Raw genomic sequence first — 288358 nt, 5'->3', positions numbered from 1 at the left:
CAGGCTAGATGGTCTTTGAGCAACCTGGTATACTGGAAGTTGCCACTGCCCATGTAGTGGGGATGGAACTAGATAATCTTCAAGGTCTCTTGCAACCTAAACCATTCTATAATTTTATGAAAGATGCATCTTTACTGCGTCTACTTTTGGGTCCTAACATGATATGTGATTGCCCTTTCTCTTTGGAGAAGTCCAAAGTATAAAACAAGAGATGCAGTCTGATTATCCTGTTGTTTGTAGGTTTCTTTTAATTATCTTGGGGGTTATATGCCTCAAAGAATATTTTTCAAAAGGTGTTCAGAAACATATTTCCTTCTCTTAATTGTGAGTCATTCCTTCAAAAAGACAAAAAAGATAATCTGTAAAGAATGTCCTTGCCGACAACAGAAGATTTACCAAGGTGTTATACTCAGATTTATGTTATACTGGTTTCAGTCTGAGAGAATTCACACAAACTTCTTTTGTAATTTTACTGATTTAATACCTGTTAGTTTTGGCTTGGAAAAAAAAAGCCTGCCATGAAAAACACAACTACAGAAATAGAATAGTGAGAGTAGCATAATTGCCATTCCACAAATAATCTCATTATTTGAATTCACCTTTTCTGAAACAAGAAGGAAACTTATTTTCAACTGAAGTTTAAAAGAAAAATACTAGCTTTATAGTTTGGGTCAGTAGAGGACCTTGGCTTACAGAAAATTCAAGGAATTCTGTTCAGACTTAATGTCTGCTGCTTGACATTTACCCAGGTCCTATTTCATTTCTGTAGTGAGCTCCAGTGAAATTTTTAAATGAAAAATGGGATTTTGATTGGAGACTTTGATTTGCCCCCATTTCTCAAGAAAAATAGGTTGTCCTGAAACACTTTTCCACCACAGTGAAAAAAAACACTTTATTGTACCTCTTACAACCATCGTGCAAAAGGCAAAGCAGCTCAAGCGACTCAAAGTCACATAAATATGGGTTTGGAGACACTTGCCAAGAACATAGAGGGGATGCTAAAACCAGGAAAGTGCTCTGGTGTGAACAGTTGTGGCAGAACTGGTCTTTTTAGCAATATTCTTATGATAATCTTTCTCCACTAACATCCACTTTGAGTGAAATCATCTGTCAGGAAGAGCACAACTTTTCCCAGCAGAAACATGGGGGCTTTTGCTAAAGCAGCTCCGCATTGGGCACTTACCCAAAATACTCAGCACAAGCCTTGCTGACAGCAAACAGCCCCTAACTTGATCAGCAAAAAAAAACCCACAAACCCCTCACGCTAGATAACTACCAAACCCTCTCTCTTGATTTTGTTACCCAAAACAAAAACCAAAACAATGCCCTGCCTCCCTCCATCCTCCTCCCCTTCCCTCCTACGTTAAAGGAGAAGCAGCAGCCTGCTCAGGCTATAAGCACGCCCAGGCTTTCCACAGCCCCAGTCCCCAGGGGCTAGCGGTGCAGCCGGCTCCCCAGTAACCTCTTTCCAAAACCACCCCACCCCCTGGCACTATCACTGCTGGAGGGCTCCCGAGGGGCTTCCTTTCTGCCTTCACCCACAAAACCCCCTCTGCTACCCTGGGCTTTCCACCTGTGAGGAGATGGCCTGTGGGAGAGCAGAGCAGCTTTCAGTGACCTCCCTGCCTGCCAGATGCAGGGTGGGGTCTCTGCAGCCTTTGCAATCTTATACCACATGATGAAAAAGCCTTTTTCTATTTTTTTTCACTAAAAAATAAAAAAAATACCTTTATATTTTTCATCTCAGGAGCTTTTAATTCCTCTTCTCAAGTCTTGCATGTAGCATCCAACTGCTGAAGTTTTCTCACTCACTGGGGCTGATTAGAAAATCTTTCATTTTACACCTCCTCTTTTTACCTAGAAACTTCAAGCCTTTCAAAATCTAGATGCCATTGACAAAATCATTGCAATTGTTTGAATCTCCTTTGAAAACTTTGAAAGAAGACCAGGAATAAATGGCCTGACACATCTAAAATCTGTCCCATTTCATCATTTTTTATGATGAGACTTTTTAGCTTTCAATTCAAAATAACCTTAAATTTACATCATTTTTCTCTTTGATATGTTATATCCTCCCATCAAACAAATCCCAACTCAAAATGAAACACTTTGTTCAATCCAACAATAGTCATATCCAATTCCTCTTAAGCAAATTTGCTAAATTTGGTGGGTTTTGTTATGAATTGACAAAAAAAAAGTCCTATTTCAGAGGTTAAAAAATGCATACTATGCCCATATGCCTTTGTGAAGAGAATGCTTGGGCAATGCCTGTTTTTCAAAGCACAAATGTCCCCTTGTGGAAAACCACCTGTGATAATCTGTCCATGACTGATTACCTAATCAGCACAGGGATTTGTAGCACACAATCTGCAGTTTTTGCTTTGCATCCATTCCCCATCAATGGTGATCTCCAGGACTCAGTGTTTTGCAAGGCTCACTATGGCAGCATTTAATTTTCAGGCCCTGGCTCTATATCCAGTAGCTTAAGACAGATGGTTGTGCACTGAGACTGGAGGTGATGAGCAACAGCAAAGGAGCAGAGTGCTGCCCCAAAACAGCTTTTTCAGGATATATATCCACTGAAAATGTGGAAATCCACCTTCCATGGAGGATTCATGCCCTTGAACACTGCTGAGAAAGGGGGAAACTATATTCCATCTTTTAGAAAGTACACACTTTGTTAGCAGCAACATTACATTTCCCAGCTTTATTTTCTGGCCTCATTGCTCTGACTTTATCCAGGTCAAGACTTACCTGTCCTCCTGCTGCTGGTATGAAACTCAGCAGAAAATCTTTGAGGTGTTCCGCCAAAGTCAGTGGTAGTGTGATCACACACTGAGACTGATCTGGAGTCAGATGGAGTCAGGCAGTGCTTGCACTGTCCAGGTCAAGGTGTAATGATGGGGAGGCCACAGATGCCACTAAATTTTTAGCTAAATTCTCCTTTGAATGTCATCTGTAGAGACTCTCCAACACACAAGAGGGTGCCTCCCCACAGGCCTTACCAGGCCCTACTTTGCAAACTCCAGTGTAGAGAAAAAGAGTGGTGGGAAGTTTGTTCTACACTTTGGGGGGGACAGTGGTGCATTTTTAATTTTTTTTTTAGAGAATAAGAGTGTTTAGGCTTGAAATATAAATTATTTTCATGCAAAGATATGTCTGGGAGGTTTTGAGGGGCCACAGAAGTCTATTCTATAAAACCGTAGCACTGCAAGAGGAATTCTATCTGTGACTGCACAACAAAACTACATTACTAATTTTACTTCACAAAGCTGCTATTTACTGTGAAATGAAAGCAGGAAAAACCCTTGACAAGCTCCCTGAGCAGGGAGGCATCCTGAGAGGGAGAGAGGTGTTGTGACTCTTCTCCATGGCAACGGGGGTGATGACGCAAGAGGCAGCTCTGGTTTACTCTTGTTTCGCAACAAATGTACAATACATAAATACATGGTTGGTGACTCGAGTATTACAAAGGCAATGAGAAATTGTCCACAGATCCTTATCCATCAAACTAGTCAGTAATCCTGATGGGTGACGGAGATTATCAGAAACCAGGGTGGCTCATAACATGAGCAGCTGATTTGTTGGTTTACTTTTTCTTTTAATATGAAGATAAGCAAAAGGAAGCTTTAATATTCTTAAAGGAATTTATTCTGAAAGAATTAGTATGTTACTTTTACTGTTATTTATTTTTTAGGATGCAGCTTACAGCTCACAGAAGTGTGAAAATCTCTGCCTATGTGGTGACCCCACCCTGGGCTCTGACAGAAGTGTGATGTGGGACCAGCCCCTGAGCAGTAGCTTGTCCACCACCAGCTGTCATCAGAAGAGAGCAAATCTTTGGTTTGGACCATTGGGATATTTTGCAGGTCTGCATAAGTCTGTACACTCTCAGGCAAGCCCAAACTTTCACAAGCAGCTCTAGAAATTTATTTCTTCACTGAGTATGGAAAATGCACACTGTGATAATTATAAGACCTTTTTATAGATCCTATATAGGTGAAGAAAAAGCAATGTTCCTCTTATGTACCACTTGAAAATATTTTTTTTTCCTTTTGTCTCTGAAAAAGAGATTAGTTCATATTTTGAAAGGATGCATGACCCTATCCCAACTTCATTTGTATAATATCTCTCCATTTAATCTGCATCACTTTTCCATATGTCCGAGGACATTAGAAAAACCACTCCTCAGAATGTCTTTGCCAAGCTATGTGCATATCTTCATCTGGGTGGCAAATCAGATACCTTGGAACACATCTGCTCTGCTATTGAGTCATTAGAGACAGTAATGCCATGATGGCTGCTATCGAGGAAGAGTGTCCTTTCACTCAAGTATCTGTCACCGTCTAATTTGTACCTATGACCAAACTCAGATGTTTAAGATGAAACATCTAAGCTGCCTTCAACTCCAGAGGCAGGAAATGCAACTGGATGAACCATCACCATGACATTTTCTTTGTTGCCAAGCCTGGAAAGTCTTTAACTAATAATAAAAGTATTTTTAAACTATTTTTTGCCATATCTCCTCTTTCCAATCAGGCAGATTTTCTCCCTTTCTCTTCATGGGGAAAGCTCCCCCACCTTCCAGGTAATAGCACAAAATGTTAATGCATTTCCAAATTATGTCATGTGAGGGAGCAACTAGGAATGGGGAAATCCATTCTTTCTACTGAACTGTGGATCAATTAGGAAATGTAACTCCAGTAGTATTAAAACAGAGTTATGAGGGGCAGAAAGTGAGCAACAGGCAGCCTACCACAATACCAGACAGCCTCACAAATATAAAACCCTACTGAAATATACACAACACTAAATCCTCCACCACAGCAAGAAGAAATGAAAGTCACCTCTGGACTGAGGGAGGCTTTTTCCAAAAGAGAGCGATCTGGCAGCTCTCCTAGAGTGAGAAAGTATCTGGCTGCTCAACAATTTGGACAGCTTATTTCCCTGTTTGCTTGGCAGTTGGAGATGCAAGACATGCTTCATTAAGAAGGATCACTAGATAGGGATATGACTTTTTTTTTTTTTTTTTTTTAAACAGAAAATAAGCAGCATTTCTGTTACTTTAAAGTGAGTATCAGTTTTCTTTAGAAATTTAGCAGAGGACTGGTAACAATTACCATATTTTAATGATTATCAACACAGGGAATATCTGAAGCACATCAAGATTTAAAAAAAAAAAAGTTGGTGGTTCTGGAAACACATTTTTGGTGCATGATTTTTATCAGTTTCCCAGGGCCTGGTTTTCAAACATTCGAATGTTCAGCTCTTCCAGAAAATGAGATACATTAATGACTTGGATCAAACAATAGGAGTCATTCAAAGGCACAAATTTGAGCATGTTGACTATATATGGGCTTTTTGTGCCTGCTTATGCAGTTAACAGCTACCAAATGGACTGTCAGAACCTGTTCCTGTGATCCTGCCACCATCCTCTTGCCAGTCCAGAGAGCTCAAATACTCACTGATTGTTGCTAATTTTATGTTTTGCTCAAAAAAAGTTAGAAATTTGTGTTGGACTGGAATACCTCCTGAGATACCTCCCAATCCAACCTATTCTCTGATTGTCTGATCCTAAGCATGCAGCAGTTTTGTAGTCTCCTTTACTATTTCTACTACTTTACTCATGCCTAGCAGGCACAGGAAAGAGTCCTTCCAGCTTTCTCCTCAATATGCTGTTGTAAAGCTGAGTTTAACAGGGTCCCGTAGGGTCCAGCTGTCTCTTAAGGCTTATATGATTCCAAACAACTTTCTGCCTGTTGAAGCTATCTTCAGCTCACATGCAGATAAAAATTTAAGCATCAGTAAGCCAGCCCAATACCATCCTCATCAATGGATGAGGTGTCAATGTTATGGATGGCACTATTGTTATGTCTCAGTGTCTCAGTCAAGAGCCAAGATCCATTGAACTGAGCCCTGGACAAGTGGTGACCAGACAGGAAGCCCTCCTCAAGAAACTGGAAATTAAAAATAAGATCAGAGACAATATATGGATATAAACAAAAATGAAGAATGAGTAAGACAATATTGGTCAGAAAGATAGGTAGCATATTCTTAGCAGTCCAGCATCTCAAATAGTGTGAAAGGGATTGATGAGTTTAATTTGTAGAAGCTTACAGGAGCTCCTCCTAGGACGGGGGGCAGTGTAGGAAAAAAAAACACTGAAGTGCTTGCTTGAATTTCACAAAGAAAAGGTGGGAAGTTCACAGTTGGAAATGAATCATCCTATAATGAGCAACAGATGCTAAATGAAACAACTGAAGATAATGCAGGTCAGTGGAAGCATGGATATCAGTATGGTGGATGAGTTAGAGAAGGTTGGTTTGGAAGGATTCTGAGAGATAGGAACCCTAATTACTGATGCACACTTCAGCTTCCAGTTAGTTTCTACAACTTCTTGTGGACTTAATTAGAACCCCACAGTTGCTATTCACATTCCACCCCAGCATTGTGTCCAGGCTGCCCTGTACTTTTCTTTTGTCCCCAGATTCACTCTGCTGTCCTTCAGCTCTTTAACTTAGGCTTTCAGGCCTCAAGTCAGGTGTTAGGGGCTGCTCTTCCCTCCTCCTGTTCTGCTCAATTCATCTTCCCCTGTGCACCATGTGAGACTGGAACAATCTTTTGCTTTATGTCTAACAGAAAAGTCAAACTGGATAAATTAAACTGTTCTTCCACAGTGCTCAAGTACATTCTTCCACTTGGTAGAATGAACTGACCTCTTTCCAAATGTGTGACATAATATGGTCATTTCCAACTTAAATTAATAGATAAAAATTAATGTTATAAAAAAATCTTTTAAAAAATGTAGCATTTTACAAGCTTGTAAGGACACAGCCTTAAAGAGCCATATTTTCCCCACTTCTCATTACTAGGAAATCACATAATGATGGCTGAAGTAGGAAGATGTTGAGGATAATTTTTACTCTAGGTGGCCCTGCTCTGGCAGGGGGGGTTGGACTAGATGATCTTTCGAGGTCCCTTCTAACCCCTAGGATTCTATGATTCTATGATTCTATGATTCTATGATAATTTTGAGGATCAGATTACTCTAGTCAGAGAGTCAAGGTGTATAGGCAGAGGTCATATCTTGTATTAAACCAATAAGTATAGCTGCAAAAAAGCAGACAAACAACCTTTCAGTGCGTTCAGGTCTGAAATGAGAACAGTGAGCTTTCAAACTCAATCTAGATTAATAAAAACAGCTCTAGGTTTGAGTTGGCAAGGTCATTTGAGAAAAAAAGGTTCACAAGAACTTGCAGGTCAGAGATGAGTAAGGGATTTTCAAGCAAAGCTAAGAAGACGTTTAGACAGTATGAGAATAAAGAGACAAATGCACACTCATCAACAAGACCAACACTGTTATCTCATTAACAAAAAAAAAATCACTGGTTTATGTCACTTTGCATTTTTATTTTCTCCTGTTCTGAAAGCACTGCATCACAAACATATTGAAAAGAAAGACTTGTGGCAGGTGAAGGTACCCAAAGCAAATCTTCACTATTTTGAGGAAGTGAGGCAAACAAACATCTTTGTATCCACTAGAGTTCTCCCACATCCCAGGTTTGCCAGATATATTAATTCCTGAAAATAATCACAAATATATCTCAGATAGAGCAAAGCTAGCAGAAGAATAATTGCTGAATATCACATTTTGCTGTGTTTATTCATTTTCACAAGTTTTTTTATATGGTTTTTGACAAGAATTTTACATTTTTACAAAAATAGGGTCTTAGACAATTATGTTATGGAAATTTAGAAAGCAACTGTATCCAGCACCTAAGGAATCTAAATTGTTTCTGAGCAAGGCTCTGGGTTTATTACTATATTCACTTCTTAAAAATAGTTTCTTCAGGAAGCATTTACCTGCTCCTTTGTGGATTCCCCTTCCTTGATGTGTCCCTGGCTTCACATGACAGACTGGAAACCCAGACCGTGTGAGTTTTGTGAAGTCATGGGGGACAAGAAAGTGACTGACTAACAGAAGGTCCTGAATAGTTTCTAATTCAGGTCCTTTTGTAAGGGTCATTTATCTAGAGTTGGTTTCAGGAGCTTCTTCCAAAGAAGAGAAATCTCCAACATGCTTGTGTTGCCTATCTGATCTTTTTCTGGATTTTGCATGCAAATACAGTGCTGAGTAGAAACATGGAAACTTTTATTCTTGTTAGGCTTTTTGGGAAAAACTGAAAAGGAACGGGTCATGATTAGTGACTTTGCTCTGTTTAATCAAATTCAGATGACATGATTATTGCTAGATTTCTGCAGAAACATTGTGAAACATATGAAATGTGAAACATGACTGACAATTTGGGAAGCATTTGCCACATTTCAAAACTAAGGAAGCCAACCAGGTTCATTTAATTACTTTATTCTAGATAATGTTTTCCTGTAAAACACTAAACCAGGAACTCTTAAAAATATATACTATATAATTTATGTATCATTAATGTAGAACTCTTTTTACTACTGTAGGAGCTGTTTTGACAAATCAGAAAAGAGGATCCTGATTAGAAAAGGCATCTCTTTGAGACAGTGGTAGGTGCGAATTGCTGCATGGTAAAAGCTGTACATTAGTCCTAACACTTGATTTTTATTTAACTTTTTTCACTAGGTAAACCCAAACAATGTTACATTGTAGAAAAGAGAGTGGGCAACACATGTACTTTCAACACCAATGATCTCAGATGCACTTTTGCTCAGGATTAAAATCTCTAGGAAGATGCTTTTGCAAAGGGGTAAAACCCACTGATGATTTGCTATTGCTATACTCTTCACTTTCTCCCCAACATCTCTCTTCTGCTCTTGCACATTGTGTTTGCAGAACTAATAACTTATATTGCCATCAAATTACATTTGAATATGAGGGTAAGGTTTTAGATTTGTTTGCATCTATTTCAGAATACAAGTCCTTAACCAGGATTAAGGATTAACAAAGAAAAAAGGTACAGTTTGTTTTTCACATCTAGGTCAGTGTCCTGTGTTACCTCCAATGCTCCCCCCATAGGGTGAGAGAGTATTTTCTCAATGAAAATGTGTTCAAAACTGGTTCATATCTGAGTAAATTCAGATTTGTGTGAATCATCTTTTTCCAATAAGAAATCTTATTCCTAATCAACCTAAAACTGCAGCCAAAATGTGATATTGGAAAAAAAAAAATTGGCAATTTGGCTTTTATTTTTGTCTCACTCTCCCAGATTGATCAAAACCATGCAGCTCAGACCAAAAAATTCTTGCCAGTGAAAAGGCTGCTGACTTCAATTGTGTATCTCACTTCTCAAGAAAAAAGCACTAGGTTCATATTTTTTAGACATGTTTTAACTAGAATTTTTTTTTCTAATGAGTGAAAAAGGTTCAGTTTCACTTGGCTGAGTCAATAAATCATCAAAGTTGCCATATTTGTTATTGTTCTTGCAGCAATGGAATTACATGATATCAAACACACAGATTTGTGCCAGCATGCTCTCATCCTAGGATACAAGCATTTTGGGCTTTCATCCAATCAAAAACCCAGTGAGATAATGAAAATATATATCTTGGACACTTCATGATTAATTGTAAAGAGGCTTAGAAATATTAGTTTAATAAACAGCCTTTGTAAGTAATACATGTTATTAAAATATACTTGTCAATGCCCGGTTCCAACAATGAATTAATGAATAACACTTCTATGACATATGAGGTGCTGGCAAAGGGAATGATAAGAGGGATGCCATAATTAAAGGATTAAATTAAGTAGTTTGAGGAGGGCTACACCACACAGGGAGTGTGTGGTGTCTCCCCAGATGCCCTGGCTGCAAAGGAGGGCAGCTGTCATCATTCATACCTGTACTTTGCCTGGCTCCACTCCCATGCAGGCATAAGCCCTTGCACATGTTTAGGATCCCTTCCAAAGGCCAACTGAATTTCTCCCCCACCTAAGTATAGTGCCTTGTCCAAAGCTCACTGACATGCTTGGGGATTTAATTTCACTTCTAAATTATGTATGGCACTAGGGCAGAGTCATGGGGAGTTGGAAAACTTCAGCTGGATTTTTTTTCTTAAAAATTTATGAGTCTTTGGTGCATTTGATTTAATTTCAGGTGAATAACTAAAACAGTTCTGCCCATCATCATCATGTTGGTTTTGGAAAAATAAGAAATTATCTGGAAAAAATTCATTCTAATATGTGTTCTGGCAAAGTCTTACATGATCATAACATCAAAGACATTAAATCTGTTTCTTCTCTCAGCAGTGAATATAATAAAGTCTTAGATGCAGTGAATTGTACCTCTCCATTGATTTTAAGGGAAGCAACATTTGCTTCATGTTCAAGTCTGGCTCTGGTTCTGCTCAAGTTCTTTCTTTTATGTCACAAATATCAGACAGACTGGGCTAGGACTGAACTTGTTGGCATCCAGAAACTACTAAGTATTAGCCCAAGATATTTCTTGGGAAATGCTTCCAGTAAGCTAGAAATGAGAAGTGTAGATGGTAGAGTGTGATTAATCTTCTATATTTAAGAAGAATGGGGACAGATTTTCTCTATAATTTTTTAAGATTTTCAATAAAATGCTGCAACTAATGTTTGAGGTTTGGAACTCTTTACTTACCAAGAAGCACCATCTAAGCTTCTTTCCCTTGTGGATTTTAAAAGAATTATTACTCATTTTCATTGCATTGCCAATAATTAATTTACATAACAATGAAATGGAGGTTTGTGCTTTAAATCACATGGTGCTCCTTAGAAAGTATTTCTGCCCCATTCACAGCTATTGAATTGTAGCCTGTCAATTCCAGTTTCTAAAATGATACTTTACTCATTTATTTCCCAGATACAGCAAAACTGATTCCACTTTTTTTCTCCAGGATGATGCCACCTCAAACTGCCCATACAGCTAGATCCTCATTTCCCTCTCCATTCCTCTCCTGCTCTGTCCCTGTCCCTTGAAGCCCTCACCTTCTCAGTGCTGATCCCATTGCCTGTGGGCTCACACTGATCTTTGAATTAGTGGAATTATCTGAGTTAAAATCTGAAGGTTTTTTAATTAAGTCTGAATAATTTAACCAAATGGATTTCCATTACATGACACTGTGCAACAGAAGGAGACAAGAGGGGAGTGGGGTTCAGTACCTGGGATCCAGAAGTTGGCTTTGCTAATGAGTGGACATCAGCACCTTTATGGTCACCAGATCTTCAGGTAAAACACTTCAGTCTTTTTTCACTAATAAAGAAAATTATATTGTCTGAAGTGCTTTGGCTCCTTAAAATACAGGTTGCTCAACTTCAGGCCTAAGCACAAAACCTTTTTCTACAAGAAACTCTTGGATTAACTGAATATCTGACGCTGCTGTGGCTCAATAAAATTTTATCTTGAGGAGATAAAGGGCCTAAATGATCCACAGTGTCTAGGAAGAATTTGCTGGTCATTTGTATTTCATGCAGCACATTCTTGTCTGTGAATATGACTGAATGCTACTGGATACATTCATTTGAAGTTATTTGAATGCACAGCAAAGAGTCCAAGGGTTGATGGGGGTTGATGCCACGGTTAAATACCCACCAACAAAATTCGCAAAGAAATTTTAGTATTGTAGTTTCTCCCAAAGAAATATTGCTGCTACTGTAGCTATCAAAACAGAAACTCTATTTCTTACCTCATTACTGCAAAGCCAGCGGAATCTTTAACTTTCCTCTAAAGGGAAAACAAAAAAATGTTATGAATAAGAAAAACCTGCAAGGACATTAAGAAGGAGAAGGGTCAATGCATAGTTAAATATGAGTGGTTTGAGTACATCTGCCTGGACATGCACAAGGTAGCATGATTCTGCTAGTACAGCTAGTGATCCACTTGGATTATTAAAAGCCAGTTATCAAGGAACCATGACCCACAGCAAGGCCAATAACATACTACATTTTTTCAAGTCTTACAAAAATTGTTCAAAAACTTTTGTTTTGCTTCAAAAACCTTTTTTTTTTTTGCTTTTTAAAAATTCTTTTTTAATTACAGCAGCAACCTCAAATGGGTCCATCCCTACCACTACATGACAGACAGTGTTATGATGCACTGTCTTGAAATATAGTGGTTGTAGGGTTGGGAAGATTTTTCACTCTATACAAAGGCATTAATGGTTTACACTGGAGTACATTAATAGATGGTTTAAAGGTGTATTTGATTGCTTTGTTTCTTTGTTTTATACACATCACATATACACAGATCTTGACTGTTGTAGGCTTAATGTGAGTGTGTGTGTGTATGTTTCAATAAAACAGATTTGTGTAATGTAGCAAAAGCCTAAAAATGTGTGCACAAATGAAACATAAATTGTCCATCTCTTTCAGTAATCTGTGTTAAACATTGAACACTACCATCTGTTCTGATGAGAGAAAAAGAAGTTATTCAGAGAAATAACTTTCCCTGGAAGAAAATCACCTGCTAAGGCACCATTCATTAGAGGGTGATTTATTCATGTAAGCCTGAGGGTTTCTAATCTTTCAAAAACTCTTGGGTATGTTTGTTTTACAAACTGTTCTAATGAACAGAAAAAAAAACCAAAACACCAAACACTTCAGTTTTGTTCATATGGTTTGCCTTAAGAGTGAGCCTATTTGCTGAGATTACATTTCTGTTAAGATGGTCTGCACACATCATATTTTGTTTCTTAGCTAAATTGTCATTGGAAATGCAGGTGGTTTGCCTTGACCACACCCCCTATGTGTCCTTACCTGTTGTTTCTCAAGTTACAGACTGCAAACTTTCTGGGGCAAAGACTATGTTCTCTTTGATCATATATCACAGTAGGATCCTAATCCATGACCATGGTACCTTCTGCAGTCCAAATAATAAATCATTCCAAACCTAATACAGAATAGCGGTTCAGACAAGAGTATAGTAAAGAACAGTACAAAAAAGAGCTATCAAAAGGCAGAGAAGAAAGCAAACATCTTTCCTCCGTAAGGTATTACTCACTCTGGAAACCATTTATTTACTTACCCTTATTATCCATGGACATTTTGGGCCATAGAATAAGCAACCAAAGGAATGTATGAACATGTTTTTCAACTATAGCTATAGCTGAAATTACATGCAGTTGGTGTCATGTAAGACTCTTGATGCAGTCATGAAGAAGTCCCTCCTTACACTGTGTGTTAGGAGCCTGGAATGAAGGGCTGACTGCCATGAACTTTTCTATCATTATTTTCCTTTTCCCTCCTGACATTTCTAAACACAAACACTTTTAATCACTTTTAGAAGGGAACCCTGTATTCATGTGAAGCAACAAGGGATTCCAGCAATGAGACAGATACATCTGGACAATTTGGTAACCTCCCAAGCTTTGATTTAACTATTAAATCAGTGACTGCATTTCTTTCCAGTCCATGTGGAAATCTTCAGTCTAGAGCTACAGAAGGTTGATGACAATTTTGATGCATTCAGGGTGCTCCCAAACATTACAGATGTACTGATGCACCAGTTGGAGTTCTGACGTTAATTTAAAAATGTAAAAATATTAACAACAATCTGATTTTAAAATTCAAAGGTAGAATTAATTAATTTTCTGTTGAAGGCAAAAAAGCTACACCCCAGAAGTAATCTGGCATAGGAAGGTGACTTTGAAGAATACTCCAGAGTGTCTGAGAAAATATGCTAGATCCTGAAAGTACCTCAAGGAAAAACTCACCCATTTTGTCTCTGGGACAAAAAGTATTGGCCAGCTCAACACAAAACGAAAGCTAATTATGTCATGTGTTATGTCAGTGAGGGCCTTCTGTTTCAAGCATGTTATCTATTACCTTCAATAGACAGGAAGGCAGTACTTTTCCATGGGATTTGTGTTGGTGGGAAAAAAAAAATAGTAGTGAGATTTTTCTTCAGATGAAACCCCAATCCTAATTAATTAATTAGGTTAATTCAAAATGTTTTTTCCACAATGTATAACTCAAACAGCTGCATCTTTGGCTGTCAGGCAACTCTCAAATCTAGCTTGGGGATTTCTCCTTTTCATCTTTAGCATCAGCCTTAGATGGTGCTTTTGAGAATACTTGGTCTAAAACAAAAAGAAAAAGCTCAGAAGAGAAATTTCTAGATGTATTTTTGGCCATTATGTATTTGAACACTTTCACTGACTTGGGTGGGATTTGCCTACCTGCACCACAATATGTAAACCTCGTTCCCTGGGAACGTAATCACCTTCATGATAGAGACTGCTCCAGACTTTGCCTTTTCTATTGTGTCCTGGTTCTGACAAACCTTCTCCACTGGTCATGGACTTCAAAAGTTTGGAGTCTGGGCTTTCCTGAAAGTAATCCTGACCTCCGACAGAAGTAACAGATATGTACCAGGGATTAATAGGTGACAGTGTATGCAGTAAGTCCAATTACAACAGCAAATCCATCTGTAAAAGAGGCACCAGTTCCTAAAGACTTTTGGTTATATTCTGATGTTACAATGAATGTTCCCAACCATCACATGTAAAAGGCACAAAAATTGGCATGTATTTCAGCATCTCATCAAATCTCTAAGCTCCAAGATCCACTACTGTGGGACACTTCAACAAAATTAATCCACTAAAGACAGGTGGGTGTAACAGATAAAGATGACAGAGGTTTTGGCCTGCACAATCAACCAGAGCCAAAGATACCTGAGAAGGACTGCATCATGGGAAAATGACCCAAGAAGGCCAAGATACTTCAAAACAAGGTATTCCAGGGATCATTATAATACCAAATCAGCTATGTGTAAAATTTTTTACTCAAATTTGGTCAAGGATTTTGTGCTGCTACGTAATTTTTGAGTGAGTTGCATAATTGTGATTATACTTGATTTCCTGAGAGGCGGAAAAATAGCTTGCTTACTGAAACTGTGGATATTAGTTTTTTTCCACTGAAAATATTTTTCTGTAGTTAAAATGACAATGAAACAAAAAGGATGTGGACCATTAATATCTCTCCTGACCTTCTTCCCCATCACTTCTTCACCTCTAGTCTCCTCTGAAAATCAGGAAAATTAAGATGTGATTTTCTATCTTGAACAGATACTGTAGTTCCTTTTTCATTTTCCACAACACCATGAGTTATGGATGGGGTGTTAATGAGAGGTGATTTTCTTGGCTACGTCTGATGGTATCTTGGATATGCTTCCTCTTGTACTGAACTGGAAACAAGTATGTGAGGCATTGAATGTTCTTTATTGTCATTAGCAAATGGCTATTTAAAAGAAAGTTGATTTTGCTTCCGTCTGTTGTTGGCTGGACTTGGTGATTACATTTGCCTGCTGTCCTTGTCAGCCAAACGGCTATGATGGTGAGGAAATGAAGTTCATTTGCTTTATAAGAAGCATAATAACATTCTCAAAAGGGCATATTTTGAAGGAAAACAAGCCATCATGAGATGAGATACATACAAGAGGGCTGTTCAGAGTAAGCATTCGCCTTTTTGGCTGTAATGGATATGCCAACATCTAAACTGGAAAACACATGTGAGTTTACAGCAATGGCAGGACTAACAGCTGCATTGCCCAGACCTGCAGGCAAAAAAATATCATGGGAAGTTTCATTTTGACTTTTTATCCACTTACTGAAAAATACATTAAGACAAGTTGGATTACAGATGATATATTTTGGCTAAAGTTTTCACATCTGCCTAGGAGATATGGTTATTAAGTTCCTAAGCTTCAACAGGGTCTGTGGACCAATGCCTTTGCACAGCTTTGGAAATCTCACTCAGAACCTATAAGGCAAATGTATAAAACACATAGAAATTAGAATACTTTCTTCTCATAACATAACCTGAGAGTCTCATGTGCAGACTAGAAGATTATGTTTTCCCCCCTTTTTCATCTTCCCTGTACTCTGGGTGACATAGCTACCCAGTTCAGCTTAGTAGGTTTCCCACTTTGTGGGAATTATCCTATCTTGTTTCATACCAGCAGAATCATACACAGTTTGAATTATCATTTGAAAACCTCTAAGTACTTCTCAGAGCTAGAACTTAAAAGGTTAAATGCCTGGCAAAGTTTGCAGAAAAAATGATGTGTCTGTATCTAGCTGAGCTGCAGGAATTGACAACATGAACCTACCAAATGCTAAGTGCTTTTCTGTAGCTTGAGCATGTATTATTTTAGTGTGAGCATTTTAATTGCATCAGAAAGGGGCTAAATCCAGACATGTTCTCTGTGAGACACTGCTACTCATTAAATTGTGTTCTGCCTAGTGATGTGTCTGGTTTTAGGCAGCTGCTTAAAACCCCACAGTTCCACGTGGATTTGTGCAGCCCATGTCAAGCCTAGAGCTGCCATAGCCAAGGTGGTCCCGTTACCTGACTCTGTGCGATTAAAGTTGGTTTTGGTTCAAGTAGACACACCTTGCTTCACGGTGCAGATGGCCGCTGGTGAAGAAAACTGATGTTTCAGAAGTGACCTAACTCACTGCTTTGATGTTCTGGGTCAGACAGTAAGGTGGCAAAACTGGCCTTTCTCCACATGAGAAATGGGTAAGAGCTGTCTCTGCCTCGACTGAGCCCCACCAGGCTTTCTCCAGTCTATTGCCCCTGGCCAGCTGAGTAAGTGAGTAAGTGTCCAGTTGTTTCCATCTTGCCTGATCTTTTGCGTTCCTCCTTGTGGGAACCAAGCCGAAGGGGTGGAGGGCTGGGGCACACTTAGGTCATTTCCCAGCATGTCTCCCTGGGTGGTGGGGGCATGGAGCCAAGGTCCATCATTTTACATGACACTTCTGTTTACCAGGGTTCACTCTTAACAACATCATGGCATCTGGGGCACGTCCAAGGCCATCCTGCCTTCCCATGTGTATAGCACTGTGGCAAGTCTGGCAATCAATGCATCCTTTCCAGGGCATGCAGAGACCCCACAGCCAGGTATGCCTGGCTGGTTAGCACAGCATTTGTGACCCACAGGCTTTCCATCAGCTTCCACTGGGATGCCAATAAAAAAGAACCAGGTGTACTGGAGGCAGATGGGGACAACCCATGCTGTATTTACTGATACTTTGGATGACAGAGCAGGAAACTATGGGCAAAACAGCAGGACAGGTAGAGTAAGAAGGCTCAGTCTTCTCCTTCAGACAGTCATTCCTGAAAACCACAAAACTCATTCACAGGGCAGTATGCAAGAAAACTGGCAAGCTGTTCTTCCCTGTGGTGTATGTCATGCAGGTGGATCTAACCCTGCCTTTTGTAGCCACTCCATTTCAGCAGATCAGGCACTTTGGACTCACAGTAACATATGTATCTCTAGGGAAAAGCTCATTTGCTATTTGTTTGCACCTCACTGTGAAATTAATTTCATTACCAGTTCCTCTAGGCAGATAGAGAACATGGCACCAGCTCTTATCAAAAACAACCATGCCACTAGTAGACTAAAAAAACTAAGAACACAGGGAAAATACAATCTTTAAAGTAAGAAAATTGCAACCTTAAATGCCGAGGGGAGATTTGTTTGAAAGTTTAGAATTGTAGCTTTTTGGGACCTTAGCTTTTTGGGATCTACGTAAAGGCTGATTTTCTTACTATTTTGAAATATTTTGATTTTACCTGAAGTATATTCTTAACACTGCTAACAGAGTGATACTGAAGTGGTGTTGCCAGTTGTTTCTTTATGAGCCTACCTTCCCAAAACACATATGGACATACTTAATGTCACTGAGATTTAAGAACATGACTGAAGTTCAGCTCTGTTGGCTAGTCATGACTGCATAGTGACAATTTCAGTGTTTTATTTATACCAATGGCTTGATGTGACTACTGTCAAAGAAACTGCTGTAAAAACCATCACTTTCAGTCTTTTACTTCTTTGGTTTTGTCTATTCTATACTGATCCTGTGAGTTTATTTCTCCCATTTTTTTTCCCTTTTGGAAGAAAATGATGCTCCTCTTGTTCTCCACAATGTTTTTCTTCTTTGTGTTTCAAGCCTTCTGAAGTCTCAGAGACTTACCAGCCCTGGAGACAGAGTACCAGATGGGGTAAATCAGTAGCAGAACCACTACAGAGAGTCCTCTGAGTTGTTTTGGTGTTGTGCCTTCTCTCATCATTGTTGAAAAATCACCAAATATGGGTGTAGGAAGACATTTACTTTTATTATTCATTACATTTTTGGTAGTGCAGGACTCTGGGCCAGCAGTGACAATGTGGATCTGACATACCAGTTTCACATCAATTCATGGCTATGAACACTTTTTCAATTATCTTACCCTCTCTCTGCTTTTGGTATATAATATTATTAATTACTTTTCTGCAACAGCAGAACAGAATATATACAGGGCCACTGGAACTTTGAGTTTATGATAACAAATAAAACTGTTCTAAAGTAACACTTTCATAGATGTTTGAAATCTTATTAGTATTTGACTAAACTGCTGTAGTGAAATGCCTTATGAGCAGTTATCACTATTATTATTTTAACACTGAGACAAATTATTAGAAGCTGTTTTTACACTGACCTGCAAAGGTTTTTTTCAGACCATTGCTGAGTGCATTTGAAAATCACATTGTCTGTGTGTGAGCAGACTCCACATGTTGAAGAGCAGACACTATTAATTATTTCCATAGTTGAGATATTTGTTTTAATTCTCAAAGAATTACATATGAAACATGAAACATTTCTCTGTCTTTTCAATAGCTTTGATCAAGATGAAAACTTACCCAACTTAAATTCTGTTCAAGCAAATGACTACTTGTATTTAATATGAAACTATAACCAAAGTTCAGGTGAAGGCATTATAGATTTAATCTTGCTTTCAATTTCCAGGTACTCATGGATAAGGTGTTTGGATTTTCCTAGAATGCAAAAGAAACTGTTTTTACTACACATCACATGTTTTCACAAGTCACAGAAGATTTATGGCATATAAAAGTGCAAGTAGGTGGTATAAAAGTCCAGAGTCTTTGCTAAAATCTTACATAAATGTTAAGTGATATAGAGAGGGGTGGCAGGGAGAGAGGGGTGGATGCATGAGGGGACTTGGGTATTGCTCTATTTCTGTAATAGGATTTTGTACCATTTCTGTACTCTGTGTCTGCAGATGGTTGAGAAAGGACTGGGATTTGGCCATGACACTGAGAAAACTCTCTCCTTTTGTTTTAACTTCTCCAAATGCCACCAGCATACCAAGCAGAGCCAAAAGCCCAAACAAAACACATCTAAGAAATACAAAAGCTGTGTACCAGGAAGGCATTAGAACAAGTCATTAAGTCTTAAAAGTCACAAGTCCCTCTGCTAAGAGGAGTTTTTATCCCTCCACCCATACTAAGGCAGGGGAAATGCTGCAGACACCGTGATGAACAGTGAGGGCATAGCCTGCTGTTTTATAAGGAAGAGGTTTCTATGATATGGTGATAGGTGAATGGGTAATGATATGGTGAAAAAAAAGCATGGACAGATTGATGAACAGGCAATGAGATGGACAGACAGAAAACATCATGGGAGCTACAAAATGCTGCCAGAACTTAATTTATGCTGCTTCAACCGAGTGCAGATTTACTCGTGCAACTGAGCTGCATCTCCGGTGAAGCACGTGGAGCTGTTGGTGTTGAAAGGGCCTCTGAACTAATGAGCACTTTAAACATTTTTCCAAACCTCTTTCTGATGTGTGTGAATGACCCTTTCTTGTTTCCTCCTGTTAGCCCACAAACCACCGTTAACCCCAGGCCAGTGTCCAAACAAGAGACACATCGGGCAGCTCCGGGGGAATGACTTCCCACCACATTTATCACCGTCTTTCCCATCTCCCCGGCTTTTGTGATCCTGACAGTTGTTTGGGCTCAGTTTTCACCGGCCGGTTGGGATGAAACTGAGCCTGCCCTTCAGCTGAAAAACCCAGTGGCTGGGTGGGCCCTGAGGAATGGCCCTTTCCCCCCCGCCCTGTTTAAGCCTCTTGTGAGTACCTCCCTGCAGCTGTCCATAAACATCGCTTTCTGAATGGAGTGAGAGATGTCTGGGGCAGGCCCTGCTCTCACTGTTTCTCAAATGAAAATAAATAGTGCCGTCAGCTGCTAGACAGAGGGTTGCCGCGTGTTGTCCCTCCGCTTCGCAGCCACCTCAAGCCATTTTTTTCTAAAAAATGTTTCCAACGTTAACCCTCTGGAACACAGAGTATCCCAAAATTATGAATTTGCCAGTAATCACAAACCACACAAAACAGAAGTGTACTTGGCCAGTGAGTCAAATCCCATGCTCTTCATTGCCTCTGATAAACCACAAAATTAGAGGAAGATACTAAAAATGCAAGACAGAAGACTGTTTATCTGTGGGGAGCAGCCATCATGTCTTTGTAGTCAGGTGAATTTTGTCTCCTAAGAAACTGTTGCTAATCTGAAGCTGTGTTTAGGCACCCACCCTGCACACACCTTTGCTAGCTGAGGAAGCTGAGGAAGCCACCTCCTCTGGTTTCTTCTATCCTCCTGCTGGGGACTGTGCCCATTCTGGTTCAGACGGTTTGGCTTGTGCCTCCTCAGTTGTTCCACATTCCCTCAGCCAGGTGTGTCTGAGCAGTGGATGAGCTGCTTACATACCACCTGCCACCTCTGTGACATGGGGGAAACAAACCCCTTTCCCTGAACCATGGCCCCTTGTGCTTTGTCTCTGACTTACCACCAGTGGTCATTACTCCTCCAGCATGTTGGTCCCAGAGCTCAGCTTGGTTGGGCATGCTCAGCCCATCTAAGTGTGTCAATACAGCCATATAAATCTATGGAATATTGACAGTAAGCCCTTTCTTACACAACTTAATTTGACTAAACCGGGTTGGTTTCCTCCTTTTGTCTGTCTCAGACAAAAGATTCTGAGGAGGCAGCAAACTCCCTCGAGGGCACAGTAGCAAGCTGACAGGGCTGGCCATGGCACTTGGTACCACCAGGGCTGGCCAAGGATGTCTTACCACAGCCACATTTTTTGGAGCCAAGTGAAGGATGTGGATGCAAGGTCCACTTGTTTTCAAATCTGCTTTTGCTTTCCCTTTGATCTTTGCAGCTTTGCTGCCTTCTAGGCATTTGGGTTTGCTTGCATTTTTGAAAACAGGATGAACTGGTTTAACAGCTGAGGGTTTTGTTTTTACTTTCCTTTCTTTGTATGAATTCTGTAGAACTGAAACTTATTCCACCTTTTTTATTCATTTTTTTTCAACATCCTTGATCGCTGAAAACTTTTTGGTAGGGACCTGAGATCTTTATCTGCTACAACACAGCAACAGAAACACTGGTCTAGGCTCTCAGGGTCTAGCAAGCCCACTCTCACTGTATCTAACAGCAGCACAGAAGAAATGCATGAAAAGAGTAAAGAATAAAGGGGAGTATATCATGAGCTACTTAAGCCCAAACAAGACACTTAGATACTCTAGCTTGTATTCCTTATAAATAAAGCAGCGTTATCAAATAAAGCTGGCAACATCGACACTTCATAGGTTGCTTGTAAAACTTGCTTTCACTTCAGATTTCAAATATAAATATAAAATATAAATAAAACCTTGAAGATATTTCCATGAAACAAAGAGCCATCTGAACTTTGCTGCTTCACTAACTTTTCTACCATCTCTGTGTTGCATCCTACCACCACCCCAAAGACACATGGTATCTTCTGAATAAAATGCATTTACAACAAATGCAAAACCTTGGAATGTCTTTTGATGAGTTCTCACTGATGAAGACATTTCAGGTGGTCCCAGTGCTTGTGCTTCTTTACCTTTAGATCTTAGTGGGCTGTTGGGAGGATCAATAGGTAGACCTCTGTCCAGATTTCTTGCAGTGAGTAATTTCTTGTATTGACCATTTTCATACACAGATTCAGCAAATAAAGGGGGTTCCAATCTTCATGAGGAGACTTACATGTGGCTGTAGCAGAACCAATTAAAACCCCAACAAATAAAGCAGCAGCCTGTGTGTAAGTAGGAGACTAAAGTGGAATACTTCTGTTTAGAATGTATGGGGTTACCAAAGCCTGTGGCAGAAAAATGCAGAAGTCTTTTGATCAGATCCCTCTAGGACACTGTAATTATCTCATCATTCTGAATACTGGTTAATTGTGGTTTTAAGCATGGAATGTTTGACTTCACCACCTCAGTAATATTATCATCAATATTGCTTTACTTTTTCTTTGATGTGCATAACTACAAGATTTTTTAAATGCTCAACTCATAAAAAAAACTAAACACACTCAGTAACTGTATTGTTTGGCATCATGTGATGTAAGGTTGGAAATGTTAGATCTCATCCCAAAACAAGTCCCCCGAAAATGAAAGCTGTACTAGATCATGCAAGGACCCTTTACCGAAAATGAAAGCTGTACTAGATCATACAAGGACCCTTTAATCTCAAGGACACCTAGCTACAAGGTTTGGTGCCTATGCCCAAGTCCATGATGCAGTTTCTTGGACTTGGGAATCACAAGAAATTTTTCTTGTCTCTCATATTTATCTCACTTTACTGTTGATATCTCCAGGTGATTTAACTGAAAAACCTTTGTGAATTCTGCTATTACCATAATCATAATACAGCAGATAAGCTGCATGGAAAAATTACCAAGGTTTGGCAAAATAAACCTACCCTCTCTAGCTTATATTTTCAATAGATACCAGTGTATATGGAGCTATGATTAGACAGATGACTTTAAGGCTGAGATAATTTCTTATTTTTCCAAGCCAGCAGCTAATTATCTTTCAACAAAACCAAGTCGGTGTCCATTGTGCATCTCCTCCTCACCGTCTTTGTTGTCCTCAGTGCTCAGCATTCACTTTGAAGGCTCATTTTACTACAAAGACACTTCTGTGGAGAGTAGCCCCCAGGATGCTGCCATGGTGATTAGTCTTTGTAAATTCCCGAATCCTTTGTGCCAGACCTTCAGCATGACAGTTCAAATGGGTTAGGAGTTCACTCTCACTTAATTAATCCCAGATTTTGGTCATACGGCACACATCGTTGGTGGCAGGTCTTCCAAGCAGGCCTGGATAGGTAGGAAATCAGCTAACAATGACTTCATTTTTCTTTGTGATTCTCTGTGAAGCAGGCCTTAATTTAGCTAAAAACCCCAATCAAATGAGCAAAAATAGCCTCAAACATACAGCTATCCTTTAGAAAATTGATAAACAAGACAATTTCATTTCAAATGTATTTTTAAGTGTTCTTTAGCAGACCCAGATGCACAGACTGTCATAAAAACGTAAACTTATCTGATTTTTCCTTTAATATGTAGTCAATATTAGTAAGCATTGAGATGATCAGAACACTTTCCTCTTAAGCCATTCCCCATCTTGTCCCTCTACCAATATTTTTTTATGCTGTGTTTCTTATTTACTTGATAGAAGTTAATTTTATTGGGTGTAGCTAGAAACTTTAGCCCTGTGGCTTGAAAGAGCTCATGTTAAGAATGTTTTTGCTTTTCAAACTATAGCTCAAGAACACATGGCTGTGTGTACACTTTGTTCATGTATATATAATGCAGGTCTTTCTGCTAAGCTCAGGTTTTATTTCTGAATGCATAGAACACTCATGCTTATCATGACTGAAGGATTTAAAAAAACCTGATAGATTATAAAAGGATTCAAATGAACAGGCACTTAGTTGCCATATTGATATTTTATCCCAAGAATATGTTTCATTTAGATCCATTCTTCAAAATTACTAGTAAGTTTGAAAGCACAGCACGAGTAAAGACAGAGTACATAACATCTTTGAATATCTGTGATGTAGAGAACTGCATCTGAGGTGATAATTTGCTCATTTATTAAAGTTAGTAAAGACAAACATGCATACAACTAATCTCAGCCTAAGGCAGATGGCAAAATTCCCCAAAAACACAACAGGACTGAATTGCTTTCTGTGTAAGTCTGTTTCTGTCCTTAAGGACTTTTTTTGGTGACAAGTTTAGGTACAGATTTCTGTGTTACAGGCATGTAACTCTAGGGCAAATAATTGTCACCTCTGTCAATTACTTGGATCAGATGACCAGCTGCCACTACAGTTTGGTATTACAGTCTTTCAGCATAATATTTCAGACAACCCATCTCATTTTCCAGTGCAGAAATCTAGAACAAATGCAGTCAGGTAACAGGCCTGTTGCAGCAAAATATCATTTAGGTCCTGGAGGTGACTTATTAAGCTACTGGGCTTAGAAGATGTGGTTGCCAAGACAATGTCCAATATATCCAGAGCAGGACAAAGGAGCACTGGTAGAGAGGACAAGTATTTGAACACCATCAATGTGCAGAGGACATACAGCACTACTCTCCTCATGACTGTATCTCTTCTGCTGGTGTTGTCCAGATCTTGGTCAAACAGAGCTTACCATGTTTAATTCAATCAAAACAGAGGGTGGGTAGATAGGCAAGCAAAAAAATGCTTTGAAAAATTCTGTAGACTTGCTACAAAATATATTTAGATTAGAGGTTTAGGAAAAAAATGTAAGGGTTAATTTAAGAATTCACATTAATTACTTGATTTTGTTAGAAGCTCCATGGTCTAGTTCTTGTGGACAACAAACTGACTGCAAATGTACATATCTTTGTTGTCTGATGTGGGTGTATTACCTCAACCCAGAACAAGGATATAACAGTGTACCCTAAAAAGTTACCTTTAAAGCACTTTTTAAAAATTTCAAAGACACATTTGGGTCTGATGACCCTTTGGGTTTGATGACCCTTTTCCTTCAACACAAAGGGTCTTTCTCTCTTTAAGACAACACACTACACCTTGGCCTAAGCTACACTTTTGTCTAAGAGGTGGGAATAAACTTCTCAAGGAATGAAAGATCTTCATGGAGTCCACTGCATTTCCTCAACCTGCCCTCTAGGTAGGAGCAATACATAGAACAAGAGCAGCTATGTGAGGCCTGCTGAAGCCAAAGGCTACGTGTTGTCCTAACTGTTCTGAAGAATTAAATAGAATTTATATTGTACTATCAGTTGTGGACTTAAAATACAACTAGTGGATGATTAGATATTAAGACTACATCTCTAATAATACTAAATGTGTCCAGAACTCTTGTCTAGTACTAAGGCCAGCTGGTATGGAGCACAGCCAAAATCAATACTACTGAATTCTATTACATATTACATCACTATATTAAAATCTCTTTCTCTGCAAAACAGGGCAACTGTCTATTGGGGATTGTTGCTGCCATGTGCTAATCCCAGAACCATGTCTTGGAACAGTTTGAGAAACTGCTGTTATGAGCCAAAAATATGCCAGAAACTTCCCTAATAATTTAAAACTGTAGAAAATTGACTTGCAGGGCCTGGGAATATTCCTTCAAACAGTTACATTTATGGTATAATTGTAGCCTCTAGAGACAAGGCAATGTAAGCACCTATAGAAACTAGAATAACTGATCTATACTGGGAACAACTGGACAACTCAATACAGTGATTCAATTCACCCAATTATCTGCAGCCCTACATTAAGTCTAGGCCTAATTAAGTATACTGTCCTAGAAAGTTTTTTTGCATGGTGAGGCTTTAATTTATTATTTCCCAGTTATTCAATAGTTAATTTTTAAGTACAGTTTTATGAGGTTCAAAGAGAAGAAAAATGTTGTCTTTACAAACCAGGAATGGAAGAAAACACAAGGGTATAGCAGAGCATTGGGAGCAGGGCTTAGCTTCAGTGAAGCTAGATGCAATTACAGAAGTTAGGATTAGTGAGCTGAGGCAAGATTCTATTTACACATTTGGATTATTTTTCGAAGTTTAGTTTTTAATTTAAAGCTTATTACAAACCTCTGTTGCATGCTGGATGGCCTTTGAGCAAACTTGTCTAGTTGGGAGGTGTCCCTGCCCATGGCAGGGAGGTTGGAGGAGATGAACTCTAAGGTCTCTTCCAACCTGAGCCATTCTATGTTATAGCAGCCTCACTTTGTCCACATGAGTTTTTAGACTGCACATTTTTTGGCAAAATACAGAAAATACAGTATTCTGATAAGTTGGCATTTTTATTGATTTTTTAAAAGCATTTATAAAAAGCATTTATAAAAGCATTTATACTATTATTTATGTGTTATAGAGCATAGCAGGTAGTATATGCACATTAAAATAACCTATTCCATTAGGAAGCACAGTATTCTTTGCATGACAGCATGCACTCTTGTTGTCTTAAGTCTGAAATGTAACAATCCTGTATGAGCTTGCTATATTTAAAGGAGAAAGGAAAAAGCATTAAATCAGGCAAATGCTGTATTTCATCTGGCCATCTGTAGCAGATGAAAAAAAGACTGAATTAAACCCGGCATAGTTAAACCTTTATTATCACTAATAATCATCATGTGTTAGCAAGAGAGGCCACAAGTAGATTCAAGTAATAGACACTTCTGTGTTTTCTGTTGTTAATGATCTGTCAAAGTCTGAGTCCTAAAAAAGTGCAAAGGAAAGAAGAAAGAGAGAGAAAGAGTGAAAGAAAGGAAGGAGCAAAGGAAGGAAGGAAGGTTGGCTGGTTTAATACAGAGACACAAATTAAAAGCAGCAAAAAAAGAATGAAAAGAGACCAGGGTTCAGGGAGGAGAGATGAAAGTAAAAGAAAAGACAAACATACACAGCTAAGGCCAGAGTGCAAGTCCTTTCAGGTCCTCATTAACCCCACAGTAAAGAGGTTCCTTGTGAACATTTAGCCTGTTCATTGAGCTCTGATTTTTCATTGACAAATGTCAGCTGTGAAACGTTTGGACAAAGCAGTAACCCTCTAAAGTCTCTTTCACAGAGCACAAGCCAAATCCACTTCTAGCAGATCCACTAATGTGAACACAATATTAGACCATCCTGTGGATGTGACAATCACACCCAGGGCTGTGCCAGAGGCAGTACGAGAGCTAGGAAACAAAAATTAATACAACCCAAGAGCCAAGGTGACCAGAGCAGTGTAATGGAGAGGCTGAAGGATCTAGGCTCACTCATGGCTTATTTGTTTGAAAACCTCCTGGGGGAACATGACTCCCTCATTCATCTTTGAGGGTCTCAGAAGCAGCTGTCACAAAGAGGGACAATGGCATTGCGACCTGGGACAGCTTTTTTCTTGCAAGCACAGGGTCAGCATCCAGGCTCTCTCACCAAGTGCTTAAACTTTTAAATTTGTAAGTAAAACCATTAACTTCACTTTGGGTATTCACAGGTCCAAAGCTCAGCAGAGGACTGGTTTTTTTTGAAAACCAAACAGAGTCTGAAGCCCTTTGAATTTACAAAGTCCCTGGGAAGGGAAGATTTTCAGCAACTCTAAAGATAAGTTTAATATAGGGTGTTATATGATTTAAGAGGGACAAGCCCAGAGTGATATTTATAAGAAACTCATAGGAAGCTTTTGTTTACTATAAGTTCTTTCCTTGCCAATTGTAGTTAGTTTGTTCTTTCTTCATTTAGTCAAGCTACAGAGAAAAAAAAAAAAAAAAAGAAAAAAAAATCAAGCCCAAGCCATTTGTTTAGGAAAGTCAAATGTGTCCCAGCCTAAATTGTGAATTACTTAAATAACAGGACATGTCACAAAACTGACATCACTGCTTCTCTTCAGTCCCACCCAATGATAATGAGAAGCCATTTGAACAATTTCAGCAGAGCAAAATAAACAAAGATTTTGTGCAGACCCTATTGAGAGCTCTATGCAACAAACCTGTATGCAGCCAAATAACTCTTCATCAACCTAGAAATCCCTCTGATATTTCCTTATTCAGCAAGTAGGGGATGTTTGTATTTCTGCAGTGATGAGCGTCTGCAGGATGAGGTTAAAGAAATTAGTCCAAATTTTTCTTCTTTATACCAATTGTAACCACACAGAAGACAGCTGTTAACTTTAAATCTTGTTTTAGTGGGAATGAGATACCACTTTTGTGGTAGAGGAGGGAAAAAGATGAGAATATAACGGAGAAGTTCTTCACAGTTCAGCTACGATAAGCACTTCCCAATTATTTTAGTAGCAAGCAAAATAATAAGAGAGAGAACAACAGGGGACAATAAAAACATTCCCATGAGAAAGAATATGAAAATATTATTTGTAATGAGAAAAACATAGGCAGCACACTTGGAAGAGTGATTTTCAAGGAAAACCCTTTTTACAGAGACGAGAAGCAAAAGAAACAATGCTCTGAAGTGGAAGCATATGTGCTCACTGAGGAGAGCTGATGTAATTGGTAAGCAGAGCTTGGCCTCCTCCAGAAAACCTCCTCTTTGTGGAGGGCTGCAGAAGGGTGTGTGGCACGCAGCAAGGGAGGGGTGTGAGAGGGAGCTCTGTTTACAGATGAGGTGACGTAGGTGGCTTAGCTACTGCTCTCCCTGGAGGACACACCGATTAGAGAAGGTCACAGCACAGGGTGGACTCTTGGTAAGCCCCCCTAGAGAAGAAAGATTGCTCTACAAAGTAATGCAGATTAGGGAAAGACTAACAGCCTAATAACAGCCTATGGTTTGGAGGGTTATTATATCAAGAGCAACTTTTGGAAGCAAGGTATCTATAGGTATTTTATTACTGCAGTTATACCCATCTCTGTTCCCAAAAGTGCCCATCCCATGGAAGATACCCTCCAGACATCTTTGTCTAAAAGAGCAAGATGCAGCCTCTTCTGCACCATTTGCTATGCTGGGTGTAACTGGTGACTGACCAGCTTGAAATGGCAAGTGTGGCTGTCAGCAGTCAGTCCCTCTGATCCTAGAGCTCGGGGGACTGGACCATGGCAGAACCCACACAAAGCAAGTGTGCCCAAGCAATAGAATCAAGGTGATGCTTTTGGGAAATGGAGTCTCTTGGCAACAGTCCCTCAGAGCAACTCATAGAATCACAGAATGTTAGGTGTTGGAAGGGACCTCTGGAGACCATTTAGTCCAACCCCCCTGCCAAAGCAGGATAACCTAGGGCAGGCCACACAGGAACACATTCAGGCAAGTTTTGAAAGTCTCCAAAGAAGACAACTCCACAACCTCTCTGGGCAGCCTGTTCCAGTGCTCCCTTACCCTCACAGTGAATAACTTTCTCCTCATACTGAGGTAGAACTTCCTATGTTCTAGTTTAAACCCATTATTCCTTGTCCTATTACTGGGCACCACTGAAAAGAGATTGGCCTCATCTTCTTGACAAACACCTCTCAGATATTTATAGACATCTTATTAAAAGATCCCCTCTCAGCCTTCTTTTGTCAAGGCTAACCAGGCCCAGTTCTCTGAGTCTTTCTTCATAGGATAGATGTGCAAGTCCCCCAGTCATCCTCATAATTCTCAGTTTTATGTCTCCAGTAGAACCCTGTCTCTCTTGAACTGGGGAACCCAAAACTGGGCATAGTAATCCAAGTGTGGCCTCCCCAGGGCAGAGAAAAGGAGGAAGAGAAACACTCTAGATTTGCTGAACACAATTTTCCTTATGCACCCTAGGATACTATTGACCCTCTTGGCCACAAGGGCATATTGTTTACCCATGGAGAATTTATTGTCTACTAGGATTCCAAGGTCTTGTCTTGTCTTCCAGATGAGTCCAGGACTGTACATCCCAGCCCCTTTATCCCAGCTTTGCTACCAGGCAGCACCTCAGAGTCTTTCTGCCCTCACAATTGCAGAGTCAGTAACATCCTTCCACTCTATACATGCAAGGTACCATTTCTAGCACATATATTTGTTCTTTCTGATTATTTCATTCTGTCTCCCCAGATTTTAACCCTAAAAATAAACAACTTCACTATCCTTCGGGCTCTAACAACCTTCTTTGAGGACTGTTGGTGTTAGAGAGGCTTCCATCACCATAAAGGCAAAAGCAAAGGCTCAATGCAATGAAAAGGTTAATTGATGTCAGTGCGTTCTGGGGACAGATACTAGGAAGGAGGAGTGTGTGGTTACAGCAAATAAGCAAAACAAAAGATCCAAATTCTTTCCCCATCTGTGCAGCATGAGTTAGGGGGAGCCACTTACATCCTGTGCTGATGTTGCTCCTATCTTGATATTTATCTAGGGATGCATGTCTGAACATGGGCATGTAATTCTAAGTGTTGTCAGCACAGCATGAAAGGATGTGGAATTATCTCTCAGTTCGGTAAAGAGGAAGGAAAACTGATGGATACACCAGGCAGAGCAGAAGGATGCAGATACTACTTTGGAGCAAAGCACAGACCACCATCAAAGAGCACAGACCACCAGCCACCACTGAGCATTACAGCAGAGGTGAGTTTTAAAGAGACAACAAAACAGACTGGGGAAAATTGGGAGCCCTTCTAATGCACAGGATGCAGCAGGGGATAAATAAAAAGTGGAAAAGCAGGGAGGGGAACTGAGAGCAGCACGTTACTAATGTCATTGGCATATATTCTTTTCAGCTGTAATGCCTGAAGCAATTACATCCCAAGCATCCTCTCCAGTCCTCATGTCCTACCTAATCAAGGACATCACCTCCTCAGATGCAAGGATTTAATAGCTCTTGGAGTCCTCCCTTTAATTATTCTAGGCAAAGCAATCTTGCTTAGCAAAAAGTCTTATTTAAAGCCTAGTCTCTACTATGCTGGTTTGATTTAAATAAAATGAATTAGGGCATGAACAAACCTATTTAATTGGAACTTCTGAGGAAGTGATAATTTTTTATGATAAGGTGGTTGTGAATTCCTGGGGTTTGTAAACCTTTTCCTGGTCCACCTAGAGAGCACGGGTTTATGGCCTAGGAGAGGACAGGCAGGTAGGAATATCATATTAATAACCTACAAGAGGGCTAGGCGAGTAAGACGTATAATATTTAAAGAGAGGCTTGAAAAAGATTAAGGCTTTACTGTACTTCTTTAGCTGAAAAGCACTAAAATATTACAGAGCATTACTATCCCATTATCAAAAGAGTTCACTCAACACATAAGGAAAAATGAATAGCTGACTTTGTGCATTTAATTCAGTCATTTGCCTGTTTACATTGAAACCTGGCTGCTTTAACTCCCCAAATGTTTAGTATCAAGTAGGTTCAAAGCAAAGTATAACTCCTCAGCAATGAATTTCCTGGTTTTCAACTTTCTGTTTAGAAAAGATGATAAAATGGATTGCAATGTTTTACAGATTTTCAGTATTTATTACATATCGAAGCTATTGGTCTAACATTTTAGAAAGATTTACAGGTTTTTGTCTTCAGATGTCACATAACAACTTTAAGACTAATCTCAACCAAAGATTCTAATTTGCCAAAGCAATTTCACAACTGTCTGGATTCCTCAAACTTTCATACTGGAATTTAGCTCTGCAGGGTCCATGGAGTATGGGAGTAAAGCAGAAAAGGACATAAGTGAGCCAGCTAAAACCTTGGTATAGTGATGAAATGAAAAGACTGCAGTAAACCTTAAGCTGATGAAATGAAACACTGCAGGAAGAAGAAAAGCAATGAACAAAATGGCAGAGGTTGTTGAAGCCTGTGAACAAGGTGGTATTACTCAAGTCCAAGCCCTGGGGCAGCAGGGGCACCACTTTCCTTATCCTCCTCTGATGCAGAAGCACTGTGTACTACTAGGGTTTCTCAAATGTTTACAAGGCACATTGCCCTTTGGGTTCATCTTTCTCCATGTCACTGTCCCTTCCCAAGTCCACTGCAGCTCCCTCAGGGCAAAGAGGGGAGTTACTGCTGGGCATCTGTGCTTGATCCCTCCTCTCTGCCCTGCCAGAGCTGAGCACTGACAGCAGCTACAGGCAGTGCACTTGGCAATTCCTCTGCTCTCACAAGCACTGACAGCCAATACCTACAGCCTATTCTCACTTTCCCTGTCTGGAGGAACCGAGCTGCTGTTGACTTCTGCTGTCTAAAATTTCATGGCCCTTTTGAATGCTCTCTGGGCCTTCGAGGAGTTCATGACCCTGACTGAGAAACATTGGGACAGTTTTGTAAAACACTATTATTTCTGTGTGAGTAAATATTCCCAGGTTAGGAAGTGCACTGAGTTGTGCCCACAGCTGCAGGGCACTGGACATAGACTTGCATAACCCTGTTACTTCACACTCTGGCATCCCAGAGAACATCACATATCTACCTCCACAACCACTGATGATGAATGCTCTAAAATATCTTGTTGTTCTAAAGAGAATTTAACATCTAAACCAATAAACCTTCTCTGAACCATTCAGTTTTGCTGCTGAAGCAAAGGTGGCCTCAGTCTGAAGGAATGAAGGAGAGTCATATGCTGTGACCACAGTACAAGATGCATAAACACATAGCCTACATCATCTCATCTTAGCTGGGAAGCTGCAGACAGTCCCCAGGGCACTACAGACAGCTGACTTTGCGTTACCTCTATTTGACTCCTCCTTTTTACCTGGGACAGAATTGGGTAGTGCTGTTGATGGGCACAACCTTGGTGCTCTTTGTCCTGCCAAGGACATTTTTCATTTGGAGGTTACTCGGTGCCAAAAGGAAAATAGAAAGGTAAAAACTCATAAGACAGCAGTATCAATCTGCAAAGACATATCATGGAGAAGAATGAGAGAAGAAAGGAGCAGAGTCTGGTTAAGGTCTGATACAGAAATACTAGGAATAAAGAGATTCTGTATACTAAAAGCCATGTACATGAAGATTACCTCTTCTAATTCAAAGACACCTGAATTTATTTGCTGGTTATGATCATCTGAAGGTGATATGAATTTATGTACCCAAAGAAAGACTACACAAACCGTGCAAAATGATTATAGAGCAACAGCAAGAGAGAAAGACAGAGTCTCCTCCAGGGAACTAACTATTCAGCACAGAAAAGGAGTGTAGTAGGAGAAAGTATTTGCATGAAGGTCTCTGATTTGATTCATAGATCCCAGCAAAACGAGGGAACCCTTGTGTTGCCATAACAGACTTTGGACTCAATCTTGCCCCATTCAAGTCCACCCAACAGTATCAAGCCCTGGGAGGATATTAAGACAAGGCACACAGACAGGGCAATGCAGTCAGCCTTGGATTTGGTCCCAGCTTGACCTTCCCACTTGATTTTAAACAGCCTGTGAGCAAGCATTTACTACAGTAACAGCAAACAAGGAAGTCTCTGTAAGGTGTAAAGCTGGGATGCAAATTACAAACATATGTAAATTGAAATCGTTTAGGTTAATTTCTTGGATACTGAATTCAGTGACTAAGTGATTATTTTGGAATGCTCATCTGGTGCCCTGAACTACTGCTTTGTCCAGCTCTTTGGTGTCAGAAAGCAATTTAGCATAATCCTTCTACTGTAATGTCCAGTTCTTCCACAAAGATTACAGACAAAACCAAGAGGCCTCATTCTAAGGAGGGCTTACTGCTTTGCAAAGCTGGCCACTGCATGTTTAATGGGACCAGTATGTTCCTGGAGAACAGAGGGAAATCTTGCATTTGGGAGGATGTGATGGAGGAGTCCCGGACAACCAAAACAATCATTGTTTGCCAAACAGTGTGTGAGAGGCTTAAAAAAATGATGGATTCAAAACACATTTCCCACTTCACAACAATTGGAAAATAACTTTCAATCAAATGAATAATAAAACTCACTTCCCGAAACTGGTGAGGCTGATTATCATCTAGCTTAAATCACTGTAATGTTACTTGCATGAACGTAGCTGCACCCACCACCTGATACCATCTGAGGATCTGGTCCAGGAATTTGCGTAACGGAGACTGTAAGATAACGATGGGAGACCTTTAATTTCTTGGCACTCAGGCCTAGCTGTTAATCTTCTCAAAGTCAGTTCCCTTACCCCTTGTACTGCACTCATCTCGAAATACTATGGGTTTATTTTTTCTCACGGTATTCCTGCTTCTATGTTTGACTTTCTTTGACTTTCAGCTGAAATCTGGATGTTAAAAGAGGCACCAAAATTACTTTTAAACGTGACTTTTTTAAATTCAGAAATGTTTCTGCATTGTGTGAGATGAAAACTCAAGAATTTGTTAATTTTCCCCTAATTACCCAACCATTATTAGTGAGAAGCTATATTTCTTTAGAAAAATAAAGTGGCGACTATTTAGAGAGGTACTCAATATTACAGGCCTTGGCCTGCCTGCGATGTGGTTGATGCAAGTGGAATATTTGATCTTTTTTTGAACTATTTTTGTGAAGTATATAGAGGAAATTTTAACATAATATTTCCCATTTTTCATAAGCAAATTTAAATTATCAAAAGTGCAGGCTCTGTAAATTAGTGAAGAAGAGATTACTCTTTGCAGTTACAACTTTAATAAAACTTTTTAAAAATACACATAGGATATTAAAGCCACTTTGAAAACTGGAAAATTCGATACAATCTTGGTTTGATAACTGTTCAGTCTGTTTCACTTTTACTTCAATAGTGAGTGATGAAGTCATTTGCACTGCTTTTTATTCCCATCCCCAAGAAGGTCTGCAACTTCCCAGTATGAAGCTGGAAGAGATGGGCTTCTAAAAACAAAGGTGGGATGTTTTTAAAATGCTTATCTTGGTTTTGTCCACTCCAGCTGTCCCCAGCATTTCAGTAGAATTTGACTGAGTGCATTTGCATCCAGTTGTAAGATCGGCAGAGCCTGTAAAAATTTAAGAGTAGAGATGAAGTCAAGCTGGCTTGGGGTGACCTGTGGAAAATGGCTGAGTTTATGTTCCACCCATGCCATAACTCAGCTTGCTAAAAATACAACTTCTGGGGTCACGGTACATTTACCCTAAAGAAAGTGGTTAAGGATGTTGACTTACAAACGCAGTAGGGTATAACCCACCTCACCCCCAGCTGTGGTGGCTTCCTCACCTCTCTCTCCCACGGCCGCTGTAGCCTGCAAGCCTGAGCTATGCACAAAATTTCTCTCAAATTATGTCCACATGGTGTGCTGACCTAGCCCAGTGACAAAGTCAGTCCAACTTCCTAACTCAGTAAACCACTGCTACCTCTGGTTTGTCTGTTCTTGCCACAAAAGGTGGCAATGGACAAGAGTGAGGCACCCAAGGAGGCAGCTGCAGACTGTGAGCACCTCAGCTATCAGTATTTCATCTTCTGTGTCTGTATGTCAACACCTGAAACCTAATCTGGGCTCAACCAGCTCAAGTTGGCGCAGCCTGATCTAAACTTCCAGCTCTGGCCAGCCACTGCTAATGAATCGTGCTGGGCAGATTTCAGGGCTTTGTAAGAGAGGTGATGGCTCCTGCAGCTGAGCCAGCAGTGTGGCCAGCAGGCCACTGTGTTTGGACACATTTGCTTAATTGGCCCTTGAACACACATTACTGCTCCCAGCTTTGCAGGGGGGTGAAGGTAGATGCCAGTCCTGTCCTGCCTGTATGCAGCATCTGTGGGCAGAACAACAGAGGTGGGGGCTGCAATGGCAAAATATCTGCACCACAGTAGTTCCCCAGACCTGGTAATCAATCTCCAGACACTTTCTCAAATCTGTGCAAAGTCTGAGCTGTGCATTTTTCATGCTTTTAGCTGGGCTCTCTAAAAACTGCACTTACCTTTTCTGTTTCTTCAAAGATGGGGCACTTAAAGTGAACATCGAGTTTCATATTTAGTGGTACCATTTCAGAATCACACACAGGAGCACCACGAAAATGAAGCAGCAAAATAGACTTTTCTCTTAACTTGTTAAGACAGCTTGAGTCCTAAGAGACTAAATTTCCTCCTTAAGAGTCTCTTATTTCCTTCTGATTATGAACTGATTGTATACAAAAGAGAAAGAGAAGAAAGAAGAAAAGAACTATGAAAGAAACAAGGAGCTAAGCTGTTTCTGTTCTAAGCAAGCAACTACTTTAATGACAGTGCCTATAAAAACAGTATTAAGTTAAATTATTAAGTATGATTTATTTAATAAAAAGGAAAAAGGAAGATGAAATGGGGCACTGAGGAAATACCTTTTTGTTTATTCTTGCCTCTGTAGTGGTTCATTTTACCCACCAGTGTTTCTTCTTCGTTGCAAGCCCCCCTTCTTTCTTGATTGAAAACAGACTCTAATAAAAATGGTTTAAGATCACAGTGATAACTTCAATTCAAGAACATGAATAAAAAGCACCCTTGGAAGAAAGACCCCATCTGCTCACATATGATGTTAGGAAGGGAATGCATAATGCAGAGTTGTGATTGCTACCAGGTGTAAGATTACTCAGGTCTTCCATGTATGGTTTCTAATCTATACAACCACTTTTAAAAAGGGGGATTCAAGTACCCTATAAAACAGGTCCTATGCTTTACATTTGACCTCCTCCTTAACATCAACCTTATTAAAAACAAATAAAAAAATGTCCTGAATGGAAGCTGTAGTTTGATCTGGAGCTTATGGAGGCTGACAGCAAACCTGCCATTGCTTTTAGCAGGGCAGGAGCTGGCCTCTGCTGCATTCAAAAAGAAACCCTTATCAAGCTCCCTTGCAACCATCACTCCACAAGTGGTTTCTATTTCATTTTATTCTAATCACCTTACAGAAATACATTTTTCACCAAATTGAAAGCTTGTCTTCCCTGAGGCCCTGGAAAGGATTAGATAGCATTACATCAGACATTTCAAACAGTAAATTGTGAACTTGGAAGAAGCACTTCAAAGCATGGTTATGTGAAGCTTCAAGTGCCTGGGCAGTGCAGCAAAGGTGAAACAATCACAGTCTCTGCAGTAGAAAGACAAAATGTGAGCAAGATAAAACAGGATTATGAGCAGACATGGCAAGACTTTGCACACCTTTTGCAATAACTGCAGCAACTGGATTTGTGGAAGGCATGATTTCTGCAGCCCAAATAGTTAAATAAATAAATCTAGTATAGACACAAATAAAAAAGTAAAAGAAATCTTTGTCTTGTGGAGTTTGTTCATATGAATTCAAAAGAATAAATTAAATTAAATTACTCTTTTACCTGTTTAAAGCCTCTTTACTGGGTAGAAGTTGGAGATACGAGTTTGTGCTGCCTTAATTATACTGATACAACCTGGTTAAAAGACTCTGTCTCTTCATACAAAACAGGTGCCACTTTACCAGCATGGGGATGCTCCTTTTGTCATCAGGAAGCACCCAAGGAACAGCTTGTTTGGGGGTGGAGGGTGTTTGAAGTCTGAGGGGAGGCAGCTTACCAGGAGGAAAATAGAAACCTGTTAAACAAAGTGGGTTTTCAGGGGAAAAATGATTTGGTATTGTTTTTGTTTGGTTCAGGTTTTTTGTTTGATAATTTTTTGTTGGTTGGTTGTGTTGTGGTGTTTTGGGGCTCCGGGTTTTTTGTGTTGTGTTGTGGCTTTTTTGATTGTTTTTTACAGTGAACACAAATATTCAATTTCAGCTAACAGTGAGGGAGATTCCTGCCTGCTTCTTCTGTGCTCTTTCCTCATTACTCTCCCTGGGTGGAGTTCCCCAGGGCCTGTACCTTCCAGGGATTTTGACAGCATCTCACTATAGTTCAGAAGGGCAGCATCTCTGTGGAGAACAGAAGCTACTCTGTGGTCAAGGAGGCCCCTATTTGTCAAACAGCAAAAAAACACATCCAACAAATACTGCAAAAGATTTTCTGAGCTGGACTTTTTAAGATTAAAAGAATCTTGGTAAGATTTGGTACTTGGGCTGAAGATTGTTTGCAGTAATGGGAAGTCCAAATAAAGTCTTTCCTAGATAGTCTGCATCCCTGGAAAATAGTTATAAAAATTTACCATACAAATAATTTTCCTTAGAAGTGTATTTATAGCATTGCTATGTGCTTAATGTCAATCCTGACTTAAGTTTTTTTTGCTAAACTTGGACCAGAGATGCTGGACTCTTTGTCCTCAGTCATACTAGAATGTCTGAAAACAATATTTGGATACACAGCACGTTATTGGGATGAATATACTGGTTTTGCTACAAAAATAATCTTCCTTGACTGTGTAGTTCACATGCTCACCTTCCCTACCCTTTGCCATGTAGCTGTGTCCCTGCATCCCTTGACTCATGTCTCATCAGCACCCCTGAAAAGACATCCTGAAAAGATGGTTCAGGAGGGGCATTGAGGACTCTGAGGAGTTAAAGCACTTTCTACAGATGAGTCCATGGAAGTTAACTCTTGCTAATGGTGGTGAACATTAAACGCTTGTGCCCACTCCAGACACAGGCAGCAGCTTTGTCTCAGCAGTTGCTGAGTTGATGTTGCAGCCACTGTCAATTGATTGCATACTTAAATTATTTCAGATGCATGGGGAGCTTGCCAGGCACAGCCTGCCACTCTTCACCTCCCCTGCCTTACAGCCTTACAGTAGGACACCCACTGCATTCTAAATCCCCAATGCCTTATACTTCAATCCTACCTTCCCTTACAACTCCTTTTTCCTCTTCTGTGATGTCTCTCCTATAAACCCTACCTCTCAGTTTCAATATTCTCTAGATTTTACCTTTGACACTCCCACCTTAACTCTCAAGCCCATATCCTTCTCATTTGTTTGGGGTTTTTTTGGCATCTCCCAGGACATCTCACATGCATCCAGCCCACCAGCATCTCCTGGAGACATCCAGAAACAAGAGTCTGGGTTTCTTGAGGCAGCAACACTGATAGCCTTGTCCTTTCAGAGACTCCCACAACAAATCAGGGCAATGGGAATGAGTTTTAACAAGCTCACAGTGACAGCCAATTATTATGTGTTGGGCAATGCCTAAAGCCTTAGGGCTATGCAGGTTTATAGTGTACTATGCTGCCTCCTTGGCCTTGGGCAATTAAATATTGTGTATCTCACACTTCCCCACTTGTGAAACAGCTTGAGGAGATTATTCAGCATGAACTTTGCAAAATGGAGAAATCTGAAGAGCTATGGAAATGCTGAAGTATTATTATACCCAGAGAGTAAGTGGACCAGAGTTATGTCCTTGTGGCCACGTTTTTCAATGATTTATTGCTAACAAACAGGCAGCATTTATTTTCAATTAAATGCACATCTGTCCCCTATCTGGCTTTCTCTCAGTAAAACTTGACTACCAGCTGTATTGTAAATGCCTGTGAAAGAAAAGATGAAGAAGCCAGGTGGCTTCTAAGATGGGAGGATGTATAAAAGAGACAGATCATGAGGATTATCTCAGCTGAAGCAATAAAATGTAAGTGACCCAGGAATGTCCTGTGTGTCTGGTTTTGGACCATAAAGTCTGCTTGGAAAGGATGCTATTTATCTGCATTAGTCCCTGTAGCAGTTTTAGAAGTCTTTGCAGGCTTCAGTCTGAGTCAATCTATCATTGCTACTGTAATCTCAAAAGCAAAAATGCCTTATGGCAAAAGCATCTTAAAGCTACAACTGTGCTAGGAAACAAAATACCATGCTAGTACAAAGAGGAAATTAGTTTCACTTCCCAATCAGTAGCTGTGCTTGTTGCTGTAAAAATGTTTCAGTGGTATTTGTCCATTAAATATTCATCAGCCTGGGCAGCAGCTCTTTAGATCACTGCAGTCACTTGCTGCCATCAGCATCTCCAAAACACGTAGGGCTGGGCTAAGAGCCCAACTTATGAATAGTGTAGGACCAAGAGCTCCACGAAAGCACTGGAAGAAAGGGCATCTGTCACAGCCAGCTTTGGTTCTGGCACCTTTAATATTCATTTGTGGATAGCTGATCAGATGGATTAACTCTGTCTTTTCAATTCATATACCCAGAAGGCAGGTATATTGTATTGTAAGCCATAATGTCTTCTAAAATAAATAAATAATGCCCCAGAGTGTTATGGTGCTTGTTCAATTAAAATTCTGCTGTTAATTATTTGTGATAAATAGCCAAAATTCAATGACTCTGTCATGATAGGGTGGTTCTCATTATAACGGATCAAGACTTACCAATGATCAAGAAGCTGATGACTGCTGTGGGACTTATGTTTACAAGGAAGTCCAGGAAGTCAATAAATAAATAAATAAATAAATCTCATTTTATGAGAGAGATTTGGAAAGGCTAAAGAGCTGAAACTTTTGCTGGGGAAGGAAAATGTAACCAGACAAAAATTAATTGGAAATTTTTGAAGGAAAGACCTTGTGAATAGCCAAAGTTGATGCAATTTTGAAATAGAGAAAATGGAGGGTCTCCATTAAAACCTGGATGGACATGAACACAAATGTTAAAAAACAATATACAGCAAGCAAAATGGAAAAGACAATTAATAAACTTGCAGATACATTTCTACACAAAGCTAGAGCTAATACAGAGAAAGCTAAGATTTGTAGGATTAGGGATGATAAATACATTAAATATGTTAGGAATAAAACAAATCCCAAAGATGACATAAACCTATTACAACACAAAGATGATGACCTTATTAATACTGCTGCAGACAATACAGACAACACATGTTTAATAAGTATCTGTTCCTTACTTTAAAAGTGCAAGATGATTTTACATCTTAGGAAAAAGATGACAGATTTTCCAGGTAATTGGTAGCAGAAGACAACATTATACATTGCATTTTGAAGCAAAAGTTCAAATAATCACCCTTGGGTCCTATGAGTCCTGGCTAAAGTGGTCTCTGGCATTCAGTTGTTAATTCTGGACGCATTCTGGAATACCAGGGAAATACCAGAGAAGAGAGCTAAAATTGTGCCCCTGTGGAAAAATAGAAATGAGGTGACAAGAATAGACTGGTAAGCCTGACATCAACACCAGGCAAAAATATTTACTGCTCCCTCTCCTTTCTTTTCACTTCTGAACTTCTTTCTTTTTGGACACCCAAGCCCAGTGCCCTTGAAGCAACCTTCTGTTTTCCTGTGCATCAGGAGCTGAGACTGGTTCCCACTGAGGTCTCTGCAAGTCTGACTGGCATTCCAGTCCCTTCCCTACTAAATACGTCCTGTTGCAATGGGGAACATGATCCCTGAAATGACTTGGGGAAGCAGCTGGGCCGCTCTGTGACAAGAACACACAGGAGCTGGGAATCAGCCAAAGGCAAGAGTACCAGCTGATGGATTTAAATAGGGTCCCAGTCCTGAGGGATCAGAGAGGACAAAAGGCACGTTTCCTGGGAGAGAAGAGGTCCTGAAAGACACAGGCTACAGGGACTCTTCCAAGTTTCTCTCCAGAGAACTAAGGAGTGGGGATATCTGGCACAGGGAGGGACAGTGGGTTCACTTGTGCCATTTTTTTTCTGGTTCAGATGTAGGATAGAAGTCTGGCTCGGGGTTCTTCAGTTTTAATAGTCTTTAGCCAGCAACAAGACCTATCAATGGTCTCTAAACCTTGTGTTTCCTGTTATTATTCCATCCCTGGGTTTTCTACTTTTTCTGCTTACTTTATTCATATATATTATTTCAGATATTTCTGATACCAGACGCTTTGCCAGAAATGCCACCTGCAAAGTGCAGAATTGTAGAAATAATAGGAACAGTACGGGACTTTTACAGGTAATGAAGGAAATACTGTAGAGTCTCTGAAATTTACTGTGAGGTTTAAGTATGTTGTGTCTATATCACAGCTGCAAGACATGTGGAAAGGTCTATTTATTGTATAAACACTGACATGGATCATATGAGAATACACTTGACTTACAGAAGCCAAACAACCAAGTCTTTCTTCTGAGCCTGCCCTGGGGCAAGACTGCTTCCATGTTCTTTCAGTCCGCTCATCTGCAAGATCCAGTGTCTGAGCTCCACTTCCAACTAGTCCAGTTACTTTAGCTTGCAGTCTGTTGCACAGGCCAGACTGAGAGTTCTGCTTGATGGTACATGTTTTTTAGGTATGTCATTACTGGTTTTAGCTCAAAAATAAAGGAGGCCTGCAATGATATTTAGGCAGATAAAAATGAAAGGAGAAGATTTTATAACATCTGGACTTCACAACTTCTCTATATTTATTATACTTTCTTTACAGATGAGTTTGCCATAGACAAGAGAACTGAGGGTAAAATACTTAGTAACACTAATCCAAGACAAGTTAACTGGGGAAACAAGTTGAACCACTCACGTGAACCACTGTCCCCAACAAAGACAATCTCAGCAAAAAGAAAGTGTAAAAACTGGAGACAGAAAGGTAATACCACATTGTGTCTAACATAAGATTATTTTCCTTGGCACAAAATTAAAATTTCTTATACATAAAAAAGTCAGAAATTCTGCAATTGGTATAGCTAGGTCCCATAGCTACTGCCAGTTCCTGAAGTCTGAGATGGTGAAAGATACTCAGGAAGCTTTTATTGCTGTTGTTTTAATGATCCTGTATGCAGACTCCAGAGGACCAATAAGACTTTTTTTTTCACAAAAGGAGCGAAGGAGAAAGGCCAATAACTTCATTTTCTTCAAAAAGTGAAGGGAAACTCCCTGTCCTGATTACAGCTATACAGGAATTAAGAGAGGAGGAAAACCAAGTAGAGAGCCAGAGACATTGCACATGGTACCTACCATAGTCCAAGTGATGCCAAAGAACAGAGTGAAAACTTCTGCCACCAGCTCCAAAGAGCTGTCAGTGGCACCATGCACATCACCCAGAAAAGGCAAGGTGCGCCCTTGAGTGATAATTCTGCCCAGTCTTTTCTCACCAAAGGGAGCCCCATTTGCTTTCTAGTCCAGAAGCTGGAGGGAAGCTGCAAGTAATGACAGTCCAGTATCAGTTAAATTTCCACTAACATGACAAAAGTTAGAAGTTCCTCTCCTATTGCTCCTCTTATTCCCAAAAGCAGGGGGGGATTGCTGACAATGTTGTGAACTTCAAAGTGGCATCACTTAAATAAGTCATTTGTCCAAGTAACATTCACTAGAGAGGTAAAGTCCAATGCTTTCAGTCATAAATTGATGCTCAGCAGTGGATAAGCATTTTCAAGAACTTTCATAAAGTTCATGTTTCCTGGTTGATTGCCTGAGGACATGTTAACTAGACAGGCTTCCTCATCTTAATAAAATCAATTGATGTTAGCTAGACACATTCCTAACCTTAATAATAGGAGGTGCAACTGCTGAATATTATTTGTGACACACTTGTCAGCAAATGTCTGGTTTAATTTATAAAAGAGAATTGTGTCAACAATGGAAATTTATTGTTTCCTACATTTCTTGCCTTCTGGTGTCATCAGAATGTAACACATTGTTACGGGAAAGGACTTGTATAAAATGCAAAGTTCTGAGTGAATCTGAAGTCACACATTTACCACCAGCAGCATTAAGTGCTTTTAGGTGTTTTAATTCAAACAGACTCCTTGCATGGCATTTGGAAGTGCTCCTTCTTGCTTGTGAGTTATTTGGAGATATAAAATAAGTATGCAAAAGTGAACATTGGTTTGTTCCTTGGGCATTCATACAGAATCATAGAATCATCTGAGTTGGAAAGGACCTCTGAGATCACCAAGTCCAACCCTTAATCCACTACCATTGTGGTTCCCAGACCATGGCACTGAGTGCCATATCCAGTCTCTTTTTAAAAACCTCCAGGGATGGAGAATCCACCACCTCCCTGGGCAGCCCATTCCAGTGTCTAATCACCCTCTCTGTAAAGAATTTTTTCCTAATAACTAACCTAAACCTCCTGTAACAGAGCTTAAGTCCATGCCCTCTTGTTTTACTGGTAGCTACTTGGGAGAAGAGACCGACCCCCCCCGGCTCCGACCTCCTTTCAAGGAGTTGTAGAGAGTGATGAGGTCTCCCCTGAACACCCCCAGCTCCCTCAGCCCTTCCTCATAGGACTTGTGGTCTAAGTTCCAGGCTCTCTTTAAAAGACCCAAAAGTTGCAACATTTCACTCAGTAAATTCTGTAAGAAAACACCACAGTGTTTTCTCTCCTCCCTCCTCCATGTTTTGTTGCTCAGTTCATAAATATTAGGAATCACAAAACTCCACCTCTTGGTGAAGCTGCTGATGCTTGTAGGGATTTTAGCACCCGCTTCACAGGCTGACTCCGTCAGATCACTGTTCAGTTTATGAACAGATCTCTATCTTTCCACTCTGTGGAGTTTCATCTCCTCATTGCCCAGACTAAAGCAACTACTATAAAAGCAACTACTACCAAAGTAGTAATAAAGTAACTACTATATAAAGCAGAAAATAAAGAGTGAGAGTAAAAGAGTGTGTCCTAGTCCTTTTCTGCTTTGCAGTAATGTATGTACTTTAGATATGAAAAGATAGGAATGCTCTGGGGTTTTGTAGCTGAGATAAATAATCTGTTGCTAGCTCCAGCTCTGTCTCAAAGGAGAAATGTATCTTTAACTTCAGTTTACCTTTACAGAATGTCTCTAGTGGTACACTCAACTCTGCAAGATAATTTCTAATTTCAGAAAATGTAGTTCATTAATGTAACAGAATCTTCCACCGAATAGTTGCATCTCTGCAGAATTTTGTTACCTCTTTTTTGGTTACCAAAAAGTTGCTGCTTTTAAAACTTAGATTTAGGGCTATGTACCAAATGATAGGACTGGCCTATCATGGTAGTCTTGACATGTAATAAGGTAAGGTACTTGTATACACTCTACAAGTGCAATATGCAATATATGCAGTGTGTTTTACTCTGCAGTGGTACACACAGATCATACTGTAAGGCCCTTAACAAAGCAGGAACTGAATGCTCTGAATCCCCTGGTGTCTTTAACTTCATAGCAACCTTTACAAGCAGGGAAACACTACAGTACACCCGCATTTGTCCTCTTAGCTGTAAATACCTAATAGAAATACTTGTGTAACACCATGTCTTAAGGTCCTTCCATGACCAGTGTAAAATGCAAGCATTGTTAGAGCCAAAATCACCCTGAGTAAGTTCTTAACTTTTCAGTCATGTGGCTTCATAAGGAAATTGATGGAGGAGGATGATGAAGGTCATAATTCAAAGAGAGGAGCTGACTATCTTCAGTTAGGTTCATTGCATTTGGGACTGACATCAAGAGCATGGAGAGGCTGAAGAGAAAGTCCCTGCCACACTGTGTGTGTAAAGTTACTGTGGTGCAGAGAGGAGAGAGGGATGCAGAGCTGCACAAACACTCAGCCTACTTGCCAGCCTATGGGTTTATTACTCTGCAGGAAAATCTCTCTTGTGTCTGAGACTTGCAGAGGCAGGCACGAGAAACAGATCTAGCTCCAGCAATCTATCATCCTCTGAGAGATTTGCTCCTGTGGAAGGGTTAGTAATTGTGTTTTGCAGCTCCGGGTTACAGCTGGCAATAAACACTGACTAGAACTGGTCTGTAGCACCAGGAAGGGAACAGCTCTTGGTGAAAACAATGGGTATGTCACGACAGCCAGTGACAGGAAAACAACAAGATTATTTGTCAAGCAAAATTTCTAGGGAAAAAAAAATTTAAAAATGGGTGGGAATGTTGTGGGGAGTTCTGGTTCTTCTCCAGCATTATCTGATACAGCAGAAACATATAGGGGAGATAGGTGAAGGAAAAAAGATCAGTCACCCAGAAATGGATATATGAAGTCATATTTTTAAGTGGTGGTATGATAATATTCTTATATACTGAACTGTCATTTCTTGTAGTGAGACTATCTGACCACATGCTGACAACTCATGGAGCAGAGCAGAGGGTGGAGACTGGAGAAAGGAGGCAGACCAAGTGTGGTGGGTGAGAGAATCCAGGTCTTTGAGGACTGCTGGTCTGTTAAGAGCTGCTACATGTATTTCTGTGGAAATGGGAGGAGCTCCTATTGTATTTCAAGCTGAGAAAAGAAACCTTATACCAAATTATCACTTACAGTAAGCACAAGGTCAGACACTTCTGAGAAAGCAGTAAAATATTCCCAGAGAAAGCTCCTTTGCCCTTCTCAGTGATTTTAAGAGCTTTCTGAAAATTTGAAAATTATTAATAATGTCAGGCACAAATAGAAACTTGTGAAGAAAAAGATCTTTTCTTAGGAAAATTCATGTTAAAACCACCAGACCTCTTTTCCATGGTTTGCTCAGGCAGTAGAAGATAACACTGCTACACATAAGAGCTGAGAGGGAAGGTTTCCTCTGATCAGACATCTTTTTCAGAATGGGTTTCATTGCCAAGATTTTTTCTCTGCTGAGCGTAAACCACTCTGCCCAAATGCCCACATTCCCTGTGTTGAATGAATTGAGTTAAAAGGAAGAAAAAACATCTTCATGGAACCCTGAAACGACAGGAGGGAACAAATGAATGTTTAAATTGGCATTTGCTAATTCTCCTTTCTACCAAGTGGGAATTTTGAAAGTCCAAAATGGACTTTGCCTGGAGCATAGTAAAGTCATGAACCAGGACATACGAGATCCTCAAGTCAATGGAAAACATGGTCTATTTGGATTGCCAAGTGCTTCTTTTAAACAACAAACATATTTTAATAAAAATACTACCAGCAACCATTTATAACAGATCTGTGCCCCACTTAAAGGTGTAAGGCAGATAAATCCCATCACCTGATGGGGATAATTGACACCAATCCACTCTTTGGAACTAAAAATAATTTTGAATAAAATACATGTTATGAAACTGTAACACCAGAGCTGAATCTTCTGTAGAGTGAACACTGATGTCCTTGGACTGCTTCTTCTGCTCACCAAACTCAGGAGAAAAGTGGGATGATGTTCCCACAAGCAGCTGCAATTTCAGTCAGTTTCAGACTTTTATTTCTTCATTTCTGTGGCTTTTGGTGGTAGTAAAACTATGCAGGCCAGCTACCAGCTGTGTGAAGGCCTATCTTCTATTAATTTTAAATTTACCTGCTGGCAGCTACATTTATAATCAAGTGCTAGAAGAACGGAAAAAGAGTGTAATGCATCGTAATTACTACCCCAAGTTTCTGTGGGGACCTGATGGGTCTGGGGAACAGTATCAGAGAAAGGTCCTGGCAAAAATCAGCATCGTGGCTGTGAGGAAAGGTCCCCAGAGGAGTGTTTAAACCTCAGATCAGTCAGAGTGGGAATCTCCTAGTGGGGAAAGTGAATGATCTGACTCTCACCTGTATGAGCCATCCACAGATGTGCAGGATACAGAGGAAGAGGGAGAACCAAACAGACATTTTGGCATGGAATAGCTGCAGAAAAAAGAAGTTATTGTCCAAGGAGTCCTCACTGATTTCACTGTCATGTGATCCTGGATCCTGAGGAGTCTAATATTAAGCACTTTGGGTTTCACTCAAAGCTCACTAAGACCATGGGAATCACTCTTTGGATTTGTCTGCATTTTGGACAGAGTCCTTTCAAAACACAGAGTGAATAGTAACATAGGGTTTCTTCCTCCCAGTGGCCAGGATTTTCAGCATACCTCAGCTTCTAGTATCACAGATGGGTTTTCAAAAATGAATTCTCCGGTAATGGATAAATGATCACAAGTGACTGAAATACCCAGGCTCTCTTCAGGTGGCTGAGCCAGAGAGACTCACTGCTAGCTCACACTTTGCCTGGTGGTCACCAGACATGAACAGACAGGCAGGCAGCCAACTTTGTGGTCCTCCAGCACAACCAGGAGCAAGCACACCATTACTGCTGCTCCCCTTTGCCTGTTCACTAGCAGCTGCCTGCCGGTACACTCAACTTCCAATTAGGAAGCTCGATAAATTTCTGAGAAGCTAGACCTCTACAGCACATTTTGTTGTTTGTGTTTGCAATTATGTCCAGCTTCTCCCAGTATGAACAGCAGGTAGCTGAATCTTTCAAAGGTCTTGCCCTGGTTGTGAGCATTCAGGTTTCTGCCAGCTCTGCCCCAGCATCTGATATTCAACCTCCATTTTCTGCAGTAGCAGGGATGAATTTTCCACCACACACTGGAGCTGGAGTCCCCTGAGTGCACAAGCTGGCCAGAAGTGGTGTTAATCCTCCTGAATGTATACATGCACAGTTCTCTGTTAAATAAATTGTATATTTAATTAAATTTGAAAGGAGATTTATTAGGTAGGGCATTAGCCAGACATGATGCTGAAAACGAGGTTGTTTGCTTTCACAAAAACTTGTACTGTTGGGGTTATTTTGTGTGTAGTATCTCAAAAACACCTTTGTGGTTTTGATTTTGATTTTAAGTAGCTTTTGATTTCAAAGTAACTACTTTTAGACAGCAGAAACTGTAGTAAATGTTTATGCTTTGCTTGCCTTGTATTTGACTTCCTCTAATTTTGAAACAATAAACCATTTTTTTTTCTAAAGGAGCACAGGTCTTTTTACAGCATTTGAGTTTTTTCTATTTTTTGTTATTGGTTTTATTTTCCAGCTCACAAACAGCAGACACTTCATTCCACTTTTCCAAAGGACCTCCATAGGTGTTTTCTCATCTACTGAAAGATAGGCACAATAATTTCTTTGTCATGGCAAAGAGTACTAAGGCTACATAAAGGAACATCTACTCTGCTTGTAAACATTTTGTGTGAAACATTTTCTACTAAAAATGAAAAATTGTCAATTTAAATATTTTTAGGAGAGGGCTATCATGTTGATTTAATGACTTGATTTATATTTTTGTTTGTAAAAAAAATAAATCTGATTTTGGTTTCCAAGATCAAATTTTAAGCCTATTTTTCTACTTCAAATTGTTCTTGTAAAATGTATAATGCAAGATATAGAAATAACATTCAGGTAAAATTCAAAGCAACAACTTAAATGCATTTAAGTGAAGCATGAAGATTGCCCCCAAATTCTTATTTTCCCTTTGCAAAATAAGGAATTAGATTTTTTTTTTTTTTTTTTTTTGTATTATGACACAGGATGGGAAAAAAAAGTCAAAGATCTCACAAATTTTTCTGAAATTAACAAATTGTCCCCACCTGACCATATTTTCCACCTGAAACTTGTGGATCACATCTACTACTCTGTCGCCCTTCTGACAGCAATGGCCATGTCTCTCCCTGACACAGTATAGCCCCCAGAAAGCCACCTGTATGGAGAAACACCCAGAGTTGGAGAGAGTGGCAGGAGTACAACTGGCTGCTCTAGACAGTAATAAGGCTGCTGGGTTGCAGCTGCACCTCCTGCCAGCACCAGCTACTAAGCCCCCAAAAAGTGGCTCTTTCCCATATAACAGCTGGCCCAGGTGGTTCATCTTAACTGCCCTGGAGACCTTGCCTCCTGGAGAGGCCTAAGGTTATTTGCTCCATCTGGCTTGTTACTACTGTGTATTCTGCATTTACTGCATTGTAGCTCAAATTTAGGGTTATTGATGGGGCTCTGCAGCTCATGCTCATAACATATGTGCCTGCTTTTCAGGTGTCTCTGAACAGGCTGCTGCTACCCAGAGAACAGCTCAGTGCAGGCTGCTCAGGGCAGGACATAATCAATCACAGCTGTCTCCTGCCTCTCCATCAGCAAGAAGATGAAGTTCCCCTTATTAATGGCTGAGGATGCAGCAGGACTGTTTGATCTGATTCTGTTTCCCCACAGAGAGATGTTCTAGGGAAACCAAAAGGTTTCACATTTAGACTTCTGAGTTTGTAGAGGCAGAGGAGACAGACTCAACCCCTCTTCACCAAATGCATGCAGGGGCAATGAGAGAGGTCTGAGCTTTAAGGACATCAGCATTTCTCAGCTAAGGGAGATATGGACTCTCCATAGTGTGTGACATATCTCATATAGTACATGGGTTGAGTCATCATGGGGTGAGCACCATAATAAAAAACTGGAAAAATTTTTGAAAAATCACAGAATCATCTGGGCTGGAAAGGACCTCTGAAATCATCAAGTCCAACCCTTAGCATTCGTAACCCTGATAATAGGAGTCTCAACTGCTGAGTCTTATTTGTGACACACTTGTCAGCAAATGTCTGGTTTAATTTATAAAAGAGAATTGTGTCAACAATGGAAATTTATTGTTTCCTACATTTCTTGCCTTCTGGTGTCATCAGAATGTAACACATTGTTACGGGAAAGGACTTGTATAAAATGCAAAGTTCTGAGTGAATCTGAAGTCACACATTTACCACCAGCAGCATTAAGTGCTTTTAGGTGTTTTAATTCAAACAGACTCCTTGCATGGCATTTGGAAGTGCTCCTTCTTGCTTGTGAGTTATTTGGAGATATAAAATAAGTATGCAAAAGTGAACATTGGTTTGTTCCTTGAGCATTCACACAGACTCACAGAATCATCTGGGCTGGAAATGACCTCTGAGATTATCAAATCCTTGATCCACTGTCACTGTGGTTCCCAGACCATGGCACTGAGTGCCACATCCAGTCTCTTTTTAAAAACCTCCAGGGATGGAGAATCCACCACCTCCCTGGGCAGCCCATTCAAGTGTCTAATCACCCTCTCTGTAAAGAATTTTTTCCTAATAACTAACCTAAACCTCCTGTAACAGAGCTTAAGTCCATGCCCTCTTGTCTTACTGGTAGCTACTTGGGAGAAGAGACCGAACCCTCTGGCTCCAACCTCCTTTCAGGAAGTTGTAGAGAGTGATGAGGTCTCCCCTGAGCCTCCTCTTCTCCAGACTGAACACCCCCAGCTCCCTCAGCCCTTCCTCACAGCACTTGTGCTGGATCCCTTCACAGCCTCCTTGCTCTTCTCTGGACCTGCTCCAGCACCTCAATTCCTTCCTGAACTGAGGGGCCCAGAACTGGACACAGGACTCAAGCTGTGGCCTCACCAGGGCTGTGTACAGGGGAAGAATCCCTTCCCTGGACCTGCTGGCCACACTGTTCCTGATCCAGGCCAGGATGCCATTGGCCTTCTTGGCCACCTGGGCAAACTGCTGGCTCATGTTCACTCTGTGGCCAGCCTGGAGCTCCCCATGGGGTTGTTGTGGCCAAAGTGCAGGACCTGGCACTTGGCCGTATTGAACCTCATCCCGTTGGAATCAGCCCAACTCTCCAGTCTGTCCAAGTCCCTCTGCAGGGCCCTCCTGCCTTCCAGCTGATCCACACTGCCCCCCAGCTTAGTGTCATCTGTGAATTTGCTGATTGTGGACTCAATCCCCTCATCTATATCACTGATGAAGATATTAAACAGAACTGGGCCCAGCACTGATCCCTGGGGGACACCACTGGTGAGCGGCCATGAATTGGATCAGCACCGTTCAGCTCCCTCATCACTCTGGGGTGGATCCCATCTGGTCCCATAGACTTGTGAGGATCCAAGGGACCCAGAAAGTCATGCAATAAAATCACTCAGCTGATGGGAAAGGGGACCACTTACCTCAACTAAATGGGTCCAGAGGATGACTTAGTCATACTTTCTTGTAAGACACTGTGCCTTTCCTTGGGGATATTAAAAACTGTGATGAATAGGGCCCTGATAAAGCTGAGTCTGCTGGACTCTTAGCAGGGGCCAGTCAGCTGGGGGGCTGGATCTCCAAAGGTCTGTCCCGACATGAATTTTTCTGTGTGCATATATTGCAACACCAGACACACAGGTGCAAGGGGTAGGGAAGGGTTAAGAGTTCTGAGAGAGAAAAATATGGAGCAGAAGCCATGAATGTCATACAACCAGTCATATCCATAAGCATTCTAGTATGGCCAGTAGTGACACTGAATATTTACAAACAAGATCACACTGATCTGGGCTCATAGTGCAGAAGGAGAAGTTTGTTATAGCTAAAAAAAAAAAAAAAAAAAAAAAAGCCCTATCCCAATCTCCTGGAAACTGAATTGACTTCCTTGATTTCAGTGGTTATCTGAAATATTCTAAACTGCCATCAGGTTATCAGAGGGGTGTATTCATAAATTTCAAGGTCTGAAGGGATTGTTGCAATCACCTTATTTTATTATTTTCTGACACATACCATAAGACTACTCTGCAATCACTCTTGTTGCAACAAAAGTGTATCTTCTACAAAAAGCTCTTAAGGTGCTCCTTGGGGTAGCAGTAACTAAGAAGACTGAAGTCCCTGCCAAAGGCATTGATTGTAACTGCAGTGGCTAAGAGCAGCTGAGCTCCATGGGATGAAAGGATTTCTCTTGGACCAACTGAGACTGAGACTGAGGGAGCAGAGCAGGTGTGAGAGAGAAGGCCAGGAAAAAGCCAGAGAGAGATGCAAAACACTGAATCCGGAAAATAAAAATCTCTGGCACATTTGGATTTCTCAGCAGGGAAATCAGGATTTCCAGTATCAGGAGTTTACAGTTCCTTTGCAGCATTCTTAGGATGCCTGGTGTAGGGTCTTTTTCCAGAAAGGACTGTGTGTCTTACAATTACTCTTCAGGGCAAGAAGTCATAGGGAATGCAATTAATTTTCTACCTGCAGGTAGCTGTCTTCACAGTGAAGAAGCACAACCTGCTGCACAAGCTGAACATGTGAAGCTACTCACATGTACATCTGCTAGAGAGCAGAAGATGCTGCTGGGTGTGCAGCAAGGATGAGAAAGTTGCCCAGGAGCTTGCAAAGAAATTACATGTTATCCTTAATGCTTGACTTATTAGCAATGTATCCAGAAAATATAACACTGAGCTTCAGGTGCCTTATGGCAGTTGTCCCATTTGTCCTGTGACATGTGGTTATCCCCTGCCTGTTCTGAGGAGAGAGAAAACTGGGCTGATCTTCAGATCGCTCTTTGGCCAGCAGTTAGGAGTTAAAGTAATATGCATATCATTCTTGGTTTATGATGGTAAAGTGTCTTAATATCGTATCCTCCATGACACACATCTAGTAGAAAAGAGAGCAGCTGAAGCAGAAGATGTCTAGAGGACATCACCAGAGCAATCCCCCAGATACTTACAGAAAGTGTCTCTCTTGAGAAAGAATTTATTAATTTTTCCAAACCACAGTAGAATATCTATTAGCATTTAAGTTTCCCACTTTTTCTGGCCATTCAGATCCTACTAGTGTTTACCACTTTTCTACATTACATTGACTTCTGGCATAGACAGACAAGCACTAGGGGAACAGTATCCCTAACTGTCCAAAAGTACCTGTAAGCTATGATGGGTGGATATCAGCAGCAGCATCTTTGGTTCCAAGAAAAACTCAACTATATCATGCAACTGTATCTAGCAGTTAGAATTCAGATGCCCGCAGCACATCTACAGCTCATGGCTGAGAATGAGATGCACAGTAAAAACAGGGAATCTAAGTCGCTAAAGTACTGAAATTACAAACTCCCTACTAATTTCAAGGGTACTAAGGTATCTAAATATCTCTGCTTAGAAGTCTTCCTTCCTTGATTCATCTCTCCCCTAAAGATCATAAAGAACTTGAGGCAGAGGCTACCCATCCTTGTATAATCTCTGAACACCTAGCACAATGGGACTTTCATGTTTGCTAGGGAATGGCACTTTAATAGTACAAAAATACCAATACTTCTACAGTACATACTGCAGATATGATATGATATGATATGATATGATATGATATGATATGATATTATATGATTGCCAGGAGGACAGGGCATTTACTGCACTAAGCCATGGCTTGAACTGAAGCAGAAAAAATATCAATTTCATTATATAGTCTCCACCTTTACTTGTTACTTCTTTGTCTCCTGAATGGTCTCAGCAGTATTTACCCCACCTGTATGTCTGTAGTTCCCTGGGCCTCCAAGGAAGTACAATAATTGTTTGAAAATATTTTTGCTTCTAAGAAGGTGTTTGTTTAGAAATTTTTGAATCAAGAATGTGGGAATTCATTATCTAACTATACATGCAGTAACATCCAAGGTGCTCTGGATACAAAGGCAAGTATCTGCACGAGGCAGATGCTACAGGACCCATGGGAAACTTGAAACTTCATAGATAAGAAACCATAAAGAGACTGAAATAGCACCTGGTGCCTATATTCAATCCATTGAGCCTGGCTCCAAATCTTATCTTCTGGAGTAAAAGTTATCCCAGAAATAGTATTTTTCTGGAAACCTTACACTAATTCTATCTTTATGTTAATGGTTTAACAAGACTTAGTATAAATTTTGAAGGTCAAGAGAAGAGACTTTCCTTATACTATATTCAAGCTTCAGGTATATCTTCCTATATACAGTTCAAGATTCCTCAAACAATTCTAGTCATCAGTGCTGGAGGTGGTGCTGAGCTTGGCCATGGGATGGGGCTCAGTGGGTGAGGCCACATGGGGCAGCAGGATGCCCTAGGGCTCAACAGCAGGAGGAGGGATGATGCCTTCAAGTAAGAAGATACCCTCCAGAACTGCCTCTCTTGAGCTCCCTAGCACACTCAATTGATGGGGGCTGCCTGTGAGCCACGCATCAGCCAGCAGATTGAACTGGCTGTCAGAAGGTCTGTCAGGGGGGCTCCCCTGTGGAGGTACCACCTTGCATGGGGTGCACACATCTGGCTGCAGGAGCGTGAGGAGAGAACCACGCAGAGAGTGTCTTTCCTAACTCAAGAAACATGAAAAAATGTCGTTTCTGGAGGAATCAGTCATCTCCCAGATGCTGAGCAGCTTTCTACAGAAATGAATCTCCTCCCAGAGACAGAAGGGAGAAATTCACTGTGTCATGGGCAGGGTGGGGGCTCCCAGCTCACTCGTGTCTGCCCAGTTTCCCTAACGCACCTCTGAGTCAGGGGAGCTCTGCTGTCGGGGAAAGTGATGACTGATACGATCAAGTGAAAATTCCTCTGTTTGCAACATAGCTTTCTGCACGCCCACTTTATTTCCTCATTTTTAGCAAACTGCATAATACAAGCTGTTATGAAATGCTGGTTCTCCTTCCGCCATCTGATGAGTTAATAGAAAACCCAATTAAATGCAGAATGCCAAAAAGCCGAGTTGTATGTGTCTCCCACTGTCTGACTCCCTTTAAGAGCTGCTACATCACTTTTAAGTCATTTCCTTTCCCAGCTGAGGCAGCTTCACTTATACGAAAGAGCTTGATCTAAATTACACAGTCTTACAATAAACCAGACAGCCTAGTTTTTTATATCATTAGCCTTTAACCTCAGAGGGACTTCTTCAGACAGGAGCTGCAACTTGTTAGCAGACGTCAAAAAATGTTCGTCATCAAAACCTCAAGTGACAACTTGGGGCTAAGCAGCATGAGCTTTTTGATTGCATTTTAAATGACAGGATTTTTTATTTGATGCAACAGTGCCCAGGGTGGCAGAAGCAAAGAGAAAGTATTTCAAAGACCATGTCACAACAGGCTCTAAGGCCTCTCAACTTCATGATTTAGCCGTTAGATTTCTCCATAAACTGTTGGTCTGTGGTATAAAGAGGCATCATTTGTGGTTTTCCCTAGAGAAAACTAGAGAAAACTCAGATATGGTTCAGGAAAGAAATCTTCAGCAATTCCAGCCTAGGGAAAATCACAAATCTATTGTAACATTTCTGTATGCAGGGCAGACCAGGTGAGATGTGAGCAGAGGGAGAGATTTAGTAAAAGTAAATGTAAGTCTCTGTACTGTCTTTATGAAGCTTTATATATTGTGTGTGACAGTAAAACCACAAAGCTAAAAACTGCTATAATGAAAAACTGTAGCTGAATTTTTATCTGTTGTCCAGAGAGGAGGTGAAAGCAATCCCAAGAGAAAACCTGGATCTGGAACTGACCCTTAACATCATTTTTCCTGATTGTATCCCTAGGATACAATCTGTATTAGTAACTCTTATGAGAATGATCATGTAGCCTCCCACAACAATTCATAGTTTAACCAACAGACAGCTCAGTGAAAAAAAACTTGTGTTCCTTTAAGATACAGTTATTTCTTTGTTTCTTTTAGGACAAGGCCAGAACTCATGGATTTATTCTGTAAAAAGGAGAAATTCCACCCCTCATTGAGCAGACATGAGCTGTAGAAGATAATTAACCGCTTCTTATGGTTTATCCAACCCACAAAATTTGGGTCAGGTATTGCTCACCACCCACATTAATTGCCCAGAACAGACTGACTGGTCTGGGACCAAATATTGTCTCACCAGCACTTAATATCCCTGCCATAGCATGAAAGGAAACAGAAACCTGAGAAGAAGAGAAAATTAGAATGGTGGGAAGAAAAACAGTTTCTTAACTGTACAATGGACTCTGTCTGTCTAATGAATCCCTTTTGAAAACCACCCAAAGTAATAAATTAGGATGTAATATATTGCAGATGGATCAACAATGGGACACACATAACCTTATGTGCCTGCCACAGGTGTTTGATTTTGGATTTGACAGCAGGTCAGGGAGTGACAGTTCTGGTTTGCACTGGTTTCAGGGTTAAAAACTTGTTCTAGATTGGAAGGCAAACAAAGCCTTTCAGGAGTTCTGTGGAGTGGAATTATGTCAATACAACTGGTCCACCATTGAAAATGTTATTTTTAAAATAGATCTGAAATTTTTTCTACATAGAGTTGACTAGTATTTAAAGCCTTCTAAACATAAACTTCGTTTTAATTCAGTAACTGTAAGAAAATGCTTTCTTTTGACAAAACAACATAAGATGACACTACTGCGTTAAAAGCTTTTGTCTAGAACTGACCAGATCTTATGAGCTCCTTTATGCGCAGACTTAGTCCATTGGCTTTACCACTGGATGGTCTCTAGAAACAAACCCAGGACCACATAGTCTTTAATTACATGAGACTTTAGGGTTCTCCAGCATCAATTGTGAAGGCATATATTTTCAGATCTACATGTTAACCAAGGAAACCAAAACCAAAAAAATATAATATACAGGAGGATATTCTGTTCTTCCAAAACAAGTTTTAACTCTACAGACGAAAAAAAATCACATGTAAGAATGTTAGAGAAATTTTCATTGAACCCTATACAGTTTGTCTAGACTCCTGCTGCTGTCGGTGCTCCACACTTTCTACAGCTTCTCAAAGAGGAAGAATTGGCCACTTCCTGAGTTCCAGTCATGCTTCTAACAATGAACTTCCCACACATATTTCAAGTCATTTTATCTTGTTGTTGTAATTTTTCCTCCTCTCTATGTTTCTGATTCTCAATGAAAATAAAACAAAACAAAACAAAATAACAACTGCAAAAGTCTTGGAAATCTCCCAGGGGTTACACCTGTACTATGCAGTAATATGTGTGTGTGCATCAGGCACCTCAGTGCTCAGTACACTGAAAGGTGAAGACAGCTGCTGGAAGCTAAAGGTTTAAACTGCAATATGTGTAAGGGTTTGTCCTCTGTTTCAAAGAACTGAGTGTCAGAGGGGGAGCTGGAGTATTTACCTGCCTGAACCTGTGATCTTGTCCTGATGCAGTATGGAACCTCTATCATTCTTACAGTGCTTATACCTAAGTTTCTGCAGATGCTACTCTACTATGATCTTGCAGATAAATGTGTGCAGGAAAACCTTTGATTGTCACTACTTAAATGTGTTTAAAGCAGTCTCTCCTGCATTCCTCTTGATTCTGCAGATAGAGACATGCTGGAACTGCTATGGTCTTTAACATCTGGCTGTGGCTGGGACAGTCTTGCAGCCAGCCTTGCAGGGATTTTTGTGGGATGGCAGTGCATTTCTGCTGATGATGCTGATCAAATGTTATATTTTTAATTGAATTTCTACAGTTATGTCGAATAACAAATGTGTATGCTCTGCATTATTCCTTCTCATGACCTAGAAGTGGGAGAGCTACAGCTAAAGGGCTCTGTTAATAATAAACAATATTAAATGTCAGCCAGATTAAACTGAATAATGGAAAAAAAAAAGAACAGTACAAAACAGGGAGGTTTTCTTCCCAGCTACTTTATTTTCACTGCATTTAGAGGACACTTATACTTCGTCTTCCTTGAGCAATATTCTTATACATCAAAATTCACTTTTGTGGAGTGAGAGTTCACAAGTCTCCCCACTGAACTGAGATGTAGAATGAAGACCCATGGTTTGGTTTCTCCTTATTACCAGCTTTTCCTGACTTAGTAATGTCTCTTTGCTTAGACATGTTTCTATTTTGGGTATTTTCTTCTTCACAGATCCCTGCAACTCCTTGAGGATAGGCTTTAAAGTATCCAATATTTTGCCATGAGAGGCCAATTGTTCTGCAAATAAAGAGGAATGCCTTATTGTTCTGGCATTTTGTCTCTTTGGATATGGTTTAGAAACCAACTAATGCATTGAAAACATTCTTCAATACAAATGAAGCCCAAGAATACTCATTTTTAAAAAATTTATTTAGCTGTTGCAAGACTCCTGGCAAAGCTCTCACCTCATGGTTTTAATGGAAGTCCTTCAACAAAGTGAAGAGTAACATAGACAAACACTATACAGCATTGTCACAACAGGTCAGAGCTTGGAATGGTCCTGCTGTGGAAGGACCAAGACTTCTGTGGAAGTCTTTCCATTTCTTAACTCTTTTGCCCTTTGAAAAGGCAAGACACTCTTCTGTATTTCTGTATTAAAAGTTAAGATGCATTAAGATGGGAAACTAGCTCAGTAGATATAAGAAACTATTAAAGCAGCCTAACTTCCTCCAAAAATTTTGTCTCCAGTTGCCCACTGCAAGAACAATTGCTTTCAAAAGTTCTGCACTTTTTTTTTCAGAGCAGGAACCAGAAGAATAGAATTTGTGCATCAAGACTTAGGCTAGGGGTTCCAGGAAACCCTGTGGGTTTATGTAGAAATTAAATATTAAAAAATAAATTAATCAAATAAAAATTTAACCCTATGTTCACTATTTTGTGGAAAGTTACCAGCTATTTCTGGGATTTTCTAGAAACAAACTATCTAGTTACTCTGTCAGCATGGATCTCATTAGCACAGAGCCAAAGTAGAGACAATTATCTTTGTGTATTCAATTTAATGGAGAGGATTATGCTGGCAACTTAACATCACCTCACAATTCAGAGGATCCATCATCACAAACTTTCTAACTAAAGCCTTGTCTAAATGGAAGCATTTTCTCTACAGAACCTTTCTCAGTTCACAGGATAATCATGAAAGTAAATGTACTAAAGTATTTGGAATTCTGTGCAATGGCATTTTGAAAAATAAACAGCACTGGAACATTCATTCCAAGGCCTGAGCATCAAAATTCTCAAGAAACAGCTTACTGATGTAAGGATAAATGTCACTAAGTCCAGTCAAAGAAGCACCTGTGTATCAACTATGGCATTTAGGTGAGCCTGATCATCAATGGAGCCAGAACAAACTCTCAATTTTTGCATTCCTCAGTTCCCACCCATACACACAAAAAACACCTGACAAAATGCATTATAAGTAAAATGGCATTGTAGTGGTGATCTTAGTGACAAATTTCCCATAGAAGTAGCTGAGTATGTGATAACTCAGATTTTTTAATAGTCTGAGAGGACAGAAGCTGTATTGTGGATCCATAATGAGAAAATTAGCCAAAATAAAGTCAGATGCTTTCTATGTTTCTTTTTTTCCCTGTAAGAAGCAGGAACTTTTAAAAGTTAGAAATAAAGTCTCCATCAAAAGAAGATGAAAAAACTAAGAAGTGAAACACTCTTAGTTAGCAGGGGTTGCAAGAAAGCAAGATGTGAAATACTCTTAGTTAGCAACAGTTGTGTTAATGATTACAGTATAAAATGATTACAGTATAAAATGCTGACCCATTGAAGCCAATGGCAATATTTCTGCTGCTGCAGAGTGGGAGTTCATCCAGAGCTCAGGTGGCTCATGAGTAGGTGTCAACAGGCAAATAAAATGAAGATCCATATTCCCAGCTCAGATTAAGGAAAGGGTCACCAGTAACGATAGCTGCTCTCTTGAGTGATGCTGCAACTGAGCTGCTGGTGTTCACATCACACCTTGTGGGTTCTGTGTTTGTGAGGGACAGCAAATAGATGTGTTAGAAACAGCACTTTCTCTTTCTATAGATGTCAAGTATCTGACTTTGAGCACCCTGAAGTTGGATACTCAGTTGAGATTTGTGGGTTCATCCTGTCTTTGGCATACACTGACCTACTGTTTCAATTCCCTTTCAGCCAAGTACTTTATATTCAAGGAAAACTGTCTAAATCCAGAAGCCTGTACTGGATAACCACCCCTGAGCCAAAGGGTGGTTAAATCATGCTTTTCTATCTCTAATGTGCTTGAACTGCTTGAGACTGCCTGAATAACCACTTGGCTCCTGCTGTTTGACACAGAGCTCAGACTTCACTGCTGGCTCCATTCAGGAGACGAACCCTGCCGTGTTTTCTCCTCTCCCCAACATGCTCTTCCTGTGTTGTGGTTGACACCTGAAGCTTCTGGCCCCTTTGGACTTCACATCTGATCTATGTGTTTCCCTTGATCTGCTGTCCTGTACTTTGAAGTGTGCTGCTGGAGCACCTGGCCACACTCACCTACCAAACTTTGTCATTACCCCTCAAAATGTGGCTTAAACATACGTTTTCATACACAGCAGTGTTTTCCAATCTTTAGCCATAAGAACTAAAGAGATATGTATTTGGTAAATCACTGGGCAAATATCACATGTATTTCCAGATTCTACCATCTCATCACAACTTTGCAAATTCTTTGGCCATTTTCTTATGTATATTTTTCTCTTGTAAGTTATTTGTGAATTACTTCTCTGGTGATGGCTCATTCCACACATTTCCCAGCAGCAACTTTGCTCCTGTGGAAACAATCCTGAGAGTCTCTTGCTCCAAGCACACTATTGATTTCTCAGACCAAACCTGGCAAAAAAAAAAAAAAAAAAAAAAGCGTATGTTTTTATTCTATAACTTTATTCATTTCTTTATTTATGTAATCAGCCATTTCAAATCTTTTTTAAGATTTTAAAGACAAGGTTCTTACTTCCTGATCTGCTTTTTCCATTCTTCAGTTATCTAGAGTCTTGCTTGTTCTAACCCTTTTTTCAGGAACATTTACTGTTGAATTTTTAGTTAAAAAACATTGATTTTTTTTTTTTTTTTGCAATTCTACTGATTAAATTAGGAAAAAACCTTTCAATATAACTGCTTTTCCATTATATGCCAAGGACATTGATGTACTAACAGTGTGGGTTCTACACCAGCAATGAACATTGCCAGGTGTTTTTGTTTATTTAATTCCCTCCTCCTTTCTTCTTCCCCAGCAGAAATTGCTGTAATCCAGACTTTTAAAAAATACTTGGAAATGTGATCTTTTACATTAAAAAAACTAGGCCATGCTGATACTGCCTGCCAGCAAAGCATGTTTGAAGTATTAATATACAACACCTAAAAGAAACATAATATTAATACAGAACTCTTCATTAAAACACCCTTTCAAGACAAGCCAGCTGTCTTACCCTGAAAAAGAGCCAGAAAAGCCAGATGTGGCACTTATCAAATTATTCATTATAAATGAGCTACCTGGCAAAATTTACTCACTTTCCTCCCCCTAATGACTGAGAAAAAGTCCTGGGTTTTTTTACATATTTATTTGTAACTTGAGTTCATCCAATACCCTGTGCATGGAACTGCTTTGATTCATTGGCTAGGAATCAGTCATTAGTGGACTGGCTTAATAAAGAAATGTCAGGACTGAGAATCTGTTGTATGCAACATTTTCCACTGTGCTTCTCTGTTATCTGAAGGAAGATAAGCAGACTGTAATTTAATTGTAACTTTTCCATGGGGAAATTCCCACATGTAGCCAATAGACCTTCCTATCTTTGGGATCCTGCAGCAGATACCTAACTCAGGCACCATCACTGATGACTGATAAACTTGGGAGAAGGAGCAATGATGTAGCCTGCCTGTGCTGACTGGCCATACCCCTGCTCCCCAGAGACTCAGACCAGAAATTACAATTTATTTAATCTACATGACTTAAACATACAACTTTCTCACTACTTTCTTTGGGAGGAATGTACCTGTTACAATTGCATTCTTCACTGGGGAGAACAATCTCCTGAACCCCTCTTATGAGTGGACCAAGAGCCTTGTTGACTCCCAGAGCAGAACTACAGCTTAGTTGAGATTCACAATGGTCAATAATTAGTCAATTAATTGATTAATAATTTAAAGTAAATTTTGTAGCCCATTCTAAGGTATGTAAAATAATCACAAGAGCATCTTCATTAATATGTCTGCAGGAGAGAGATGGACTATCAGGGAGCTCAGGGGACCATGGTGACAGAAACAGGCAGAGCATCTCACTAAATATGAGGTAACTCCAGCCTGAAAGCAGTGAAGATCAAGAACACCACTTTCAGAAGCCATGTTTCTTGGACTGTAGTTCATCTTCCTCACAGCTGTACCACACTCATTTCATGGCTGTGCTATGGAGCATTTTTTAAAAAATGCTGCAATAAAAGGCAGCCCTGCTGCCCATAACTGTTGCACCTACATGTTAGGTTAGGTAAAGTAGCCAGTATGAAGATAATGCTATCTAAGATCTATACATGGCCTCATGGACTCAGATAGGATTGTCCTAAGATGCTGCATGAAAAGATCTAACATGAAAATTGAAGCTGATTTTTTTCTGAGCAGTGTGATCTGATGGGCTCTCCTGATATGCATTTGTTGGATAAATTTTTTTTTTAAAATTAAAATTACCATTTGACTGTTTCTGGTTAAAGAGTTATTGAAAACATCAGCAATTCTATAGGGTTTTTAACTAAACTAGAAATTACCAGAAACTGAATAAGCGAAGTAAAAAAAGTAAAACCACTTCTCATTTAATGTCAATTTTTTGAAATGTTCTGAAATTCACAGACTTCTTATTGTCTTGAAACTCCATACTATTTCATTAGTGGGGAGCAATACTAGTCTACTTGGAGTCACCTGACAAGGGATTTGTGTGACAGAGATGCCTTTTTCCCCTCTTTTGCCCTCCTTCTTTACCACCTGCCAGATTTGGGAATCAATCTCTACCTCAGATTTTCCTCACAGTTGTGTAGCTATTTGTTTGAGGCTACTCATAGCTCCTACCAATTAACAGGGAAGAAAAAGAAACACAAAGAGCTGGCAACTATTAGCAAACAACAAAGAATTGGCAATTGTGGATACCTGTGAACCTGATTCACAGCCCCAAAAAATCATCTTTTGTATAGACCATGAGTAAACACCAGGGTTTGTAGATTGGCAGCTTTCACTGTAACTGGATGATTTCTGAGGAAATCCAATATCCAGGCAACATCCTTTCAGGTCCAAGTAGGGCAGACATGAAGAGAGCAAAGCATCTTGCTGAAGTCTTTCTCTGTCACAGCACTTTTAATTGGACAGGCAGGAGTAATTTGAAAACAGCCTGAAAGTTGGAAAGGAATCAGAGAATTTCTAAAAGGGAAACAAACTTCACATGTGAATAATTATAAGTCTGGGATCACGGAAAGGGAAAAACTCTGAGCGCTTGGTGAGCAGTATACAGGCAGGGGGAGGGAGGGAAGGTGATATTGAAAGAGGTTGAGGACTGGGGATACACTGAATGCACAAGGCAAGGGAACAGCAAATGGTCACTGGCTGCTGAGGGGCAGAGCAGAGCAGCCATACACTGTATTTTTTTCTTCCTTAGGGTTTTTTAGAGGCTTGAACTTTTATGAATTTGCTTTATCCAAAAGGCAGAGATTAACCTGAGCTCTACACCAACCCATATCACCAGGTAATTGTTGACAGCATTATTTGTCCTATTCAACCAGCTCTGCTCAGAAGAAAGACAGACATTCAGACCTTAATGTACTTTAATACATTCCTTAATGTAGCTTAAGATGGGCAGGAAAGAAAACATCAGATAAGAGGAAAGAAGTATTTTATTTTTTCCGCAACATGTGTTACAGTCCTGGAAAAGCACTGACAGACTTAAATGAATCCAACGAGACCACCAAGATGGGCTGGGGGCTGGAGCCTTCCTACTCTCTCTGTAAGTGTCCATTAGGAAGATGTAAAGGAGATAACATGAATCTCTTCTTAGAGATGAACAAGGATGGGATAAGAAACAGCAGACACAAATTTCAACATAGGACTAAGATATTAGGAAAAATAGTTTCGTTGCAAGAATTTGGAGGTAGGGTAGAGAGAGGGAGTAGACTCTCCATCCATTGAAATGTTGGAAACTTGAGTGAGCATGAGCCTTCTGTAACTGGACCTGCCATAATTGCCACGTGGGGTCAGAGACCCCCAGAGGGCCTTTTGAATATTATTCTTTGAGTTTCTGAAAATTTTCTGTTTTCTGTCATAGCTGTTAGTATAAGTTTATTGCAGTTTATCATTTGAGATGGGCACAATCCTCAAGATTTGCTCTGCACTGAGTGTTGAACAAAGTCCCTACTTAGAACAAGACTTGAATTCAGATGGAAAGTGTCAGAAGGTGCATCCTGTTGGTCATTACTTATCAGATTAGGTGATGGAACTTGATGGGATGGGATATGATCCTCTCAAACATTCTGCATATCACACTATGCTGGAGAGAATCAGCTTCTCACTGTGCTACACCTATGTAAAGCATAAACATTACAGATGCTGCTGACACCAGACTTATTGCTAGGACTAAAGGCATAATCCAAACCCTAATGGAATCACTAGGTGTCTTCCCATTAGTTTCTACAGTTGTTATGTGTGCTCATATATGAACAGCTGTAACTTTTCAAAGTTCATTATCTTGACTGTCTTACATGGTTTTGGTCTCAGCAGAAGCAATGCTGCATCACACCTTGTTATTTCAAAGTATTTTCATGAGTATCTTCACAGGTATTTCACAAGTACCATCATACAAACAATGTAGTGTAACAAAAGATTTTATTTTACAAAACACTACAAAGTTCTACAGGGTAAGCCAATACATAACTGTCATGAATTGATAGCTTTTAGAATATAATTCTTAGTATAATATAATTCTTAATATAATTCTTAATAAAATTCTTCCTTAATATAAGTCTTCCAAGTTCCTACCTTTCATGAACTGGGTTGTTTTAAACTGGAAATGTAAAAACTGGAAATGTAAAAACTCTGGGACAGTGTTAAGAAGATGTTAATTTATGGCTACCAAAAAATACTGCTGTCATGCATGCATGTTGAAGGAGAAACACACTTGGCATTTTTAGAACAAGAAACCCTTTTGGCAGTGTCTATACAGCACACACAGTCACTGATATGTATGTATTAGGATTCAATAAAAACTACTGATGGGTCATTTTTAAGCTGACTGTGAAAGGCAGTAAGCTTCTACACAAAAATAATATTTAAACACTTTCTTAGGAAGCAGGATATTGTTTCTGTTCCCTGACTAGTGTCAGACATAAATCTAGGTAACATTTAATAATTCCTTTCTGTATCTGTTTCCAACCACTGTTATTCAGGTCTATGCAGTGCTCTTTATTGCTAGAGCATCCCTGGGGAAAACACAATCACTATCCAGGCACAGATTTACTGAGAGGACTTAAGACACCAGCACCCCTCACTGCAGGGAATAAACTACAGTCTACACTGCAGGAGCTGTTGCATGGACCTTCCCAACCAGACTGAACCTCCTTTCCCTTTTGTAAAGGTATTTACAGTCCATAAGGAACAATTAAATTATGCATGTAGAAATAATGGAAATAAAAGAAGGTAGATGGATATTTGCTTCAATAATAGTGTTAGCAGATTTCAAAGTGATTTCCGTAAGAAAATGAAATAAGATGATTGTAAAGACATTGAGCAGTAAGAAATGGAATTCTGGAACCAAATGCAGGTAGCATTAATTTGATCTCACTAGGGTGAAACTAGGATGCTGATAAAGAATTATAAGAAAAATACATTATGAGGTCAGGAATGCTTAGAAAGGAAGGTGATGTTCTGTAATTGCAATTTAGCATAGGCTGTGTGTCTAGACAGCTAAGATGCCAGGTAATCAGTGGTGATGGTGGGAAGGAGGTTTCAGGAAGATACAGAAAACACTCAATATCAGGCATAAAGAAAAAAGATTTGATATAAACAGTGTTGAGAAGTAAAAGGATTCTGCAACAGCAGGAAAAATGGAGATGATGTGAATGCCACATCGAAGCTGAAACTGTGATTAACAGGAAGGACATAAGGTCTGTCATGAGGTGACTGAGAAAGGATCTGAGGGTCAGATCCCAAATGTTTTAGAAAATGTCATTGGAGGATGCTCATATGTTTTCACAGGATTATCAGAATCATCCTGGTTAGAAAGGATCTCAGGCGTTTTCTCCAAACCTCTGCTCCAGCCATGCAGCACTGTCAAGAGACTTCTTCATGACATCAGCAGTCCTGGAAGGCTGCTGTAAGCTGCTGTTTCTTCTGTGTGCTGAGCAAATCTCAGTCTTCCAGTCCTTCTCACACGGCAAGTACTCCAGCCTCTGACTGGCTCAGTGGCCCTCCTTTGAATCACTCTTCTTTGGTGTTTCTTGGACTTGGAGAGGGAGGTGGCAAAACTGTATGCAGCCTGCCAGCTCCCTGGGTAAGCCAAAGTCTGATCACCTAAAGTCAAGTTAGTCAAGTCAGGTTACTGGATTTCCTCACTTATTTCAGGACCTTAACAATCCACTTCATGATGACTACAGCCAGTGCTAACACTTACTACCTTACCACCAGCCAGTTTCTCCTTGTCAGTGAGTGGTAACTCCAGCTGCGTGTCTCATTCTCCCAGCAGTACCTGTATGAAAAAGTTATTCCTGACATCCTCCAGAAATCTTCTGGATCCCTTGTCCTCCTCCATGTTGCCCTTCAGGGAAACTCACTATTGGGTTCAGTCAAGAACTTCTCAGAGACACTAGAAACAAACCTTTCCTGAAGATCTACCTCAAGTGTAGCCTCTTAGATTGCAAACTCTTTAGTACATATTCCTGCTTGTACATGCTTGTACATACCCAGCAAAGCAGAACTCCAGTAGGAAGCCAAAGTTCCTGAACACAATTATAAGGTAACCATGTGATGCCCCAAAATATTTTCTTTTATTATATGAGTTTCAGCTTTCAACCACTGCCCAGTTTCCTTCTAAAGAACCAGACGGAAATGGCCCAAACTTCTTATCCATGTGTCATTGTGAAAGAGAAAAAAAGCTGGCAGCTGGCTAGGAACTTATTCACATGCCTTGAGCATTTTTCTCTTCCTCTGCTAAAGTGGAATATGATGAACTCAGAGACCTTTCACTTGGTGAGGGAGAGATGCTGTTGTGTTTTGTCTGGCTTGGTGGGATCCTTTGTAAGGTAGTCACTGTGACTTGTTTTAAGAAGGGTCTTTGATTCACACTGGTGGTCATGAGTCAGTCTCTTAACTTGATATAAACATTCTCCTTAATTCCAGGTTATTAAGCCTATCAGGAAATAATTAAGCCTCTTTTTTTTTTTTTTTTTTTTTTTTTTTTTCTTCTTTTTTTTTGAAAGGATTTTCTTTGATCAGCAACCAGATGCTGGAAAGGATTTGATTTAAAGTTTTTGTGATATCAAGGATTGATAATCTGAGCTTTCTTACTGCTGTCAGGAATATTTCCCAGTCAGCAAGTTGGGTCTGCAAGCTGTTACCAGCTGGTGATAGCTCTCAATTTGCTGGGGGAGGAACAGGAGTTTGGCAAGTTTTCCTCACAATATGGAAATGTGGTTATGTGGCAACAGGGATATCAAATAGTGGCTGTCGGACTCCACTCAGCACTGAGGATGTCAGCCACTGTAGAGCTGTGGAGGGGCCAGCAGGAAGAGCCAAGGACACACTGGGAAAGAAGAGAGGAGAACAATAGGGGAGAGGCTGGGGATGGGATGAGGAGGGGAGTCAGGGAGTAGGAGGAGGATTAAAGTGGAGATATGGATGGGAACCTACCCTGGAAGACAATTGGGGTGGCAAGAAGAAAGGAGAACTCTCCATCTCCTCAATACCAGGACTGCAGAGGACTTAACCATCCTAAAGCTCCATCCAGAGTTGAATCTTAGGTGGGGAGAAACTTACGGCAAAGGGCCAGATCCTCTGCTCTTGACTCCCTAAGTGAACAGAGTTCCCTGAAATCAGCAAATTATTTTACTTGCTGGTGGAATAGTGAGGGCAGACCTTGCCTCTGATTTCTCTACATGGCAGCACACTGAGCTGGGTCCAGGCCATCCACATAGATCCATTTACTCTGAGCCATAAAACCATGAAAACTGAAGCAGCAAGCTCTGTGGACACTTAAGAAGAATTATTTTGGGGGATGCAGAATAAATGGATTAACTGTGCTGTGCTGCTTTCATGCAAACTGGTCACTGAGGTAAGAGTGATAGAAAGAGCAACAAGAAACAGGAATGCAGAGTGAATTTGTCTCCTTCTGCACCAAGAAAGAGGCGAAGTAAATTCTGCAGTCTAGAGGAGGGAGCTTTAACACATCACAACACAAACCTTCATGTGGTAATGTAACAGTAACATCCTGTAAGGAAGTTAATATCCTCAGCAGGCAAAAGAAACCCAAAAACACCAACTCAAAAACCAAAAACAAAAAAACAAAAAAATCCAACAAAACCCAGACAAACAAACAAAAAAAACCCTCTTGATAAAAGCTTTACTTGATAAATCTACTTGATGCTATATCTCTGGTTAAGTGTCTGTAGCAAAACACCTTTCCAGTGCTCTGTAAGCAGCAAATCTTAGCTCCCTTATGAATAGTTTTAGAGAAAAGATTCACTACTTGCCAAATTACACTCATCTTTTTCCTGCACAGATTTGTCCATATTGTAAAACATTCCAATCCAATCCTCTTTTGGTGATATTTGATGGAAATCTCAGCCTGATCATTAACTAATATCCAATTCAATTTGGAAGATGGTGAGAGAAGAGATCCCATTAATAAGGAAGAATTTAAATATTCTGTGTGGAAAATATTCAGAAGCATTTCCCCTTCTCCTTTTAAATAACTTCACAATTCCTGCAGCTTTTCCTTTCTTTGAAATCGCAAGACACATCAGCTGCAGGCTCTGCAGGTACAATGCAACTTAAGGGAATGCAAAACATCCCATGTTATGGGCAGGGCAAATTTTAAGGACAATTTATTGTTTGGCTCCCTTGTGTGTTGCACAGAAGACAAAGGCAAGACATCCTCCAAATGTGCCATTTCAGGTTTAATCTGATCTGTAATCACAGTTATCTATGGGGAGAGAGTGAGGAGTTGGAGAAAGAATGAATGGAAGTGGGGACAAAGAGGAGAAAAGCAGCTATAAAACATTTTGCAGTCTACAAAGAGAAGTGCAGGTCTGCAGGCTAAGAGCACACAGGAGGGATTTTAGGCCTCTGAAATTCCTTTTTGTTTGAACATTTTGTAAACAGACATGTGAAGTCTTCAGCATAGCAAGGGGGTGATGGATGGGTACTGCTGAAGACAGTAAGTGGTTTAGGAGCCAACAGCCCTTTTGAAGAAAGGATCTAAGCATCAGGAGAGGGCAAAACTGACTTTTTAACAGATTTAGATATTGCCTTGTGGAGCAGAGCAGCTTATAATCTCTAGGGGAATTTCCAGTGCTGTGAGCCTTGGCTCCTCTCTATCTGTCTCTCTGGGGAGCACATGGGGCAATTAGGTACCTGCAGTGAGATCTTCTGAGGCCTGGCCAATTGTGCTGAAGCTGCTGAAGTAGCCACAAACTTAACTTGGAAAGATGAGGGCTTAATTTTACATCCAGACCAATACACTGCCCAGGCAGCCTAGGACAAAGCTGCAGCTGCCAGCTCTGGCTCTTATCCTGCAGTTTCAACCTGATTTAACCTGTTTGTGCCACTGCTGTCCCTCCCCTTGCTGCAAAGCTTGTCTCCTCCATTGCTTGGCAAGCCATCAGGCCTTCAAGAGGTGAAAGAGAGGCAAGCTCATCCACTGCTAGTCAAAAATCCAGGCATTTAAAATGCCTATTCTGCTTTCCATTTTTTCTTTGAAATCTTCCATCTGTTCCAGACATTTTACTAGCCTAAGGTCATAGCAGATGAAAACAAACAAACAAAATAAATCAAAGCAACTCAAAGACCTGTTCAGAGTAGTTTGCTGGAGAAGGTTTGAGTATTGCAGTACTAATTCTTTGCTTTCCTCACATGCAGCATCAAAAGCAGCAGTAGGTTCTTATCTTCCCCACGCCATCAAAGCAAGTGAGATAAGAAGGAAGAGCTCCACTAGATGTTCATTTACACCACAGTGAGTTCATAACATCGCTAACAGACTGTGGAGTCAAAGGGATCTGTTAAAAATGATCTCTCACCCAAGCAGGTATCAACAGAGAATTTAAACCTGACAGCAATAGAGATTTTGGGGAAGGAAGTGAAGGTAATGTCATTCCCTTTGGAACTGTGTTAAATTTGATAGCATTTTTATTGTGCCAACATGCCTAAATCAGCTAGGAAGAAGATTTGAGGCCAGGCAGTCTGCGTGGATTCAATTGAACATTGGAACATGAGCTGTACACTGGCAGCCCAGAAAGCCAACTGGGACCCATGCTGCTTCAAGAGAAGCATGGCCAGCAGGTCCAGGGAGGGGATTCTCCCCCTCTACTCTGCTCTTGTGAGACCTCACCTGGAGTACTGTGTCCAGTTCTGGAGCCCCCAAGAAAGACATGGATGTGCTGGAGTGTGTCCAGAGAAGGGCCACGAGGATGATCAGAGGGCTGGAGCACTTCTCCTATGAAGACAAACTGAGAGAGTTGGGGTTGTTCAGTCTGGAGAGGAGAAGGCTCCAAGGAGACCTTATTGTAGCCTTCCAGTATCTGAAAGAGGCTACAAGAAAGCTGGTGAAGGACTTTTTAGGATCTCAGATAGTGAAAGAACACAGGAGAATGCTTTCAAACTAGAGGAGGGTAGATTTAGATTAGATGTTAGGAAGAAATTCTTCACTGTGAGGGTAGTGAGACACTGGACCAGGTTTCCCAGAGAGGTGGTGGAAGCCCCACCCCTGGCAGTTTTTAAGACCAGGCTGGACAGGGCTCTGAGCAACCTGACTTAGGGGGAGGTGTCCCTGCAGGGGGGTTTGAACTAGAAGATCTTTAAGGTCCCTTCCCACCTAAACAATTCTGTTTCCATGTTAATCCTTGCTTAGACTAATATATTGTTAGAAAATTTCCTTATTTTGGTACAGTTTATTTTGTTCTGTAATTTTCTAGGCCAAGATAAACAATTTGCTACCAGTCAGTTATCATGGGGTGCTGCTCCAGAGCTGGACTGATCAGCAGTACCTATTCTAGTGTTCCACATTGCAAATATTTTTTTTTCTTATATCTAGTCTAAATCTAGCCTCTTTTAGTTTAAAACCATTACCACTTGGCATACCACAACAGGCCCTATTTAAAAGTTTGTCCAGTCTTTCTCATAAACCCTTTTAAAATACTGAAGTCTGAAATAAGATCTCCCCAGAACTTTCTTTTCTCTAGAGAAGTGGAATACGTGCCAACCCTGGAAAGATTCTAGATTGTTATGCTCACTGCAGGAGGGTTGGACTAGCTGACCTTTAAAGGTCCCTTCCAACCAAAACTATTCTATGATTCTATCATAATTGCCTGTTCTGTGTTGCTTTTTCAATTATACCACTGTAATTAAAGTGGCATAACTAGAAAATGCAGCCAAGTATAATTGAAATTGCAATGCCCTTTAGAGGAAATCCAAACAGCTGGACAAATTGGAATTTGTGTTGCTCAAAGACACAAAAAAATTATTCAAAGGCTTCCTGTCAATAAATGTCAATTATATTAGTTCATAGACTGGCAGCCAGCATGAGCCAGCTGTACAGAGGCACCTAAGGACCTAATTATGAAGAAGCAGCAAGTGGAATCTACAAAACTCCCTAAGCAACCTGAGTGGTTAAATCTCATCAGCTTCCATTAAGTGTGTATCATTAGACACCTGACTATCTTAGCACATATCTAAAAGTATGAATTGCAACCATAGACCATGCAAATGCTGTGGCAAAGGTATTTTAGGCTCCTAATCCTCACAAATGAAAGTATTCTGAAGTAAAACACAAACATCCTTTGAAATGTATCTATGTATCTATCATACTTTGAAATGTATCTATCATACTTCGAAAGTATCTATGATATCCAACGTGGATATCCATCTAGAATTTTTAACTGCCTCATCTTTTTGGAACTCATTGGAAGCATAGCACCAAGCTCAGAGGAAGATGTTTTAAAGAAGGATGCTTTGGTCAAGTCATGCCCAGGCATGCACAGGAGACTCCTGTTCAGCTTCCACCACCCGCTCTCATCTCCAGATTTTTCACATGTTCTTCTCTTCCATGCTGCAGCTCCTTCAAGGAAAATTTGATTAATCAGCCTGTGGACTGAATTCACTGTTAGCAAGCTGCCCAGCTGATCTATTCTTGGTCAGGAGACCTAATCTATGCAACCAGTTGCATGCAAAATGGAATGATCCTTCATCAGCATATGAGGAGCCAGGCTTAAATCAGCATGGAGCTGCATGGAGCTTTCTTTCCTGTGGCAGAGACTGCTCAGCCCAGCACATCTGAGTGCCTGCAACACAGCTAAAGTGAACAAAGGAAGAAAGCATTAAGGGTGGGTGGGAAAGAAAAGGAGGTGTGTGAAAAAGGTAATCACTCAGGGTCTCTTCCAATCCCACTCACAAGGAATCTCTGCTGTGGAAAGTAAATGCTGGCACACAGAAGAACAAGCCTCATGTTATTTGTTGGCAGAATTTGAACATCCTCTGTTCCCTTCTCCATAACAGCTCATGTGGTCCTGACAGCAATGCTGTGGTTCTCATGTCCCAGCTGTATTCCAACATTAGAGGTCACAGTGAGAATTAAACATTGAAGGTTGAAAATAAAATTATAGCTTGAGGGAGTTTTTTAAGAGGTGTTCTCACTGGAGAAGCTGGTTCCCATAAGCAACTCTTTCTCACCTATCATGTTGATTTTTGCCTTGGGGATCCGAAAATAAAATAATTCCAAATAAAATATTCCAATTTTAACCTCATGTGATGTTTTAGTTTGCCAGGTCCCAAGACAGTTGTGTTCTCAGAGCAAAATCAGTGCCTGTATTCAATAATGACTCAGTATTACTGAAGATCTGGTGGGAGTGCTCTCTGTTGTTAGTGCTCTCTGTGGTCATGGTTTAGCAGGGGCACAGTTTTATCATTACTGGCTATCTCCAGCAATATCTCTTGTTCACCCTTCTACTATAATGTCCCCATAAAGCTGGTGTCAGGCTGCTGAGATGATAATAGAAGTTACCTCCAAACACCATTCTGTGTTTCAGGCCTGCATATCACATGGGGAATTTACATTTTTTATTGTAACAGATATATGGATTTGGAATGAATCCCCTCATTTCCTTTACTGCACTCTGGTTCCTGTTATGCAGCAACCTCAAATGGAGGGATCCAAATGCCCCTCAGCTGGGGCTGGACTTGAAGTGGCTGCTCTGGAGTGATATTCTCTGGCTACAGGGGGTAATATGGGGATTGATATGACCAGGGATAATGTCAGATAAATCTTCCAAATCGAATCTGCATGGGTATCAATCAGACCCTCAACACCAATTGTTCATCCTGTAAGTCTGTTCTTAGTCAAACTAATCCATGTTAATATATATATTTCTCTTTTGGGCTCTACTGCATCTCTCTTCCTTTTCTCACTCTTTTCATTACTCTTTGTCACACTGTCCTAATTGTCATTTATTTAAACCTGTCAAACAGGTCTTCCACATCAGCCAGATCTGTGGAGTGATAATTACCCCTGATGTAGTCTCTATCTTGTGACATTTCCATATATTTTTAAAATATTTGCTCTAAAATATTTTTGTCTGAATATTCTAAAAAGGATACTGTATTTCTTATGCTGAATAATGCTTACTCTTAAACATGCAAGAGCCTCAAATATATATGAAATGTAGCTGTTCATATGAGAAATGGATTCTCCTGAAAGGAGACCTGTGGCTAAATCTGGATACTTCTGAGTCCCACATGTTTGTAATATTTGATAACCCACAATTTTAACCAAGGTAGGGAGAATCAAATTAAAGTTTATCTGTGTTTGACATATAATACTATTCTCAGACACATTAGGGACAAATATCACAGTATATTCAGCAACTTATTTTTTTTTTAAATGTTGCTTTAAGCTTTTAAAATGTAAGTTTAAGACAATTCACCACATTTACCCTTTGCCAATTAAAATTAGGAATTTGACATTTCTACAGAGAAAAGGAACTGGTGTCTCCAGGTGGCCCTTCAGCCATATAAAATCTGAGTCACCCACAGGAGGTGGTTGTGCTTCTTGGCATGTCCACTGTGAAACACAAAATGCCATCAGAAACTTATACCAACAAGCAATTAAATAGTTTCCATTTTGATATAACATCTTTTTATGTATCAATGAGTATAGCAAAGTCATTCTCGTCAGGTGTGTATTCTATCTACTGCAGCTTTGATAATGGATATTGAAGAATCAAATGAAAACAGCTAAGAGAGCTTTGAAAGAGTTTACATTGAAGTATTCCTCTGTACGAGATTTTTTGCATTATTTGCTTCTACACAGAAATCAGCACTGCACCCTTGGGAATATTATGCATGAAAGAATGTGAGAAGAGCTACTAAAATATGGTCTTCTGGCAAACCTAAGATATTAATGGAAAGAGCTTTCAATCAGCAGGCAAGGGCTCAATGTACCTGGGTTCAGTTCTCCAGGACACCAGAGACATTCGTGTGACTCTGGAAAAGCTATTTACTCTGTAACTTTGAAGTGTGTAGATAACTAACCATTACTGAAGACTTTGACTCAACTATATGGTGCTTCAGCTACTTGTCTGTAGGTGTAAGTAACACTTCCCCACTTGAGAAAGGTATTTTAACTTGTTCTGTTCTGAAGGAGAAAGGGCAGTAATATTTAAGGCAGAAAATCTCTCATTGCACTGTGATTGTGATATTATGACTCCACAGCTGACAGACATAGTCAGCCTCTGCAAGAAACTTTACTATGCCTGCCAGCATTCATTTGAGTTGAAATTGAGTTGCAGTAGCGTTATCTGAATAAGCAAACACTTACTTTTTGGCATTAAAAAATACTGTGATTTGGAAATGTACTTTTTTCTCAAGACCACCAACATGGAGGGATCTTCATGAGGGTTAATTCCTGATCTCTAACATACACAATTGTGCAACAACATCTCAGCACGGTTAGCCCAACTTCATGCTTTTGTATATATTTCAAACAGTGCCAGAGATTCTCTTTCCAAGTCCAAGTTTGGCCCCCCTTTATTTTACAATTATTCTGTCCTTAGGAATCTGAACTAAAGCCACCAGGAACTTGAGATCCAGAAGTGAAATCCATAGGAAACCACAAAGTGAAGCTCCCTCACAGTGTGCTGCTGCTGCCATTTGTGAGAGAGCAGCCCTGAGCTGGTGTTCTTACATCTTTATCTCAGCTGTAAGCTAAGGGTATGCCCAGCAGCACAGGTTTAGAGACAAGATCATGCCTGTGTGTAGGATGGAGTTTCAAAGGTTTCCCAGTCTCTGGAAACTGAAAACTGAACTTCTACCCAGAGAAAACCCTTGCTGTCTGCAAAATGTAACCAGCAGAAAAGCCGTCATTTGAGAAAAAAGGAGGTGACGTCCACTGTTCAATAGCAGATTCTTTAGCTACCCCAACTACCTTTCCATTTCTTTAACCTTTCTTCAAAACACAATTTAAAGTACTCATGCTTTCTGAAAGAAAGATCAGATGAGTCAGGCATTTGAATCACTTTCCCTTTGGAGTGGCACTGAGATCTCTTGCTGCTTTGCTAATGACCTGACACAACCCAGTGCAATCAATGCCTTCATCAGGACAAAACACCCTGCTCTCTCTTACAAGTCACACAATGTTCACATGGAACAATCCCCCCAGGTGCTTCAGTCATTCACGCCATTCCCAGCACATCAAATACATTTAACTTCTTGCCTCTGGCAGATATTTGTTCAGGAAATGCATATTTTCATTTGTTCTAATGTGTTTTAAATGGCCTTGTCCATATTCTACAAGAGCAGAGGTTACTTTCATTTGCACTTTGACATCTCATATCTTAATAGGTAAGATATGACTTTCTTCTGCCCTAAGATACCATGGGATTTATTATCAGTTTGGAGACTGTAATGACAAAAGTGACACATGGGATAATAAGGACATTTACATGCATCTGTTTCTGTTGCTGCCTTTTGTGCAACACATTTTGTTTTGTGCTACAAGTCTTTGAAGAATTTTTCCCTTCACCTTTTCTTCCCTCAGAGGAAAAATGTAGTAGTAACAATTAACTCAGGTAAAATAATGACTTTGTTTATTGACAGATTGCAACAGTACAAAGAGCTTTGACGTTGATGTGAGAAGGACCTAACAGTTCATAACACTGTTGTATATAAATATAAATACAAATATATATATATATATAAATATGTTATCTTTGCTCAGGAGAATTATTGCTCTTAGCCTGCACCAATGCTACCAGGCAACAGAGTAAGAGTACCACATTTTTAGCAAGAGCAATTCCAAGGTAATACACTTCCACCTATCTTTGCAGAATATTTGGGGAAATGTCCATGTAATGGCAGTAAGAAAACAAACATTGCAATGTTAATTACAGGCCTAGTTAGGCTAACAAAAACTTGGTTCCTCTTCCAAAAGATGAGGGTAAAGACTGGGGTTCAATAAATATTGCCAGGTGTTCTACAGCTATTTCATTTTGAAAAAACTGAGAAATGTAATGGAGCTGAACACAAACTAGAACTGATACTCTTTCATATATGCTCAAGGAATAAGAATGAAGACTTCCAAAAATTTGTATCAAATCACTGTGCCAGAAAATTGAAACTGACAAAGGGAAATGGTTGCAAATGTCAGTGCTGAAAACAGATGCTTTTCCATTTTTTTATATTGTTTCCTCTTTTCATATGGTATTCCTAAAGAATAGATATTTTCCTATCTTGGCTGAAAAAAAACCCCACATTGTTCTGATTAAAGAACTATCCAAATTAAGACACACTTCAACATACCTATTACGTATATTCCACCCACCCATCTATCACCAGAGTGTGCAGAAGCATTCATACATTTCCCACCCCTAACCTCTCAGTGTAGCAAGCTGGACTGGTTTCTGTAGACATTTGGCTCTCACAAATGTCTTGCTGGATGTTAGCAGCTGATAATGCCAATTAGCTCACTGAAATCCTCATCTACAACCTAAATACTTCTACAGGTAGACGGAAGGTCTTTGGTTATTCTTTCTCTTCCGGCAACTCTTTGATCACAGTCTATGCTTAGGTAAAACCTGCACATTTTGAGACAACTTTAGCACCAGGTCTGATATTCCCTCATGACATCTGCACAAGACCTGAGCTGATTTCCCACAAGTGTCTGATCTGAGTCCCACATATGTCAGCAGAACACTGTGTAGAGGCAGAAGTGTGACCTAAAAACTATCTCGATTATAGACAATATCCATCTATATCAAAGGAGTCTTGGTCATTCAACTTTGTAAATACTTTTGTGTAAATAAGAATAATAGATTCCAATGTAGAAATTTCTCTTTCTTCAGCTCTGTCACCACGGTGTAACACTGCTGTTACTGTTATCTCTCGCAGTACAGGTTTATCAGCAACGAACCAGTGAGCCAAATCCCTTGAATGCTTTACACAACACCCAACTCCAGATCAGCCCTAATGTGATAGCATAATAGATAACCAGTGTCAGCTGCTGGAATTGTACCATTGCATTGCCAAGATTTACCTGGGCCAGATGAGTGATGGTCTACTCCATTACATGTTAGTGGCAGAGATGGAAAACCTGAGGTGGGAAAAGGCTGTGAAAACCACTAGTGGTAAATATATGACTGGCTATTTACTGAAGATATGGGGCAATAGATGTACTTCCTTAGCTGCTTCTACAGCAGAAATAGATGGGAATGTAGCATGACAGGAAAGATTAAGTTCATTGAATTCATTGAGTTTGTTCAGTTCACTGGAAGAGAGAAAGCCAATGAGGAAAGACAGCAGACGTAGAGCGTGTCATCTTGCAGGCTCTTCAGGACAGGTTCATAATTTATGTCTGAACCCTATAGCCCTTCTTTATGACCTGGTAATTTAAGTAAACCTCATCAAATGGCTGGAACTTCATTCAAAGATCTGTTGTAAGGACAGAGCTGAGAAGAGGCCACAGCAGACCCATGAACTCTATCTTTATCTACATGAGAGGAAGAAGAGGAAAGAGAGAGTTGTGTCAAATGGGTAAAACCCGTTATTTCACCCTTATTTCACTCCCTTTTTTCCATTTCCAGAACATGGGTTGTGCTGCCCAGAACAGCCCTCCCTTAACTTTGCCCTGGAATAAGCCAGACAGCTGCATACATTACATCATTAGCCACAGACAGGCAAGATTCTCCATGTTCTAATCATATATTTTTTAATAAACCCACCAATCCCTCTCCAAGAGAGCAAAGCAAAGATTTGACATATAAAACTTATTTCTGCAAGACTGACTCAGATGGTGTTATGCCTTTTCAGAGAGGGCAAAATGTTCAGACATGAACTCATGAAACAGTTCCTGCAACTAGTGGGACATGCCCACGTTGTCCTGGGCTTATGAGGACACTGGATATGGGTGGAGATCAGCAACAAACTGGGGGTGAAGGGACAAGAGGACATGGGTAAAGTAGAAATGTCTTGGTGGCAAGGCAGGAGATGAGAGCCCATTACAGAAAGACAAGGAAAGGAACAGGGCTCTTGGAGAAGGGAGAGGTTGTGAAGAAGGAAAGGTCATTGAGCTGGGTGAAAAAGGGCAAAAAAGCACCTTCCCACTCCACCTTATCATATCTTCTATATTTCTGTTATTTAACATTTAAATATCTAATTGACTTTATGACTGGAAAATCTAACCAATTAGCTTATGGGTCTCTGTACCTCTTCCTTGAAGGGTTATGGAAGCACTTTTAGGAGGCCTCATTTTATTTTCTAATGCCAAGAACCAGAACATCAGTGCATCTGGGAGGATGCCATGCTGCTGCTTGACAGGGTGGCTGAGTATGCCTGGGGTGGGGATACCTGCCCTGTGCTGACAAGGTTTCAGGGACAGCTGGAATCCTTGGTTCATCCCAGTTCACCTCCATCCTGGCTGGAGAAAATGTAGCCCTTCTTCATGCTTCTGTAGAACACGTGGGCAAGTGGATGTGCTCATTGCCTCCCCTGTCCTACCCCCCAGTTCAGACTCACCCAACTCCAAGCAGACTGACTTCCCTGAATACTGAATTACTGGGGGAAGCTTGGAGCTGAAAAACTGTAGTCTCTCTTGTCATTAATCAACTATACACATGGCACAAATTTTCTAAAGGAGATCCCCACACACACTTCCTGTACAGATTGTTATTTAAACCAGAACAGTTCCCCAAGTGCATCAATAGATGTGTCTTTGCAGATGTACACACTAGCATCACAGACATGACTATTTCCTCTTCAAGGAAGTGTGAATCCTTTTTTAAGAGTTTTAGTTTAGATAAAAATCCTATAAACTGGATTAAGTTGTTTTTTCTCTAGCAGCCAGCCTCATCAGCTCTGTAACTGGTTAACTCTTTGACTCCTGTCATGCCTTTTGAGCTGAGGTTTGTTATTTCTTTGTGCTGTTAATCAGCTGATAACAATGGCAAGGACCTGTGGGTACCTAGGACTGCATTTCTTATATGTTTGCCAGAGATAAAGTCTGAACAGCTTCTGTTGAGCCACAGCAGTAAAGCCTCTGAGCAATTAAGGAAATCCAATCAGTTCCACAAATACAAGGGGCAAGCCATCCCTTCTTTCCAGGGCTCTGGTATCTTCATGCCATTATTCAAGAGAAAACAGTGGTCAAATGGTTAAGCTGTCTTCCTTGAGAAAATATTTATTTTAAGTTAAGTGACAGTTACTGAAGTTGTACCTGAGTAAAATCCCTACTTCTCTCCTCCAAAGTAAAGGGAATTCATAACAGACAGCCTAATTTAGCAAATTATATCTACTGATTGGACTGGAAGTTCCTAGCAAACATTATCAGCCATCTAATTTTCACAAGTAGCAGTGATTGGATGGCTGCATTGGTTACAAGGTTATTGCCACAAGCTGAGAAGTGTCTGATTCACTTTTCTCAATACCTAACTATATTTAAACAAAGGCCTTGGTAGCACACAGATTCTAGCAGCTGTTGTCTTCCAACTCTTAGTTACAAAATGTCTCAAGCACTCTTGGGAAAAAGTCCAAGACCTTCCTGCAGTCTACATCTGAGAATCACAAGAACGCAGAATATCAAAATGTCGTAGCCCAAGGTTAATGTGATCTCATCCACTTCTTCAGATGAAGGAGCCCACTTCACAGCCCACCTTCTTATTTATTTAGTAATTTTAAAACAAGAAAATCCAAGAGGACTTCTTCCTCAATGCCTCTAATTTCCTCTGCAAGTTATCACTGACGTTCAAATCTGAAAGTTTACACAACTGTCTTACTGTAGTTGTTGAAACTAAACTCCTACGCATCAGTTTTTGTGCAATCCATATGTGCTAAAGTAAAATTAATATCCTCTATTTAGCCTGAATTCACTGGTCCAGTGTGTAGAGTGACTAAGGAAAACACCTAACACTTACAGAACAAAGCTGTAATTAAATCTGCTAAGGAAATCACTTATATAGAGAAAAAGTTTGTGAGAGGTTTAAAACAATGGGACTCTTACTATCCACAAGTCAGGTATTGTTATATATAAACTGGGGCCCAGGAGGTGGAGAAAACATAATTTATAACAGTTCAGAGAATGAAAAAAAAGTTTTAAAACCTTGACTGCCTGTGGAAGTCTATCTGCTTCTGTCAGTGTGGCTTGGATGACATCTGTGTATGTTAAGCTGTTAACAGTTATAAGACCAAATTCTGTTTTCATTCATGCCAGTGTTGGAACAGAATTAAACCATCAGAAAACAGCCAGATCCACTCCTCTTACTGTGGGGCAGAGTGGCTCCATTGTAAGCAGTGAAGCTGTACACACAAGTGGTACCAGAGTATAATCTACCCCACCCATTTAAAGAGAAGGAAAGGAAAAAATTGCTTAGCTTATCCAATAATATCCCAGTATAAGTCTATTAAATGTGCTGGTGAAGATTTGGAAATGTAGAAACTTATGTATTAAAGTTTTTCCTAGCAGAGGGTAAGGGTGAAGTGAATACTATCTCACTGTAAACGAGGTCTATGTCAGGGAATAATTTTTTTCTACAAATTCAGGACCAAAAAACTCTCATGCATTCAGAACTGGAAAAATGCTTGGAAGAGTTGGACTGATCAGGTGGTGCTGATACTCAAGTAACTTAGAGCTGGAAGACGTTAGGGTTAAATAATGTTCAGGAGGGGAATGATGGATATGATGGTTTAACTTGGAAACAGCTTAGCTTGAAGGAAAATGTTATAGGATAGAGGACGCTTGTACCTGTCTTGGAACCACAATTTAATCGCTGTTCCTATAATAAAGATTTCCGTAAATTAATCACATCAGAGTGATGCTCTGGAGTAAAAGAATGGTATATTAAAACAATAATACAGAACGGCTCACCTACTGGGAAAAAGTTGTCTTACATATTACAAACTGCAATAAAACCTGTCTTCAAGTCTCTGCATTTAGACAGATAGACTTAAGAGAATGGGATAATTATTTATTAGTAAACTCCACAGATTAAAAGGCTGCCTTCATGTATTAATATAACTCACATAGATAACTCACTGACAAAAATGGATTGTTTGATTGTGGGTTTTGTTTTTCATTTGATGAGGTTATCCACTAATCAAACAGATTTAAATAATATTTTATTGTGTGGCAATATCTTAATGGAATCAGAATGCTTCTTAGAGCAGTAACAATCAGCAATGACAGCATGTGAATTTATGTCTGAAAGAGTATAGAAGTCTCATAGAAACTGAATTAAGACATCCCTGAGCCATTGAAAGGGTTGACAAATAAGAGCACAAAATGTTTTCTAGCTCAAAAAGGAAAGTGAGTTTGAAGGAAAGCTTTAACCATTCATATCTAGTCTGAGCAGGTTGTAAGATTTAACCCATCATTAATCCTTGGCACTGTAGTTAACAATACTGCTGGAAGCCATATCTCAGCTGTCAGTAAGATGCTGTAAGAATGTTGCTATTGTAAAACAGTAGCTGTTTCTAGATTCCAAAATTATGACTATCAGGTGCTTTGTTGTACACTGTCAGTAATTTACAATTATGTCTGATGATGATATGTGATGCCTACTTCTCTTAAACTCTATTGCAATTAGAATTGTAATAGTCTGTTATTAATGATTTACGTATTTCTAACAAAAATACATGCTGGTATTAAATAAGCATTAATATAGCCCATTTTATATATTTACAGTTGTCAGTATAGCCTGACATTGATAAAACAAAGCTCTCTATAAAGCTAGATTTACTTGGCAAATCGGCACTTCCAGTCTTTTTTGATGCCTCAGGAGACTATTTCAAGAGGAAAAATACTGATACGAGAGGTATATGGACCAAAGGAAAAAGCAGAGTTGGAAGATGGCGACTCAGCAGCATCAAGAATCTTGCTGTTACTATCAGGAGTGGAGGCTGCCAAGCCACTACTGGGCTCTTCTAAGTGATAATGAGCTTTATCCACTTGTGGATGAGCATCCACTTAGGGATGCTTGCTACTCTTAGTTACAAATCTTATACATTACATAATAAATAATACTTTATACTCTTAAATGTTGTAGATTCTGCTTGCAGAATCTCTCTGTGCTCATGCACATGGCTTGAACAGGCATGGCCCAAAAATGGGGGGAGACTTTCCTTCTCCATACCCATACTCTCTCTTCTCAGTTTTCAGAATATTATGGGCTTGCTGTGGTTTATCTCCTTGGTCACAGTTTCCTGTTTCCTTGCATTTTGGTAAAGCATTTTCTATTTACTGCCAACTTTGGACAAGCTATTATTTTTAAGAAATACATGAGGGTAGTTCTCTCAACCTGCTGACATTTTACTTCCAATGTCTGTGCTGTACAGCAATATATTCCTCATATACTTTTAGAACTTAGTCAGTCTTCCCATGAGTGATTCCCTCTCACTACATGTTCCTACTCTTCTGCATTCATCATGGCATGGAATATTTGTTGTGTTTTTGATGTCAGCTAAAAAACCTGCTTGCAGCTAAGTTTATGGACTGTAGTTTGCCTAGTGCTAACTTTGACTCCGAGTTCCTACACAGTGCCTGAGAGAAGTTTTCATTTGCTCTACTGCTTTGGCAAAATAGAGTCTGTTTATTGCCATAACTGCAGCTTGCACACAGAAATTCTTCCTAAAACACTGAACTCCTGAGATATTCTTTCTTCACTGTTCTAATCACAAGCTGAGTTGATGTAAGCAAGCAGTGTCTCCAACTTAATGTTGTGAAATTGCCCAGTTACTTTGCACCTTCAGACAATCACATTCTTTTGATTTAGATTTTCACTCATGAAATGCTGTGGAATTGTCATTTATTTCAGCCAGGGATCTTTGGGATATTCATGATGATTATCATTATTATATGAATTGTGGGACAGTTCAGCAACTACAGTCACACTTCAAGGAGATTTTGTTCATCTCTGTGAAAGAATGATAAAGAGAGGTTATGGTACCTTTGTAGCAGAGGCTAAGTTAGTTTAAAGAGGATCTATGCTCAAGTTATGACATCTTAAGATGTTGCTGTGCATCATCAGAGCACTGGAAACTGCCCACAAGTGTAAATTTAGTTACAGCAAGAGAAAGGTGAGCTAGGAACGGATTGTCATTTGTTCACAGGAACTAATGACATTAGCTCATTACTTTCAGTCCACTATATGTTTTAGTTACAAGAATCTGCACAAACATCTACTGCAAATCAAGCTCGGTTGCAGGAATGAATTAAACTATGATGAGCAGATGTCTCAGGTTTAAATTAGATGTTTCTGGTTATTCTGATGAGATATGAATGCCTCGATAGTCTAGAATATAATTTGCAAACATTCAAGTCTATTGCAGAGACAGTCAACACATCAGTGAAACTCAAAGATTTATTTACTAGGTATAAATCAGGTAAGACTTTGAGTCTGCAGTTTGCAATTTGAGCCTGCAATATGCATCCAGGTAACTCTCATAGTGTGTTCATTAAAATATTAGAAAGAAACTCTGTGATGTGAACATGCATAAAACCAACAGAGTGTATATTGTGACAGTAGTGTCCTTTCAGCAGTGCCTGAAGGTTTAGAAATGCTTACCAGACTGACCCAACTTTTAAAGGAGTCCCAGAACTAAGGTAGGTTGCTTGGCTTAACTCAGGAAAGTATAAACAAGACTACACCCTTGCAAATCAAGGATGACAACCATAGGTGGATACTAGAGATAGCTGTGACCTAAATAATTGTCACTAGCAGCCAGATTACCTAGCATCCTTGTATGGGGCTGAGAAGAAAAACTCTGGGGCAAAACTGGGAAAGGAGAAGCAAAGTAAAAAGCCTCATTGCCTGCACAAATAAGCTGAATTTGGTATGGGAGACAAGAGTAAAGCAAAAGCAGTTATGGGTTTTGTAGTGGTCTGAAAAGAATTTTTCTCTGTCTGCAGGACTTCTGCAGGAAGTGGAAAGGTTTGGGGAGCAAGGAGATAACCTTTCTGCTGGAGCTTTGTTTAGACTTGGAGGTGGTCCTAATGCTGCTTTTGAAGCCATGTTTGTCTGCAAAGCAGTTTGTTTTTTCCCTGGTTTTGTCTTTTAGAAGACAATGCTTAGCAAAAACAAACAGCAATTAAGTTCAGGTAACACTAAGTGTCTGACCTGAATCCACAAACACAAGGGATCTTTCAAGTTGAAGCTGGAAACTTCATCCCTGGGTCAATTGTCTCAGTATTGTTGCAAATGCCAAGCTGAGATCATCTAACAGGCTGAAACCACAGGTAATTGTGTAAAGAAAACATAGTACCATAAGAATGGAGTCAGGACTTTAACTCTGTATGTTCTGACTTCCTTTGGCGTAAAAGAATATGATATTTCCTATGTTTATTGCATGGTCTGGAAAGGATAGATAATAACAAGATCTTTTCCTAGTTCAACAAAGACACTAATACCCGGTTTTGAGACCTGAAAAGTCTTAATCTTTCAGGTGTTAGCAGTTCAAACAAGATGTCAGGTCTTAAAAGGTGAGCTAATACTGATATATTTGCTGTAATTTGCATAGATACAATGCAGAGGGGAATTTTATTTATTCTACAGGAAACAAGGAGTTTACATCAAAGAGCACTGAAAGGTGTTTTGTAAGGTCACAGAGCATGAAATCCCTTTGGTCTAGATATCTGGATGGAAATCTCATGAAAACAGGCTCTTCCATAACATTTCCAGTCATTTTCTAATCCCAGCTGGCTCAGAAACATCAGAGTGATAACATTTCTCAAGTTATTTCAGTAGCCCTGGTTTTGGTCAAACCCAGGAACCATGTAAACTCTGCAAACAAACAGAAGTCTAACAGACAGAGGAAGCCTCAGAAGAAAGGCTTACTTCAGATTTAGTTCATCTATGGGTAAATTTTTTTATAATATTAATAAAGATGCCCAAGGCCTAGTCTGTGCTTCAATTTTCAAACTATGCAATTCTGTAAACTAAGAGCTCCTCAGTGCCATGGTTAAACCCATTTTTTAAGATATCTTTGTGAAACGTTTTGTGTTGGTATAGATTATCTTTTTCCACTGAATGAAAATAAATTTCTATTTGGGGCATGCTGCTGCAGCTAGCATAGGGAACTATTTCAACATGTACAAGTTTGCTCACCAGAAAAAAACATTAAGAAAAGAGTGGTCTTCATGTCCTGTGCTACTGTTCGATATTTTTTTACCATGATCCTTTCTTAATGGCAGGGATGCAGAAGGTGATGCTATGTGTGCCCTCCTCTCCTCTTTGCACATCCACTGTCAATAACAGACCCCAAAGAGTGTTTCTTTCCTTCCAGTTGTTTGATGTATATTTTGCTCATGCCTAAAATGGGAGTTCTGAATGCAATTCTCTGTGTGTTATTTTGCAATTTACTTTTACCCAACTTCAGGCTTTTCTGAACTAAAGCTACTTGCTTCCTAGTGAGCGGAGTCTGTGAAGCCCTGAGCTCTGAGCCCCTGCTATTGCATTAAATGATCAATGAACTCTTTTCTTGCTTTATCAGGGAGCAGAGGTCAGTATGGCAGATCTGTGCCATCCAGTAGCAGTTACATTGAAACTTAATGACATCTTTTCTGGACTTCTGACAACCACTTTGCTACTTCATTTAGAAATTACATGACAACAATGGAAACAAGTGTGCCCAACCCACATCAGTCTGGTCAAGATAGAAGATAATTGCTTATAGCACATCATCTTGACAGCCTGTGCTTCACAGCAGTTTTCCATGTACTATAAAAGAGAGCAAATTGCAGTCTGCAACTCAGAGTTGAATTTTACCAGTCTAAAGAAAACTGAGATATTTGACGTTCCTCAGTAGTATTGTTTGGTTGGTTCTTACAGCAGTTGAATATAAGTGAAAAAAACATTGCAAGGAGGAAGAAGGCCACACAGGCCACTGAGACACAAATATTACAATACAACAGAGATTTGTTTGAAGTCCTTTCCTGAAATTATAGAGATAAGACAGTAATACAAAGGAGCTGGACACTGCTTGTCTGTGAGCAGAGCAGCAGAGAGGAGTAAGGCTGTGGAAACTCTTCCCCTGCAAAACCTATTTCCTCTTGACTTGAGCAGGAATTGGTGGATCTGACCTCCCAGCAGGGTATCATCTTCTAGCCTGACACATTCTCAATGTGTCAACCTTCAAGGCCTTCAGGTTTATGCCTTAAATACAGAAGGCTGTTGTGAAACAAAGTGTTTAATATTTGCCAGTTTGTGATCTTCAGATGGGTGGAAAAAGTTATTGCTAATAACATGAATCTCTAGTTCTTTAAAAATTCTCCAGCAAATCTTATGAACTGCTAGTGACAGTATCTCTCCTTTTTTCAAGTCATGCCATATCCTATTCTTCAAAAAGCCTCATAACACACCCCATAGATCTGCATAGCAGACTGAGTAAAACTGGCAAAAAGTCCTAACACAATATCTAATAGGGAAGATGGAAGGAAAAGTTTTAATTAGGATAGGTCTAAATGTATCTTGATAAAGGAGAGGTATGCCTGGATATTTATGCATATTAAATTGTATATATGTAAGTAATATCTTTGGTACAAAGATAGTCCCCACTCTCATGAGTGAAAGTATTTTTCTGAGTTTGTATTTATTGCCCTTTTAAGTCAGCATCAGAGTCATCTGACTCTTGCCTGGCCAAGGGCTCCTCAGAATAAAGGAACAGGAGTGAGAGTATGGGAGCTACTGACTACAGGCAAACCATATGTAAAGATGCCTGAACTTAATAACAGTAAGTAAATTAAATGCAATTTTTCCTCTGGTAGTTTGCTTGCAAAGTATAAAAGATGAGGCTAATAGTGCTTTTATTGTCTTTCCAACCTATGTAAAATTTAACTTGCAACTACACTTCTACAGGATGTACTTGAGCTCCAGTCACATCTTTACAACCTAGAAAATTCAATCAAGAGAAGTAACCATGATTCCATTCCCTCTTGAGGTAACTGTTCACAATAGTCAAGAGAGAGACCTCTGAAAGGCCAGTGCTTTGGTGGCAGCTGTGGAAATCCTCTCCTAGTTGCATCCTACTCAAGGGTTTTAATCCAGACTCAGACAAATCTCAGTAGTAGGATGGTTATTCTAGAGCAGAGTCATCCCTAAACACTACCAGTCTCCTGAGGCAGTGAATTGGCATCTTTGACTGCCCTGGTCATTGCTAGTAGCAGGAGGTGTTCTGCTGGCAGTGCTCACAGCCTGTCACAGTCCCATGTGCAAAGAGTCTTTCCCTTACTGCCGCTTTTGGGGGGTACTTTCTATTGGCAATGTTTGTATCTGGCTTGTCCCATTGACCAGGGCTGTTGTTAGGTGCCCTGCTAACTGTTCTCAGCCAGATGTTTCAACAAGGTTTATTCCTAAATAACCTTTCCCATCACCTATTTGCTGTTAATTATCCCTGTTAATTTGCTGGATGCTGCTCTAGACAGCAGGGGAGGTTCTCACAACAACCCCTGGGGTGATCCAATTCTCCTGCTGGGGTTAGTGACATGCAAAATCCACAGACTCCTCATTCCAAAACCAGAAGACACCTTTTGTGTCACCATTGCTGTCCCATGACATTGAGAACTGTCTAGCACCTTCTTTCCTCCCTGTGAATGCTTTCTCCCTCTTTAAAATCTAGCTATTCATAAAAGAAATGGTTGCAAATACTGAAAAAAAATGCCCAGATAATATTCTCACCTCATCCTATTTCATTAGCATCTTCCCTTTAGCTTGTGAAAAGACACCACCCGAGGGTACTTTCCTCTCACAGCACTCAGAGTGTCTCTTCAGCCCTCAAATCAGCAGACATCTACTGTGCCATTGCTAGCACTGCTTTTGGTGACTTTGATTTTCATATTATTGTTATATTATTATGCTGTCATCCTAATTGTTAACTATTTATCAGTGCTGGAACATCCTTAAGTAAAGAATATTATATGTGTGCAAAACTTTACCAGAATTATGCAACTCTCATTCAGATAACAGCTAAAGAGATTCTTCTAAGATTCTTCTAAGTGGGAGCTAAACTTCCTTTGCAGTTCCAAAAATAGAGGCTTCCACTGTGTAACCAAACCATTTGTGGTTCCTATCCACAGCACAGCTCATTAGAGCTGTAGATGCTCCAGTTGTTTAAGCTGAGCACCAGAAGTTATAGTAGCAGTGACTTCTTTTATTTTGGAGAGAAAAATAGACAAAACTGTAAGTGGGTTTTCATGATAGACCTTAAAATTAAACTTTATGTCCAGGCCATGAAAGGAAAAAGAATGAATTACAACAAACCTCTATCTGACAAGAGGCTGTTTGCAGAAAACATATATGTTTCTAAATGCTAAGTAATCTGTCAGATGGATCAAGAAAAATCAAAGATTATTATAAAACACATCAATAAAGAGTTGATAAAAATGTTAACAGTGTTAGACATGGAACAGCCTGCTGTGGAATTTCCATAAGAAACACATCTCTTTGGTAGCTATTCCCCATGGACAAATAGTTTTTGAGATCTGCCAGCTGGTCAGATCTTAATCCATTTAATATGTATTATATTGATATTTTAACTCCTCTTTTAACTCTTGTGCTAAACCGAATTATTTAGCAGGAACACACCTATGCTAAATCTGAACTATTATGTTTATTTGCCAACATGTGATGTCATCAAAAACAAAATAGCTGAAAATTTATTTTCCACAAAATCATGTTGATTGCATTAATTTGTTCTATAATTCTTTATTGATTTGTTGATTCTTTACCAGTTGTTTTCCATAATCCTTTATTGGCTGATCATGTCTCTGCTTTATCTTTATTTTGACTGGCAGTGGAAGGTAGTGAGGCTGAATTTAAAACTGAAACACTAGGAAAAGGAAAAAACTCTTAAAAATTACTGAGGGCAAAAAAAACTTTGCCAGAATCTGTAAATTAATCTTAAGTAGTTTCTAACAAACATACAGAAAAAAGTACATACCAAAAATCTATGCAGCTGCTGATCATAATTCCAGCCAATGTCATTAGTTGCATTATCTCCCCAAGAAATATTAACATCCTTAACACTACGTAAGAAACTGCACAGTGAGTCAGGAGTTAATTATATAAATTTTGAACAAAAATATTTTGCATTTTTACACCATTTTTTTTTTCTTTTTCTTCAGAGCTCTTTCATTACTGGATGTCTTCTCTTTTGGTAGTCCCCTGTAAGGGAGAATCTGCCAAGCCTTAGGAGTGTTTGAAAAGCAGTAAGAAATAAATACTGATGTATTCAAAAAGGTGGAGCAATGAGTTCAGAAAGTTGAAGTGTCTTTGCCAAGGAGAAAACAGAATTGAGCTCTCTTCTGTTGTGTGGCTGTGATCCACTAAATACTTTACCCACCATACCCAAACAAGGTGTTCTTGGCAGGTGTGGACCACTGATAAAATTAATATTTACTTATATTGATAATCTAACACAAATCAAATGGCACTTGTGCCATACCATCAATAAAAATAAGGGCTGCTCCTCTCCTTAAAACCAACTATTTTCTCCTTCCAAATATGTTAATGATGCTCCTATTATGTACAATTAACATGAGAAATTTAAAAATACATATATTTATAAGAATGAGGCAGTGAATGGAAAACTGAAAAAAACCTTTATGCTATATGTAATTTCATGTCTAAAGAGTGAATATATATTTATAGTGCTTGAGAATTATCAAGGGAAAATAGTCTGGCTTGTTAACACCTAATCAGAGGGATTCACATTAGACTGATAAAATAAAAAGGCAGATCTTGTTAAAACAGTGGAAGCTGATGGAGTGTTTTGTTACTGATAGACTCATCCTCAGCAAGACTGACAGTGTTAGTATAATCTAATTATAGGGGAAATTGGATACAAAATGTTATCATGTCTTTAAACTGGGGACTCAAGGTAAGTTAGTGGAAGTTGTTGATTGGTAGCACTCATATGACTTGGAAGGTTTTAGCACTTGCATTTAGGAAAAGAGGCTGAGCTGCCTGCATGCTGCCCAGCCCTGGTCTTGTCACAGGTTATAGATGTTCCATTCCCAAGAAGAGAAGATCTCTTAATCTGAAAGAGCAGAAATTTAAGTGGTGCAAGGAAGAACCGGAAATCCAGTGCTGGATTTGGTAGGTAACTCTGGGAGCACCATTTCCTCCTGGAAAATGTTCCCTCTGTACCAAAGAGGAATGTCTGCCCTCATATCTGGTAGCATGGTGTGGTTCATGTGCATTGCACATCTGGACCCACCCCAGGAGCACTGGTACAGAAACAGGCAGACAGACTGAAACCTTTCAGTGTGCCAGTGCAGGCAGACTTCTAGGTCTGGGAAGCTTGCTTGACTCCCATATCAATAGTAATGGGACCAAAGCATCTGTCACTGGACAAACCCTCCTCTAGGTGTGTTTATTCAGCCCCTCAGTCATCCAGCACCAATGGCAGTAATGTTATTGTTGTCTGACCACAGGAGCTGTAATTGTGGTGTCAATCTAGCATCTTTTAGATGAGGTCATGATATTATGATGATTAAATCATCCAAGGTTGTGGAAACATATACGTGTAGCTATATGTGTTGATTTCAAAGTCCATTTAAGTCAATGCAGAGTTTCCTACTTATCACCATCAAACCCTGCAGGACTGACACTTGAAGGAGCTGGCAACTGGGCGAGAACCCTAGAGACCAGTTTATGCAACTGTTTTTTCCATTTGCCTCTTGATAACTCAGATCACCTCTCTCTATGACTCAGTTTCCTCATCTGCAAAGGGGGTAATAAGACTGACTTTTCATGGAAAATTATTTCTTTCTGAGTATGAAGTTCTACAGACAGAAGAGGTGAGATGAGTTGGGTATTCTTATTTTGTACCTAGAAATGAGACAAAAACTTAAGGACACATGCTATAAAAGGAAATAAAAAACTTAATCCATTTGACTAAATGTCTTTGCTTCTGGAGGGGAAGCTGAGCTCTCAGAACTTGTTTGTTATTAGCAGACAAATTTCTCATCAGCAGCTGCAGAGATTAGTAATCTGTGGCTACCCAGAACTAAGATCTATACTGTCTGCTTGCAGAGTGTGTCACTATCAAACTGCTGTTAATCACTCGGTTAGTGCAACAGTGGTAGCTAAATCTGATTCCCAGTCTCAGCTTCTGCCCTGGGTGAACATAAAATACAAAACTGTCCTTGCATCTCCTTCAGGAAACAGCTGGAGACTGGGCTCAGCTAGAAATCAAGCTGGAAAAAGAAGTCTGGGCCCTAATCTAATCAATGGAAACTCTCCTCACCTCTACAAAGCCAGGGTTTAGTCCTGTATCCAAAAATAAATATCAAGGATTTTCCAGTGTGTATCTGTGACTTTAAAGAATGAGCCTTGATGGGCTTCCTCTGAGCAGCAGCAGCCAACAGCACTCTTGTCAGCAATATTTATGAGTGTCTCCTTCATCAGAATGTTATGTGAAATGTGCTTAACAAATCTTGCAGCTATCACACTCATTCAATTGAATCACAAGAGCTTCAGATCTCAAAAGGGTATTTAAGAATGCTTTTTAGTTTTTGTTTGTGGTTTTTTTTATCTACAGATTACTTGTCTAGAGGGTGTTTTGGAAGGCAGTGCAGCTGCATACTTTGAATAAGTGAATCAAGTGAATCTTACGTGTTCAATAAAGTTTTCATTGATTTCTACGGCTACTGGGACAGTGTAGGGGAAGCTATGAGGTCCAGTCAGATAGCTGGAAATACAGAGGAAGATGCAGGATTCAATAATACCTCAGCTCCCCACGATCCAGTAACAGGAGTTTTTTGGCACAGGAATCTTCCATTAACCACATTTTTGGAACCAATCTGATGGTCAGGGAGGGCTTTGTGTTTGCTTGATAGATGTGTGATAGGATTTCACTGGCCTCTGTGCTGTGTTTATCTGGCTCTCATTTCCAGTTAAGCATTCAAAGCAATACCCTTGGGCTCTGACTGCATGAGAAACAAAACTGCTGAGCTGAAAATGGCTAATATGTGCACATCTTGCCTGGGAGTCCATGAATCCTTGAGATAAGCAAGGAAATCTTGTTACAAATTTACTTGCAGACCAAGCTACAGCCAGACTGGCCAAAGCATCAAAAAGAGTCTCCATGTGTTGCCAGTAAGTGCTGGAATTTGGGGTGTTTTCTGTCATGAACAGAAACGTAAAATATAGCAGCTCTTGTAAATCAGGGTGCACCCTAAAATATCCACAGCTCTCTGTTACCAGCACAGGAAAGATTCAGTGAAGGACACATATCTGGCTAAAGTTCAGTGAGCAGAAACATGGAAATTAAAAGCATCAGAAGACAAGTGACAGTAGGGTTCAGGGAGTGTGAGGAGAAGGGTGGGTACTGGAGATGCAAGTCACCAAGGCTTACCTCAGACCATGGAAGGAAAGATCATCATGGGATCATCATGGATGCCAGTAATAAAAGCAGATGGGGATGTGGTATAGCATTGGCTTCCCAATACCACATTGACTAATAAAGTGACCAATCCCATAATGATGCTCTTCACCACAAAAATCTGCAAGTGTCTAAAGACTTCGAAGATGGTAAACTCATTTTGTAGGTGACGTATTGGTGAATAACACGATGAAGAGCCCCATAACCCACCACCCAAATTTAGAGCTGATTGTCCTAAGATACACAGTGAATTGCTGTGATACAGTGTGAAAGTTTCTCCTTATTTTAATCAAGGAATATTTTCTTCTTCTCTTCCAGTAGGACTAATAATGGCTTTGTCTTCTTTATGGTTGTGTCAGTCATGAATGAAGGTGTACAAAGGAAGCATGCCCAAAATATTTCAGCAAAAATACTAGTAAGATTTAGCCATTTAAAAGATATTTATTTTTGAAACAAATAAGCAAAATTGTGAAGATAATAAGTTTGGGTTGCTGGTTTTTTTTTCTTGGTATAAGACTCTACAGCACTATTTTTTCTTAGAAAAAGAAAAGCAATTCTCACAAAAAAACAAGCCAACCAAAAAAAAAAAAAATAAAACCAGCCCTATTTTTTCCTTCCTTCTAACCACAGATGTGGCTAGCCATATTAAACACTACAAAATTGCTTAATGTTGATGCAGTTGTTTATCAGTTGTGCTGGTCATTTTAAGGAACCAGACCCACAACTTTGGTTTGGAATCACTGAAGAAGCCAAATCCAAACACAAATTCAGCCTTGGTTGTTTTATGCTGAAAGTGTGGCTCAGGAAGCCACCTCAGTAACCTTGCCTATTCATTCATTCTGCTTTTGTGAATGGAAACCAGAAATCTGAGGTCTCGGTTAGAGAGTGTTGGCTTGATTGCAGTGGTTTTGGGTTTTTTTTTTTCATTCTCAACAGAATATTGCTTTTTTACTGTGGATATTTATGGGATTTTATACAGAGTGAAATCATTCAGATTAGGTCAGGGCATCTTGAATTTATCTGCAAGCTGACCAACATAAAATTACAGAGTTTCAAGACCACATGTTGGTATCTTTCCATGTGTGTTTTGTACAAATAAATATCATTTAAGAGAAGGACAAGCAACTTCTACAGAATTACAATAACTAAGATTTTACTAGAAATGGAAGCTGTGATTGTAACAGCCTGGCTTAGTTTTACAGAAAATTGTGAATTTGTACATTATTGTTCTGTTATTTATTTCCTTGTTGTCTGGCATTTTATTTTTTATTGATAACATCTGCAATTGAACCCACATCTGTTTATCAAAAGACAAATATTTTATTTCAAGTTCATTACATTTCTCATTTGATTTTGAAAATTAAAGTGTTTTTCAGACAAAAGGCCAAGATCTACCTGTTTGCAGGATAAATGATTTACTTAGCTCCATGAAAAGGTTTATCTGAAAAAATAGAAATGTTATGCTCAATCAGATTGCTGCAAAATTAGTTCTCCTTTGCAGCATCTCCTTGTGTATGTTAATATTTTAATACACAAGGAGTTGTCTTTCAGCTGATCTTCTCTTCCATTGCTCTTTCTCAAAAAGCTGCCAGTGTTCTTCCTGACCATTTTCACATGGAAAGCAGGGAACAAGTCAAACTTTGTGTTAATGATCTGCTCTTTTCAACTGTTCCCATTAATATTTCTGAATATCAGAGATTTTATATAGTAATTATGAAGCATTTTAGCTATACTGGTCACTCTTACTGAAGCAGATTTGTACTACTGTGAAAACCAAGGCACAGGATCTAAAGGATAGTCTTTTCCTCACTTAGCTTAACTGCTGAAGAGAAAATTTCACCCAAGGTTTCTCACGAAACACTCATCCAAACCACCTTAGGAAGGGAAGAGCAGTCATCATCAGTGCCTATATTTCTCTGTTGAAAAGTGACAGAGTTTAAATTATGAAATTTCAAAATTAAACAAACTTTACAGAAAGCTTAGATTTTTGGTTCTCACATTTGTAGATATAGATTCATAGCAAAGTGATGGTTATTTTAATTCTTATTCTGGTGAAGCTTCTTGGTGTTACATGAATAATTACAACTTCAAAAGCTGCAACATAGTTTTGGTATATACTTCTTACACTTGACTTCATCTCTCCTAACTTTTTTTATCTAAGTATTAGATGCTTGGTCTAAGACAAGATGCTAAAGACAATGTTAAAGATAGGTGTGCCAAGCATATGCTTAGATATCTAAAGAAGTGATAAGAATTTTTTTAAGTGTGTTTACTGAGCAGATACATGAGATGGAGGGGAGCTACTAGTGCTGGCTGCTGTTGAAATGAAGTTATACGTTGAAAGTTGTAAACTGGTGGAAAAATCTATTTTATGCCATTATTATTGTTATTATTAATTTTCACCTAAAAGGTTTTTATGCCCACAGAGGTCCACAACAGAGCAAATTTTGTTGCCTTGTTTTAGATTAAAATTAAAGTACAAGATTCAGTTGTCCTGAGATCTTGCCTCAGGTAGGACAGGTAGGACCTCAGCCCAGGTGTTCATGCTTACATTTGGACAGAAAATTCTCCAGCACAGTTACACTCTCAAGCAACTAAAATGCACCATACAACTCATCTGTGTTTGCTCAGACACATCCCAGCCTGCAATGACTATATCTTAATTTTGCCTTTATTTACCTGCACCCTTTAAACTCCGCAATAATCTGTAAGAGCACTTTGTACAAGTAAGCGTACTCTGAACAGCCTTGAGAAAGGCTGACAGCGAAGGAGGATGTTAGCTGGAGGGCAGCTGGTGGAAGCGGGAATCAGTCCTAGCTCACCCTCTCTCTGGAGCTTTTACTTGAAAATCTCAGAAACCAGAATGGATTATTCCCATCTGCTTCCAACCAATGAAGTATAGCAGCCCTCACAAGGAAAAACACAAAGCAGATTAAATGTGTGTATGTGTGTGAACATATATTTGTGTGTGAGAAATATCTTTTGTGGTCTGTGTGGAACACAGTGATGTTTAGAGGTGTTTTTCTGGGCTTCGCCCTAGGAAATCAGGAAGGGAAAGGATGAAGAAACATATTCAGTGCTCTTTACCTGCCAAGTGGCTGAAAATTCTAGATCTATCCATGCAGATAGTAGATGCCTGTCCCAGGAAGCATCAATGATATCAAAACTGCTTCTCAAAGGATTAATCTGGAAATACCTTGAAAGGTGGAGGCTCCCAGGGAGCTTTTTGGCCTTATAATTTATGTAGAAATGTAGAGAACTTTCCACAGATATAGACAGTGATAGTATAACTGATTCTACCAAAGGTTTGGATCTCTTAAGTGATCCAGTGACAGCAACCAGCCAAACTTGGATGATAAAACCCTGCACTACATGAAATATACCATGACAACAAGCATTACATTCTTAGAACCAAAAAATACAAATAAAGCATAAGAGTAGATGGTGAGTGATATTTGCCACTTCCTAAGAAGTTTTTTAAATCAAAGGGGGACATTGTGATTAGATTAAGGCCCCAGAATGACAACAACTCAGCTTTCTCTTTGAACTCAGAGTGGCTCCCAGGATGGAGTGATGTTCAAAGACAATTCCTTTGCATGGGTAATATGGGGGAGGGTTTAATTACCACCTCCTCCTCTCATTCTTCATCTTCTCCAGCCAGAAAGCTCAGGTTTCAGCAGTTTTGTTTCTCACTGACACTGTGGTAGACTGGGGGAAGGGAGAGAAGGGAGGAAATGCTATAAGGGTGGGAAAAAAGGGGCAGCAGCCAGTGAGCTGTAGCAAAGAGCACAGACAATAAAAGAAAAGGGCACTGTTTCCAGCAGTTAAAAAAACAAAACAAAACAAACAAAACAAAAAAACCCAAAAAACCCTAACATACTGTTATTATAAATCTCTGAAAAAGGTAGTGTCAGAAAGTCCAATTGCTGTGCAAAAGAATCCTGTGTCTCAAAACTCATTCAGAGGTGTCACATTAGAGCTAAATGGAAGCCATGGTATGTACAGAGCAGAGCTGCTTCAAACCTGATTTCACTTTGTCTAGGTAAGCTTAAGTAGAGGTACAACAGATCCAGAACAAGAATGGGTACAGAACAAGAATGGTTCCTTTCTGTGAATAGAGACCAGGTTCTTGTTGCATTTATATTTATGTTGTCACTTATCCCCTTTTTAATGGATATTATAGTATGCATTTCTAATGTTCTAATGTTTCTAATGTTATTGGCCAGTAACACAGAAAAAAAGGGAAGTGTGAGTCTTTCTTTCCCAGATTTCAGATCTTTTTAAATACAATTGACTTGAACCCATGTAATATTCACATCTTAGAGCAGAGGTAAGAAATGCTCTCAGTGAATATTATTAATAGATTATGAGCAGCCACTCTGTAGCTCGTCTCTGCGATAAGAGTGCCCTCTCTGGACAAGACAGTAATCTCTCTGCATGCATTGCAGAGATCTGGTTCTGTTTCCTGACTCTGATGGGTTCAAAGTTCTCTCTGTAACTCACAGTGGTGAATTGCCTCTTGCTGCTCTCTTCCCAGCTCATTTGCCAGCTGCAGATCTCCGAAATGTGGTGTTCCCCTCCGTAGGAACAGCAGCACACCCTTCCTGACGTGACCTTTCCCTTGCCAGGGCTCTGCTATGAGCCAGCTGGAACCCATCACCCTGTTGTGCAAAGCTCACGTTAGGCAATAGCAGCTGCGTGATGAAGCAGATTCCTCCCAGGTTGCCCCGTTTCCAGTGGTTTCTGACTAACCTCTCCGGGCTGTGCCAGGCATTGACAGGACACTCCACCAGGAGGGAATGGCTTCATTTGTTCTCTTCCAGCATCTGTTTTAGGCGGAAGTAAAAGGGAGCAGAGTGGGCAGTTAGAGTCTACTTGGTTGGGTCCACCAAACCTGAGGGCACCCAAGGACACTTGAGATCAGGAGAAAAGGATCTGATGTCTAAATTACCAAGTAGAAGAAGCCTAGAGTGTCAAGAACACTCTCAGGACCTGAGTCTGAGCTCAGGTTCACATAACCTATCTGCTCCTGTGCCAAACAACATTGGGTCATCCTAAGAAAGCTCTCAGGCAACTCTGCCTGCTGAGCACAGGTCCCATCAAGACTCATCACAGGGACATTGAAGTTTTTGGCCAGACATAAAGTGCTGGAGTCCATTCTGGGTGAGTGCTTCTCCAAAGTCCCAGGACTTACCTGGAGAACAATGTGTGTCAAGTCAGAAGCAGCTCACATATGTTCATACAGGCAAGAAACATGGGCAGTACTGAACTTGAGAACTGACACCTGAGTCTGGTCTAACCCTGTACCACACAAGGTGCTGCTTGGGTGATCATCTCCCCAGCAGGAGGGCAAGGAAGAAGCATCAAATATTCAGTGGAGCTGCTGGTTTCTGTAGGAACCAAGGAAGACAGGAAGAATACATATTAAAAAACAAAACCAAATCAAAAACAAAAAAGCAAGCAAGCAAAACCAACCAACCAAACAAAAAAGACCAAAAAACCACAACAAAACCAAACCAACAGAAAATCTTTTAGACTTTACTTCAAATAAAGGTTCCTCCCTGTTTCCAAGAAAGAACTGGAGATGAGCCAGTAGAAAATGAACTAGCTCTGCCCAGCTCCACACCTTCAGGGATTTGGTTGCTGATTTACATTTACTGAAACATTCCCCAGCTGCTGAGGGGTCTGATCAGGCACCCAGAAGATGACAAAACAAATGACATGGGAGGAGATGGAGGCTCCCGGTAGCAGACACAAGATAAGGGTTCAGGACAGTTTGCAGCCCTGTCCTCCCTGCTCCAGCCAGCTCAAGCAGCCCACACAACTGCTGAACTGTCTGGGGAAAGATGGGCTCCTGGAAGAGAGAAGAAGATAAAGAAAGAGGCATGGACAGATCATCCAAGATTAATGACAGGGAAAAAATGAAAGGACGTGTAAGAGGACATTTTCCCTACGCCAGAATCATTATTAATCCCCTGCAACTCCCTATGACTAAGAGCTGTTAAACTTCATTAGCATTTAAAAATGTAGATATTCCATTGCGCAGGCAAAAAACAGCAAAGATACTGGAATATGTAAAAGGGGATTAACTGTAACGGGTATTTTTCATTCGTGTGTTAGAGTATTTTTTTCACAAGCATTTATTGCCTCTTTAACTTCTGGCAAGTTGTTTTTTTCCTCCTCTATTTTAACTTTTGTTTGTTTGTTTTAAATCTGCCAATATTTTAAAAATCCAATGCCACTTTCAAAAATACAGAAGTATTCCAAGTACTGGGTAAAACAAAAAAATGACCAAAATCGATTCTCTTGCTAACACAAACGTAGCCACTGCCCTTACTAGATGTCACAGAAGCAAAGATTGAATGGTAATAAGCCTTGGTGGTTGCAGCATCCTTTTGTGACCTTCACAGGTAAAACTAATATCACATCTTTGTCTTTCATCACCCCAAGCCTCCTCAGTTCTTGTGTATACCTGCAAGCTCCCTTTGAACATGCAGGTGAAGGGGTTCTGACTTATTTGCTATCTCCTCTATGGAACATGTGAATCTTCAGGCTTACACTGATATGTGTCAAAAAGAGGGCAAATAGGCACAATTCCACATCTTGGAAAGAAAATGCTGTCAGTTTATTGAAACACATGGCCCTTTACTTCCTCCCTAAGAAAGGGTCTAGAGCAGCTAAGTAAACTCAAAGGCAGGATACAAGATAAAGGCAGTTTTGAGGAGAAGGATTTGAGGTTTTGTTTTTCTATTGCTCCATTCTAGAGATAACAATCAAATCTCAGGAAGAGGTTAGGTGGTACCTCATCTTTATGGACTGTGAGTGTAAGTGCACACATGCTATAGAGATATCCCTAGCTGAAGCCTGGACCAGAGCTCAAGCAGGGAAAGTTCCTCAGAAACAGCTCTATACTTCTCAAGGAAGCAGTAAAAATGTTACAGGTCTCTGCAACAACTGATGTTCACTTGCTTTCACGAGTCACCTCTTCATTAACATTCATGCCTGCATTTCGTGAATGCAAGAATAAATAATCCTTTTTTCCACTAATATGAAGAACTGTAACTAAAGGATAGAGACAAATTCCTTTTGTGCTGGGCCCCAGGAGAGAGAAAGCCTTGGTGCATCACTGACACAGGAACATCAGAAGGTGAATCTAGGGAAAAGCCACAGGCTGTTGGTTTAGAGCACCAGGAGGAGGCAAGCTGCAGGTTCGAAGGACCCTGCAGATGTGTCTTGAAGGGAAGTGGGAAAAGAAATGCCTGTTAACTGCTAATTCAATTGGACCAGGATGCGAGAGGCATGGGCAAAATTTTCTTTTGTTCTCCTGAGAACAGAGATTTATGAGAAGCTGTCCCCTAATTTAGCTCTGTTTTCCATGATTTGTCTGCTTCCACTTGGGATGGATCTCCTTCCAGTGATGAGTACGAGTTACAGAGATGAAGAAAACCCCCAATCTTCAAAGAGCTACAGCACATTGCCATACTGCCGTCAGAGCATGGATTAGCCCCATCTATATAGGCAAGATCAAACAGTATCCTGCAGAGTCAGGATGCTATAGCATTACAACATGATTCTTCCCCATGACAGATTTGGCCAAAAGCCAGGCAACAAAAATGGGTCTGCTTGGAGTGAATGGACTTGAAGTCATAGAGAGCAGTTAGAGATTTATGCTGCTGTAGTTGCTTCAAACTCCAGTGTACTCACATCAGAAATCAAATCAAGACGCTGTCCTTCAGTATTTCAGGTTTACACAGCCATCTGCAAAACAGTGGTATGAACTTTGTGCCTTGTGTGTCATCATTGTAGCTAAACATCTTGCATTTTTGTTTCAAAAATGTGTTATTTGAGTGAATTAATTACTAATAATATTTAATATCAGTTAATATTTATGTGCAGGAAATGTGAGATGTGAAATCCTTTGGGAACATCCCTATATTCCCATCATATCAAGAAATCATGACATGCTCTCATTTTAGAATCATAGAATCATTTGAATTGGAAGGGACCTTAAAGATCACCAAGATCCAACCCCCCTGCTTGGGCAAAGACACATCCCACTAGACCCAGTAACACAAGGCCTGGTCCAACCTGGGCTTAAACACTTCCAGGGAAGATGCATCAGCAACCTCCCAAGGCAACCTGTTCCAGTATTTTGCTACCCTATTGGTGAAGAATTTTTTTCCTAATACCCAACCTAAATCTACCCACTTTCAGTTTAAAACCATTGCCTCTTGTGCTATCACTACCCTCTGTGACGAAAAGCCCCTCCTCAGCTTTCCTGTAGGTGCCCTTCGTGTACTGGGAGGCCGCTGTGAAGTCCGCCCAGAGCCTTCTCTTCTCCAGGCTGAATAGCCCCAGCTCTCTCAGTCTGTCTTCATAGCAGAGATGCTCCAGCACTCTGATCATCTTTGTGCCCTTCTCTGGACCCTTTCCAAAAGGTCTGTATCTTTCCTGTACTGAGGGCTCCAAAGCTGCACACAGTGTTCTAGGTGTGGTCTCACAAGAGCAGAGTAGAGTCACCTCCCTCTCCCTGCTGGCCATTCTTGTTTAGATGCAGCCCAGGATGTTGTTGGCCTTCTGGACTGTGAGCACACTGGCAGCTCATGTCAAGCTTCTCATCTACTACTACCCCAAGTCCTTTTCCTGTGAAAAGGACTGTTTTCAATCCATTCTCCCCTCAGCCTATATTTGTGCTTGGAGTTACCCTGACCCAGGTGCAGGACTTTGCACTTGGCTATGTTGAACATCATTAGATTGGGCCCACCTCTGCAGCCTGTTAAGGTCCCTCTGGATGGTCTGCCTTCCCTCTAAGGTAGGTGCCAACCACACCACACAGCTTGGTATCATCAGCGAAGTTGATGAGGATACACTCTATTCCAGTGTCCTTATCTCCAACAAAGATGTAAGCCAGCACTGGTCTCATACTGGTACCCAAGGAACACAACCCATCACTTGCCTCACTTGGACACTGAACCATCGACTGCAATGCTGTGTGTGGCCATCCAGACAATTACTTATCCACTGAGTAGGTTCATCTGTCAAATCCACGTCTTGTAGACCAGGGTGCCATATGGGACAGTGTCTAATGCCTTGCACAAATCCAGGTAGATGACATCAGTTGCTCTGCCATCATCCACCATCTCTGTAACCTTGTTGTAGAGGGCCACCAAATCAGTCAGGCATTACTTTCTCTTAGTGAAGCCATGTTGGCTGTCACCAGTCATCTCCTTATTTTCCATGTGCCCCAGCAGATTTTTCCAGGAGGATCTGTTCCATGATCTTGCTGGTCACAGAGGTGAAACTGACCAGTTTGTAGTCAAAAACACACAAAACCTTGATGGTCGGCAGGATTCAAACCTGCATGGAGAAGCCCCAGTAGATTTCTGGCCCATCACCTTAAACACTCAGCCACAAGTACGTATAATGATAGTTGTATTTTATTATGTAACTGTCCATTCAGGGATGGCTTGATAGAAAGTGGCACAGATCTTTTTGGTAGCACTTTTCTGCTAAAATGTTTTAATGAAAGGGGATCAAGGTGATGAAGGTAGCAACCTAAAGTACCAAGGAATGCCACAAAATCTGGAGATTTTGAGAAGATAGTTTCTCTGTCCTTCTACATAAACCTGTACCCTTCATTTTGAACCTGAAGTCATGAATGTATTTGTTATTCCTTGCAATATGCAGGATGAACCCATCAGTACCATAGCTTGGAGAGGGGAGAGTGAGGAAAACAAACCTGTTAGGGCTTGGTGAACCTAGCAGGACTAGCAGAGGTTCTGCAGCCCTTAGTGCATCTGTATTAAAAGGCCTTGAGTCTGCTGCAATCTGAAATTTGCCAAATGTTTGCTGCATGCATATAGGATTGAATACAACTGAGTCTATGCTGTGTATCCAGCCACCACGTCTCAGGTGAATCAGAGCACTTGCTGAGCAAAATCCCATCACTAAAAAAAAAACAAAATAAAAAACAACAAAACAAAACAAACAACAACAAAACAACAAAAAAATGCACTAGGGGATTCACAGAAATATGCAGATTAGCATGGCCTCAATTAGTGCATTTGATAGGACCAAGTGATATGTTGCAAAATCTTAAGATGCTGTAATTCAAGTCCCAGCTATTATATTCGTAATATATTATGAAATCTGTCTCTATCCCAATATATGAAGTTAACCAGAGTCTACCCACTCCTCCTCAAGACTCATGTTATGGTTTGTGTTCTCACAACTGGGCTGGAGCCTGCAGCTCCTGGTTTGGTGCAGTAAACACTGAAGTTACTGCCAGACTTTATCTGGCCCAAGTAGATGTAGCCTGACACACGGTCAGGTGAGCATGTTCAAAAGAAAACAAAAGACCTGATCTCAGAAAGCTGAGACTCCTGCAGGTAACACTAAAAGTCATGGGAGGACAGAGGTCTCTCCAGTAAGTACTTGCAGAGCAGGAACTTGCTAAATTTCATGTCCAGCTGAATGGCAGGTGGAGGGTGGCACTTTATCACTGGTCACAGAACATGAGTGTTTGCAGGATCATTGTTTAAATAACAGTATTAGAGCATTTGCTAAATTGTGTGTTTGCCTGCACAGACCACTGTGTGAGATGCAGGAGTTACTCCAAAAGGTTAATAAAATCAGTAGTGTAAGGTATGCTTAGCCTCTAGAAGCAGGCATGTGCACAGACATTTTAATAGCCAGATCACTGCTTGTGTCCTTCAGCCACAGAGGGGGAAAGCTGATGCCATTGCACATGGGAAGATGCAATGGGGGAGGTGTCTCTTTAGCCCCAATGCTCCTTTAAGAGTCTGTCCCTAACATATAACATAACATAACATAACATAACATAGCACAACAGCTCTGAGTTACCCTCTGTAGGAAGCTGCCATCCTCTGCTTACTATGGAAAGAGCTTGGAAAAATTATCCAGCCTTCACACACTCACCCCTCCTGATCTGACATGCTGTTGCCCAGCTCTGGGAAGAGACAGCAGCACTGGGACACAGTGTCACAGTGGGGACAGCAGGGTGGCAAAACTGAAACGAACATTTTGAGTAAGAGATTAGGAGAGCAAGTTGAATCAGCAAGGCTCTGCAGCCTGTCTTTACTCACCTTTGCTGTGTTATCAGCACATATATTCAGATACATGTTTGCAAAAGGGCAGTGGCATGGTCACCCCATTCAAATCATGGAAGAAAGCAAGAAAATTACTTGGCTTGCGTTCGCTTGTGCAAAGGTCTTGCCTTCTCTGTGTGCAAGCTGCTGAGGATCATTGGTGCTCTCTGATACTACTTATTTGTGAGCAGGCCTTCTCTCTTCAGGTTCACTTCCAGCTCCTCAGAGCAGCACCACTAGACATTTTCACACACTCTAGGTGCATTGTGTAACATGGGACAAACATCTTCAGCAACTAAGTGACCCCTTGACCATCCAGAAACCCAAACAGCTCAGCCACAACCCAGCCTCCTACTCAGACCACATGCTGAGAAAATCCATGAAGGCCAGCAAGCTATGCAAAGCGGGACCTTCATCCTGACCACAGTACTGTAAAGAAAAAATATGGCCAAACCCAGGGTCCTGAGGCATCAACTGATTGTTAGTGTTGTCACATAAGACATTGACATAGAGAAGTGTGTTGGGTTCCATCTTGAGATGCACCCTTCTTGGTAAGGAGTGTACATCCCAGACACATTGCACAGCCAGTTGCGAGGTCCACACCACCCTACAAGCATAAGTTAGGTTCACGCCTGCTTTTTAACTGCTTTTGGTGGAAAATTTGTCACTAACTCAGAGCTACTGCTCTGATGTGGGACTTCCAGAGAAAGGAAAAAGAGATATGTGTTCCCTCTTATTACTGTCAAATTTTCATACAGCATGGGCCCTTGAGTTTTATGAGTGGAACAGCGTCTCTTGGGATCTCCTGGGGCAGCTGTACTCAGAGGCTTGCAGCATGGTGATCCATCTCTCACTGAGCTGGTGATGGCAGGGAGGGGTTGTCAATTTAATAGTATCTCCCTTCCCACCAATGATGTGCAAGATGAATCATGTTCTTGGGAAGTGAGCAAGAGACCATGTAATTATTTAGGTAAAGTGGTAAATTTGGGTGAACTTTTTGGTAAGTAACAGCAACCAAAAAAAATAGCATCCTAGAAATGAATCAAAGAAGCATCTTGAACCCCTGCATAAATTTCATACACTTCAGAAAAGGCTCACCCATTTTTTGTTTGTTTCAGTAAATGAAAATTTCATTTCAGTGAAAACTGAAATTGAATGACAATTAAAAATTAATTTCAATTGCTTTATTTATTATTATAAAACCTTGGAAAGTCCAGATGTCTGTGTCTTCTTTCTCATGTGGCAGCTGAGGATGGCTGCACTCCTATAAGCTGGAAGAGCTAGCTGCTGGGAGAACAACCCCAAACAGCAGAGGCTGGGGCAGCACTGCAAGCAGGCTGGGTCCAGCTGCACCACTTCAGTGCCCTACCCAGGCAGCTAGGCAAATAATAAAAGCAACCACCTCAACCCAGTCATAGAGGTTTCCAAAACCCACTTGCTGGTGGGTGTGAAAAAAACAAACAAACTGTATTCTGTCCAGTTTCTTCATCTGGGAATGTGTAGGAGTATGTCCCCATCCTGTGAGCAGCCCATTGGAGGTGAAAGCCCTGACATTCTCCCAGGTGGGGAACCAATCCTCTTCAGGGATAGTCAGGTTCTCCAGACTGGTCAGGATCAGCCCTGGCAGGAGCTTGGCAGCAGTGAAATAGCATGGATGAACATGTGCCAACCTTGAGCTGCCTGGCTCTAGTCAGTTTGGTTTACTAGCACAGTCATTGTTCTCAGATCTATCTTTCAATTGTATGTGCTCTTTGTTTTATGTGGTGTTATCTATGAATCCTACATGGAATATAATGCTGCTATTTAAAGATATCATAAAATTGTCCTAGACTGGGCTTTCACTACTGTCACATTAGACTATAGGCATGCAATTAAGTCATTGCTCTTAAATTAAACTTCACAAAAGAAACCTATAACTGACCAGCTCTTACTTCTACTCTATAATAGTTATACATCAAAACTCATTATTTCAAACTGTCCTGAAGGACATTTTTTCTGACAATCACAATCCATGGTAGCCAAGACTCACAAAGAAGATGGAGACTCCCTATTTACAGGGAGTCACATGAACAAGACAAGGGGCAATGGGCACGAGTTGCTGCTGGCAAGATTCCAATTGAACACAAGAAGAAAATTTTCCAGTACAAGGACAGTCAGACATTGGAATGGTCTCCCAGGGGAAGTGGGAAAATTTTAGTCTCAGCAAAATGGAGTCATATAAACAATAATATCATATATACATAAAATACTATATAAATACATTATCTAAATATCATATAAATAGTAATATAAAATAAGCAACAATAATAGAAGGGTTGGACCACATGATCCTTGAGGGCCCCTACAACCTGACATTCTATGATTCTGTGAAGAGTTCTGGACACATCCAAATGTTCATGACTTGTTTCTAGTCTGAACCTGCCTGCTATTAACTTCTAACTGTTGCTTCAAGCTATGGCTTTCTCTGCTATATGAAAGAGAAATTGTTGGAAAGTTTCAATTTTGCAGGAGTGATCTCATTGTAAAGACCAATGGTTTTCTCCAGATCCTGTAAAGCTTCAAACCTAGATGTGACATTCTTCCAATAAAACACATCGACATCTGTTTTCTGTAGCACTGCATGGATTGGCATTAATCATATCCTCCTACATTTAATTCATTCCTGGTAGGCGAGCCTTGCTTCAGTGACCTACGTTATCCCACTTGCCCTGACAGCTTGATCACACAACATGAGCTATGGCTGAGAAGGAAGTAGCTGTGGACATGAGAGACTCACCACTCCCATTATGTCATTTTCTAAAACAAAGTTTCAGTGTGATTTAAGTTCTGCTATTCCTGCCCCTGTAATACAAGAAGGACGCAAAGATCTGTGCCTCACCAGACTCTGTCTCTTGATCCCTGTTCAAATCTAAAGAGCATGAGATGAAGCCAATGGAACACTGTGTATTTCCAGAGTAATACACAGTCATCAGTAGAGGAGACATGCTCCAAATTCAAACTATTAAAGGATGGAATGCGCAAAAAGGAAATAGTAGTTCATTTGTAACAAACGCTTATTTGAAAAAGTTCGTTTGTAACATTTGGTAACAGAAGAAAAAAAAACTAAGCGAACCCACCCCACCTCCAAACATCATTTCAGAAATTGTGCTGGACATCAAGTCCCCTGTGCAGGGACATTCATCCCTGAATCAGTACACGGCAAACAAGTTCCTACGGAACCCAAGAGAGACATGCAGCAACAGCTCTCCAGGGCACAGCTTTGGGGGTAGCCATGTTCAAGGAGAGACTTGGGACATCTGTGTTACAACTTAATCCTCTCTTGCCTAAGGCAGCACCAGAGAAAGCCTGGTATCAGGAAATCATGCTTTAAGACACATAGACTTTGAGGACTTAACTGCATGTATGATGGTAGTTGAGGCTGGTGCTAATTCCTTGCCTGCCTAAGTGACTAAAGTTTATCATGTTATAAAGCTGGCTTACACTAAGTGTTTGGGTGGTAGGAAGGCTAGTGTGGACAGGGTCTTCAGTAGCCCTCTGACACCTTTCTGCCCTCTGACCCCACATAGACCATGGTTCGATTTGCCCCTTGCCTGATGTGATGTGCTGGGCTCTATAGCAGCAGATGCTCCAACACAGACAGTCTGGAGGTAGTTGGAGCATGGGAATGGTGCTGCCGAGGGAGGAAGATCTGAAATGGAGGAATGCCTGAAAGCCCTGCTAGACTTCATGCTTGCTAAGCCATGCTGTACTTTCAAGAATGCTCTAAGCCATCATAAACCAGATTGCTGTCAAAAGAAATTGTCCTACCTTCTCCCTGCCCAAGTGTCTTGATCTTACTTTTCTTTTTCTGCTACCTCTCACAAAATAGCTCTTTTCTAACCTAGGTTTGTTTTCCTGACATAGGGAAGGGGACAGTGAGGAGGCAGGAATGAGCACAAAGAAGAAGGAAGGTGAGACAGCTGCTTTCCCTGGAACTGCCAGGTGAAAACAGCCACAAAACTCCAGTCTAAGCTAGAGACGGACTCGTTATTTGAGGCAGACCAATTTCTTAAGAATCTTGTCTTCAAAGCACATCCTCAAGCCACTCTTCCTCTCGGCAGAAACTGAGCACACCTGGAAACCTGAGGTTTACAAAAAAAACAAAACAAAAAGCCCTTCAGTCTAGGCAACCACTGGCTTTAAAACAATTTTTGCACACGAGGAGCCCCCAGAGCACTGCGAAGTCTTCCCACGGCAGGAGGTAATGAGCGACGGGCAATAACTCGGCGAGGAGTCACCGCCGGGTTTCCCAATGGTGTCTGGACATGGTTCCCTTTGCGGGCTCGACGCCTTCAAGCAGCGACCTTTGTGGTCTTTGAGGAAACAGCAGAGGGGAATGAGCAGTTGACCTCCTCATCCTGCCCCGGAGGGTCCCTGCCAGGGCAGCGCAAGACCGAGTAGCAGCATCCCGCCCAGATCACCGCTCCCGCCGCCGCGCGTCCCGGCTCGGCTGCTCCTCTCACCTCAACAGTGCCACCAAGTGGCTCTTTCGCATCATTTCTGGTGGAAACGGGGGCTCCAGAGTGGGGGAAATTTGAGGCAGAGAGGAATTACAACGGGAAGGAGCCCGTGCCCCTGCGACTAGGAGCTGCTGACAGGCAGGGGGGTGCTGGTACCTGCTGATGCCCCTGCCCGCCCCTAGCTAACTGTAAACCTCAGAGCACAGAGTGAACACTGTAGGTAAAAACAAAACAAAACAAAACAAAACCAAAGAAAATAAAAATAATTTTTAAAATCCCACAATTTTCCAGTTCTTGGATTGTGTAACATACTTCCTGGCTTGTTTAATGCAAGTGGCATGGGTATTAGCTAGGGCCAGTGAGAGCTTCCTCGGGTATTTACTACAAGCAAATGTTTCCGAGAGTGAATGGGTAAAGCAGGATTGGAAACTGCAAAGTTCATCCATTCATAGAGGCAATTCTCTTATTAATAAAAACCAGCAGCAGTAAAAGCTGTCTCAGACAAATAGTGGCTCTGGGAGGGACAAATCCCACACTCCAACCTAGAGATGCAGGGAGACGGGAAAGTGGGGGCTTCCCCCTAACTGTGGGGCATGAAGAGGAAATCAGGTGGTGGCCACATATGTGTATTGCATTTCTCTGAAAAACTGGAACTTAGCTAATTGAAGTCCTGCCTGGACCTCGGCTGAGATCATTTCAATGGGCAGGGTTGGTTTCTTTTTTTTTTCACAGGAGTTCCCTCCCCTCCTTCTTCCCATCCTCCGCCTATTAAAACAACTGAAGTCTCACTTGTTAAAAGACCCCATAACGTGGAGGAAGCAGAAAAGCAGCAGCAGGAGTAAAGAAAAAGACGTCTGGAAAATATTATCCGTTTGCTGCTGCTGAGAAACCTCACTGCAACAGTTACTCGGTCAGCAAGGCATCACCAAAGAGACTTTATCTGATGCTGTACATCTTTCAAACTTTCAGACGCTGCCTTGCAACTTCTCCAGGCTCCAGGCTAGCCGGGTTTGAAATAAGATCTTCAGCTTCGACCACGAGAAACTAACTCCTAATTTATTACTTCTAACTTTTTTTAATTATTATTATTATTATTATTTGAAAAAAAAAACCCTCCCACAATTTTGTGCTAGAAACTGAAAAAGAAAGACAAATATATTCTGATTGTTGAAAACACGTGGGAGAAAATGAGCAGGACTGAATAGACTTAAACGATTTTTTTTTTTATTTTAAAATATTTTTTTATTTCCGAGCGTCTCAATAAGTCCCTGAAAAGTGCGATTTGATCTTTTTACCTCAAACTTGGAAACTGTTCTGCGGGAGCAACGGTACGTGAGACCACACAGCTGGCTGGAGCCCCTCTATGACCAAAGGACAGAAGGATAAACAAGGTAGGTGATTTATGATTACGCTTTTGATGCCAGTAAGACAGAAGACCCTCTCCTTCCTTCCATCCCCACTCTTCCAGGGAGGAAAGTTGAATCAGATCCTCAAAATAGGAGTGAGGCGGGGGGAGGATGGTACCGGCTCTACGCTACACCTATTTCAAGCAATGAATAGGACCGCAGTGAGGATGAATGAGGTTTTCAGCTTCAACCCCTCCTCCGTGTAATCCGGTTAAGATGTCGTTGAGCGATTTAAAAAAAATCAAACCAAACTGAACCGAAAATTAAAATGAAATCGAGCAACAGGTCAGGCAGCCGCTCCGCGGAGCCCAGCGGGGGAGCCGAGCCCTGCTCACCGCCCGGCCTGGCTTCTCCTCCTGCCGTTCCTTGCCGCTGCATCCATCACCGGGAGGGGGGGGACGTTGCAGGGGGGAAGAGAGGGAAAGGACTGCGGGGAGAAAGGCGAGGAGGCGGCCAGTGGGAGGAGGGGGGAGTCCCGCTTCGGAGTGGAGCACCCACGGCGATGGAGCTGCTCGGGTTCCGCGCTGAGCCCGGCGGGCGGTTTCCTCGGGAGCGCTGGGAGAGGAAGGGGTGCGGTGGGGCGGGGGCTGCACGGTGCCCGCGAACTTCCAGCGCTGCACGCCTGATCAGGGCCCCGCCCCGTCGGGCAACCCGTTGCATCGGGCCGGGGGCCGGCGGCGGCGGGGGCCGGCTGAAGGAGGAGGGTCACAGTGGGGTGCCCGCAGCCGCGGCGGGGAAAAGGCAGCTCCAGCGCAGCCTTGAACGCCCCTTGCCCGGCTGCCGGAGGGCGGGGAAGGCCCGGCCGCCCCGCTCCGCCCGCTCCCGCCCCGCTCCGCTCCTCTCTGCTCCGTGGGGGTCGGGCTGCCCCCGCCGGGCGGGCACAGTGAGAGCTGCCGGGCGGGACCCGCCAGCCCCGTGGGCTCCTCCCCTCGTGACGTGTCAGCGCGGGGGATCCCCTCGGCGTCCCGCCCACCCGCTGTGACGCAAAGCACCGCCCCCATTTGCTGCGGCGGGCTGGGGGTTCCCCCGCCGGCGCGTGGGGCCGTGGGGACCCGCCGGGTCCCCCCGGTGGCAACGCTTTCGCCATCATCAGTCCCGGGGCGTCCTGAGGATCTCCTCCCGCTGGGAGCCCCGGCCCGCCTGGGAGTCCTCCCGCACCTCTGTGACCTTCCCGGCACCTGTTCCATGGCCAAGACCCAGCTCTTGAGAGCCGTGACACCTAGTCTAGCCAGACTCCATAGAAACCCTGGCAAAGAGGCACCTTAAGAAAGAATTTACCCAATTTCCATGCCCTGAGGGAAGACTCCCGTGTACTACACAACTCCTGGAAACTGTTGTCGGGCCCCTTCTCAGGGCCTGCAGTCACCCAAGGCGTAGCTGCTCCTTGGCGTTAGCAATCCGCTTCATAGTTTCCTTCCTTATGGAGCTTTTTCCATAACGCAGGCAAACGCATTTCTCCAGGACACTGCACGTAAAGCGAGTGCCTCGGGGCTTGCTTAAGAGAAAGGATAGGTCATTTCACCTGGGAGTGATGGCAGTGAGCCCTGTTCACTTTCACTGAAAAACTGCTAAAAGTCCATCCACTCCCTCCCCGTTTAGAGAGTTTTATCACTGGTGTCAATAAAGCCAGGATTTTACTTCATGCTAGTAAACCTTCTGTATCTTCCATGTGTACAGAAACCTTCGGAAAGGTTTTGCCAGTGGGAAGAGCAGCTCTAATCGATTCAGTGCGTTTTCCCATGGTAGTTCAATAGCACCCACCTCAGCTGTTCATATTTATGGTGTGAAAGAAAATTTGCCTTACTTCATTGCCATTCAAGTTTAAATATGTAAAGCTGAAAATTACTCCTACAGGCAGTGTAGTGAGGCTTGACTAAGTAAAACAAGAGTAAGGCTGGAGTAAGGCTTGGAGTAAGGCTTGGAGTAATCAGTTTTGAGCCAAAAGCATCCGTGGACTTAATATCCGCCAACCAGAAGACATTTGTAAACTGGATAATTGTTTAATAGCAATGCAAAGTATCTGAGTACAAATATAATTTACTAATTGATTTGTTTCTTAGAACATTTGATTGGGAGAGAAGGGTTTTTTTCTCTCTTTTGGTTAATGTAACAGCTAGTGTATCGCTGTCTACATTAGGGACAAATCCAGCCAGCAGCCGTAGACTTCATTCCACATTAGTGGCTCAGACCTGTAAAAGACTAAATTTGAGAAGTTTAGTGGGAAACACACATTGAGCAGAGAGGAGAGTCTTTATTTGCTGATCAAAGCTTGTGCATGGAGATGCAATTTGCCATCACTACTAATCCTGCTCTCTATTTTAAATATAACCCTAGACTTAATTTTAATTTTAAGTAAGCCCTTTTCAGAAGATAAATGGCATGACAAAATCTGGAATTGTGATGCTCAGGTACAGTTTGTGTTTACACAAAGGCTGTATGTGTGTAAGGTCACACAGAATATGTATGTGTCAGTATGTATGTGTGTATGTGCACAGAACAGGCACCCAAACACACTTATGTCATCAAGCAGCTACTCTGTTGAAGCCAATGCTATTAATCTCACAAAAGGGCTTTTTTTTTTTTTTCTTAGGCTTTCAAAATATTCCTCCTTCAGTTATGTGCAAACAATCCCTTGGGAGCTGTATGCACATATACCCAAGTGTGTTGCCAGGCTCACTGATCTCAGGCATCCTGCTGAGTGAGAGTTGCATGTTCATCATAGACAATCCCCCACTAAATCTATCTTCAGGTGAATACAGGAAAGGAAAATAGGCCTGCTGGGTTCTGTTGTGCTTTTTTTGAGGAAAAACTGTTTATATGGAACTGGACAACTAATGAGTCCCATATCACATTAGAAAAATAGCATTACAAAGATCAGTAACCTAAGCCTTGCAGAGGGTTTTATAGCCCTCTGAGAACCTCTGGCACAGCTCTGATTTCCTTTTTACAGGTGAGGAAGCTGAGGCAGAGTGAGGTGAATCCACCTACCTAAGGTCACCAAAATCCAAATTATCTGTGTCCTGGCCCATTCTTAGATTCCCTAATGTAAGAAATGCAGTAGCTAAGCAATGATCCATTAGACAACCTTCATAAAGAAGGATAAAGAAGATCAATCTCTATAACTGTTAAATCTACACATATATTTTTATGATGAGTATTCTAGAAATAGCAGCTTCACAGAGAAGAAACACTACAGAACAGCAAGATAAATTATCCACTGATTGCTCTCTTCAGCAAAATACTTGAGTGCACACTTATCTCTAATGACATACTTACATGCTTTGCTGAATAAAAAGCCTTGGCATTAAGTTTTAGAGGATCATGAGCAGCAGACATTCAAGAATTCAGCTTCTATACAGGCATGTTAAAACGAAACATTTTCAAAGGTTTTCAGAGCTCAGCTATTCTGGTTGCAACACACATTTGCAGACAAGTCTGATGTGCAGATCTTGTCCAGGGAGTTGGTTTGTATTAGCATTTTAGTTTGACTCAGAAGTGTGCTTTTGAAGCCAATGCTGTACTTCTCCCTCCCTCCCTCCAACCATATTGTCTGGTTTGCATTGTAAAGCAGTCACTGGGCACACAAACTGGATTCCTCAAACTAATTACAAGATGTACCTCTGGAACACACTTATCTGACACTAGTGGGTTTTCATTTCATGGGGTCTGACTAAAATTAGTTCAGAGTAAAATAAGAAAACGGATAGAGAGAAGGAGGATGGATGTCTAGAGAGACTAAGGTTCTTATGAACCTTATCAGGATGCCAAGAGACACTCAAGGCCACACAGTTTACTAATTGGACTGTGAAGTCAAGTATCTGTGAGAGTACATTTCTTGGTCATTCTTTTCCATAGGAGCCTTCAAAGAGGCACACGTGACCTCTTCCTGTGCAGCTGCTACAAAGCACATATATACTTTGGACTGATTATTGTATTCAAATGTGTCATTGAATGAGCAACAGCCTATCTAGCATTAGGGCTTAGCTTGTGGCTTTCATATTTCATTTCTACTAGATGGGCTGGTTAGTACTGACCAGCTCCATCCAGGGAAATAAACAGCTTTGAGTTCATTACAGGTTGCTCCATAGCTGACCTTGAAGCCTCTCCACATACACTCATTTTGCACATACAAGAAGTCTGCTGAAGGCTGTGTAAGGCTTGTACTGGGTTCTCCACTGCAGGGTTAGGTGAAGGTGCCCGTAAAGGATTGAGGTGTCCAAACTGCAAAGCAGGATTAGCAGTACTGTCACAAGCTTCAGGTGCAGTACATGGGGAATGTAGACACCTCCAAAGAGAGTCAGACTCAGCTAGTGTCCTGGGTAGGGCAAGCTTTAATAATGAGTAATTAATGTCTGCAATTCCTTACTGAACACTTGAATCTTCAGTCTTTTTGCCCACTGAAAGTGTCCTTCAGGTATGATGCAAAACAACAGGCATTCAAACTTTGTTCAGTGCTAACTAGTTCTCACCCCTAAAAAAATAATAGTAAAGAATCATAGAATTCATTGGGTCGGAAGAGAACTATAAAGTTTGGAACATTGCAAATACCACCTTCCTCCTGCTTTACAGAACTGGTTAGAAACCTGTATAGAAAGTGCATGACCCAGGCTTGACTCCAGAGACAGTGAGGTAACTCACTAACTCAGCTTCTCACCAGGTGAGGAGCCAGGTCCCTCTTTTCAGTCCAGCACCTGTTCCCATGTAGCAGCAGCAGCTCCATGTGTAAGTATCAGTGATCTGCAATTATCCCTGCTGATCCAGGAATATGGACCAGATGCATGGATTCCATTGTGGAGCACTTTATCCCTAGACTAGCCAGTGGGGTTTTTTCTTTCTTTTTTTTTTTTTTTTTTAAATGCTGCAATGCCTGTTTCCCAGGACAGTCTGACTGGGTTAAAACTCTCAGGGAATTGAAGATCTGTTAGGCTAAGACATAAACAAAACACTAAACTGTGTTCATCATACAAGGAGTGTTCGGTATCCCTTGCCAATTATCTGCTGTAGTGAAGGCAACTTTGAATATAAGCAATTACATTTTTCTGAAAGTCTGTTGCTAGTACTTAGAGAGCTTATCAGTGTAATGACTGAAAAATAGTTGTGGCTTTAGAAGATAATATGGGTGCTTATCCTTCACCAGGCTTTAGACACTTACATCTGGACTCAGCATGGCATTATTCAAAATACTAAATTCTAAATACTAAATACATTATTCTAAATTAAATACTTCTAAAACAAAATACTGTACACTGGTTCATGTGACAAGTTCAGGAAACTTCAGGAATCAGTTTCAACTGATGTCTAACTAAGGGTGACATTTCTAACATTTCACTGTTTTAGGCCAGGCTGGTTACTCATACCAACACTGTCTGACCTTAAAATCTCCGGAGCAGCTACTCTCCATCCTTAGTGCTCTTATTTGACTCAGCAATTCATTTTGGTTCCAGACTTGTACAAGCATCATTTCCTTTTAATGTCATTGGAGACTCAGTCATTGGAGAAGGGTGGAGAGGTTTTGGCTTCTTTGCCGTTGTTGGGGCATGTTCAAGTTGATAAAGATCAGTTCTGCTGGGCAAGTTATCAATAGCTCACATGCTACAGCAGAATATTGAGCAACTTTTGCCAGACTTTCCTTGAGATTCAGTTAGTTAAAAGACTATACATAAAAACCTCAGTTGCACACACAAAGAGGAAAGTTTCTTTGATGAAAGCCAAGAATTTAGATCAAAACACAGTTTATTTTCCCAAGGTTGACAGTGAAAGGATAGGAAAAAATATTGTTTTATTAAGACCAGAAGCCCATTTCTTGATCTTAAAAGACTGGGGGTTTTGCGAGGGAGGGAAGCTGTGCTGTAATGACAAGATCAGAGAATTAATTCTTCTCTTTTTTTTTTTTTTTTCCTTTTTTGTGGAAACACTTCATAGAAAAAGAAAAAGCAATAGCAAATTATTGTAAGAGATTCTTGGTACGGTTTATAGTCAGTCAAATGTAAATGCTCCAGATTTTAATCTAAATCCTGTGAGCTCTACCCATACAAGTGATCCATTGATTTCAGCCATATACTTCTTAACATAAGCAGACTTTAACCTCCACTCACTAATGGGAATTTTCTATTTCTGGCAAAAGAAGTAGTAGACCCCAAATGGGAAAGCAGAGTACAACTGCACCCTTGATGAAACTTTTGCCTTGATGTTAATGATCTTTTGTGTGCTTCAGGGATTAATAAACACACAGGCTATTTGACTACAAGGCGATCTAGAGGGGATCCATTACTTAATCTGTATTCTAAAGCAGGTCTACTCTGGGCACTGAGTTTTAATTCATCTCTAGTAGTGGTAAGCATAACCTATCTTTTATTAGGCTTCTCTACCACCCCTGTTGTTAAGAGACCTTCAGACAGGCCAGGGGGCTGGGACAGTGTCTTTTGCTGGTGGGTGAATTCAGCACCTGTTGGAGCCCAGCTGTAAGCATTCAAGGAAGTCCTAGAGGTAGGGTCTTATTTCTGTGACAGTGTCTCCAAATATACATTTAAGAGGATTCCCTCCGCCTTGACATTTAAGACCCTAATAGCCAGTGGAAAAAAGCACAGTCCTTGTAACTTCAGACTTTATGCTCGCCTATTTTATTTTTATTTTTTAAGTGATTCTGTGTTGATGACTTTTTTCCAAGCCTGTAACTTTTCAGACACAGCTATAATTGATGACAGCTATGCTGCTGCAGAATGGGAGTATTTTTTCAAGAAAGAGTTAAAGACATATAATGTAAGGAAGTGCTTTGACAAGCAGATGGTGAAACAAACATGATCAGCAGACAAGCAAGATGATAGCAGCAAGGAAAATATGAATAGTTGTAAGAAGACACAAGTATTAAGCGTGTTACTCAGAGGTCCTAATTCAGCAAAGTATTCAATCCAGATTTCCAGATTCACTGGGTTGCTACACACTTGCTGGGTTTGCCTTAAAGAGACATTATCTGGTTTATGTAATCAAATGCATCCATTGGCATAAAACATTGTCATTAACTTTCCTGTAATTCTGAGAAAACTATTGCATAAAATGGTTAATGTGATTGTCAAGAAAAAGCTGTTAGGTAGCAATATATTGTGCCTGTCTGCCTGCCTGTGTTGTTTGCCTCAAGAATATCTGAGCACTCTCTTTGCCAACCAGCTCCTCCCTAACCCAGAGCTTAAGTTAGATTTTACAGCCAGGTAACTTAATATGAAGAAGTCATAAGAATCGACTGATGTTCTAATGAATTATTTAGTCCAGGGTGGAGTCTTGGCTCTGTTAAATTTATGTGTACTTGTGCCACAGACATAATCTCAGTCAAGTTTTAGCCCTGTACACACATGCTCTAGCATGCATGTCTCTATGTACACAAATGTATGAATAATACATTTTTGCAGTGGTATTGAGAAGACCTTTTTAAGCAGATGTCTGATTATATAAATATAAATGATAAATATAGTCAGACATCTGTTTTAAAATTATAAATACATTCAGACATCTGTTTTAAGAATGTCTTTTCAATAGTTTTGCAAACATAACTAAGCGACAGAAGTTACACAGGGCAAGACACAGTCGTGTCATGGATGGGGGATGAGGAGGGGCTGCCCAGACATTCAGCTGTTCCTCTTGGCTGTGATCATGTGAAGTGAGTGGTGGCCCAGAAGCCCCTTCTCCAAACTCCCCAGAATAATATGACAGTGTCTCATTCGGCAGCCCTAGGCTGCCAAAATTAGATGCTGACACAGACAGCACCTTCTGTGAGGACATTACAAAAAGCAGAAAAATCCCTAGAACATGAAGTGTATTTGAGTCTTACTTTACACAGAGGAAGTACTGCTAAGAGATGTGGAGTTCAGCAAGGTGATGCAGTAAGTCAGATTCAGTAAGACACAGCCAGAAACACAGGGTGTTTCTGTTGATGCTGAGCTCTATGTTGTAGCCATGAGCACCCCTGACGAGGTCGCATGTCAGCAAGTGGTGGCTCTGCTAACAGTTTTTCTTCTTCTTTGCAGATGCATTGTGAGAGGTTTATATGTATCCTGAGAATACTTGGAACCACACTCTTCGGGGTGTCCCTATTGCTGGGAATCACCGCTGCTTACATTGTGGGCTACCAGTTCATCCAAACTGACAACTACTACTTCTCCTTTGGACTCTATGGTGCTATCCTGGCATCACATCTCATCATCCAAAGCCTGTTTGCCTTCCTAGAACACAGGAAAATGAAGAGGTCGCTAGAGACTCCAATCAAGCTGAACAAAACTGTTGCCCTTTGTATTGCTGCCTATCAAGAGGATCCTGACTACTTAAGAAAATGTTTACTTTCTGTGAAAAGATTGACCTACCCTGGAATTAAAGTTGTTATGGTCATTGATGGGAACTCAGAAGACGACGTTTACATGATGGACATTTTTACTGAAATCATGGGTAGGGACAAATCTGCTACTTATATCTGGAGTAATAACTTCCACAACAAAGGTCCGGGTGAGACGGAGGAGTCTCACAGAGAGAGCATGCAACACGTATCTCAGCTGGTCCTGTCCAATAAAAGTGTTTGCATCATGCAGAAATGGGGTGGAAAAAGAGAAGTAATGTACACAGCATTCAAAGCACTGGGGAGAAGCGTGGACTATGTACAGGTAGGTATTAGTGCACCAGGTCAGTGCCAATTCAAACACACTTTGAAAGAAAGCAGCTTTTGTATATTTTGTGCAGCATGTTAGAGGCCATCCTAGTCCCTGATGAACACAGTGCTCCTTTCAGACTTAACAGCTTGACCGTTAAAAGTGTATTTTGCTACCTTTTCAAATGGCCAGGCTATCTGTGAATATGCTAAATCTGTGCACCAGCTACTGGAGAAATCTGAAATCCTTCCTCAGACTTCAGTATTGCCCCCTCAGACAAATAATTTTGCTTCAGACAAAGCCAGTGGCCTCCTGAGGACCCCTTCTTTGCTCTTGTGGGTCAAGATCTTGGTCAGGTTTGGGTTTTTTTTTGAAAGGTTGTTAGCAGCCCCATATGCAAGGAGGCAGACAGGTATGTGGCATTAGGGAATTCCTCAGAGCAGTGGCAGAGTCTATAAAAATGATGGGGATGCTTTAAAGGCTTCGAAGGATGTGTGGAGTATTCAATATAAGGGTGAATGTGCAGCTTTGAAAGAAAGATTTCTTCAGCTAAAGCCTGAAGGAGCTTTTGCTTCACTTACAGCTGCATTACCTCAGTCACCAGGACTTGGCCTTTAAAGCCCTTATGACACTATTCACTTAAAAATGAATTAGGCTGGGTCCTCTCTCGCTGTTTCCAAAGCAGCAGAGACACATTTCTTTCCAGCTGCCTTGGATCCTGTGAAAGATTTGCTATGTTTTTGTCTTTCACATGGAAGAACTTCTCACTCCTGCAAACAGCCCTGCTGACTGCTGGACTGGGAAGAGGTTGGAGGAAGGGAAGGTGGGTGCTCTCAGTGACTCTAGCTGGACACTGAGGACATTCCTTCTTTATCAATCAAGTCCAGCAAGGTACATTTGACTAATCCCACTGAATATGAGATCGAGCTTCCTAATTAAACACCCTCAGCCATTCCCACCTTCTCCCAACCTCAGACATGCAGCTGTCTCTTCCAGTGGTGCAGCAGCTCCCTGTGAGACACTCTGCTGGCTCAAGGCAGCTCCATAGCAGAGTCAGATGTTTTTCTGGGGTCCTTGCCCAGCCTTGGACTAGGGTGTGTGTGTGTGCACCCTCTGCATGGCACAGCATCCATGGGCACAATGTCCAAGGGATGTGGAGAGGCTGCCAGTTGCTGAACTGAGAGCAACAAGTCCTCCATACAGGAGGGGCAGCAACTGAAGATTGCTGGGAACAGCTCTGCTGTTGGAGCTGGGAGAGTAGGGCAGGGATTTAAAAACCATCCTCTACCACTTCCAAAACTGAAACTGATTTATTCTCTGAAAACAATGGGCTTAAGCTCTCCATTGTGTGCACTTTGGTTCTGTGCTGTTGGGGTAAAAACACTGTTTTTCTTTATTAGCATGGTTTTATAATTACTTAACACAGAAGTATCAGATTGCAGAGAGAGAAGGCAGAGAGGAAACAGATTCACTGTAACTTTCTTCCCTCAGTCCAAATCCTGGATTTATTCAGGGAATCAGGAAAAAAGCATTTCTATTTCAACAGCCATGGCATAAACTGAAAAAATGGGAGAGATATTTCTGGTCTTTCAGTCAATTAACACTCCTGACCTGGCTCTGAAGTCCTGATAAATGTGTCCAGGACTGTAATGCTGCTGTAAGCTGCCACCAAGGGCTGCAGTAATGATTAATGCCACAGTCACATCTACATTAGAAATGGAGCACCATGGTGGCCCAGGCTACTACACAGGCAAGATGCAATGCAGCTAAGAGGTGGTTCTGTTGTATGGATGAATGAAGGTCAAGATTTTCTAGTTGATTTTTTGGAGGTACCCAGGATAAATTACTTTAAACAGGTCTGACCTTTTAAGGGTTGAGCAACCTGCATTGGTGATCAAGCATATTCAAAAGTGGACCAGTCAGTACCATTGCTCACCCCTGAAAATGTGAGCCTCACAGTTCTTAAAAGACACCTTGGGATTATAAACAGGCAATCATAAGCTGTCAGACCAATGCAGATAAGAAGCCTTTGCTCATTAGTGGCATCTCATTAAATATCTGAAATTACTGTGAAGGCTTATTTCTATCCTGGAGGAGGTTAGGAAGGTGCAAGCAATCAGATAGAGGAGTTAAATTCATAGGTATCGTTGCAGAGCTAGGCAGGGCAGCTGATGGAATTCATCTTGGCTGGATGGAGATACATGTGTGGACAGTCTAGTGCAGCCTGAACTTCTCAGACCAGCTTAGATAAACTCCCACGGGCTACAATGAGCACCTGAATAGCTCACTGAAGGTCAGCTGTCCCTGTCATGCAACTCTATGACCCAAGGCAGCAATTTCTAGGTCACTCAGCCCTTATGTGGAAAGATTGCAAATTGGCTCTTGGGCTGTGCTGGGCCACCCCTAGCTGGGCAGACCCTGATGTGTTTTATTTGGGTTCCTAAGTGTCTGCCTTTGGGTGTTTATTCTCTTCACCTGCAAAAACCTCATCCAGATGGAAAGGGATGGCTTGTCAGGTTTGACCCAGAAACCCAGACACATCCATTGTGCTGACATGCCCAAAACACATGCTGGTGGTTTCAGGATTCCTCATCTCATAAAAACTGTGCTGCTCATGTGCAGGTCTTTCTGCTATGGACAAATGATTCCAATGGGATGGGGGCTGCTCAGCAGCACCAAGTGACAGGCACTGGAAGGAAAGCAGAGGGGCTGGGGAGGGGGCTGGTCCCAGCCCACCACTTATGGTCAAAAGAAATAGTTTGAGTATCACTGCCTGAGCCCTGGGGTACTCAGCAAACTACAGATTCCCTCTGCAAACCACTCAGCAAAAGACATGTTCAGGAAGCCCCAGACAGAAATATATAGGCATCTTTTCCCCTCTTTAGCAGAATTGGTTTGCTCCCTTTCTGTCACCAAGTGCTGTCACTGATGGCAGCTTTCCACCAGACGTGGAGTCATACCTTGGCCAGGTTCTAAAGATGCTCCTCAACCTGAGTTCTTTGAGAAGAGCTGGGTGCATCAAGTTAGTAGGAGCTGGAGATGTTTGGGACTTTTCTCCTTATAGAAACATGAAAGATTTTACCAGCTTTCACCTCTTAGACCCCTCAAATTGAATGTGGAGGGGAGCATTTGGCAGACACTCAGATGCATCCCATGCTATGATGCTCTATTGTCCCAGGTTACCTCCCTACTCGAGTCTGGTCCATATCAGGGCCCCAAACTACTATGACCCTCCTTAACAGACCAGATACAAACAGACCTCCACCCCTCTGGAGCAGGAGGTCGTAGGGTGTTTTGAAAGTGTGGATGAAAGGACACTGAAATTAGGATACCTGATATAAACCCTCACCAAATCTGACTTAATTCATGCAGAGCTGACAACTTTTGCTCATCTGAAATCACAGGAATACAACGTGAGGATAAACTGGAAGCAGTATGAGAATTTGTAGTGCAAGTTCCAGCCGGCCAGAGGGGTGTTTCTGGGACAGCTTCCTCTGCTCCAGTTTCTGGGTGTCTGCAAAAGGAGTTTACTTATGATGGGGGCACGGCTTTCAGCAGCAGCAGCTGTGACAAGGAGACACAGGTTGCAGCTGCAGCAGCCCACGTCACTGGGCTCTCAGTGAAGGGAAGCAGTGCCAGCTGCCTCACAGCCCAGCCAGCCTGTCTGAGCCCTCCTCCTACTCTCCAGGGGAAAGGCAGTTCCTAATGTACACACACAGTGTTTAGTTGACTAGGAGTGTTTGTGTGGCTGAAATGCCTTGTGGATGTGTGTCATCTATTTCTGCCCTGGTCTCATGGAGTACTCACTTCAGGACTCACTCCGTCTGGCTTTACTTGTTTTTTACAAGAATGCCAGAGGAATATAGAAAATACTTTCTATATATCAAATGTCAAATCCCTGCACTGCTAATAACACACCATGCATCTAAAATTAAAAATTAGTTTGTACTGGAATCCAAAATACATATCTTACATGAACAGCTAAAGCCTTCTGTGACTCAAAGAACTATTAGGTTTCTTCCCAGACTCCTAGCTGACTTTTTCTTTTTTATAACAAGTCTCTGGAATTTAACTCCTCACTCCTTCCCTCATATGGCAGTGGGAAACATTAGACCAGGGTGCTTGAGCCATGCAGCCGATACAGGGAAACTCTGTGTCAGGGCTCAGCAGGGATCTGCCATATCCCCACATACATTGCCTGGCTCTGTAGTGCCCCATCTCTGAGAGTTTCTCTCTTATTCAAAGAAACCAGCCCAAGGTGCCAGTGAAACAAACCGAGCTGATACAGAAGAGAGGATTGTTTGCCTGCACAGCACTAAGGAGCACTCTGGTTTATCCACCACCACTCCTTGCTGTCTGATGCAAATGGTCTTCAGCAACAGCATCAATGCTCTCCAAAGTGAGATTTAATTGCATTTGGGAAAATACATAGAGAGTCACTACATTTCCCTACGTGGTTTTTATTTTGTCCTCTAGTGTACTCCCTAACCCATTTTTTAAAATTTTTGTCTCTCTCGTAGGTCTGTGATTCAGATACAATGCTTGATCCAGCCTCATCTGTGGAGATGGTAAAGGTTTTAGAAGAAGATCCAATGGTTGGAGGAGTTGGAGGTGATGTGCAGGTGAGTACAATGATTTTCAGATTAACAGAGGGACCTACTTGCACTGCAACAGATTTCCCTGACTGGAATAGCTTTTAATATACTGTGATACCATTATAGAGGCTCTTATGAGACCTTACCTATTTTATCCATTGAACAGAAACTCTTATTCTTGGATGTGAGCCCAGCTAAAATTGAACAATTTTAACACCAATAGAAAGCAAACAAATATTGTTCTACCCCATATACATGAAAACTGGGGCTCTGGGATTGTCAGGACTGTTATGGCATCTTTGAGTCTCTGGGTACCAAAGAAAAGCTATAGGAGAGTAGGGAATAGAGAGCAGGTCTCCCAGAGCCAAGTTCAGCACCCCAAGCACTTCAGTTATGCTACTAGTGGCAGGCAAGCTGGTTAGGAATTAAAACCTTTCTGAATGAGCACCCTGTGTACTGCTGAGTGTCCTCTGCATCTCTGTCAGGCAGGACAATGAAAAGCCCCCAGGTCAGCCCAGCTCCACTTCTCTCAAGATTTCCAGCATTGCTGAGTTTGGTGGACAACTATAGCAAAAAGCTATTCACTCCTTTTGCAACAGTTGCCTCTGCTGCAATTTATAAGAAAAAATGCATATAAATATTTCAGTTGGACTTGGGATTGATCCTCCATACTCAGCTGAGCTTTTATGTGAGACAGAGGAGAAAGGGCCATCTGTACAGGCAAGCACTCACTAAGGTACACAGAAGGATTTTAGGCATGTGGCTCTTACCTCTAGAGGTTAAGATTCCCACAGAAACCTGAATATTTTTGTGGGTCTGGGCTGAAGACAAACCAGGCATCAGTATGGGTTCAGTTATGACAGTGCAGGTTCATAAGTATGAAGGTTTATAAGGCCATATATCCTCTAGGAGAAAAGGTGGAAGAATGAAGGCTCTGGGCATTTTTTTTCTTAATTCACTTTCCAACATACACAAAATACATCTGAGCTGGTGTATACTAAGAACATGGATGTGAAGACATGGACTTGGGCATGTGCTCATGCCTCAATCAGACTTTTAGAGTATGCCTATGGTCATATTTTAAATGTAGGCTTCAGCTTCAGGTGAGCTTTAGGGCATACAGAAGAGGAGGCCTGAGACCTTTATGCAAACCAAAGAATGCCCCAACCAGAGTACCACAATATATCTTGGGGAAACATAATATGGCTGATACTTCAGACAAATCAGAACAGGTTGTTTTTCAGAAGGCCTGATGTCAGATATGGGCACATTGTCCAGGGTCAAACCTGTAGAGCAAGCCTCACAAAACCAAAAAGTAGGTGAAATGTGGGCTCATTTTTTCTTGTGCTCTGGAAGAGCTTTAGGGTGACTGTGAGAATTCCTTTGAGTCCCAAAGATGTGATCAGAGGGGAGAAAGAAGCAGGAGACCACATCTGGAACTCCACCATCTCCTCTTGAGAGAGTCTGAGGCCAGCAAGTCCTTAACAGTGGGTTAAGGGAAAGGAAGAATGAGTCAGGAAATATGTTTATTGAGGCAGAAGAGGAAAGGTTGTGAAGAATAAGAGAATATGTTGGTGGAACACACTTTTAAAGACTTCATCTTGCTCTTCCTGTCAATGTCCTGCACTGTACCGGTAACTTATGGATTTGTCATTGGATCAAGAGCATGATTCCCCCTATATTCAGCTAAGGGTACTTTAGCCTCTGTGAATCCCTGTGGATATTTTCTTTCTCAAGAGCTCATCTAAAATGAAAACATTTTGTATTTTGCAGATCTTGAACAAATACGATTCCTGGATATCCTTTCTGAGCAGCGTGAGATATTGGATGGCATTTAACATAGAAAGAGCCTGTCAGTCCTACTTTGGCTGCGTCCAGTGCATCAGTGGACCTCTGGGAATGTACAGAAACTCTTTACTCCATGAATTTGTGGAAGATTGGTACAACCAAGAATTTATGGGCTCCCAGTGCAGCTTCGGAGATGACAGGCATCTAACTAACAGAGTGCTAAGTCTGGGCTATGCAACAAAATACACAGCTAGATCCAAGTGCCTTACTGAAACACCAATAGAGTATCTCAGGTGGCTGAATCAGCAGACCCGCTGGAGTAAATCCTACTTCAGAGAGTGGCTTTATAACGCGATGTGGTTCCACAAGCACCATTTGTGGATGACCTATGAAGCTGTAATCACTGGATTCTTTCCTTTCTTCCTTATCGCCACAGTCATTCAGCTCTTCTACAGGGGAAAAATCTGGAACATCCTCCTCTTCTTGTTGACAGTTCAGCTAGTGGGCCTGATAAAGTCTTCCTTTGCCAGCTTCCTTAGGGGCAACATTGTCATGGTTTTCATGTCACTCTACTCAGTGTTGTACATGTCAAGTTTACTGCCAGCAAAGATGTTTGCAATTGCCACGATAAACAAAGCAGGGTGGGGCACGTCAGGAAGAAAAACCATTGTAGTTAATTTTATAGGACTAATTCCAGTCTCCATTTGGTTTACAATCCTCCTCGGTGGTGTAATTTTCACTATCTACAAGGAATCGAAAAAGCCATTTTCTGAGTCAAAACAGACAGTTCTCATCATTGGCACAATACTCTATGCGTGTTACTGGGTTATGCTTTTGACTTTGTACTTGGTTCTGATCACCAAGTGTGGCAGGCGGAAGAAAGAGCAACACTATGACATGGTGCTAGATGTATGATGTTTCCTTGGGAAGTCACCCAGAGAGTTGTAAAGCAACCCAACCACCTTGTAGTATCTGTGGCATCGGATGGGTGATGCCAAGGGAAATGGATCATTGCTGCTGGGAATAGGACATTTATATTCCTCTGGGTTCATTTTCATCCTGCCAAAGTAAGGAAAAAAAAAACTATTTAAAAAAATGACTTTTTTTTTTTTTTTTTTTTTTTTTTTTAATTTTCAAGGGGAGAAAATGCAAACCACACAGTTTCAACCTGTTCACAAGAAAATGGGAGAACTTCTATGTTTATGCACTTTTCATTGTGCATATGCCTGACAGTGTTATGTTCTATATACCTCACTGGTCATGCTTATGTGTGTGGACAGGAAGGGAAGGAGTTTAGCGAATAGAGAAAAGGATCTTACAACCCCTTGCAACCTAATTTATGAACTTCTCTTTTTTTATAGTTCTGTTTATAGGAAGGGTCTTTTTTGTGTTAGGCTGCCAAATGTAATGCCAAAGGTAAATTTTAAGAGGCGATTGGCTGAGCTGTATTTTTATATTTTTGTATTATTTGTGTGTGTGTATTTTTAAGCCAACTTTTTTTTTTTTAAATCACATATTTTATATTTTACTATCTGCCAAAAAAGCTGCCTCCCCAACATTTTGTTCTTTAGCCTTTTTTAATACATTTGGGGAAAAAAAATTATACTTCCTCCCCTAAAATTTGTGTGGATATTGACATTATTCACAAAAGAAAGAGTAAAGCATTTTTGCAGCTGATGAATGGTTATTTCTGTGAAAAAGCATTTAAACGTTCTCTTTGAAGACATTTATTAGGAAATGCCCAACATAGTCAGTTTTTTAATACAAGCATATTTGTGCATAAAAAAGGCCAAAGGGGTAGATACGTGCAATCTGGGGTTATGTTTTGGATAACATTGTAAAAGGGAAATTTGCTTCTCTGCTGAGAGCATAATATCCCAGTGATGCATAATAGCCATAAGGCAAGGCAGGCCTTGATGCCACTGGAAAAGACATGGCTATGGGACAGATCCCACTGATTTTTCATGAGACCTGAGGAGTCAAAACTTCTGATCTGGTAAAATGGTGAGCACCCAGAACTACTATTGACTTCACTGATGGTCGTACTTGTTTATAATCTGCTAGAAGCAAGTAGATAGTTCATATTTTTACTTTAAAAGAATACATGGAAGGAAAATGTTAACAGTTTCAAAATTTAGGTATCTTTCCATAAAACTTTTATAGTACCCTTCACAGAGTTTCCAAAAAATACAAGATTAGCTCTGACATCCAGTGTCATAGAGACCTCCAGTACTGAGCCCAAAAATTTGTGTTTAACTAAAGCATATCTACCAGAAAAGATGCCATTTTTTTATCAGAAAAAATCAAGTCAGCAAATCCATCACTTGCTTGGTGCCTAATAATCAGTCTTGGACATTTTTTTTGGACCATGGCTTTGAGAAATAATATTCTGGACTAAATTCTGCAGTCCTTCACCAGCCAAAGGAATGTGGCATTGAGCCCTAATATACTTCATAAAAAGCAGGAGAGAGCCAGCTGCATACAACTTCATGCCCTTTTTAGATTCTGGTATTAAAAGCACTGTGGTAAAGCGGAAATCAGCATATGATGCTTAAAGAACATAGAAGCATTTTCAGCTTCTCTTTTTTTTATGCAGACATGAATAGATTCTGCTGTAGAATGAACTGCACACACACTACCTTACTTGTCTGATTATCTTGAGGTACATGATTGCTTGAAAGTCATACTAATATTATGTTAATGATTGGAAAGTTGATTCATGTTGATTATAAAAATAGAACAGTATTAAAAAAAGCAAAAGAAACAGTAAAAATAAAAAAAAATACTTGACTATACCTTTTAACTATTTATGATGTAAGTTAAAGCTTGGGTTAACATTCAAATGTCAAATAAATCCTCTCATTCTATAAAAGAAAGATTGAATTAATTGCCTGTATTTATTCTAGCAATTATTCAATGTACTTCCAATATAGGTTGTATAGTATAATTGTTACTTTCATAAATAAAATATTTTTGATAAGATTATGACTAATTCATGGTATATCTGGTCAGCCCTTGTGCATTGAAACCATAAATCTGCACGGTTTGAAGGATGTTGTTACCCTGTCACCATCCTGATTTCCAAGTAGGAATTTCCCATTGCATTGGGGCACCTGGGGGCAGCAAGGACTGCTCAGGAATTGCAGCAGAGACAGCACAGGAATTGGGAACCACAGATCCCCTGGGTGCTGGGGCCTAAAGGGACAGTATATGATAGGAATAGTGCTTGGAGTCTCTGCCTGACTCTACCAGCAGCTGCCAAATAAATTCAGTCAAAACACTTCCTTCTCTCAGCTTCCTGATCTGTAACACAGGACTAGCAATGCAACCTCCTTTTGGGAAGAGCTTTGAATTATATGGCAAAAGTATTTTGCATGAGAGTTGATATTTTCCAGCCCTGCTGTCCACCTTAATTTACTGCCCTGAAGAAGAAGGGAACATCTACCCAGCCTTCCAGTCCTCCTGGTTACTGCTGTTTCTCAGGCCCACTTTGCTCCGGCAGAGCCAAAGTGCAAATACGTATTTTCTGTTGCTGAGGGTCATGGGCAGCAACCACTGTCAGAGAGACAAACTGAGCAGGTGACAGTGACATCTTACACACCTCTTAGACCATTCACTATCATCAATTGCTTAGGAGACAGCTTCTCAACACTCAGTGCTTGTTGCCCTGTGACTGGATACTGTGCTCAGTTTCGAGTTCCCCAGTACAAGAAAATTATTGATAAACTGGGGCAAGTTCAGCACAGGGCCAGCATGATGGCTTGGGCTGGAGTGGAAGAGCTGAGAGAAGGGGTGTCTTCAAGGGGAGGATGCCTAAGGTCATCTCCAGTTCCTATATGGTGGTCACCAAAAAGATCTCCCTCTCCCTTGAAGTGTTCAAGGCCAGGTTGTCCAGGGTATTCAGCAACCTGGTGTAGTGGGAGATGTCCCTGCCCATGACACAGGGGTTGGAACCGGGTCCATTGAAGGAGTTTGACAGGGGAGACAGTGCAGCATCCATCCTGGGAGGGTTTCACAGAATCATAGAATCATCTGGGTTGGAAAGGACCTCTGAGATCATCAAGTCCTTAATTCGCTACCACTGTGGTAACAAGACCATGGCACTGAGTGCCACATTCAGTCTCTTTTTAAAAACCTCCAGGGATGGAGAATCCACCACCTCCCTGGGCAGCCCATTCCAGTGTCTAATCATACTCTCTGTAAAGAATTTTTTCCTAATATCTAACCTAAACCTCCTGTAACAGATCTTAAGTCCATGTCCTCTTGTCTTACTCGTAGCTACCTGGGAGAAAAGCCTGACCCCCCCCTAGCTCCAACCTCCTTTCAGGTAGTTGTAGAGATTGATGAGGTCTCCCCTGAGCCTCCTCTTCTCCAGACTGAACACCCCCAGCTCCCTCAGCCCTTCCTCACAGCACTTGTGCTTGAGTCCCTTCACAGCCTCATGTGCTTTTAGTACCATCCTAGATAAAGTCCTGAGCTGCCTAGTCCGACCTCCATGCTGCTCATGCTTTGAGCAGGAGGTTGAGCTGCAGACCTGTGAGGCCACTTCCAAGGAGAATTCTGTCACCCTTTCTGGAGCAGGTGCTGACAGTCTGTTTCCTAATGACAGTTCCCACCCCCACGGAAGCTCATTCCCATCTCTGTTCCTCACACATCCGCCCTGACCCCAGGCACAAACAGCTCCTCAGCAGCTGGCACTGAATATCCAGGAAAATCAGAGCCCTTCCTGTGACTCTGTGTCCCCACCGTGTTTACAGCTGTTTGGAAAAAAACAAAAAAAAGGGTTTAGCAGAAAAAAAAGACTAGAAAACTAAGAACTAGAAATGGTCTTAGACATTAAATTATTTGATAATAATTCCTCTGCTCATTTTAATCTCCAAGTTTTTTTTTTATATTTCCAACAACTTTTGCTTCTTGGAAAAATGCTTTTTTATTAACAGAAAATGTAATTCTGAGATCTCTTTCAAAATAATAAAATGTAAAAATAAAAAATCATGCTTTGTTTTGAACTTTTTTTTAAAAATCACAGATATTTTTTTGACATCTCTGATAAACAGATGGTGCTTAACACTGTAAGAAACTCCCACAAACTATAAATTCAACAGAAAAATGTAAAGATATTCCTTAAAAAAATAAAGGAGTGAATTGGCAGTGTCTTAGGTTATAATCAATTTCTAGAGTGGAGTAATTTGGGTTTAAGAGCATTTGTGTGCAGAGACCAGGTGTGAAGCCACAACCTGCAGGGATCAGAGGTGAAGCAGGGAAGAAGGAGCCCTCCTGTTCTGTCTAACAATCTTTGGTTTGGCCATGAATCAGTTTTCTTTCAATGGAAAATGCATGAATATTTAGCAGAACTTTTCTAGGAGGCAAAAAAAAAAATCTTGTCAGACATGTACTGCCAAACATGTTCTGATGCACAAGCTGTTGTGAACCCATCTGTTAAAAAATTTGGTTTGACTTTTATTCTTAGATATTTTTTTATTCAAGAGATAAAATGGCAAAGAGGACACAAAATATACTGAAATCTGTTGGTGAGGTTTGGTATTAATGAGATTTTGTTGCAAACACCACTTTCCTTCAGGGTTGACATAATTATCCTAAATAGTGTAAATTTTTTCCCCAGCTTTTACTTGGTCTCAGTTTTCTGCTTCAGTTTCATGTCTGAAGGATGGATGGATGAGTGACCCAAATTGTTGCAATTACTGTTGGACCAGATGACCTTTGAAGGCCCCTTCCTACCTGAATCATTCTGTGATCCTTCCAGCTATGGTTTTTTATATAACAAAGTATTCTGTCTCTTCCAATGAAATCAAATTTGAGTTTTGTCCTAGAATAAACCCAAACTTCTATAAGTTACCACCACTGCACAGAGAAAAATGGCTTTGTAGTTACATTTATACTAAAAAATTACTCAGGTCATGAGCCTGAGCTTTGGTACATGATAATCACAGAATCATAGAATTACTGAGGCTGGAAAAGACCTCTGAGGTCATTCAGCCTATGTCCTTACACCACCACATCAGCTAGACCCTGGCACTAAGTCTAATCCATCCTTTCCTTAAACACCTCCAGGGTTGGTGACTCCACCACTTCCTTGGGCAGTTCATTCCAATGTCTGATCACCCTCTCTGAAGAAGTGAAGTGCTTCCTGATATCCAATCTAAACCTCCCCTGGTGCAGTTTCAGGCCATGAATACTCTGTACTGTTCAAGTATAGGCATGCTCCATGGAATGTCTTTTGTCAGAGGCTTTTGTCATAGGCCCAATAGAGCTGCTCCAGGCAATGTTGGGCACAGGTAAGAGAGGTGCTTAGGGCAGGAACCAGTGAGGTTTGGGAGATCAAAGAGATTACACACACATGATCTCTGTCTGGCAGCTGGTCAGAAAAGTCCTTGAGTTTTTGGTTTTGGTTTGCTTTGGTTTGGTATTTTACTGGATTAAATATAAGCTATTAATACTGCACTGAGGAGGACAATAAAGGTAAGTTCACCCCTTCCTGGACATCATGCATGTGGGATCTTAGTTGCAAGAGATCAATGAATGTCATTAGTTCTCCAGTTCTTGAATTTTTTTTTTTCAGTTAAGAAACTCCATATATTTTCTAATTCCTTTGGTCATATTCAGGGAGCAAGAACCAAGACCACCCAGGAACCAAAAACTTGGTCACAGTGCTCAGGGTGTAGGATCCATTGCATTACTACTTCCATTGCTGCTTTTACAGCATCCCTGCAGGGCTGCCTTTCTCCTGGTAGCAACCTGGTTTGATTTGCTCTGGGTTTGACACTCGGTTATGACAGAACCTTTTTTGAGATGCTTCTCACAAGGTTCCATGAGACCAGAAAGTATGAAAAGATTTCCTGTGATCAGTGTTGATTTATACTACTCAGGAGAGTGATGTCTGGAATATAACATTATCAGCCACATTACTGGGGAATAGAGAACCCATAAAAAGAATATGCATAAGAGTGGCAGCTAGCAAGTGGATCACAGGAACTTAGATTTTGTAAGTTCCTCTGCCCATATAATTATTTATTTTACATTTTTAGAAGGAAAATCACCACTTTTAACTATGCCTTAACCCTACAGCACTTTGGTGACACATAAAACATTGTGGTCATGAAGAATGGAGCTGATTGTGGCTAAAAATAGATTTAAAAGGCAGCTCTTTTTAGACTAATTACTAGATTGTAGCCTGTATCTACTCCCCAAAAGTATCCGTGCTGATACTTTTCAGTTAATGTAGCTTTTAGGCTGAACCCATCCAGTGAGTTGATGCTGCAGATCATTCTGTCTGCCCTCCTTCTTCGTTGCCTTCCACAAAAAATGAGCAGCATCTTGCCAGCCTGAGTTGGTGCTGTCCAAGTTTCTTCCAGCATCTTTGACACCTGGATAACCATGACAGTACTTTGAGATGCATTAGAGATATCCCAGTATCAAAATAGAAAATCAACCAATAACATAGAAGGGAGATCCTACAAGGAAAATGAACTATTTGCTAGAAGAGATAAAAAAGCAGCATTTCACAGTATACAAAATGGCTACTTGATGCTTATACCATAGAGCAATGGGCTGCCTTCCCTGCAAGTGCCTCTTTCCCTTCACTGACTATGGATCTCAGTGATCAGCTCAGATCCCCAGCTCATAATTTCATTCAAGTTGGAGCGACCTCAGGAGATTATCTAATCCAACATCCTTCTCAAAGCTGGGACAGCTATGAAGTAAAACATCCTGAAGTAAACAGATGAAGTAAACAGCCTGAGAGAAGACACAACCAGTGTAAGCTCAGCCTTTCCTAAATGCAGACTTTTGTAGATGGTCACATTGGGTCGGGCAAGTCCCACCCATGACTCCAGGCAAGCAACACCAGCTTGCTTCTGAGGGTGAGAGCCCAGTGTCATGTTGCACACACTTTGCCCTCACTTTGGTGTACAAGCATCTCTGTATGAGAGCAAGAGCCCTCGCAAGAGCTCCAGCTGCTGCCTTAACACTTCTCCCAGCCATCAATTTAACATCCTTCACCTTAACATCCTTCTTTCTTCAGTTTCTCACCATACATTCATATACCTATGTCTTTCTCTATCTCTATCTATATTTCTATTCCTTCCTAGGTCCTAGGACTATAATAGTCCATTTCTTGTAGCAAGACAAGTGCCTGGCAGATGGAACAATTTCACGTGTTGAACCCACACACTACAGCAATGCTGCAGGCAGAGAGCCTTCTTCCCTCTTCGTTTTATGCACAGCTCTATGCACAGCTGATCTTGCCTTTTTCCAAACCACCACCAAGGAGGCTTGCTGGCAACTTTTCCTGGAGATAAGGGGTAGAGGAGAAGTGAATGGTTAATGCTCTGACCCACCATCTGGCTGAGCTTCATGTACGGAGATTAAATGTTTAGGTGCAAAATTTGTGGTGCCTGATTCCAGCCAAGAGAAAGTTCGAATAAAGATTCCTAAAAGGAGTATCCATATAGCTCTTACCATGGATATGTCCCAGAATTTTAATGTAAACCAAGTATGAGATTAGAATTGAATCACAGTTGGTTTTTAAAAAGTTATCCATTTGACTCTCTCTGGAGTTCTCTTTAGACACTTTTATCCATGAAAATCTTCTCAAAGATAAAAGTTAAACAAATTCAAGCCAGTTTACATTAATGTAAAAATATATGCACTGTGGAAGTCTTGTCTACACAAGGAATTTTCTCTGATGTGACCAAAATCTTTGTGATTTTATGTATTTTAGTAACAGTGATATTTTATTTGGTTTGTTTTGATTTATGTTTCTTAGGAAATTATGCCTATAATTGTAAAATTGGAACTCATGATTGCTAGCTTGAAAAAAAGAAGAAAGCTGCACTTAAATTGTGATAATAAATTGGTTTAATCAAACTGGCAGAGAAACGTGACACTTTTATGTTGATCTATGCCAGATACATTTTAGTTCAGTCTTGCATGATTTACCTTAAGATAAGCCATGACGTAAATTTACAGCACTTCAGACTGTTCATGGGGACAGTTCTGGGCAAATCCTTGCTCTGCAATAAGTGTGAGGTAGCTTAGCCTGCAGCATCAGAATCATTATTTACATTGCATGTGCCACAGGGTAAGAGAGGAAACATGGATAGATAATGTGTGATGACTAAGGCAGTGCAAACTCATGCACTAGGCTGCTCAAACAGTCCTTTAAATATATCTGTACCTTAAATTGATCAGGACTGCCTTCTATGTAAGCCAGTGGCATGTGCTCACAAAGACACCAGGAGAGCTGAAGTGAACTACCAAGATTTCAAGCTGGTTATTTAAACTCTGGGAAGCATCCATTAATAAAGTGTTTTCAGAAAAAAAGCGACTCTGCTTTGATTCAGTAAGCCCCCAATGTTTGTTTTATTTTTACCTAAGACTTTAATACATTTTACCTGTTTCACACTAAAAGTCTGACCAAGATGTGTTCACCCAATCACAAGGTTACTTTAAGAAGCTGCCTTCCTACAGGCACTAGTAGAAGATGCTGAGCACATACAATCTACTGCAAGGTAAATTAAACAGGGATAATTGTAGATGTGCCTCTGGACATGCCCCATCTGCCTCTCACAGGCCTTTGCACAGACCAGAAGCACAATACCTTCCTCACACTACCAGCACCCATTTTCCTTGGGCTGTTCTCAGCTGAACAAGGAAAAAGCTGTTTGCTGAATGACTGCATACGACCCTTTGAAGCAACTCTGGTGCTTGACAGATGCATAAGTTGCACATATGATGACCCAAGCAGTAAATCAGAACATACTGTACGTGCAGCAAACCCACATTTGCCAGGAAGCACAGGAGCTGGGAGTGAAAGCAAGACATCTGGTCCTGGCAGCAGTTTGGGGAGAAGAGGTTTCATCACTAAGAAGCATAAGTAAGCTGTAAATATGCTATTTCACTGCATGCCACATCCCTTCATGGTCAGATGAGCATTGCTCTGTCTTCTTTGCCCAGACGAATTGGCACATCAGCCTGTTACCCCAGGGGAAAATTAATATGAACCAATAGTCTCTTATGTTGGTTAAAATTGCCATAGTGGATGCTCTGGGCCCACTGGCAGCAATTTACTCCTCTTTTTCTGTTTTACACATGCTGCAACATGAAAGCATGCCCACAGGCAGCTGCCAGATCCATTAATTACAATTTTTATAATTATTAGGCTTTAATTCTAGTAATTAATTGATGGTCATTTGGTTCAACTCAGTTGCAGGACTAAAACACACAGTGCCATCAGTTGGGTAGCAGTGTTCCTTGCAAGTGTGAATGAAATACCTCCCTGGAGAAAGAATCACCCACATGCCTCAGGCAGAGCGTGCTCTCCAGGCAGCACAAAAGGCCTCACGTGTGTGTATACCTGTTGGGTAGCACATGTTGTCCCCAGATGCTAGCTTGGCCTCTTGCTTTGTCACTGATCTAACTGCTCCTTGTGTTTTTAATTAAATTAAAGAAGTGTGAGGTTCTGGCCAAGTTAATCATGGCTGGAAATAAACGTTCATATTTCTCTTGCAGCTTTGGAGTCTGTCTAATCTATCCTGTTATCACTATAATATTCGAGATGTGATGAGGGTTTTGTAAGTATGCAGATTAGACAGATTGCAAAGTTAATGGGGACATATGGGTGTTGTTTCTCAGCCATTATTCTTTCCATAATTGAAGTGGAAAGAATCTGTCAGCAGAAATGCACTCTTTGGTAATACATTGCTGAAGCATGTTGGTAAATGTTGGGGAGAGTGCTGGTCTGCAAAAGCATGTTCTGCACACATGACTGGTCACTCAAAACCTTTTTTTAGTTGTTTTTTTTTAACACCTAACCAGTCACGGTGTCATTTGGAGATATATTTGGCACTGACTTCAGCTTTCCAAGAACTGTAGGCAGTTTTCTGATCAACCCCGTGTTAAAACAAAACAAATAGATTATTATCTGTGTGGGTTTTTTGCTTGTGACTTTTGGATGTTACACTAATATGTATCATCCAAATAGTAAGATGATGTGCTAATAAGCAAAGACCTGAGAAACTCAGCATCACTGCATGGAACACCTGTATCCTTTTGTTTTCCAGGCACTTCCTCAAATCTGATTTGTTGTTTCTCTGTTTAAAACAGCATAGCCAGGCAGGTATAAAACTAAAGTCTTGACCACTCATAGCAGTTCCATGTTATGTTTCATAAGATTAGGCAGGAAGCTCTACATAAATTCCAGTAGTTAACACACGTTTTAATTGAATTGCCCCCGAAGTTTGAATAGAGCCAGTATTTCTCTGCTCTGAGCAGTTGTGTTTCCCAAGACAGGGCTGCCTAACAACAAACAGATGTTTTCCAAGGCAGACAGGCCACATTTCTAGTGATGGTAAAGCAATGTCCCTCTTTTGTATTTTTGTCCATGTACTTCTGCATCTAAAATAATTGGAAAAACTTTCCTATTGGCTCAGCTACATTAAATCCATTGGCATAAGCAGAAGTTTGAAAATATTTACAAAATGTTTGGAGTTTAATGTATATTAAATCATTTTTTCTTGTTTTTCTTGTCTGCAGGCAGGAGAAATCGTCAGGGTTCAGGGACATACCTTTGTCTAAGCAAAGCAGAAAAGCAGAAAATAGTTAATTCCTTGGATCCTTTTAGGCTGGAAAACATTGTGCAGCATATATAGGGATGTATCATAGCAGAGCTATATTTATTTGTTTGTATGAGGTAAACTACTGAAGTAACTTTCCTAGGAAAATATTGTGTTCTGGAAGATCATCATCTAGACTGTCTTTGCATGCCAGTTATTTCAGATTGATTTAGAAATAGCTGAGGCATGCAAGATGCTTCTACTGTTATATCTGCAGCCATAAGAGATTTTATGCTTTGCATCCTCACCTGCTTCAGCACCAGACCAGCCAGGGCAATGTAATTCATGTTCATCAATGTTGTTTGAATAGCAATATCCAGGCAAATAGCACTCTCAGTCCCTTGTATGACCCCAGTTGCAGAGGCAACAACAGCAGCCAACAGCCAAAGATACTTCTTCGAGAGTTACAACTACATCAGAAGACACTGTCTGTCTTTGCCCTGATCCATGTAGATTGTAATCCAGCTGGCATCCTTCTTTACTGCTGCTGCCAAACCTCTGAAAGGGAGGGGCTGCATATTTTAAAGCCTTGTCTGCACATGTCAGTTTATTTAGTATATGCTAAGTCGTTTATTTTAATCAATTAGATCAATGAAACTCCTGGGAGTTTACTCAGGCACACCTGTTTTGGCTTTTTCTTTTAAGCTTAAGTTATTTGGAATCAAAGCCAAAAAAGCCATTCTTACTCCACTGTAAGTCTATCCAAGAGTTGAAGAGGCCTCCCCCATGGATTGTGCTATATTATTATGTTCATACAAACAGTAAAATCCAGACAAGCCACAACTCATTACAATCAGGAACGTACAAACACTGAAATGCTGGAATGAGAAGTCTTGCATTACTTATATAGGAGCAGAATACTCTAGAAAAGCAGTTTCCAACCCACGACTTTGAGAGACCTCAAAAACTCGCTTCTGTGGTCATAGGAAATAAGTTAAAGTTGAGACCATCAGGCAGAGCCAAGTTTGTAACTGCTGCAGTTTTACTTTTAACTTCTACCTCTGAGCTATCTACAGGTTGAAGAGCACTGAAGAGGTTTTTTTTCTAACTAACGACTGTAATTTCTCTGATTAACTTATTCTTAAATTCACCCCTAGTCGTGCTTGAATATTTAGCAGAAATATAAGAAAGTCAGTTTAAGAACCTCTGAAATCCTGTGAAATGCATTCCCATTTAACACACTTCTGGTAAGAGTAGTACTCCACAGAAGTTGTTTTCCACTTAAGGATCTGAATATGTTTGGCACCTCCATAAATACAGACTCTATGAAAATAAATACTCAGTGAAATCAGATTTCCTCCAAAGGAATTTTAAAATTTTAGGAATATTTTATAAAACTGGGTGAAATATTTCAAATATGAGTTCACAAGCATTCAGCCTTCTGCACAATGGCCAGTTTGGATTTAAATTCAATGACACTATTACTGTGTCCTGAAGTTTGATTAACATAGCCACCATTTGACTGATCCCCGTATACCACAAATACAAAATACATTCCAAAAGACCAGGATTGTGGCCCTACTGAGACACCCACTTTGAAATGCAACCTATTTTTTTCAACCATCTGCCAGATAATTGGTATCTATATATTTTCACCAACTATAGCCTTTATAATAGTTCACCTGATCCTTTGCTTTGGATAGTAGGTCCTTAGTTTACTTATCACATTGTGCTGTGTAATGTCTTGAACGTATGATCAAAATGAGAGATACCATGTCTACAGCTTCTCCCTCCACTGTGCTCAAATAAAAGTGGGATGATGGACAGAATCGTAGAATCATAGAATTGGCTGGGTTGGAAAGGAACCTCAGAGATCATCAAGTCCAACCCTTGATCCACTACCCCTGCAGTTACTAGACCATGGCACTGAGTGCCACATCCAGTCTCTTTTTAAATATCCCCAGGGATGGAGAATCCACTACTTCCCTGGGCAGCCCATTCCAATGTCTGATCACCCTCTCAGTAAAGAAATTCTTTCTAATGTCCAACCTAAACCTCCCCCGGCACAACTTAAGACCGTGCCCTCCTGTCTTGTTTGACAGCATTTGTTCTCCATACAGACATTAGCTAATTTTATCACTTATTATTTTCTATCTTCCTTGCTTTTCTCATGACCTCCTTTTTATTGTGTCATTTTTTTGTCCAGACTCCAATCTGCTGGAGCCTCTCATGGCCCAGAGGGTCCCAAAGGTCCACAGAAAGTTTTGGGTTAGCCCAATGAACACTAAAGAACATGATGATTTGCATACATAGTTTTTTCAGAGCATTCTTTACTTTTGAGCCAGACATTGGGTAGGAATGCCTACATGCAATAGTAGGCATATGAGCTTTGATATCTCTGTTCCTGTCAACAATGCCCTCTGCTTCTTATACTGAGCTTTGACTCGTTCCCAAGCAGTAGCCCAGAGATAGCCTCCAAAATCATGAAACTACGAACACCAGAGCATTGTCCAAAAATATGGAGTTGAATTAAGATTTAAGTCTTTCTCCATCTGTTCTTATACACTGCAACAAATCTTAACGTTTCCCTCTATATTACTGTGGCAATTTAATATTTCTTTTCACTTCTCTTCCCCAACAGTACTTATATTTAACTTCTTAAGTTTCCTGAGCTGAGAGCAGGTAGCTGATACAGCATGGTTTGGGGTGATTCAGAGCACTTTTCACCTTCTGTCTGAATGAGCAACTGAGTTTGTGCTGTTGTTAAACATTGAATTTATTCTATCTATAATCTAGAAGAGAAGATGATTCACTTAATTTTCTTTCCTAGGTCAACAGGGGACTCAATGAATTCAAGATGTGTATATTTGAATTCAGTGGGGACACTTGGATAACGGGAGTTATCTAATTGACACATAGCACCACCCACACACTTCATAAAATCCACTCTCAAGTATTACATTCAGAAGTAGGATTTTCTCAATGTATTTACATGTAAAACTACTACAGGTTTCTGAACCAGTGTTACCTAGATATGGGTCTTGTCTTGCCAAATACTGAACCCATGCACCTACTAGCAGAGGAGGCACCAAGGTCTAAATTCAGTGTGTTTTTTGCCTGAGGAAAGACCAATTATAACTTTTTGTATAGTACTTGTTTTAAGAAAAGCTCTTTGAAGTGCTAATTATTCTTCTGCTGCAACTTTTCTTGCTACTATATGCATAATGGACTGCTTTGTGTCATTCCTATCTTACCTATTTACTATTTACAAGTGGCTTACTATGAGCAATTTATTCTTTCATTTGCTCTTTTACCTTCCTATACCAACATTTGAGCTCAGGGTGGAAACTTCCACTTCTCTGCTGAAGACATCAAACAGTTGACAGAATTTTTGCCAAGGTACACAGAATTTCTACTTTTTTTTTCTGCCTACTTGGCTATTTGTAGCCTACTTGGTCCTCTTACACTTTCAGTCAAGCTACAATTGATACTTGCAGAAAGGGTGTGTTTTTTTAGATTTGGTGTTGAGACAAGATTTCACAAAACCCCACATATCCAGTTAGTTGAGCTGCATGCCAGAGAGCAACATATTTCAGCAACTGTCTTTTATGTACTTCATTAAGTGTAAAAGTAACAAGCATCTCAGTGTTCTCCATAATGAAAGGATTCTTTGAGAGTTAAAGACTCCTTTAGTGGTTTTTAATCAAGCTTAATATGTGTGAAATTTGTGGGAATGACAGTCCCATAGACTAACAGCAACAACAGGTACAGCCAGAAATCCTGACTTGCATTACACATCCATAACATGCTGTCAGCTTTCTTTGATTTTGACCTACTCAGAGGACCTTGTTGATCAGCTTTGCTCTCCTGGCCACTCAGTTCAGATTCAAATATCCTGCTGTCTTTCAGCAGGATATCCACAGGTGGTTTTTTGACTTAGGAACTTAGGGATTAGGCGTAAGATACCACCTGTTTTCCTTATGCAGTTTAACTCACTGTGGTACCCTGTCTACGCTTTCACAGCTGGTAAAACAGGCAACACCATTTCACAGCTGGACAGGGCCATGTTAGCTACCTGCAATTATTTTGGGAGGCTAACTTGTTAGTTAGATAATCAGATTCCAGTAAGAAACTCCCAGCTGCGGATATCTTGAAGCAAAGACATGGAGCAAGTGGTACAGGTTTATATATTTGTTTCAACTTCACGTAAAACAATAGACTTGAGGTGTTATTTGCCCTGTTCATTACAAAGGGCTGTTAACTAGATGCCCAACGCTGATAAATGTCATCACACTATGTCCTTTTTACAGTATGTTCCAGATCAAAACCCTGGACTGTTGCACATGTACCCTTATGTCACCTGCTTACAGAGCAATTACATCCTGGACACATTTCAGTCAGGGTAGAGCCAGGAAAACTCATCTTAAGCTGCTTGTCCCAGGTGAATTTGCTTCAGCTTGACTTGGGAACATTCAAACAGCATGGCAAAGGTGAGGAAAGGCAGAGACAGGGAGTCTTAGGAAACTCCAGCAAGGATGAATATGAGCTGCAGTGTGTCCAGCAGCCTTTTTCCATGACAGAACCCAGGCAGAGAGTCCACCGCTCAACAGCCTGCACTTAGCTGTGCAGCAGAATGAGTATTATACAATAAACCAAAGTTATATTTACTGCCCATTCAATGTTACAGCTGCCCTTGTAAATCTGGCTGCAGACACAATGGGATAACAAATGTATTCCAAAGATTGTACAACATAACTTGAAATGAATCATGGTTGCCATGTAAATCAATTGAAAAAATCCATTTTAATGCTCTGAACTGTATTTCCCCCCTTTTTTTTTCATCTTTTCCTATTCCATCTGTACTTTGCACACTCTTCTTTCTTTTCCCAGAGCAGTCTCCCAGACACAGATCTTACCTTCTATTGTTTCCTCACTCGGTAGCAATGATACATTTTCACATAACTCCTTTCTTAGTAATAAATTAAAATGAGGGAATCTGGGAGAAAAAATATTGGTTAGTTTAAGAAATACATTATTAAATATAGTAGTATACATATATTTGTATAGAATTTGTATGTATGTTTTAATGTAAGAACAACAGCAGGTATCACTTTTCCGACTGTAAATCAATAGTGATCAGAACATCAACAGCTTTTAAAACTTGAAATGAACTACACACTTCAACTTCCAGTTTTTCTGATCAAGCCCTGTATCACCCATTCTAGAGATATCTGCTCACTCCCATTGCTGCATTCCCTCCCCTGACAGCTCCAGACCTGTCCACTCCCTCCCTGACCATACAGATGTTTTTCACACACCTGTTAAACTTTTGTTTAGAATTTTAAACCAAAACAAACAAAAAGGCTCAGTAAGCTGTTTTCATTCCCAAACTCCCTAATTGCAAGGATGGGGGAAGACATATGTTCTTTGTAAAACCAGGCAGTACTGAGGGACAAGGCCTGAATCCCTGGAATAGTCTTTAGCTCTCAGCAAGATTGATCTGCTCTTTCTTATCTACCTGACTGTTAAAGAGAAGCTGAGGTAAATTGCACTGTGTCCATGCAAAAGAAACGTGAAGCAGCAATGCCCAACTGTACACTTTACCTCTGATTTCCAACCACTTGAGCCAAATCTAACCATCAAGCCTCACTGGTTCAGAGGCCTTCTTTTTTGTTGCCCATCTCCATCTTGAAGGATCCCAGATTTTGCCCAGCTCTTCAAGCACATCCCCTGCCCCTCCCTAGCATGTACAGAAAAAGGAAAGTTGGCAACTTCAAGAGCAGCAGCCGCTCCTCCCTGCTCGGAGGCCGCTGCACATCTCCGCTTTGATGTGGCTGACCTCCTCTGAACTGGAGAAGACTGCTGCTTCTCAACTCACATTTCCCCCCGAGGCAATGAATTATACTGACAACTGACTCCTGACAGCCGACACCTCCCCAAAGGGCTCCAGCCCACTGTGGGAACCGACACTTCAAGGAGAAGCTTGGATGTATGGCCCAGGCTGGAAGTGGGGCACTTGGTGCTTAATGAATGTTTCTATTTTCTGAGAGACAACCACAGGCTGGAAGGTTTGAGCTGGAATCTCAGTGTTTGAAAGAGCTTCAATGGGAGGCTTCAGCTAGTCTCGTGACAAAACAGAAGCCAGTTGTGAAGTCTGGAAACATTCCCAAATTTCCCAAATTGACTTTGAGATCAGTTTGATGTGAGACTTCAACATCGAGCCTCCATGAATCATCAGTTCATGCCACCCTTTCTCTTTTGTACCATCCTTCCCATGCTCATCTCTTCCACCTTCCACTTTAAGGAAATAAGAGGTTATGACATGATTAATCTTTACCAGACTCGATTAAAAAAAAAAAAAAAAAAATTACAAAAATTGAAACTCTTGAAAACAAACCAGGGTCTGTTATTTCTAAATTAACTATTTTTAAATATGTTTTTCCTGGTGAATATAAAAAAAATCAAACTGCAGAAGGAAAATTTGAAATGTTAAATTATTTTTGACCTTTGACATGCTAAATCCACTCACATACTGTCCAGCCCTAACTTTCACATGCACAACATGGTAACATGTTAAAAAGATGGTTCCCATGTGTGATTTAGGGCTGGTCCATTCTGTGGACTAGAGTTTTAGGTTAAAGGTGTTTTGTTTGTTTTGGTTTGTTCTGATCTATTTTACTAAGAAACATGCAACAGAAATCTGCCTGGATTATAAAATTTAGCCCATAATCATAAGTAAGCTTGCATAGTGCAGGTGGCTTGCAGATCAATCAATCCATCACAGTTTTAAAATACTTCTCCCAGAAAGAAAAGGAGAATTACAAGGCATCAGTAGTGTCCTGGATCAGTTTGATTAAAAGCATAAAATGTTCCGTAGACAATGAGCACCAATACATATAACCTTAAATGGCTCCCTATCTGCCACCGTGGCCTGAGACACAGATCCTTCTAGCCTCACATTTACTGGTGATCCTTACCTTGAGCATGTTAAGTGGACTAAACTGAGATCTGACATTAGATATCTTAGATACATTTTGGAGTGCCTCTAGGAGCAGACTATCAGGTATACTGGCACTAATTCACCAACTTCACAGAATTTTTCATCACTCATTGCAGAAGCAGCATTAAATAGGATACATCAGAAGTTGATCCTCAATTTGCATAAATCAACTTTGTTCAGCAGATTTGTACTGATTCATACAAATAATTTATACCAATTAAGCACATACTGAGTTTTGGATTGCATGCTACACAATAGTCACATTAATTTAGAAAACTTACTCTATTTTTAACAATGATTTTTTTTCCAGCAACTAAAGTGGGATCGAGCTCTGCGTTTCAACATGAGAAGAAAAAAAATTTATTCTTCATGCCTCAGCTTTTAGAGCATCCCTCATTGTCACTGATGGGCAGTGAGTGACTGCAGCTGATGGTATCTGCTAGCCAGAGGATACGAATGTGCTAATCTTGTTTCCAATATAAACAACAGTTGGGGCAAGTTTTTGCAATGTAAATGGTTTGTTGGGTGCATTTTATGACACAGCTTGTGCCTTCACAAGCACTGGTCATTGTTTGCTTTTCTTTAAAATGAAGTCAAAGTATTTCACAGCCTTGTTTGGCACCAAAATGAATTAGGCCCCTTTGTGTACGGTGTAGGTGCAAGTGCTCACGTAGGCATTCGTGCCCAGGTCTTAGAGGCATCGGCTGCATATAAGGACTTATAGGGTTTTGTTAACATGTAAAAGAATTAAATATCTAGAAAATCTTACTCTTCAGTGTTTTATACGTGCACTAACATTGTATTTTCAGGCTTTTGTTTGTGCAGGCTAAAAAGGGCATTTACCTGGTTGGTTACTATTAGCTTGAAAACTGAACTTTTTTGTTCTGATGAATTTAAAACTGTCGAGCTGCCCCAAACAACCCCAATAGTCAGAAAAGTTGGATTTGAGTCTTTTTGTTTGTTTGTTTATCCATAGTAATTTTAAAAGACATTTTAAAAACTGCCATTAACTGCAGTGAACTTCAAATTTCCAGTCACTGAGCTCACTTGGAGATGAAAGGCTCTTCCTGGCCGTTACTCAGCACTTTCCCTTCACGCTGCCCTGTCCCACCACGGAGGTTATTAACTTTTTACAAGCGCTGCTCACATCCTCCCTTTGATGGATGGTGCTAAGTTTGTATTTAGATTACAGGGTTTCCCAGCAAGGCTGTTTTGTTATTGAGGGGGCAGAGAATTTTAACACAAGATGATTTCTCATATCAACCATTCGATTTTCCTCATTAAAAATTTAGTCTGGGAAATCTGCTTCAAGGATTTTTGTACCATAACACTCTGAGGCCTTAATAGAAGGTCATGGGTGCCCCAAGCACAGGTTTTGGACTACTCCACCCCTTCCTTTCGTGTCTGACTGCAAGGTGCAAGGAGGCTTTTCCCCACAGTTTTCAGTGCTCCTTTCTCACACCTCCTGCCGGGATGTGGGAAACCTAGAGTGATCCACAGGAAGACCAGGAGAATACAGAGAGGAAGGGGACAGAGGGAAGAAAGAAAATCCCTTTTTGCCTCTCTGAAACCCTCATCCTCTTTCAAAGACGAAAAAAAAAATAAAAAAAATAAAAAAGGTGGAAAGGGAGACTGGAGGGAAGAAATTTCCCTGCCACCTCATTACTCTCTGCTCGCTGTGAACTCCCAGTTGCGGCCAGCCTGGCTCCCGCCCTTCTGTCCCCTCTGGCAACTGCACCTTAATTTCTCACAACCTTCTTCCCAGCTGGAAATGTAAATCAAGACACAGTCAGGATATAAAAAAACAAAACTAAACAAAAAAAAAAAAACCAAAAACAAAACAAAAAAAAAAAACCAAAAACGAAAAAACCCCGAACTGATTTAAGAATGCCCCATTCTCTTTCATGGCTTAAGTGGAAGCAAAGTGTTGGTCTTCACCATCTCTAACTTCTGTGATTTCTAGTCGAATTTTCATGACTCACAAACTTACTTTTCTGGCTAAAGAATTTACTGGCTTAATTTCTTCTCCTCAGTGGAAAAAAGCTGACACCAGATGTTTCTTTAGACCCTTCCCTGTCCTGAGTGAGTAAACATCAGAGACAAACAGACTCTTCTGTCATCTTGCTCCTCTCCAGAATACTGAAAGTTTTATCAGCTAAAAAAAAAAATAAAAGCGTTTAAACTGCTATCCACTGCATTTCCAGCTAAAGATACCTAAGTCTTCAGTCTTAAAATTAAATAACAGTGTTTATTCACGAATAATATGATGGTTTATGAGCACCGTGGTGTGATGCATGGATACAATAAAGCTCTTGTGCTGCCTGAGCCCTCAGCACCGTGCCTCCTGGCCCAGGAAAGGAAAGCAAGGGCCTTTCCTAACAGCCACCCGACAGTATTTTTAAATCTCTTCTCCTAAAATAACATGTCAGTGTTTGCCTATCTGAACTTACAGGAAGGCTGAATGAAAATTTGTGGGCATACCACTGTAAATGGGTTTTGTCATAGTTCTTATGATGTCATGAGACTATTTCATGTACTATTCTGAGAAAGTGAGTGAGAATGGCACTTCCCTTTGCAACCCCCTCACCTCTGGAGGGATTTTTCAACTCTTTAACACCTCTGAATGTGGGGAGTTGAAATCATGCACAGCAAAGTACCCCTCCTGAGGTGAAGGTGAGTGTGTTGGATCCATTCTGGCAGTCAAACTTGCCGTTTTGCTTACAAACATATCCCAAAGTGAACCATAAAAAAACCACCACAGACAATTTTCATTCCTTCCCTGTCAGTAATGCTGATACACTTGTTTAGCAGCTGAGCATGGAACTGTGGCACCAGTTGGTATTTCATCTTGTGTGGTAAAAATCTACTTACTTTCCAACAGGGTATTTGAGAGGGAAGAGTAAGCAAGCTCCTAGGTCCCAAGATGTTTTCATAGTGAAACTACTACATCTGCAGGTTACAGGTCTTTAAAACTTTTTTTCACTTGCACACATAAAATATTAGATCACTGCATGGCTAGTTAATATTATTGCAATGTCACCTTTTGTGTAGAAAAATGTCAGTTCCTTCCACCTTGGTTTTTGCTTAACAAGTAATTCAGAGACCAAATCTTGGGTGTAGGATTTTTCTCAGCTTACCATAATTGTTTTAAATTAGGTCTCACCTTATGCTTCAGAGTTATGTACCTTCTGGGAGCTACTCATCCACTCAAAAACAGACGCCTAGTATTACAGAGACACTGAAACACAGGTAGACTCCTTTCCGGTAGGATGCTGGGATGCCCTAGAGCAAGACCTAATGCTGTAAGTGTTTTTCATTATAGACCATAAAACACATTTATGCGGATGTGCATTTTGCAGAAGGAATTACACTCAGTCGTATGCATCACAATTTCCAGAGCAGTGTCTCAACCACAACCTCAGGGGTTTTGGTTGAAGGACAGGGCTGGGTGGCATGTGTTTGTAGGTGGTAGGGAGGGATTTCAGGGTGCAGAGCCCTCTGATATAGATCTGGGGGTGTATGGGAGGGAGGATGGTGACTGGGAAGCAGCCTCAGGAGCAAACCCTCCTAGAACTGTAGCTGGGTTTTGTCTTAAGGGAAATTGGTTGCTTCATGTTGGGAAAGATCCTGAAGCAGAATTAATGCACAAGCACTGCAGATGATGGGGGAGTGAAGCTGGGACAAGAGCAATTAAAATAACTAGCAAGTCTGTTTGGATGCTGCTGTTTCAGTAGTGCATTAAATCTGATTTCTCTTTTTGTCCCCAGCAGCCTGTGCAATGCAGTCCATCCTGTGGAACCCAGGTGTGTCTGCTAGCTAGTGTGTGCATCAATAAGCTGCAGAATTAAGGGACAGTTGTGGGGAGAAGAAAAGAACACCTTTTTTTTCACCAGACACTTCCTTTGCACCAGATAATTGCAAAAAATGAAGATAGAACATGATAGTTTTCAGGCTGCAGCAGAGCTGGTTATTTTGTGTCAGGGTACAAAAACTGTTCCTGGTATTGTTTAAGTTTTCTTCTGAACTTACAGAATCTCCCCGCTTCCTTCAGTAACACAAGCCCTCCAGATGGATCAGGGTGATAAGTGGTGAGAAACTGTTTTGCAATTTAGCCACATATGGAAAACATATTTTGAAAAATCTATTCATTTATCTTCTTAAAGGTGAATGAAGATTTTTTTCTAGTCTGGGGCATATTTGTAAGTCTTAAATCCAATTTCCCAGTTTAGTTCAATGTCTTGATTCTATCTGGGTTAAAGTTAAGAATATATTTTTTGCACTCAGGAAAAAAATAAGCTATATCTCTGCTTGTTTCACATTTGTAGACCATCAGTTCCTAGAAAATGTGGTAAGAAGGTGAATTTTGTTGACCTCTTCCAGTGAGGACTTTATAAAAGCCACAGACTGAAAAGTGAATACTAGTTCCTTTCCACTTAGACAGGATAAGCCACATCTGTGATCCAACAAACACATCTTGATCACCATATTGCAGTAGCTGGCAATGAATCACCTATTTCTCTTTACTGCTGAGGGAACTAGAGGGTGATAGACTGGAAATCTCCACAGTAAGAAATTATTATTATACTTTTGAAGGACAACACATTTCAGTGGATGATCTGGATGTGTCCTACAGGTCTGTTGGAGAGAATCACTAAACACTGGTATAGTGGTCTCTATAGAGAACCACTAAACACTGGCTTGAGTTTGGATGGAGATCCAAATTCTTTACAGATTAGTTTCCTAAAATTATTATTTTGAAAGAGCATATTATTCTAATCTAATGTCATGAAAATACAATGTGTGGCAGCCTAGTCCGTGGGCAAAATGAATAATTACACTGTAAGGCAGATGAAGATTTAAAGGTACAATCCAGCAACCTGCATTTCTAATAGTAAGAACCTTCATACAAAAATGAAAAGATGTACTGACAAGTCAAACAAATGAATATCAAGATGTCAGAGATTTTCATCAGTCTCCTCCCATTCCACCTAAAAAGCAAGCCCTCTTTTCACTACTCTGCATTACTCCATCTTAAATCCCATCTGAAAGATGTCACCTCCAAGACTGGTGTTCTCTCTGGCCCCATACAGAAATAGTTTAGAGGAGAGGCTTTTGTTCTACCAATGGAGTCACCAGTTATAAAGCACTAAGAAATGCAAGCCACTTTCTCCAGTATCCAACAAAATGCCCATTCAGTGAGTGATTTCACATATGAGCAACCTTCTGCTGCTCTACTGAACCACTGCATAATCACCCAAAAATGTTTTAGGAAGAAAGGTTAGTTTCTTTACCAACCCAAACTCTCTGGCTATGCAATATCTTTTCCAGGGACCGAGAAATGTTGATGGTCCCTCACTTGTGGAAGCATTGCCCAGGTGCGATTGCCCTGGAAACTACCCTGTTTCTCTATTCTTTGTCACTTCAGGAGATGTTCATTCTTAGAAAGTGTGGAAAAGGAGTCATCTTGTTGAAGGCTGAACAGACATTTTGAGTGTTGTTGGTTGGCCACATCAGCACACAGTACAGTGCTGTGCAAAATTAGTGCATACACATGAAATACGGCCACAGGCCTTGCATAATGAAGGAGTGGGAAAATCTGTCCATGGGCTGTGGTATCCTTGTTCTATAGATACAGACTTTCTGACCTGAGGGTAGCCTGAGGCATTTTGTGATGTGAAACAAAGGATAGTTGATGTGTTTCTCAGGAAACTAATATGCTGAAGAGCATTTAGGATAAAATTAACAGGTCTCCAGAATTAGCAGTCCCAATATTGGTAGTTCGTAGAACATATTTAGTTCAAATACATAGATTTAGAGACTATAAACAAACTCAATGACATTTATATAGTTTTCTTGTGAGCTTGATAAAATCTGTGTGTTTCTTGCTTCATCTTGCCTTTTCTCAGTTATTCTTACTTTCCCAGATGGAGCTGACACTCTAGCTAGTTGGAGTACTACAGATTCCTGCCATGAAGACACTGCATTACAGAACTTCGAACTGCAAAGTTTTGGATCTTGAGGGTTATTCGAAGTACGGTCTACACATGCAATACTTTCCCTCAAGATGTCTAAGATTACATTAATTAATCAAGCATCCAGGATAGGAAGCATTAATCATTTGTCTCTGCATGTTGCTGGGATTATTCCAAAACCTCCTTCCTTTTCTCTGTCAATATAAATAAAATAAAGAGTGAAGAGGAAAGTTCAACATATGGTCAGAGACAGAGAACATGTCCTTTTCTTCAGGAACATACATCAAAGATTTGCAGATAGGATGGATTCATTAGCAATGCTCTTAGGCCAATATAGAGTCAAGGATGTGAGTCAGTCACAAGAAATGTGACTTTAAACTTCCACAGATTATTTTTAAAGATGACACTATAAATTTATATTTTCCTTATTCCACTCCCCCATTCAAGATTCTGCTATAAAACATTCCCTTTGTAGCAATTCCATTTGCTCTTATCTCTAAGACACTAGGAATAGCTGTGGATGTGAAAACCTGCAAATCTCCATTCTTGAGCACAGTCCAGTAATCAAACCTAAAAAAGCCATATTTTAAACCAGGCTGGAATCAGGAGTCCAGTCAGATCAGTCTTCTGATGGCTCATGGTCCTGGTGCTGGTAGTGTGAGGGAATTGATAACATTACCTTGTCCTTGAGGTGAATCTCCTGTTAGTGCCAGGCACAGAGGAAGTTTTCTGGAAAAAACACAGCAGGCTAAGATTGGCAGTTTCTAGAAAGAAGAAGCTGAATTTCAATCACACGGAGCATTTTTCAATCCAAAATTAATAGAGTTATATTCTGTTCTCAGCTAGGTGAGAGAAGGAAGTTTTAGGAAGCCAGTAGAGTCGCTCCAAACTCTAGAGGCTGGAGTTGAACAGGTACTTGATTTCCAGGAAAGTGGTGAAAGTCACTGATTCCAGTCCTCTTTTTTTCTTCTGATATTCTCAATTTCCTACTAAATATTAGTTTACTCTTCCAAATTATAGGTAGTAATTCAGGTTTTCCATGCTTTAGGGTGTTTACAATACCATGACAAAAAGTCTAAGCTATCTGATCTCTTAAATCTGAATAACAACATTTGTGTGAGTTTTCTTTCTGTTGTACTGTTCTGAAGAGCTAAACTATGTTGAAAATATCTTGATCTCTGGAACTGCATGGTCAAAAGTAATCATAAGCCAGAAAGATCTGATGAGTCCACAGTGGAAACATGCAGTGCTCATGAGATGTGATATGTCCATTCTGTAGTTTTCTCATAGTAAATAACATTTCATATCAAGCTTCTTTCCCAGGAATGCACAGAGAGGAGAATTACAGAAATAAGCTGGGGACAAAAGAATCATTCCTGATCTCTGTGGGACTACAAGGAATCAGAAGACGAATTACTAAATAATTAGGCAAAGGGTTTTGAAGCAACAGAGTCAAAAAAAGATCAAAAACCTGCATCATATCCAAAGCTAAAATAGTTTTTCTCTTTCCACTTTTTAAGTTAAGACACTTTGGATTTGTTTTTGTAAATTATGCTCAATGTTCCTGAATCATAAAATCATGTGATAAAAGACTGAGAGTTTTGCCCTCCTATGGAATTTCTAGACACTTGTGCAAGAAAGTTTGTCCTTCCTCACGTGTAGCATAATCATTGGTCCACTCTCTTGGTTTCAGTTTCCCCTGAGACATTCAGTCCCTATGAAAAAAGGGTGATTCCATTAGCCAAGAACTAAAGTCCACACTGAAGAGACAGCATGACCGGGTGCACAGATGGTGGTGAACGTATGCATAATTTCCATATTGCTTCACAATAATATCATGTGGCTCATTACCTGTCTTTTCCACAAGCCAAACTGAATTGAAAAATAGAAAATAAACACATGGCTTTAAATGGAGCTGCTATTTTTTATGTTATTTACAAGTTAAAAGCCAGACCGCATTGGCAACAATATGGATTTTTCTTAATTTGATTCACAAATCTACAGGAGAAGGTAAGTGTTTCTCACCTCCCATAAGAAATACTGAGCACTCGAAATGAAATACAAATCTTCATTTAAATCTTTTGTGCTTAGTGAATTCTTTTCAGTATGACACAGAGATGGAGAGGAAATTTTAGTTAGCATTGGTTTGGAACAAAAAAACTAGCCATTTTTTTAGTAAGTAATTTTGGAAATAACTCCAGCTTCGCAAAAATCTTTGTCCTGCCTCATCCTGTTTTACAGCGTTTCCTTTCTATGCAAATCCTGGCAGAAGTCATCTTGTTAATTCCCAGTGACAAGAATTAGCCAGATAATGGCTTTTATGAAACTGTTAAAACATTTGACTCTATCAGTTGGCCAAGAATATGTTTACACTTAACCAAATGGTCTGCTTAGAAAGTTACCAATGCACTGAAATAACTTCTGCAAGACAGCCAGTCTCTTCTGCCTCAGTTTCAGGAAGCTTTACTGAAAGTCGGTGCCTACACAAGATCCCATCAAAGGATGGAGGTGCTTTAAGGGAGAAAGAGGCAGAATTGAGGTATCTAAGTCTAAAACCACAGTCTACAAAACCTTGTCTACCCCTGCAAGGGAAAAAATGGATACTGATTTCTTTTCCTCTGTAAAGTTCACTAGCTGTTTCCAGTGCTTAAGAGCATGGTCTGCTGCCAACCCTTCAGAGCTGACCTGAACATTTTGGTACCTGTCACATCTGCAGCTCTTTGGGACTTGCACACTGGTGAGTCCTCCACCCATGTCCCCAGGGGTCCAGTCTAGTAGGTGTCTTACGGAAAAGCTGGATTTGTATTTGCAACACTGGTTTCTGCATGAAGCACAGCAGGCCCTCTGATGAAGGCCTGCATCCACAGAGGAAAAACAGTTGTTTTTATATAACAATTTAGAGGTTTAAAGCATTTACCCAAAATGCTCCAGGCCAAAGCTTGAGGCTTTCACAGTCCCTCATCCAGAGGCAGCTACAGCTCAGATCTCCAACCTCCAACAGCAGCATTGGGAAGAAGCAACCTCATCTCATTTTATCAAAACTTCTATGACTGAGAAAGCATCAGTCAAAGGGACAAGAAGGGAGTAAGGCTCAAATAGGTGATGTTGTCCTTGTGCCTAGGAAGAGGAGGCTTCAGGCACCTTCCTCTTCTGAACACTAAAGATCTCAAAGAATTTTAATATTTTTAAATTTGAAACTCTGAGAATGAGGTTTGCCCCAGCATCTAACTACTGTCATTTTAACAACTCAGCTACTCATCAACACCATTCATTTGTAGGACATTTGCTAGAATTTGAGTTAGCAAATTAAAAAGAAACTCTTGGAAATAATTAATTTTATCATGAGCTCTTGGAAGACAAGAAGAATTCAGAATCAGAAAAGAAGAAAGAGAATCAGGCAGCTTTACATCTTCTTGTTTTAAACTCAGATATCTACCAATTCTTATTTGTTCAAAATTTATTAAAGCAAGGGGTGTACATGAACATCCCTAAGAGTGAAGTGACTAAATTCCACCTTTTCATATGAATGATAGAAATGAATTCCTTTACGAACGAAAGAAAGAAAATATGTATCCACTAATTGTTTTTCATCGTAAGTGCTTCAGCTGATGGCTTTAAAATGACTGATTGTACTTGCAAACATATTTCCTCCCATTTCAGTAGAGATTATTGTTATATTAAAATTTGGTCTGTTAATTTGAAGTACTTCTAGGGTGGTTTTTAAAGTAAATTTAATATACTTTTCATCTTGCATGTAGAGTTGGAAGACTGTTTCAACATGCCCATTTCCCTAATAGACTGAGACATGAAAACATCAGTATCAGTCATAAAGTTAAGGAAACAGTGACAGGCAGTAGTGAAGATTCTATAAAAATCAGTTTTCTGATCTATTTCTCTTTTTAATCAATGGAAAAGTTATGTAAAAGCCTAACCAGACATTAGAAATTATGCATCTAAGTGTATCTCTATAAGCATTTTCAAGAAAAGATAGCATTTCTGGCAGCTCAGCTGATTTTGAATACTAATTTCATGTTGATTACTTTGCAAATATTTTCAATTTTCTACCCATCTATTTCAGTTAAGTACCTAACTTAGCTAGAGGAAATAAAAGGAAAAGTATCCTATTCTATGAAATCTCATTCTGTAGCCAGAAGCAGTTTCTCACAAAAAGATGTATTTACCTCACAGAGAAATGGGTTTGTGCTAGTGACCTACATACCAAAAAGAGTGACTCTAAAATCCCAAAGGACCCTACAGCATGTGGGTTTCTTTTGAAGGAGGAAGTTCATTAATAACTCCTCCGTATTTTATGAATACATATATATGTGTAGATTTAATTATCTATTTTTCAAAACTCAGATCAAGTACTACAGTTCTTAGTCCTATGATACTCATCTTGGAAAACTATTTTTTTTAATTAATACTTAAAAAGTTAATAAACTGGATTTTCATCTCTAAAGTGTAATTTAGACATGGAAATTACAGGTAATTTGTGGAACAAGTTGAAATACTCAGAAACTGAGTAATGTCATAGCAGATCCAATTACGAAATAAACTTTTCCTTGAAGCTAGAAGATTTTTAACCACGCATTTGATAAAAACTTAAATCATATTCTCCAGAGAGAAAAGCAGAGGGAAAAGAAGCATATGGAGGTCAGTCTGGGTGTGACATCCATTACCGCATCGGTCTAAGCCCCATTAGTCATTTCAACATATATTTTTTTACTTAGAGCATATGGACACTTTGAGAACTTAGGTTCATTGTGGGAAAGGAAAGGGAATAGGTAAAAGAAGTGAGAGAGAAGAGAAAGGGGAAGGGGAAGGGGAAGGGGAAGGGGAAGGGGAAGGGGAAGGAAAAAGGAAAGGGGAAGGGGAAGGGGAAGGGGAAGGAAGGAAAAGACTGCAGAAATACACATTGTTTCTGGAAAGATGGTAAGATGGAGTAATAGGATGCAGCATGCAAAAATCTTGATAGTTCATGGGCCTTCAAAGACAGAGTTCTTAACTACATAGGTGTGCCTTGTTGGTTGCTCTCAAGAATCCTGATCTTACATACCATCACTGGCTAGAAAGGAGCAGCTCATTCCTAACCTGGACAGAGAGAGGATGACTTCACTGAAAGATTTTTTAAGTGTCCATGAAGACAAGGTAATTGCTCAAGGGACAAGATAAACAGAAGTGATGTGGCACTATGCTGTGACTGGAGTGGGTGATAATGTGGGGAAGAAGGAAGCCACCAAAATCATCTGCAGTGTTGTACAAACCAGAATAAAAAGAAATGTATGAGGATTTAAATACCCTTGCCAAGGAACACATTTAGACCCCTGCCTTTATCCATAGATCTGTCAAGAAAGAATAGAAATAGCTTTAAAAATATCTAAAATATGCTCCATAGACAGGGTGCTGTAGGCAAACTCAATTTTACCATCCCAGAGTGAGGGTCCTGGACCTGGTCAGTACCTCCAAAGAAGTAAACTTTGGAGAAGCACTGCAAAGAAAGTTCTGCAGTTCCTCCAGCTTTGGTTGGGTTCCCTGGCAGAATGATACAGTCATGGGACTTGGTACTGGCAGAAGCTCTACCAAGCAGAGCAGGGGTCTCCTTGGACTCTCCACTTCAGTTTCAGATGAGCAAGTACATTTAGCAAGTGGAAACTGATCTACATCTAATGTAATGCATTTGGTTTTAACCTTCCTTCTCCTGAATTTGCTCCACCCCTCTATGGTTCTTTAATATTTATCAGCAACAAGAACTTTTTGTAGTGTAACACCATATTTTTCCTACACCTTTGTGCAATGTCAAGAAACAGTAATATTGATAATAATAATCATAGATGCAAAGGAGTTAACTGCTGCCAGCAAGTGACTCTTCCAGGTCAGCTGCACTGCTTGTTTGAAGGGGACTGAGTGATCTTCTGGTTTTCATGAAAGCAATTAAGCAACTTCTGTAGAAACGAAACTTGGAAACAACTAAAGGCACTGCTCAAGGCAACTGGGTCAATGTCCCAAAGCTGGAGCAAAGTGTGCACAGTGCAATAACTGTGCTTCCCTACAGTAAAGCAGTAAAGTATGGGTTTGTGAGGATCACAAAGCCATGAGACACAGCTGCAGGGAGCACTCTAGCAAAAATGATAGACAAAGCTTTACTTCTGCCTTCTCTGAAGTAATACTTTGGGAATTTCTGAGCAAGGAATTACTGACACTTCTTAGTATTCCCTGGGGAAACAGGTTCTTGTGCCCACTGACTGGAAGTAAATTAGATGACAGGAAAGATAAAGCCTTGATCATGATACCAAAGGTTCCCTCCCAAAGAGGAAAAAACAAAATGAGTTCTAAAAGGGCATTGAATATTAGTCAGATGTTCATGACACAAGGGGATTAAAGGCTCTGAGGGTGCTGTAAGAGCTAATTGTTTAATTTGTCAATGCTTTGAGATCTGGCTGTAGTTCTCAGAGGAAAGTGCAGAAGGCTCGTTCTGTATATATTTGCAGCTCCCTACATAAAGACCAGAGTGCTAGGGCTTGGATTTCACACATTAATTCACAGGGACCTTCAAGCCAGACACATGTCTCTGAGGCATCAAGGAAAAGAGTTCTTTGCTGTTTTTCAAATCTATCTGATTAGGTGGATCTCTTCCATGGGAGCAACTTTATAGCAAAAGAACAGTTACTTCTTTAGAAAGTAGCAACAAGCACAGCTTAGAGAAGCTCTATTAGAAAAGAGGTAGTGTCTGTCTACAATCACCAAGTGAACTAAATCTGTGCTGATTTGTGTTCTGTTTCCCACAGTGGAGGAGTGGGAAAGGGATCTTCCCTTGCTCTTGGGATAGAAATGGTATTGGATGAATCAGCCTCTTACAAGAGCTTTTTGGACAGAATGCAGGAAAATCTCCATATGATCTGAGTTTTGTTAACTCACAAGTGTTATTGTTTTACGTTGTTGGCAAACACAGAATCATTAATAACAGGACCTGCCAAATGCTACTACTTTATGGGACTTATGACAGTTAAATCTATGCGTCAATAGCTTACAGCCTCACACTTGTCAGCAGGACCCATCCTGTCTGGCAGGAGGGACCTTGCCCATGGGTTCAGGGCTTCCCCACCAGCCAAGCCAGGCCTAGGGTTCTCAGCACTTCATAGGACTGACTCTTGTATTTCTGTCCTTTCCAGCAAAATCCTGGGGTATTGAAAAGAGCCAATAAACAAAACAAAAGCCTCCAAGAAAAAAGCCTCGTATTTGCTGAAAATGCTGAGCAACATCTGCATCAACTTTGTTGATGTGCCCCTGAAATTTCCTTCATGCCCTGCTGTGCAAATGCCAAAAGACAATGGCTTTATTTCTCTAAATATTAGGGAATATTTTCTTTGGCTTTGCTCCATACGCATCATCATTCCTGAAGTCCCAGCTCATCCTCAGGCTTCAGAGCAGGGTTAGACAAAGACATGCCTGGAGAGCATTTTACTTACCTACACTCTTGGGATGTGAGTTTGTACCAGATCCTAATGATCAGATGAATTTAGAGAGGTGTTTCTGTTTTCTCTGTGAACACTGTGTGCAACTGCTTACCAATCATTACCTTCTGCAACATTTTTATTCTCACCTGCTGGGGCTGTACAAGAGGGTCATGTGAAATTGTTTTACCCAGGCTGTAGGCAAGCTTTGGGGCTGTGAGACAGTGGCTTGAATTTCAGCCTTTGAAATGAAATCCCAGCATCTGGCAGGGCTGAGAGCTGCTGGGCTCAGTAAGCTGTGATCCTCCCCAACATCAGGCCCTCCTCTCCACAGGCTCCAGTTATGGGCAGCAGAATTGTTCCAATGCTTAACCAGGAAAAACCAACCTGTTACCATGCTGCTTCTGCCATGCAAGCTGCTGCTGTCATAAATCTTATTTTAACTTTGTCATTCTTGGCTATCAGCAAAAGAACAAGATTGCAGCACTTGGAGCAGAATAAACTTTGTGACTGCAAGTTCTGGGCAAAGCTGCTCCAGTACGCATTAAAAAATATAAGAAATACCATAGCCAGTCAAAATCAAGGCCTGTCTAGCCAAGTATCCTGTCTCTCTGACAGTGATTATTAGCAGATACTGAAAAAAGGTATGAGAATTAAGTCATATAGAGTTCTTTTACTGCCTTCCAGCCTCCAAAAATCAGCAGCTTAGAGATTTCCTGTGACTGAAATTACATCCAGAACATAGTATCAAATAGGCAACAAAGCACCCATCCTCCATTAGTGTGTCAGCCCATCTTGGAGTTTATTTATTTAATTAATTTGGCCACAGTGTAACTACAGGCCACACAGAAAAAGTTTTCCCTTTTTTCCTATTTTAAAATGTGCTTGACCCTTTTATTGGGTGCCCCCTCAGATTTTATGTTCTGAGAGACCATAAATGATCAGTCCCTTTTTTTTCCCCCCTGCACCACTCTGGTTTTGCAGAACTATGCTAGATTCTTCCTCCATTATAAATTTTCCAAACTGTGAAACCCTAATATTTAATGAGTAAAACAGGGGGAGACATTAAAGTGGAAAAGAGATTTGTGGTAGGACTACTTGTTATGGAAGAAGGTTCTGGAGGCAGGTCTTTCTCCAGGCATCTTCTCACCCACTTAGTAGACATATGATGATGAAGAAAATGAGATACTGTGGCCTGGCAGCAAGTGAGCATTCAGCTCTGGTGCTGGAAGAAGAAAAGACAAGAACCACCCCTCCTCTGAGGCTCTGATGTTTGGCTGTAGGTAGAGAAGGAAGGGAGAAGGTATTGCCCCCTCTGATGCTTGCAATTGCCTGTATTGAAGGCTTGAAAGAAGTTGGGCAGCTGGGTGGCTGAGGACTGGGGAGAATTTTCTGGGTGATTTCACAGGAAAGTCTTAAAACCCACCTGACCAGGAAGGTGAAGTTGATGGTGCTTTTTATGAGAAAAGAGGACAATTACCTTAAACACAGTACTTGGTGTCAGTGGGGGCACTTGAACATCTGGTTTGAAAAGGAATTAGATCATATCCTGTGAGCAAATTTGGAGAAGTGATTGGGTAAACTGTTTTGATTGAAGAAATAAAGTTAATGGGGATAAAGATTCACTTTGTTCTGATTGTAAGGCATAGAGAAAGGTGGAAGATGAGTCAGGTCATGGAAGTCCAGAAAAGAGAGAGTTCACAATCCATAAAAAGTAAGGAGAAATAAGATCAGATAGAAAATACCTGGTTTCAAGAAGGAAGTCCAGTAAATTCTGTGAGTCCATGGAAGAGAGTTCATGGGGCAGCAACCAGAGCAAAAGGAGATGGGGAAAAGTGCAAGGCAGAAAGTTCCTGCTTGCAAGCTGGCAGTTGCTCCCAGGGACAATAGTAATAATATGAGCACAAATTGTCCCAGAGCAGAGAAAGAGTAGGAAAGCCAACAAGAGTTCAGTTTCACTGACATTTAGCTTTACTGACCTTAGCAGATTTAATAGTGCTAGAGATAAAATTAGGCCTTTATAGGAAAATGTCTTTCCCTCTTGCTTTCAGCTCAGATCTGGTTCTGAGTTGTAACTCATAAACTTGCAGCTTCAGCTTCAGTCTCTTCCTTGAAGAACAGTTTTAAAATATAGGAATGCAAAGTCATTAAACCCGAGTGTGTGTGGAGGAGACAAACCAGTAAGAAGCACATTCCCAGAGATAAAAGCCTCTGCAGATTCATACAGTGTTATTACAATGACTTTGCAGAAAAGGAAGGTGTAAAAGGAACAGATATCCAAATGTAATTGCTTAAATCTGTATGTGCAAGATGGAGAGATTGCTCTTTCCCACCACATAGATAGGACAGGCCATGAGAGTAAAGATGTTAGATTTACACATGTACATGAAAGACCCAAGGAAAATGGTGAGCCCTGGCCTGCTGAGGCAGCTGCCCTGGTGTCCCTTCCCTGAGCTGTCAGAGCTGCCTCCAGAACAAAGAGAGCCAGGGCATAATGCCCAGGTCCTCTGGCCAGGAACAGCCTGTTCTGTGGTGTCACACTAAAGTCCCCACCTCCAAGTCAATCTATTGCTGATAAATAACTTTGCAGTCTGTTGTAGAAATTACTCCCTCAGTCACAGATTTCAAACAAAAGCCATCATCAATGTGATGTGGTATCCAAAACACATCTTGTAATTAATTTAGATGTTAGTAATGGAATCACCAAGATCACTGCCAGACAAATAGATAAACATGATGAGAACATCCAGAACTAGTAAACTTTGCGCTTTGTAGGACCACTCTTTCCATGATTCTTTGTCATATCCTATATTTCTTATGTGGCTTCAACAGCAAGCACCTCCCCATGATAACTTGCATCATTGTTTGTTTTTACACAGAGGTAGTGTCTAAATAGATGCTTGCCTTAACTTCAGGATGTTGCCTGCTAAGGATCAGGTGCTTAATTTGACAAGTAGAAACTGATGATGCCTTAGACTGGAAAAAAGTATTATAAAAAGGAACTGCAGACTCATGGTCTCTAGCCCTAAGTACTCTAAGTTTGGGTAGGTTGTCTTGATAGCAGAAGTACAGTGAAGGCTGTTTTCTCACTGCTTCCCTGCCCCACTCTGTGCCTGCGAGCTCATCCCCATGAGCACAACAATCTCCTTTATTCGCTGTCATCCTTGAGCTGAGGTTGGAAATGCTTTCTCTAAAAGGCCTATTCTGGGCATTTTTATTCTCAATACTATTGTAGGTTCTTTTGCCCACTCTGCAGGAGAAATTAAGATCTGTAGAGTAATGTTAAAATTTTTGAGATACTCTCTGTAAATGAGTAAGGTCTGTAGAATACAAACTCCTGGTACATGTAACTTGTGATCTCTATGCTTAATTTTCCAGAAAATGTTTTTTAGCATCTACCTTAAGGTCATGGTGCCTGAGACCATTGGAGGCTGTGAGGTAGTTGGCCATTATATTTGCAGAGGTTGTACTCTCTTTCCTTTAACTACCTTCTTTACAGTTTTAACAACAAAATATTTGACTCCACCTCACTGCATCAAGGAGAAAGCAGAAGGCTTTGTCTCTTCCCTTGCTGCTGTCCTCTCATCTACAGCTACTCAACAAACATCTCTTGGTAGAGTTATTTGTGGCTTTGCCCTGCTCTGCTTCCTGACAGGTCTGGACAAGCCAAAGAGAGAGAAGAGTAGGAGCTGAGCAGGAGCTGCCTGAGCCAGCATAGGTATCACATGAGCTACTGATCCCTGTCATTTTTAGAATGACATACCCAGTCAAGACACAGAAAAATCTGTATTGAAATTATGGAAGAGCAGGATATAAACAATAATACTTATTCCATTTTTTAATATTGAAAACTTCAATTTGAGTTTGTATTGGAAAGGAATTGAGATATGGAAAGCATGAGAACTCAGATAAAACCCCAGAGCACCTACCAAGTCTGTTGGAAGAATTTTATTTGGAACTCATCAGCTCATGTAAGTGATCTAACTTCAGCCTAAGGCAGCAGTGCCTTCTCTCCTGCTATGGTTACTTACAAAATGTGGAAAAAGTCTTCCTGTGGCTCTTTTGCTGTTGCCCACCCAGGAAGAGAGACCTCAGAGCTTAGGTCTGGTTTAGAGATATCCTGCCCATGTCCCCTGACCTGCGTGTGAGACAACTGCTTGTTCCCCTTTCTCTCATCCTTTTTTGTTCACTGTCTCACCACCAAATGTCAGCACTTCCTTCAGTTTCCAGAAGCTTTTATTTCTCAGCTAAGAAATATTTCACCAACAAAGGCATCCAACTCAGGATTAGGTTTTCCTTTATGTGACCTGCTCCAGGGCTGCATGGGTGAACACTATGTAAATACTTGATTTATGGAAGAAATACATGTACTTGATCAGATAAAACAAGATTCATTTTGTGTTTTTTTAAACTCAAGGTCTAAATTCACTACCAGCTGAAAACAACTGGGGTCAGCAGAAATGTCCCTAATGGATGAGACCCGTTGTCAGCCCAGGATTCTGCTATTGCCTCCATCCAGGCATTTTCTCACTGAGAGCAAAGCTGTTTGCTACGTAGCATTATTCCTCAAAGGCTCTCCACAGATCTTCAAAACAAAATACAGTTTTAGGAAGTTGTCTAAGATAAATTTCATTCCTATTGGGTCCTAAAACAAGTACTCAGCAGAGGGAGACAGAGTAGGAGATCCAAAGTTAATACTGAAGTTTTGAAGAAAAGTTTTGTGGCCATTATGTGGTTGCAGGACACACCTGAGCAGTGATTCAGATCTGGATGGCTCTTGTGTCCTCAGGCTGTGGAACTGGGGTGGACAGAGTAGGATGCAGATAATCCTCAGGCAGGGGATGTGGCACCCAGGGGATGCATTGCACCACTGAATTGTCCCCCATGGCAAAGTGACAAGGAATTGGCAGTGCCATCAGCCTCCAGAAGGCTTTGCTCTCATACTTGGAAACCAACTGAGCATGAAGTTAAGAAAAATTCCTGATTTAATCTGTTGAGAATTAAGAAACAACAAAGTAGTTTCCTGGCCTAACCACATTTGCCTGCTTTGGTTTGGGTTTTTTTGTTGGTGTTTGCTGTTTTTTTTTTCCCTTACAGCAAAATGAAAATAACTAGTAAGCATTTTAAATTTGACATGTTCTTCCTATCTTCCAGTTCTCTACTATTAACTCTAGAGCAGCTATAAAATAAGAAATTAACTAAGATGGAGACTGCTCTTTGTAGTTAGAAAAGAGCTGATCAGATCAATTAGGACAAACAAGCCTAGTGTACAGTAAAGTACTCACACATTTTTCATCTGCCTAATTTCTTGTGCCCACTTGTTCCCAAAGTTGTTTGCTTCTGACTGTAGGCAATGTCTCTCACAAAAGGCAGAAGCAAACAAGAAAAAGAAACATTACCTCAAGCTGTTACCAGAACAATTTAAGATTTCCTCATGTTCTCTCTCAAATATTCTCCTTGTTTATTACAAAGCTGTCTGGAGGCAAAAAAAATCTATAGAGACAAACATTTTACAAAGGTGAGATTATGTGGTCAATAAATGTACAAGGGGAAACACAGGGACAGTTTGTGCTCCCAGTCACTGGGTGTAAAACCATTCTGCAGTATTCAACTCTTAAAAATTGGTCAGCAAACTTCACTTTCCACCTTTGTCGGTACTCTTCAGCTTTGAGATCCTGATCCAAGGCCATGCAAAAATCCCAGTGCAGGAGTGCCAAGACCTGTTGTCTCACTAAGCCAAGGGAGCCTTTGCTTTAAATTGTGGTTTTAGAAGTGGACTTGAGCATAAGGTTGTCTCTGTAGAGTTTCCCTCCTGAACTCTGACAAGCCTCTTAAGTTCACTCACCTCATTTCGCTGCCAATAATATGATAACAATAAATAGTAAGGCTAAAAGAGGCAACTCAGTTTGCTGAACGCACATTTAATCATTTAAATTAAAAGCTTAACTTGTAGTCACAAATGGCTTAAAGAGTTAGCCAAAGTAATACTTCAAAAATTACTTCTTCCTTAGACCTATGAGGTAATTCATAAGATATTGTCATTTGGGAATGAGAATAAATATTATGGAAGGCAAAAGATGTCAAACCTTGTAGGCAATGGAATAACCTAAAATAATTCCTGTAATTAATTTTGATAGAATGATTTATAACATGTCTCTTTAGAGTGATAAACAACCTGATTTCAAAACTGACTGAAAATCCAATATTCAATACATTTATGAGTAACCTCGTGGTAAATTGACAGACAGTTTATTTCAGTTGTGGAGTCTGCTCTGCATAGCTCTTTGTGGTAAATTTTTCAGTTCTTTCTTAGCAGGATTGCTGGAAAATTGCAAGTAACAGGAATCTCTGGCAGTTGTGAAGTGCAGCTGTGACTATCTGCTTCAGTTCCTATAAAATTAATTTGCATCATGCAGTCTCCAACATACAAAGAATAAAACACACTCAGGTACTCATTTTAAAAGTGCTATGTTGATCTGACCCCATCACTGTTTTCCTGCACCTTATGCAGGACTAATAATGCAAAAAATAATAATGCAAAGCCAGTAATTGTGCTTTTTATGTCCTTCAGACTACACATGCCCTTCTTGTCCACATGACAAAAAAGAGAAACAAAGAAAATGATTCTGATATAATTTTGTATGGAGTCAAAGCCTATAAGTCAAAATGGATAATGGGTGTGTATCTTCTCTTCTATTGATGTTAGTCTGCCCTACTCTGTATACACAAATGAACTATAATATAAGATCCCTTTCTATTTTTAAAAATTATGCATGAAGTGAAATCCTTGGAGCTTGCAAATATTCAAGGGAAAGGAAGAAATAGGAAAAAAAAAATCTCTTTTTGAGAACTTCCAAATCTTCTGCCAACCTTTACCTCATAGTAGAAGCATGAAAGTTAGCTACAGTAGAAATTGGCTACTGTCACATGTGCGTTTACTGTAACAGATTTAAGCATCATTTCAAATGTTTCTTTCGTTATTTGACTAGGCCTATGCTTCTACCAGCACAGAGATTTAGCTAAAATTGCAATATCTTCTGCGTCATACCTATACCAGCAAAACCCCTAATTCAAGCACAGACTATATCATAATTTAAGTGTCTTTGCCAACACTGTCAGCTCCCTGTTATCCAGGATAATGGGACATACCCCATATGAAGTATCTCCTTTCCTGCCCCCAGCTCTGGATGGCCTTACATTGCATGGAACCATGATTATGCTTCTGAAAAGTTTTAACTACTGGGTCCTAAACTGCATGTGTGCACCTATGCTGTAGCCATGGTCACAGCCCAACCATGTCCATTTGGTGCTGAACCTGCCCCCAGAAATCACACTGCACTCAGGCTCAAGGCATGTGATGCTCAAGGCTGCTCACATGCTTTTGCATCCATGATGTGGGTCAGATTAGTTAATTAAAAATTTTAATTGGAACAAGCTGGTTTCTTTTTCTGGGGAACTTCTCTGTCTTGCACCTACATGAGGAAGGGGTGCTGATGAAGCCAGAGAAGTGTGAAGACAACAGTAAATCACTCTAATTCCTCAATAAGGTCTTTGTTTATTTTGCCTGGATGTTTCATTGATCTTGTACACCTGTGAGTGTTTGATCCTTCCTGTCTTTATCTGGTATAACTTTGATCTGGTCTGTACTGCTTGCCTGGCCCCTAGACCATGTATAAAGAGCTCAGAAGAGTTTACTATGAACACAAGGTCACCAAACTACAGCTATTGAGAACGGAAGAAGAGAGAATGTTAAATCCTTGGTAGTTTGCTTTGGCTGCCCCTCTTGCTGCTGGTCAATTGGTCTTTCTATCCATCTCAGCTATCTCTGGCTACGAATACACAGCAGTTCCTTTTTTTCTGTATGACTTTTATCAGACTTGGTAGATTATCTTAATTCAAGACATCTGTTTTACATCTGACAGTGAAGCATTGCTCAAAGGAAGAAGAGGGAAGCCCACTGTTGCAGGATAGTTTGATGAGGTAGCATTTCTGTCAAGATATTCTTTACAAAAAAGATGAGTATTTTTTTTTCCTAAGGAAATATTTTGATGACCTATGCTATCACAGAGGGAGCTTGGGGAAACTATTAATACATATTTTTAATAGACAGCAGCTTTCCAGGGTTTGCATCTGTTCAAACTTACAATTTAGTCTATAAGAGATGGGCTGACACAGACTACTGTGCACCAACAGAGGTTGGAAGTCCTCAGTGAGCTATGTAACTGTATTTGTTACTCAGTGTCAGGGATAACATATGAACTATGATGTTCAGAGGTACAAAAACTGGAATCACCAGGATGTTACACTACCAGGATGTTAACTAACTCCCTTTCTGTCTTATAAATTCACGTCATACTAGAAGTATGAGTTTTAATCATCAAAGTTCAATCAATAAAGGCCCTACATGTGCTAAAACCACCATGTAACCCCTCTGATTTGTACAGTCATTAGTTTCTTAATGTAAATGCCTCTGTCAAAAGAATAAAATTAGGATGGATCTAGGCCCTTGTCATGCACTGCAAAACTCTCTAAAAGCCAGCAAAATGAGCAGAAACCTCTTTGAGCAAGCCAAAAGAAATGAAAGAAATGTAACAGGCAGTTTGCCTCTTGTCATGGAAGAAATATTTACATCTCCATATTCTTCTCTGGAGTTAGACATTTACTTAAAATGAAGGCTCAAGTCTTCCATTGGTCTAAGGGTGTTTCAGCTGGAATTGCCCAGCTGGTTATAAGCTGAAGTTTATCCTGGTCTTAAAGTTGACTTACTGATTCAGATATAAAAAGGAAATAGATGCAAGTTCTGATGAGAGTTGGCAGCCACAGTCAAATGGATTGTGTAACTATGAAGAGAGAGATCTTGAGAGATCTCTCAGGCCTTGATCAAAGAGAATAATCATTATTACTCTGGTTTGTTTTGTTAAGACAGGAAAAATTAACCCAAGAAATATGAAGATGTAATATATTTGTTTATTCAAAGATACATTAGGGAATCATCCTTTTAAACCAAACATCTTCTACATTGTAAGTGCATGTCAATAACTTTTTCTTTTAGTGGAAAACTCTCATGCGCTGAACTTTCAAGTGTGAAAAATTGTTGGTAAGAAAACATACTTTATCAGTGACACTTGCCACCAATATGCCAATATATCAATGGTACCTCAAAAAGGCCTTCCTTTTCCCATCTCTTCTAGGTACAGATACTGCCAAGGGTGAAATCCAGAATATTTTCTGTTCTTACACCAAGCTCTGCACATTCAGTAGTTCTGACCAAATCCAGACAGCAGCTGCACCTCCTTTCTGAGAATTGGTGTGAAAGCCAGGAACAAAGCGGACGAAAATATTGTTTAACTTAACCATGGGATTAAACTATGTAGAGAAAAACTCAGCATGCATTCTACAACTCTTTATGATTGTCCCAGCTCTCTCAGACACCCAGTTATATGACCAAAGAGAGCATTATTCCCACAAACAACTTTACAGCCTCTCTTGTAGGACTTCCCTTTTTACGCTGCTGCACTTCTTTTGATCTCTGTTGGGTGGAGGCTTTCTCCTGTCTTGCCACTGTCTTTTTGGGTTCTCAGGCACTTTATGAAGGAGCAGGCTGGTTTCAGCTATTCTGTTTTGTCCCCTTTATAGCTTTTGTCCCCTTTATAGGTTACAGTAACCAGGTGGGCCTCCAACATTCACAAAGAAACACGTCCCCTGCCTTTTTAGATCTAATACTTAAGACCTTTTGACACAGAATGCATCTATGTCAGATATCGTACTATCTTTGTGGTTTTCTCATACAAGTATGATCAGATGGGATCATAAGCTCATCTCTTATAGGGCACAATCCACCTGGCTTCTCAGAGAGAGGGGCACCCACAGAACACAAAGATGGGTGCTATGTCAATGCACAGTAGACATCGTAGCACTGGAGACAATTACATTTCAGCAGATGATAGTGCTATGAAGTGAATTTTTAACTTCATTAAATCAACATTTCCTTTTCGTTCAAGTTTGAGTCTGTGTGAGTTCTACTCAACAATGCCGAAGCTCCCCTACCCACTCCAGAGATAATTAAGATAAATATTGTTACACTTAATTAATAAAGAATGGTATTTAATTTTAAAATTCTTAAATTCAACTACAACATGAAATCAGCTAAAAGGACTATTGTAGCGATGGTGGCAGTCAGAACTGAATCTTTCTTATTTATGGGCAAGTTATTTGACATTTAGATATTTCTTACTATTAAATGGAGGACTGTGATGTGACAGATATTCCTCAAATACATTCTTATTTATTTTGCAAAATTGCAATGAACCTTGGTATCAAAAAATTATAGGGGAGAAACTATACTGTATGAGCCACTGATAGTCAATAAATTATCATTTAATTCTTATTAATTAATTTATTATTATTCAGTATTGTTTTATCTCTACTAAAGAATGCAAGCTACTTTTTATTAACAACACCCCAGATGACATGAAGAAGAATAATAAAATAAGGCTAATATATTAAATTTATACCAAATAGAAATTAGTGAAAATTTGTTGTTATGACAGCCAGCTCCTAATTAAGTGGAACATACTTGAGTACAGAAATGTCTGCACACAACACTGGGATACATTTTGGTTGGGTTTTCCTCATGCAGTGTTAATGGGGAGACAGGAGCCTTGGTGGATATGAAGGAATTGGGAATCTGGGAACCCAGACATTACACTGTATTGCTGTCTCAGAGAGCAATCGCTTCTTTAACACTCATAATTGCTTTTAGGAATTTGAATTTAAAAATAAAGAAGGCAATTTTATGGAGCACCTTCGCCCCAATTTTCATCTTGTAATTGGTAAATCCTTGTCACAGTTTCTACTACTTTGACCATACTGTAGTCATACTGGTGGTCTGTAGCTAAAGAAATTTTTAGCATCATTTCCTAAAGAAACACAATCTGGATCATTATGCTGTGTATATGTGGCTTGAAAGGAGTGATTATTATCTGTGTGATCTTTCAAATATGTGTTCCACTTGCAAGCCAATTCAAGCATATTGAACAACAGGGTGGAAGATGAAGCTATTCTGAGTCCCTGTGGGTTTCAGAATAACTGCAAAGACAGTATCAGTACTGCAGTGGGAGTTCTTCTGCTTGATATGAGACACTTTACAAAGAAGAACTTTTGTGAATACTTGAGCCCTTCAGACATTAGAAACCAGACAAAAAAGCAATCAGAAGACGTAAATTCAGAGGATTCCAAGCTTCATTAATTTTACTGATCATGGAACAAGTTCTTGCATTGCCAGTAAAGCACTTGGTTCAAATCTGTGAGTTTCTCATGCCAAGTCCCACTCTACAGGCTGGAATATGCTGATTTTAAGGAATTTTTCCATTTCTCTGATTTCTCTGATTTTAAACATTCCTGCCAATGCAATTACTCATGAATCAGTGAAAGCTACCTCTGGAAAAGGGACTCTGGTAGGCCAATCTACCTGAACTTAATAATGTCACTTTCTATTATTACACTTTTCCAAGAAACCAGACAAAGGAAAAACTACAAACTATTCTGCATAATAAAGAAATGTCAGCAAGATTTGACTGTAAATGTCAGACTTCACTCATGAAGGCTGTCTCTACACCTGCAATAGTGAAGGTTTTCAGTTTTCAACAAAACCTATTAGAGATTAAATCCAATCTACAGAAATCTGATTAAGGTTTCTCATTTTGCAAGATCAGACTAAATTGTCATCCCAGGGGAATTTAATTTGAATGAGGACTGCAAGACTGAGCTGGACATTCAGATGCTCAATCTGATTGTGTTTGACTTTGTTCCAAGTGTCTCCCCATTCCTGGCTCCTGCACACACCTTTTGTATTTTGCCACAAAGACTGTCATCAAATTAATCACGTTGTTTTATATAGCTGGGAAAAGATTATCACTATACATTCTATGAAGAGGTGAATGAAAGAAAACTCAAGAGGAAATATGGCTGATCATTTACTTAGAATAATTTTCAGGTCTTTTTATTCAGGATCTTATCAGAGGCAACATCAATCTCAAAGGAAAATAGAGGGATTTCAGCAGGAATTAAGCAACAAATAATTAAGCATGGCTTAAAGCATTCTCTTCTGATAACTGATAAGATAACTGATAACAAAGAGACATGAGCATTTGTGACTATGTATTTTCCCCAAGATAACCCCAATTAGCTGAGTCCAAATTCATTTCTTTTTTGATGAGTACTTGAGATTGGGAAAAGCTCTCAATGGGAGCAGTTTTGCTCAGCAAAACAAAGGTACCTGAATTGCTGTAATCTACCTGCCAGGGAGGACAATGGCCAGAAAAGCTCAGCACCCTGAATGTTATCATATGCTAATAACAGAGTTCAAATGCTTTAGAAACACAGCAATACACTTTGTTTAAACGCTTCTTCTGAAGCTTATTTTGCTGATTTGCACTGCTACTGGAACACTGTCTTGGCAGTTGCAGGGATGCCAGACCTTGATAAGATCATAGGGTGATTCTGTTGTGTAGGCAAATCTTTTGTAATACATTGCTTGAGGCTGATGCTCAGCCCAGAAGAAACGTGATTGTACTACACCATTGAGTCCCACCTAAGTCCTAAATAGAGTAGCCTCTTGTTCCAAAGGAAATTTCATACCCTGTGCTGTTTAACCTAGTTCTTCTTCCCATGGAGAGTTGTAAATGGGCCCTTTATTCCCCCTACAAACCTTAGAAAACTTTTTCATAAGACTATCTCTGCAGAAGACACAGTGATCTCATTGTTGTGGCAAACACTGAACAGACCATTCTTGCAATTAAGCTTCCTCTTCAGGGTACTACACTATCCCTAGAACAGGCAGAAGTCACTTAATTTTGTGTATTTCATTTTGTTTGTTTGTTTGCTTTGCCAGTAGACCACAAAGTTGCCCTCTCTATGAAGCTGCAAAGATTTGTCGGCAGCAGCCTGGTCCACATCGATTTTACAGTGACACCCTTTGTGTTCATATATTTCAGAGAGAAACTCTGGGACCACCATTGAGCTGAGATTTGCAGAGTATGGGTAAAGCACTTCCTTGGGCTTGCAAGTTCCCCCTCCAGTGCCAGGAAGCCTGGGAACCATGATGTCCCTAAGCTAGAGGCTGAGAACCCATATAGTGGTAGAAGCCCAAAGCTACATTTTGAGGAAGCCCTGTCAGTACATAAGGCTGCACTGGAGCTGTGCACCTTGACAATGAGCCAAGTGAGTTGTCAAGAAACCAAATAATTTTCTAATGGCAGCTAATTTCCTGGCAGGAAGGGTTTCCTCAGAACTCTGCATGGGTGTTGCCAGTTTGCCAAAACCCACCCATTTCACAAAACATTTTGATTTCAACAAATCAGTGATTTACAAAAAGCCAGGAAAAAAAAAAAATAAAAAAAAAAATCTATGTTTAAATACAAAGCTTCCAACCAATTCAAATTATTTCACTCAGTTTGCCCAAAGCTATAAATCAGCGCAATTGCTCTGTTTCAAAACAGGAGCCCCCAGTCATGTTTGCCAATTTGGAACAGTCTTTCATACCAGGTCTTGAGATGGCTGACAACACTGCATTGTGCAAATGTCCTGATCAGATGGTAGCTGTATTCCTGGATATAACCTCTCTCTCTTCTGAAGATCCTCCTACACTCCTCAGTATGATGTTGGTGTTCCTGTTGCCCAGGATGATGAATGGCTACAGCATCACTCCTGTCACAGAGTCCTTCATTCAAAATAGAAAATGAAGGCTCTGGAGCACAGAATATGTTCACTGCCTCTTTGTGCCTTGCTATCTTAGAGCATAATTATAAACAAGTAATAAGCAGTGAAGGTATCCAGGTATGTCTGGCAGTCACTAACAATTAGAAGACAAACTGTCCTGCCAGGCACAGGGAGTAATTCATCTGGCTCCTTGCCCAGGCTAGGTCAGTGTCACAGTGACTTCTTTAAGTAACAATAATTCCAATTTAAAGCACCAGTAGAGCCAGCGTAGAGAATTCTTAACTAACTTTGCACGGAATACATTTTCTAGTGATTCATCCCACTTAGTGAGATTTTTGAGCCTGGTACCCTTGTTAGATGATTGACCAAAAAGTTTTATGAAGACTAATTGAGAGATCCAGACACTTGACAAGATTCCTGCCATATATAATCATGCAAACCTCTATCTCCAACAAAATTTAGGCAGTGTGAGCCAGAGGCAGCAGGATTGCTGTGCATGATTTCTGTATGAGTAACATTCTCTAGTTGTGAATGCTTTACACTTAACTGGAAACCTTTTGCCTGAATCCAGAGGCATGACTGGATTGGCTTTTCATTCAGAGCAAATCCTCACTTCCTTTTGGTGTAGATTTCCACCAGGCTCTGCCCTAAGGGTAGGCAATGCTCTCTCCTCTGTGTCATGCACAGTGGCATCATCCCCATGGGCATGCCAAGGTACATAGCAGAAAGTAGGTGAAAGCCACTGCATTTCACTTTGAATAATCAGGTTGTAGTGTCTGTGCCAATACTGGGAACATGCTGCTCTTTTACTCAGGCAACACCATCCCTGCAGCTGATCATTTCTCTGTTCAGCCACCCCAGAACACCTCCCTGGTACTCCTCAGCTTAGCTGGGGCCCCAGGAGCTGGCAGGGCTGGTGGATTTGGTGAGCTTGTGAGCACAGAAAGAGGTATCTGTATTTAAGCAGTGAGTGACACATTGTTGATTAAAGCAACAAGCTGGGATAGGGCATAAAACAAGAGGAAGCCAGTTAGGGGACCACCAGAATATGTGGGAATGACAATGTGACCACAGAAGTCTTACTGCAGTATAACTGCAGAAATTCACCAGTCACATCAAAGTTAGGGCTGGGTGGAAAGGCCAGTTTTTATAGCAAAACAACAGTTTGTAGAACTGTAAACTAGCTATGCAGACAAGCTTTTCATGTTTCAAGGAGAAAAACAAAAATTGTAGTCCCTCAAACTGAACCAAATCCTTGTGTGTCAGATGAGTAAAATGTTTCTGCTGCTGCTGCTGGAAATCTCACCTCTCCCTTAAATAAGCTTCCTCCATGTAACAGAATTAGACCTGCAATTTCTGTAAAATTCCTAAGCTCTCAGAGTGGGGCTGGCAAAGATTTCTGTTTGTTCAGTATAATTGACCAGAATGCTATAAGAGTAACAGAGAAACCTATCAGTGTTACCTTAACATTAACAAATACAGTACATCCCAAACAATGACCCTGCAACCACAAAAGATGTTTTTTATGTCTGTTTCTAATAATGTCCAAGTCCCTTGTTTCACATCTTTTTAGTCTCTCACAGTCAGTGGGCTCTTAGATCATGTAAAGCTCTAGAATTGCAAACAGGCAGCCTCCACTCTGTGCTGCTCAAAATGTGGACCTTTGCAAGAAATGCCACCAGGTAGCAAAGCCATGAAACAGCAGAGGTAATCCATGAGCTGGTTTAAAGACAAACTCCTCGCTGTTTCACTAGCCTACTTTCAACCCCAAAAGAATGTCGGGATGTTTACAGACTTGGCGTCCCAAAAGCCAGCACAGCTACAATTTCAGCTCAGCTGGCAAAACACTCCCACAGAGAGCAGAAGTGGCCAACATACCACTCCCGACAGCCAGTCTGTCCCTTAAAACAGTTTATTAGCTTCATGTGTGCAGCACTTTGAAAATATTACGTGAGCACCAGCAGAAAAAGCATATCTCAGGGGGAAGCCAAAGATGTAAGGAGAAGCTGTGAGGACTAAAGGTTGAGCATGCAGCTGGAGGGGAGCCTGGCCTTCTCTTGATGGCTCCTTCGGGAGTGTTTCTTGAGGAGGACTGAGAGGTGAGCCTGAGCCCTGAGTATCTGTGCCCTCTAGTGGCTAATAAAGGAGTAGAGACAGGAGGTCACTCCTGTCCCCATCTTCAGCAGCAGCAGAGGTGGTACAGCCATGCCCATCTTCTGCATAAAGGGCACCACGTGGACGTATAGCAGATAACAGACACAGACAGATGGGCAAGGAAAGTAAAACGCCCTGACTCCCAGTTGTCACAGGGAGACTGCATGGTAGCTCTCTTTCCAAATAATAAAAGTTCCCACTGGAACCAATGAGGAAAAAATACAGCTGGGAGACTTGATGGCCCCTTCTTCACATCCGTTCTACCACCAAAAGCATAATACTGAGGTAATGGCCCTGTAGCTTTTTTTTTTTCTTTATTTCCCAAGCAGTCTTAAGTTACCTAATATCTGACTGGCTTCCCTCAATGGCTTTCCAGAAAGGTAATTCTCAGGCAGTTTTCATGAGATCCAAGTGCTAACTACCATGAAGTTCCTCATGAAACCCTTGTTCACAGTATGAAAGTCCTTGATCCTAATCTTGCCTTCTTTTCCTGTGTTTTTTGTTCTTATTTTGGTTTGGTGTTTTTTTGTTTGGTTTTTTGGTGGTGGTTTTTTTGTTTGGTTGGTTTTTGGGGTTTTTTGAACTTTTTTTGGGTGGTGGTGGTTTGGTTTTGGTTTTGTCTTTTTTTCCTTACTGCCTGCATTAGTAATTCTTTAATTTATGTTGACAGGACATAAATACACACATAAGTTTATATTTATTAATATCTGTGGATATGTATATGGTGACTAAAGAACTGGACATAATCCAGCAATGTGTTCTTACAAGCCAAAAAGTCAACTGTATCCTGGGCCGCATCAAAAGAAGCATGGCCAGCAGGTCAAGGGAAATGATTGACCCCCCACTCCTCAGCTCTGAAGAGACCCCAGTTGTAGCATTGTGTCCAGTTCTGGGGTCCCCAAGATAAGAAGGACATGGAGCTATTGGTGTGAGTCCTGAGGATGGCCCCAAAGGTGACCAGGGGGGTTGAACACCTGTCCTGTGAAGAAAGGGTGAGAGTTGGGTTGTTCAGCATGGAGAAGTCTCAGGGGAGATCTCATGGCAACATTTCAGTACTTTAAGGGTGTCTACAAAAAAGATAGGGACAAAGTTTTTAGCAGGAATGGTTGAAATAGAACAAGGGGTAACTGTTCTAAACTAAAAGATATTAGATTTAGACTAGATATAAGGAAGAAATATTTCACAATGAGGGTATTAAAACCTTGGCACAGGTTGCCCAGAGAGGTGGTAGATGCCCCATTCCTGGAAACACCCCAGGTCAGGCTAGACCAGGGTCTGAGCAATCTGATTGATCTGAGGATGTCCTTGCTCACTGAAGGAAGCTTGGACCAGATGATCTTTAAAAGTCCCTTCCAAACCAAAGAGGTCTATGATTCTATGATATGTGAATGCATGGATACATTTATATAGAATCCTTGTGCTAGCCATATATATGGTGATAACTGGGCACACTGAATATTTCAGCACATTTCCACAAGGTACCATTTCAGGGGCCAGAAATAGACGTTTAAGTCTGTATTACAGTCACTGACTTTTATTTTAGAAGGTATCAGTAATTTCAGTGATTACTCTTTATCTGAGGACCTTGTAGCACCAGCTCTATAGGGCAGCTCTAGCTCTGCATGGCTCACCAAAGCTCTTCATGTTGAGGTCAAATATGAAGCACATATTATAGCTCAGATTGTAATGAGATTCTTCCATCTCACCCAAATTCATCTCAGCAGAAACCATATTAATCAAAACTTACACTCTCCTGGAAGTCACTGTTCTGTCTCTAGTCTATTTTGGGACTTCATAAAAACCATAATATTGATTTGGTAGAGGAGGAAATCAATCTCAAGACTTCTTTGCTACCTCATTTTAAGCCTTTATTTGAATAGGGCTTAAAAATCAGAAAAGAAACTGAGCTTTTTGAAGAGAGTGCCAGTTTTCTTGTGACTGTGAAAAGAGAAAGCATGCATAATAAAATTCTGCATAGCAGAACATCTGAAGAGTTTTGTCTCTGCAAACTGTGAAAACAGAATCATTTGCTATTCTTTTTTTCTACAAAATGGACGTGTCAAGCTCACATACACTTACCTTTCAAGAAAATATTTATGCTGCAAATACGATTAAATCAAGGGACTATATTTTAAGCAGTGATGCTCAGACTATGGTACAAAGTCTTTTGATCTTGTCGCTGTATTGTTTTAGTGCATTTAAGCTGTATTAGATATTTATGTTAGGAGTTCCTATCAGAATTGACAGAATGCTACAACAGCCTCTCAGCAGAAATGTAAATTGAGATTGTTAGGCAATGAGAAATCCATAGTAGCTTTTTTGTTATTGCACAAAAAAAGAATTAAATTTACTTGGGAACATGCCATCCCACAAGCATGCATAAAGCAGATTTATGAATCAGATAAAATGTCATTAATTTTTACATTAATAAGAACTTGCACAAACATGAATATCACAAGTTTTGCCATTTTTAAACTTTCTTTTGCTGTTTAATAACCTGCAAGAAATAGAAGTAAAGCTCTAGAAACAATTAGGCAGATTTGTAAACATGATAGCAGAATGCATCCATAAATGAAATGGCTCCAGAGCCTGAGAAAAGAGAACATGGACAACAAAAGATCAGCTGCCCACTGGAAAGGAGTTGAAAATAATACCACTTTAATCAAGCCATTTATCTGACAGGCAAATAAAACTAAATGAGTATCCTTGTAGTAGGGTCCCTCCAATCTGTCAAGGAGTGGAATCTGGGGGAGTAAAAAATCCTAAATAATCAATCTCTGTGAAGAATGCTACTTTTACCAAAGAATTCTGTCAGTGAAAAGACAAGACATGGGCTTAGCTGTAAGACTTCATCCCCTCCTTCTAAAGCACCTGTGACTCAAACCATTCTCAGCCCCTGTTCAGAGCAGTGGCTTGGACACTTCCCATTCAAACAAGACCTTCCTGGCCCCAGCCTGAGGCCATGACTTCAAGAGCATTTAGATGAAAATGCAGACAACTCCTGTATGGGCTGCAAGTGTTAAAAGCTCTCAGAAATCTGTTGGCTTTAGGGCTTTGTTTTGCTGAGTAGAATAAGTGTGACCATCAGGGCAAGGGATCAGCGCCCTGTACTGGACACTGGGGAGGCCACACCTGGAGTATTGCATTCAGTTTGGGGCCTCTCCCTATAAGAAAAATATGAGCTGCTGGAACATGTCCAGAGAAGGGCAACAAAGTTGGTGAAGGGTCTAGAGCACAAGTCTGACAAGCAGCATCTGAGAGAAGTGGTGATGTTTAGTCTGGAGAAAAGGACACTGAGGGAAAGCCTTATCATTCCCTACAGCTACCTGAAAGGTGGGTGGGTCTTGGTATCTTCTCCCAAGTAACAAGTGATAGAAGATGACAAAATGGCCACAAAGTGCACCAGGGGAGGTTTAGACTGGATATTAGAAAAAAATTTCTTTGCTGAAAGAGCTGTCAAGCAATGGAACAGACTGCCGAGGGAAGTGTGGAGTCACTATCTCAGAAGATGTGAGAGACACGGTTTCACGGTGGACTTGGGTTAGTTAGGTTTATGACTGGAACCAATGATCTTAAAGGTCTTTTCCTACCTAAATGATTCTTTGATTCTGAAATTCTTCTAGGTGAATGCTTTTCTGCCTTTCTTCAGCTCCTGGATCACCAGTAGCACTGGAAGTATCACTGGAAGAGTGATAGAAGGTAATAATCAGTGGAAGTATTCACATTGACTTCCTAGGGAAAATACAAGATTAATGCAGGTAGAGGTTTTGTGGCTTTTGCAGACTCTCACCTGTACTTATAACCTTTTCTCACTGGTAATCTTGAAGGGATAGGGATGCTCTGACTGCTCTTCACAACCCCTGCCAAACCCTTGGAAGGTCTCACTGGTACTCACAATCTACAATTTGAGAAAAATAGTTTAATAAATATGTAAAAGTGGCATACAAATATTGACTTAATTATAGAACTGGGGAAGAATGTAGCATAACAACTCTTCAACATTATCCAGAAAAGATCAGATTTTTTTTGCATTTTGGACTTCACGGTGAATTAAAATGTCGAGACCTAATCCTTCTTTCATACCTTTACTATTCAGAAGTAACACAAAAGGAGAAGCTTACCCACTGAACCTCATATGAAAGATATTTGTAACTCCTACAACTTCCAGTTGTAAAAGAAAATTGTAGAGAAACAAGATAAACCAGGTACCTTGAGTTGCCAAAGAGTGGGTGTGAGTCCACCTGTGCCTGGTTAGGGCAGGCCCCCTATTACCAGGGGTCCAATAAAGGTGGGACACACAGCCACAAGGACGGAGTTCACTCTTGTGCAAGGCAATGGAGAGGTCAGCAGCTCCTTGAGCCTCAGGAGCAAGAAAGGCAAATCCCACAACAGAAAATATTTTAATTGTGATGCAGTGCAGTAGGAATTAAAGAAGCTTAAGTTACTGTTTACTTTACATGGTGCCCAATCCTTTTCTTTTTTCAATTCCAAGGCAACTCTCCCATAGACTGCATTTCAAGCTTTCTGATATTCCTGAGCTAACATGAGAAAGTTCAACAGATCCATGTAATGAATATTAAGATACAGTGTTCATACAAGGATAAAACCTAATTTTGTGATCACATGGAGGTAAAGCACAACTGTTTGCAGTTAAGTCAGCACCAATAAGTCAGCTAATAACAGTTTTTCTGACTAATCTGTAACTAATCATAAATTTAGGCCCCTGAGCAGACTCATTTGCTGCAAAACACACACCCACATGCCCAATGGCAGGGCACAAGCCAGCAGTGGTCCAAAAGCCATTTGATCACCTTCACTTGCAGCAGCACCTACACTACCAAATATGACTCTCTGTGGCCTTGCTGCCACAGTCAAAGTCCTGAACCAGCAATGGTTTCTGTGCCCTCTCCCCTGATGATCAGCCTTATCCAGGGCTTATCCAGCCTTATCAGTAATTATCCAGGGTCCCATAGTATGCTTACCAGAACTGAAGGCCATGCTCCCCAGCTCATGTCTTCCTAAGAAAGGACCCAATGCATTTGTTTATTCTGCATTACAGTTCTGAAAGCATTCTGCAAGGAAGTCTTACACATGTGAGAAATATTTGGATAATATGAACATCTGTAAATCAAAGATTTCATGAGTCAGGTTCTCCAGCAGACAGGATACAACTTTCAGCATTGACTAAATGATTTAGAACTCAAATATCTTTTCAAAGAGACAGATGCTTACCTCTAATTGAAAGCTAAAGAGAAATACATTTGTGTGTACAGTTTAAAAATAGAATTTTGGTCTGTGTGAAAGCATTGCTTACTCATCCTTAAGAATGTATTTTATTGTCAACTTAATTAATTCAGCCTCTGGATTTTGGGCTGTATTTGGTCACTATAAAACAGAGGAGAAAATATTCTCCCTACTGTGGGAATTGGCAGCTAAAGCTCATGTTTTGGACCATGCAGATATTCAGAAGAGATAACACAGTATTTAATCCTGGCCTGAAGCTATTAACAAGTCTTTCACTCATGCAAAGAGAGTTAGTTTCACCAACTTCAGTGACATTTCTCTGCAATGAGGAGTAGAGGAGGCTCTGGCACCATCCCTGTAGAAGCATCCATACCTCAGTCAGTGGTTCAAGCTTTCTGGGAGGACAAGGAGGTTAAGAGCTCTAATGACACTACCCCTGAATATCAAAGCCCCCACACCAGCAACCAAACCACAAAAACTTTCTCAAGTAGAGCTTTGCTGCAGAGCTCTGCCTTTCACTGGTCTGTGGTTTCCCCTGAAGTACCACAGACTGCACATGGAGATGCCTGGAAGAGACCAAGCCACAGACTGAGTGGGAAAGGATATGTGGGCATCTTCTGCCACCACCCCACTGAGTGGAATTAAATCCCCACTGCCTACAGGTTTGTTCACTGCTCCACCAGCTCCCACCAGCACCCATGAAAAGCCACCTCACTCCCAGCCACTGCTGGGGGTCCTGTATAGGGAGGAGCTGGAAGGAAATGTTTACCAGAGGAGTGCCAGAACAGGTACTGGGAAAAGGAGTTAAACCGAGCAGGGAAGGAGTTAAATCAAAGGCTGGAACACTGCCACAGTGCTTGCTTTCATTTTCTGAGAAGGCATAGGCTTGGAGAAGCACTAGGAAGACAACTCCTGTGTCTGTCATACAAACATGAAGAATAAAAAAAAAGAAGGACATCTTTGAGACATGGTACCAATAACAATTTCATGCAGATTTGTGTCTTTTTGGTGATCTCACCATGGATCCTTCAGTGTCTGGCAAAGGATGACCCATTTTGAGTCATTCTTTTACTTTACATCTAAGCCTCTGAACGACTCAGGACTCCTGGAGGTGCCCATTTTTCTAGTTTAGGACTTTCTTAGCCTTCACTATAAGAGACCAGAGGAGGAGGCTGCTTATTGATATAGCTGCCTTCTCTTCTTGACCTGAAGATGGGTACAGCCCTTCTCCTGCCCAAACTTGAGTATGTTCCAAATAGATCTCTATTGTACTTATCTCTATACTTTGGTACCTGAGTGTGGGAAGCTTACTTTGGATGTGTTAATAGTCCTATAATACTTAGATGAGAGGCAATAAACATATACAAATTATTATATTTCCTCTGTTTGCATCCTACATTTACGTGGGAAGGATTTGCAAATATCCCATACATTTTTACGTTTTCCCCTTCCCTCACAGTGGTACCAGCTCTTGAATTCTCATGACCCTATACAGTCCCAAGATGTGAATTTTAATGATGAAATAGCCTAAAAACCTGGTCTCAGGCCTCTGCCAGCACCATCATTTAGCCCTTTTCAGGACATGTCTTTCACACCCTGGTGTCAGGTGCCAACATGATTGACACTGCTGGGAATGGTTTGCCTGCTGCTCCTGAATGCATTCTTGAGCTGCTGGTGCTGTAGACATCCAGACAGGAGGAACAGGGACACTTGAAGAGTGTCAAAGGGCCATCTGCCAAGCAAGGCACAATATGGTGACTACTGCCAAGCCGGCTGGGTCCTTGCTCTTCCAGCTGGTACAAAAGTTGCCAGGCAGCTTCCAGTCCAAGAATATTTAAGCATTTGAGGCTATAATTTATGCCATATGTTTCTCTGTTTTTACTACATAGCCGAAAATAATTTATTCAGATTTGCTAAATTACATTTTTAATGTTCCACAAACAGTTCATTGTGCAACTCAGTTTTGGCACTAACTAGAAAATGTGGTACTTTGCTCATTGTGTATATTACTATAATGATCTTTTTCATTTAATCTAAAATATTTGTAGCTCATCTTCTTGGATGTCACAACCAGCTCTAGGCTGCAATTTTGCTGCTGTCTACCAGTTAAATGACTATTACTTAAACATTTTATAAATAATTAGTGGATAACTAATTTTTTGCTCTATGACATTTACACTATTTTGTCTGAAAGAATTCCTCACACTCTTCTCTTTTTAGTGTGTATTGCACCGTAGCATGTTGATCATTGCCTTACTAAACAAGAACATCTAAGGACAGTTTCTCCTGAGAGATTCAGTGTCACTCAGTTTTTTAAAGAACAGAGACTGGCCCTCTTTCACAAATGAGACATTGCCAGCAAAGAAACAAATGGGAAGAGATCCTTGGACATATAGCTCAATGCTCAGAGATCTCTACCATCTGAGTGTAAAGAGAATTTCCTACTGTTAGCACTGGTATGGGGTTTCTAAGTTTTCTTTAATCCATAATCAGACTTCAGATGATAATTAGATATTTCCATACATACCTTTATTTCTAAGCCTTTCTTAGGGGAACAAAACCTACTTCAAAACCTATTTCAAAAGGTATCTACATAATTTATTTTTTATTTTATTCTGTATCTTTAAGTTTCATTCTATTCTCCCTAGCTATTTTTTTTTCAAGCTCAAAAATCAAATGTAAGTGAGCAAGGGCAGTTTTGTTTTCTGTTTGCATCAATTTCCAGGAATTGGTTTTCTCCATTAGAACTACCATGTGATCTCCTAAGATTCTATCTTTATTCCTTCTGGGAATAGAAACTCTTTTACTTTCTTTTCCTTTTCTACTATATACATCACATTGGCTAATAATTCCATGACAGATATATGGTCACTAATACTGACACGTTTAACAGTTGAACAGTCACAAATAAATAATTTCAGAAAACATATTTCATCTCCATCCCAGTAGAATATTATTTTCAAACTCCTTTTAAGACAAGAAAAAAAGAATAATTCTGGGTTATCTTTAGTTATTATATTTCAATTGAATTTAATCACATTCTTTATACTGATTTCCAAATGCCTCACTCTTTTTTCATCTGGAAAGGCAATTCCTTGAGACGTGTGAAATGTTTCAGGTGAGCTACAAAAGCCTGGAAGCAGACTTGCTGTGAATTCATCCTGCATTTGCAAATCATCAGCAAGTTGTCTGCAAACTTGTGTCACCAAGCAGGTGTTACTGGTGTTACTGGTGTTACTTTTGTCCTCCCTCGGGGATGTCCATGATTGTTCTGAGGTTTTTCCAGGGAAAATAAGGTTCACCACTTCGAGCCCACTCAAAGTCTTTTGTGGTTTTGGGACACCTGTGCCTTGTGCTGGAATGGAAACTTGATGCAAACCTTTTGTGTTTCTCCATGAAGCTTAAGTGTGTCACATTTTCTTCCAGATTAAACAGTACACTGGAGGTGGGCCAACCCCAGACCTTCTGGGGTCTGTATGCACAAGTAGAGGCATGACACTTGCAAAGTTACTTTAAAGCAAAAGTGATTTTGAAACTGTTAAAACTAGCAAGACATATCAAACTGTGACCTGAACGATCAAAGGTCCAAGTATATGTTCTCCTCTGCTGGCACAGGGTTATTAGCCCCAGCAGAAGGGTCAGGCTGAGGACAATAACGTCTGAAACCACCACAGCAAGATTTGGCTACAAACACTGAGCAAGAGATCTGACCTCCACAATGATGCTGGACAGCCATGAAAAAGTGGGGGGCAATAGGAAGAGCTAAATGTGTCTGTGGATAATGTGGGATATACTTAATGTATAGGAACATTTGACATTTCTCATAATGGCTTCTGAGCCTTCAGCCCTGCTTGCAGCATCAGTCACCATCCAGTATCACTAAGCTGTGGCAGCAGCTACCCCAGCACCTGTACTGTTCAGGTTACCTCAGCAGTCCCTGACATTTAATAATTATTTATCACTTGAAATAATCAAAATGCTATAATACTACTAAAATAAATGGTAAAACAGGATTATATTGTCTCTGCTATTCATATAATACTCTGTCTTTAAAACTTCTAACCCATCTGTTCAGACATCTTAGAGATTTGACAGAGAAGGTCTGACAAATCTTGCTGAGGCAGTTGAAAGTGATATCTCCATCAGTGCAGGAATCAGTCACAGATCTAAACATCTGGATGTCTAAATCAAAGCATCTAACCCCCTATTATCAACAAAGTTGAAGGACTTGATCCAATTGCTCAGACACAGGCACCAGCTGCCATTTGAGGTGTCCTAAGGGACCTATAGCTGCTGCCCTGAAGAGCACGAATGTCTCACAGGCCCTACTGCTCTCTGAGTAGTACCCATGGCCCTGGAGGTGTGTTTGATACCTAAGGCATCTCAAATGCCTGATGCCTTCATGTGAGCAGCTGAGTGAATCCCTAGCAAATTCACCAGAGGAGTCTGGAGAGCACTTTGGAAGAGTTAGGTGGGTTTGTCAACAAAGCTGTGACACGAGGAAGAAACAGGACACAGAGAGCAAGGATCAAATTGAGGAGCTTCATCTCCTTTCTCCTCCTCCCCCCCCCAGGCATCTGGGGGCTTTATATATAAGTTTGATGCCTCTTAAGTTGGTTAGCTGGGATGAAAGAAGCCACAGCTGTGAAGAGACACTGTAAATAGTGAACAGATTAGCAGCACCCAGCAATCCTGCAGTCTTGAGCTGTAGTGGATACCTCCCAACGGGCCAGTTAACTTGTGTGCAGGAATGTTTCCACATTGAATGGAAGGGCTTTTTTTGTGGATGGAATTCAAATTCAGAGCAATACCTCAGTTATTTTTGCAAGAAAGACAAGTCCTTAATATCTAAGATTTAATTTGAAGATTTAAAATTTAAAATTTTAAATCCATTTTAAAATTCCTCAGTGAAAGTAACATCTTTCTTTAGGTAAAATTCACATAAGCCTTTAATTGTCATTTTTTATATCTAACTAGTTTAGTTATATTTCATTATTTACATACTCTTCTCACTAGCAGCTTTATAGATGGTAAATTCAATCAGATACTTCTGCAAAACTCATGCTACTGAAAATAACTACTGCTCAGGAGAAACTTCTTTAAACCATGTATTTGCTTTAAATGTACCTAAATTGTGCTTTTATACTGAGTTACATTTGTGTTCTTGCTATGGAAATGTTCAAGGACTTCCTAAACACAGAGATATCAAGAGTCAGATTACAGTTGAGCCTCCCAGTTGTGCAGACCTCTTGTCTTTGAGAATAAGGAACATCATCAGGTCAAAGGAAACACAGGTTCTGAACACAGCAGTTCACAAAGTAACAGAATAATTTTATTTTGAAAATACTTTTATGATCATCGAGTCCAATCACTAATCTAATTTTACTGAGTCCAGTGCTAAACCATGTTCCTGTGTGCCATATCTACCTGTCCTTTAAATGCCTCCAGGGATGGTGATTCAACCACCTCTCTGGGCAGCCTGTTGCAGTGGTTTTTAACCCTTTCAGTGAAGAAGTTTCTTCTAATATCCATTCCAAATCTCTCTTGGTGCAACTTGAGGCTATTTCTTCTTCTCCTGTTGCTTGTTACTAGAGAGAAAAAAACCAAGCCCTGTGTCACTACAACCTCCTGCCAGGCAGAGTCATAAGGTGTCCACTCAGCCTCCATTTTTCTCCAGACTATACAACCTCAGCTCCCTCAGATGCTCCTTGTAAGACTTGTGCTCCAGACTCTTCACCAGCTTTGTTGCCTTTCTTTGAACATGCTCCAGCACTTCGATGCCATTCGTGTAGTGAGGGACCCAAAAGTGAGCACAGTATTTAAGGTTCAAAACCCATGCTAATGAGGGACTTCAGGACATGCTCTAGTGGGATGGTGATTTTTTTTTTTTTTTTTTGAGCTGATAGTTGTACCTGCTGATCTTAGAGGTCTTTTCTAATCGTGCCATTTCTGTGGTTCTGTGATTCTGTGAGGTGTGGCCTCACCAGTACTGAGTACAGGGGGACAATCCCTTACCCAGTCCTGCTGGCCGCACTGCTTCACAGTAAGGTCATGGTCCTGATCTGACATACGTGCAGGAAACTAGAACAACTGATCCTAACACACTAGTAATATTGATTAAGAACTGATCTTGCTAAGTTTCTGGACATGCTTTTTTCTGTTCTCCATAACTAAAGCTTCACTTTAGACATACCTGTCTGTTTCTGTTACGTCAAGGTTGCAATGATAAAGCAGCCATGCTGTTTTTTGTTAAATGCTAAGATGTGACATTTTAGTTATAGCTCTCTGAGCCAGTAAAAGATCCATGCAAACAGTGAGCTGCTTGATATAGATGGAACTTGCATCACATTTGAGCTGTACAGTTACTGAAAGTATTTCTCCAGACATTCCCCTTCCTTCTTAGATTGTTCTTGGCATTTCTCAAATATTAATGAATATTTATGAAGGCACTTATACATTAAATGAAAGCAGTGAGTAAGTCATCCATTTCTCTGGAAATAGTTGCCTTTTCTGAAAGCTTTGTTAGCTCTTTAACACAAATGCCCCTGAGGGACTAGAAAGATTGAGCAGTGTTGTTGAGTACATCCTATAGAACGCATATAAACCTTTAATCAGCAGAACCACAATGCACCAGTTGAAATAATCATCTGAAGAAACTGGGGGAGCATTGTGCTTCAGCCCACCCCAGAAAGCTGTTCTGTAACAGCTTTGCAAATGTGTTCTCAGCTACCAAACCTATGCTAAATCAGTTGCTGAATGGATTTATGGCAGCTAATAGATGACTCTTTTTTTTTTGATTAACAGATCTTCATAAATTCAGGGCAACATAGAGAAAATTCAGTGATTTATTGGTCCAATACAGCTTACTCTGAAAGAAAAAGGAGTTTCACATTTTACTTCAAAGGAAGAAAAGCTGGGCCATAAAACCATAAACAGTATAATAAACACTAGTAAAACATAATACTTATTAAAGCAGTATGAATCCTGCTACCACAAAGAGCACATTTACTAGCTTTCTTATTGTTTGTGAAACTTAATACTAATGAAAAAGAAATACGGCTGGTCACTGAGGTCACACCTGAGTACTGTGGAGAGTCAAACAATCTATTCAGAAATAATACTATGAAAAAACATCTGCATTAAGTGTTCATAGCATCAAACTGAATTTGCAAATAAATTAATAAAACTGTGACATATCTGCTTATTTATGCAAATAGATGAAGAGGGAATTCACCAGCATGCTTCTCAACAAAATGCAGGAGTGCATACTCAGTTCTAAGTTTTAATACTGGTGTACACTACAAAGCCATACATAAATCATAAATATACAGATAGTGTATAATGAAAATTAATGTCAATGGAGCTAGAAATAGGCCAAGACTGAAAAATCTGGTTTTCTGTTTCTGTTGGACTGAATACTTCATTAAGCTGTCTATCAGCAATAACTCACTTAACAATCCTAAAGTGGTTCTATAAATGACCATTTTTTTTTCAGGTTTTTGCATTAGTAGTCTGAGTTATTTATTGGTGCAGCATAGATCAATGGGAGACTATCAAAGCAAAGACTAAATGACGCGTAAGTTGAAGGTGTCCTGATTTAGCTCTGTAGGACACAAATCACATTCTTCTTTTAAAACCACTGGAGGCAGATCACACATGTTTGCAGTGCACTTTCCCAGTGAAGTCTGGTGTATCAACACTATTCTTTTGCTGTTTACAAGGAAATTGAGCAAAAGAAAATGATTTTCAGTTTCAGCCTCTAGCCAGCTGTACAATCAGACAATGAAACATGAGGCTAAGTGCAGAATAGCATCTTGTCTGATAGACAGTAAGTAATTAAGTAGTTTCTGTCCAGAAAAGGTTTTATGTTGTCCTTGGGCTTTGGACAATAAGATTTCTTTTCCTAAGCTGTCTTCCTATGAGGAAAAAAAAAACCAACCTAAAACTAAAAACCAACCAAAAACCAACATTCACTCTACTTGTATTTATTGTGAAAAAATAAGGCTCTCCCAGCTCTATAAAGCCATGAGCCTCCAGGTGTAGACTAGATAATGGATGTTTCATTTCATTTCCTTCTTTTCTACCTTCATTAAAGGAAACCCAGACATTGCCTTCAGCGATGCTGCTGCAGGATGTTGGCCTTGAAAGCATATGTCAAATTAGGCAAGTGTATTGTTCTTGTGTAATGCTTGAATTCAAACTGGAAGGACAGACTTTACTTTCCATTCCTTATAAATAAGATATAAATATCACATCTCTACACATTCCCAGCAAAGGTCTTTTAATGTATAAAGATAAAGCTGACCTGAATTCTTGGAGAGATAGGATTTCCTTTTATTTTCTATGTTTTATGTGACAGTGAGAATAAAACAAATAATATATTTAGAAGTTTATCACAGCATTTGCTGAAGGCTGGACATAAAAGATCTTTCATTCTGCATGAAGCAAAGGACTAATAAAAAACTCTCTGGGAAAAGGAACTTCCTGATATTAAAACTTGAATAAATGTAATTGAAATTCATTATGACCTTCTAATGCAGAGTCATTTGAGATATTTGAACATCCCAATCCTTGGAGTATCTTTGTGTCTCACTGCTTTTGTGCTCTGGATTTACTACCCTTTCTAAATAGGACACTGTTTATTTCCTCATTTTGCAGATCCAGAAATGCAGGTCCAATGTGACCTTTGCAGGTCACTGAAAATCTGGGACAGTGTACAAGATAGAACTCACTCATTCTGTGTTAAGCCTTCCTTGTTGAAAAAAAGTATGAAGAAAAGGTTAATAAGTTATCACTCATGAGATTGTACCAACATGGAAGAAAAATAGAGCCTTGAGGCTAAAATGCTGGTTGAGAGAATATGGAAAGTATTAGTGATGAAAAAAAATGGATGGAATGCTAAATTACCATGCAGGCTTTCATGTGGCATGATTGTGCCTCTACAAATTTGTGGAGGAGAAAAAAAAATTCAAGTTACGGTTACAGAAAAAAAAGATAAAATATTTATTCTATTGCAATTTGACCAAGAGGTGCAATTAAAACAGCTGAATCATTGGATTCACTGCAATACAAAAGCTGGAAAAACTCAGATTATAAATTCTCTTGTTTTGTGTTTTCCCTTGCTTTAATATAATGAACATCCTGTTCTATGCCTAATCCTACAAATGATGTACAATGAACCCTCTCTTACCAGAAATGCATTATTCAAATTAGGGTAATGTTCAGCTTTAAATGAGGTTTGTATAACAGAACCATCTGGCTTCCCCAGGGCCACAGAGCTCAGCAGGACTAAGGTGATTGGGACACACTGCTTCACTAGGAGTGATTTGTTCTTATTTTGCCCAGCTGAACTCCGTGGCCTTGCACAATCTCCAGGAATTTTGGTTCTGTTCAACTGTGGTCATCTCATAATTTCAGTAATGAATGCTTCAGAACTAGTCTGCATTACACATAGATATTACTCCTTATATGTGCTGAGTTGTTTTTTTTTTTTAGTTTGACACCTTATGACACCATAATTACACCTTAAGTGTATGTAGAATTGTGTAAGTAGAAATGGCATTTTATAATCTGAGCTTTCTTAAAATTCACTGCATTGATCATATTGTTTTGGGCAACACCAAAATACAAATAAATTGCCTGTGAGTATGCTGTATAAAGCAGAAAGAAGGGACATAAAGATTCCACGTCAGATTTCTTGTCCTTTATTGTCTTATTTAAGGAGGGAACTGAAAAAGAAAGGAGGGGACCCCTTGTAGCCAGATACCTCACTTCAGTAGGTAAGGCAGTCTGGATGGAAAACATAACTGAAACCAAAGGAAAGAAGTAGCAAAACAGATTTAAGAGTCTGCAAGCAGGGCAGTAGAAAAAGATGTGGGGGACTACAGCTAGGAACTGAAGACTCGGTGAAGAATAATCTACAGAGTGAAAATCATAGAGTATGTGACCATTTCCATTTTCAAAGTGATGATATTTTAAACCATTTTTTTACCCAGGCAGCACACAGTCCTGGGAGAGATCCAAGACATCTTGGACAAAATCAAGGAGGGAGCTGAAGGAGAGGAAGTGTTGAAGTTGGAAGTGGGTAATATATTCATTAGAGGCAACAGTAGTGAAGAAGACAAGCTGGGTACCTGAATAGTGAGAGGTGAGAAGCAAAGATTCTTCCAGATGAGGGGGATAAAGCAGCCAGAAATAACCAACTTGCCACATTGGTATAGTGGAAAGGAAGAAGTGAAGCCAGCAGGATGGTAGAAATGAGACAAAAGACAGAGGAACACTGTTTCATGGCAAAATAATGAAAGAAGATGATTCAGGAAGGAGCTCTGGAGAGCCAAATGTTTTACTGCCAAGCTTGACCTTGGACACACCTGTAAGGACAGCAACAGATTCTAGCTGAAGACTGGAAACTGTTACATATGTGAAGGTGGAAAAGCCAGTGACATGTTTATCATCACGGTAAACTAAATTCTTCAGAAAAAGATTAGGATTGTTGGAGAGTTTGAGGAAAAAAGAATACGTGAGCCATAGCAAACCACAAGTCAGGAATAAAACCCATCCATCTGAAGACAGAAAGAACAGTCAGAAGAAATGACCACAGCGTTTCAAATCTGCAAAACCATTCTTCTTTTTTTTTTTTTTTTTTTTTTTTTTTGTTTTGTTTGTTTGTTTGTTTGTTTGTTTGGTTTTTTGTTTTTTGTTTTTGTTTTTTTTGTTTTTTTTGTTTTTAGTTATCTGAAATGACAGTTACTAGATTTTTAGTCTTTGTGTGTCTGGAATGATCAAGATTGTTCTTTTTGTTGCAGTGAATCTTATGGAGTGAAACTTGAATGTATAAAATGTTAAAATGTTGCTTGCTCAGGATGACTCATTAACACTACAGAATAAATAAGCAGATAACATCTCTAATTTGATTCAAAGCCCTTGAATATACTTCATCCATAAACTCTGACTTCAGTGAGTATAAACAACTTTCAGCAAGTGTCCCCATAGGACTGATATTAATTCACAACCAAAAGCTGTTATAGCTCCTACACATGGGAAGCATTTTTTCTTTTTTAACCTGACCATGAGCTATACTTTAATTTTTAATCCATGAATTACCCATGCCTAAATTGAGAAATATTTTAAAGTACTAATTTAAATCTTAGGTAGCATTAACACCAGCTTCATGTTTCTTTCTGCTTTCTTCATAATGCCACTATAGCTAGTGGATTTACTGATGAGAAGCATCAGAAAATATGGTAATTGTAGAGGACTAGTAAAAGTATTCACAAAAAGTAAATTATGAAACTGCAATTCCAAATATCAATGAGCATCATCTCATGTAATCTCTAAATCCATCCCAAAAGACTTGTTTCTTTAAAATATATCCATAGTATTAGGCATAGTTTTAAGAACTTTGTTGGATGAAGGTCTTAAATCCTTTCTGAAGATAAACTGCCCTGGAACCTCTCCAAGAAACTAGATGACCAAAGCATGCTTTTAGAGTTCTCTTTTCTTTATCCTCTCAGTCACTTTTGTATTTGAGTGGAGAGCATAGGCTGTGTATTGGGAGGGGCGGTGAGATAACATGATAGCAGGGACTTGCTTGGGAGAGATGGGAGTGAATAAAAGGTAAGGACTGAGAACAGGGAGTTATATTTTTTCACAACAGATGTTATGTCATGAGTCTATACTTGTCCTCATCACTTTGTGTGCTGCCTTTTTCCCCCACCAGACATTTGTCTTTGTGTGTGTTGTATGCTTCCTGGGCAAATTCACTACCTTTCCCTCTGTCTGGAAAGAAACATAACATCTCTTTGGCACTGGAGCAAGCTCTATAATGAAGAACGTGATTATAACTGATGAAGGATAAGAATTTATCTTTCAACTTTGCAAATTATTTACTATGATTCAGAGACATAAAGTCCTTTGGACCAAGGCTTTCTCTCTGAATCTGCAGGAAGAGTTACCATATATTGTTGATATGACTAAAATTCAGGGTTGGGAGAAAGCTGGAGCCAAGATTTTGAAGCACTAAGCAACTGCCCTAAAGCCAAATCCTTTAAAATGTCACAGGCCAGACATCTAGAACTGAATTTTCATCAGTTCTTTAAGTTATTTTATGTTTATCAATAATAATGATGATAGAAGTTGTAATAGTGTCTAATCTTTATATACTGATTATCAGCATTAAATTTTGTCCAAAAGTTTTTTTTTCCAAACGAATAATCATTGCTAGAGAAAAATCTGAGTTTTTCAAATGAATTTTTCGAAAGCAGATGCAGTTTGTATAACACTTCAGGTGATGGTTCCTATTTCTTTGAATGTTTGAGCAGTTACAGTTGTTTCTGATGATGTGTGTTACAAATGTAGAAGCAATGTTGCTACAATATTAAGTTAAAGAAGCTGCACTAGGACTGTAGTGATAATAGGGATGTAAGAGCAGATATCCAAAATTATGACAGTAAGAAGCCCTGACAAGTGGTGAATACCTTATCCTTAGCTTTCTTGAGTCCAGCAAGGCCATGGGCAAAGACAACATTCACGTGTTAGTAAGGTATGTTGGAAGGATACCCATAAAGCAGTGGAATGTCTACTAGCTTCCTCTTAATACTATATGGTGCACAGCAAGTTTTCTGAAAATATCACTCATCCCATGCACTTGATCTCTTTAACATTTTTCATAATCTTGACAGAAGGTGGGTTAATAATTCAGTATACTCTGTTTAATTCCCTGGCACATTTTGTTCCTCACCCAAAACTAATCTTCAGTAAGACAGATTTAGGAATTCATCCATTGTGTTCAAATTAGTGTCAAAGCACTTGTGGGATCAGATCCACTAAATAAGGTGAAAGAAAACACCTTTTCAACAAATACAACACACTCCAACTCAAGGTGTGCAGAACTGGTGGAAGCTTATTTCATGAAGTAAGAGACATAGACTGTCAACAGACTGTGTAACAGAGAAAATTTTTCTTTTCAGGATCTTCCCTACAGTCTTTAAAGAAATGCTGAAAGATGACATTTACAATGTATCTGACAACTGTCATCAGGAAATCTGTTTTCTCCTCATATCCTTAAGTTATTGGAATGACTTGACCCCCAAGTGAAATTGAAAGATATTTTCCTTTATCCTGTAACATTTCCAGATGGCTGGAATCTAGACTGACAACTTCTGCCAGCATTTAACAGCCAAGGATTTACACAGCATCAAGTAAACTGTTGTTCTGACTCCAAGCTTGCCTATGTGATTTTGCAAGGTCCATAATAATGGAAGCAGTGGATTTCTGCTGGGATAACTTTGACAGCATGCAGAAAAGCCTTTCTTATGGCCCATATTGTGAGTCTCATTCACTGTTTTAGTGTCTTGTTCTAGCAGGCTCCCAGTCAGTGCCTTTTTTGTAGCTTTTCTATCAGGATCTCTGAGAGTTATGCGGACTTGTATCCAAAAAGGTGTTCAACATTAGCAGCTTTTCATTGCTGGATGGAAATTGAATTTCTGTCAATATGAGCTGTATTCATCTATTTTAATTATGGTGATGATTTTCACACAAATAGGACATAAATATTAAGTTTTAGAGTAAATACCAGATTCCTGAAGAATCAAAAGAAAACTCTCAGAACATAACTTATTCACTGCTATGTATCTGGCAAAAAAAAAAAAAAAAAAAACCCAAACAAAAAAAAAACCTGTTCTACACTTACATCAACTATGCCACACTTATTATTAGTAGAAAAAAATGTTGCTATATAGTTTTCCCTCCCTCACTTGAACATTTTCAAAATGATACCTATATAGAATGCAGTTTTCAAGCAGGACTGAGAGGCCCAGGTCCCCTTCTCCTTTCTGTGTGAAAAATATTTCACTCCTGACACCCTTCATAAGCAAAGAATGAAAGCAAAAATAAAAAACAGTAAAAGCCATAATGAGTTTTTTGAAGTGCATCTTCAAGTATTGGTCTTTCTATAGCATTGTCCCCACAGTAGGTTTGAACCAAGTGTTGATTGATTTATCTTCCCTTTGCCTTGCAAACTGGGTGATGTTAGCACCCGTGGAATGTATGATGTGCTACAGTGATGTCTGTATATCATATGACTGTGTTATGACCTTTTCTTTCTCCTGGTGACTTCTTAAACTGAATTTCAAACATTACAAATTATTTTAAATAAGCCCATGTATATCTCCCCTGTATGTTCCAGAATTTATCAGGCATGAGATTAAAACATTGACTTATTCCCTACTGGTGAAAAAGTAGGAGCCTCAAAGAATAATAGTAAGCCATCTGTCAGAAAACAAATTGAGAGAGTGTCAGGTTTATGGCAAGGGCAGACATTGATTCAAGAGAACAAAACCTCTTTGTAGTGGAGAGATAAGGGGTATGGAAACGGGGGTCTTCTTTCCTTCTCTGACACCCTGTCAATGCCTGTGTCTTAATTACTGTGTCCTAATTCCTGAGCATGTTTTGGAATAAAGTTATCTCCACTGCCCAAGGCTGGCAAGTGGAGGGCTGTGGAAGGGGTGAGGCAGGCAGGACTCAGTGGCTGGGAGGACCCTGGAAGCCCAGCTAAAGCCAGAGGTGTCTGTGTCACTCTCTTCCCTGCTTTCTACCACCCCCTCTTTGCCATTTGTGCCGTTTGTGTTCCTGTGTCACTGCCTGGGAACTTTCTGATGGGTTTCTTTGCCAATGGAGGTGCTTGAGCTGGAGGAAGAGCTGGAGAGGACATGCTGACCATGGTCAGGATAACATCAGTGGAGGGATCTGGGCATTTCCTTCACCCCAGTGCCTGAAGCTGCTCTCAGATGTCATAATTGCTAATGATCATATGTGATGGAACATCCTGGGGAACACAGCAGAAATTCCTACTTTATAATTTTCTGAAGAGGCTCAAACATGAAACAGGAATGGACATCTGTGTTGTCTCCACAGTAAAATCTTCCCATCATGCATGGGGGACTGAGAGAATCTCAAAAAAACACCTGAAAACCCACAAAGTGGCAATTTCTCCAGGACCAGGCAGACCTTTATATACCTGGAGGTCTGTGTTTCAGCTCCCCATCCTGCTCCTGTGTGCTGAGTCTAATGAGAGCCCAGGCTCAAGGTGCCAGATGGGCTGTGTCAGCCTCACAGAGAGGGGCACCAAACCAAGGAGGAGGATCTTTACTACAACACTTCCATGGCTTGAAAGGTACAGAGGGGGATGTTTTCCTGGAAGGGTAGGGGCATTTTTCACTGTGCCATTCTACAGATGACTGCCACCACCAACAGCATTTGTGAAGCTGCCCAAACTGTTAGGTAAATAATTCACCAGAAACTGAAAAAGGGAAGCCAATAATTGCTTTGATTTATGCAAAGGCAGCAAGGCTGGTTTTTTCGAAGCTGTGAGCCAAAGTGATTAAAAGTCCATCAGTGACTGACTATACCATACAGTAAAATGTGGGGGTATTTCCATGGAGCCCCATAAATCTCAGAGCTGGAAGGGGAGCAGGGGTGGGGTGTGAGTTCACCTCGGTGGCGTGCGTCAGCCCCGCAGGAGCCGGCGAGAGCTCCCACCCCCGGGCTTCACAGAGCTTTTATTGCTCACCAAGGGCCAAACCTCACTTCCCTTACAGTCAGTGGGAGTTTTGCCATCGCCTTTCTTGAAACAAGGCTTGACACGAGCAGAGCAAACAATGGGAAAACAGGAGCCAAGCCCTGGGCTGCAAAGCCCATGGCAAGTTTCCATGGCTTTAACTGGCATCCAGTGTTGGGCTCTGAAAAGAATAACTTCCACTGTACCTGTTCTTCATATGCAAAACAAAACTTTTATACTTCCAAACATATATATAAAAGAATATTATTTATAGTCATATATGTATGCATGTACTTTCTTTGCTCCTTGTAGTGAAGATAAAATTTGTGAGCTAGTACTGTAAACAGTGCCTTCAGATTTTCTGAAATCTAATGCCTATCCCAAATGTCAAATCTTTATTTTCTTCTGGTTTAAGTGGAGTGCATAATTTCATGACTATTCTGTCTGCTTCAAAGAGCTTGTGTTTGACAAAAAAAAAAAAAAAAAAAAAAAAAGGAAAAAAGCAGAAAAAGAATAAAGAAAATAAGATAAAAGAATGCAAAAATACAGAAATATGCTGTTGCCAAGTGTTCCCTGAGTCTCAGATGTGAGAAATTTTTAAGGTCTTTCAATAACTATGGTCCTCAAGTTTTATCTGAAATGAACTAAACATACTCTGTAAAACAGGAAGAACAGGAAAGCTGTTTTACAATTTATATTGCAACTGCTAATGTTCTATTTTCTAAAAGTTTAAATGCACTCAGTTCTTGAAGTGTGTATAGTATGCATAGATATGAATATGCATTTCAGGAAAGTAAAGGTAGATTGTAGTGTCTCTAAGACTTCATGCTTCAATTTAGGATCCACAGCGAAAATGGAGTTACTGCACACAGTAGCATCCCACTTTTAATAAAGTGGTAAGTGATAACATGTCTTTGTGGGCAGGAAAATCTTGCTGGAGAGTTACTCTGTTACAATGGCTTTCTTATATTTTAATGGAAACTAACAGAAAAGTCTACAGGAAACTAATTTACACTTTGATTAGAAATTCAAATTGAGGTTAGGGACAAATGCACCTACGTCTAACAGTCTGCTATCATCTTTTGAGTACTGCCTAAGCCTGGTCCCCCTGTACACAAGCATCATTTAAGTGTGGCTGCAGTACAAGCCAACATTACCCTTTGTAGTTCATGTGCCTGGCCAGATGCAGGAGCTCAGCTCCGATGCCAGGTGCTTCTGGGTGAGGGCCCCACCACCCCATGGGCAGCACTGGGGACATCTAATAGGATGCTCCCTGCTCCCAGCTGCCTCCTGCCAGCTGTCAAGCTGGTAACCCAGGCCATTCAGAGAGGATAGCAAGATTATTCACTGGCTTAGGCAAATCTGCCCTGCACAGCCTGCACCTCAGCTGATTCTGAAAGCATGGCTTTCAGGTTATGAATGTTATGGCAGCCTCCATCTACTTTCTTTATACAGTTCTGCCAAAACGTTGGCATTACTTCATAGCTAACCTTTTTTAGGTTTGCATTTTTTTTTAGCAAGCACCTCATTGTTTGCTAGAGCATTTATTATATTTTGAAGTCAGGTCAGAGAGCATGCCAGGCCTCTTTGCAGAAGGCCTGCACGCTTTGGACCTGAGGTCATGAAGCTATTTGCACTTCCAAAAACTGGTTGCATCAAGCTGTGTTGCAACACTGTGAAACATGTCACGTAAGGCTTTTTTTTTTTTTTTTTTTTTTTTCATTCTGTCCTCAATTTCTCTCTTCGGTCCTTCCCTACCTCTCCTAGAGAGCAGTAAGTCATTTGGCAAGGTTTGAAATCATCTTCAATCTTTTGCTTCTGGGATTTATGAAGAAATCCTTCTTCTGCCTAGAGTCAGACAGTGAGTTTTATTTACTGTGATCCTGAGGTTTGTCTCAGGACACTCAGCCTTCATAACACTCCTGACCTTACAAACACAACCTTACCTCAGGTAGCAAAACACTTGACCCACTTTTCTGGGCAGCACAATAGCAGATGTAACTCTTGTGCCTTTGGGTACCTTATTCCATCTCTAATTAATGCCAGTTATTGCCCTCTGGTCATATAGTTATTCTACTGAAAGCCTAGGAATACCTGCTAATTAAAAGAAGGAACAATGACAGCGCAATCCCCTGTGCCCAGAATACTACCAGTAGTAGTGAGTGCATCTTTGCTACTCCTTCTGGTGGTGTTTAAGAAGACTACTTATGGGTCATGGCATTTCAAACTATGGGAAAGAGAAAGAAAATTCTCTAGTGTTGAATCATCGGATCTGGAAACACAACTAATGTCCAGTTTACGTGAACTGCATTCATAAAACTGAATTACACACTGTATAAAGAGACACTCATCCAGTATAGGATGGTAGAACTGGATAAATGAAGCAAGGAAATGGAAAGCTGAAACCTGGAGGAAAAGAAATGGCACATTTTTTTGTTTCTGTCTGGTTTCATTTTTTGTAACAGAAATGAACACAAGACCTTTATCTAAGATGACTGTCTCAGAGACTAATTTGCCAGAGGGTTTGGCTGATGACATAGACATTGCCCACACAACAGTTCCCACTGAAGACAAATGTTGAACTGGGTGAAAATCGTCCCTCGGTCGCACAAGACACTGTACCTGCTGGGTGATTTGTAAATGCATGGGTAACCAAAGGGGTTAGCACTGAATACAAACCATGATAAATCAGCTGCTGGTAAACGTAGGTGTCCTCTGCTGCTCCTTTCCTCTTATAGCGAAATATAATCACGAATCCTACCCTCTTCAAAGAAAGCATAATAATGAATCCATCTTTCTTTCTTTTTCCTCTCTCTTAATTTGCATAAAACATACATGCATCTCATTTTTCTATACTGCAGAGTACCATGCTGGATACCACTAAACACAATGGAGCATTCATACAGACTGCCTAACACTTCCATGGGATCCATTCTTCTGGAAACACTTCCCTGCACTCCCTGCCCAGGAAGGTGACAATTTACTACACAAAGAACAAAGGTGTCATGAATGATCATCTGTATATATCATCCAGGAGAAAAAGTGTTTCCCATGATCTGATTGCCTCAGTTTAGCAAGGGCCTCTTTTTTACAGCACCTCTTCTGTACTGCCATCTAATTATGCTCAGAGATTATGTCCTGATACTACAATCTCAAACCCCATCAGACACACCTAGAATTTGATTCTGCTGAGTTTCCTGTCATAACCACATCTAACCAATCATTCAGCTTTCCATTAAACCACTGAGATATGAGAAACCAAATGGGATTTGGAAACCTGAATGTGTGTCTAGATCTGAGCCAAGTACCTTTCAGTATTGCAATTAGTAACACAACTGACATCTGTCCTCAGCAGAAGGCACCAGCATAGAGCAATTTTCTGAATGGTGGACTAAATTAGCAGTACCTGTCAGGGTTTCTCTCCATCACATTCCTGTTGCTGGTAACAAGTATATCAAGGCAAAAGGACATGAAGCCTAATTCTTCTTTGAAAGTATATAGAAAAGCCAGCAAAAAGAAAGATCAAATATACCAAACAGCTGATACAGTGAACATCTGTATAGATAAGGATTCTATAATCTTGAAAAAAAGAATAATAAAACGGGACATGACAGATGACTGTGAAATCATAAGCAGACTGGAAAAAGTGAAGAGAAAGAGGTGAAATAAGGAATGACTCCTCACTATTACTCCCAGTAGAAGATTGAGAAGGAGGGCATCAACTGCTGATAACAGGTCATAGATTTAAAAGAAACATGAGCAGGTACTATGTTTTTGAACAGTATGCTGTCAAACTGGGAAACCTCCTGCCACAAGGCATTATGGTATACATAAGGTCAAGACACAGCTGGACACGTGTGGAAGAAATGCAACCATCACCGGTGGCCCAGGCAGTCTTGTACTTGCCAGCCACTGGAAATGGAAGTTCATACCAAGGAGGTACCACTGCATCCCTGCTCCATTTGGACACACCTCCACACAGTAGTATTGTAGACAGAGCATTGAGATACATGGACATTTTTTATATTTGGTGTGGTAAAGCTGTTCTATTCTCATATTATGAATGTATGAAAATCACCAGAAACATCAGGGGGAACTTCCTAATCTCATTATAAAATGAAACTTTGTGTATTTTTAGCCCTCTTTTCTCTTTCCAAAGCGTCTGCTCAAAGCTATTACCACAATTTCTTTCTCCAGCAGACTTTTGCAGATTTTCAACATTGTGGAGTCTCTCTGTGCAAAACTTTTGCCCTTTTCTTTATGAATAGGTCATTAATGTTTACAAAAAGCTGTAAAAGACATCTTTTCAAGGGCCAAATCTGCCTACTTTCTAATTTCTGGGGTGCAAAGCTATGAGTGGTCTGTTGTGGAAAACAGCTTACAAAGGCTTTCCGAATGCAAATGCAATAAAGTAAATTTGTCCCTTATTTGTTGATGAGGACAGAGGAACAATACAAATTTACAATTTTAAAAATTAAAATGGTTTGTGTGAAATTTTTTATGGCCAGGGTAGCTTCCAGAGGGAAATTGGAGCCAAAGAGGAATTTTAAAACATAATATAACTAAATCAAGGAAACAAAAAAGTTCCTTTTCACTTACACAGAAGCCTTGTTGAAAGAGAAATACTTGTGGGACATGAGGAATGAAAAATGTCAGCATGCAACTGCCCAGGCTTGCCCGATTTGTAGCTCCCACCTCATGGCAATTGCTAGGAGTGTTGTAAAAGAGCTTCTTTGTCTCTGGAGAAAGTATTGCTTTCAAAGACAAGAAAAATCCACAAGCAACCTCTCACTTTGACACACAGGTCATGACATTAAAAGAATAATGTGAAAAATCACAAACCACCGGCTTCAGTTAGGAGAGCAAATGGCTTAGCAGGAGGGAGGGAGTGCTATTTAACTTATGATCTGCTAACTCTCTGTTTACCTGTATCTAGTTTCCTTAAAAAAAAAACAACAAACAAACAAAAAAAACAACAAAAAACACCAAACCGAGACCAACCAACCAGCAAAAAAAAAAAAAAGCAAAACAAAACCCAAAATCAGGCACCTACTGAAGTCCTTCAGAACGACCCAGAAGAGACAAAATCCTTTAGATGAGTCAACAATGTCAACAGTTTGCAAAGAGAGAGGCTAGAAAAACATTACTTTTAAAAAGAGGTGGGATTATTTTGCCATCCCCACTAAGGTCTGTAAAAGCAACCTTTCATTGCTGCAGAGACATGCCAGCATCACAAGCCCATGCTGCAGCAATCCAGACACTGGAATGAGCACATTTCCTGGCGGGAACTTTGGTAAGTTGGAGCTCGTGGAGCAACGCTGCCAAAGGGATGTGGGGAGAGGCAAGAGGGCACAGAGCCAGCAGAGCTGGCACACAGTTCCACCTCTGACGTGCAAAGAGCTGACAGGTTTATGAATTTCGTCATTTTGCCAGAATCAATCTCAGCAACCAGTTTTGCTTAAAATGCTTAGAAAATCATGGTTCTGGCAAGAGGAAACAGTACAGTATTTCCTTGCCCAGGGCTAAGAGTCAGAAATCTATCTCAACAGGCACATTCTTTAGTAAGGTGCATCCCTTCCCTCTGCAGATACTGGAGATATTAGCAATAATATCTGTCCCTTTTACTACTCTGCAGCTGGAGAAAATTGCTGAAAAGCAGGGGCAGCAGCTTTACTCTATAAGAAACTGAAGGGGGGAAGAAGGAGAAGGGCCCTTTATTCAACAAAGCTTCATATAGAGAACAGAAATTAATTTTTAAGGAAAAGGGGAAGTTGTTTTTGTTTTGTTTTGTTTTAAAGTCTGGAATTTCTGAACTTCTTGAACTTCTTTCTTCTGAATTTCCAGACTTCTTGGAAGTCTGAATTTCTCAGCTTAGCTTATAAACTGAGTCTGAGACTCACGCTCATGAGCAAATGCACAAGTGTAAGTGTACAGATACCGTTAAAATCCACCCTCAACTGCACTTCTCATTGGAACTCCCCTGTCAGGTCTCCAGCAGTTTTGGAAACTCTGGCTGCTCTTTGAGTGACTGCAATGTAAAACAATCATGAAGATATCTTTGGAGTGTTGAGCAACTGGGTATTTCCAGAGCAGAAACCCCAAATGCAGCCAGCCTACAAAGTTTTAGTAAATTCTCAAGTTCTGACAAGAAAAGCAGAAAGCATGACATTGTCTGAAGAGTTGCCAGAAGGAACACTTGAAAAGCAGTCCTTTGGAGATATTTTTGGAATAGCAGTAGCATATGTGAGTGACAAAACTCGAAGTTTTTATTACTGATAATATTACTGTTGTTAATGTTGTCACTGTTATGATTTGTAAGACTGAAATTCAAGTCCTGGCAGGTAGCCTGGCAGGGCCATGAAACCACTTAGACCTTGAGCCCTTTGAGGGGCACAATTGGAGGGCTGCACTAAGCACACCAGATGGTACCACATGCAGCCAGATCTCCCATAATGAGCTTCAGCCTATGGATGAATCAGCCTGGTCTGAATTAATTTTCCCAGATGCAGATCTGAATGACACAGGAAAAAATAAATAAATAAAAAAAAAAAAAAATAGGTCCCACTGTTCCCCCAGTATCTGACGGAGCCAATGCCAGCTGGCTCCTAGATGGACCCCTTGCTGGCCAAGGCTGAGCCCATCAGTGACAGTGGCGGTGCCTCTGTGATAGCACAGTTAAGAAGGGGAAATGATTCTGCACAACAGCTACTGCAGACAGAGAGAGGAGTGAGATTATGTGGGAAACACATTCTCTGCAGACACCAAGGTCAGTGATGAAGGAGGGGGGGAGGTTCTCTGGGTATTGGAGCAAGGATTCCCCTGCAGCCCATGGTGAAGACCACAGTGGTGCCGGCTGTCCCCACAGATCTCATGGAGTTCCATGGTGGAGCAGATATCCACTTGCAACCCATGCAGGACCCCAAGCCAGTGCAGCTGGATGGTAAAAGAAGACTGTGACCCTGTGGGAAGCCTGTGCTGGGGAAGGCTCCTGGCAGGAGCTGTGGGCCTGAGGAAAGAGGAGCCCACACTGGAGCAGCCCAGAAAAAGGACTCCCTATGGAAAAAAAGATGTGGAGGACTGTCTTCCATGGGAGGCATCCCATGCTTGGGTAGAGGAAGATTCTGACTGGTGCTCCATTGAGGAAGAAAGAATATCAGAGACAACATGTGGTGAACAGACCATGACCCCCATTCCTCATCCCCCTGTGCCACTGGGTAGACAGGAAGTAGAGAAATTGAGAGTGAAGTTGAGCCTGGGAAGAAGGAGGTGTGGCAGGAAGGTGTTTTAAGATTTAGATTTTTTTCCTCATTTTCCTATTTTGATTGGTTATAAAATTAAACTAATTTCCCTAAGTCAAGACTATTTTGCCCATGATAGTAACTGGCAGATGATCTCTCTCTGTCCATACTTCAAACCACAAATATTTCATTATATCTTCTCTCCCCTGTCCAGATGAAGAGGTGGGTGGTAGAGTGACTTGGTGGGCACATTATGTCCAGACAGCGTCAAAACACCACACAAGGCTGATCACTTTTTCCTGGCAATCAGCAAAAGATCCCTGAACACTTTAGATTTAATGTCAGGGGAGATTATTTTGTTAATTACCAATGAACTGGCTACAGTTCATTCTACAGTAATTTTGTCTGGAAATTAGATCCTTTGTTTAAGAGAAGGACACAATAACATTTGTTAAGTAGATATATTTGAAGGTTCAAGTTTATGGAATTCAGATTTCATGACAAAATAGGTATCTGTGCATTCCTGTAAGTATTGTAGGAAAGGAACTGAGGAGGAGTCAGGAAGCCATAGATTAGTGATTCTGATCTCTGTGGTAGGCAAGATCTTTCCAAAGTTTATAAGGAATGAGATCACAAAACATCTGGTGAATGTTTTGGGTTTTTTTTTTTTTCAAAAGAAGAAAAAGAAGGGGGAAAGAAAAAGGGACTCTGTCAACATTGCTTCAGAAAGGGGAATGGGTGACAAATTTAGTGTGAATTTTTGAGGAAGTGACAAGGATGGAATCCTAAAAATAATACAAGGCATCCTAAAAATAATACAAACTTGACAGTACAGAAATCCATGAGTTTTGGAAGAAAGGACAGAAGTATGTAGTAACCACAGCACTATCCAAGTAAATAATAAAAAGCACCAACTTTCTGAGACCAGAGGAGGCTTTCCATCTTTCAGCCAGGAAGATCAAACCTCTCTCACTGAAACAGGTCTCTGTGAAGTATCTTCTCAGCCAGCAGATAGCTCAGCTCAACTCTCTCACAGCTTAGATGCTGTGACAAGCAGGCAAAAGTAAAATATAAAACATTGCTATAAATTTCCATTGAATAAAGGAAGAAGCAGTCACAGCTTTCTTGCTAACCTTACAGTAAAACAAATCCTTTTACAGTGCCATATTTTTAAAGAAACCCAGATGGTATCATGCAGCATATTCCCACTCCTTCTTCATAGTGAATTCTTAAATAGAAAGACAAGGATGATTTTAAAGAACCAAAGACAGTTCCTGTCAGGAACAGGCAGCTTTTAAAACACATCCAGTTAAGAGATGATTTATTTTGTTCCATGAGTACAGCAGTCTGGTTTGGCCAAAATATAAAGACCTGACTTCTCTGACCTGGCTTGTCTTTATGTCCATCATGTCTCATGATTTCTGGTTTTTTACGTGTATTTCAGTGGTGGTTGCTGACTTCCGGAAGCAACCTGAAAACCACAGGGGAAAATGTTCAAAAGATGGGTAGATAAAACTATTGGCCTTTTTGATGGAGTTAAATAAGTATCCTGAGTGTGTGGTGCACTTTTTAACCTCTGACCTTTGTACTCTCCATTTTTCTTATAAACCCCTTGATTTAAAATAAGACATTTAGACAAAGCAAGAGACTGCATCTGAGCAAATGTCTCAGCAGAAAAACTAAAAAGAGGGCAGGAATTATTAATTTCAACACATGATATGGGATCAGACTAATGACTGCACAAGCCTGATTTACTTCAATTTGTTGAAAAGATTCCAAGAGGTGCCCTGCAAGAGCTTGCCTCTGACAAAAAACTTGCCAGGAACAAAGCTCTTGCTCTGCAAGGTGCCCAAATGTTTCAGACAACTGTGACCAGGATGCATTTTTAGCTGGAAATAATAAAGAATAAAATTATCATCTTAGCTCCCCACAGCTTCCCTGAAAGGGATACAGAAGGTGTATACAATATACACATTGCATATGCTTACAAGGTAGCATAGGGTATCTGAAGACAAAAATTAATTGAGGGAGGGAGGAGTTGCTTCCAGATAGTGACTGGAGGCAGGGAGTCTTTTTATATTGGATCCAGTGTCTTTGTTTGAATTTTTCAAATTTGCTCTATTATCAAATCAAAGGCCCAAAAGAAGATGCAGGAGACCAGAGGTCCATTAGTCTTGCTTTAGGAAGGCTTCAGAAAGTATGTAAGGAGCGAGTGTCAGGGAGATGGAGTTAGGCTTTTCTCAGTGATTACCAGTGATAGGACAAGGGGTAATGGGTGTAAATTGGAGCATAGGAGGTTCAAGTTGAATATTCGAAAAAATTTTTTTACTGTAAGGGTGACAGAGCCCTGGAACAGGCTGCCCAGGGAGGTTGTGGAGTCTCCTTCACTGGAGACATTCAAAACCCGCTTGGACACGTTCCTGCGCGATGTACTCTAGGTGGCCCTGCTCTGGCAGGGGGGGTTGGACTAGATGATCTTTCGAGGTCCCTTCCAACCCCTAGGATTCTATGATTCTATGATTCTATGATCCTAGAAATTGTTGTTACAAGACGAACAAAACAGGTGACTGGGAAAGCCAAGGTAGATTTACCAAATCATTGCAGATTGACCTGATAACCTTCTGCAGCAAAGTAGCCCTATATGTGGCTATATATATATATAATATGTGGGCAGATTGAGTAGGGTCCAAAGGAGGGATGATTAGAAAGCTGGAGAACCTGCCCTGTGAGGAAAGACTGAACAAGTTAGGGATTTTCACCTTGAAGAAGAGAAGTCTGGAAAGACACCTCAGTATTGCAATATTCCAATACCTAAAGGGCAGCTACAGAGGATGAAGGCTCTCTCTTCACAAGAAGCCATGCAGAAAGGATGAGAGGAAATGAGTAAAAGTTGCACCAGGAGAGGTTTCATCTCAGCATAAAAAAGACATTTGTACATTCATCTGCAGTACAGCAATTAATCAGTGGAACACCCTCCCAAGGGAGGTGAAGGAGTTCCCATCACTGGAGGTTTTCAAGGTGTAGTTGGGCAGATAATAATATAATCACATCTAGGCTCACTTCCCCATGAAAGGTTCAGGTTTCAAGGTCCCAGCGTGGACTGTTCTATGATTCTGTGATAAAGAATCCTGGAAACTGAAAGTAGTATCTTAAGAAAAGGCCTTAAAGGATACTTTGATTTAGTTGCGTAAGGAAATAATCCAGTTTTGTTATATTACCTCTGGGAGCTCATGTACTTCACCCACTTGTCTCCACTGTTGCTGCATATTATTTATTGTTACCTGCTGGGATTCTGTCTCCATCACAGTTGTAGTCAGAGCTGTAGGTGCTCTCAAAGGCAATCTCCCAAGAGTTCCCATTTTCTGTGCTTTGTTTCCCACTGTGGTATAGTCTGGATGACCTGAACTCCTTTCAGATGAAACTGAATCCTATTCATCCTGTAAATGAGATGCAACTGAATCCTATAAATCAGTGGAAAGGAAAGAAATCAAAGGGGAGGTTAACATACCAGGCTATGAATTGCAGCAGCTGAGCTGAAGCACAGAGTTAACTGCTGCTGCTCGAGCCAAAGGGACTGGTAACATCTGGCAAAGTGATGGGGCAGTAACCCTGACGTCCAAAATCACTCCAGCATAATTCCCACAGTTTTCTTGTCAGCACCCATAATTCCCTTTTTCTTGTAAATCAAAATAAATGATCAATGTCAAACATAAACACAATATTGGAATCTTTCAGCTGGCTAAAGAACTGGTGGTTGTTCTGGGGAGGGAGGCAGCATGATTTATTTTACTCTTAGTCTGTTCTCTTTAAAGTTGCACCACTGTATTAAATTCTATTTTCTGGAAACAGAAAACAATGAGAAAAGGCTTGCAAGAACACCACTAGTTTCCATCTGTGAACAATTTGATACTTGCTTTTGGCAAATTTCTAAGCACTCTGGTTTTAAATAGACTTTGCACCAGTATTCTCACCAGCAGTGCTGCACTGTTGAAATATTCACAGAACTGAGTGCAAAATATCACAGGCACACTTGGACTGAGAAGTGGAGTTTTAACATGTAAATGGTTGTGCTCATAGTCCTTGTACCACTGTTATTCTGTTTTAAGAGATTGTTGGAAATATGACATTATACCAAACAAACATGAAAAAATAAGCTGCAGAAGGACACATCAGTTGTTCCTAGATGCACTGGGGCCTGTCTTCAGTAGGTCTGAACTCAGTCTGTCATGACAGGAATAACATTAAAAAGTATAATCTTCATCTTCTTATTTCTTGTATACAGTTTAGTAATAATTTTATGTATGTCACATAGGTCCTTTCAATAAGTCAGTGAGGCTGGTATGGATCTTTCCTGATATAAAAACTTTGTATATTTTTTCTTTTCCATATGAAAGAAAAGAAAATACACTTCCTCTACATTTATTTTATCAAAAAAATCAAAGGTGAATGATTAGGAGAGGAGGAGAAGCTGGAGGGTGGAGAAATATCTCATAAAAAGCATGCCCTCTGGCCCTGTGCTTTACACCTCTCAAGCCTGGAGGTGTTGACTTCTTTCTATCTTTTTTCATGAAAGAAAAGAAGTCAAATTTGTTCCAGAATCCAAATGATCGACCATTTCCAGTGCAGATAAGGATCTTATTCAAAGGGAATATATTTCAGAAGCAAGACTGCACCAGCTAATGATATTCTAACACCAATGAAGCAGGAAGTCTGCCTTCAACTTGCTAACAAGGCTGTTCTAAGTTAAGCTCTGTGCCTGTTGCAGCAATGCCAGATAAATAATCTTGCTCTTTTGTAAGGAAATGAACAGGCTGATTCACTTTAATCCCCTGCCATTCAAATATATCTAAACAGTAACATGATTATGATAAGGATACACTGCAGTACGAGTTGGAAAAGTGCTAAGGCTCCGGAAGCACACACCATAAATCAAGCATTTAATGATTTAAATCAAGAACTTTAAACAGCTGCCCCTGGGAAACATCAGGATAGCAGACTGTGCAACGAAGCCTGATGAAAATTAATTTGGTAGGAAAACATTGTTATCTCATGGTCTTTATAGGAATCATAAAAATAGGTGCTGAACTTTATAATGCTTTTTTTTTCTTATGCTAAGAATGCTTTCTGCAGGCCCTACGTCTTTTATTTAATAAATAAATTACAAATCCTGTTACCTCAGGCAAAAGTTAATTTTGATCTTTTTTCCCTGGCTTGGGTGATTAAGCTAAGCCTTTTAACTACTGTTTTCATATTTATGTAGAGGGTCCTGACATTTGGAGGTGCCATGCACCTATGCAGTGCTCAGGGTTGTTCTAAAGAAAATCAAGATAATTTTTCCAAAAGGAAGCACAGCCCAGCTGAGAAACTGTTCTCTGAAAATTCTTCTCAGGCACCATAAAAGCACAGGTAGTGAAAACCCACCCAAGCTGCCCCTGCCATCCAGACCCTTGTCCCTGCTTTACTGCAGCTCCCTGTGTTGCTCCCTCCACATCCCAGAACAAACATTGATTTAGCCACGTGATGAAGATCAGATTAACATTTGCAATTGCAAAGTTGTTTTTTTTCCAAAGAAAGTTAATCTGGGTCAGCTCTCCATAGGGATGATGCAGAGGTAGGAATGAGACAACAGGGGCTGGTAGATATTTTAGCAGCATGGCTGTCTTAAATTGGCTTAAGATGCTCAAGGTGCTACAGCCTTGGTCTTCAAAACAAAGCGACTCTACAAAGCATTTAAAACTTTTCTAGTTCTATTCATATACAGTGATACGATGTGTGCTTTAACAAAAAACCCAACAAAAAGAGCAAACAGTGATTAAAAATATATTTTCTCATCAAATCTTGGAGGGTTAGAGATGGTTCTGCTTCTCTCATCTCTCCAGCAAACTCCCAGTGCTCAAGAGGAAAACACAAGAGGAATTAATTGCAGACTTGAGTTCATATAGGGCAATATTCTGCACTACAAATAATGGTAGCACAGGATATAGAGACCAGTTAAATCCTCCTTTAATCCCTCCTAAAACCTACCATGCTGAAAAAAAAAAAAAATTCACTGAAAGCAAGTGTATTACATGTTTCTCTGTGTACCACATATTGGACATTGTCAAAACCACACAAATGATAATCCACTTTATTTTACTCAGGGAACTGGGATTTAAAGGTGGGTTAATTTAATCCCTAAAAAAAAAAAATAAAACATGTGTTTACTATTTCCAGTACTTTGTGGCTTAGAAAAAGATAAGTTTCTTTCAAATGAGTTGCTTATAAGGGTAGGTATTCTTCAGCTCACACTTATGTCTGAACTCTGAGTAGATTGAATCTTATATCCAAAAGGAGGGGGGGAGAGTCAGAGGGGCAGGGAGGTAAGGAAACCTACCTACCTCAAAAAGTATCATATGTCAAAATAACTGTTGTAAAGTACATTTTTTAATCCTCAAGTGATTATTTTCTGTGCAGTTGTAGATAGATAAATCAAGTAATTTCCTTACTTTTGGTATACCTTATGAATGTTACAATCTCAAATGGATTTTTGGTGAATGCTGACAACTTTGTAGCTTCACCTGAATTAAATTGATATTACCATTAAAATAACTGCAGTAATTCTTCATGTAACAAGTTTGCTGTTCACACCTTTCTTCAATCAACAGTGCACATGGTATCTTTCTTACCAACTTCTGATTGGAATGTTTGATATCATTGCTTTGTGTACAAGGAAGAATCATCAAGAAGATGAAAGCAATAAAAGTTCCAAAGCCAACAGAAAATTAAACCTACAGCTTAAAAGCCTTGTTGCAACAGAGGTTTTTTTGTTTGTTTTCCCTCCAAAACTGTAGAAAAACATAAAGATTTTAGCTATAATGATTTACATTAATAAAACTGCTCATTTTTCATATTAAAAAACAACAACATCAACTGATTTATATCAAGCTAAGAAAATCTTAGAGGTTAAATTACAGCCAGTGAAGCTTCCTAAGATGCCTGTAATACCAAAAGAAAATATTGTGCTGAAGTATTAATATTAACCATAAAAGCACACAGAAACATTTTTGTGATTCATAGTCATGTTACCAGAGATTCAAGACCAAGGTAGCAAAACAAAAGTGGATTTTTCTGTTTTCTTGTTTATCTGATATGAAGATTTCAAGAATATTTAAAGAAAAAACAGAAGATAAAGGGAATTATTTCAGTGCAGAGATGAACACCATGATTTACCTCCACACACATGGACATACAGGTGCCTTTGTGAATCAGGCAGAAGTTACAGCAGGTTTGTTAATGTTGCCTTGTAAGACTCTACATTTTTGTTATCACACTGTCGAACTTCAACCGTTTCTTAATCTAAATTTTCCACTACAGTGATCCAGTCAAACCTTTGTTCAGTACTTTTGGGGAAAATTCAGCAAAAAAAAATTCTGTGTTTTTACTGAGCCAGAGGCTTGAGATTCCACATACACCTTCTGTCTGCACACAAGTCCCTGCACATTGGCTGCATCTTCCTGGCTGATTGTGTGAAGCCAAAGCACCTCATTTCTCTGTTATGTGAAGCCATCATGCTAACACACCACACCTCAGCAAGCACAAAATAACACAATAAATTGTGGAACCTCAGTCAGGCCCTCTTCCAGAAGAGAGATGTTTACAGTAACTGTGATATTCTGCAGTATAGAAGACATCTGTGAAAAGGGAGAGATTTTTTCCCCCACTGGGAACAGATACAAAACCATGGACTGAAGTCAAGAAACAGAAGTTTGGGTTAGAAGCTGGAAAAATATTTTCAATAATAGTGACTGTAAGGCCTGGAGCAGGTTCTCCTGAGAAGCTGTGGAATCTCATTTACTGGAGAATTGTAAGAAGGGGTTACACAAACATTCCCTGTGTGATTCAGGACTGGTTGGATCTGCCTGGAGGCAGGTTATGAACTACAGGATCTCCCAGGGTTCCTCCTAGACATATTTTGTAATTGCAAATTAATCTTGATATAGGTTTCTGCTGATTTAGGTAAAGGTGCCTCTCTCTTCCTGCTGTGATTGAATATGGCTTTGTGGTTTCCCTCAGCTAGTTGGTGCTTCTTGGCACCAGGAAAACTTATTGAAATAGATATTATGCACCTTTCTCCCCTGTTGATAGTGTTTCAAATACAGAGGTTGCTTAAACCTCGAGCAGTGAACTCCTGACAGAGCTTGGGGGAGGGGGAAATGTCATTCACAATAACCTCATTAGGAAAGTCATGTAAACCAAAGGTATATTTAGCCATCAGCCCAGTCAGAACTGTTTTTCATCTGAAAGAATATCATGTTTTATATATATATATGTGTTATATATATATATTTATATATGTGTTAAATATATATTTTATAGTTTTGATTCTTTTCATGATGGTAGACTTTGAAGCACTCAGTTTATCATTGTATTGTTGTGTTAACTTGCAGGTTGCAGGTGCTGGGGGTGTTAATACTGCCCCTACAAAGTGCTATGTCTCATCTCTATCTTGCAGACTGATTGAAGGATATGATTTAAAAACATTTTTTTCACAAGGAAATCACAAGTGAGAAGATACTGAAGCATGTCCTCTGGCCTCTGAACTTGTTCAGTAAAAAATTGTGATTCAAAGCAGGGAACAAGAAACGTGACATTCTTTCTAGATATTCTGCTACAAATGATGAGCTAATTGCTGCTAACCTGAGAAAATGAGGTTTCACAAGAGAGGCAGATGTCAGCTTAGAAGGAGGGTCCTAAAAGAGGAACCTATGGCATTGAACCCATTCAGGAAAAAAATCAGCTCTAGATGGAACCTAAGGGTCCAGATCTCAGAGATGAAGTATTATGCACATTATAGTCAGCTTATAAAAAAACTTTTGCAAAAATGAGGACATTTCAAGAAATACACAGACATTTAGGACAAATACTCACAATTTAGGACATTTACAGAATTATACAAAGTTTCATAAAAGTCAAGGTATCACCTGATTCTTTAGTCTGCACTTTCTGAGTAGGTAAGGAATTTTGCTTCCTTTCATCTCCTAGGCTGTCCCAGAGCATTCTCAGTTCTTGAAGTATCAATAATACCATTTTCATAACCGCAGCCTAAGGGAAGGGAAGAAGAAGAGACCACAGCCACAGTTCCCACGATAAATCTGTGACACACCAAGGAGCAGATGCAGATTACTGCTAAAATGATGAGATTTTTCTGGAACAAGTTTAATTTCTGAACTATTTTCACTTTTTTCTTTAAACATTAATTTCTCTCTAAACTATACTTTGCAGTTACAACTATTGTATATATTACAGCTGGGTTGTTATTACTAATACCATCAACATTAGCATCAGTATTGCTTAATTTATAGTTTCATTCAGAGATACAAGATGCAGTCTCATCATGTGAGATTCAGTATACACACAAAAATGAAGAAAGTTTAAATATCTTTCCACATACCACAATTAATCTGTGATGGAGAGAGGGAACTACAGATCTCTGCCCAGTGCTTTCCTCACAGGCCTATTTCTCCCTCCATGTTTTTCCCCATGTTAAGCACAGCTAAGTACAGAAACATCCAAACTGCTAACAAATTTTTGGCTGCTTGAGTGTTGTAAAGTAACTAAAGTATATTCTATGCAACCTTGGAGCATCCAGAGTGAGTCCTTATTTTTCAGCAATCTCTACAGGAGACGAATAAGGAGCAAACTCTCTGTGCAGTTAAGTGTGGTTTGTGCAGGCAGAAAAGAACCTGACTCAGTTTGGACCCCAAAAGAAGAATGTTCACTATTAGAAAAAAGGAAAACAATGTGCTTTACTTAATAGTTATTTAAATACATTTAGGAAGTAGGCCCAATTAGCTGCCTACAAAATCTGCCCCTCCACCTAAATTTGTTGGCTTGCAGGGCTCAAAGACAGATCAAAGAACATACCCTAAGCAGAAGGAAAAGCACAGAAATGCGGTGTCAGGGAAGGCTGGAGGAAATCATTGCATTTGCTACCCCCTTCTGAAGCTCCTGAAAAATTGGTACAAGGTAGGGTGAGGAGTAAAGCTAACCTGCCACGTGAAGACAAGGAAAGGGAATTTATCTGTAGATGAAGTTAATCATGTTACCACAAACACTGTTTTAGTGAGAGACAGATTTTTTTTATCCTGCAGATCGTCTGTAAGATTTTGGTACAGAAACTGCTAAAGACAACTCAGTTTCCAGGTCTTAATATCTGTAGTGTAGAAAAGAAGACGAGGGAAATCCATGAAACTTCCTCTCTGGACTGAATCAGTGTTAAGGTAAACTACACCTGTAAACTTCAGATATTTAGGCCCATTTTGTTTTTAGTATTTCCATGCAATCACATTGAAGGGAGAAAGGACAAATATCTAGAGATTCCAAAGCAATTGCTATCTGTGCTTTAGTCCTCTTTCCTTTCCCATCTTGGCCTGGGTACATTAGCACATGTCTTGTGATTTGAGCACAAATACCACACTTCTTGTATTACAATTGCAATATTTTGATTTAAACAAATATAGAAATAAATGAGCTTTATTATATAAGTGAAGAGCCAAAATTATCCTTCATGCTCTACATAGGAAAGAAAACATTAAATTTTGCTCTGTAAAACTGTTAATACTGGCTTTTGCTCCATCACTTACAAGAATGCAGCACTCAGAAATGAAACTGCCCCTCCTGGCCCCCAGCTCTGGGAATGGCACAGACATAATTCTCTTGGTCTGTGCTGGCAAAGTCAATGTGGTGTTGGCACTGAGAGAAGCAGAAGGGAGGGCTGAGCCCTTCCTCACTAGGCTGGTCCTTCCAGTCCTTTCTGTGCAACTGCTAAAATAACACTGAGATCCATGCAGCTTTAAGCAGTCTTTACTGATCATGTTCCAGCCACACAGAAATTATTGGTTCTCACTCATGCCAGCTTTCCATCAGTATTTTTAGCCTCACAAGAATTTGTCACCTTCAGTGACAGAAGCATCTTAGTCAAATTTTCTGTTTCCCCCTGCTCCTCCATCCCATTTGCTCTTTATGTGTGAGAGCAACTGGGATGTACTGAGTTCTAGCCAGAAGGGGAGGTAGAAGGGGTTGAAAACTTGTGGATAAGAATTAAAGGACATGCAAATAGGGGTGGAACTGTTGTGGGTGTCTACTACAGACAACCAACCCAAGAAGATGTTGATGAGGCTTTCTACAGTCAACTGGAAGTTGAGCCTCTAGCTCACACTCCTTAGTACTTCTGGGTGACTTCAATCATCCTGATATTTTTTGGAAAGCTCACACAATCAGGCATATTCAGTCCAAAAGGTTCTTGCAGTGCATCAACAATAACTTCCTAATGCAGATACTAGAGGAACCAGAGAGAAGAGGTGCACTGCTGGACCTTGTATTAACAAATAAAGAAGGTCTGGTTGGGGACTAAGGTTGGGAGCAGCCTTGGTGACAGTGACCATGACATGGTGGAGTTTAATATTATAAAAGGAAGAAGAAGGGCAATAAATAGGATTACAACCCTGGACTTCCACAGGGATCATTTTGTACTCTTTAAAGATCTACTTGCAGGAATCCCATGGGCTGAGACTCTGAAAGGAAAGGGAACCCAAGAAAGTTGTTCAGTTTTTAAATACCATTTTATTCAAGCTCAAGATATGTGGATTCCTTTGAGTAAAAACTTCGGTAGAGGTAGTAAGTGAGCTTCATGGATCAGCGAGGAGTTACTGAAGAAAGTCTCATGGAAAAAAGGAATTCATAGCTCATGGAAGAAGGGACTTGTCACTTGGGAGAACTGTAAGGACATTGTCAGAGTATATAGGAAGGCAACAAGAAAGGCCAAGACCCTCCTAGAACTAAAATTAGCAGAGGAAGTAAAAGGAAACAAGAGCTTGTTCACATATATCAGTAGTAAAAGGAAGCGTAGGGAAAATGTGGTCCCACTGCTGAGTGGGGCAGGAGCCCTTTTAACAGAGGAGCAGAAAAGGCAGAGCTGCTGAATACCTTCTTTGCTTCAGTCTTTACTCTGAAGGCCATCCCTTGTGAACTCCAGACCCTGGATATAAGAGAGAAAGCCTGCAGGAGGGAAGATTCTCCACAAGTCAATGAAGACGGGGTTACAGATGTTATGCAAACTGAATACACGCAAGTCCATGGGCCCTGATGGGATGCATGGAAGAGTGTTGAGAGAGCTGGCTGATGTTATCACTCTACTACTCCATCATTTTTGAGAGGTCCTGCTCTAGTAGGGGTGTTTGGATTCGATGATCTTTTAAAGTCCCTTCCAAGCCCTAGCATTCTGTGATTTCTGTGATTTCTTTGACTTCTGTGAAGCCTGCCTGCTCATCTTTCTTTCCATCACTTGGTGAACCAAGTCAAGGAACAGATTTGGGTTAAAAATCAAAAACCCCAAAACTCACTGGCTTTTTTTTTCCAGATTAATTCCCCAGTGCATTCACAGTGCAGCACATAAACTTCATATGAAAACATCTGTACTGGATCTGAGCACAGGTCCATTTGCTCTGGTGTGCTACCCCCAGCAGAAGAGCAGACACAGCAGATGTTATCCAAGGAAGGATGTAAGGACAGGGCAAGCATGCAGGAATGCTTCCCAGGAATGCTCTCCCAGACTCCTGTGACTTGTGATTCAAGGATATATTTAATTAAAGTTAATGCTTTTGTGCTTAATAATCCTTGGTGGATTTTTCTTTTATTTATGTTCCTGACTCTTTTTTTTTAATATATATTAATGAAAATATTTGCAACCTTACTGTGTTATGGGTCCTAGCATAACTGTGCTTTATGCAGTCAGTGCAATGACTCTCTTTGTTTGCTTTGGAAGTATTAGACACCAGTTTAATTTCATGTCCTTTGATTTTTGTGCTGGAAGAAACCAAGTGCTCAGGTTGAGCTGCAGCCCCACATGCCTTCAGCCACAGCCTTTGCAGAGGAGGAAAGCCCATCCTGACATGGAGGAGTGGGACAGGGTCTTGTGTGTGGGTCAGTGCATGGCTTTGTGGCACCACTCTGCATGAAGCAACCTCAAGCACATGGTATGATTTTAATTTTTTTTTAAAGTGAATCATTTTCAAGGATCCAAGACACCCAGAATAAGGACAGAATTCAAAGGTTTGAAGATTGTCTCATTTCAGACCTCTCACCGAGGTGGTGTTTACCTGAACACCAACCTGGGAGACATCAAACACTGGGATGTGTGTTAGGAACAAGAATGCTCATACAAGATCCTACAGCTTCCCTGTGCACTTGTGAGGCAGGGAAAAAATCTTCACCTGGGAAAAATGCTTCTGATGGGGCTTTTCTGGATGTACAACATTACCAAAGGGGTCAGAACTGGCATGGATTAATTGGAAAAGCATCTACTCTTTCCTGAGTAACAAGAATATTTTTTAAAATGACATTTCAGGCACTCTTTAATGGATCCTTTCCTTATTAAATATGCAAGTGAGAGAAAAAATAATTAAAATATCTCAAAATAATTCTATGAACAAGATGAGTTTTATTTGCTCTATTTTATCACATTTTAGTATTACATGGACCACTCAGATTCCAGTACAGAAATAATTTTCCATTTCATGCTGCCAGCCCTGTGCTTAATGGAGCAAACCACAGGGTAGAGGAATACACAGGGAGAAATTTTCAAGGGGGGGGGGAACTTTTTTAATTAGTAGTTTTTTGAAAAGCACTCCCATTTTTTGCAAACTATATTTTGGGATCTTTTTTGTAAATAGTCACACGTTGTTGTGCAAATTAGGATTTCATCACTGTGAACTGGGCAACAGTGTACAGACCGAGCAGGGTTTACCTCTCAGAGTTTTGAAGGAGTTGCACCTTTCTTCTGTGGGAGTGTTTTTCACATTTTACTTGGAGTATGTATAGGGATCATGTCACACCTTCAGTTTAAGATGTGCGACGTTGTGTGACACCAGAGAAAGGCCATTGGAGCCCTGCAACAGCCCTCTCTGGAGGGGCAGTTTCAGTGGCATCCCTCTCTATCCCCTTCTCTTTCCACCTTGCCTGTCAGCTTCCATCTTCTGCCTTTATTGTGACAAAGGGCAACAGTGCTTTACTTCTGCATGGAATCAGGAGGATCTGGAAATGTTTTCCACATGTTTATGGCTACTTCAAGTAGTTGTGACTCTATTGAATAGTATGTCCTGTCTTGCTTTCTCTGAGGGTCTATGAAAACACCCCAAAGCCACCTGAGCCATCCTCCAAACCCTTTGTTGCTCTTAGCTTCCATTTAATGGCTTTTATTGTGGAAGCCAAAATATTTACACTATTTCTTTCTGCAGACTCAATTGCTGCTTCTCTCCCAGCAGTCTCACAGCCTCTCCCAGCAGCACTGCCTTCTGCCTCCCTTACCCTGAGCACAGCCTACCAGACCTTAAAAGTGGGCAATTCAAATTAACAAACATAAAAATGATTCCTTTATCTCCTTCAAAAGCTGTTTAGCTCTTATCTTACACCTTCTCTTGCTTTTCATTCACTTTTCCTTTATAAGCAAGACTGACAGAAAAGATTAACTTGCTTCTGGCTGCATGGGATGGAAGCAGATTAGCACAGCTGGATCCAACCTTGGGGAGCCCAGCCTGGAAATATATGTTAGTACAACCCTAGCAATGTGTAAGCATGAATCGTTTCTGCTGATCTTTTTCAGGATGATGAGTTTGTGATTAACTCTTTGTTGCAGAGACTGGGCTGTGCAGGAAGCTCGTACATGGAAGGATGATGATAGAAAAGCTCCCGAGGCATCAGGAGTCCCTCTTGCCATGAAGAGCCCAGAAGACACGCTGGCCTGGTTGTGTTGGGGCTTTAGAAGGGAATTCTGTTTCCTCTCTGTCTCCTTTGGATTTTTTTTTTGTTTCCACCTATAACACTCACCACAAAGGTAGCCTGCAGCAAAGTCCCCAGAGCCCCAGACTAGAGAGCAGGAGGGCTGGGGAAGAAAGGAGAGATTTCATCCAGGTGAGGTTTTGTACCACCCACTCAGAAAGCTAAGGGGTAGGTAATACCCAGCATGGTGGACAGGCAAATTCAAGTTGTATACAAGTAATTAAATTCCACAACCAATGCAAAAGGAATATTACTGAGTCACAGGCTTGATCACTTGTCTTCAGGGCTGGAGATTTTGGCTTTCAGCATGAGCTTATTAAAGTAAAATGATGGTGAGTAAACTATAAAAAAAATCAAATAAAAATACACCTACTTTGTCAGAAACTATGAATCATAACATTCAAGAGGAACCCAGGATCTTAGATTTAGCAAACTGTCTTTAACAAGCAGATAGCAACTTTTTATGTTTTAATAAAGAAAAATATAGTAGACCTAGGTTTACAGTGGGACTTGATGATCTTAAAGGTCTTTTCCAAGCTAAATGACTTGATGTTTCCATGATCATGCAATATGCACATGGTCCCCTTCGAGGGGCTGGCTGGAGGAGCTGCAGGACAGGGCAGGAGAGGGCAGTGGCTACATCAGACCCAGACGTGTGGGGTGTGTGGTCCCCACTCATGTTCCTGCCATGGGAGGACTGACCTTCCAACCTTTCTGTCTCACAATTCTGCTGTTAGCTGGCTTGAGATAACATTATTTGCAAACCTCAAAGAAATGTGGTGAGGACAAAAGCCTGAGCCCTGGGCTCAGCACAGCACCTTCTTGGGTTCCTTTCTGGTTAAAATGGGGGGTCCAGAGCAAGTATTTGCTGGTAAATTATATCTGCTGGATGAGCTGGGAGAAAACCACAATGAAATCAATATAGGTATTCTGGGGTTCACATCTGAATTTGAACCAGCCTCTTACTAGTGATCTTTTTATTGTTGGACTTTTTTTTCCTTTAGTCATGGCATTAATCCAGGGCATTTTTACACATAACAGTTTTGAAATCTCACACAGCCTTAGGCTGAATGAAATATTTCTATGCAGCATAATTCTTTGGAGACAGTAAATCAGATCATCTGAGATGTGTACCTATAAATTTTAATGAATATACAATATCCTTGTCACTTCTATATCCCTCATCCAATGACTCTTTCTCTGTTTCCAGCACATATCATTCTATGTCCAAGTAAATGAATGAAACAAAATGTTAATTATTTATTAACAGTAAATACATGAGAATGAGAGATTCTACCCTGGACTGGGGAAAAACCTAAAAACATTGTTCATTCTGCAGGCTTAGTGCCCACAGCACTACCTTGCAACTCCACTTATCAGATATTTTAGGGATTACACTCAGATAAGCAAGAGTAATTGAAGCAATTTTCAACATCTTCACCAGACAGACAAGCAAGAGACACTACCTTATTTTAGATAATAGGTAAATGAGATTCAAATAAGGTAGGGTTTATTGGTTTTTTTGTTTGGATTTTGGTGGGGGGAATGTTGTGTTTTGGGGTTTTGGAGGTTTTTTTAAACAGTGAGTATGATTAATCAGTTGAGCAAATTACCATAGGAAGTAGTAGCTCTTCCAACACTTCAAGTCTTCAGATAGTTTCTCTAGCCTGACTGGTGGACATCTCTTAGCTAAATACAAATTTAGGGGCTTCATACACTTGCCTTGGAGCTCTATGGATAATGGATTTAAGGTAAGGTGATCCTAGAACTTAGGTATAACTGGACACCTAGGATTTGTACTTCTATTTTTCAGACTTAGGATGGCTGGAATATGTTCTGCTTGGTATCATCAGCATGAACTAAATCCCCATAAAACTGCTAACAGTGATCTTACCAAACCACCTGCAGTGGAATGGGGGAATCAACACGATCTGACAGCCTGAGTCTGAGATGACCTTGGGTGAACCACTGGTGTCCTCAGCTGCTCCAAGACAGCCAAAAACCCTGTAGCTGCTGTTAGATCTTCCAGTTCTGCACAACAGGACATTTCATACAACTCCTGATATCTGTAGTCTGGCAACAAAATCAGGTCTTTGGGGTATAAAAGATGCTCAGAAAAGCTTATGCCTTCCTGGTCCAAAAGACAGGCAGGGGCTCCTCACTTGCAAGTGATGGAGGCTTGTTTTTGCTCTGCCCAGGAGATATAAAGAGGTGACTCTAGCACTGCTCAAGTCTTTGGTTGCTGTCATAACAATGTTTAGGAAATAAGCTAGGCTGAGTTTTAAGCCACCTAGATCTGGCAAACCAGACACTGGCATCACTAGTTTTATTTTGTGCTGTGTTGGCCATTTGGCTATAGCTGACACACAGAGCAGTAATTGTATCTGGACTTTTCCCTTTAAGTCCATAATGTCAAAAGAGAGCCACTAGGACATAGGAAAGTTCACAGGTTTCCTGTGAGAATGAGCCCTAAGAAAATGAGCAATCCACAAAGAAGAAACTATATTTCCATTACACATTCCCACATCTGACAATCTCTTTCATTTGGTTTCTTTTAGATTAATGCCTTGATTTATTATATTCAGTGTGAATAAGGGCACAATAGTTCAGAGAATACCTTAACAAACATATAGAGATTCATTTAGAAGTAATTCAAGAAGTACTTGTAAAGAAGTTCAAAAGTTTGCTTGCAAGCTTTTGTCCTTAAGAGGTTAGTTTAGTTTTCTGGGGCTGGAGAAATAACCTGTGAGTTACCCACAGCTCTCTCTCCTTATTTTAAAACAGGCTTTCATTATTTTATTGGCATCATTTGAAGACATTATTGTTTTGGTGGAAATTTCACATACCTAATAGTTCTTTGGGGAGAAGCAATAGACTGCTTTAGTTGAAAAAATATATTCAAGCAATAAAGTTATGAAGCCATAAATGAGAACTTCCAGCCCAAAGGAATGCAATGTTGAGCATATAGTGTCAGCTTTGCCTGTGTGGGTAGGAAAACTTGCCTGCTTGTTTCTAGACAGTTCACAGATCTGTTCCCACGCCTGGAGGCTGCGGAGCCAGCTCAGCATGGGAGAGACAGGGGGTGTGCAGCCCAGCCTGACATCAATGGGAAAAGGGGTAAAGGAGGAAGATTTCCCCAACAGGCAAGGACACAAAATCAAATGAAGCCATACTTATCCCTGGTGGCAGCCAGGAGATTTGCGCTGCTGTCTACAAATCCAAGAGGATATGTTCTGTCCTAGTCCAAACCAAGCAGTTCCCACAGATAAAATTCAATAACTCCTTTGCCAGGGCCTTGTGGCTTCATCTTCCCTTTATACAGACACAAGATGTTCAAACTTTCAAATCTTAAATTCTTCACTATGAGAGTGGTTAGACACTGGAACAGGCTTCCCAGGGAAGTTGTGGATGCACCCTCTGTGGAAGTGTTTAAGGCCAGGTTTGAGCAACCTGGTCTAGTGGGAGGTGTCCCTGTCCATGCGGGGGGGCTGGAGCTTTAAGATCCCCTCCAATCCAAACTTTTCTATGATTCTCTGAAACCAGAGGTGGGAGATAGGCAATGGCAGGCTTGGAGGCAACCCTCTCTTGACACATAGCTATAACAACTACAAGACCTACACATCACACCATCTGTGTCCACAGAAGGAGGGAAAAGGGGTTACTTCAAGGGAAAAGTTGAAGTCAATAAATGTAACACATTTTAGGTCATGTAGAGTGAAATCAATAGAGCCTGAACACATGCAGGGGGTGCGTGTGAGAGCAGCGTGTCTCTAGTCCTTGATGCAATGCCTGGGGCCTGATTTCCAGCTCTGATTTGTTGCATCATCACCCAGCATGACAGCCTGTCTAGCTTTCCTTTTAGATCCAGATTCATATCTGTCTCTTGGTGTAAACAAGAAGCAGACTAGGAGTTACTCCCCAATTAGTATGGTATAGCTAGCATGAGAGTCTGGCCCTTAAGCCTCCTCACTGCTGGGACTGTGGCCTAAAAAAGTGTCTCTCACAGCTTTTAAATGTCAGCTAGCTGTGGCAGCCTTTTCATTTTTGTTCATTTCTGTTTATCAACACCTTTCCCACCTCTTCCTGCTGTACTGAACTAGAGGAGCCAAAACTTGTCCTGCTGGACTTGATCCCAACTACAGACTTCATTTACATTTTCTCAAGTCTAGCAACAGCTGAGGTTTCAGAAAAAAAGCAGAGGCCAATGCTCTTAGGCTGTAAACCCCTCCAGATTTTTTCTCTGAAATCTCAAGTGGATTCCCTGATTTACCTAAATTAACCTCCCCTATGGATTTCCTAAAATAGAACATCTGAAATACTCTTTGGCACAAGTTTCCACATAGAAATCAATCTGTAAACCAGCAAGAACTGAGACAAAGGTATTTTTCATGTCCAACATACAGTAGGACTCTCACAGAGAGCTAAGTTTTCTCATTTCCGAGAATCTCTTTTATGAACTCCATTTATTTAGAAGTCTTTTTTACTGAGAAGCTTAGAGACCTTATTTGATTTATAGATCTTGAGTAGAACAATAGCAGCAGCTCAGGCTGTGAAATGCCACTTTGTTGCTTTTTCCCACTGCTGCCCAGAGTGTGAATGCTCATGATGGTGTCTATTTGGCTTGAACATGTCAGATGCAGACCAGACAGGATGCTGAAGAAAGAAACTGGTGTCCTTCATTTCCAAGGCCTGGCTCATTAAGCATTCAGTGATGAATTTGCTGTTTTTATAAATTCTGCAGCTACTGCTTACAGTCATACCTGATGTGAAGCTGAAGAACTGTGAGTGGAGCCCCAGTGATCTTCCAGGTATCTGAATTTTCAAGAAAAATATTGCAGGGAAAGCTTAGAAACTTGGATTATGCATATGCAGTAAATGGCACAAGTGCAAACAGCAACCTGCTTGTTATGGTCTTTTGGACACTGGAGCCAGTTGGACCAGCTAAAATGCCACGCTAAGCTGCCAGGAACGAGGATCAGGGTCAGATGTGAGTATTGATCTCTGCCTGAAATAGAACATTACCCCAGTGCCCAACCATGCAGCCTCTAAAGTGTGTGACAGTGCCCAAATACTGAACTGCATACAGCATGGACGTGTGTGCTTACTGCTGCAAGAACAGCCTCATCTGTAGTGGATGGGAGATAGAGCCATAGCAGCAGGGAACAGAAGCTCATATCATAGAACCATAAAATAATAGAATGGTTTAGGTTGGAAGGGAGCTTAAAAATCATTTTGTTCCAACCTCCCTGCATGAGCAGGGAAAATATTCAGATATTCAGAGATAAAACTGGAAACATTTTTGGCAGCAATGAGGCACTTCACCACTTACACTTCTGGAAGTATCTCTATTGGGAATGTCTCACTGACCCACCCACCTAACTGCACATTTGGAGCTCACTAAAATAAGATCATCTTTATATTGGAGGGGCCTCACATTTCCCAGGGCTCAAGCTAATGCTGTGGCTGAATTCCAGATAGAACCAAACCACACTGCAAGAGTGCTGAACCGTGATGGCTGGCCCCAGAGAGCAAGGAGGAGAAGTCAACAGAGATAAGGAGCAACTTGCTCTATTTCCACAATATATAGAATACAAATAGAGCAAGACCTAAAATAAGAGAACTCACTTGGTGAAAGCCAAGGGAAGCCAGGTTGCTCATTAACAAGGTTTACTACAGCATAAGAAAGCATCTACGTGCAGCTCAGCCAACTTCCTCCTCCTGGGTTTTGCCAAATGCCAGAAGCAGCAGTTTGTGTGCCAGCCCCCCACCACCCTGTGGTGCCACATCTGGAGCTGCTCAGGGCTTCCAGAAAACCTCTGTCCTCTCCTTGGGTTCAGCTCTAGTGCAAAAGGCCACCTTCCCATGGTGGGGGGAAGGTGCTTGGGCAGAGGGGACACCTTGCCCCACTGTCTCTCCCTCAGCCACCAGAGCCACAGGAGCATGTGTGCTTTGAAGACCATGAGGGAAGGTAACAAGAATTGCTTAGGAAATGTTTACTAACTTCTCTTTCATTCCTTATACCTGGCATAACATGGTTAAACCCTTGGGTCTGGATATGTTGTATCCTTCACCTTTCAACTCTTGTGATCTTCAGACTGTGGGCCCAGATTCACCATTCACCCCCCACCATTAATCAAAATAATCTTATTTCCTTCACCTTATGGCCATGCTTCTGGTACAGGATTGCAAGGAGAAATAAGCTCCATCTGCTCCTTCCCCATCCCCCCTCTGTACTCACTACCAGGAACATGTAGGAAGACACAGAATCATCAGTGTTGGTCACTTCATCAGTGTTGGTCACCTACAGCCCAAAGTTCCCTCCTGCAGAGGACTTCCTAGATTTCTTATGTGATCATGTTCTGCAGAATAAAAAGGATAGATATCTGGAATTAACAATACTCTTCTCCACTTCTGCTGCCTTTCTGCACTAACAACCCTTGCAGCTGTCCTGCAGAGCTTGGCCAGACTGGCCCTCAAAAGGCTATTACTGCTAATAAGGAAAGAACATTGCAAGGAGTCCCACAAGCAGGGACTACAGGAGAAGATGGTCAAGGCTTAACCACAGCAAGACCTTGCCTGGGGATTTCCTCAATACCCAGGAAGAGCTCAAATACAGATATAGATTCCACAGATATCCAGACAGCAGCTTTTCCTCAGGTGTCCTCTGTGTTCTGTCACTATGAAGTTCAGTTGAGTTGTGTTTTCCTCCATCAGAGAGGTACTATCTATTTTAAACACGACCCTGTATAAATTTTATTTCCTTCCCTATCACATCATCACCACATCACACCACATCACATCACATCAATTATTATGCTTTCAATTCACAGGGAGAAATTTCTGTTGTGTGAAGCCACCTGGGACACTTGTGTTTGCTCTTTACATGGTAGCCAAATGCATTTCACATTGTTATGTATTACTTTTAAAATGATTTTCCAAATACACACTTTCAGTGAAGTAAATAAAGCATGTTTGACTCTGGGAACAAAACATTTGCTCCAGGTTTGTTATGATATAACTGAAATTTGAGACAGCATTAATTGTTTCTACAGACATTTAATATAATACATATTTAGTTTGGCTTTTACTCTTTAGTAGGTTTTTTTAAAAATATAAATTATTTATATTTGAAATTATACAGATTTATATTATGTATATCATCCTGTAAATATTTTTTTCTTAGTATTACTGACCTGCTGTCTGAATTTGTCTACTCTCCTACACTGAAGTCACAATTTGTGTCTGCACCTTAATTTTTCCATAGAGTAGTCTGTTCCTCTTCTGAGGACATGGATCTCTATAAGTTTGTCTCACTTCCAGCCTGGAGAACCATACAGGTAATGCCATTTCTGCTGCCATTAGTGTTTCATCTTTCTGTTCCTCTTGGCCTGCAGAGTGATCCAAATTTTTGAAGTTAGGAACTAGAAGCCAGCCTCAGTATACCTGTTCTCATGAGCTGGAGACACCTAAAAATTTAGTAACAGAATCATATCATAATGGGCAGCCTGGGCCAGGGTCTCACCACCCTCACACTAAAGAGTTTCTTCTTAATATCTAATTTAAATCTCCTCTTGTAGTTTAAAGCCATTCCCCCTTGTCCTATTGCTACACGCTCTTGCAAGAAGTCCCTCCCCAGCTTTCCTGCAGGCTCCCTTCAGGTACTGGAAGGCTGCTATGAGGTCTCCCTGGAGCCTTCACTTCTCCAGGCTGAACAACCCCAACTTTCTCCTTCTGTCTCCATAACAGAGGTGCTTAATTCAGCCCTCTGATCATCTTCACAGCCCTCCTCCTCTGGACTCACTCCAATGCTTCTTGTTTGGGATACTCCAGTAGTGTACAAGGGCCCTTCAGAGCTTGGCTGGTAGGTACACTGTTAGGTACACTGTTATTGTGCCTGTAACAAGTACATCACTCAACATCCTTATTCACATTTCACATAAATAATGCAGATGGCTGCACATTATTGTGTAGCAAAGTAACCAGAGAACTCCATTATAAGGGCTGCTTATGCAATTTTCTATTGTTGTGGTGATAAAATTAATCGGTTTTGTAATTCTGGCTAATTCTGTGATTATTAATTTTTATTCAATAAGGTTTTTCTTTACTAAATCATTAGCTGTACTAACTCCGTCACTTCTTCACATGGAGACTAATAAGATTAATGAAAAAAGATATTTCAGAAACTGTTTGGAAGAACTGCAATGAGGGGAAGTGTTCCTTTCATTCTCCCTTTGTTTCTCATAGGCTTTAAAAAGTCATAACGGGAAATAAATGTAAAGGCATCTCAGGAAGTCATTTAATCCAACCTCCTGCTCCAGGGCTGAATGTGAACTGAGAGTTTATAGGAAATAATAAAAGGCAGTCTAGAGAATTTCTTTCTTCTTTGGTCACCTATATTTCTTTTCTTTAAAGGATTCCGGTAAGCTTGCAAAAGCCATTTTTGTTTCTAGAAATCCTAAAACTATGCTCTTCCTTCAACTGAAGGGATTCTTTGATGCTGCACACCTCATTGTGCAACCAGTTCTCTCTGAAGACTAAAAATGTGCAGGATTTGTATAGCAACACCATAAATTGGGAGTGACACCACCACATCCTTAAGAGGCCAGAGATCTTTTGAATATTTGGTGTGATGAGACTCCAGTTCATGTTGTCAAAATACTTCCATCCATACATCTGGTAAGAATTGTTTCTCACCTTCCCTACACCAATGTGTAGACCTAAAGAAATGAAGAATGGAGCTAGGCAGAAATAAGAATGTTTTCTGAAGTGACATTATAGTAAAAGTCACTGACACCCATTACCACAGAATAATCTGAATTGCATCTGTGAGAATAAACCTTTTTCACTGTGTAAATGTATAGAGATTACTTTGTTTTAAAAGACTGGAAATGAGGGGAAAAATTACTATTATCTTTAAAAATGTTCAAGCAAGCAGAATAGGCAGGTCTTTCCAGATTGATATGTATAACAAGTGTTTGCAATCTGTATGCATTTATGAGTGACCTGGTTGGGCAGGGCTGTGAGAAATATGATGAGAATTCAGTATTATTCAAAGTACGCTGACTGAGGATAATTTTGGGGGCCCTTTAAGAAATTAAAGGTATAAGTCAGTTCCCTGAACTGTTTATACTGGTGTAGTGACAGATAGAGTTCTGCAAGGTCCTTTTTTTGTCTGAGCATTTCATGTCCCCATTTGGAGTTTTAGATGAAAAAAAGAAAAGGTTCCATGCTGGTGTGAGACACAATAATCCTTCATTTTTTGGCAAGTGTGCCAGTTAGTCTGGTAAAAGGCTAGTTCTCTCCCTACAAATCTTGTCTCTCATCACAAACAATCGAACTAACATTATTACTCCACTGCAATTTATAATGCACTTGATTTTCTTTTTTAATCCATCTGTTAATGGGAGGGACTAAAAGGCAAGCAAACTGATTTTCACCTTGCCAAGGCTTATCATCAGGTGGCTGTGACTGTTTACATTGCTGCTCAATGCCAACAAGTACATTAAATAGAAACAAAAGGTATTGTTTGAAAAAACAACAGTTACCATTAAGCCCTCATGATATAGATCAGCTAAATCCAGTGATACTGTAGGGATCATGACCTCTGGGTTCCCTGCCAAGCCATTACAATTTTATCTTATCACCACTACCCCCATAAATCTGTGTATGCCACAAACCTACACCAGTTAGCAGTTCCTTTCCAAAGGATGCTTTACAGCTTTTGTTGCTATAACTGTGCAAACCCTAATTGTTTTAGATTGGTTTAGATAGACATCCAGGAGCAGTGATTGGATTTTAAAGACTTCCAGGGTGAGGTAGGTTCTTGCATATCCATTTTTTCAGCTGTGTTAACAATCAGGAGGCAAAACAGATGGGTGGCAGATACAGGGCTCAAAGCACTGCAGTGTTTGGGCAAACAATTATCACCTCCAAAACTTGAGGATGCCTTAAAATTGAACATTCACATCTCCCTAAGAGCAGCAGGAGATCATGACTGTGTGACACACCAATATGTACAAGAGAAAATCTATCCTGTATGATATGGACTCCCGTGTCCAGTCTCTCTTTTTTGCACAATATTCTGCCATTAGCTCTGACCCCAAAACTCAAGCCATTTTCATCAATTTGTTCCTTGTCTTTTGCAGTGAGCAGATCTGAGTCTTGAAGTCATGAACAGCATCCGCTGAAAAGGCAAGTAAGGAGACACAGTGCAAACTTTCTAACTGTGGAGTCTGTTGGGAAGAAGAATGTTTGGGGTTTTTTTTTATGTTCTCTTCCAGCATTTCAAGTAATTTAGAGATGCTGCTTATCTTTTTACAGATGTTTTTTACAGCATTTATAATATCCACAAATGTTTGCTTTAAGCATATTTATTATATGCTTAAATCAAGTTTCTGGTGTCTACAGTGTGGGCAGAATATCAGTAAGAGGTCAGACTAAACAAATATGAAAAAGTGTGAATGTCAGGATTCTTTAGAGAATCAGATGGTTAGAAACCATATTAACTTGAATGATTTGTCTAAAACTTGAATGATTTATATAAACAAAAGAGATATAGATCTTTAGAGAACTGGCACTTTTAGGGCATTTTGGCATCCCATGTTCTCAGCCGTGCAGCTGCAAGCCCAATGGGTTGTGTTCTTGGTGTTTTGGGTTGTCTACTTCCATTAGACCAAGTAAAGCAGAAGAACTTACTTGGTTGCTTTGGCAGGGGGGAGGCCCTTATTATTAGTGAATTAATCCCTTGCCTGGACATGGGAACTGCCAGTCAGCAAGGTCTGCAAGTGCTGCAGCCAAAGCAAAGTACTGCTCATGGCCAGGTTGTGCAGTGTCAGATTGTAAAGTCCATTTCATTGCAGCTCCTTTTTTCTGATCAAAACACCCATTGTCAGACACTGCATTGCATATCTGAGTCACCAAGCACCCGCTTACAGAAATGCATATGTATGATTTACAGAGCTGCCTTTCATTCCAGTCTTGAAAGTGAATCCATGCTTGTAATTAACTTTCCTACAGAAGTCCAAAGACTCACTACTAGTCAGGGGACAACTGCAAGACCAGAATCACCTAAACCAGTTTCCTCCATTCATACAGTTAGCACATATATCTCTGAGAAGGAGGCACCAGTTCATTGCTGGCCCCTCTGCAGAGGGCTGCAGACAAAGAGGTTAATTAGCCCCAAATTAAGTGGCTTCCTGATGCAGACACATGACACTGGATTCAGACCACCAGTTCTTTTCTCATAAGCCACTGAATGTGCACCAAAGGGGAATGGTGTTTTGTTCATAAGACAGAGGTGAAAGGCCCGATATCCTATTACAGATCCCCTGGGCCAGCCAGTCTCCTTGTTTACATTTTTGCCAGAAAATATCAAGGATGTTTTTACATTTGTGAATGGAAAGGCAGTAACAGGAGTGTGTACAAAGTGGTATTTCTTAGTCCCTCATCTGATTTAGTGTTGGATAGCTGCCAAGGAAGGAAGGTGATTGCCAGCTCTCCAGCTGTGAACACAGGGCTGTGCTAAGCCAAAGATTTCTCTGGCACCTGATGGAAGTGATGGGGAATCTGTGTTTCTGAAGTTACCTTCAGAGCTGATGGCTGCACCCTGGTGACCATACAGGTTACAGGTCTATGCTAACGCTACCCACAGCAATGGCAGCATGGGTGTCCTGGTGACCCCAATAAAGGGCATCACTGCAGGGAGTTCTCCAGCCTTGTGTCCTAAAAAGTGGTCCAGGCTCTGGAGAGCTTGAATCATCAGGTTCCCTCCATATCTTTTTGAAATGTATTTCTTTCTCGCACTGTGGTTTGCAATCATTATGACCTGAAATACAAATAGGTGCTGTTTCTGAGCTAATTGTCAAGGGTTCTATTATTATGGATGTTACAAGCACTTAAATTAACCTGTGAATGAACCTTCTCATGTAGCAAAGTAGATCAATGAGAATACCTCATAGAAAAACAGCATTAATGTTTCTGTAATGGTGAGTTCAGTAGCACCAAATGATATTCCCAGACTTACTGATTGAACCACATGTGCTGTTCAGACAGCAGACAGTTCCTGGCAAGATTTTGACCTGGCTAGTTAGCTTTTCCCAAGGTGAGAAATAATCCAGGAATCTAGCACAGGACTGGGACCACTGCTGATGCAGTCTAGGTGCAGACCTTTCTTTTGCCTTTGAAGACAGGGGAATCTCTTTGGCTCTTTTATGTTATCTCCTAGGTTTTAGAAGATACCAAAGCATGTGTGCAAGCCATTTTGCACCAGCTGGTCTCAATGCCCCAGGACAGTCCCAAGCCAATGTCACTCAGGGAGGCAGTTAATAACCTAAATGTCTGGTTTCAGAGACCAGTGCAATGTTGTGGTACTTGTTGCTGTTGCAGGAACCTTCACCACAGCTTGCAGAGAAGCACCTCTGCTCTCAGATGACCAAAGATGCATCCATTTTACATCTATCATGTAGGTGTTCTTTGTCTTACAATTGCTGGATAACAGACATGTGGGCCCTCACTTCATCTCTCCTCTCATCTCTATATGTGAGAAGCTGACAATTTGGTCACAGGACAGTATGGGCCATGTGCCATAGGGGTCCTCAGGAAAGAGGCCCACAGGCACTGTCATGCAGATTGTCCTTTCCTGGTCAGTTATTCTGTCCCCCTAATAAACTGATTTAAAATGCACCCTCCTCTATTGTTTGAAAAGTGGTACCCCTTCATTCAGCTCCACTCTGGATTCTTCACACCTCTGCTATGTCTTGCTGCTCCCCTGTTGCCTCTGCTCCATGCTCTGCCTCCTCCTTCTCCTGAGCTCTTCTGCCTCCTCACCTTCATCACTGCCATTTCTCACCACCTCCCAGAAGCCTTCTCCAGATCCGTCATCCCGCCTCTATTTAGCCAAATGATTTTTCCTGATTTTTTGGTCTAATTACCTGTGAGCAGTATCCCAGCCTGAAGACTTGACCTTCCTGGACCACATCAAAGTCTTATTATTGACTTCAGCAGAGCCAGATTTCACCTGAAAGGTTTTGATGATTTCCCACTAGGTCTTCTGCAAGAAAAACCAGACACATGTACAAGTCACCTCCTCCATAGGCCTCACCAAAGGCCAGCAGTGGTTGATGAGTGAAAGGTAATTAAGACATTAATTGTAAGTGTAGAATCTAACATCTTACTCCATTTCCTTTAAATGAGCCTATTTTTCTGAGCTTTCAAGTTGACTATGTTCATGTGTAAATAGTTTGATATTATGGAACCCAGATCATCTCAGCTGTTTGTATTAGTTTGTTTAAAGTTACAGGAAAAGCTACTAGAAATGATGGCTACAATCTGCTGCTTTGCCCCAAATATCATCTGTACTAGATTGCCCGAGTTTCTGAACTTTACAGCATCATAAATTTGTGCAATTATAAATGTAGAGGCAATGAAAACATCTGAATTAACATAATGTAATGATAAATAGATCCCCATAAAAACTGCTACAGAAATCTCCAGAGAGTAGCTCTTAAATTATGATCAGAAAAAAAAATCCCATAGGGCTAGAAGCATTATACAGTGTATCAGAAGGTTTTTGTCTTTAAATGATGTACATTGGGATATGATTATGATATATATCTTAGGAAAATTCAGAGTTAAACATTTTAATGCAGACCCAAGGCTCCTTAAAATGAGTCCTGTAAGGTCTCTTTTGCTATATTGGCACTGGAATACAAAGTTAATATTTTACTACACAAAGTTGTGCTATTAAAATACTCTTTGGATTATAGAAAACATTCAGATCTATAGCTTTTTAGTCACTGCTAGATAAAGAACTTAATCTGCTCCAGTTTTAAGTCTATGCTACGTCCTTATTGACTTAAACAGGGAAATGGCTGGGCCACAAATGTGGGATGGGAGAGAGCTGATTGAAAATGGCTTCATATTTCTGTCAGAGCAAAGGAAAATATCTGTAAACAATTTCCTTCTAAGGCCTTTTAGAACCAAAGTGATTAATGGAAAGCAACTGGAAAGAAAGTAACAACCATCCCACCATCCCAAAATAAGAGGAACATTTACACAACCATTTTTCCAGGGCAGCTAATGTCTGTCTCTCACCTATATTTACTTTTTGATGATATCTGAAAGTGCATACATTCAACAAATATATTTTTTGCTTATTTTTATAGCATCATTTTTCTACCTTCTTTTCTAATACTGCTGGGGCCGCAAAACAGAGAGTAAGGAATTTAGCAAGCTCTAGCTCCTTTGATAATAATTAAATGTTATTTTTTCTGTTGTATCTTAAAAAATCTAGATATAATGAGTGCTCAAGCAGAAAAATTAATTGCAAACACTTTCTGTTTATCCTGCTATGTGTAAATTAAGAAAAGATAGAGATTAAAAGGAAAGCAGTCTTTTCTTCTATTAAAGCCCAAGATCTCTAATGTTCTTATCACTCCTGTTCTTATCTGGTAAAGAGCACTTCCAATCCATCAAGACAGTACTCTTCTTGTCTAATCGAACTGCTGAGAGATAAGAGGTTTTAGGATTTCCTGACCATTGTTTGAACCTTTTTTTTTCTAGCTCTAAGAGGAAAGTCTTGAAATTCACTAAAGCTCCAACTGTAACTAATTAGGGAATCTGAGCAATATTCAGTTCAATGCAGAGGTTAACAAGTAGGAAAACTTCAAAACACTGCAGAGATGACCTAAATGGGAGATTCAGATTTGAATTAAAGCTATAGGAAGCTAGTCTCTGGAGATTCAAGCTTCTTTTCTTCTTACTTGGAAAAGCTCAAAAGCCGACTGTTAAGCATGAAGAAAAAACCTCTTGCAAATCTTAAAAGGCTTTATCTGGGTGTTGAGCCATTTTAATGGAGATGTGCAAATGGCTGGGCAATTAGTTGAGTAAGTTCCTGTAGAAGACTTACAGCTTGGACCAAAATGGGCAAAGATTCTGAATACAAAGGAAAAAATAATGAAGTTTTTACACAACTATAAATGACATTTGAAATTTAGAATTAAATACTTCTTATAGCTTAATATGGCATTTCAAACAATATTACATACACTGATTTTATTCCTTTCTGTTATAATATTATTTTATTATGTGAGAACTAATTTTGACCAAACAGAAAAGCCATGTAAATACAAAGCATGCTTGGTAAAGACCAAGAGACAGCAAACAACAGATTCCAGATAGTTGCCTGGTTTTGCTTAATCTCAACTGACTTTCAGTTTCTTTGACTACAATAGTCACATTTAATTATAAAATCTTTTAAAATGGTTACATCTCCCTTTGAGTTAATGGCAAATCAAAGAGAAAACACTTCAGAATTTAGCTTCTTGCTTTTAAAATTACATTTTTTCTTGTCTCAAATAATTTTAAAATGTCATCAGGCTTTTACTATCTATAGTTTTTTATGAATCACATACTACTCATTAAGCACAGCATTTTTAATCATATCATATATGTATTAGTGAAATTATTACAAACGTGTTTCAGTAAATTACCAGATCAGTTGCCATGGAAAAGCCAACAAAAGAGTTAAAAATCACTTTCATGGTTTTCCATGGTAATTGGACTGTCTCAGATGCTAGGCAATTTATTTAGAGCCCTTTTTTAATAGTAGCTACTTAGTTGAATTTCCGGCTTCATATTTGGGTTGTTTCATCTAGACATAAATATCATTCCCAGCCTGATTGTTTAGATTCAACCCTAATTTCTCCCAGATTGTCTGTGGAACATGTACGTTTCAGAACTGTTCAGCTAAAAAGGAAGCACAGACCAAAAGCTGTAGCCCAATAACCTGCACTGAGGCAGGATCAAGCGGACTAAACCCTCCTCAATAGAGGGTCATCTGCTTCTTCTTCAAAACATTCAGCAAAAAGTTTTTCACACAGAATTTGCCAGCCAGTTCTCCAGATCCCTTATATCTGTACACAAAATGCATGTTTTCTTTTTTTCTGACATGAAACTTTCAGATATAAACTGACTTATTGTCTGCCATAGAGAACACAGAGAATGGTTCCCTGTCCTTGCCTTAGTGACATTAACATACAAGTAGCACTCCATGTTCTCCTCAATCTTCTTTTTTTAGGTATTAAAAAACCTACTTCCTTCAGACTTGCTATAAATGTGCTATATATCCTTTCTCATCCAGGCACCAGGCTTGAGCTTTACCAGATTAGATATGTTATCTAAATCTTGCTGTAACACTCTTAACACTCCTGGAACACCTCTCCTGTGAAGGAAGGTTGTTCAGCTTGGAGACAAGAAGGCTCTGGAGAGACTTTATTGCAGCTTCCAGTATGTAAAGGTGGCTTATCATAAAGACAGAGAGAACCTTTTTATTAAGGCCTGTAGTCACAGGACAAAGGGCAACAGTTCTGAACTGAAAGGGGGTAGGTTTAGATTGGACAGAAGGAATAAATTTTTTATGATGAGGGCAATGAGATACTGGAACAGGTTGCCCATGCCTGGAATGTTCAAGGCCTGGTTGGGTGGGGCTTTGAGAAACCTGATCTAGTAGAAAGTGTCCCTGCCAATGCAGGGGAGTTAAACTAGATGATCTCTAGATAAGGAACGCAGAAATAATTAAAACAATAAAGATGTTGATTCACAAGCAAATTACTTTTCCTACGTATGTTTTTTTTTAATGTTAGTTCTATCATAATATCCAAACTCTCTTTGCTGTACTGCTTTCATTTTCATTTACTCTCGCTCTGCATTTATGAGTTTGATACTCACCCCAAAGTTTCCATATCATATTTTTCTTGCAGAATATCTCCCTGTCTGTTCTGAACTATCTACACAATTTGATAGACTGAATTACCACACAGTCCACTGGGCTGTCACAGCCAAAACTCTAAAAGCTCCATTCCATGGTTCACAGGCACAAATACATCCTAGAGGAACTGCAGAAGTTCAGTTTCTTGCAAGGATGTTCCCATACTTATGTTCTGTTCCCTTTTACCTGCACCAAAAGAAGCATGCAGGAACTTCTTATTACAGCTGGGGAAACACTCCAAATCCTCACTTTTGCTGCTGCAGTATAAAACATACAAGTTAATGCTGAAGATTTTAAGGATCAGCATATGTGGAGGTTATTCCACTAAGCATACAAAGCATTTAGACCTTTAGAACATGTATAAAGAAATATTTTGTCTACAGGAAGTCAATCATAGACAATAAAATACTTTTTCTTTCACTGGAAAAAAGATTGAGACATAAAAAAAATCAGACTTGTCTTTCCTAAATGCATTTAAGCTGTCCTCTTAATAATAAAAAACAGTTGTCTTCAAGATGGAATAACTTTTAAATATAAAAAAATAACACACCACAGGGAGCTGAAAGGAAAAACAAATTCAATTATGTATTCAAGGCCATCCAAACCACCCACCCACATACTAAGCTTTTGCTGGCTGCAGAAACACTATGGTTGCTGTGGCTCAACCAATGATCTTCTTCTGAAAAGTAAACACTTTTGTAGAAAAATTAAAATATTACATGGAGTGATTAATAAAGAATTCAGGGCAACATCCTGCTCCCTCTGAAATCAGCAGGGTACTTTCAATGGGATGGTGTTAAATTTTCAGCTGTCTGCTTAACAAAAGGCAGGGTGGCTGCAGTGAGGAGCTGTGGGGCTGCTGAGGAGCAGCCACTTCTGATGAAGAGACCAAGAGAGTGACAGCAGAGAGGTTGGAGCCAGGGTGGCAGGACTGCCAGGGCTGGGCTTTCAGAACCACTGATTCCATTCTACTGGATTAAATGTGGAATCTAGTGTCAAGTTCCAGTTCCTGGGAGCTTTCACTGGCACTGCTTTACTTTCTGATATAGATGCAGGTCTTAAGAACAGGTGGCCATTTTATCAACAGGTTTGAAAGGACTGATGCAACTGCTTCCAGGGTAGTGTGGCAGATGCTGTGGGTCACCTCAGCCTGAATAAAATTCTGATTAATAGTCTGTGTGCCATCATACATGGCTGAGCCTGCTGGTGCTCCAAAATTATAAATATTGAGGGGCTGAACATTTCAACTTGCAGAAGAATGGAGGTAACAGGGTTGTGAAAGCCTTTCCAGATACCCTGAAATGAGATGTCTCAGCCTCCTGCAGTCAGCAGGTGGTAAAAGGGAGCTTTGCTAAGTGGGAAAAGACTGGTCACTGCAGCAAGAGAGATGAAATATTTACTTGTTTTCTGTATATATAGCCCATCTATGTATACTTATCTATATGGCAGCAGGTTTTTAGTAAACAAAAAATGGAATTGATAGAAAGTGGTAGCAGTTTGGTCTTCCAAGAAGGATACTTTGTTAAGGTACACACAGACAAAAGCTTTTTGGAGGAGGCAAGCAAGGGGACCAGTGCAAAAACATATTTGTCCATTATCTGTGACAGATTCTGAGAGGATACTGGTTTCAAACTGTCATAGAAGTTTTCTGGTAGTTGATACTATCCTCCAGGTGTGAAAACATCAAAAGTGACCATAACAATTGTCATCTGTGATGCCACAATTCAAAAAGGCAGGACAAACAAGAGCACCAATGTCTAGGATTTTGGGAGTGCCAGATTTCAGAGGTTTGTGAGGATGCTGCACCAGATGAAAGGCAACAACAACCACAACAAGATCTTGGGATGGCAACATTCACAGCCCCCATGCTGAGAGAAAGAGATGTCAAGTCCACCTTAAAACTAGCAAAGGTAGATGGATGCCAGCAAAAATAATTACTTTGAGACTTTTAGAAACTGACTATTAAAGAAATGTTCTATTTTAACTTGCTGTGGCAGAAGACTGCAAAATACCTGTTGATGCAAACAAAATTAATAAATTAAAAGTGAAAAGCTTTTTACAAACCTAATTGACTGGGAAAAGCCAAGGAAGGTGAAAGCATGTAGCAGCAAAAGCATCTTTGCAGCCCTTCATTACTAAAGACACAGAGGAAAAACCAGATAGACAGGGCACTGCTATGCTGAAAATGCATGGTAATTCATTGGGATATAGTTATTTCAGTAAGAAAAAGATAACTGGAAATAAGGAATGGAGTAGAGCTAAGAGAAACTGATAGAACCATCTGCCTGTCTTGAATAATAATTCAAATAATCACTTCAGGAGCAATTAGAATAATTAAGGGGTAAAAAGAAATAAATTAAAACCACTAATCACTGTAAGGCTACAATAAGACCATGTGATCCTGACATGGCAATGACTGAATTAAGTGACATACTGCAGAATGAGTACATCCATGATAGTCAATGTCTCTGAGATCCCTAAATGAAGTCAAACTGAGAGATGTGCTTTATTCTGACAGGAGGTTGTAGTGAAGTGAGGGTCAGTCTCTTCACCCAGTAAGAAGTGATAGGACAAGAGGAAAAGGCCTTGAGTTGCACCAGGAGAGGTTCAGATTGTATTAGAAGAAACTTCCTCAGTGAAAGGGTTATCAAACACTGCAACAGGATGCCCAGGGATGTGGTTGAAACTCTGCCCCTGAAGGTGTTTAAAGGTTGTGTAGATGTGGTGCTGAATGATGTAGTTTAGCACAGGAGTCAGAGTTACATTAAAGGTTGAAGTCAATGATCTTAACAGTCTTTCCCAACCCAAATGATTTGATGATTCTTCTTATTTATCAAATCTGATCTTACTGCCTTACAAGTGAGCAGAGAGTGAAGGTGCAGATAGTGTGAATGTGTGTGTCCTGCTTCGAGCTTGTGCTTCCCATGCTATCAATGCTCCAGATAAAAGTAAGCAGCTGGAAGGTGAGGAGCACTTCCAGGGAAGACTTTTCCATTTGTTTGAATGAGGTTTCAGAGATCTTGGACCATCGCACAGACCCTTGACTGCAGGAGGTCCCTGCTCTACTGAACTCCAAAGACCTCAGTTTACCTTAGTAAAAGATTTTTCTCAACTCAGTTCCTTATTTGTAAGATTATTGTTTATTTGCCAAAATCATTCTGAGGTATATACAGAGTTCTTTTTCTCAGGAAAAGAGGATTTAATCTACAGACATATATTTTCATGCCCTTAAAGCAGAGATTTGTGTGAGAAAGGAGAAGAGAGGTACATTTCGTATGAGAGATCTAAATAAGTAAGTAAAGAACCTGCAGTCATGGTACAAACACAAATAGCTGGAGATTCCCCAAGGGATAAAAGAACAACAATCTGGCCCTGCTAAATTCAACTCATTCATTCATTCATCATATGCTTTTAAGATGTGAAGATCTTGGTCAAAAGTGAATTAAAGTGGTCTGAAACTGTTGAGCTCACCTGGTATTTAACCAAGCATTCCACCTCATTTATAACCAGAAGAGCAATGACAGATTTTATTTTTTTATATATATTGCTATTATTTTAAAATTCATGGTAAATACTGTAATGTGATTTTCTATAAAAACAAACCCAACACACAAAAAACATGTAACAAACTACAATAATGATTTATGATTCTATATTGAGACATCATAGTCAACTGCTATTCTTACTAATATTAGTAGCAAACATGTCTCCTGGATAATATCCTAAAAACCTCACAATCCTGGATTGTGATACTATCCTTAAACAGCAATATATCCTTTGGTATTCTTTCTTGTAAATCAAAAGTAGGTCTGTGAGGGAGAAAGTGCTCTCTCACAATGTAGCACTGGAGAAGTGGTAAGGTCTTTTACTCCAGAACCATTTATTGCAGTAATTTCCATATGATTTTTCCTATTGGGAACATCTGGGAATAAATGCATGCTTTCTAAATCAGGAAGCCATAAACGAAGAAGGCATTTGGCCAAACTGTTAGGTATTATGATAAGTAACAGTCAGAAGGTGAACTCAGGTTCATATAAATACAGAGTAGCACATAGCACCAGCTTTGCTTTCTGTGCAGTCTAAAATGTGCCCTTGCAAATTAATGCAGTTTCAAAAAACACAACAAAACAAAACAGCTTAAACCATCTATTTCCTTTCCATACCAGTAAGGGACTGCTCCTCCTGGTAGAGCCACACGTGGACTGTTTTTTTTCCTCTCTCCTTTAGCCTTACTTCAGATATGTGTGAAATATTTAATTAGCAGCAAGAATACTATGAAACACAGAACTGCAATACTGGAAAGCACCAGAAGCAACTGGGTTTTCTGACTGCTCTGAAAGAAGCCCAGGTGGTCAGTCCCTCTTGTCCTATTCATTCGCCTTCCCAAATCCAGCCAGAAGAACAGGCCAAGTTTTTTTCTTGTGAACTTTAAAAAATACAAATACACAGGTTTCCAAGTGAAGCAGTGCCAAGGAGAGACTGCTGCAATTAAAACAATTAATCAAAATCCATCAGAATGTGGATTCCCAGCCTGATTCAGAACTGATTCTCCCTTTCAGGAAAGGTCACCCATGGATCCAGACACAGCAGAGAACTCCATATGCTCCTGTGATTTGCCCTGTCACCGACAGCATGGGTGACATTTCTAGATGTGTGTGTCAGGAGCAGGTTCAACCTGGGAAATTGCACAAAGCCATCAAGATCTTCCACCTCCCTGACAAGAGCTTTTCCAGCAGCTCCGGTGGCAATTCTAGGAATGACCCTGTGTGTGAATGGAGATTTTGCTCTTGCTGTTAAGAAGGAACCACCAAGGGATTTACAAGGAGGGGCAGCATATCTCAACAGGAAAGTCATCCAGGAAGTCTCATTTCCAAGAACTATCTGGTAAACAGTTCAGAGCACCCTGTTCACATCTGTAAAATCCAACAATTGATGAAACTCTGCTCATGTACCTATAAAACAACCAGTTCTGTCCTATCTGTTTATATCACGGATTAAGTGCTTTGTCAGTGGTTTTGAGGAAGGAACACTTTGAGAAGGGACCACTAACTGGGCTGAGCCCCAGCTAACATTAGGAAGTGGTGGCACTGAAGGGTGATTTATCTCTCCTGTTTAACAAGCAATAGCCATGGTCTTAATTTAACATCAAAGGTGTTTGGAGTGTCTGCTAGCAGGTAATAAATAGCCTAAAATCCCTCATCTATGCGACTGCTCCAGTTTATACTGTAAAGCTGGCTTAGAGCTGCCAAAATATTTGTCAGACACCTTGAGTGTCAGCAAGCCTCAGAAATCTTCCCCACCGGTTTCCCAAGCCACATGCTCAGGAATGAGTGCAGGTCCCACCACAACGTAAGCCTGCGCTGGGAAATCCTGTTCAGACTCCAAAATGAAGTTTGCTTTTTCACGCCTGACCCAGAGAGTCTCTCTACAGCAGACAGGCAGTCTTTGGCGTTGTCCGTGTTAGAAGAATACAGCTGCTCTTTTTAAACAGGGGAGAAAAAGGAGGCTTTTATGGCTATCCCTGAAGAGAGGCCTCTTACAATGCATCACAGTGTCTAAACAGACCTACGTGCTCTGATCCCACTTGGCAATAATGAGGGTCTTGTATTCCTCAGGCTTCGGAGACCGGTTCGCCGCTCCGGGCTACAGATGCAGGCTCCGATTACAGTAGCGGCGCGTTATAGAACGTGTGACATTTTAAGCGGAGATAAAAATTTAAAAATTGTCTTTTGCTATTGTCCTTGTGTTTACCCTTTGATTTGGTCTGTTTCCATAGCAATTAAAAAAAAAAAGGAGGGGGTAAGGGGGGAAAATCACAGATCACATGCGCCCTTCCCCGGGGGCGCCGCTCTGCACCCAGCCACGCCCCGCTGTGGATCCGCGGGCGGTGCCGACCCGCGCACCTCACCGCGCTTCACTGCGTAGCGCAGCGGGCTTTGCACGGCACCAGGTATTGGGTTGGCTTTCTGGGGAAGGAGTCGAAGGAGATGGCGCAGAGCATCGACGGACAGTGAGGGTTTTCCCACTGCACCATCAAGGGTTTTGGGAAACTCCTCTTTAGCTACACCAATGTATTTAGTGCAGTGCTGCTGTTTTCTCGTGGTAGAGATGTGCAAAAAACAATCCTGCAAGAGGAACCAACCTCTCTGAGAAAGTGAATACCCTCATAAGCCAGCTCTCAGGACAAAGGAAAAGCTGAAGACAAAAGGTTCAGGATAATGCCCACTTCTTCACTCACCCTGTATAAGCTTCCACAGACACTGACGTGGTGGTGCAGGGACAGTCACTACAGTGTGATGCTGACTCTGTTCCAGGCACCCTGCGTGGAGCAAAAACCCCATTGACATTAGTGGACCAGATTTAAAAAAAGAAACTGCTTCACAACTCTTATTTCTGCCATCAGTCTGTATCCTGGATAAACAGTGAACTCCAGGGAATTTCTACCTTTGAACACAAATGTAGCAGTTGGACAAGACCAATAGAGTGTGGCAGCTGCTCTCCTATTGTCTGTGTACATCCCATCAGACATTGTATTATAGGATCATAAAGGATAATACATGGTACCTAAGATTTAGAAGTTAAACTTAACAGAGAAGTTAGGAGAATTACTGAGGTGATGGAAAAAAGGGAAAGGTCTCCCCTCAAAACAGGGTTTACAATATTCAGAACTTTTTTTAGCATTACTAAGTTTCAGATTACTAATTCATTCACTCTACAGATTAATAATTATAAATTCTTAGCATAATTAAGTTGGAAGAGACCTCTGAAGGTGATCTAGTCCACTACCCTCCTCAGAACAGAACTGGTCTCCAAGCTCTGTCTCATTTCCCTGGGCCTGATGCCCAGGACATCATTACGAACCCCAAGAATAGGAATTTCTGGGTACTTGTGTGCTGGGCTCCAGTGCTGAACAATGCACAAGGTGAAAAACTTTTCCTTTCTGCCCAGTTTGAATTTCTCTCTTGCAGATTGTGACTGTTGCCTCCCATCCTTTTACTGCCCCTAGAGACACTGGCCCATCTTCTTTGTACCTCCCCTTTATGAAAGGAAAAAAATGTCCTGGCATGCAATAAGAGAATGGGCTGTCTGTGCTTTTAGAGCAAATGGTTGATGAACACAGGAAGGGAGGCTGACTAGTTGCAGGTGTATCCCAGATCTGTTTTTTCAAAACCTTTGTCATGACAAAAAAAACCCCAAACTCTAACAGTTCTGGCTAAAGCAAAATGTTCCTTATGTTGCTGATTTTTGCAAAGAAGTTCAATGTTTTTAGAGAAGAGAATGGAGACAGTGCTCTTCAACATAGGAAAGTGATTTGTGAAAGAATAAGAAAGTAAATTTTCCTAACCCAGAGCTGTCTTTTGTCTTAAAGATGTTCACATGGTAAACAGCAATACAGAGTTGCCTATGCTTGTTTTTAATAGTTTTCTTAGGTGCCAGAAATGATGCAGAACATATCTGTTCTCTTTGAATAATTTGCCATTTTTCTTGGCAAACTAATTCTGCCTGCAATGAACTTTGTGCTGTGAGAGCTGGATTGCTTCTGGTATCCCAACTGGCTTCTCCAGGCATCCTTATAGTTCATAAATTATACTATCTAATTCATTAAACATTCAATAAATCAAGTGCATTGTTGGGAAGAAGCAAACTATGTTTCTTAAGAAAACATTATAAAGGCATAAATTATAAATAATCCATTGTTTGGGATGGAAGGAGAATAATCTTCTAGGTCTGGAGGATGTTTAAGTAGCTTTTTGGTTTTAAGGGGACCTTCTATTACAAACATAAAAGTATTCCTCAAAACTGTTTTTCTCTGATTTCAGCTGCATCTCAAACAAATATCTTGGCAGCATTGTTTTTTTTTTTTAGGAAAGGGATGTGGCTTACCAAAAAGAGGAACAGGGTATTTTCCTTGCAATTTTCCAAGTGGGGAACTAGTAGCGGTATTTTTGATAGCTGCAAACAGATCTGTAGCCTTTTATTAGTCAGAAGTCTTGCACAACTTAAAAGTGCAAGCAACTTTTTATTTTGTCTGTATTTAAACAATAAAAAGAGGTTCAAACTGCATGAAAAGCCTTTGACCTTCTTTTGAAGAAGTAAGTGCTTTTTTCCTTCAAAGAGCAAGATATTTTGCTGCAGAACATGCAGCAATAATAAGGAAATAAAAAGGAAATAAAGTTTATTGAAACTATGTTTTATTAGTTGACCCAGAGTGTTTTTCCAAGGATTGAGGACAATAGCATTTGTAGCTCTGTGATTTATATGACCATGTATGAATGTAAACATCCTGTAGACCACACAGTGAAGATATATTTAAGCCACAAGCAAAGTCCACCTTTTTGCTTCTGCAACCCTAGCTGACATCTATGCTGGCTGCTCACATCAAATTTATTGACTTGTGTGTCCTGCTACAAAAATAGCCTTCCTTGGCATGGACATTATGCATGTTTAGGCCTTCCAGTCAGGGATTAGGGGAAACTCTTGAGTTTCATAAAACATCAACTCTAGCTTCAGACCTTGAAGAGAGATCAATGGAAAAAGCAGTTGTACAATTTCAGAGAAAACCCGATGTTGTATTTTGAAAATAGTCAGTAAATATTAGTCTTAGGATAGGAATCTCTTCATATTTTCTTCAGAACAACAACAACAAAAAAGATAAAAAAAAATATCCACTGTGTAAAAGCTTATCTTAGGAAAAATATGACTGTTCAAGCACACTAAGGTAGATCAGGTTGCCTTTTGGCCTCTGTAAATTCAGGAGAAAAACCTCAGCATCTTCCGCTGCTTCATCATCAGGAAAACCCTTCCCAGTGACTGCAGTAACATCCCCATTGAGATGCTAATATCTAGACAAGGTATTTGTGATCTGTATGAAACTCTCTGTGCTGCTCATGACTGCAACTCTGGACTAAACACACCTGTGTTTAGATGCTGCCAGCAATCTGAGACTCTTGCACTTAGAGAATGGGTTGCCATAAATATTTAAGAGTAGGTGAATTGAACAGAGCAATTTCACAGAACCACAGAATCAGCCAGGTTGGAAAGGACCTCTGAGATCATCACACCTCAAGTACTGTGTCCAGTTCTGGGCCCCTCAGTTTAGGAAGGATATTGAGGTCCTGGAGCGGGTCCAAAGGAGGACAACTGGGCTGGTGAAGGGACTCGAGCACAGATCCTACAAGGAGAGGCTGAGGGAGCTGGGGCTGTTCAGCCTGGAGAAGAGGAGGCTCCGAGGAGACCTCATCACTCTCTACAACTCCCTGAAAGGAGGTTGGAGCCAGGTGGGGGTTGGTCTCTTTTCCCAGGCAACTCTCAGCAAGACAAGAGGGCACGGTCTTAAGTTTTGCCAGGGGAGGTTTAGGTTGGACATTAGAAAGAATTTCTTTACGGAGAGAGTGACCAGACATTGGAATGGGCTGCCCAGGGAAGTAGTGGATTCTCCATCCCTGGAGATATTTAAAAAGAGACTGGATGTGGCACTCAGTGCCATGATCTAGTAACTGCAGCAGTAGTGGTTCAAGGGTTGGACTTGATGATCTCTGAGGTTCCTTCCAACCCAGCCAATTCTATGATTCTATGATTCTGATTCTATGATTCTATGATTCTATGATTCTATTTTAAGTTCAATCCTTGATCCACTATCACTGTGGTTACCAGACCATGGCACTGAGTGCCACATTCAGTCTCATTTTAAAAACCTCCAGGGATGGAGAATCCACCACCTCCCCAGGAAGCCCATTCCAATGTCTAATCACCCTCTCTGTAAAGAATTTTTCCCTAATATCTAACCTAAGCCTCTCCTGACAGAGCTTAAGTCCATGCCCTCTTGTCTTACTGGTAGCAGCCTGGGAGAAGAGACCGACCTCCCCCTGGCTCCAACCTCCTTACAGGGAGTTGCAGAGAGTGATGAGGTCTCCTCTGAGCCTCCTCTTCACCAGATTGAACACCCCCAGCTCCCTCAGCCCTTGCTCACAGGACTTGTGCTGGATCCCTTCACAGCCTCCTTGCTCTTCTCTGGACCTGCTCCAGCACCTCAATTCCTTCCTGAACTGAAGGGCCCAGAACTGGACACAGGACTCAAGCTGTGGCCTCACCAGGGCTGAGTACAGGGGCAGAATCCCTTCCCTGGGGATTCTGTTGGCCACGCTGTTCCTGATACAGGCCAGGATGCCATTGGCCTTCTTGGCCACCTGGGCACACTGCTGGCTTATGTTCAGCTTCCAGTCAATCCAGACTCCCAGGTCCCTTTCTGCCTGGCTGCTCTCAGCCACTCTGTGCCCAGCCCGGAGCTCCCCATGGGGTTGTTGTGGCCAAAGTGACCCAGCATTTGGCCATGTTGAACCTCATCCCATTGGAATCAGCCCAACTCTCCAGTCTATCCAAATCTTTAATTTCTGCAATTAAAAAAGCAGAAAGGGACCAGGACAAAGAGGGCAGCTTTGCACACCTGGTGCACAGGCAGCTCACCCAGCATCACAGCCCATGTAAACTCCCTGGCAGATGTACAACCGGACTCTGGTAATTCGGGCTGCCTGGCTGTGTGCCTCCAGACCAGTGCACCCACTTCTGAAGAGGGCATCAAGACTGTTAATTTTTTAAAATTTTTATTTAATGTTTCTTTTCTCCAAGCCTCCTTCTGCTTGTCAGAAGCTGAAAGACTCCTCTGCCTTGCCTATATATATGATGGAAACAGATGAGTCCCAAGGGAGAGCAGAGAGACCTTTGCACTTCAGCAGCTTGGCAGAAGCACAGCAGAGCCTCTCAGATCCTCCTCCAGAGCCTGGAGGAGCCCTGGGAGGTTGACAAGGTTCAGAGGGGTTTCCTTTCCAGTTCTGCTTTCTGCAAAGAGAAAGTGCTGGTGACCAAATTAGAAAAAAAATATGACACTCCCTGTTTGCTGGCAAGGACAGACAGATTAATAACTTGCTGGCATATTTTTGCTTCTTTATTTTTATTCTTTGTGATTACTCCTCAAACTTCAACACAATAGTAGAAAAGAAGACAGATGGAAAAATAGTCCGACTGCTTTTCTTTGCAAATGACTTGTTAAAAAGCAAGATGTTTCTTGAAAAATCCCAACGATGATATAAAAGTCCACAGCTGGTAAGGAAATTAGACTGAAATTGCAGTAAATTCACTATACTTGTATTCCGTGTGGGGTTCTTTTTCTCCTTGGGTACCAAAAATTTATACATACTTCTGTAAAAACACTTGTTTCTTTAACCTCGTGGTCATTCCTGCAAGTTCAAAGCTATGTCTTTGAAAACCAAGACTTACATTTCTTCAGTTTATCAACAGAGTTAACAAACATTACTCCAAAATCTCAGGTATTGTTCTGTCATGAAGCACAATGTTGAACCTGCACAGGATGATGTACTCACTAACACATGGAATATTTTCAGAAGATGCCATGGGGGATTTGACTCAACTAAAATAAAGTGATTTCCACTGAGAGTTTTTCACATCAGTCACTTCTCTCATTCCTTCTATCCCATCCTCAAAGCAGAGGGTTTAGGAGATTTCTGGGCTATCAGGAGGTGATTTGTGCATTTCAAAGAGTTGAAGGAAAGACAAAACATAGCTCAGGTTATTCCTTAACTGGAAGAAGTTATGACTGAACCCATGCTTCTCATGTCTATGTCCTCAAAGATTTGTGGAAATATTGATGGGATTCAATCATAAAAACAGGAGAATGTGCTTAATCACCTTTGAAGTTCTTGAAGTAAAGTTCTCCTAAAACTGACCTTCTTCCTCCATTTCTGATCATCACAGTAAAGACATCTGTGTCTAGTGCATAAAGTTGAACTCTAGGGCAAAACTCTTAAATCAAGCATTAGAAGTATGAGTTTCTCCACATAACTAATCTAATCCTCATAATCCTGTTGGTTTTAGTGGGAAACCTGAGTGGCATCCACTCAGGTTTTATTCTCAGAGCTTAAGTATGTATTTAAATGCTTAAACTTTATTGCCAGTGTCTGAGCATTCTTGCTGACTGAATCAGGAAAACAGCAGAAATTAATTTTGAAACAGATTATAAACTGACTGTCTTTAGGACCTGTAGTTTTTTTGAGGGAATGTTTTTTTGTGTAGCACGGTAGTAGTGAGCCCACAAACCAAAGTGAAAATTTCCAACCAAAACTTGAGCCCCTAAGAAGTTATATGAAAGGAAGGAATATACAGATAAATTAAAAAACCACTAGAGCATGAAACTGCCAAACTGTAAGAGTAAATGACACTTTACACTTGTGCATTTGCACAGACCCCAGTGTAAAACAGATATCAGATGAAATTAGGACATCCCTGTACTGCTCTAATACAGCAATCATAGTACCTGAGAGGCACAAATAGCCCCAGAACAGCAAAGGCTGTGATCACTGTCTGCTCAGGTACAACCAAAACCAATAAAAATATTAATTTATATAAGAGCACAGGCATTAAGGTCACCCTGGGGATCAAGTCTGGTCTCCCTCTGTCACAAGAAGCCATGCTAGACAGTCTCTTTCATGTACTCTTTCTTCTTAAAAAGAAACACAGGGCAGAGTTGATGACCTGGACAAGGACTGGCACACCCATACCCAAAAGGACAATGGTCTGTGTTGCCAGGAGGAAACTTCTTCCCAGGATCTGGAAAGAGCCTGCCTCCTGGAGATGGACAGAGGAGAAACCAAAGTGCCTGAGGCAGCCAAATTCAGCTTGAGTTGCGGCCTCAACTATCACTTGAGCAGATTCATTGTATACAGAATGAATAACAAAACTCCTGTCAGTTACCCCAGTTTCTCTTTTGAGATAGGAAATTATGCAGTTAAGGAATAAGACATTATCTATCTTAGCTGAAAAGAATAGTTACATTCCCACAAAACTCAAGTTCACCATATACCTAACACCAAAACTCTCTCACAGCTGCCAGCGAAGGTATCTAAAGTGTCTATCAGCTGCAGAAAACAGACCACAGCCTGTATTAACTGGTGTGGAAGGTCCTGAATTAGCTATAAAGAGTGCTGCTAAGGCCCTTTACCTTGTAGATGAGAAAACATGGATGGCTTCACTACTGATATGCTTCAAGTTAAGGAAATGTTTGATGTATGGGATTGTATACAAGCTCTCCTGATGAAAAGAGACATAGAACTAGAGAATTATTTGGTCTGCAAAGGACATTCAGTGATCATCTAGTGCAACACCCCTGCTGTGGGCAGGGACATGTTTTATTAGGTCAGATTTCTCAAAGTCCTGTCCAACCTGACCTTGAACACTTACAATACTGTACTTACAATACTATAACTTCTTTGGTCAACCTGTTCCAGTGTCTCACCAACACCATAAAAAAAAATAATGTTCTCCCTTATCTAAATCTAACCTCTTCATTTAAAGCCATTAGCCCTTGTCCTATGTGGGACGTGTGTTGCTACATGCCCTACATCTATTACATGGATGTGTGTTTATGGTTCAGACAGCCAGAAACTGTAGCTTTCCAGGTCATTTCAGAGCTGGGAGTTGGTTTCTGCCATCACTCCCCAGGGTACATGCATTTGGTAGAGAAGACTTAACCAAGAGGGTTCACAGCTTCATTTAAAATACACAAAGAGATGTATTAGCATGTCAATCCACATCAGGGAAAAAAGACTTTCATCAATATAAAAATAACCTTACTTCCTCACTTTTTAACTTAGGAGAATTACATCCAGGAATCAAACAAGATCTAGCTACCTATAAATAAAAGCACATGGGTCCAAACAAGGCTGCTCATTCACACTCAGAACTCAATGGACAGACATGAGCTACTCCAGTATGATTAATCTTTGAGGGTGGGGGATGGGATGTTGTGCCCAAGAGACCTTCTCTGAACTCTTTGCAAGTGGTGATTATTCCTTTCTCCTTGAGTCCACCCTGTTGACATTACCAACCCACAGACAGACTTAATTTTTTAACAGATATGCTCAGCAGCTTCCACCTTCCTTTATCTCATTTAGCTCACAGCCCTGGACTGTGTCCAGGGGATGATTAGATTAACAGACATGTATCTCTCACTCTTCATTGATTTATATTGGATAAAATAATATATGACAAAATACATCATAAAAAGTCTTCTGGGTCTGAGGACATAAACTGAGGTGAGGAGGAACTGACTCCATGTCTCTCTTACTCCCTCTCAGATACACAAAATTTCTGCTTATTATTCAGTTCAACAAACAGCTACACTTTTCACAGAATCACAGAATCACAGAATCCTAGGAGTTGGAAGGGACCTCGAAAGATCATCTAGTCCAACCCCCCCTGCCAGAGCAGGGCCACCTAGAGTACATCACATAGGAACGTGTCCAGACGGGTTTTGAATGTCTCCAGTGAAGGAGACTCCACGACCCCCCTGGGCAGCCTGTTCCAGGGCTCTGTCACCCTTACAGTAAAAAAATTTTTTCGAATATTCAACTTGAACCTCCTATGCTCCAATTTACACCCATTACCCCTTATCCTATCACTGGTCACTACTGAGAAGAGCCTAACTCCATCTCCCTGACACTCACCCCTTACATATTTGAAAACATTGATGAGGTCACCCCTCAGTCTCCTTTTCTCCAAACTAAAGAGACCCAGCTCCCTCAGCCTTTCCTCATAAGGGAGATGTTCCACTCCCTTAATCATCTTAGTAGCTCTGCGCTGGACTCTTTCAAGCACTTCCCTGTCCTTCTTGAACTGAGGGGCCCAGAACTGGACACAATACTCCAGGTGCAGCCTCACCAATGCAGAATAGAGGGGGAGGAGAACCTCTCTTGACCTACTAACCACACCCTTTCTAATGCACCCCAGGATGCCATTGGCCTTCTTGGCCACAAGGGCACATTGCTGGCTCATGGTCATCTTCTTGTCAACCAGGACCCCCAGGTCTCTTTCACCTACACTGCTCTCCAGCAGGTCAGCCCCCAACCTATACTGGGACATCTTGTTGTTCTTCCCCAAATGCAAGACTCTACACTTCCCCTTGTTGAATTTCATCATGTTTCTCCCTGCCCAACTCTCCAACCTGTCCAAGTCTCTCTGAATGGCAGCACAGCCCTCTGGTGTGTCAGCCACTCCTCCCAGCTTAGTGTCATCAGCAAACTTGCTGAGGGTACACTCTATACCCTCATCCAAGTTGTTGATGAAGATATTAAACAACACCGGTCCCAGCACCGACCCCTGAGGGACTCCACTGGTCACACACCTCCAACCAGATTCTGTCCCATTGACTACAACTCTCTGACTCCTTCCTTTCAACCAGTTCCTGATCCACCTCACTACCTGATCACCAAACCCATATTTGATCAACTTATCTACAAGGATGCTGTGAGAGACGGTGTCAAATGCTTTACTGAAATCAAGATAAACCACATCTACTGCTCTTCCATCATCTATCCACCTAGTAATTTCCTCATAGAAGGCTATGAGGTTAGTCAAACATGATTTACCCTTGATAAAACCATGCTGACTGCTCTTGATGACTCCCATGTCCTTGATATGCCTGGAGATAGTGACAAGAACAAGTTGTTCCATCACCTTTCCAGGGATGGAGGTGAGGCTGACCGGTCTATAGTTACCCGGGTCCTCCTTCTTGCCCTTCTTGTAGACTGGAGTGACATTTGCTATCCTCCAGTCCTCAGGCACCTCTCCTGTTACCCATGAACACAAAGCTGATAAAGTCTCTGAAGTATTTAATTCTTCTTTTTTAGTGTGGATTTTTTTAGGGATTTTTTCTCTTCTTCTCTTCTCTTCTCTTCTCTTCTCTTCTCTTCTCTTCTCTTTTCTCTTCTCTTCTCTTCTCTTCTCTTTCCTCTTCTCTTCTCTTCTCTTCTCTTCTCTTCTCTTCTCTTCTCTTCTCTTCTCTTCTCTTCTCTTTTCTCTCTTCTTCTCTTCTCTTCTCTTCTCTTCTCTTCTCTTCTCTTCTCTTCTCTTCTCTTCTCTTCTCTTCTCTTCTCTTCTCTTCTCTTCTCTTCTCTTCTCTTCTCTTCTCTTCTCTTCTTGCTCTTTAGTTGCTGCCTTGCAAATTATTTAGCATCTCTAGCATTTTTCACCCCAGTTTTCAGTATCAATCCTTTTCAAAAAATATTTTTACTTGTAACCAAGGATCATATTGTACAGAGACATAGAAACAGTTTTCTCACCCTGGACAAAGCTGAAGAAACCAAGGGATAAAAAGCCTGTGGTAAGTCAATAATCCATTTGACTGTAGAACACTGGTCTCATACTTCACATATATTTTTTTCATTTGGACATTATCAGCCTTCCAATTCAAGGATTTTAGCTGACATGAAGTGATGCTAAAGATGGTCTGTGCTTTGCAGAATGAGGCCCTAAAGATCTGAGCAGCATCTGAGTGCAGTTTCAGTAGATGAGACAAAGCTGGCAAAGCTGATGAAGAGGTTTTGGCCTCAGAAGCAGCCTTTTTCCAAACACCCTCACTGTGGCCCCACCATCCTCTCAACCACGCAGGTACAACAGTGTGCAGCTCTGGCAGTCAGCTACCTCCTTCACACAGTCCTTAAAATATCTTCTGTCCCAGAAGCTGAAAGAGAGGGAAGAAGGTGTTCTGGCATTTGTCACCACCTCCCATGTGTGCAAGGTCCCTTTGTGGTACTCATCTGCTCCTGCAGCAGGGGCACAGCCTGGCCCACACAGGGTCTCTGCCTTTCAGCTTCTTTTGAGAAGCCAGTGGTCAGTCTCCATTGCAAAACACAGCAGATGAAAAGCAATCTGTCTGCAAATTATTTCTGACTTAGGCTGCTGCCTACTCATGAGCCAACTGCTGAGTACCTTGTCTCACACCTCTCTCTTACACAGAACATAGTCTTTTCAAATAGCTTCAGGATAACCACTGCCCTTCCAAAAAGAAGCAGTGAAGGAAAAGGCAACCTTCTCATTTTTGGCCCAAACTTGATCTAACTTGCAAGCAGATACCTTGGAAAAATGTATATTAAAATATTTTTATTTGGAAAGTGAATCTACAGTTCTCCATCTCTGCTTTCAATGCAGTGTCAGTGCCAGCATCTCATGGATACACTGAACAGAGTAATGGCTCCTCCTTGTCTGTGGAGGCATTTCACTGGTCTGTAAGGGTTCACATTGGTGTATTAGTGGTTTTAACAGTGTTATTTCAAGGCTCCACTGAAAAGAAAAAGTGACCCTGCTGTGGCAAGTAGCTGTGAATGGGTCATTTTGGTGTTCTTGGAATATAATGGTTTGTCCCTCTGCACCACACGACCACTTTCTGCCTTCTACAGCCTCCACTTTTAATAGGCTTTACATCCTGTTTTTACATTAGTCAATTCCTCAGTTTTACATAAATCATAGCTTCATATAAAGAAAAATATCTTCTGTTTCCAGGGTACTCCACAGACAGAAATAACTACTCTGCAAGGGTTTATGCTTCATTATTTCTAAATGTGTTTTGGTGTGGTGTTGGGCCCATGTGCACTTAATGGCTGTTATCCCTGAGCAAGGACTACAAAATTCATCCCCTTAGCAGCAAAATTAATATGCAAGCAATTAGCACATGATCAGAGGTGCCTAAAGTAGTAACAAACTAGAATTTCAGGACTTGTACTTTTTTTTTCTTAGCATTGGACATGACTTTAAAAGCATTTTGGCTCTGGGCTATAGTGAAAAAAAAATTCTCTCCTTTCCTGTTTCACCTTCCATGTTACCTATTGCTTGCAAGTCCTGCATTCTTAATCAAAATGGCTCCATTTAAGAGTTCCTATGGCAGAAAAATACATAGCATCTAAGACCTTGGGAATGAACACCAGGTCTTAAGACCTAGTGTTTGAGTACACCATTGAAATTAGTAAGTAGCCTTTATTCTTAGGGGTAGCAGACTAATTTCTGACAGCAGAATGATGTTGTGAAAATATGGAAGCATTAGGGTTTCCTTAAGTGTGGTGAAGTATTTTCATCACAGATCAAAACCATTTAAGAATTATGAATGGTGATGGAGAGTGTTCACATTAGTGGTAGTGTAAATGAGGAATATCTCCGTGTTTTCAGCTTCTCTGTAACTCCAGCATGAGCCAACATAGTTGTGCCTTACACTGAAGGGTGATTACTCTGTCAAGTAGTAGACAAACAATTATCTGTGTGCTTCAGTTTTGCTCCTATTAGTCTTTTGCACTGGATGACTAAGAGCAGGAGACAGGCTCTGAGTGTTCATGGACAAAATCTGTGGTAGGCAAATATACAAGAGTAGGGTAGCAGATGGTACAGGAGTAGATACTGCAGCACAGGATTATACTATGGACTAATTAATTATCATTTGAAGACTTAAAGTATACTGTCTTGAGCTGGCTTCCTTGTCACACAGACACAGCCAGCTAAGAGAAATCCTCCAGATCCCTCAGAAACCACAGTAGACACATTTTGTCAAGACTCAAACTAGAAAATGCTGCCTGGAGTGGAAATTCACTTTGTGTCTGTTGGAAAGGATGGCAGAGCAGGGATAAGATGTTTGTAGCACATGGCTGCAGCTGGGCCAAGGCTGTACAAAAGTGAGGTTCCTGTTTCTGCAGCAGGAAGATCTCTGGGACACTTTGGAGGACACCTCCTACGACATCAGTGAAAACCAGTCCAACTTTAGTGATTAAAAAAAAATCTCCATCAAACACAAAAAAGCCAAAAGTCGATATAACAACCAGAATGACAAAGAGAAGGTCCTTCTTATCCCTGTTGCTGAGCAGTCATAGGCTTTGTCTCAGAACAACCCATCTCCTCATCCTGTCCCACTTGAACTTATGTCACAAAGGAACACAGCCTGTAACCAATTGGTGAGAACTTGCTGCACAGAAGAGCTGAAAGGGAGCTGGATTTCTAATCCAACGGAGCCACACAATGGAGTTGTTCCTCACTTGCAGCTCTAGGCTATGTGATGACAGATGCTATACAAATGGATCAAAAAGGACAATCCTTAACACCATCACTTCTCTCACTCCACCACCACCACCCACCTCTCCCCACCTCCAAAGCAAGACTGAATAAAGGGAAAGAAACAACATCTGGGTACAGGCAAATTGAAAAGCCCAGCAAACCTTCACACAGCTCTGCTCAGTGTAACAGGCTGATGTTATCCCATCTGTGCAACCAAGGTGAGTATTAAGGGAGCTTGATGTTTAGGTGTTGAAGCATTGCCTGATTTACAAGATGAGACTGAGAGGAAGCCATCTGCTGTTTCTAAATTGAAGCTAATGAAACAGCCTGGGTGTGTTTTGGAAGTACAAGCAACATTAAGAAGCAATTTCAGAAATCTTAGATTCTGACAGCTTTGCTGGTATTCTTTTCACCTCATTCTGGAGAATGAGAGAATTGATGGCAACATCACAGCAGGAAAAAACATGAGAGAGGGAAAATTATAACTTTAGAGGTGCACAGTGAAAGGAGTTTGTTTTCCCTTATGAAACACAATTTTTGGACAGAAGGAAAAGGTCCTTTGAGTTCCAGAGGAGTGATGTAGTGTAGGCATGCTAGAAAGCCTGGGCTTTGTTTTTTCTAGTCCTGGGTGTTACAAAAGTTATTTGTGAAGGTACATACTATTGGTGTAAACCTGTTTCCCTTAGAGCAAATTTTTAAATCTATGTGTTTTTCATAAGGAGAAGAGAGCGTTAGACAGACGGTTTATTCCCTAGAAACAGCTGTTCCATATAAAAAGTTATGAATTCTGTCTTCTGGAAAAGGATTCTCTTCAGGAAGGGAAGCAGAAAGACCTCCTGGAGACCTCTAGGACTGTGGTGGGAAGATGGTGCTGGGGCTATCACAAGGGACAAAAAAAAGGTAGAAATGTAGTGGAGGGAGGGGAAATGGGGGAGTCTGGGGCACACAGGGGATCTGGGGACAGCTTGCAGGGCAGGTAGGTTGAAGGTTCTGAAAGCCTACAAATTTTACAGTAGAAGGTGAGAGAGACATGAACCCCACTTTTGACAAAATGCACACAGCAATAGCTCATTCATCTCACTGGAGCTGGGACCTTTGGTTTTTGCTCTTTGGAGTGTTTGGAAATTTCAAGATACAGCAGATATCACAGAGTCATAGAATCCTTTTGATCAGAAAAGACCTTGGACTGATCAAGTCCATCTGTTAATTCAGCACACTGTCAAATCCACCACTAAACTATGTCTCCAATCATTGTATCTGCACAGCTTTTAAGTATTTTCAGGGATGGTGATTTGACTACTCCCTGGGCAGTCTGTTCCATGTATCAAATCATACAAGTGTCTATGACTGAGCCAACTGAATCTTGGGGTAAAGAAGCAGATTGTTCAGAAAAATAAGAATAAAACCTAAACCAAAATAGTAGTTTGAAAGTTAGTGGAAAAAATGAATTATTGGAGCACAGGTGAAATATTAAAGGGTGCATGATGTATGTAAAGTACACTACGTTGGCACTGCCTTGTATGTGATATATTTATATGCTACATATATTTAATATTTTACACATCACACAATTATGGTAGAGAAGCTCTTCTGATGAGCAAAAAGCTTTTCAGTGAAGAGCTGAGAAACTTCAACATTGCATGTTGTTCCAGAAACATAGGAGAGAAGATTGGCAGAACTTAGCACTGAACTTTACATTTTCTTACACTGAAGAATCCTACATATAGTACCACAAAATGTTGAAAGATTGCTTGGCAAGTTGGCTTAGAAATTAAGAAAACAGCTTGGTTTGACTGAAGCTTGTCAAATATTTGAGCAGTCCTTTTCAGAGAACATTAAGACCAAGTTTTCTCTGAAGTCTGTCACATTTCAGTTCATAGCAACTTACAGAGAACTGAAACAAGATCAGTTTTGAAGCACTAATTAATGTTGTTAAGATGATGTTATTGGCCCACCTCTTGTAGTGCCTTGGAGAGCAGCCGTGAAGACCAAAGGAAGCTTCTGTGATTGCACCAAGGAAGGAACACCGTAACGCCCTAGATTTTGACTGGAAGACAAATGACCAGACCAAATGAAAAAAAATATTTGTTTTTTATCTATTTTACCTCCCACCCCCCTTGTTTGACTGACAGAAAGGAATTTTTGGTCATGTCAAAGCCTCTAGTGGATACATACCTGCATCACTAAGCCTATAGGCAGTTTGACATAGTGGACTCTGGCTACCTGGGGAAAGGCTATGAGCAATTCCCAGTGAAGTCAGCAAGATACAGTTTTCATTTCAACTAATTTTTCTAAGTTTCCTCATCAGCTGGTAGAAAGAGAGAGATGGAATTAACTGGTCTGAAAAATGTACCACTTTGTGCTCTTGTGTCCTTTAGGGTGAGTGATTCTCCTGAAGGCATTTATTTAATGACTATATAGTAAACCTTGAAGATTACCTTGGATGAGAAGGCTAACTTTTAAAAAGATTGAGGAAGGTGCAGTGATTTCTAAGACACCTTGTAAAAAGTGTGAATTAGAATTGACTAAGTTTTGACCACAGAAGACTTGAAACTGGCAAAATGGTTTGGTTGCACACACAGTTAGGAACAAGACCTATCAGTACAGGGAAATCCCAGACTGTATTGCATAAAATGTTATCTCTAAATAGGCATGTTGCCAATGGATATGCCCACTCATCTCGAATGATCCTGGCAAAGGGAGGGTAGAGTAGCTGCTCCCATGCAGTAAGAATACTCTTACTTTGTCTATCCTTACAGCTAATTTATGAATCATTGGTCAATCTCAGAAAAAATTGTCAGCAAAGTAGCAGTTCTAAGAAAACAGGAAGATTGGAAGAGGAATCCCAGTTGAAGAAAACATTTTTTTTTTTTGAAGAAAACATATAAATGGCTCAGCTGGGAGAAAAATTCTGTAAAATATTTCCAATTCACTGGAGAGGAGAGAAACCAGCTTTATGTATGTGGACTATCTGGAGATGAATCAAACACAGTGCTCAATATGAAAGTATTCATGTCTTTGAGCTTAAAGGCATAACTCCTTAATAAATTAACAGTTAGGTTTGGAATACAAAAGACAAGGCTGTCATTAGATTTGTGAAGAGGAAGCTGTTACGGCTGATAGCTGCCAAATGTTTGCTGATCATGCAATGCACATCCTCCATGGTGCACACATGTGCATGCCTGCACATATCTCCTTCTCATAATTCTATTGCAGATCCAGTGAGGGAATGTTATGAGTATTGATTTGGAGATAAAGCACTTCTACAGTCAAGCCTGCAAATTCTGCTGGGATTTGAAAGTCAGACTTTGTGGTCGTGTGGACAAATGAGCCTAACCCACAGTTTTGTTTTTTTTTCTATAGTGTCTCTTTATAAGAGCCCTGAGGAGCTCACTCGGAAGTGTTGGTTTCATTAGCAGGGCTGAGGAAATGCACACACATGGGCATGCAGAGCAGAATGCATTTGGCATGGAAGTGTAACATTTGCAGTCACATTTTCCTCTAAAGCCACAGTTCAGCAAGCTCATCTATTTGCATCTGTCTTATCCTGAACTTCTCAGGGCCTGGAAGGCACATGATACACTGACTCCAGAGGCTTCTGCCTGCATCTCTGCCCCTGGAAGGATGGATGAACAGTGAGCCAAGAGCCACTACTAGAAGTGAGTTCCTAATTATGTGAGAAAATTGCACATCAAAGTAAGAACTTATAAAGTTTCTTGTTTGTGGAAGACACCTCAAAACCTTTGTAGACACCCTTTGTGTTGACAAAGAACTTCAGGAATCTGCAGAAAACAAGGCAGAAAAGGGAAACTACATTTTCCTCTCATTTACAGCAGCAAAGGAAAAAGTCTGTATTAACCTGGTCTTTATTTTACACCCAAGACTAAACTATCTTCACCAACACTTGGTAAATCAAAAATTAACCATGAGTGGATTGCCTGTTGTAAACTCATCAGTACTGTAGAGATCACCTATTTTTTTTTGCTTTTTTTTTGTCCAGTCCATTTTAATAGAAGTAAGAACAACATAAAGAAAAAAAATGGATTTTGATTTGGGCTCTCTTCAGTTGTGATATGCCCTTGGACACACCTTTGGCATATTAGGTCAATAGAGCAGGACAGTGTGGAGGAGTGAGAGAGAAAAGTCAAGTTCTACTCTTTCTAACAAATGCAATTTATTGGTATCCAATTTGGTTCAGTCTTTAGGGGCAGGTCCAGCCTAAGCAGTATTCAAGTGAGGCCCCACATCCAAGATGCTCCTTTTTAAAACAATCATTTGTGGAAGACAAATTCCTCTTTCCCTTTTCTTTGTGTTTACAGAAGGAGGGAACCCTTTTTGTTTGTTTGTTTGTTTTCCAAGCAGATGTGATAAGAACAGCAGCTGTTTGCGTTTCTCTGGTCTCAGAGTCTACACCAGTTTGCATTTGCTAATGGTGCCAGACATTTATCACTGCTAACTGGGATTCTCTCCGGCTTCCAGCAAAACAGGTTTGAGATTTCTGGGCTGAGCAGATGCATCTCACTTTATTCCCCCTGCCAGCCTTGCTACTTGGTTTGCAAATAATGTCAGGATGGTCACACAGGAAACAAATGGCCAGTGTGTCAAAGGCTGGAAATTGCAGTTTTGCATGAAAGATGGGATAATTTTCTGGTTTTAGCTTCTTCAGGCACGAGGTGGTTTTTTTTTTATCCAAAATCAGCTTCTGTATTCTTTCACTATATGGTTTATCATGTTTACAGAAATAAAATGCTAGATACAGAAGCTGTCCATGAAATCTGATACAGGCATTAACATTTAAAATAATAATAATAATAATAAAAAGAGTCCTTTGATTTCCTGTTGGTTTGGATTATTGACCAGAAAATTACATATATTCATTCAAACATTACCCCAGTTCTGGTCTATGATTTTATCATTGTAAAATATCTCTGCCACTATATTTTTGCAGAAGTATTGCTGTAATTTTTGGGCAGCTTTTCTGAGTTGCTCCTGTGTTTTTTTTGACATGAGTCAGATTATGTCTAAATTAGACTCTTTAAGTGTTTAAATTCTTATGAGTCTGTCAATCAATAAGACCATAAGCAAATAAAAACACTATCAGGAAACACATTGTTTTGTAGCAATATGGTCAGAAAAATCTTTTTCTAATACTGTGCTTCTAGCTGTCTATCTACTTCACATTAACTGTCCTCCCCACAGTATTTCTTCTGTTGTTGGATATTATTTTTAAATTAAATACACTTATTCCACAATAGAGAAATTATTTCAGACATAAAACACCTGTCAATAGTGTACATATTTTTATTTAAAATATTATTTTAGAAAGAAAAAAGCATCAAGCTCAGACTGGTTTTGTTTACTGTTTTTGTTGTCATTTAGGAAGCAACGTTTAGTAAGTGACAGAAATGACAGCAACTTTTACCTTTGCTGGAATGTTAGCTGTTATAAATACATATTTTCCATTGGAGTGAAATCTTACAACGTTCCCAACTCTTGCAACTATTTAGTGAGACCCATGACATTGGGTGTGCTTCTTTACTTGAGCACCACCTTCCCAAAGCAAAATATTAAACCGGAATTTTAGCTTTCATTTAAAAAAAGAACAAAAACCATTTATGTTTCTGAGCACTACAGTCACGGAAACAAGCTGAAAATCATGACTTGGGAGACAAGAAGTCAGACAAGTACAACTGCTTGCTAATTAATTCTTTTGTGTTGGTAAAGCTTTGGAGGACAACTCATAATTTTTAAGTGGATGGGGTTGGCAATCCCAGCTATGGGATACAATATAAATATGGGGAAGTGTAAGGACAGTCAGCACCATCATGTTCTGGTTATGTTCCCAGCAGCACAGCCAAAGGAAGGGAAAGTAGTTCAGTGTTGAGAGCTTTCACATAGCAGACTGAAACATCCTTTGGGTGTGAATAATTGCAGTAACAGGCACGAGCAGGCAGGGTAATTACCCAGAGTCCCTCTGGCTTAAACTAGGGACATGCAGAAGCCATCTGCTGTGCAGATGGGAGCAAGGATGGGCCCATGCCCTAATCTTCCATGAATTTCCAACTATCTCTGGCCATTAAACAACAGGCACAGCTGAAAGGATGTGCCTGTAGTTCTGAAGCTCATTGCTTCCCTAAACCACCACAAACCTATCCTGTGGTTTAATTCCAGCTAGCAGCCAAGCACCATACATCCACTCACTCACTCACTCCTGCCCCTGCCTCCTGTGGGATGGGGAGGAGAATAAAAAAAAATTGTGGGCTGAGATAAGAACAGTGTAATAATTCAAGTAGGATAAAATATTATTAATATAATAATATGAAAAAAGGTCTTAAGAAAGAGAAATAAAATCCAAGGAAAACAATTTATGCACAATGCAGTTGCTCACCACTCACTGGCTGATGTCTGGATAGTCCCTGAGCAGAAATTGCCTCTCCTAGCCAGATCCTCTCAGTTTATGTACTAAGCATGAAGTCCTATGGTATGAAATATCCTTTTAGTCAGCTGCCCTGACTGTGTGTCCCTCCATGTCCTTGTAGAGGTAATCTGGAAGGACAGGAGCAATGTGAGAAACTGAAAAAGTCCTTGGGTTAATGTAAGCACTGCTGGCAACAACTAAAACATCAGTGTGTTATCAGCATTATTCTCAGCACAGATCCAAAACATAGCCTCATACTAGGTACTATAAAGAAAATTAACTTTCCCAGCTAAATTCAGCACAGTCAAACATATAAACTACATATAAGTAAGTAAAGAAACCTATTTTCAAAAAGAGTAAAATCTTTGAAAAGGGAGGAAGAACAATCCAGCACAAGAGAACATGACCATAAATCCAAAGTTCTGGATTTCCATCTCCAGTTTACACCAATTGAGAATCTGGTCCCAGGTGCCATTCTCAAGCCTGCTCTGCCCCCTCTAGAGCAGGCAGCAAATTTCTCCAGCACGGAAGGCTTTAGTTTACTCATCTAAACTGAAGACTGTAATATTTATTTGTCTTTTTTAGAGTTTCTTATTTGAAAGAAAGGTGTTAAGCATGTTTGCAAGCAAGTATTAAGAACAGAGAATAAATATATGAAAGAGCATGGCTGAAAACAAGGCAGAAGAATTACAAATGAGAATAATGTAGTAGGGAGGTCTACAGCTGGGAGAGGGAGGGGATGTGTGTGAAGAGGAGATAGCTTTTATTTGAAACACATGTGTGCCGGTTAATCACGGCTGGAACCTGGGAGCGGGTGAGACTCTGTAGTGGAGAGGAGGTGGCAGACATGGGGAAATTATTTTTTATTTCAAACAGATGTATTAACAATGGCCTTATGCTGATGAAACTCAATAAAGAAGAGATTTAAAGAGGGGTATACTGCGGTGGGAATTTGTAGCTGGGAGGCAGGAGGGAAAATGATCTTTTGCGATGGACGTTTGTAATCGCTGTGTGCGCTCGGTGCCAAGAGGAGGGTGGGACTGCAGCTGCCAGAGAGAGTGAGAAGGAAAAGCCTGGACACTGCTGCAGCCTCAAATGAGAAGAAGGGATAGGCTGCTCCAGCAGGAAGGGAGGAGGAAGTCTGTGGAAGAGGATAGATACATAGTTTTGCTAGAGGTCACAAATTTAAAAGTAAAATTGTTCCTCTAATGCACTATTACGAATAAATGTTCTGCTCAGCCCTGTAATTGTATTATCTCTCATGGCAGGATGTCTTGTGCCTCCTAACATTTTTAGCATGATGCCTGAACATGATTCTTGTGTTTTTGTCATTGAGTTCATGGTCTTTGTCATTTAGCGTAACGTTAGAATTTCACTTCCTCTTTACAGTTTTTTCTTATTTCCTTCCTTGTTTTCTTGAAGAATGTGTTAGAAACATGTTTCTAATTTGGTTTAAGGTGAGGGTTGTTATCAGCTTTGCCTCCCAGGGGAGTCTCCAATCACAAACAGCGAGAGATTTTACTTAAAAATATAAACCAATTTTAGGTAAATATGAATATATTAATTAACATATATAAATAATTTATATAAATAATTTAAACCAAAATTAATTACAGGAAAAAACCAAACATTTTACATATAACAGCAGTAGAAAACTAGTGAAACCCATGATTATACTGATAACATGTTCAAAACAAAATACATGCCTGATATTACTTTTACTTTGTCTGTTCTTGTTTTCCAAGTTATAAGTTAAAGTGAAGAAATCTTCCCCAGGTTTGGAGGGTATGCAGAGACAGGTAGTCAGATGAGTTTGGGGAGTCCTGGCTTTCAAGCTTACCAGTGAAGAACATTGTCTCTGCAGACCAAGACAGGATTCTTTGCCATTTACAGGTGTTTAGGTTAGGATGAGATGATTCCCACTTTACCCCCACTGAGCACACTAAATCTCTACTGTTTACAAAATACCAGAGCAACTCTCAAATGTACCTGTCATGCTGGAGATGCCCTTTCTTATTCACATTAATCTGTTTTGCTTTCTCACAACAATATGTTTTGTAAGATAGGAAGTCAAACAACTGTAAGACTTATTTTAAGGCATCCAAGGGTGCAAATATGCAGTCAAGTTTCAATAACAAGGAGCACATGCTCAGCTACCATGGCCTGCCAATATATGATGATTTATTAGTCTTAAGAAATGCATTGTATCCCCAGCTCTTTTATAAAAATAGCTGAGTTTTTAAAAGCTTTCAGAGAAGCCACAGCCTTCAAGTTACATATAAATAAAACAGTGATCCAATTAATGCTGCTTTATTCTCATCCATGACTGAAAAGTGCATATTTCCTATGGCTTTCCATTGATGGAACTGGAAGTGTGTGATGCTGGGCTCCCCTGGAATGGGAAAATCTGCTCTGACCCTCCAGGGTGCAGAATCCTCCTTTGGGAATCCTCTGTTTTGCTCTGTGCTCTAAACAAAGCTCTCTGAAGACTCTTTTTTACAAGATAAATTTTATTTTCTTGCTGTTCAGATGTCAGGGAGAAAGTACAGCTGAAGAAACAAAATAAATAATTAAGCAATGCACTAGAAATGAAGTGAGATTTCTGAGTTTGATTTTCCTTCTGTCTTTTTGAATATCTTTGCCAGCTTGCAGCAAAAGGCTAAGTAGAAATCCATGGGAAAGAAAACTGAACATACATTTTGAGAAAAGCTGTTTGCTATCAGCTTCTGCTGGTTTCAATCCACTGCATGACTTGAACAAGGCCATTTTATGCTCTAGGTTTTTCTTTCAAAACCCAGACACAAGGGAAGTGCTTGTCAAAAATAATTAACATCTTAAGCAAGGTTTACTATAGACAAAGACATAAAGATACATTTGAAAACGCCCGTATACATTATAAAAGTTGGAGAAATGTGTTTTTTCCAGCTCTCTTTTAGGACAGAAAGGAGAAGTGTGTTTCTCTTGGGACGGATTCACCAGCAGTGATTTGATGAGAAAGAAGCCCCTTTCACTTCTGCAGTGTATAATGAAGGAAAACTGAGCTGTAAGTTAAAGATGAAGGTGAAAGCCTGACCCCAGTGAAATGAATGGGAATTCTGCCATTGATTTCAAAGGGGCCAGCATTTCAGCCTAGATATAAACTTTATTTCATTCTGCCTTGTTCTGGGAGTTGCTCAGGAGTAGTGCTATATATAAAATTGCTTTTTTTTTCTTTTTCATTCTCTGTCCAAACTGAAAAAAATAAAAACCAAAATAATCTCCATTCAACCAAAACCCCTTGTTTGTTTTGATAAACCAAAAAAACCACAGAATACATTTTTTGTCAGGGGAGGTATTTCTTCTGACACAAAATGCATTGTTTGCGAGTCTGAAATCTCTCAGGCTTCTGTCTTCATTTTTTAATGGAAACAGTTTTTCAAGTGAAATTAACTAAATTCCTTTGTTTAAAGATGTCAAAAAAATTGTTTAGAATTTTCTAAAGCTTCTATCACCCGGTGTTTTTGTTTAAAAGCACTCAACAGACTCAAAAGGGTTTCATTTGAGTTCTTTGGGAATTTCACATTTTTGGAATAAAAAACCTTTTCTCAGAAAAACAAACAAACAACACAAATCTCTTCAGGATTTCAACGATGTCAGAACTGCAGAGAATTTAAATTTAATTTAAAATAATAATCATAATAAAACTACTCCGCTTGAAGTGGACCTATATTTCAACTTGTATTCTCACCGTGAAGAGTTAACACTAGCAAGTTAATAAGAGAGAAGTGGGGACCAATATTGTTATACACCTGATAGACTCAAGGACAATGGAAATCCAGGTGACTTTAGTTCTGAAAATGTACTCACTTCTTATTGCTTAAAAAATTTCTGAAAAATCTCCTACTTCATTCAGTTATGGACTTGAAGGAGCAATGTCATAGTAGCACACAGACATGGACAGCATCACAACATAACCCAGCTCCAAAGCTATGAGCTGTTAAGAGTTTGATGGTTTGGAATTGATTGGGATTTTTGGCCTTTTTTGTTGTATATGTTAATGTAATGTAGGTTTGAGCAACCTACAGTTGAGTTCAGACTTTACACAGCTCTAGTAGAAATGGAAAGTCCTAACCACAGATTAAATCATCTGTATTTTATTATGAATAGTCAGCTCTGTTGAGAAAGGACATTTGACTTTGCAATGTGGTCGATATTAGCAAACACTTAAGAGAAACCACAAAACTCCATGTATTTGCCTGGAGTAAGCCTGCAACATCTGCTCGAACCCTTCTGGGTCTACACTGTTAAGAACATAAGTCAGCTTGTTGGTCATTTCTCTGAACTTGAAGCCAGATGAGCAAATCCAAGCCATTTCATGGTACAACCACTCTAATCATTTCAGCATGGTTACAAGGATTTTTGCAGTGGACATGAGCTTCAGAAAAATATTAGGCAGCATTTGCAACACTTCCCTGCCTTACAAAGATTAAGTTGTGTGAGTTGCAGGGCTCTGAGAGAAAGAAGTTCTTATCTGTCTAGCTGGTTTATTATTCATTTATCAGATTGCATTCCCAGGCCTCGTAGTTCAGTCTTGTGTATTTAGCTCTTCTGTCTTTTTTTGGGTTTTTGTTCATGACCTGAAATTTCCCATTTTGTATTTTCACTCAAAGGAATTGCCACTATATAGACACACAAATTAGAGTTTCCATGGATACCACTTTTAAAAAAAATATTTTAACAACCCGTATGGATGTACAAATATCCCTGCTGGGTGGAACTGGGGTAAAGTCAGATATGACTGGTGAATGAATAATTACTGTTTTCATCAGCTGTTCCTATTATTAGATCCTGTTCTTCTAAAGTCACACAGTATGTGCAGCTAACCTGGGTATACCATAGTAACAGCTGTGAAGGTACAAATAGCCACAACCATATTGCCATGTTTATAAAAAACTACTAATATCCATGGCAACTTGCAAGCTTTTGAAGACAGGTCCCAGTCCTACAAACTTTACAGTCTGAAAAAGACCCAAGGTGGTGTGAGATGGCAGCAGATAGTGGTGTAGGGCAGGAATGCAAGAGAAGCATTGTAGGACATAACAGGTTTGCTTTGTAAAGGTTTTGTGTGTCTTGTGAGCTGATGGTCTAATCTCCCCTTTTATTCAGCTGCTTAATATTGGAACTCATCACACAGTTATAATTTAATGGCAAAGGGAACAAAATTTGCTGTCCAGTTAAGACAAAATTAAGTTTTCTCAGAGCAATATAATACTTTTTCCAGTTCTGTGTGAATTTGGAAACAATATTTTCCAGGTGTGTGCATACAGCTTTCTGTTTTGAAGTGAGGTAGACAAAGAGATGTTTCTTGAAATCTGAGTATAGATGTGTAAAAGCTACACTCTTAGGTGAAATTTTAAAATCTGATCCAAACAGAATTATGTCAACATTTCTGCAGAGGCTGAAGCCAAATTAAAATATGATTTGTAAAGAAATACCTTCTATAAGAAGTGGAAATTCCTGTCCCCTCCTCCCTCTCTTAAGTTTCCTTCTAGTGCAGCAAAACTAAAAAAAAGAATTAAAATACCTTTTTATTTTTTCATAAATAAAAACTGAGAAGGAAGACAAGGAAAAAAACCCAAACCAATGAAACTTCAGTGATGTTTAAACGTTCACTTCTATCTTAAAAAAATAAGTTAGTGTGTATGTATGTTCCACAAATATCTTTCCTTTTAATAAGAACTTTTGGAGCTGAGTAAGTGATTGCATATCTTACAAACAATAGCAATGATTGGATATGAACAAAGTTGAATAAAGATTATCCTTTTAAAGTTTATCAAAATCAAAACAAGTCCTCAAAAAAAGTTGGAAAGTCTAGTTAGGAAGTTTCTGTCTTCCAATATCTTCTGTTAAAAGGAGGCAGCCAGGACCATTTCTTTCAAGGCTTTCCAGAAAAAAAATGCTTTTGGCCCATGTTTAGGCAAATGGATTTGTATGGAAAAGGAATTGAGAGAAGCTGTAGAAAAATGTAGATGAATTTTACTCTAAACAAAAGATACCTGGCTATTCATTATCTCATTATACCATTGCAATTACTGATGGAAATTGAAAATCTCAACAAGTAAAAACCCAATTATTTATATGATCAAAAGTGAAGGAGCAGAAAGACCCTAAGGATCCAGATACTTTCACTGTCCTCACACGTGGTGTGAAGAAACAGCAGCAGAACCATGTCTCCAAACAGTGGGCTTGAACCAACAAGTGGCATCCTGCCAAGCACAAACCTTCCTGAGCATTTGGGCTTAGCAGTGATAAAAATGAAGTGTACTGGGGGCTTATGGGGGTCCCCTGAGGGCAACTGATGAGCAAAGCTCTCAGGCTTCAGGGAGGTGCAGGCTGTCTGACCTGCAGTGTCTGCATGGATGGGGCACCTCCTTCCTCCCTTGGGTATTCATGAACTGTCAAGAACTGACAGAATATTGATTTAAAGTAAAAATCGTGTTGGTTTTTTGAAGACTCTTGTGTTATTTTTTCCAGAGGACCATTTGAAGAACCAACACAAACACAAACAAAAACACCATTTCTTTTGGGGTGATGGTGTGTGGACAGCTGGATGTGGTGATCTTAGATGTCTTTTCCATCCTTGACCATTCTGTGATATGTAAATGTTTTGGTCAGTTCTGAGTTTGGTAAGATGTCTCCTGCTTTCACATCTTGTGCCCTTATTTCTATAGACTGACAGAATATATTTCAGATATAACAACTTCTCCTTGGCCCTTCACAGCAGAAAAGGAAGCTGGTTTATCCCACTTTGTTCCCTGAAGAAGGGAAATTCACCTGGCACACAGAGAATCATAGGATGGTTTGTGTTGAAAAGGACCTTAAAGTTCATCTAATTCCAACCATCCTGTATGGGTAAGGACAACTCAAAACCCCATCCAACCTGACCATGAATATTTCCAGCAAAGGGGCATCCACAACTTCCCTATGAAACCCATTGCAGCATCTCACCACCCACACAATGAAGAATTTCTTCCTAATATCTAATCTACATCTACCCTCTTCCAGTTTTAAACCATTATTCTGTACCCTATTTCTACATGGCCTTGTAAGAAATCTATCTCCAGGTTTCCTCTGGCCCCTTCAAATACTGGAAAGGTCTCCCCAGAATCTTTTCTTCTCCAGGCTGAGCAACCCACACTCTCTCAGCCTTTTTTCATAGCTGAGGTGCTCCAGGTGTTTAGTGGCCCTCCTCTGGACTTTCTCCAAGGGCTCCATCTCCTTCCTATGCTGGGGGCTTCAGAATTTGGCAGAGTATACCAGGTAGGGTCTTATAAGAACAGAGAAAAAGGAGAGTATCACATCACTGAAAGGTGTATTCCAGATCTTCTTGGTAGTTTGCAAGAGATATATGCTAATAACTTCATTTTCACTGCACAGGAATATGATACAAAGAGAATTAAATGTATAGCTGTTTGTTCTCCCATTTTAAAGGCACCTCCTAGTCTTTTGCTCATTGTTTCTGGACCACTTTTTATCTGTTGTTATCACCTCCTCAACACCACAAAGGAATCATTGCAGTCAGGTTGCACAACACCTATTTTCTATATTTCCCTCACAACTTCAACTAAAGCCAGTTCCTAACAGCTTACACAGAAACTGAATACTTCTTCCTCTGGTGAAATGATCCTTAAGTGAGAAGAATAGAGCTGGAGAACAGAAAGCAAACCCCTAAGAGAAGGCAATCCAGAAATTATTCTTGATGAAAAAAAAAGACTGGATGAGGAGTCTTAAAATTAATTATATGATCTTCTCATTGATTGAAGATTCTTACAATATATCTTGATATTGTACACATGTGAGTAGCCCTCAACACAGTGCATTAATACAGGGCCATATTGTACACATCTGTTGCAAGATGCAGGAGTAATTTACAGGCCATCTAAGCATAATGTAACTGCTCCACAATTAATGGCACTCCTTAGGGCACCCCTCTCCCCCTTTGGTTACCAACCACTACCTCATGAAGAGCTGTTCCTTTAGCTGCAGGAGGGCTTTTAAGGGTACAGTTCCCTTCCAGTTCAATGTGATTATCTCAGCATGTCTGATTTTAATTCAGCAGATCTGCTCTCTTTCAAAGATAATGAGAAAGTTAAGCACTGACCAACTGCTTTTCACAAAACAGACTATTTGCTTAGATATATTTGATTAGAAAAAGACTGGAAATAGAGTTTACATGTACAAGGATCTGATACCTTCTTCGGAATAGGACTCTCTCAAATACAGGACAGGACAAACTTACAGTTTGTAAGTATTTGGAGTCAGAATGAGACCTTGCAGAAAAGTTTTTTTGTTTTGTTTTTTGTTTGTTCGTTTGTTTGTTAAAAAAAAACAAAGACCCCCCTGATAGTTGTTCTTCTTCCTCTCATTCAGAATGAAGTTTCCACAACCTGGTCACCAATATCACGAGTCTTTCTACCCATGAGGTAAGTAATGCAAATCTCCATTTAAGAGTTATACTGTTGCCACATTATTCTGCAAAGGTTCTTTTATAGAGCTGGCATTGTCTCTGACTCAGGGAAGATGTCTTTGGACAGCACAAGTTTTCTTCCATACATATTTCTACATAGATTGCTTTGCTTTAAGATAAAAAATCAAATTGGGAAGACACAAAATCACTATCCAGAAGGTTTTATGAGCTATTGCTGTAAATTAACCAGAAATCTGCCTTCTTCAGCTATCTGAAAGTTAGGTCTGAAGGGAGTGCCTCTGTGCCTTTTCCAGCCAGCAAAGGAGGAAAGGGCTGCCAGGAGGAGGCTGTTTGCCAAACGTAGATGCCTGAAATCATAGAATCTTAAAATCACTTAGGTTGGAAAAGACCTTTAAGGTCATTGAATCCAGCCATAAACTAATACTGCCAAGTCTACCACTAAACCATGTCCCTAAGCACCATGTCTACATGTCTTTTAAATACCTCTAGGGATGGTGACTGGATCACTTCCCTGGACAGTCTGTTCCAGTGCCCAACAACCCGTTTGTTGAAAAAATTGTTCCTAATATCCAGTCTCAGCTACCACTGGTTCAACTTGAAGCCATTCTCTCCCATTCTACTAAGTCATATACATTAGGGACAGATCCCATCCTAGATTTCCAGTTTATTTTACCCCAGCCCAGAGAGTTCATGAATTTTAGGACACAGTTAAAATCAGAACATACCCATTTCTTGCTCCACCTCCTTTGCATTTTGCCTTGCTATAAAAGACCTTTTAAAAATCATCAGCTTCCATTTAAGTATGATTAAAAGCCATCAGATTCTCTTAAGATTTATGTAGCCTAAGCTTCAAAAGAAAAGAAAAAAATCTTGTCTGAGGGATAGTGAGAACCTGTAAGCACTGAAAGTTTCTGTAATTTCATCCCTACCATTAAAGGTCTTAAAGAGAGAAATCAGCACCTTCTTAATAGTCTGTCTCATGAATAATTCATTATAAACTTGTCTCAGCCCAAACTACTGTTCTCAACACACCCTAACTTTGTCTGGTTTTGTACTTCAACTGATCTCAATACCTGGCTTTGTCCTAATTCCAGTGGAAGAAATCCAAGTTTCCCTTTCTAAAAGGTTCCAGGTTAAATTCTAAAGTTTAGGCTTTCTTTTTACTTCTAATGCCTGTGGTAGAGTGAAAAAATACCAGAGTACCAATCAGATTTCTTTAGAGGCACACACAAGATAACCAAACATTTAAAGAAACTGGTGTGTACCTGAGCCAGTAATATGGGCTTTAGTTAGGCATTGCATTGTGCTTCTAAATATAAATTTAGGGACAGATCTGAAGTGAGATATGGGTGTCACAGCCAGGAGCTAGGTCAACTTCAGATGCCAAAAGCCAGAACTGCAGTTCAAAATCCTTTCTCAGTTGGTGCTCTGTTAACTGCTGCCTTACTTCTTCCTGAAGCAATCTGACAGCAATAATTAGATCTGTGCTGCTCTGTACCATGGTGCTGCCCAGGGACCGCTGGCAAGTAGCCTCTGGGCATCCCCCACTCCTGGGCAGCTGGAGTCACACAAATCTAAAAAAACAAGTTTCTCCAAACTAGCCATTGTACATCTTTAATCCAGATCTGGGTAAAGAGTACAGAGAGGCAGAAAAAGCTTTAAATACACATTCTGAAATCAAGACAACCCTCTATATTTGGCCAGGAAAGAAAGAATATTCTTATCCACCACCTAGTTCACTTAGCAGGGATTTATTAATGACTCTGCTAAAAGTACTATCCATAAGGCTCTGGTGCTCATCAGTGCTTTGAAACACTATTCATCTTCCAAAGACAAGTTTCCAACCATTATTAGTAAGTCCTTTGCCAAGCAATTGAATTGGAGACACCTGAAGACAAGGGGCAACCAGAACAGACCATTGTACCCAGAAAGATTTTAATTAGAAATTGAACTAATCTTGGACACATTTACTTGCCTTGACTAAACAGCCATATTGTACAATTTCCATTTTCAACTGCAGCTTCTATGCACAGCCTGTTATCAGAGAAGTGACAACACAATCTCTGTTATCACAGATTCAGAGGGAGATTCAGTGGTGCATATGAATAAAAGGTAAGCAAACCATTACCTGAAGTGGTTGAGTTGTCATGTACCAGTTAATGTTTTAAAAGTGATTCTCTTTACACACTCGCTCTTAAGGATCATAAGGGTCCTCTTAGATGAGTTTAATTATTTTTAATAGCTCTTTTCAGAGAGTAATTGGGTTATATACATAAACCTGGGACCATGGCAAGTACTAAGCATTCATTTGTTAACCTTTATACTTGCTTTAGCAGAACCACAATACCCAGATATATGTTCCTTTATTATTCCTTGAGATGGCTTTATTTTTTTTTCCATGCTTGTGAAAATCTACAAATGTTACCACATTTTTTTTTTGCATCAGGGGCTATTTATTGAGATCCAGACAAACATAAAATGTTTACACACTTCAGGCTAGTACCTGAAGTTTTGATAACCATAATAATTATTTCGAGGGTTAAATACCTTCTGCTTTAGGGCATAAACTAAGTGGCTCAACAAAATAATTTCTAAATTTATTGAAATATTTCCAGTCACTTCAGATGGAGTTGTTTGAGGTCCCAGCATAGTAAAGATTTTTTCTTTCCCTTTCTCTTGCTTGGCTGGAGAGTAACTTTACTAGAAGATAATGTTCCTTCATTTACAATTGCCACTGCTGATTACCTGGTATTTGACACTGATCAAAACAGGGTTTTGGGCTAGACCAAATGCTGCATTTATTTGGTGATGTATTATTCCTAACTAAGCACGAAAAAATTTTGCCTAAGGTAAACTAGAAATTGTAGTAAGTAATTCTATTTCCTACTTCATCTGTTAGCTTTGATGATAGAATTGCGATTCCTCCTATATTGAGAAATAATTATGTGTAACCAAGATGTGATAGTTTGGGGGCTGTGTTTAGTCTCTAGGGTAATTTGGAAATGTTAACCTTGTGTAAAAAATCATCTATGATTTCTCACGGTAGCTGGACAATATAATAGGAGCAACAAAAAGTAGCACTTACTGATAAAATGAGGTCAAATTAGTTTATCAGTGTTCTCCATATTTTATCAAATGAATCTGACCTCTATTAATAGGGATGGACCACATTGGTGTCTCACATATCACAAAGATGCCAACTGTGGTATCCCAGAACCCAGAGGTTGTTGTGGGGACCCTGTGAGGTTACAGAAGATACGAAAGCTCTTCAACACAGAGTCTTCAAGAATCCAGTGTTAGTGTCTGGGTTACCTCTGCTCAAAATAACTTGAAATTTCTGTGATTATAACACATGTTAACAATCTAAGCACTGCAGGTGTATTTCCTGCCAGAGCAGGGACACACTTCTGTATTCTGTGTCAGAAGATCAGACCTTACTGGAGCATGGGAGGCAGGATCCAGCCCACCAGCCCCAGGAAGCTCATGTACTTATCAGTTTCCACAATGCTCTGTTATACCAAAACTAAGCAGCTTAAGACATTTAAAAGGTATATTTGCCTGGTTTTCACTCTGTATGCAAGACAAAAAAACATCACCTTTGCCACATAAGGCAAAAAAGTATTCCTTATCAACTTAAGAGACATTTAATTTAAAATAGGCATGCAATGTTATTTAAAAGAAAGAGAAAAAAATTAACATTAATGTTCAACTGCCCAGTGGGCATGGTTATCATGGTAAAATATTCATAGAATGACAGAGACTACTGCTGGAGGAGACACAGAGCTGTCAGAGAGGACCCTTCTGTTCTAAAAAGATCTGCAATATCTAATGGTCTTCTGACAGAGTAATTTTAACCACTGATGATTGAGCAATACTTTTCTCTGAAATATTTTTAAGTAGAATGAAAAATGAAACAAGTAACAGACATTGTAAGGAGGCACATCAGAAGCCAAAATAATCCACCTAGGTGAATTGGTGTGTTTATGGTGCTGAAAACTCAAGAAATCTTCTGAAATCAGAATATATTAATCCCACAATTTAGACCACAACATATGTAAGAGCCTCCTAAATTTTCTCTGTGTACAGAGAGTTGGAAAAGAGCAACTTTCATTCCTTAGGTGGGATACTGCAGAGAGAAAGAGCTGCTTTCTGAGAATGCTATCAAGTTGATAATCTCTTTTCAAAAAGACCTAATATTAGGGCAGCCACCTGAACACTTCCATAACATAAATATACCTGTGACCTGGCCCAAGTCATTTTGGAGCCATACCAGTATGATACATTTTTATTCCTGACTCTCACCCTAGAAACTGTCTTTGTGAGGTGAGTCTAAAGCACACCATATGAACACTTCTTAACTCTCTATTTCACTGAATTCCTCAGTCAACATCATGTTTTCAAATTATAAAATATCTCATCATGTTTATGATCCTAGATGATCATATTTCTAGCCAAAACAAGTAGGATTTCTAGCAGCATTAATACCTCAAGAAACTCATGCCTGAACAGTATTAGCAGAGATCATGCATTTTCTCAGGAAGCACATTTATGAGCAACCTTCACAACCACAGAGCCTTGTTTCTGTCTATTTGCTATTTCAGATTCCAGACAGTGATGTTTCAATCTGTGGCTGATGTTGCGGGGAAAGAAAATCACATATTTTGTCAGGCAAGTTGGAAGTGAAATTTATTTTATTTATTATAATACAGACTGTCTCCATCATCCTAAAATAACCAGGTAAGCTACCCAAATGCCTGAAATATTGCTACAATATTTTCGTACTATAGCCAATGTCTCCCAGTTGATCTTTTCTCTCCCCTTCCAAGCTGCCTATTATAACTCCATAGTTTGGAATAATTAATTTCTCTTTACCACTACGATTTCTTCTTAGGTCTTTTAGGTGCTAAGAAAACCTAAGAGCACCACTGTAAAGCAATGGAGATGATGGAAATGACAAACTGGAAGCAGAAAGAAGCTCCCTGAAGAAGAAATCTTGAAAATCCAGACAAGGTGTGAGGGAAATTCCAAGTACAGTGCAGGGGACATTTGGAGATTCTCAATATAAATATTAAAAGCTGTCTTAGCTTTGGCTGCTTTAGCAAGCACAGATAAGACAGCCCAGTGTATTCAGCCCAGGCTTGGGTGTTTCCATATACACAAATTGTGCTGGATGTTGACTCAGGACTAAAGAAAAGGTAAGATTTTATTTCATTGCTCACTGTAAACTTTCTGCATGTATCTGTGCAAAATTGGTGCTGGGCAGGAGGAAGTTCATACTGCTTGATTTTTACAACTAGCAGGCTGCTCTGTAAGCACTGGTTATTGCTCTTTAGCTGCAGTTGTGACCGATAGCCTTAGGAACCCCAACACTTGCCTGTCTCTAAAAACACTCAGACAAGCAGAACCTTCACAGATCTTACACATACAGGGCTCTCCAGAGTGAGATGTAAATGAGCCCTTGGGATCCAGAGCCATGGAAGAGGACATCTCCCATGAGTTTGCACTATGGCCCTACCTGCACTGTGCACTGTGCAGCTCAAGGAAACCAGTGCTACTACTTGGGTATGGTTTGGATCACTCTTACAATAGTTCCCACCATAGTTCTGCTACACATTTTCGTCTTCAAGAAAGATATTATTTCTCCAATGTCTCAAGCTTTTACCATCTCTCCCCCTATTCCTCCGGCAAACCCTTTTTTTTTTCTTTTTCCCACTGGATCAGATAGTGAACTACATTAGACATAAAGTATTTTAATCTGCTTCAGTTCATAGCAGTAGCAAAAGTCTCAATTTTGAGCCATGTTTTGAGCCAGCAGAATTTTGAGAAATGCAGAGCAGCTAGTTGCATTCCACAGAGAGCAAGCAATGGATGGAATAATATAGAAGTACATGACAAGTCTTGTTTTATTTCCACAAATATTGGTATTGAACAACTAAGAGTGTCTGTAAAAAAGTCCTCTCTGAAGGTGCTGCATCAGCTGAAATAGCACAATACTCTCATTGCTAGCCAGTACCTCCAGTAAATGCATAACATTCAATATGACATGGCAGGCCTCATACAAACCAGCTTGCAAACTAGAGCAGAAACAGTTCCATTATTGTCCCAGAATATAATTTTAACTTTCCCCCAAAATTGTTCTGAAATCGGGGAAACACATACAAAAAAGCCCCTATACTCACCCATAGTCAGTTTACTGTGATTTCTTCAGTCCATGACATTTGAGGTATGTAGAAGACATGAACTTCTAAAAAAGAGCATTTAAAAAAGCATCCAGTCAAAGCATAATATAAGACAGAAGATACAGTCAGCAAAACATTAAGCTCACATGAACTTTCCTTCCTTATGGGAGAGACTGTATGGGATATGAACACCCTCCAGACCATGTGGCCATTCTGGACACAGATCTGAACATTCAAGCTCAGACTTATACTCTGCATGGGTATGGATATTAAGCCAAGTATCAGGTGCTACAGACAGCTTTGGGAGGACAAATTGTGAGAGAAGAGAAATATTACTTCTGTTTTTATCTTCTCTGCTGAAAACTAAGATTGTCAGCTCAATTTATGAGGCTTAGGACATCTTGTTCACAATATTATCATTTATAGTCACAGATCTTAAATTAGTGGCAACATTTATTTTTATTGGGAACTGAAAATACTGAACACACTCGAGAAAGCTGACTTACAATAACGTGGTTGGGTTACTATTGTTGTATTCATTCCATGCTTGCTAGGCTTTATAACTGTTATGCTTTGGCTCTGAATCTATTTTTGTAAACTAACCAAATCTAAACTAGAATTAAATAATCCAAAATTGAGACCAAAAAAAAAAAAAAAAAAAAATTCCTGTTTTTCCCCCTATTTTTTTGTGAAATTGACAGTCAAAAAAATTATTTGCATTTACTCAGTTGTTAGACAGAGATGATAAAAAATATCAGTAATGCAATGTAATCCTCTTTTGAGGCTGTAGTAGGGATGCCAGCTGGCTCTGCTCCTTTTACCTGTGCTTGCAATGAGCTGATATTGAAGAGTTTCAGGAAGTGTTCTGATGATTATCTGCTTAGAGTAATAGTGAAGTCAAACAGAAGAATGTGTGTACCTAATATAATCACTGGTTTGACTAGAAGGATTTTATAAAATGTCTGCAGGTAACAGTTAAAATAGTTAGAGATTGTTGAAATTCAGATGGAGTTTGTTCCAGAGATCTTATAAAATGTGAAGAGTCGCTAACTAACCCCCAGAACCTTGCATGTTTGCAGATAGACATAGATCCTCAGTGGATCTATGGAAAGAAGTGCTTTTCATGTAGTTTCTGAAACAATACTTTTTTGGAGACATTTCTCCCAAGGCAGCCTGCAACTACTTTGTTGCTAACTCTTTTTTTTCTCTTTATGAAAAGCAAAGGATGAAATAGGATTAAAAAGGCATAAAGCAGCACGTAAGTGATGAAATATCTGTTCTTTAGTTTGCCATGTGGGTAGAAGCAAGAGAAGTACAAAGCACAGCATGTAACTTCCATTCCAAGGTTTTTGTAGATATGGAGAATGCAGGGGTTGCTTTGATACATTCATTATACAGTGGTGAAGCTTATTCCACTGCTTTTACAGTCAATTTCCCCATGTATAAAACCCCTCAGTAGCTGCAGAATGAGTCCCCAGTCCCTCGCCATTGTGAGAGGATCTATGGAGACACAGGCTGCAACTTTGGTCAGGTTGCAGAAAAAGGATTTTGTTTAAACCACTGGCTTCTAAAGTCTCTTCCAGGTGTTGGGGTTTTTTTGTTGGTTTTTTTTTTTTTTCAACTGCTACATAGCAAAGACTGTAGACCCTGCAAAAACATAAGGCTTTTTTTGACTGATGTGGGCTTGAGAGAAGCCATGGCACCTTGACAAAAAATGTCAGCCATGTCTTTTTCCAACACATTATTTGAAATGTGTTCACAGAGAAATATAAAATAGTCCAAAGAGACCATAAAGCCAGTCCCAAAGCTGAGACTCCATAAGGGTGACAGAGCCCTGGAACAGGCTGCCCAGGGAGGTTGTGGAGTCTCCTTCACTGGAGACATTCAAAACCCGTCTGGACACGTTCCTATGTGATGTACTCTAGGTGGCCCTGCTCTGGCAGGAGGGGTTGGACTAGATGATCTTTCGAGGTCCCTTCCAACCCCTAGGATTCTGTGATTCTGTGATTCTGTGATTCAAAAGGGTATTGGAAGAATATAAAACTTGTGGATATAGACACAGTTGTAATGTGAATGACAACACGGGTGTAGAAGCCTCAAAAATGTGGACAGATGACTAAGTCTGTAGATGTGAATGCTTTCTGTGGTTTGTTTTCTTGCCAGATTTTCCAAAATTTACTTTTAAAAACATTCATTGCTTAACATATTGCAGATAATTCAACATCATCATGATGTATTATTATTCTGAGGCCCTATTATGAATATGTTTGAAGTCAATGAAAAACAGTCTCCCTAGCATACAAAAGTTTCCTTACTTTTAAGGAACTAAATTGATTTTTACCATCCAAGTACTTTGTTGTCCACTTTCAAACTGGCAAATATGAAGATGAATTCCTGTCTTGGTGGGTTATGTGAGAACTACAGGAATTTGGAGGTATTTTTTCAAGGAAAAGAAAAAAGACCTAAATAAATTTTTAAGGTATCTCAGATAGAGACTGTCAATACATGTGACAGTTCCTGAAAAATTCAGGTTGGTTTATAATCAAGCATTACAAGTAGGGACATGCCCAACAAAGCAAAACCAAACCCAACCATCCAACTAAAAAAACCCAACACACACACACACACACACAAAAAAAAAAACAACCAAAAAAACAAACCAGCAACAAAAACAACAAAGAAAATTCTAAAATTAAAGCAATGGTTAGCCATACAAAAATAATTTCACAGCACTTCACAGAACAAATTTTTTTTGTGCAGTATAAATAGTACAAACACTGGACTTGATTACATTGGTCAAGATACTGGACACGTACAATGCAGAAGACTACAAGACTGATCCAGTGATTAATTTTTTAGTTGATATTGGCATGATTTAGCTTGGATAATCCACAACTTCTACTCTGCTTTACCAGGGGTGCCATGACAAGGGCCATTTGTCCCTCATGTTCAAACATCTCTCCTAGGAAGTGACATCAGAGTGGAAATTCATGGAAATGCATTGCAAACTCTCTTGCAAACTCCAGAGGAAAACATCTGCTCAAGGAAAGGCCATACAGTATTTTCAGTTCTTCACTCTCTACTGATCAAGGCAGTCACAGATACACCAAGACTGAATCCAACAGCTGCTCCCATTGCAACTCTATTCTAATGTTCCCACAAAAAGCCTGTTTTTATGCTCCATCTCAGGTCATGCTTCTCTTAGAACAAGAACAAGCCTGAGAGTGAAAGGGGAGTCACAACTTTATTCAAGTATTGAAGATCTGTTATCATTTAAGAGATGCACAGATGTGATAAAAATTATCCTGATATGAGTGAAAAGAATGGGGTCAACTCAGAAGAGTAGCTAATTCAACATCTGTAAGCAGGCTACTGTGCTTACACCACCATCACTACTGGTAAGGCCTTTCAGCAAAGGAGGCAGTGGAGACAGAGCAGGGCATCTGGATGGCGTCACCTTTGGGTGTCTGGAGTGTGTGCACACATCTGTGCATATGTGCTTGCTGTGAGGAGGAGAAAGGACTTAGATGAAACACTAACAAGCATAGAAGCATCTACAAAAACATCTGCAAATCTTGGGTTAGTTGAATTTTACCTCCTCTATCTATCTATCTATCCGTCTATCCATCTATCTATCTGTCTATCTATCTACACAGGGGTTAATTTTCTTATTAGTTCTCCAACATGTTCATATTCTTTTTTGACATTAATTATCTTTTGTGTGTACAGAGAAAAGTCATTAAATGTGTATTTATAGATGCTGAATAAACAAGTGCATTTCCATGCTATGCAGCTTTCTGCCCAATGTCAACAATTGAAATGAATTCACTAAAAAAAAAAAAAAAGGGTAAAAAGATGTAAAAATGCCTGAGATCACCATTTGAGAATGTAGCTTCCCTTCTATGACAGTCCTCCAATGACTGTACCATATGCATAGATTATTAGAACCAAAGATTGGGTCTATTTTATCTGAATCTACTTGCTTTTATTAATTGTTTTTTCCAGAGAACTTGACAGTAGTGAGGAAACCACAAGTGATCGTCATTTCTATCTATAAAGACACAAATCAATAAAGAAATTCACTCAATTTATTTTTCTGGATATCTCCTCCTTGCCATTCTTTGGAACTCAGTATCAAAGCTTACCCCATTTCTGAGGATATCCTTGAAAAGTCATCAGCACTGCCATTCAGTCACCAGCAATGGCAATCAATATTTTCCTGAACTGGCAAAAGGTTGAAATCAAGCTGAGAGTGCTATGTGCCTAACAATAATGTTGTCTAAATGAACATCAGTGCAGACAGCTGGAAAAGACAAGAGAAGCAAAAGACATGTCATCAAGCTCAGGTTTCTTTATGTATCAGAAAGAAACACTTTTGTAAGCAGCCTGAGAGATGGACTCTGGTTCAACTCTACTAATGGAGAAGCAATGATTGGAGCCCAGTAATGACTGCTCAGGACAAACAGGGAAAGGACAGTTGACTATATTAACAGTGACATTTGTCTGATCAAAAATTGCTGGCTACATTTGCACTACTCCAAAAAGTTAATTTTAGTCAATAATACATCTCATCCCAAAACAGACACTACAGTAGGTCAGATGCAAGGTCACTGCATGGACTGCACAGCTCCCCTAAAAAAAAAAAATCGTAAAAATGGGGCTTCTCAGTTCAAGATTTGAATGAAGAGGATTGTAGAGTTAAAATTTTAGACAAGTGTTATAGCTTCTAGAAAGTCCTGGTCTGTGTCTTCCTTAGCAATACATCCGGTATTATCAGTATTATTATAGGCAGTATTATTACTAGACACTCTTTAACATATCAAATGTTTTACATAACCAATTCCTTCTATAAACAACACATGAGAACTTAATCTCATGCACTCAGAAAAGAAGTACAGTACCCTTTGTGATTTCAGTCCAAAAACAATCATTGAAAGATCAAAAAAACCCCAACTATCTCATGTTTGACTTTTTCTGATAGAAAAATACCCAACATTTCTACTCCATCCTTGCCAAACCTGCTCACATTCCCTATACAAGCTCTCTGCAGGAAGACATCGAAAGGACAACTCTCAAAACGTGGCAGTGTGACAATTAGGTGTTCCCAACTGGTGCCCACATACATCAAATTGCAGCATAACAAAGGTCTGATTCCTTGATAAAAGTTGGCATTTAGGACTGAAACAGAATCAGCACCTGGGTAGATATGTTTTAGACTGTAAAGTAAGAGAAATAATTTTATACTAAGCAGATAGTAAGCAGTTGCAGTTTACAGTTCTGAGTCAAGAGCAGTCACAGCAATTGCCCCTTTTTCCTGGGGAAGTGAGGCCAAAGGCCAGAGGCCACGGGGCACCATTCATTAACGTAGGAGTAAAAAGGACCTTCCAAGATTCTCTTCTCCATTACCTGTTGTTTGTACATGGCTGTAAACAGAAGTTGACTCTGTTACTGAGACACTCCTCTGAGTGCAGGAGAAATTAAATCATGTTCTCTCAAGAAAGGCAGCCCAGATATGGCTCATCATTCTGTGGGAAAGATTGATAGTGTGGTGAGCCAAAAGCATCCATCCTTCTGACAGATTCCTGTAGATCCCCATGCAAGCATCATCATCTTGGAAATGCCACTTTAGCAAGCCCACTGAATTTGTATTACATAGTATTAATTTCCATTTGCTGATTCCTTCACTTGAAAACTCGTTATTATTATGAAGTAGGACCAGTCTGAAGTTTCTTAAATTTTATTTATAAAGGTTTCTCTCTTGATAAGCAGAACAAACATCTGCAGCTTTTCCTCTGTTGTGTATATGAACACTGTGATGTAAGGGAAGGAGAGAGAAAAACAAATACCTGCAACAAAGTTCAGATTTAAAACAAAATGAGCTGGAAAAACAGCAGAGAGTTGTAACTTCATTGATGCATTTTGGTGGGAGAAAAACATGTTGTGTCTGCAGCCCAGTTATGGACTGTCCAACTGTACTTACCTGTTCAGGTTTCTTCAGCTAAAACTCTTCACACTTACTGTGTAAGGTGGCTTTCATCTGCAGATCTCAAGTTACTTTACAAACACTAATTATTCCTTTCATCCTTCCATGAATAACTAATCCAAAGTCAGGAATCTGTCAATACAAGAGGGAAATGCTGTCTTGGTTCCCAGGCTCACCCATTAGAAACTTGCTAAGATCGTCATTTTGCATATTCATCATTAGGTCTTAAGGAGGTTATAAGAAAAAGGATCCTTGAAAATTGCTAAGACTGATGCTGTCACTAGAAAAGAAGAAAGCAATTTTTTAAAGGCACAAAAGCAAACTTTATTAAAGCCAAAACAACGACCTGTTTCTATATTTCAAATTAAAAAAAAAATAAAGAAATGCATCTTAGTGTTTTTATTACTGTAGCTATATAGCCCATAGATATGGGGAGCTGAAAGAAGTCAGTATGATTCACAAAAGTAGATTGTTGATTTGTGTTTTTCCTGATATGCCACATCAATAAGTGGTGATAGGAAAACAGCTGGAACAGTAAGGATCTCAGCTTACACTATAGATCTGCCCTGTTTGTTAAACTGGAAGCTGTGTCTAAAATAATGACAAACATTTCTGTGTATTATCTTAAGACTGTCATTCTAAAAAGAACTATGGTCATGCCTACTTGATGTGAATTATGTGGGTTTTATTTTTCTAGGGGAAAACTTACACATTGTCTTTAATGTGTGTAACTTACTCCTTACAAAGCAGTGCTGGGATAGTGTTAGAAAACATAAAAATTTCTCTTTAAACCACAGCAAACTTTTCATTTCTTGACTTTTGCTTCATACATGAATCAAGTGTAACATATCTTTAATCCCATAATCCCATAATTTTAACTTCCTACACTCACAGTGCAACCATTCTTTACCACTTTACAAGAAAACAACATTTTATTGTTATCAGGGGTACCATTTGTGAAAACAGAATGGAGTCAATCCTAAAACTAAATTTGAATTTTCCTCAGCTATCTGTCAAAAATCTCATTTTCTTTTTGCATTGTAGTTAAAATATATAAACTTATTAATTTACCATTAAATCCAAGCTTTAAAGCAGAAAATTTTCTCAGGAATGGGGAACCACACTTTTCAAGAGGAGGAGTTTATCCCTTTCACAGGAGCTCAGCATTCACAACAAAACAGAGTACCAGAAGGGGAGGGAGAATTGTTCTCCAGCATTAACAGGATCCTTAGTTCCACATATACGAAAATATAGACTAATATTCTTTACATTAATGAACAGTGTCAATAGCACTGAAAACTCCTGCTGTCCCTTTGCTGTGTTGCTGATGCTCTCATGCATGACTGACTCTCTGCAGGTCTGCTTCATGCTCCAGTTCCCCAGGCAGCTCATTGCCTTCATAACTGGCCTGGAGTCTCTATGTCATCTCTTGCTCAAAACCCTTCAAGGCACCAGCTTCATCTCTCCACATTTCCTACCACACAAGTTGCACTGCCTTCTCCAGACCCTTTATCACCAGCCCAACTTCCCATTTTTCTCTCTGCTTTACACCGAATGCTGCCCAAGAGCCTCCTTGCTTGGGTGAACGTTCCAGGCTCTGCCAAACTTTGCAATTCTGATGCCACCAGGACAGGTCCCTGCAGCATGTGCCTCCTGGCTGGATGTGGTCTCTCACATTTCCCTCTTCATAACTATCCCAGAATATGTCCTCCAAATGCACTTAAGACACAGTTAAGGTGGAATGGTTAATAATGCAGCATGTTTATGTTTTCACAACATGTTGCTAAGGGATGTCACAACCAGAGACTCTCCTCTAAGCAGTCACACTGTTTACAAGCAAAAGAGCAAAATGTCTGAGCTATTTCTTCCAAATACCCTAACAGGATAAGATAAGAAACAACAAGATCATTGTTTGCTTTCCGTACATTAATGTCCCCAGTTACGTAGACATTAAAGAGTTTATCTCTGATGATATTTACAGTTTCAGTTGCAACAATGTGGACTTGGTGAAATTTCAGTCATTAAATTGACTTTTGCTCTCAGTTACAGAAACTTCATTAAAGTCAATTAAAGTTTTCAATACTGCTTTTTCAAATGCATGTCAATTACGAAAGATATATTGGTTTCCAACCTGAAACATGATGACCTGACGTCAGTGTTCAGGCATTTTGCACTCTAAAGTACTTTCTTTTGTGTCTTTCATGATGTTATGCCAGGTCATAGACCAAACACTAAGTTTAAGATTGAAAAAAATAATAATTCAACAATTAATTTGGCATTTTTTATATACAAATCTACATGCAGAATCTTCAGCCCATAATGCAACAATAATCTTCTGACCTTTTGGACTAATTCCTTAAGTCAAAGCTTTTAATTACAGATGAGAGCAGTAGAGAACACAGTTCAGAGGATTTCATGAAATTGTTGTTTTGTACAGATGTAAAATTTATGCAGAAGATCTTCTTTATATGCCAAAATATCAGCTAGTGACTTTTCTTTTTGCTGGTTCCTCTTTTCCTTCCCTTCATTGTACATAATACTTTCCCATGTTCTCACCATCTTTTTGTCTTAACAGAGCAAGAGAGAGGGTGGAGCACCTTCTGCAAAGAAACATTCAGGCTGTATATTTGGTGTACAACTTACTAGCCAGCTAGTAGCATATAAACAGCTGAGGTCATATTCAGTCCATGCATATATGACCTCGGAGCATTACCCAAAGCTTTTTACTGCTCCCAGAGGCACTGATTCCTGGATTACAGCAAGAGTAATATGTGAGTTTAAACCTCTGCCATCCACACTTTGTCCAGATATGATTCATGAAGGCACATGACCTCACAAGTTTCACCCCAAAATCTGCAAACCAGTGAAGGAACCAGAAAATTAAACACACTTCATGCAAAGCCGATTAGGTAATTTTCACTTGGATCTTCATGAAGGAAAAATAAAGAGTTTTTGTTGGCTTTCTTACATTTACAAACAAAACCTCTAACAGAGTGGTCATTTTATAGAATAGATAATACTGGCCAATAGGGTTGCTCTCTTGAGAAAAGAAGCACTGACCAAATGAATCTTTTCTTGCACCATGGAAGACCAGGCTTGACAGGGAACACATGAGATCTTTAACCTTCCCTCCTGGACAAGGCATCAGAGATCTCAGTTTATAATAAACCACTCCTCCACGTTACACTGCATCTAACAATTCAGCACACAGACAGCAGGCACTGCTGCTGCACTGAAATGTCATCATTGGTTACAAGCCCAAATCCCTCTGTGGGACCTGACCATCTGCTATGGAGAATAGGACACAACTTGTTGCACAATGTTATCTGTGGACACGGAACTAAAACCAGTAACAGCAGAATGAGGTTGTGCCTAAACCATCAAATCCCTATAAATGAGGGATGTGTTAATTTATTCTGTTCTTTTATCAAGTTATAACTATGGAGGAGAAAGATCCCAGATCCTCAAAAGGAGACTGTGAAATCTTTCAGTCTTTGTACCCAGATAATGTAGGAGCATCCATATGTCCAATTTTATTAGTTCCCAAACTTTTATCCAGATCCTTTGATTTGCAACTGGCACTTTCAAGGCACATCCTCTTCCAGATCTACTATAAACCTATGGATCCAAGTGAGGTAAACAATACACTAAATAAATTTCAAGAAAAAAAACCTTATAATGCTTCATTTACATCTTTAAGGAAAGGAGGTAATGATTCAGTTGTGTTTTTTATGAGTTATTTACAAGTGAATTTGAAACAACCATCTTTAAAAGGTAGTTTTTACAGACAAATAGGCAATATTAGAATAACATTTAAGCCACCTGACAATCAGCTTCCTCTTGAAAGTTACCAGTTTTGGACAGTTTCAGATGTCCCATTCACCTGTCATGTATTTAGTCCTTTCTGCCTTAACAGCCCTTTTAATGTAGGCCATTTTGCCAAGGGCAGACCTTAAGACCATACCTGAAAGAAGTCCTAATTTCATGGGTTGTATTGTATTATACATCCCCTTCACAGTGCACTGCTAAGACTGAGATTGCTGCTGTCATCCTCTAATGAAGTCAGAAAGCATTTTGTGTCACTTTCTCTCCAAAATAAACTCAGCTAGCAGAAACCAAGATTAAAAGAAAATTACCATGAGTTCTAATGCAGCATATACAGTTTTTTTTTGATGTATATGGATGCTTCAAACAAGAGTAAGCATTGGAACGACTTAAATAGCCATGGTCCACCATCCATGTATTCAGGTGAAGGCAAACTGCTATTCTTAGAAGATACACAGTAGGTCAAACAGAAGTTATCACACAGGAAACTCATTTTTCTTGCCTTTGTTACAAAATTCAGATTTAAGGGCAGTTAGCATGATTACCATATGTCTATATTTTCCAAATATGTGCTGTTTTCCACCTAGACTTTATATAGAATCCTGTTAAAAATGAAATTATTTGGTCCATTTTTCTAGAAGTCTCTATTGCACAGGTATAAAGGAGTGCATGGATGCTGAGCTGCTGACCTCTGCATACCATTGAGGCCCAAAAGACCCCACTGAAGTCTGACCACACAGTCCCAGGTCAGCAATAGTTTTTAATGCAGATATCTCATGTTCACTGCATGTGTGCAAACGTGCTGTTGGATGCGTATTTCTACCTAGAAAATTACAACCAAAATTATAGAAAATCTTACCATGAGAGCTATTCCAACTTTAGGGAAACTGGCAGTTTTAAATTCAGTCCTAACTTTTAAGGAGAAACTTTCCTGAGACTTCAAAAGGTGCTGACACACACATGGGCAATGGAATACAAAGAGATATTTTATGAATTGAGTAAAAATTTGAAGAACACCATGTGTAATTTATATAAGCATAAATCAAGGAAGAGAGCTGACATGTAACAGGTTAAAAAAAAACAACAAAACCAAACATCCAAAAAACCCACCCTTTTTTCCAGCCCCCTGTTGAGAAGGCCACATTACTCTTAATCTGCTTATTGATATATCTTTAACTTGACTTCATTTCCTCCAGGTTGGCCCCAATCAGGAGAATGCAGACCCCTGGAAAATAGGTGAGGGTACTCAGACAGCTGTTTCTCCAGAGTAAGTAGACATAGCTCTCTGACTGGGGCTTTTTGTTTGGTTTTTTTGTTGTTTTTTTGTTGTTGTTGTTTGTGTAAAATATATTTTGAAGTTCTTCATTCCAGCTGTGCCTGAAAGTGAAGGGGACAGTTTAGTCCCATGTAAGCCAAGTTCATGTGTGGTATCTGCTCCTAGTTTCTCTTCTCAAAATGGGAAGATGGCCAAGAGACATCCAGTCAGTAGGAAAATGATCTTCAGGGATGCTTGAGTGAGGATCCATCAAAGTAAAGAGCCAACACAGCTGGAAAAAATAGGAGAGAGCAAGACCTCACTGAAAGCCAGATGTTCGATGCACATTTTACTTCCTATTTTTTTAATGATATCTTTTTAACAAAGTCACATTTTTTGTAAAATACAGTCAGGAAAGGAGACTTCTGATGAGTATAAGTTAATGTGTTTTACTGTTCTAATTTACTTTGAAATAAGATGAGATATAAAATGTTATTTATTGGGGAAGAAACATATGGTGCTTGGCTCAGCAGCACTCAGTGCAGTCAGCATTAGTTTTGTTTTCTGTCTGTGTACTGTCACAAGATGCCTGTTGGTTTTAGATTAGTTGCATTGTAGAGTTAAATTTATATGAAGAGATTTAGCAGACAAAACAGAGACCATTTAGAAAAAAAAATATCATGCAGATTTTGATGGAAGAAGAGATATGAAATGATGGGGAAAGGTGTAGCTGGACTGTTAGAAGTCTACAGGGATTGTTTCCCTCCATAACTTAAAAGCTCGGTGAATCCAGCACTGAACTAATGTACACGGGATTGTGACTGAAGCAATGCCAAAAAGAAGAAAAAGAGAGGATCAAATGTCAAAAAAGCCTGAGTCATATTGTAGAAGTCAGTCTGGGGGTAGACTGGTAAAAGAACTTGGAAGCAGAGATGCCTTGTTCGGGCCAGATGTCTCTGTGTCTCTGTCCAGGTGTGTCTAATATTTCCCCTGATGCACAACAAACTTGAGAAGAAAGAGCACTCAACAAGGATTTGAGAGTTCAGCTCTTAGCTCCATTATTGACCTCTTCAGCATGCACAGCAAGTCCTAATCCTCCCTCTTCACATCAGCCTCAGCTGAGAGCTCTCCTAGAAAGAGAGCACATCCTGTTGTCTTTGCAGCTACCAGGCCATTGGAATAACCAGGCATGGTTTCAGAAGCATGGGAAAACTGAAAATTTTCCATGATAGTTCTACTCAGCAACAATGGATAAATTCTGGGTCTTGAATCATGAAGCAGAGACAGAATGGCAAATGGGAACTGTTGTAAAAGGAGATGGAGTGCCACTGCATACCAGGGACCATGAAATTGTTGCTAGGTTAGACAAAAGACAACATGCAGAAAACAGTCAGAACATGACACAAGATTTGTTTATGGGGAAGTGGTTAAGTAGCTGCTCTTCTGATGCTCATGCTATGCAGCCCAAGGCCAGGTTGAGTCCTGATTTACCACAGATACAACTTGACAGTGAATACTCAGTAACAACTTAAAGTTGGTGTTCAGTTTCACGGGAAGATTAAAATCAAAAGAAATAATGAAAAATGTGCTAAGTATGTTTTGATAATTGATTCTTGATGCAAAACTGGACATACCTCATTTACATGGATATGCATGAGCAGTTTGTTATGACAAATTGCTAGTGAAAATAATAACTGAGGATTGTTGAGGGAAATGATGGGGGAAAGGAAGAAATGGTTTTGAAAGCCATGATATGTAGTCTGAAAGGTAGAAATATAGAATTCAGACATGTCTGGGCAATTTGCTTAATCACAGAATGAATTACTATTTTCAAAAATTAAAAATAAAATTTTTTAATAAAGTCTGACGATAATACCTCCAAGTTCTGTATTGAGTCAAACAGGATAAACATCACACCAAAAGCTGCTTGACAATAAGAATCATGCATAAGGAATTAAATCAAATAATTTAGCACAAAATGAATCATTTGGAAAGATGCAGCTGAAAATGAGGAACTATGTACACACTTTTTTATCACTGGATGACAATGAGCTTGTGGGGCACTGCTGTGGAAAGGCAATGCAACCTTAGGATGGATGAAGAAACTAATTTAGGCACACATAGGAGAGTCTTAAGAAAACTGGATACATTGCTGATAACATCTCAGCTAGAAGACAGAGGAAGCTCATTCCATTTTAAGAAAGACTTGTTGAAAATCAAAAGAAGAAGCAGAAACATGAGTGATAGAGGGAAAATACAGCTTGCATTACAAGAAACAGCAAAAGAGCTTAGCTAGTTTTCTCTTGTAAATGGAAAGCCCAGTCAACCCTTGGCTAAAAGTTCTTCCTTTCTTAAGTGAAAAGACCTATGTTTATTAAAAGTTTCTATTTAAGAGCAAGGGCAGACTAACTAGTAGAGAACTGGCAAAGAAAAATTTTGATTACAAATCAGAAGAATTAGAAGTTAGAAGTGGCTTACAAGGGATCATAGTAAAAATAAAAATTAAAAGTTATGGTACGCCTCTGCTTTTAAGATATGATTCATTGCATTTACCAAATGGAAATGAGGATGGCAGGGAGTAAAGAAGGGAACCCAAGGGGATCTGACCCCATATTATCCTCTAGCTTCTTTCCACAGCTCTTCTCCAGGAAATGTTACACTATCATCTTATCTTCAAAACCATCCAACTCTAAAAATGATAATTGGCTTTCTTTCAAGATTTTTATAGCCTTTCCTCAAGATATACAATTACCATCCTGAGTTGAACACCTTGAGATCTTTATAGTCTTCCTTCTTTGGCTGAATGTTTCCAGCTCCAACCTCTTCACCTTCTAACCCCCTCACCAAAGATAAGGAACTCTCAGTCCTTCCTCTCAGGCCTCTACCCTGACTCAGATCTTTTTTCCCCTCAGCAACTCTCAGACTAAGCTCAGTTTTTTCCTGAAGAATCACCCATTCACTCAGCAGCCTTAATCTGTCCCATGTGAGCCAGCTCCTCCAAAATGCTTCTCTGGGACAACAGGGAAGAGGGAAAAAGTCTTTTTCAGGGTTTTCGGTCCTGGGGCATTAAAAAAGAAAAAGGTTTTTGTACTTCTAAAAGGCATATTTTATGCTGGGAATAAGTTCTTCTTTCCAAAGACTTCAGTTTTCTCTTAAAAGACTCTCCAAAAATAAGTAGGCCTCAGGTGTTCTTCCATAACACATGGAATAGGTATAATTTCTGTTGCAGACACTAACTTTAGGGGACCCTTTTACTGCACATTGAATGGTTCATTTTATATTAACGTTGAGTATAATGCTCACTGAGGAACAGACCATTTTTATTTCAGTCTCTGAAAACAAAAATACAGGTATGATTGATGTAGAATAACTTGAATTACAAAAACCATTTTATCCCTCATCTCCCTGTTATCACTTTTGGAAGACTCTCATCAAAAATCCTAGCAGAAAAAGTGATATGGTTATTATTTGATTTCAAGTACAATCATTTATTTATAGTCACTGGGGCTTCTGGAGTTTTATTTTCTAAGGTAACACATAACTAAAGCTGTAAATTTATAGGGGTTTTTTTGTTTTGCTTTTTTTTTTTAAATGTACAGTAGGCTGTCCACAGTATTACAAGAGTTCCTAGATTATTCTAACCCAGCTGCTTCTCCTTACCCCCTGAAGTATTGCGCATTTAGGTTATTTTCAGATATCAGCCAAAAGAACAGGAAAAAGGAAGTTCTGGTCCTTCTACAAGGACTGGCTACAGCTCTAATAGGGATTAAAAGTTTGTGTACAAAATTTTGTAGATATTTGTCAGAAGTTTCCAGCATCTTCTTGCGTAGTCCAACCCTGTCAGAGATTTTACTAAATGAGGAAGATCACTCTATTTATAGAGACTGATTTTAGTCTCAGAATCCATGTTTCTGGCTCATTGCCCCAAAGCTTTTTTCTTGAAAACCTCCTAATCCTGTCAGTGCTACTGCCTTTTCAGTTACAATTCTGTCACTAGCACTGAGCTTTCATGTAGCACTGTTACTTTTCTCTGCTGGTTTTGAACTTTGTGTTTTAATCACAAGCAGCTGACTCACTCAGTGAAAAGCTAATTATCCCCTAGAGGAAGAAAAAGGAGAGAGAAGAGAACAAAGAAGAAGATAAGAGCATCAGCTCCCCGCCAGCAGATGGGGAATGACACAGGGACCCTTTGCTTCATCCTGTGTAGGCTGGGACTTTGGAAAGTCACCTCATTTCTTGAGATCAGTGTTCCTAGGCTGGAAAACAAGCATAACAATACCCATAATGATGCTACATTTCAATGGCCTGTTGTAGCAGAAGTGTTGTATGAGAACTTATTGCATCCAGTTACAAAACCAGGAAAAGTGTTCATATTTTATTGATACAAGGAAGATCAAATAAACCATCCTTACACTACTCTGTGAAAACATGAGATCCATAAAGTACTTAATCTCTTGCTTATGTAGCAGGTTTAAGGCCCAGACTTGCTGTTTAAAGGAGAAAATAAACCTTCTCCTTAAGAGGCCAGGATGGAAAGAGGATGAGGAAGAGATCAGTGGGACCTGCATCAAACAAACCAACTTTAGTAGAGACAAGTAAATAAACCTAGAGACAGGTTAAAGAGAGATAAATACAGGGTCTGTCCCACCTGCAACTTCTCTTTGCTGGTAAATATACAATATGATAAATCTCTGTTGATAAATCACTCCTGCACAGTCTGGCTTCCAAACTTTTCAGGCTTTGAAAATTCAGGAGTGGGTAATTTAAGCACTTGCAGTGTTAACTTCCACTGTACACCAATGAAAATTCATGGACTGGTCTCAAATATGTAGTTCATGGAGATTTTTGTCAAATATAAAATTCCCTTGAAGATAGGCAGGCCTGCTAGCAAGCTGGATTTGATCCTACGAGGACTTCTACAGACCTAAGTACTGCTAGAAAAAGAAAGATAAATGGCTGTGAAAGATATTTTCAAAAGTGTGCAGGACCATCTGATGATAAGCAGAGATAGATAGCTTTCCAAGGTTGCCAAGTATATTTTCAAGAAAGCATAGCACAGAATACTATGTATCATATCATAATATATCTGTGTAGGTATGGCTCTGATGTGGTTGTTTCAAATTTGAAATTAATTTTGTTAGCAAGGACAGAGAGTGAAAACAATTCTGTGAAATAAATGTAAACATCTGGCCTACCTGTGTGTTATCACTTTTAACAACAAGACAGTCTTAGCACCTCCAGGTACCCTGGTATAATTATGAAATCTCAGACCGGCTTTTCCAGAAAGGTGCAACACTGCAGTTGCTAGGGAATCACTTTTAAAACCTGTTTTCTTTCTTTTTTTTTTTTTCCTTCATTAGAAAAACCACACCAAACCCCACTAAAAATAGATTTTTAATATAATAGAATGATAGAAGGGTTGGAAGGGA

At 40.2% G+C, this 288358-nt stretch overlaps 1 protein-coding gene across 1 annotated transcript; it reads left to right on the top strand.

Annotated features, from left to right (window-relative positions):
* Window positions 1-108852: 108852 nt before the first annotated feature.
* Window positions 108853-125970, top strand: HAS2 (hyaluronan synthase 2). Its single transcript, XM_008505337.2, has 4 exons — window positions 108853-109406; window positions 117440-118066; window positions 122572-122673; window positions 124420-125970. The coding sequence occupies exons 2-4, from the start codon at window positions 117440-117442 to the stop codon at window positions 125347-125349; spliced, it is 1659 nt and encodes a 552-aa protein (XP_008503559.1). The 5' UTR covers window positions 108853-109406; the 3' UTR covers window positions 125350-125970.
* Window positions 125971-288358: the final 162388 nt, after the last annotated feature.

The sequence above is a fragment of the Calypte anna genome, chromosome 2 (genome assembly GCF_003957555.1).
Source record: "Calypte anna isolate BGI_N300 chromosome 2, bCalAnn1_v1.p, whole genome shotgun sequence".
Classification (NCBI taxonomy): domain Eukaryota; kingdom Metazoa; phylum Chordata; class Aves; order Apodiformes; family Trochilidae; genus Calypte; species Calypte anna.
This window is presented reverse-complemented; position numbering and strand designations above follow the sequence as displayed.

Excerpts from the sequence above, each read along its gene's own strand:
- HAS2 (XM_008505337.2), top strand. The coding sequence starts at position 117,440 with ATGCATTGTGAGAGGTTTATATGTATCCTGAGAATACTTGGAACCACA. Across the intron at positions 118,067-122,571 it reads GAAGCGTGGACTATGTACAG|GTCTGTGATTCAGATACAAT; the intron begins GTAGGTATTAGT and ends TCTCTCTCGTAG. Across the intron at positions 122,674-124,419 it reads GAGTTGGAGGTGATGTGCAG|ATCTTGAACAAATACGATTC; the intron begins GTGAGTACAATG and ends TGTATTTTGCAG.